General features: G+C 35.7%; 8 protein-coding genes across 18 annotated transcripts; 3 read left to right on the top strand and 5 right to left on the bottom strand.

The window, feature by feature from the left end:
* Nucleotides 1-34,612: 34,612 nt before the first annotated feature.
* LOC126967735 (E3 ubiquitin-protein ligase NRDP1) lies at nucleotides 34,613-42,738 on the bottom strand. 2 transcript variants are annotated; one of them, XM_050812392.1, is made up of 7 exons: nucleotides 42,436-42,738; nucleotides 42,216-42,358; nucleotides 41,227-41,309; nucleotides 39,383-39,588; nucleotides 38,750-38,908; nucleotides 36,174-36,304; nucleotides 34,613-35,954 (listed from the first exon to the last, which is right to left on the bottom strand). In XM_050812392.1, exons 1-7 carry the CDS (start codon nucleotides 42,523-42,525, stop codon nucleotides 35,816-35,818), a joined length of 951 nt encoding a protein of 316 aa, XP_050668349.1. In that variant the 5' UTR covers nucleotides 42,526-42,738; the 3' UTR covers nucleotides 34,613-35,815. The 2 variants fall into 2 exon arrangements, with proteins under 2 accessions (XP_050668349.1, XP_050668359.1); XM_050812402.1 differs by having other exon boundaries at nucleotides 38,753-38,908; nucleotides 42,436-42,736.
* A 762-nt stretch (nucleotides 42,739-43,500) lies between these two features.
* On the top strand, nucleotides 43,501-91,995 carry LOC126967667 (cyclin-G-associated kinase). 4 transcript variants are annotated; one of them, XM_050812254.1, is made up of 20 exons: nucleotides 43,501-44,183; nucleotides 45,105-45,509; nucleotides 46,054-46,151; nucleotides 47,770-47,995; nucleotides 48,491-48,646; nucleotides 61,117-61,336; nucleotides 62,153-62,270; nucleotides 63,251-63,469; nucleotides 66,084-66,247; nucleotides 66,923-67,006; nucleotides 67,570-67,675; nucleotides 68,880-69,037; nucleotides 69,792-70,000; nucleotides 71,968-72,006; nucleotides 73,715-73,983; nucleotides 83,439-83,601; nucleotides 84,712-84,982; nucleotides 85,416-85,611; nucleotides 86,042-86,203; nucleotides 86,751-91,995. In XM_050812254.1, exons 1-20 carry the CDS (start codon nucleotides 44,051-44,053, stop codon nucleotides 86,859-86,861), a joined length of 3,507 nt encoding a protein of 1,168 aa, XP_050668211.1. In that variant the 5' UTR covers nucleotides 43,501-44,050; the 3' UTR covers nucleotides 86,862-91,995. The 4 variants fall into 4 exon arrangements, with proteins under 4 accessions (XP_050668211.1, XP_050668220.1, XP_050668222.1 ...); XM_050812263.1 differs by lacking the exon at nucleotides 71,968-72,006 and having other exon boundaries at nucleotides 43,503-44,183; XM_050812265.1 differs by lacking the exons at nucleotides 61,117-61,336; nucleotides 62,153-62,270; nucleotides 63,251-63,469; ... (10 more) ...; nucleotides 86,042-86,203; nucleotides 86,751-91,995 and adding an exon at nucleotides 57,133-58,549 and having other exon boundaries at nucleotides 43,509-44,183.
* A 584-nt stretch (nucleotides 91,996-92,579) lies between these two features.
* On the bottom strand, nucleotides 92,580-104,739 carry LOC126967743 (pre-mRNA-splicing factor ISY1 homolog). Its single transcript, XM_050812410.1, has 7 exons — nucleotides 104,574-104,739; nucleotides 104,163-104,185; nucleotides 102,093-102,256; nucleotides 97,005-97,208; nucleotides 95,174-95,323; nucleotides 93,596-93,687; nucleotides 92,580-92,784 (listed from the first exon to the last, which is right to left on the bottom strand). The coding sequence occupies exons 1-7, from the start codon at nucleotides 104,574-104,576 to the stop codon at nucleotides 92,626-92,628; spliced, it is 795 nt and encodes a 264-aa protein (XP_050668367.1). The 5' UTR covers nucleotides 104,577-104,739; the 3' UTR covers nucleotides 92,580-92,625.
* On the bottom strand, nucleotides 99,108-101,537 carry LOC126967702 (uncharacterized). Its single transcript, XM_050812307.1, has 2 exons — nucleotides 99,828-101,537; nucleotides 99,108-99,757 (listed from the first exon to the last, which is right to left on the bottom strand). The coding sequence occupies exons 1-2, from the start codon at nucleotides 101,434-101,436 to the stop codon at nucleotides 99,177-99,179; spliced, it is 2,190 nt and encodes a 729-aa protein (XP_050668264.1). The 5' UTR covers nucleotides 101,437-101,537; the 3' UTR covers nucleotides 99,108-99,176.
* Nucleotides 104,740-109,058: 4,319 nt separating the features above from the next.
* On the top strand, nucleotides 109,059-124,756 carry LOC126967722 (uncharacterized). Of its 2 annotated transcripts, none has more exons than XM_050812342.1 (7): nucleotides 109,059-109,605; nucleotides 109,991-110,183; nucleotides 110,264-110,347; nucleotides 111,243-111,387; nucleotides 111,466-111,755; nucleotides 112,848-112,975; nucleotides 123,444-124,756. In XM_050812342.1, the coding sequence occupies exons 1-7, from the start codon at nucleotides 109,447-109,449 to the stop codon at nucleotides 123,642-123,644; spliced, it is 1,200 nt and encodes a 399-aa protein (XP_050668299.1). In that variant the 5' UTR covers nucleotides 109,059-109,446; the 3' UTR covers nucleotides 123,645-124,756. The 2 variants fall into 2 exon arrangements, with proteins under 2 accessions (XP_050668299.1, XP_050668309.1); XM_050812352.1 differs by lacking the exon at nucleotides 123,444-124,756 and adding an exon at nucleotides 113,767-115,308.
* A 22-nt stretch (nucleotides 124,757-124,778) lies between these two features.
* Nucleotides 124,779-188,772, bottom strand: LOC126967638 (putative protein kinase C delta type homolog). 5 transcript variants are annotated; one of them, XM_050812234.1, is made up of 13 exons: nucleotides 188,417-188,752; nucleotides 173,621-173,736; nucleotides 172,403-172,604; nucleotides 167,303-167,432; nucleotides 151,171-151,281; nucleotides 150,169-150,243; nucleotides 145,843-145,979; nucleotides 131,249-131,422; nucleotides 129,844-129,998; nucleotides 129,174-129,312; nucleotides 127,773-127,961; nucleotides 126,703-126,843; nucleotides 124,779-126,015 (listed from the first exon to the last, which is right to left on the bottom strand). In XM_050812234.1, the coding sequence occupies exons 1-13, from the start codon at nucleotides 188,516-188,518 to the stop codon at nucleotides 125,866-125,868; spliced, it is 1,821 nt and encodes a 606-aa protein (XP_050668191.1). In that variant the 5' UTR covers nucleotides 188,519-188,752; the 3' UTR covers nucleotides 124,779-125,865. The 5 variants fall into 5 exon arrangements, with proteins under 5 accessions (XP_050668191.1, XP_050668199.1, XP_050668165.1 ...); XM_050812242.1 differs by lacking the exons at nucleotides 150,169-150,243; nucleotides 151,171-151,281 and having other exon boundaries at nucleotides 188,417-188,772; XM_050812208.1 differs by lacking the exons at nucleotides 167,303-167,432; nucleotides 172,403-172,604; nucleotides 173,621-173,736; nucleotides 188,417-188,752 and adding an exon at nucleotides 151,422-154,281.
* A 2,516-nt stretch (nucleotides 188,773-191,288) lies between these two features.
* LOC126967709 (ran-binding protein 3) lies at nucleotides 191,289-201,253 on the bottom strand. Of its 2 annotated transcripts, none has more exons than XM_050812329.1 (6): nucleotides 201,216-201,253; nucleotides 200,314-200,445; nucleotides 198,518-198,930; nucleotides 197,659-197,799; nucleotides 194,858-195,097; nucleotides 191,289-191,834 (listed from the first exon to the last, which is right to left on the bottom strand). In XM_050812329.1, the coding sequence occupies exons 1-6, from the start codon at nucleotides 201,241-201,243 to the stop codon at nucleotides 191,397-191,399; spliced, it is 1,392 nt and encodes a 463-aa protein (XP_050668286.1). In that variant the 5' UTR covers nucleotides 201,244-201,253; the 3' UTR covers nucleotides 191,289-191,396. The 2 variants fall into 2 exon arrangements, with proteins under 2 accessions (XP_050668286.1, XP_050668278.1); XM_050812321.1 differs by lacking the exon at nucleotides 201,216-201,253 and adding an exon at nucleotides 200,548-200,575.
* A 5,859-nt stretch (nucleotides 201,254-207,112) lies between these two features.
* Nucleotides 207,113-227,947, top strand: LOC126980140 (kelch-like ECH-associated protein 1B). Its single transcript, XM_050829722.1, has 7 exons — nucleotides 207,113-207,485; nucleotides 215,338-215,491; nucleotides 223,273-223,386; nucleotides 225,112-225,276; nucleotides 226,824-226,973; nucleotides 227,689-227,809; nucleotides 227,922-227,947. Exons 2-7 carry the CDS (start codon nucleotides 215,348-215,350, stop codon nucleotides 227,945-227,947), a joined length of 720 nt encoding a protein of 239 aa, XP_050685679.1. The 5' UTR covers nucleotides 207,113-207,485; nucleotides 215,338-215,347.
* The last annotated feature ends 5,964 nt before the right edge of the window (nucleotides 227,948-233,911 follow it).

Here is a 233,911-nt window from a genome sequence, read left to right as displayed (position 1 = left end):
GTACGTACCTAACGCTCCTCACTTCCTTGACCACATTCGTAATACCCGTCTCCAACAGGACCGGTAGTATCACAGCCACGATCTCCTTTCCATCTTTACCCTGGCTCACGTCCGATGCTTGGATACACAACTGTTCATAAAAAAAAACAATTACTATTATTGTATACATACAAATTATAGAAATCCTGTTGGTGATAATTATTTCCACCCCAGAACCCATTCCTGGGTTTATATTAGTAAAACTCAAATACTAGAACAGCTAAGCTAAATACTGGACTGATCTATACATACATATAATATAAAGATGGAGTCGCAGGCAAACATTGCAATGAAGCACGCCACTAGCGTTTATTGAGCTAGTTATACAACGTGTTGCATACAATAATTCTTCTACGACTAGGTAATTTTAAATGACACAAAAACTAAACAAAGAAATACCAATAGTTTTCGAGTTGCCGCGAGTTGAGTAGTTTTATTTTTACTTCAAGGAATGGCAACAGCCAAAGCGGGAAATGTGAAAATTACAGAATATACCTAAAGCATCTTAGCAAATTATATTAACGTTAAAGTTTTTTTTTCTTAAGTTGAATGTTTAGTCTAGTGACTTAATAATGGAAATATTATGTAATATAGGACTATGTACGTATTACCTAATATTTATATATTTTTGAACCTACCATACCTAACCTAGATTTAGTTGTCTGTGGTACCAAAATAACTGCTTTTTTGGCGATATTAACGTACGGTAAACAATGCATTTTGAGGCCATAGAGTAAAGACTTTTCTAACGAAAAAAGTATGTGCCTATATTTGTGATCGAGGCTGTATAATTGACAGGTAAAAGTAGAGGAGTAGAATAAATATAATTATATATTAATATTTATTATCAAATAAATAGAAAAAAATACTTCAGTAATTATATTTCCTAACCAAAAAGTATAATGGGATTTTATCACTAAGTAATACAGTCTGTATTTTATTTTTAAAAGTTGACAGGAACGTACTTACGAGAACTGTAATAAATAAGTAAGCATTATACCCAATGTTAGTTTTGAACAATTTGCTATCAAATAATAGAAAGGCTTTATATTTTCGTCAAATTCTTAATCATCAAATTCAGCCTAAGCGAAGTCCGGACTAGTGACTAATATATGACAGTATTGTAAACATGTTATCGCTTCCTAGAATTCGACCATTATTAAGGACACTCCCATGGTGTAATAATATGTGGTGTAACAGTATATAGTTTATTTGTAAAGTAACAGGTTTTGATTCCTCGCGATATTATATAGTTGATTCAAAATTACAATAATGCAAGTATCGTACAACAGGCCGTTGATTTTTTTTATGGAAAAGGAGGACAAACGTGCGTACGAGTCACCTGATATTAAGTGATCACCGCCGCCCACATTATTTTGCAACACCAGAGGAATTACAGGATTGTACCAGCCTTTTGAGTAAGGTACACGCGCTTTTTTTGAAGGTAACCATGTCGTATCGACCCGAAAAGGAAGCTCATTCTACATCTTCGTTGTACGTGGAAGAAAGTTCCTTGAAAACCGTTAAAAGTTGATTCTATTATTGTATATATTTGAGAGCAACAACACCAACCTTCGACAAAACATTGGCGCAGGAAGTGGCAGCTTGTCTGGTTCCCTCGTGAACGTCGTCCATAACACGGAACAATTGTGACCAAATCGACGGCAGATGCTCAATAGATACGTGGAGATTCTTGGCACCCCTGTTGAAATACACCAACATGAGACAGCACGGTCACCATAATTATATTAAGAATATCGCTTTTACAATTGAATAGGCAAAATAAGCACTTTCATGTTAAACACTTCACATCTTGTTGAAAATCCATTTTACTATGGCTGGCATCAACTCACCTATACCGAGGTCTATCTGCTCTCTACGCTCTTCTGGAAGCCAACCCTGCTTGCTGATAGGCAGGGATGGCAGATGATTCTAACAGAGTGCTTGCGTTTTTGTGTAAGGGATGGATGAACGGTGTTTGGACGTTTATGTATTAGTTAATATTTACTGTTATTTGTGTACATACAATGTTGTTTGTATTTAATTACTTACTTTAATTTAGTTGAAAATAAAAATTTTGTTGAATTACTTCACGCACCTAAGTCTTGTGATTGTGCGAGATAAATAGCGTGACACATAATAATTAATTATCAATACATTATGTTGTATTTAATTGAAACATTTAACAAGATTTCAACTTTAAACGAACAGCAAATATCAATCATCGCAAAAAATCAAATTTTTAGAAGAGGTTTGAGAGCATAATATTATTATCTTAATATATATAAATTACGTGACACGTTGTTTGTCCGCGATACTACTAAACTAATGAGCGGATTTTAATGGGGATTACTTCTTGCAGTGCAGTTTGGTCCAACTTGAGAGATAGGATAGTTTTTATTTCGATTTAAGACCGATAATTATTTTTATTTTCAATATCTGTTTTGTATGGACATATTTTCTATGAGAGAATTTTGTGACGCACGGTTTGACAGTTCCGCTGTGAAACAATCTATATATATAAAAATGAATTGCTGTTCGTTAGTCTCGCTAAAACTCGATAACGGCTAGACTGATTTGGCTAATTTTGGTATTGAATTATTTGTGGAAGTCTAGAGAAGGTTTAAAATGTGAATAAATTTGAAAATCTTCGGAATTAAATTAAAACATCAATTTTGTTTTTCGTTTGACGTGTCCTCCGTCGTTCAGAAATCAAATTGATAGAATAGTTTAAAATGAATAACTAATTAGAATCTTTATATGTTTCTAACTTTCTCAGGAGGTAAAAAATAAATTTAGCTTAATTTTAGCTACCTATTATTGGTAGATTAACTACAGTTGTTAACTATGATGGCAATACAACGTTTGCTGGGTCAGCTAGTTTCAATATAAAAACAGTGAGCATTATTTATGAAATAATTCTTGATGTTTTGAAATATTATTAGCAAATTCCTATGAAACAGTATTTTTTTATTATCTACAGAACAAGGTGTGTCGGGGCAGCTAGTATTCTATATATATTTTTTAATTCAAATAATTACCTCAACAGATCAGAGAGTGCGTTACAGCAGGACATTCGCACACGCCACTGGTTCGACGTCAAATTAGAAACCAGGTCTAGGAGTATCTCTTTGTGATACTTTTGTACCTGAAAACCAATCCCATCAATTCATTACTTATTGTTTGCTGAATGATATAACCAAGCGTATCGAGCTATATCAAGATTTACATGCCTTAACATCGAATGTTTCATAAAATTACAAGAATTCTGGCAACCTGCCCGCGCCCCTAGCAATTTGTTATCCGAACTATTATTAAATCATCAATATTTTGGCAGTTTACGCCTATGCGGACATGCAATATTTTTTTTAATTTGGGTTAGCAAAATAAAATAATGATTTCTCTTTCGTTTTCTCAAAACTAACAAAAACAAGTATTTGAGGACTGCTTAACATGTGGAAGTCTGTAATGTGCATGCAAGTATGTATGTTTGAGTATAGTCTTATCGATACATATAAAAAAATAAGTACTGTACTACTTATAACAAAAATATTATTTCATCTTCAAGACATCGATTTTACTTTAAAGCGCTTAAAAGACTGTTGGGAGAGCTTTTTTACGACGTTTCCTCTCTCTCAGAGCGCCATTTGTTTTCGAAACGGCGGTAGTGTTTGAGCTGACATCAAATTGAATTATAAAGGAATAAATATAGAGAAAATAAATGCATTTTATGCCTTTTTACACAACTAGAGTTACATAATTTAAAAATGAATTGTTTAATATATTTGCATACTATTTAATATTTGATAATAGTATTTGAGCATGAGATTGTAACTATAAGGCGTGGAGTTACCGTAGCCTGAGTGTTGGGTACGATTGCGTGCCATATGCTGGCCATAGAGGTCTGTATCCGGGGCGTCGGGTCGAACCTGTAGCGGTACAGGCGTGGCACTATCTTCGGCAAGTGCTCCGACAGTTGTGCCCCCGCCTGGACCGCTATCGTGTGAAACCCGAAAGCCGCGCCTGTACACCAATAAAACATTTTTTTTTTTATTGACACACTCTTACACAAATGATCTTGTCCCAAACTAGGCATAGCCTGTACTATGGGTACAAGACAACGATATATTTAATACAATATACTTACTTAAACATACATAAATACATATAAACATCCACGACTCATCATTCACAAACAATTTCATCATACAAATAATTGCACCTAGCGGGATTCGAACCCGGGACCTCTAGCTTAGTAGTCAGGGTCACTAACCATTCGGCTATATCGGTCGTCAAATCAAAAATCAATTATGTAAGTAATACAAAGAAAAATACAACACCATTTTTGACAATGAATGCTGTTTCAACAACTTTGTGCAAATAACTACATTTAGTAGTGAATTTTTTGAAAAAAATTTTTTTCGCCACACCTTTTTAAGGCCCTTGATAAAAAAATCTAAAGAGGTCCATAAACTACAGACTACTGACGCATACTAAAATAAAAAATTACATTTCTAGAAAATATACTTCTCTTCTCTGTATTTAATTATCTCTAATTAATATTAATTAACAATAATTAACAAAATCTGTATTTCCAGGGATTTTCAATGGAAGAGGGCTGACGAATTTTTTGGAAAATATACACCTTTATTCTCTCTAATTAATATTCATTAACTATAATTAACAAATTCTTACCTCGCTTAGAATTCCAAACAGAGTTATGATGCGCTAAGTGCATGAACTTGTACAAAAGATCGGGCTGATTTAAGTCTGAAGCTAGGGAACACAGCTCTTTATATGTTGACAAGTTACCGCTGCAAACAAGGATACACAGCTTAATACAAATGTGCTTACTCATTACTACTTAAAGTATCTTTAATACTAGATACTTTATACTAAATTACAACCCAGTTTTGGTTCGTTTCTTAAACATGAAAGATAGATCCAGTGTGAGGCTCCTTTGCACAGGATGCCGGCTAGATTATGGGTACCACAACGGCGCCTATTTCTGCAACAGTAATGTGTAAACATTACTGTGCAAATGAGACTTAACATCTTACGTCTCAAGGTGACGAGCGCAATTGTGGTGCCTCTCAGAATATTTGTGTTTTTCAAGAATCCTGAGCGGAACTGCATTGTGATGGGCAGGGCGTATCAATTACTATCAGCTGAACGTAATGCTCGTCTCATCCCTTATTTTCATAAAAAAATACAAAACTTACAAAAATGGCCTTGCCTGTAGGTAGATACATAACACCATAAAGTTAGGCGAACCTGTACTAATATCATAAAACCCTCATACCCCGTGGGAGCAGTGCCCAACTGTCCTTCCTCGAATATCTTGGTGTCGAGGGTGACCTTGGCCACGGCTCGCTTGCCCGACGTTAGCTGCTCGATGATCTCTCCCACCAGCGCCTGCTTCTGACTCTCATCCGAGTTCTGGTACACGAGGCTCAAGCCCTTACTCGCTACATCTTGCACTATATCTGTGTATTTTGTTACATAATTTAAATAAATTCTTATTCACCACACATTGTATAAGTTATATATACACAGCAAATATATACGTTACTTACCACTATTTTCCGACAGATAGTCCATGAAAACTTCTTGCAGTTTCGGAAGGGAACTCCTTATAGGCTCACGTTCTGGACAATTTTTTAATAGGGCCAATAACCAAATACTTGTTGCCTAAAATTAATAGATACAGTCAGCCATACCGGAGATATAATTAAATAAGGCAAACAGATAATCAATATAGGTATGTTTTAAAGAAATACGGGTATAGACTACACGACATATCATTTTAATAAATAAGTCTTAATAATTGTGTTATTATATATATATTTCAAAACAATAAGATTTATTTCTTTGTGGACTCAAATAGGAAACTTTATAATTATCAAACATCTGACAATTCAGAAAAATCGCCATCAATAGACAAAATGTGTTATAGACAGAAACACAGAATATTCACATATTTACAAATTCAATGAATATAGTTTTCTAAAAAGTAGCTAGCCTATTCTAAGGATAATTTTCAATGAATATGCAGCAATTTTTACCATTAGACCCGTTGAGACATCTCTCTCGTTCCATTCCATATATCAAACATTAATAAATAATCAAAAGATTAGGCATTCCATTATTTCATGCAAAACAAAATTACCCTACTTGACAGATTATGTTTCACAGTTATGAGAACCAACTCAAGTAATAATATTTTTAATTGTAAATGACCTGTCTAGAGTGTGGATGTGGATGTCGACCAATCGTAAACAGCTCTTTGAGCAGCCATCTTAATAGCTCATCGTTCTCAGCGAGGGCATCGGCATTCTTGACTTTAGAATCACCCTGAAATTAGCACATATTTATCTTGGAAATTTTACTCAGTATGTTCATCTTAGGCTGCACCTGGTTTTCTATAATAAAAGTTTCAACTGTTTCAATATAATCGGTCTACACATCTAATGTATCGTCCTACATTTTCAGGCCCACTCAATATTATGCTACCCTTTGGAGGGTCGCTACCCATAGTTTGGGAAATGATGCTCTAACCCAGGGGTGCTCAAGCTTGAACTGCTGGCGATCTGCCTCAAAATTGTTAGGCTACGATCGATCGGCTCTGAGAGGCTTCAAGTATGTGTGATGAAGGATTGTCGTCTAGGTAGAGTGTCACGATGATATAGATAATAGTTTTGCGCAAAATATGCATTTTTTTAGTCAAGGTAAGTGTAGGTTTGCTCTTAAATTTTTCAAAATTGCGAGTTTATTGGTTCTTACAAAACAAATGCGTTCTAAAGTTCGCGTGATACTGCATGTCCTGAGCATACTTTTCATAAGATGGTACGTAATTACCGATTTTAGTTTATTATACCGGATTTTTTTCTCGAGATCGACCTGTCGATCCCGATCGACCGTTTAAGAGCCAAACTAAAGCCTCCCTGAACGACTCTGCATTATTATTGGAGTATTCAACCACAATTTATCAATATTTTTTTTATACTACACAGGTTAGCTTCTGGGCAAAATTAATAAAAACAAATAAAATAATTACCTCCTTCGGCAAATCCATCCAGAGATCTCTGTTCTCATTAGAATTGACCCCCTCCACGCACAGAACTAACGACTCGCCTATTTGCAAATGTATTTCAAATTCTTTGCTCTGAAATATTAAAAAAAATTACCTGCTAATTCAAACGCTTCAATTAAATGCTTAATATAAAGTAGATTGGATTTTAACCAAGAACATTCACTGCTTAAGGGTATCCATAATATTGTCACCTAGAAATGTCACCGAACAATCTCGGTTTTTCCCTCCGGTTATACTGCGAAAACTACAGAACTGATTGGAATAATACTTATACCATAAGATGTAGCGTGTTTTGGAGAAGGTTTTGTACAAGATATGTTGGTGATTACTTATCCAGAACTTACATTGCTTAAACATAGAAATATCAATATATTTGCAATACAAGTAATTCAGTCAATGATATTTTATTACATAAGATAATTCACACCATGAGCGTGCGCGGAGTACTTAATTTGGCAAAACAACGTCTGCCGGAACAGCACTTCTATAATATATAAGAAAATCATAAGCGACTGTAAGTTAAGTACAAATTATTTGTTCATGCTTACTTATTTAAGGGAGTACAAAAATATTAGTTTAAAAGTTATCTTCAAATAAAGCCTGTTTGACTGCCCATTAGAATGCAGTGCCGCTCAGAAATTCTTAGCGGCACTACAACTCTCGCTCTAACTACAACGCTCGTCACCTTGAGACATAAAATGTGGCCAAAGTTCTATTAATATTTTGTTTGTTTCATTCGAATCAGTTCACAAATAAAAATATTTCAAATAAAATAACGCCAAAAACTTCACGAGCGAAGTCGCGGGCCCCACCCATGTTTTAATAAGTATACCGTTGTCTAGTAGTCCGAACTATTGTCTAGACTATGCCTAGTTGGGGCCAGATAATTATTATTACTAGTAATATCTGGACGATCGAGAGCATTGCTCGGATTTTTAAGAAAGTACAAAACTTGAACAAAAATAAACTAATATGACATCTGGATTCAAACCGGGGTCTTATACTTTTCGGATCACCTAATGTCCTATCTGAGCTATTATAGTCTTGTGTACATTGATTATCTTTATATATATATTTCTTGTGTGCGTGTGTATGTCACTGAACTCCTCCTAGACGGCTGGACCGATTTTGTTGAAATTTTTTGTGTGAGTTCAAGGGGATTCGAGGATGGTTTAGATTCACAATTGAACTACCTCCTAAACGGCTGGACCAATTTTGATGAAGTTTTTGGTTGTTCCAGTGAATTTGAGATTGGTGTGTGTCATCAGGTGGATTCGAGAATGGTTTAGATTCACTATTGAACTACCTCCTAAACGGCTGGACCGATTTTGATGATTTTTTGTGTGTTCCAGTTAATTTGAGATTGGTTTAGATTCTCAATTCCGTCCATATTATATAATTCTCCTGCTCATGTGTATGTTAGTGAACTCCTCCTAACGGCTGGACCGTTCAAATTTAAGACGTGTGTACAGGACAACGTCTGTCAGTTCCACTAGTATTATATATATATTTTTAAATTGAAACCTAGCTAGATCGATCTCTCGCCTCCGAAACTACCTTATATAAAATTTTATGAAAATCGTTAGAGCCGTTTCCGAGATTCAGATTATACATATACAAGAATTGCACGTTTAAAGATATAAGATTGACTGGTGACTTACATCCTTTGCCATTTGCAGAAAGCTCTTGACAATATGCTTTGCGAACATAAACCGCTCTCCGCAACACATCAAGCCAAGTGTATACAGCGATCGTTCCTTCACCCTTGACGGCAGCTTAGCATTGGAGACAACTCGAAAAAGTCTTTGCGCAACTGAAAACTTAGTGACGTCACTATCGTCATTATACTCAGATTTAGTGCAGAACGGGTTCTCATTTTGCAGTAGCACGTCTTGTTTCTTCGACTTATCTGGAAGTGGTAACGCTGAATGTCGCACTAATAATGAAACGGCCGAGACAGCAGATCCGACCAGCAACGTTTGTGAGTGCGATAGGAAGTTTGCTGAAATACAATAAAATCAGTGTAAAAACTAAAGTTATAACTCTTATGTTGTCTAAATAAATTCATATATATTGTATGTAAACACCGCATGATAGTCGTTGTATTTTTGACGGTAGTTGCAAAAACTCAATTTGAATGTTTTTTTTAACAAGACACTTATCTTAAATCATAGAGAACATAAGTATGATAATGAGTATAATCAGACGAACGACTTCGCCGACACGAGCAAATCTATCTACAGGGATAGGTTTTTTATAGCAAAGGTAGCCTAAATTACTCTGTAGGACATGTTGTTATCTACCAGTCCAGGCATTTCTGAATATTGCAATGAACTAGCCGCTCACCCCGACATCACTGAGGCTGAATTTGGTACTATTATTGAAAATAAAAGTTGTACCGCCTATTTTGGTATGTGTTTTTGAGTTTATACAGTCCAGACAAGCAAAAATATACAAAATAAACAAATCCTTTCTCTTCATAAGTATAAATATGAATGCAAAAATCGGTGTCCTGTATTATATGTAAAAGATACTTGACAATAATTTAATAAAAAACGTTGCGAATAGCAGTGGTATTCCTTTCCCTATCGAAACAAGACCATGAGTAAAATAATTTAAAAACTTACAAAATAATACATAAAAGAGACATCGCAAAACGATAACCATCGAAAACATGTCTCTTTCAGGCAAAGTAAAAAATTTATAATAAACATAATAAGCACACAGGGTGTTGCAGAATTGTAATGAATAAAATGAACACTAACCCAGACATAAAGCCGCTTCTTGATAAGGTTCCCAATTAACTGGATTGAATCCTTTTCCGCCGAATTTCCCTTTCTTAGCCAGCACAATACACCGTTCGCACATATTCGTGAACGCTGCGACGTACCCGCACTGCGCCTCCAAACTCTTATTGTTCACGGCCTGTACCACGAACTCTTTAATCTGCTTGTCTGTCGCTGATTTTTCGCTGGTATGTACTGTAATTATCGCGTATATTGTCGCTGCGACATCGCGGATGTCTTCTTTGGTACTAGTCGTGAAGAGATTCATCAAAAATGGCCTCATTGACATATACTTGGACGCCATTTTGTCTGGAGCACATCCCACGATGTCTAAGAAACATGTGAGTGTCATGACACCTGGAAAATTTATACTTTGACCAATTATTTATTTAGATACATCACTTATCATGCACTGAACATTTTAAATAGTATTAAAATTTCATCATCATCAGCCGGATATTAATATCTAATAAGTTGCAAATTCTGCCATTAGTAAATATTGCCTTATAATGCAAAATTTTGATCAAATCTATTCAGTACTTTTTGCGTTTTACCTAGACATATATACAGACAAAAAGTAATATAAAATACTTTTTAGATTTGGTATTATTCGTAGAATACAAATCATCTAAAAAAAATTTTCATTGATATACAGTTTTTACTTCATCCGTTTTATGTGTATTTTATTATATTATATATAGGATCAGCTTATGGACATTCATAATAGCAGAGGGATCTGGATGTGTGGCGGTCCTCCACAGTGCGGTATTCAAGGAGCTTTCTTCCACGTACTACAAAGCTGTGGAATGAGCTTCCTTGTGTGGTGTTTCCGTCCCGGAATACGACATGGGTACCTTCAAAAAAAGCGCATACACCTTAAAGGCCGGCAACCTAGTGATTCCTCTGGTGTTGCAAGAGAATCTGGGCGGCGGTGATCACTTAACACCAGGTGACCCGTACGCTCGTTTGTCCTCCTATTCCATAAAAAAAAGAGGTTAAAAGATTTGTTGCTGAGGCTTGAAATTAGTATATGCTCCAACCAAAGGTCTATAAGTCTGGTTATTTAGGGTATTAAGTAGCGGGTAGATAATTCCACATGACTGTGAAGCAAGAAATTTCTTGGAAATAATACGGTTTAGTTGTGAATACAGTACAATAGTAATATTAAAATTAGTACATATCGCCATATTTCTGTTGTAAATCCATATGTTTACTTAAAGACTTACCTTACCTTTAACCTTTTACCTTTACCTTATTCATAATGGTCCGCTAACTTTAAACAGCCGCTTAGGAGTGTTTTTTCTCATTTTGACTTAGGTCAATAGAAGAAGACAGAGTGAGAATTAGCAATGCTTTAAGTTAGCAGACTATTATGAATAAGGGGGTTATAGGTACGTTAATAAGTATAGATAAATCTTGCGACAGAGAAACACGTCTCTAACGGATTTACAGTGGTCAGAAAAATAAAAAGGGAATCTACTGTAACTGATTTTAACTAACAAGTCGAAAATAGTCAGCTAACGCACACACTAATAAATCAAAATTTGTCACGCATCATCGGGCTGTCAGGTCGTGTATACGCTAGTATATTCCTATATACCTATGTTTTATGTTATGAAAATAAGGGACGAGACGAGCAGGACGTTCAGCTGATGGTAATTTATACGCCTTACCCATTACAATGCAGTGCCGCTCAGGATTCTTGAAAATTACAAAAATTCTGAGCGGCACTACAACTGCGCTCGTCACCTTGAAACATAAGATGTTAAGTCTCATTTGCCCAGTAATTTCACTAGCTACGGCGCCCTTCAGACCGAAACGGCACGGCAGAAATAGGCGCCGTTGTGGTACCCATAATCTAGCCGGCTTCCTGCACAAAGGATCCTCCCACTGGTAAACGTTAACGGTATTCCTTGTAAAATATTGAATGCTTATTTTTTTTATAAAAATGTTCTACACTAAATCGTTTTATTTAAGCATTATCCATTATAAGAGTAAATTTTGGCACCAAAATAATAAATAACTAATAGAGTACCTGGCGACACGTTGAGCAGTGTCGTGATCATAGTAAGAAATCTCTCGAGCACTTCGGACTCCAGTAGGTTGTCGGTGATGAACTTCGACAGTAGCGGCGACTTGGCGTTGGGGTGGTGTGAACAGTCCTTTATGTTCGCGTCCCGGTTCAGACACATCCGTAGATACCTTAGCATCTATGAACCAAATTAATTTGTAACATGATTTATATAATGCTCTTATTACTCCCATCAATAAAGGAGGTGATAAGCACGATATACGACAGTATAGGCTAATCTCCAAATTATGTATATTAGGTAAAATATTGGAAAAAATTGTAACGAACGAGTTGTCGGCGTTGATCTCCCAACAAATAACACAAGAGCAACATGGCTTCTACCGGGGAAGAAGTGTTGATACCAATCTTGTATTATATACAGATTATATCCTTAATGCTATGGATTCAGGATATCAAGTTGATGCGGTGTATACGGATTTCTCCAAAGCTTTCGATAAATTAAACCATACCACGCTAATTAATAAATTGTCGAAATTCGGTATACACGGGGACTTACTTCGTTGGTTGATTTCTTATATTTCCAATCGTAGCCAAGCTGTTGCACTAAAGGGTTATACATCTAGGTACCTTGAAATCTCTTCGGGTATACCACAGGGCCCACATTTAGGGCCTTTTATGTTTATACTGTACGTTAATGATAAAGAGAAGTGTTTTAGGAACTCTCATCATTTGCTCTATGCAGATGATACAAAGATATATAAAATAATCAAATCTCGAGAAGATTCCGTTCAGTTACAATCAGACTTACAAAGATTTGAATTATTTTGTGAAAATGACCAACTGTTTATAAATCCTGATAAATGTTATTCAATAACATTTGCCCGGAAACGTAATTTAATTGTGTTTGATTACTTTCTTTCTAGTAAGAAACTACTACGAGTCAACAGTATGAAGGACCTAGGTGTAACCCTTGATTCTCAATTAAACTCTAATCTTCATATCGACAACATTTCCTCTAAGGCTTATAAGCAATTAGGAATAGTAATACGTCTGTCAAAACCATTTAGGCAACCAAATACTCAATATTCTTTATTATGCTTTCATCCGCAGTATCCTCGAGTTTGCTTGCGTTATTTGGGACCCTCAGTACGAGGTTCATATCGCTCGTATTGAAGGTATACAAAATAAGTTCTTAAGATCATTGGAATACCGGACTGGGCATATTCTTATCGATTATGCCACTGCGTTACAAAGGCACAGAATATCCCCACTAATTAACAGAAGAAATTATATCGATCAAATTTTTATATTTAAAATTATTAACAATAAGCTTGACTCAGCATCCTTGTTAAATCTAATTAAATTTATAACACCGCGAATCTCCTTTCGTTCTAAGATAACATTTTATGTATCACCTTATAAAAGCAATTATGCAGGAAATACATTTGTGAGACGCTCTTGTAGTTTGTACAATAAACAACTTACTGAAATTGATATATTTTCATTGTACACATAATTAGTATTTAATTTATGGAACTGTTTTGTCTTCTAGTTTATGTATATTTGTAACTCACTATTGTAAATGAATGTTTTGTTCCTGAATAAATAAATAAATAAATAATTTCATCAACAACAAGTTGCGAGTCATGTTATGAAAAGTAACAACCACCGCTAATACACCGAGAATACTTTAGATCTTACAACATTCATACGTCTAGACTTTGACAGCTGTGAAAACGTCGAAAAAAATTGAGGTTAACAGTCAAATCTCCATTTTGAGCAATGCACGCACACTAACACAAAATGCCATACAAATCGCGATAGTTACACGGAACTTGTCATGCCCATTAAAGTAACCTGGCCTGTTTTCATCGGTTGTATAGCAGCAAGGCTCTATCTAAAGACGTATAAATTGTCTAAGCTTTAGATAGTACTATTGATATATAGGTATAAATTAACAGACTTGAGTCAATCCAACGATACGATAGTGATTACGAGATAAGATGCATGGACACATCATATCTCCACTTCATGAAACTGAAAAAACTGAAGGTAGCTGATTATATTTTTAACCGAAATTACACGTCATATCTTAGCGCCATATCTATTCTCGAACATAAACGTCTCCAAAACACTCCCAAGACATAAAGTTATTAGTTTTACACTCAGGTTAAGGATTGGTCTCCGCTGCGCTCCAACTACATAGCTAAGAACAATAGTTTTTTTTTATTAGGACAACTTTATATTGTAGTATGTATTGGCTATTTGTAAAGACGCTTGCGTGCTCAAAATCTCAACCCTCTATTAGTCGAAAATATCAGTGAGTCCCTCCAAGCCATTTTAATACATATTTTCCCTCCATAACTTCAAAACTAAATTTTACCTCTGTATCTCGCACTGTTTTATTTTACAACCTTTACAAATCTTTTTTTTTATGGAAAAGGGGGACAAACGAGGGTCACCTAGTGTTAAGTGATCGCCGCCGCCCACATTCTATTGCAACACCAAAGGAATCACAGGAGCGTTGCCGGCCTTTAAGGGAGGATTATTTGAGACTTATTTCCTCTATAGTTCGAAGAAAAATAAGTTACCATCTCTAAGAATTCCGCGACTGTGTAAGTACATCCTTGTTTCTTAGAAAGCAATTTAGTATTATAAAGTGAATAGAATTACCAGGATTTTATGACTCACGTTAACACGTGTTTGCTTGCTTGGTTTAATTTTATAATTATTGATTTATAAAAAAAGAAAAATTATAAGGATGAATCTCAACCTCTTTATGTCGAATCATAGTCCGCCAAAGTCCGCTATAAGTCGAAAACTAACTGTTGTTCGACTTATAGAGGTTCCATTGTATAATACAATGTAAAATGCTGAAAGAGTAAATATAGATATAAAAGAGTGGCAATGAGTCTCTTGCCACTTCTTCTCATAGAAGCTCAATTCTTCAAAAGAACCTTAAAATCTTTCCAGAATTTGACCACAAGATCGAAAGGGATTATGAGAACAAATATTATTTAAAACTTTTTAGATGTATCCCCTTAACTTATCATAGTAACAAAATAATTAATATAAATATAATTAAAATATTTTTAAGCAACAAGTGTGTGTGCCTAATAATAGATTTAAAATGCGAAAACTGTTAAATATTATTGTTTAAAGTATTTAAAAAGAAGGTTTAAAATGTATACACACCTCCTGATAAGTCTGCGGGTGAAACTGTAACACTTGATTGCTGACAACAAATCTATGCTTCACATTAGACCCTTTCTTCCTCTTCTCCTTTTCGTACCAAATATAATTCACCATATCATTAAACTTGGGCACTGTAAACTCATCCTGTTTCACGTCCTGCTCTCGCTTGGAAGAATCCTCGTCCAAGTTGACTACCGCTGTCTCTTTCTGCGAGACGTTATTCACGACATCTTCTATCTCGTTGGGTCGGGACGTTCCGTATAAATGTTTGAGTGCCTCTGTTGATATATCATCTTGACTGGGGGAAGCAAAGGTTTATTAATACATTTACACAATTGCAAGTTAGCAGGGATCTTTACAAACTGGCTACTTTTTAGGCTACCTAATGGCAAAAAATGGAACACTTATGGATTTTTCATGTCTGTCTGTCCGTCCGAATGTCACAGCCACTTTTTCCCGAAACTGTCAGAACTATACTTTTGAAACTTGGTAATTCTATGAACCGCATTAAGATATTCACACAAAAATAGAAAAAATCAATAAATTTTGGGGTTCCCCATACTAAGAACTGAAGAAAAATACACTATTATTAAAACATTGATCAAAATTTACAACGAACTACAAGTACTTTTATATTATATTACTTGCTGCTACAGAACCCTTCGGGGGCGAGTCCGACTCGTACTTGCCCGCTTTTTTGTCATTATGACTTAAACGGTTGCGAATAAAATCTGACTATGTGATTTAATGGAATAATAAACACGATGTTGAACTAACATAAATGAAACAAGAAGCTAAAGACAGCCAAAAATGTACTCTGTACCATCTAGGCCAGGGGTGCTCAAACGGTCGATCGGGAACGACAGATCGATTGCGAGTGCTTTTTGAGTCGATCGAATCGGTAATTACGTGCCATCTTATCAAAAGTATGCTCATGACATGCAGTGTCACGCTTCAACATCCAAAGTCACTCTTTAGTTAAGCTAAGAACTTTAGAACGCGTTTGTTTTGTAAGAACCAATAAACTCGCAATTTTGAAAAATAATTATGAGATTTTTCATTGACATTTAAGAGCAGACCTACACTTACCTTGACTAAAAAAATGCATATTTTGCGCAAAACTAATATCTATGTCATCGTGACACTCTACCTAGACGACAATCCTTCATCACACATACTTGAAGCCTCTCAGAGCCGATCGATCGTAGTCTAACAATTTTGAGGCAGATCGCCAGCAGTTCAAGCTTGAGCACTCCTGATCTAAGCCCTAGGGGATTCAGGATTTTAATTCAAGTAAATCAGTATTGTAGCACTAAGACTTTGATCATGTGCATGGTCTTGTGCTGTTTTTTTTCCGGTTGGAAGGGCGTGGGTGTCAATATTACTACAGTCACATGAGACATTTCACTCTTAACTCGGGGGCGATATGATTGGGGTCTACGTCGGAGCTTATTGCTATACGACTTAGAACGTTCTGTGAATGAAATAAAGTGAAGTTATAAGTTACCTGTCCCCGCTGGCCAGTAGCAACAAGTATCTCGAAGGCATGTAGTCGGCAGGGAACACACACGACGAGTACCGCATCGCGATGTAGCGGATCATCGGTTCATCGCTGAGCATGTAACTGTGACAAAATAACAATGGTTTAGTAAAATACTTTTATCTACACCCATGCTTTAAATCCTCTATTAAAGATTCTGAAACAGTTCGCTTATTGCCAACATTAAAACACCCAATGTTCTAATAACCATTACATCATCCAAACGAGTGTTGTAATGTTGTACTGAATTTCATAACAACACTCCTATTTTTTTTTCAAACGTTTTATGCTCAAAGAGTTTTTACAGACAGCCACATTTTTATTGCTCGATGCATGGTATCTCTATGAATTTCAAAAAAAGTAGGCTATTCGAATCCCCGCCATTTTTCTTCGATATTTTTATTGTTTTGTTTACAAAAAATGAGCGATTCATTTAAAACGCTGCAAAAGAACATAATATTGAAGTTAATTTTAATTATTGCAAAATGTAAATTACTACTATAGTAAATAATTGTTTCATTAATACTTAGTTTATTTGTATATAATCAGTAATGGGTGATATTAGGTTAATGCTAGGACTGGCTGTTTTAAGAATTTTTCAAAGATTATATGCAGGGCCTCGTGTGATAAATCCACATTCGTGTTTTAATACCCTTTATTACACAACAGTTGCATAAATAACTATTATACAGCTACTAGTCTACTAGTCCTCTACTTTTATACAGCCACGATCAGTTATAATATAAGTGAATACTGTGTTGAGTCCGTGAAAAAAGTCTATACTCTATGGCCTAAAAAAGCATTGTCTACCGTACTACAGTTGTTTTGGTGCCACAGACAACTAAATCAAGGTTAGGAATATTAGGTAATACCGCTATACATATTACTATTTTACATACATAATATTTTCATGTTTAAATCATTAGACTAAACATTTTAACGTCAACTTAAAAAAAACTTGTAATTATAATTTGCCAAGATGCTGCTATGTATATTTTCTAATTTTAAATTTTCCTGCGTTGGCTGTATAGGTTTACCTTTGCCATTACTTGAAGAAAAAGTGAAATCACTCACTAGAGATAAGTATGTATACAATTAAGCGGCAACTCGAATTTGTTTGTTTTATTTAAAATTACATGGTGGAACGTTAGCCTGCGGTTCAAATCGCAACTTGTGTTTTTTGACCCTCATTATACAACTGTTACATAAAATACTATTTACTTTGTAATTCACTTGTATTTACTGAATTTCCCACTTTACAAATTGCATATTCACGACCGAACGAAGCTTTTGCTAGTTTAGGTCAATTTTTTTTTTATGATAATGAGGGACGAGACGAGCAGGACGTTCAGCTGATGGTAATTGATACGCCATGCCCATTACAACGCAGTGCCGCTCAGGATTCCCGAAAAACCCAAAAATTCTGAGCGGCACTACAATTGCGCTCGTCACCTTGCGACATAAGATGTTAAGCCTCATTTGCCCAGTAATTTCACTAACTAATTTATTACAGTGGATGAATGGATTATGGCAGAATATAAATGATATTTAATTAAGAGATTATTGGATCGAACGTGTTTGTACTTTTTACGAAAATAAAAACAATTTACTTATGATCAACTCGCTTTAAAACCTACATAGTCCAGAGCGAATATAATTAGCAATAGTCAAGAGAGTAATTTTCTAAGTTCTTGCTAGTTTGGGGCCATTTATTACTATGGTTGGATGGATTATGATATACTTACAATATTTTATTTGTCCAAGGTGTTATTTTAGTTTTAGACTGTCTGCTGTATTTAAATTATGATATTTTATAATAAGGATAACTTTGCTGTGGCTTCGCCTCAAACTAGTCACATTTTTTTTTGATAGGTACGACTAAAACTTATGCCTCGACCAAACCAAGGCGTGTATCACCAGAATAGTGGTAGTAGAAGATCCATTCGCTTATTTGACTTGATATTCCATAAAACTATTACAGACTTTTTAAGAAATGTGATCCGGAATAGTTCCGAAGCCAAAACCCTTAAGCTATACTTGATGACTTCGGTATTTCTTGAATCATTTTTTTTATGAAAATAAGGGACGAGACGAGCAGAACGTTCAGCAGATGGTAATTGAGACGCCGTGCCCATTACAATGCAGTGTCGCTCAGGATTTTTGAAAAACCCAAAAATTCTGAGGGGCACTACAGTTGCGCGTGTCACCTTGAGACGATAGATGTTAAGTCTCACACAGTAATGTTTACACATTACTGTTTCATGGCAGAAATAGGCACTGTTTCGTACCCATAATCTAGCCGGCATCCTGTTCAAAGGAACATCCCTCTGGTAAGGTAATCATAACCATAAGTTATTTACTCACTGGTCTAGCAGAGCGAACAAAGCCAGCGCGTTAGGTTCGCTGGAGACTGCTGATGTCCGACTGTCATCATCCACCTCCATTTTATCATCTTGTGACGTTCCAGCAATAGACGCGGGCTCTTTTACTATATCTGTTGAATTACAATAAAATACAATAAGGAATTAACAAAAAAATTTAGCATTTTGTGTAACTTTGAACATTTAACTTTACTTCTGATGTAGTATAAATTACATATTAGCACTAATGTAACATAATAATAAATATTTGATCTAAATGAGCTAATTATAAATTTACAACTTTAGTATCTATTATAAAATTTTTGCTTTCATTTCTATAAGATTTGGCACCTTTTGTAAAAATACAGTATTTGTACATTAAAATAAGTTTTTTTTAATGAATAGTTAATAAATTTATTATTATTAGTATATTATCCTGAAAAATAACAAAATAAAATTGATAGAATTAGAGTTACCCAAAGCTAGTATTAGTAATTGTTACCTTTAACATTAATCTTATAAGCTGTGGCCATATCTAGGAGAGCGTCCCGCAGTGCCGTCTTCATCTCGGGTACAGATTCGGGAATTTTCTTCACCAACTCCTCGAGCAAAGTGAACTGGCTGTTGAAGCATTCCGGGCACTTCATTGCTAGTCTACCTGTGTATTGACTTTGTATTTATTGCTAATTTTTTTTTATGAACATGGTACGAGACGAGCAGGCTGATGGTAATTGATACGCCGTGTTCATGCAGTGCCGCTCAAGATTTTTGAAAAACCCCAAAAATTCTGAGCGGCACTACAACCGCGCTCGTCACCTTGAGACATAAAATGTTAAGTCTCATTTGCCCAGTAATTGCACTAGCTACGGCGCCCTTCAGCTAGCTAGCTTATGGGTACCACCATAAGTATCACCCGACTAATTAATTTATAACTTATTATTTTTACAGATACGTCCCATATATAAGCAGTGTTTTTTTCTGCTGGGCTAACACTGAATTTGAAAATAGGCTTTAATAAATAAATACACAGAAAAGCTTTCACTACCAGAAGGTGTGAGGATCCCGGGTTGTTGCAGCGATAATTACGAGCCCACTCTAAACAATGCTTACACGATCAACAATTCTAATCGACCTGTCCTAACGCCGCGACTAAGGACTCACCTAGACACATGAGCGCCTTGGGATGATGCTCCGTGTACTCCTCCGAACGCACCAGCTTCAACAATCCCTGCAGAAACACGGACGCCACTTGCTTCAGCTGTGCCACGTCGCCGCTATAAGTAGAATATATCTTTATAAATTTTAGTACGTAAAATACTTTTATCTACACCCATGCTTTAAATCCTCTATTAAAGATTCTGAAACAGTTAGCTTATTGCCAACATTAAAACACCCAATGTTCCAATAACCATTACATCATCCAAAAGAGTGTTGTAATGTTGTACTGAATTTCATAACAACACTCCTATGTTTTTTTTTATCCGTTCAAGCGTAAAGAGTTTCAACAGGCAGCCACATTCTTATTGCTCGATGCGTGGTATCTTTATGAATTAAAATAAAGAACATTTTCGTTTACGCGCGTTCCACACTACCAGAACGTCTCACGCCGTAAAAAAAGTAGGTTATTCGAATCCCCGCCATTTTTCTTCGATATTTTTATTGTTTTGTTTAGAAAAAATGAGCGATTCATTTTAAACGCTGTAAAAGAACATTATATTCGAGTGAATTTTAATAATTGCACTATACAAAATGTAAATTACTACTAAAATAAATAATTGTTTCATTAATACTTACTTTATTTGTATATAATCAGTAATGAATGATATTAGGTTACTACTAGGACTGGTGTTTTAATGTTAGCAGTAAGTTAACTGTTCCAGAATCTTTTAGAGGACAACAGTTGCATAAATAACTATAAGCAAATTGTCAATTTTATCTACGTATGTCACTAACAAACCGCAATTCTTTGTCAATGGTAATACCTAAGTCTCTGATTTTATTAGTATGTAGTTGTTAATACTTTATTCTCGGTTTTATATTGGTAAGCCCACGTATGTTCCTTTAATCTTTTAAATATTACATATTTTTTCATTTTCATTTAAAAAATTGTTTATTTAAGTTAAATATATTGTAAGTAAGTTACTTAACACAGTCGAAGTAATAACAATCTTAAATTAAGTATATTTCAACGGCGACATTGCTATATAGAAATGAATGTGGTCAATGATTATGTTTTAAGATCAGAGATTTATAAAACTTGATATATTTATAGATACTTGATATTCTAATGTGCACCTTTGGAGAGGTAGGAAAATATTAATGGGTAGCATTTATTAATACTAAAATACATTTTATTATTTGAACACCATTTTGTTAAGTTATTAAAGCCTTATTGTAAGATTCGGTATAGATTTAATTCATCTGCGAATGAATATAACGATCTCTTCAGGCACTGTAAAATCTTACCAATACACACAAAATTTAATTATTGTCTTCTTAAGGAACAATTTTTCAATCATGAAATTCAAAGTAAAATTTGTCATAAAATAACCACTAGGAAAATCACAAATAATCACTTAAAAACATTAAAGTCCAATAACATTTATGGTTCGCGCACAACACAATATTTGGTTCCTCGGCTATTAAATGATATTGATCCATCTGTAAAAATTAGCATCACCAGAAAAAATATTAGAGATAAGTTAAAATTGCAATTTTTGAACACCCTGTAGCTTACATTCTAAGTGGGTCAAACATCGGGTTCTTTGTCACCGCCCACCGGCCGAGCGAATAGACATATCGCTGTGCGTGTGCGACGGAATAGCGCGATCGAAAGATAGCAGTGTCCCGCTTTCGCATAGAGATATGAATCAACGATGACCGGTTGAATGCGAACCTGATCTAATGATGCTTTGCTTGTAAACCTTGTGTATGTACTTACTTAAGTTTTTTCTGATCTTATTTTAATTATCATTGCGAACTCAACTCGTTTTAGCAATCCGGACAAATCTTCGTGATTTTTGGTTGCTGCTTTATTTATATAAATATGTAAAGTTTTAAATAAATATATTAAAAAAAAAAAAGTAAAAACGTGATAGTATATGCTTAATTAAAATTAAATAATACATTAACAATATTAATAATTTCACAAAATTAAGTTTCAAATGGGAAATTACATATAATATAGATAAAATAAGCCATGTTGGGCTTTCTATAACTTACTTATTGATAATGTTCAGTAGAAACATAAGTGTCATATTGCGCAGTCTCGCATTTGTGTTCGGATCAAACAGCGACGAAAACACAACCTAAAGAATTGAATGAAATATTATTAGAATGAAATCTTTAAATCAATATAGTTATCACACAAGACTCTCGAAACAAACTTAAGGACATAATTAATTTTGACGATTTAATTTTACTGTCGATTATTTTAAAAAATCTCCGTTACATATCATCATCATCAAAATATCTCTCCACGGTGCCCCCAGCTCGATCCTACTTCTTTTTTTTAAGGAAAAAGAGCTCCTCTAACAAGCATTCATACATTCACCTGATATTACCACGGCCTTTAGATACTCTTTTGTAACACCAGAGGAATCACAAGATCGTTGCCTGAACTAACTTAATATGTATATTTATAACTATTCGTTTTATCTATAAGTTATTTTAAAGTTACAAAAATATTGTTTAGTTTTATTTTATTCATTTTTAATAATAAATGCAATTATATAGCAGACGGTAATTACTGGTTGGCTCTGCACAGGGTTTCCTACTCTTTGTTTCACTTTTTTATCCATTTATTGTTAAAAAAAAAATATGTGTGCAAATTCAAACGTGGTAGAAGTGAAACCTTAAAAAATTTTGGCTTAACATAATGAGATAAATGAGTAAAATTTCGGGTAATCTGTAGGTTTTAATAATGATTATACATGTTTGATTACAAAACAAAAAGAAATTTTAGAAACCGAAAACGTGTAATATATTCTATCTCATTCTCTCGCCTATCCTATCTCTCGCGAATTCTACACATTCAAAGATTTTATCGACTTTTGTAAATTTGATATAATAGATTATAGTGATTTTATATCATTCATATATTTTAATCTATCGCTCTCTAGTTTTGTAACTATTTTCTCCACTTTATTTTTTAATTTAATATTAGTTTGTTTGTATAATTTCCTTACCGATTATTTATTCTGTTTAGCTGATTCTGTCTATATCGTCTCGCTTTTTCGTTTCATCGAATTTCAAATCACAACGATTCTAAAGAAGTTTCACATCAACCACACGAAAAGTACCTATACATATCTAAATACCACGAAAACACCCAAAGGGTTGACCTGGGTAAGTTGTGATCTTATGAGATATACATTGTACAAGCTATATTAGGCTGTAAGCATCAAAAAGCAACGTTTGTAATTATAATTAATAATGAATAAATAAAACTCACTTGCACACACTGAGGGAACAATATGGCAGGCCCCGTTGCCTTGCTCAGGTATTGTAAAAGTTTCAAACGAAGTCTAGTACAGGCTGGAATCTACAAAGAACAAATACATATGATATGCGAAACTCCACTCTCATCGAGTTGATATCCGGCATTCCACAACTGAGAGTGTCGCGACATCCATCTTGCTGAATTTCGACAGGTTGAGATAGTTATGAAGGATAGCATGAATGGTTCCCGCTTACAGCTTAGTCATATCTGCTAACGAAAAATTTGTTTCTTAACAAAATTGCTCGTGCTCCTCAATAGCACCAATAACCGGCACGAGTGCTTTCAATGCTTCCTCCACCCCCATTTAAGTTCACTTGATAACGAAGTAACAGAACCTTCGCGAACGTAGAAAAAGTAGTTATTATAAATAACATGTAGCCTCGTATTACTTATATAAAATTAATAATCTTACTCGACGTTCATCAGGTGACACCTTTAGGCCTTTCCATGTGCCCAGGTACAGCAAGTATAATGGGGATACCACCGAAGGCTGTGACCAATCAACTGAACTGTAAGCACAATAATAATTGTATATAGATTTTTGTACCCAGCAGGGAACCAACATATGGAAATCAGTTGATGGTGTGTGGTAAATAGCCACTGGCAAGGTACCGGCGAACAGATGCAAGCTGAAGGTGAGTGAAACCACAAAATGTTGATGTACCTAGTATGCAAGCCATTGCTTAACCTTAGACTTTGAATATACTAACGTACCTACATATAGGCGGCCGGACAGCACGATAATCCCGACCAATTTTGTTTGATTTGCGTCACGGACTAGTAAAAAAATAAGGACTCCGTGTCACCTAACTAATAACAGTGTAGCACCAAAACAAGCCGATTAACGTGTAAATACATAGCCCCACGCACACACTTACAATACTAAAGCCGATAGGCGGCCATTATGAGAATTTTCATCGTCTGTGACAGATCAATTCGCGTCTCAATAAAATATTTTAAAAATGCGCGTTGTGAAAAAGTGTAAAAACGATACTATATAAGTATTTGTGGCCATATATGATTATTTAAGGGAGAAAAAATTGTGTAACTAGTATCCCCCGTAACCGCACACACACTAGCATAACGGTGCTTCACTTGCTAATATGACGGCGCGGATTCTTTGTTTTACTCGTCCGTGATTTGCGTATACGTTAGCTTAGTGGTTTAATATTCAAAATACTAAGTAGGTAATGTCAAGCGTGGTTTACTGTTAAACGACTAGTCAATCACAATCGGTAACAGTAGTAATAGATGTGCTTTCCTTTTCTATATTTCTTTATCTCCGTTAGAGATATTAGATATTGTAATTCTATGTGTCCAACTAACACATACGAGTTATAACGGCCAAACAGTGCGAGTTATTTCGATACAGTTAGGGTGCGTTTCCCAGTGGAAACCGCCTCAGTAGGCGAAGAGGAGAAGTGCACTGAAAGGAGACAAGTGTTTTCATTGAAGCAGAGCAGGGCCGATCTAAGCAGACCGAACAGTTTTACTGAAAATTTAGATTCTGGGGTCGAGGCCATAATATGTAAAAAACCATATCTAAACGACACAAACATGTTTCATTTGACAAGGAAGTCATAGTGATTAGTACATTTTCGGTCCACTCCACTTCAGTGGAAACACACTTACTCGGCAACGTACTCTCGCACTGTGTAAAGTAGCCATTAGTCATAGCTAATATAATCAGATATATAATTACATACAATGCGACCTGTCTACCAGAGGAGCCTTTTACTTTTCTAGCTTCTTCCACTAGCATTAAAACTCTGATACTTGGTCTCTCACATATGTGATTATTTGAATCTATATTTACATTACTGTTTTTTTTTCCGAATACGTGTAATGAACAAGTGTAATGATATACATTTGCGTATATGTATGTTTGTTTGAACATTTGTAGCAGCCTAGAGACTGTATGTGTGAATTATATTGTCTTAATCTTGCGAGTGCTGCAGAGTTTATACTTCTGCACTTGTATATGGTATTATCTTATGCTAGTACATGGAAAAAAATATGAAACATATTCCCACCTGTTCACCCTGATGAGTGGGCTATTCGCGTGGTTGGCAACACTAAACCTTGAGTCTGCAGCAGCCACAATAAGTGGCAATAATATTTCATTCATATTAAATATATCTTTACTCAGAAAATTGACGATTGATAGTTTCATCTGAAAAGTAAGAATGTATGAACATCTTTTAATTCATCAGGCATTCATTATTGTTGGATTCTAAGGCACTCTTTGACAGATCTCGTAAGCCGTAAGTCTTTCAGTCGCTAGAGGACGACAATTAACTTATATTGAAGACACCAATTCAATCATACCAACAAATAAATCCTATGACCTAATAAATAACTTAACAAAAAATATGTGGTAAGCTTGTACGCCATAGAAGTACGTGCGAGAGATAAACTAGTAATCTCTACAAAACCTAAGGACCTCAACTTGTTGAGAGCAGAACTAAGTTCAGTCCTAGAAAGAACAGCTAAAGCTGCACTTACAGATTCTTACGCATTAAGCATTGAAAGCTAGTGCTGGTGTGCCTTTATTTAATGAAAATAAGCGACGAGACGAGCAGGACGTTCAGCTGATAAACAATTCTGAGCGGCACTACAATTGCGCTCGTCACCTTAAGACATAATTTCACTAGCTATGGTTTAGACCGAAACACTTACACATTACTGCTTTACGGCAGAAATAGGTGCCGTTGTGGTACCCATAATCTAGCCAGCTTCCTGTGCAAAGGAGCCTCCCACACTACTTATGAGATACCTCATAAACCTTCACCCAATTAACATGTCTTGGCACTGTTCCGAGTTGCCATATGATCTCACTCATGTGGCTCTGGTATACTGAGTAAATTGAAGCATCCACTGTACTTAGTAACATGAGTAATTTTATTGTATATTTAATAATGATTTGTAAAATGAAATGAGCTGGAAATATTGACTTTCTCACTAAAGCTCAACTTATCACTCAGGTGGCAGTAAATGGTAAGATGTAAAAGTTGGACATTCATAAGTATAATATTAACCATACATGAAATAATGTTATTCGAGTAAAATGGTTTGGTACTTCTTCTTATTAATGAATAACTTACACCTGTGATCTCTTTTTTTTTATGGAATAGGAGGACAAACGAGCGTACGGGTCACCTGGTGTTAAGTGATCACCGCCGCCCACATTCTCTTGCAACACCAGAGGAAACACAAGAGCGTTGCCGGCCTTTAAGGAAGGTGTACGCGCTTTTTTTGAAGGTACCCATGTCGTATCGTCTCGGAAACACCCGTCCCGCACAAAGAAGCTCATTCCACAGCTTTGTAGTATGAGGGAGAAAGCTCCTTGAAAACCGCACTGTGGAGGACCGCCACACATCCAGATGGTGGCGTGGCCATCTTCTCCTTAATGAATAAAAAAAATTTCGAAAACAATCATACTTATACCTCTTCAAGTTGTGTTGGATTTAACTTAGTGTTATCAACAAGCCGCTTGTAAGACTTCATGCTCAAGCCTGGTGGTATTTGAAATTCATCCTCACCAGAATTTGGCAGAGCTCTGTAATTTAAGAGTTTGGATATAAGCATTAAATTTAATTAAATGGAGCCTCAAAGTTGTATGTATCAATGATACAATATTCAGATACAAGTCTCAATGATGCACAACCACAATACTCAGTTGATATCCGCTGGTAAGTTCAAGGTTCCTAGAATCAATAACTACTACGGAGATAGAACTCTGAAAAAACGCCTACCTTATCTATTAAACAGCTTGCCTGAGGACATCCGACTAGAAACCAGTAAAAGAAAATTTAAAACTAAACTTAAGAAATATTCACTGTCAACACTGCCTTAAAATTAAAATTAGATTTTTTATTATATTTATATCAATATTTTTTTATTAAACTTGTATAAAATCAATGTTCTAATAAGCATTAATGTATTACAAGAGACTTGATCCTGCAGACAAACTGTCCAAACAGTTTTGCGGGACTATGTTAGCTTTTAAGATTCTTTCTGTAAATGATTAATAGTATAAATAAATAATAAAAAAAAAATAAGTACTAAAAGCTTTCCTAACCCAGTACCATTTATGATTTGAATGATTTCTTACCTATATGTCAACAGCATGACATCTGTAGCACACTTCAGTACTAATGCTGATATTTTTGGTTTCTCTTTTAGGTTAAGTGTTGATTCCTTTATTTCTCCAAGTAAAGGCATTACCAACATTAGCAGCCTGAAAATATTTATTTTCTGTAACTCATACATAAATCATACTTTTTTTTTACCTAGTTTTAACAGATTAATTTTTAAAGCTTGTTGGGTTGATTTTATTTTGTAATCTATACTAAAAACATTTTTTGCATGTCTGGGAATGAAACTTACCTTTATCAAACAAAATCAACAATACTAACAGAGTTAGAAATTTTCGTGAAATCCCAGTATTGCATTCATATACTTTATAGAATTGAAGGACAAACAATGCGGTTGGGAGTCAGTATATGTTGTTCCAGGATCCAACTGTGGATGAACAGCATACTCCCAAACGGTAAAGCTTGTGGCATGTTGTATAATATTACTATTAAAAGGCAGTTCTGTGATCCAACAGCTCTCTTAGATATTATAAATTACATAATAAAAAAATTACAATACTCAATAATAATAATTAAAATATATATTACATGTCTTGGTGAGTTTGTGGCCTATTTTCAATTGATTCTAAAATAGCAGGTGCCAATTTCAGCTGTTGTTCGCGTGGCAGTCTTGGAAAACCCAGAGTCAGGTAGATGATGGAAAAGTTCTGCAATGTGTTGAAAAATGTGATTATAAATTTTAAGTACAACAATCACTACTTAATGTGTTATATATTAACTTATTTGATTTCAATAAATATTTAATAAAAAACATACAAATTGACAGTTCTTTATCATTATACAGAATTTTTCTCACACAGAAGCTTGTTAATACCTAGTGCAATGGCAAATTATATATAATAATAATACTAATTATATATAATTAGCGGTTTATATTTATTAACCTAATATATTTTAATAATAATAAAATACATTGACTGTAGATAAACAAACCTCCAACATATTTTAAAAATTAGCAAAATTATTAAATAGTAAATATGAGTCAGATGTTAGAAACTTGTGGAATTTAAATATATATATAGATTATTAGTATGAGATATCAATTGATACTGTTATAGCAGTCTACCCCAATTTGACGACCTGTATAGCCGAGTGGTTAGCAATCCTACCTACTAAGCTAGAGGTCCCGGGTTCGAATCCCGGTAGGTGCAAGCATTTCTATGATGAATATGGATGTTTGTTTCTGAGTCATGGATGTTTAAATGTATTTATGTATGTTTATAAGAATTTATGTATGTTTAAGTAAGTATACTGTATTAAATATATCATTGTCTTGTAACTCATAACACAGGCTATATATGCTTAACTTGGGGCAAGATAATTTGTGTAAAAAGTGTGTCAATATTATTTAAAAAAAAAAAAAAATGGTGCTACATCATACTTACAATAATGAAACTATTAGCACTAGGATCACGATATGATTGTAGCAAGGTCTCCACTGGTAGTTGCACATTTACTCTACATTTAACTCTCTTGTTTACATGAACAAGAAGTTCCATCACTTTGGTTCGCACCTAAAACCATATTAGAATAATAAATTAATGCATTTTGACTTTATATATTTATTTATATCAGACCAAATCTGATAATAAAAAAGATGTATAACATTTATGTGTGACCATCCATAACATGCAACTATAGTATAAAAATAACTGTCAATCTTTGACAATTATTAAAGTGAAACTTTTCTCACATCATCTCAAACTTTTTCAGCTGTGTGTTGCATGTCGCGTGACGGTCGGGCGGCGGCTATAGTTCGCAGCAGCTGACCGTGTAGTGCATAGACTATTACTCATTTGTGTCAGTGCTTCAAACTATTTTGTTTGTTTTTATTATTTCCCATTATAATTCCAATTTTCCAAGTATAAAATTGAGATTGATAAAGCGATTTTTATACCCCTCATGGTAATAATGTTCCAAAAATTTTTAATTAAATGTCTATAATGTGAAAGTTTCACTTTAACCGTGGTTTCATAACACCACACAATCCTTTTTTTGTTCAATGTTTTATTTTAGGTGATCATATTGTGATTAAATGCAAAACAAAGGTTTTGGATGATAAATATTATTATTATTGTGAAGACTGAGGCATAATAGCAAACATAATTCACAAATTATATAATAATTTAATGATGTCAGGTTAATAAGCACAGTTTAAACAGAATGTTTGATGCATCCAATCAAAGATGAGAGCTTTTCTCTAGAAGCTGCTGCCTATATGAAATATATTCTGTTATTTAAACAGTCTGTACACAGAACACATAATTGATATTGAATAATTTATTGAAGTCAGGTTAAACAGCATAGTTTAAACAGAATTTGTAATGCATTTAGTTAAAGATGAGAGCTCTTGTCCATAAGCTGCTGCCTGCTGAAATAAATTGTGTTATGTACACAAAAACAAATAACTCACCTGTTCATAAGGTGAAGATAGTTTCAATATAACTGGAGGTAAAAATCTATTCAGACAACTCTCCAGCTGTTCATCAGTGTCTGCATTACCAAGACGCAGGAAAACACGATCAAGTAGCACTAAAATAAAAACAAAAACTTATAAAACAAAACAGATGATTGTGTACTAAATTCATTACAACAAGGTAAACTAACACAGATCGTTTGAGCAATCGTTACTTTCTGTAACTTCCATTTCAGACATTAAAACTGTGTGTATTAAAGTATCTAAATTAATAATTTCAATTTATGATAAAATAACAAACAATGACACGCCGAAAAACTTTCGATCGGAGCCACAAATTTTGTGCAAAACTTGCCACAAACTGAGTGACAACTGACAATTAAAGAGTAAGGTATAATTCATAAAGTAATAATGATAACAAAAGATGACAATGACACTTCGCTCGAATGATAACGAGAATGTGTACTTTACAATTTTCTTACAGTTCCTCCTTCGTTCGTTCCTAAACGCTGGAACGAGTACTCTCGAGTTCTGCAAGTCAATTGCTCAAAGCTCGTGTAGAGTTGAAACACAAGTCTAAGTGAATTCTTAAAACTTACCGGAATAAACACCTAACTAAGTATAACATTTTTGATTAAAAAAATGGGCTTCTGGAAAGTAATGCCTAAGTAATTCTACATAACAATCATTAAAATTTAAAACGTGCAACAGTTACAAATCACAGCCAGTCTTTCGTAAAGTCCACCATAAAATTATGGCTGCATCATTGAATTTTAAGTTTTGAATACTTAAGCTTTGGTCTAGTGAAGTAGAGCTAAATGTTTTTATCTCAATTCAGAGAAATGGCACGCGCAGAAAATTTTATTATAAGTAACGCATTGGTTCTGCGTATATTAGTGTTTAGAAGGCGTTCAAAATAACATAACCCCTCACTGGAAATCTTAAATTTTTGGAATAGATTCCCTTTCCTTTACCAAGCCATGCTCCCTCTCAGCATAGCTCGTTGCCGGATGGCATTTCTCCAATCTTGCTTAGGACGTATGCCCCTAAGTTGATGCCGTTGTACGCTTTTATTCCGGCACTCATAATATACAAAAGGAGTAGTACCTGACTCATGGAAGTCAGCCCTTGTCCTTCACCGATCCAAATAAAAGGAGACAGTTCAGATCTGGCAAACTACAGGCCTATACCTATTACCTCCCTGCTCTCCAAAATCATGGAGAGAATAATTAACTCCAGCTCTTGGTATACCTAAGGGGTCACCAGTTGATCAACGACCAACAGTACGGCTTTCACCATGCTCGGTCGGCAGGCGATCATCTGGTTTACCTAGCACATAGATGGGCAGCAGCTATCGAAAGCAAGGGGAAGGCCTGGTAGTTAGCCTGGATATAGCGAAAGCCATTGATCGTGTATGGCATAAGGCTCTTCTCTCAAAGCTTCCATCATTTGGGCTCCGCGAGAGCTTATGCAAATGGACCTCCACCTTGCTCACTGGGCGCAGCATACAGGTCGTTGTCGATGGTTATTGCTATAACCTGAAGCCAGTGAACGCTGGAGTGCCCCAAGGCTGTGTGCTATCTCCCACACTGTTTCTTCTGCATATCAATGATATGTTGCACACCTCCAACATACATTGCTATGCAAACGACGTACGAGCGATGCAGCTCTTTTTAAGGAAATCGTCAACCAGTGCCGAGAGAATCTTGTATCTCTATCGAGTTCTCTCTTGAGAAGGTCGCGGAATGGGGTTTATTAAACCTTGTCCAATTTAACCCCCAGAAGACTCAAGTTTGCGTGTTTACCACAAAAAAAAAACCATTTGTCACCACCCTTCGACAACACTTCCCTTACAGCCTCACCTAGTATCGGAATACTGGTGTCTCGAAATCTAAAGCAATTGCAAATTCCGGTGTCATCTGGAGGGCAAAACCAAAATTGCTTTGAAGAAACTCGGCGTCATAAATAGAGCACGGCAATACTTTGAGGCGGCCCACATTCTAGCGCTTTATAGAGCGCTGGTCCGGCCATATATGCAATATTGACGCACCCGAGTATCATCTCGATCCATTTGACCGCGTGCAACGCAGAGCAGAACTAGCGGGGTCCCAGTGCTCTGTTAACGCCAAGATCACTTGGCGTTGCGTTGAGATGTCGCTTCATAGTATGTCGTCTTGCAAGAAATATGATCTACTTAACACCAGGTAACCCGTACGCTCGTTTGTCATCCTTTTCCATAAAAAAAAAATCCTATGGGCTTCCCGAGAGGTTGTGCTTAAGGGTCACTAGCTTTTCTTGGCCGATAGGAGCATCAAGGTTGTTAATAACGGTGCATGCTCCGACTTAAAAGTTATAAACGCTGGCGTCCCGCAAGGCTGCAAGCTATCCCCTTCATTGTTTCTTCTGAATATCAATGATATGCTGCTAATCAGCAGTAGTCATTGCTATGCAGACGACAGCACAGTGTATGCTTCTTACACCAGCCGTGCTGAATGTCCCGAGAAAGGGTTGACGAGAACCGGAACCCACGTGTGTCTGAAATTGAGACTATGCTTTGCAGTCTCGGAATGGAGCCGATAAAATTTAGTCCAATACAACCCTAAGAAGACACAAGTATGTGGTGCTTTCACCGCTAAAAAGTCTCTTAGTCGAATCCCCTCGATTCGAGATCACTTCTCTAACTGCCACAGCCTGTATCGGCATACTCGGCGACGGTATATTAAGCGACCATCAGTTCTGTGATCACTTGGAAGAGAAGGCTTAAATGGCCTCTAAAAAGCATGGTGTACTCAGTAAGACAAGACAGTACTTCTATAAGCAACCACCTGCAACTATTTAAGGCGCACATTCGGCCTCATATGTAACTAGTAGGTGCTGTTCTCACCTCTCAATCTTATCAAAATATTCGTTTAGAATTATGACTCAATACTTACTAATGAAAGTGTATCAATATGACAATCCTACTAAAATAGAGAATTGAACGAAATTTCAATCATTTGTTGTTTTCGCGGTAACTACACTTTATTGAATTTTTTCAATCAACTCATATTCACTCTCACCAACACATTTTCGATCCTTAGTCAATGGTTTTTATGTATTAAAATAACTTGTATAGTTTTTTAATAAAATAGGGGGCAAATCCGTGGACATCCACAACATCAGGGGTCAAGATATGGCTTGCCGGCCTTTAAGGTGGGAGTATGCTCTTTTCTTGAAGGTCGCAAAGTCGTATCGGTTCGGGCAAACAGCAGCTGGTAATTGATTCCACAAAGCAGCTGTCATCATCATTTCAGCCAGAAGATGTCCACTGCTGAACAAAGGCCTCCCCCAAGAACACAATGACGATCTTGACCATATCGTCAGTCCATCTTGAGCATCACTACGTCTTCCGGTACGTGGGCGCCATTCGAGTGTCCCAACGGCCATCGGTCCGTCGAGCTATGTGCGCTGCCCACTGCCACTTCAGTTTCGCAAACATCTGGGCAATGTCAGTTAACTTTGGTTCTCCTACGGATCTCATCATTTCTGATTCGATGTCGTAGAGAAACTCCGAGCATAGCTCTCTGGATTGCTCTCTGAACGACCATGAGCTTCCTAATAAGGGCAATAATTAAGTAGCTGTTGTGGAATTCCAAACGTCAATGTGATGCGGGTGGTATTCAGCATTGTGAAGTAATGGTAAACGTCCGATGATGGAATTCAGCCGCTGCTATAAACCTGAACAGCTAATCCGAGGCATTCCCGGTGCTATATATGCTGTAAAAGCTATATCGTTTACGCAACGCCAAATAATCAAGCTGATCGGAGATGACTTCATCATCGATGATTCAAGCCTCTATTCATTGTATGCGGTCAAACAGAAGAAACTGGTTGGAAACAGGCTTGCAAGATCGTCAATTCCATTGTCTTGTATATGTCCTGTGTGCCAGTTATTTAGGTATAAGTTAACGGCATGTACATACATGGCATGGCAACCATTTTATAGGCATGTAGGTACATCTTCGTGTTATATGTATATATATATATATATATAAATATATATATAATGAAAATGGTCTTTGTTTGAGGCTCTTTCACGCCAAATTACTAAACCACTGATCGTACCGACATGAATATACCACCATTCGATGCGAAATTTATCCTAGATGGTTTATGGCTACTTATTTTTTGATTGTATTTTTGAAATTCCAACGTTTCTTCATTAATTTATTTCCTTTTAAAATTCGCCCAGCGAAGCGGGCCGGAACGGCTAGTCATGTATATTGACAATATAGTGTAGTCATGTATATTGACAATATGGTGTTGTATATATTAGAACATATTCTAAGACAATATCATCAATGGATAGAGTGATACAACTGATTCGTTTTTTTTTAAATAGTTTTAATAGTAGTTTTGAGCTAAAAAAAAATATGTTAATCCTTCCTGCAGATTGACAAAAACAAAACGAAATATCACCAAAATTTTCTTATCCAAAATAAACAGTAAAAAAATAAAAGAAAATATTTTATTTATAATAATTGAGAATGTCATACTTATACAATTTCCTAAATTTAATTATAAAATTTAAAAACACAGCACACTATATTATACAAACGGCGATATACTCTACAATTTCAAAACGTTCGGAATGTCCCTTAAACTAAGTATAAAGTACAAAAGCTTTACATCTATTTTTATATATAATTAACGACTTTATAAACAGGACCTTCTTTCATTTTCCTTTTATTTTATTAATATCTTTCCTCTATAGACTCTTAGGTCTCCGCAATTTTTCTCTACTTTTTACATCAGATAGCTTTTTCACAATTTCTCGTCAATAATGAGATTATACAAGATTGGCGCTGTGATAATGTGTATATATTAAGTATTTTAATTTGCTACTAGGCCAACTTTTACTAAACCCAATAAGATAATTTGTGTAGTAACTTTATTAACTTTTGACATTGTGAATCAACCTTTTAATTCTATTCAAATTGTATTTATTCTTTTTGATTAGCCTTTTTTTTAACTCCAAATAATAATTACTTCTTACAACAACCATATACACACGCTTTTAAATAGTCTGTTTGGCCAGCACAGTTGTGCCAAATCATGATATGTTGCGGCTTTAAATTCAACAACCAAAATTTAAATTGTGCCTCAAATAATTAATATCAACCTATCTGTTTATAAATTAACATTCAAAAAAGTTAAACAAGTTTCTCTCATTCAAAACCCAGCATATATAACTGTCACAGATTTTTTAAGTATGCTTTGACACGCCAAAACTCAGTATTTCGTAAGGAAGAGTTATCATGTTAAACCAGTTCCCACAAAGATAGCCAAACTTTAAATAAATTATGTTTTGCAGGACTGACTTCACAATTCTCTAAGGCACTAAGACCATATATCTACAACATTACTATCCTCTACATTGACAATGTCCTTTGACCATATTGCCAGTAACAATAATATAGCATCATGATAAAATCACTAAGTCACCATTTTGTACATTTTCACAATGTTTAAATATCTTCACACACATCAAAGATATGACATTGTAATATTGCAAGCACTCAATTCAATTATTCCATTGTTTTAACATAAAGCACTTTATGAAACTGAATAAAAGATTTGTACAAATATCCAATGGGTTAAAATTAACACTATGGATCTCAGCATGTAGCCTTGACTTGGGTGAGAAGTGTAGGGAACTATTCGATGCCATGAGCAAAGATCATGACAAGCCCGGGCTCCACCATCATGTGTTCATCAACATGTGTATTGTCACACTGTAACACTAATACTGCTTGCTTACCAGGAACTCGTTTGCATACATACTTCTCATATAATCTGAGAACAAAGATTTTTATTAATCATCCAAAAAACTTGGGTTCATACAAAATCAAGTAAATGTTTAGCTTTAGCTATGAAGTAAGCACATCTGTATCATATGTAAGTAATGCAAGAACATAATAAGTCTATCGCAGACTGAATAACAATTTTTTGCAGTCTAAGCTACTGAAGTCAACTTTTATGTTCAATTATACATGATTATATATTTTTAAATACCTTCGATTATTCTGTCTTGTCTCCAATGATGATAGTCCTGGAGGCCACCTCCTCTCGTGACAGTTTTCCATGAGATCATCTAATATGTGTGGAGGACACCCAGACTCTGATAGAGTTCTCTTGATCATCATCTATAGCATAAAACAAAATTTAAATAACTTAATTTTACTCTCATTTAGACTGTTTTATTAAAACTGTAACTTTAGTGATTAGTGATATACCAATTATCCATAGTTGTATCTAAATCTATAGACATCCACATGAAAAAAGATATGTGACCATATCTAATCCGTTATTTTTTTGGCTGATCTTGAACAGATCTTACACATTATAAAATTCTATTAAAATTAATTATTCTTGGGTTGGGTTCTATTGACTTGACAGCGTAAATTTATATATATAATTATAATTTATTTCATTTTTAATACTTTTTTAGTTTGATATAAAATACTTTTATGCTTCTTACTCTTATCTTAAGGTAATTCTTCAATATTTACATGGATATGAATAACCTTAGATCATTGACACACTATAAACATCTAGACTCCGAATCGTAAAAGGTAGTCACAAAATGTCCGAGCGGCGTTGGCAATAACGTATACAGATAACATTAAAATTAAACACTTTATTTCGTGGCAGTAATGTAATTCAAGTTTATGAACAAAAACTCTGCCTAATAGACACATAGGTAGAGTTTTATTTCCGACAATTTTAGAGTGTGGTTGTGAGTAGTTGTTTATTGTATGTCAATACCTTAGATACACAATTCAATACAATATTTATATATAAAATTGAAGGTACTCCTAAACATAATAATTCATCTTACTGACTTTACATAACATTCAATAGACAAAGACTATCTGAAAAATCAGCGCGAAGTTAATTAAACTTACTGAGAGAACAAACGACACTAAATAAGAGCTTTTTTTTTATCACGAATTAATACAAAAATAAATTATATGTTGATTTTTGGCTAAATAATCACAGTAGAAAATAATTATTATTTGCAATTGTGTGCACAACAAAAGTGAACCGTGGGCCGTTTTCACGCAAACTACGTGCACAGTAGTGCGAGAATACATGCCTACCTAATACCTAAGTGGAAACATCATTTTAAAAGTATCATGATATTATTAAAAATATAGTAACAGTAGTGTACGCTTCAAAACTGTATTTTTGCGTTCAAAACATTAATTGATCATATTCGTTATGCACCAGCAGATAAGTATATGATTATAACTATAAAGCACTTCACAACTATAATTAAGCCCACTTTCACCACCTTCAAGGTAACTATCAAGTAAGCTAATCACTGAGTAAACTCAATAGTAACACTTGCCAACTAGCACGGTTACTTGACAGTTGCATTATACATATTATGTGCCTACTATTATTATCAGTTGTTGTTTTATGCATCTTTCAACGAATTTCAGAGGTAGCATAAAAATAAATCTTTAGATATGAATTTATTCGATTTGATTGATCATTAATTGGAAGAGTTAGATTATTCTTCCATGGAACAAATACCAAGTATGCGTATATTTAAATTCCAAGATATCACCATATCTCTATTTAATAATACCAAAATATCCCTATCGTGTAAAGTATGCACTTCTCTCTCTTTTAGTTTTATACATAATAATGATATTTACACAAGTAGCCACTCAATAACAAACTCTGTATTATACTATTTCCAGGTGCTTTCTAGTTTTAAAGGTAAACAAACAGCGGCCGCTAAACAGTGAAATAAACGCTCAACATTCAACAAAATCATAAATGACAATCTGTAATGACGTTTGACAAGTGATATTTGACGTAAAATTGAACGAAAATGACGTGTGATAGATTCACTACTCACTTAACCAATCAGTAGTTGGTAAAAGATACTCATAACATGTAGCTTCCAATTAACGTTAATTGAGAAGTTACTAATCACAGCTTTACTTGGACATGGTGAACGAGGCCCTTATTCTACGAACCTATTCATAAAATAATATTTCCTGCAGCTCAATTAGCTGTCAGTTGTACAATATGCCATTTATACATAATATATTTTAAACCAAGTATAAATTTTCACAGTACATTGTAAATTTCCCGCCACTAATATAGTTTAAGCGTCCTAAGGACTCTTGAAAAATTTAAATGAAATAAATAAGGATCGCAATGACCTTGCTATATCTATGTTTCTCCATTTATAAAATATCGGTCGGATCAGTGAAGTAGTGTGAACAAACCTTGCGTTACTGCTCGCTCGTGTGTACCTACTGACTGGCCTACTCTGTAGAGGCTGCCGCACGTACTTACGATTTCGATACCTCCATGGGGCCAGTCCCCAGCCAGCCCTGCCTATAGATCCTCTCATAATAATTTATCAACACTGACCTCTTGGAACCTTGCAGAGGAAATTTCACAATTTTTTGATAATACCAAGATGGAAGATGCATTCATAATGTTAGTAAAATCTTTTGCCAGTTAAATAGATACACAACTATGTTGTGTTCTATCGGAGCAAGACTTGGGAAAACTCAGATGTTTCATTAACACAAAGCTACAATGAAACTTGTGCTATCTATTACCACCTGCAGCACATCATCGGGAGTAGATATCATGCCACCCCAGCGCGTGACACGTGCCCGCGAGAGCGAGTCAGCCCATCGTATCACCTCCTCGCGTTCCATCTGATCTGCGAGAGCACGCATCGTCGGATTAGACACGCGCATTGCTCGCATGAATTCCTGAAATATCAAATAGTTGTTTTAATTTTCCATCGCTTTTCTGGACATTATACATTAATTAATTTAAAGAGCATTATTTAGGCTGCCTACCAAACACACAAATGAAGACTTACTGAAAGCACTCAAGATTTTCTAATGCGATGAGATAAAGCATACAGTTTAATGAGATAATGGGCCTTAATAGTAAACAAAACTGTAAACATTCAATTGCAATATATGTTGAGCTACATTTTAAGGTTTTATATCCTAAATGATTCAGTGTCAGTCTGTCATATGGCTCTACTATAACAAAAGCTTTTGGTGGTATGCCTTAAAGCTACTTGTTGTTCTTTAGAATAGACCTTTAAGTGTAGGAGATCCGATACTATTTTCCTTATTTTCTGTTCGCAAGCCGACAGCAGCTGGCACCACGGCAGATTTATTGCATAGCAGATTAAACACATTGAAAAAACTAAATGCGACTTAAAACTTTACCTTGAGTAACGCCAATTCACGCTTATGTTCATTCATTATAATTCGCTGCTCTGCCAACTCTTGCTGAAAATCTGTTAATTTGCTCTGTTGCGTAGCAATAAGTGCTCGCAACTCTTTCACACAATTATGCTGAGCTAGTTCATCCTTAGGAATTACTAACCCACAGCCTGCTTCACACGGCATTGGCCGCTTGGGGTTATATTCACCTGAAATTATGATATTTTACTATTACTGTAAGTCTTCGAAATATTCCTGAGATTTTTTTGCTTTGATTTCTCTTTTGAAAAGGTGAATATGACTACTATATAGGATCTCTTAATTGATTCTTAGAATTTATTTAATATTAACAACATGCCAAAGGGCGATGGAATGAAGCATGATAGGAGTGACAGGAAACAGGGCAGACCTGGACAAGAAACTCGAACAGGCCTAATAACGTAAATAATAACGTATATTATGTAATATATAATAATTTATTGTGTATCCCAGCAATAAAGACTCAGTGCTAATATTCCAATGTTATTAATCCCTAAGACAAGTTGCCTCTAACAACTGGGTAGCTCTGCAATGGATCAAGGGACACAGCAGTTTGTTGGGAAATGACACAGCAGGTAAACTTGCAAGATTGGGCTCAGTGACTCAAGTGGCTGGCCCTTAACAAAAATCTACACAATATAAGAGTCTCAAGCTGCAGTCTGTTGAATGAAGTGATACCTGCAATATCGCCCAAACTGACATGTCAACTTATCAGCCTAAACAGACACGATATCCGAATCATGGTGGGCAACCTGACGGGTATCACATTACTAAATAGGCACCTTTTCACAATTGACGTAACGGACAGCCATTAGTGCAGAGGATGTCTAGTTAAAGACAATAATGGTCACTCATGTAATGTGCCAGGAACAACCATTGCAAAAACCTTAGTAAATATGAGATCTCTACGAGAAATATGAGAACACGACAGGAGTGTCCTAAACTTCTGGGAGGACTTGGGCTGTTTGGACTAACTAGCCAACACTGCACACAAAATGAACTAAGTGGTTTAATTATGGAAACTGAAACCCTTATATCAATACTAATAATAATAAATTTGAATTATATCTCGATTGAGACCTGTTAACTATCGGGATGTAGAGTTAGCAAAAGATCCAATAAGAACGGAGTATGGCTATCCGCACCTGTGGCAGATACTATACCAATGCAAAAATGGAAGAAAAAGCTTGTTGAACTCACCTAATACTATATGTCAGCAGAGGGAATCTGTTCAAGCATGTTGTGGATGGCCAAGTGAAACACAGCCCATGAGCAGATTCATCACTGCAATACTACTATGGGACTTGTAGACACATGCATGGATGTGGTCTCTGGAATCTACGTAAATTCATACAGAGAACAGGTTCACCTACTCTCAAAATTGCCAAGATAGCTACAGCACCTACAATTTTGTTCATTCAAGCAGATATCTATCATCTTTTACTCTCTCTTTAGTTATAATCTGTTTTATCACCTTGTTTACTGTTTTTAAGTAATAGGTGTTCATGTTAAAATTTACTAGCAACTACCCTATGAGTATGAATCAATACTTGTAGGAAATAAGTGCTACTTATTGAAAGACACACACTCCAAATTCTTTGTATTAACATTTATTTATCATAAGGATATTTTTCTACACACTAAACTAGATTAGGATTACCATAACCTTATATATTAATATAAGATTACTTTATACATTCTTTATAAAACTAAATAAAACACTTAGAGGATTAAAACATTTTAATCCTTTTTTGTTTTTTTTTTAAATGTGTAACACTCATGTTAAACAAAAAAACTACTATACTTACATTCTACTAAATGTGATTCAAGGGAGTCAAGTTTTAATACCGCTGTACAACCATGAGCAGCATTATCACAGCTGGTACATAATCTGAAATTAATGATAAAGACTTTTATTAAATGAGACTGAATACTAATAAATAATATCCTAGACCACTAGAACATGTACATGTGTTTCTCTTCTATCTATCATGGGACCCATCTACCCACACAGTACTACAATATAACATTTGAACTGGTTCGAAGTGAAAAACACAAAATTATCATTTATTGTATTATAAATTTATTATTTGAGATCATTATAATAAAGAAAGAATAAATCTATATACTAGTCTAGATTTCAAAGGACATGTATGGCTAAAGAAGTTATAGTAAGGTGGTGTCATACGACTGAAATAATTTAATCTATACATGTAATAAAATAATAACAAAATAAAAACTTTTCATTGATTTTTGAATGAATCCTCACTGTGTTCTACAAACATTACCAAAAACCAAAAAAATTATAGAATTTTTGTCTAGGTATGTATATCTGGGCAAAAAGGAAAAGTTACTGAATATGTTTAACTCACAATTTGCATGAATATTAACAACAGCTCAGGACAAAGATATAGGCTGCATATTATCATGCTAAATGCATATCATTTTTGCCACTTCATAGGGTCCATGTGGACAATGTTGCAGGCAGCAAATTCAAAAATAAAAAAATGTATAGAAGTGTTATTAAGACCATAAAGTTCCGTCATCAACTAATTGGATCTGTTAAAAAATGAGGACTATCTGGACATAATATTTATTGCTATCAACTTAACAGTATACTATGATATATAACTAGTTCACCTGTGTTCATATTTACAGACAAATCAATTGTTTATATTTGAAAAAAAATCTAACAAATTATAATCATGCATATTAAATTACTTGTAGCATGTAACTTTAATGTTTACCATTTAAAAACTGGTTGCCCTAGTTACCAGAATTTCGTATGTCATAATACCTGGAAAGTAGGTTACGAAGTATTCTAGGAACAGGTCTCAACTGACTTGCGGTCACCGCCTGGCGATCAACTGGGCATGTTGGCTGCCGGCTAATCCATTCTGTGATGCAGGCACGGCAAAATGCATGTTCACAGGCAGGAGCCTGGCACAAACAAAGTAAAAAATTTAACTTAGATAACACATTCAATGAAGGCAATAACGTCAAATGCTGATGCTAACTTGCAATGGGTCTTCGAGAACTCCTGAACAAATAGGACAAATAAGTTCTTCATCGACGTCACCTTGAAATCTCTTGATTTCAAAACCCATTCTTGACTGAAAATACTTTTAGTGCTTGGTGAGTCTATTAATGAGACTTTAAAACCTTCAACATTGCTTTAACACATCGTATTCTTCAAGTTTTTAATAAAATAAAAGTATCAACGAAATAATTATAATATCGAACTGCAACTCAACAAGACAACAAAATAAAATAAAGAAATAAATATATTTACAGACGAGTACACACCATACTCCATAGTCATAAGTCAATATGCATGTACCAAGTCTATATATTATTTAATATACTCTTTGGACGTAGGTACCATGTATCCTATTTGTCATGTGTCAATTCAAATTTGACAAATAAATTTTCATTTTCATGTTACCTATGTTATGTAAAAACTTATTATGAATACTTAGCATAATAGACGAACCCTGTGTGAGAGTGAGAAAATTATCCTTGCACAAAAACCTAGGTGTGAGAAAGAGACGGAATAGATGGACCGTGAAAGAATTTAGTGTCCATAAGTCTCTTGTCACTTGAAACTTTTATTACATCGCATCGTCTCAAACTTCTCAGACTATAGTTCGCAGCAGCTGACCGTGTAGTTTATAGACTATTACTCATTTGTGCCAGTGCTACACGCTATTTTGTCCGTTTTTGTCAGTGTTTAATGTAAATGTTGTTATTTATTAAAGTGAAACTTTTATTTGCTTTTGGTAAACAACGACACAGGTTAGTTTGTTAAATAAAAATAGTAGTTGGAGACTTAGTCTACTTTTATTATTTCCCATTATCATTCCAATTTTCCAAGTATAAAATTAAGATTGATAAAGCGATTTTTATTCCCTTAATGGAATATTATTACAAACATTTTTACTTAAATGCCAATAATGTGAAAAAAAGTTTCACTTTTACCGTGGTTTCATAAAACCACACAATTATTTTTTAGTGTTTTATCGTAATTGTTCTGTGTTTTCACGGATATTAATTAGAAAATATATTAGTGTCGTGTTAGATTGTATTGTTAAATAAAGCAACATTCCAAATAAAGAAACATTTCACAGGAAAACACTGATTCTTACGAACTACTGTGTGAGTCTCGCCGTAATGAGGAGAGTGTTTGTCTATTACGCTAGTATACTAAGTTTATGGCTTATTCATCCATGGCTTTTAAGATAGATGAAAATAATGTAAATACAAAATAATAAATCAATATTATGGCTGCGGTGATCACATAACACTTAACGACGCATACCTATGTTCGCGTAGACTGATTATCAGTCGAACATACGGTTCGTTTGTCCTCCTTTTGCATAAAAAATGTAATGCAATGTCTTTATGACGTTTAACGTCAGCAGCTAATGTCAGGCTTTTGCTTTTGTAATTCCTTCAAAATTCAGATTTCAGCCCTCAAAGTTAAAACTTGTCGCAGTATTTCATTCGCCTACAATTTTTGGTGTATAATTTTTTGTTAAATAATGCATAAATTAATGTATAAATGCTGAACTATTTAAACAATTAAAGCATTGTTTTCATTTATGTTTAATTTTTTATGTTATTTAAGAGAAAATGAGTGTATTTAAATCTGCAATGGGATACTTCAGCTCTAGTGGTGCCAACGGGGGCAGTGATAATGATTTCGTTGGCCAATTTGTCGAAATTGGAAATATGAAATTAAGAGTAAAAAAAGTAATAGCCGAAGGTAAGCCATGTTACTGGAATAAAACTTATTTTATATTTCCACAAAAAGTTTAGGGGCGGATATCATTGTGGGGCTGCGATTAAGTAAATTAGTAGGTAAATTAATTTCTTTTACCAAATTATATTTCATTAGTTGTATACTTATTGAATTGAATGATAGAAACAGTCTGTAATATAAATTGTCAGGTAACTCAGCTGATTGAACTTTGGTTATACTGAGCTGTAACTCCAATTGAGTCAATAAATAATATGGTCTTTATGTAAAAGTGTATAAATAGCGTTAGACTGTGCTGTTCAGATAAAAAAGATGTTTTTATGAATTTGTAAAAAGACATTCTAAAAGTAAAGAAATCAAAAATCAGGTATTTTTGTTGGTGCTATGAAAATATATAGCAGCAGAATTGTAAACAATGTCTCCATATTTAAATCGAGAGTTACCATATTGCTAGGCTAAGAACATTTTCTGGGTAAAATAATAGTGAATTATCTAAAAGTGTATGGTGTAAATTCCTACATCACATTTGAAAAAAAAACAAATCAAATTCGTAATCATTCATTAATAACTTATAATCCAATTAATTACTAAGAAAATAAAAAAAAAAATTCAAAATTTAACTTATTTTTAAATGGTTCAATGGTTAGTGATCACCGAGTCATCTTGCTATACCAGAGGCATCACAGAAGGGTTGCTGGCCCTGTGATTCCTCTGCTGTTGCAAGAGAATGTGGGTGAAACCTTTCTATATCATAAGTGTTATTGAAATATGTCATGATAGCTGAGTAATTTCACTAGCTATAGCACCTTTCAAACTGAAAGAAAAGAAGCAGTTGTTGGGTTCCACCTAGCCATCATGCTGTGCAAAGAACCATCCCACAGGTGATCAACTCTTAATAGAAATTGTAAGGTTATTCTTTTGTTTCAGGTGGTTTTGCATTTGTATTTGTTGCTCAAGATATTGCTTCTGGTACAGAATATGCCTTAAAAAGGCTAATGGCAGCTGATGAACAAGCAAACAAAAACATTATACAGGAAATTAGCATACTAAAGAAATTATCAGGGCACCCTAATGTAATTAAATATATAGCCGCTTCTTTTATTGATAAAACGAAGACATCCCATGGAATGAGTGAATATTTATTATTGACTGATTTATGTAGTGGTGGAAGTTTAATGGAGGCTTTGCAGCATAAGGGTCAAGCATTCCCGCTGCCAACAATTGTGAGAGTTTTCTACCAAACTTGCAAAGCAGTACAGCATATGCATGCACAGGTTCCACCGATTGCCCATCGTGATCTTAAATTAGAAAACTTCCTTATTTCTAATGAAGGTGAGTTGTATAAAAACATTTCTCTAAATATTATCTCATAATCATAATTACCAACTACAAATATTAAGTTTTTAGGCATTGTAAGGACATCACACATATGGAAATTGAAAAAAAAAAAGTATTAATGATATTTTTTGAGTAATAAATACTTAAAATTGTCTCTGATATTTATTAACTGCATATTAATTTAATTTGTCAATAAAAATCTCACAAAAGCCAAATAAAAGTACATGTGCATAAGTATGAAAATGGTATGAAATTATTTGTAGTGTAATAAGTGAAAAATGTGTGAAAACCCTCCATAGCGCAGAAATACTTATTCCTCTAGTGTTCTAGTGAAACATGATTATAATTATTTATTATAATCATTTATTTTCAGTACACAGCTCTAACATAGACAGGTTGGCTGGGATAAGCTTTGGGAAAAAATGTGTACTTTCACAAGGACACACTTGCACTATTGCAGAAATTTGCCTACTTTAACATTTGGCGATATTATTTTCACTTTTCATTTTTTTTATCAATGACATATATATTGTTTTAGGTACAATAAAATTATGTGATTTTGGCTCAGCAACAACAGAAGTCTACACACCAAATCCCTCTTGGAGTGCAAACCAAAGAAACATGTTGGAAGAAAATGTAAGTCATATATAATATATTGTTCTTTTCCAGCTAAATATGAGTTAAACTTGACTAGAACATAATATTACTCAATAAGACTGCATTGTTGATGTTCTTTATCACATCGTTCACTCATGCATTCTTAACATTTATGAATTACTGCTTATAACCTTACTTGAATTTATTATGACTGCGGGAAACTGTGTGAATGGAGCGCTGCATGCCTTTATAAACGGCCAGACTGTGCTAATAGAAGCGCGAATGGCTGTTCATAATGCAGTGCTTGTTGCCACGTTAATGTATGGAAGTGAGAGTTGGGTATGGCACAAGAAGAACAAAAGCAGAATTAACACAGTTGAGATGCAATCACTGCATAGTATGTGTGGGGTAAGACTGACAGATAGAATTCCGAATGTGGTAATACGAGCGCACTGTGGTTTGAAGGAGGATGTTGTGACAAAGACTGAAAAAGGAATGATGAAATGGTTTGGACATGTGGAGCGAATGAGTGAAGAAAGAATGATGCATCAAATATATAAGGCAAGTGTGTGTGGGCAACTGGGTCGCGGGAGACCTCGTAGAACATTCGTCGACCAATTGGGGACGTTCTTAGAAAAGGAAAGGTCCAAAGCACCCGCAACCGGCAAGCATATATGAAAAGAGTAATGAATGTAGAGGAAGCGCGTGAGGTTTGTAAGGATAGAAGCAAGTGTCATTCTATTGTTTCTGCCTACCCCGACGGCAACAAGGCGTGAGTGTATGAATGAATGAATGAATGATCTGAATTTATTTATAATACATAGCTGTACACAAACAAACCTACAATCACAGCTGCATCTCAGACAGCTGTGCAGGGATTGCAGACCATTGCTCTGACATACTTGAGTGGCTTCCTCTACTACTACACTTTTATTTCCTACATCCTCAATACAGTATTTTTTACAAGTCAAAGGAGGATAATGAGAATATAGGCCACCTAAAGGTATGGGATCAGCGCCACCTCACATCACCGGAGAAATAATAGGAGTGTTGCTGGCTTCTTAGGTGGTTGTACACACTTAAAGTTGAGTGTATCCATTTAATTCCTTTCTGAAATGCACAAGGAAGTTTATTCCATAGTTTGATTGTATTGGGGAGAAAGTTCCTTGGAACCACACTGTCGAGGAATGCCGCTAATGTAGATGTTGAGGATGTGGCCCAATGTTGGAATTTATGACAAAGGATCAGGTCAAAGAGCTCTTTGGAAAGCATGGTCAATGGTGTAGACTGTAGACCAAAAAACAAGCTATTCACAGAGGATCACTATGTCTCAGGCTATGTTGCAGGCTATTTAACTCTCATGATTTTGAGACTGTATATGATGCTAAAATCTTCATAAGTGCCTAAACTCCATTCTCGGAAATTGGTATTGAGAGTAGTTAAAGTATCCTCCACTTTCACTCCCATGAAATAAGTCGTTAGTAGAGCTGAGGAAAACCTGTCAAACTCCAATGTGCATTGTTAGCACTATTGAAAGTAGTATTTAGTGTTGTGCTATTGTATAAAATCTACTTATGGATTTTACTAATTATTGAATAGCGAAAAATATTTTTATTCTTTATCTTAATAGGATGCCTAATGAAAATTCTTATTTCAGCTAGCACAGTTTACAACTCCAATGTACAGAGCTCCGGAAATGCTTGACACATGGGATAACCGTAAAATAGACCATGCGGTTGATATTTGGGCTCTAGGGTGCATCCTTTACACCCTTTGCTACATGCAACATCCATTTGAAGACTCGGCAAAATTAGCCATCCTTAATGGAAACTACTCGCTCAATCCCAACGATCAAAGATACAAATGTTTTCATGAAATAATAAGTGAGTATTTTTAAATTAGTTATTTTTTTTACAAATGAACAGATCATTTATAAATCTAGAATCAGTTTTGAACTAACCCCTATTTTGAGCAATTCATGCACACTAACACAAAGTGTCATACAATCGCAAGTGTAAGACATAGCTTGTCACACACACTAAAGTATTAAACATGGTCTGTTTTTATCGGTTGTCTAACAGCAAGAGACTATAGACGTATAAGTTATCTAAGGGATATCTGATATTTGTCAACATTATTTTTTTTAAGAATTTTTATAGGTACCTCTCTACCCTGTCTGTTAGCCTGGTGTTGGTCTTAATGTAGTATATTTATTGAGCTGAACGTCCTGCTCGTCTTGTCCCTTATTTTCAATAAAAATATCACACATTTAAATTTAATTATTTTGAATAATGCATGCAATGATTACAAAAATTAGAACAATTTTTTTTTGTCCCGACTTTCGCTAGGAGGTGTTATATAAGTTGTCTGATCTGCAGATGGGTGTCTGTGTGTGAACCCCGACGAGCGGCTGACCATCAGCGGCGTGCTGGAGCGACTGGCGGCCGTGGCGGAGACCAATAGCGTCAATCTCAAGCAACCACTCAAATTTGAGCGTAAAAAAGTTGAACAATCCGTGGCCACTAGCTCGCCAGGTAATAAGAAGTCAAGTAAATATTACACTACCATATTATGTTAGTTACCGCGTCGACAACGAAACATCCCCTTACCGCGCGTTCATTTCCGTATCGAGCTAAAATGGTCAAGTATTTTTTGACTTTTTACACTCAAATTTAAATTTTCACACATTCGTATTGTTGCTTTACATGTAACGGTTTCAGTGAGGTTTGATTTTTTTTTAATTTATCGCCCAAAATTTTAACATCGACAAAGGTAAGCATGTTCGATCGACGTCGAAGGTAGTATAGCATTTATTTGACTTTATTTATTATTATTATATATTCGAAATTTATAATAGCTTAGTAGCGTTCATATTATAAATGTGTTAGTGCAATATGAAATATCTTACAACAAATATTATATCTAGGAGGAGTCTATGGGAGCTTTAAATAAATTAGTGTTTTCAATTTAAAAAATTGATACATGTCACCGAATATGTTGATATATCTTTTTAAAAGAGTAATAATATTTAATAGATGCGTATTTTAATATATTGGCACTTTGAAGCTTTGTACATTCCTGCAGAACTATATGCATAATAAACGATTATTGAATGTTTGAAAATATTTGCACACACTTACTATTATTGGCTATTAAGAATATATAGTTCCAAGTTATATATATATAAGGCTATGCGTATGTGGTGCGGTCGCGTAGAAGAAGACCAATTTAGGTCTTAAATCTGTATCCAGTGGGAAGTTCCGTTGCATAGAATATCGTCTAGATATATACTGCTTTATCTACTGCCAAACAGTAGTAGGTATACATTATTTGCATTTCGGTTAGTACTATTACTGAGACTTATGACGAACGCAATCGCAGTCCTAGCCGGAGTTTTGGACTTTCAAAAACCCGCAGAGAGAGTTTCTAGCATTCAAATTCAAATTGTTACGATGATATATTTAGCTTTATTTCATATTGGAAATAGGTTTTTATTTAATATCCGGTAGCAAAAACGCACAAATCTAAAACATGCCTACCGAAAGAACCTGGGTTACTTAAAAAAGTATTGATTTTTCTGACGGTACAACAAAAACTACAGAACTATTAACAACAAAAGTCAAAACGTAACAATGAAATCTTCAAAAATAAAGAAGTGATAGAACAAAAATATCACATGTTCCTAACGGTTTTGAAACTGCAAACCGTACTGACGCAACAGGACGAGCGCGAGGGGGTGGAAGTGGAACGGGAGGGGACTTCACGTTCCAGCGAGGTCCAGAGATAATATGGCCATATAGCAGGGGTGCTCAAGCTTGAACTGCTGGCGATCTACCTCAAAATTGTTAGACACGATCGGTCGGCTCTGAGAGGCTTCAAGTATGTGTGATGAAGGATTGTCGTCTAGGTAGAGTGTCACGATGATATAGATATTAGTTTTGCGCAAAATATGCATTTTTTTAGTCAAGGTAAGTGTAGGTCTGCTCTTAAATGTTAATGAAATATCTCATAATTATTATTCAAGATTGCGAGTTTATTGGTTCTTACAAAACAAACGCGTTCTAAAGTTCTAAGCTTAACTAAAGAGTGACTTTGGATGTTGAAGCGTGACACTGCATGTGAAAGATGGTACGTAATTACCGATTTTAGTTTATTATACCGGATTTTTTTCTCGAGATCGACTCAAAAAGCACTTGCGATCGACCTGTCGATCCCGATCTACCGTTTGAGCACCCCTGCCATATAGTATATATAATACTTGCAAGTATACCCTGAATGTAAAAACAACATTTCGTATTTTATCGGCCGTTAAATGCGTACTTTAGTTGTCGGTCTCGATCTCTGACGTAATCGGACAGTAGATTCATTCTTGATTAGCGACCGCACTACATAGAAAGGGTGTGTTAAATATTTATAATCATTCATTATATTTTTGATCTAACAAATATTATATTCTCCTAAACTTTTACATAATCAAATGCATTTATTAAAAAGATAATTAATTCCATTGTACATTCCATTACTGGTTCTTTACTCATTAACCGTTGGGTATAACTCAATCATTTATGTCACATTAATTTAAATGTTTATTTCATTCCATACAGATTTAAAAAGGTAATCGTTAGCCACAATTCATTATTAGTATTAGCTTGGTTTAAATTTTTATAGTTATTAAAATCTTTATTGAAGTGTTCTTTTACCGATGTCTTCGCTTAACAAAATTGTTCATAAATATTTTTAATGACAGCAAGAATGACATAGTCATAGTAACAACAGACAAATGTTCTGCTAGAGTTAAAATGTGTTTTATTTGAGATGTCTAAATCAGAAATGACGACTAATCATTATTGAGGTGGAAAGGTTTACACATTTATTTGATACTTATAAGACGCATCATCAGTACTAGTAGATAAGGCTGTGGTCATCTAAGTACAGAGTGGGTACTTAAGGACTTGGCGTGAACAACTAAACTGTAGATAAGCTGAATTCCATATTCTTTTCATTGCCTACCATTACAAAAGCCGGCAACGCCGCGTTCGGTTAGTTTTAAAACACCATTAGCGTCGAATTTCCATTTTATTTAAAAAATGAATTCACTCTCGTTTCGATGTCAAAAACAGACGTTCCAATTTGCTTTAATTCTGCAAAAGCCTGCTTCAATTCGATTAAAACTCATTACTTGCCTTATTTTACCCAATTTACCAGAGGTTATGACATAACCTCACTTTTGCGTTTTTTTTTTGTAAAAGATTCTTAGCGAAAGAGTATCGTATCATTTGTATTGCTACATAATAAACTGTGGCTAATGCATTACCTTTATTAATAACATTAAGGTGGTATTATTAAGTTATTAAAGAACACTAACCATATTGGTGGCTTTATAGATTATAATTTACAAACGGTAAATATTATATCGGCATAAAAATAACAATTAGGTAGACAATACAAGGAATGTACGTAAACGTGGTACAAGTTTTATATATATATCTATATAATATAATATATTAATTAGTTATTAACATCACATAAGAGTAATATGTACGGATTGGAGTCATAGTCATATATTTAGTCACAATACTTTGTCTATGTCATTGAATAAACGAAAATGTTATCAGCATTCGTTTTGTTTTATTATTTTCAAGTATTTCTGGCTGAATTGAAAATTTTCCATTACTACATTACATTACTTTGAGACTTCAGACTGTCTTTTAAAGTTCAATTGTGACACATACAAGAATCGATTGACTTTAGTGATAAATACAGTTCAAACAATGAAGAATAATTTTAAGAGCAACTGTCTATTTTATTGCAACAATAAAAGAGATCTATAACAATATATAAAGTCATCTAACACATACCATACGTGTTTATCCGTAGGGATTGATATGTATAAAAAGTCACAGCCCTTATTCAGGCAGTAACTTTACTATATTATGTATTATGATGGGTATCTGTGAGTCACAATGGATTGTTCTTAATTCAGGCAATAACAACTTCAGCCAGCCTCCAACACCCTTTTTTTTTCTCGACAGCGTAAAGTGATTTGATTTGAGAAAAATATTGAGATCTGCTTAGATAGTCCATGTGAGACTAATTGAATTTACCTTTGGCTGGATTTTATGATCAGTTGTAGTTGTACAATGTATTCTCACTGTCAACACACAGTCAAGCCAATTATCTAATCCTTGAATTGTATTTATGATTTTCGGTACCATCAGTGTCAACCATTCTATCATTTAAAAAAAGGTTGACAGATAAGTGAGTTAAGATACCAAAGTTGTAAGCAATTACAATCCATACGGGTCGTGAAATTAAAATAATTAGTAACTTCGTGAGGAGTGTTAAGTCGACGCTATTTTTGGGAAAAATATTCACGAGAGTTTCATCATTGGTTGGTTCGGATGGCAGAGGGTAAATGTTTTAATATTATTAAATTAACACTGAATTTCTAACAAGTATTGCTACAAGTTGTGTGTGCACATATGTACTAACGCTATCTAATATTTTAATGAATGGGAAGTATGGGCTTTTGCAAAATATAATTAAAGCTTAGGAGTACTTCTACATAATCTGTTTTATTAATAAGCGCAATGAAAGTTACTAAGTTTAAAATTACTTCTCCCTGTCATGTAATTCTGTAGTGACAAAGATAAGACAAAGACAAAAACTTTTAAATTTGTAACAACTTTACTTCGCGTTTATTAATAAAAAAGAATAGGTTGCAAATATAGCATTACGCTAAAAACTAAATTCAATAGGATATTCGTCGGGTATATATATATATATCGGTATAATTTTTGTATTTGTACAAAAAACGGAAAAAATCAACAGCTACGGCGTGTTATGGCAAACTTACATAATATCATGAAATTGGATTACGACTCGTTGTGTCATTAAGGAAATGTAACAACGCGTTCTGAGCCCCAACTGCTGAAATGAAATCATAACAGACTGCTTGTTTCACACCGAAATTTCTTCAAGTTAAATAATTTAGGTTTTAGTGAAAATGCCTGAAGTAATATGGTTTAGTCAATAACAGATAATTGTAATGGAACATCTTGATTGGTGTAGTTGGTTATTGTAAGGCAGAATCCAGATTTTATATAACCCGCCAATCAATGCCAATCCCTGCCGGCACTGGACATGAGTAATGAGACCCTGGCCCACGACCTACGGCGAAAGAGAAAGCCGATGCACTCTTTTTGCCTCCAAGTCGACTCTTGACGAAGATGGAAAAACATCGCCGACCATCCCGCGGTCTCAGAGCTCTATGCCTGAAGTACAGTTTAGACAGAAAACTGTTCGGTGAGCTCTGTTTTCCTTGGACGTCAAGAAGTCGAGCGGGCCGGATGGCATTTCTCCCATCGAGCTCAGAACGTGTGCCCCTGAATTGAAGCCGGTCCTAACGCGTTTATTCCAGCACTCCTACTCAAAAGGCGTAGTTCCGGACTCATGGAAGTCAACCCTTGTCCATCCGATCCAAAAAAAGGAGACAGTTCGGGATCCGGCAAACTACAGTCCCTATTACCTCCCTGCTCTCCAAAATCACAGAGAGAAGGTCACCAGCTGATCAACGACCGTCACTACGGCTTTTGCCATGGTCGGTCGGCATGCGATCTTCTGGTATACCTAACACATAAATTGGCGGCGGCTATCTATAGCAAGAGAGAAGGCTCGGCAGTTAGCCTGGATATAGCGAAGGCCCTTGATCGTGTATGGCATAAGCCGCTTCTCAAAAATTTCCATCATTTGGGCTTCCCGAAAGATTATGCAAGTGGACCACCAGCTTCCTCACTGGGCGCATCATATATGTTGTTGTCGACGGTTATTGCTCGAAAGTGAAGCCCGTAAACGTTGGAGTTTCTTAAGGCTGTGCTATCTCCTACACTGTTTCTTCTTCATATCAATGATATATTGGACGCCTCCAACATACATTGGTATGCTGACGGTAGTACTGGAGATGCCGTATACACTGGCCATGCAGGTCTCTCTCTTCTGGGTCTAGAAATATCAAGTGATTGCCAATTCCGCTGTCATTTAGAAGGAAAAGCCAAACTGGCTTTGAAGACGCTGGACGTCATTAATAGAGCACAGCAATACTCCAAGACGGCCCACATTCTAGCGCTCTACAAAGCGCAGGTCCGGCCACATATGGAGTATTGCTGTAATCTCTGGTCTAGCGCACCCCAATATTAGCTCCAACGATTTGACCGCAACGCAGAGCTGCTCGAATTGTCGAGGACCCAGTGTTTTGTGAACGGCTAGATAAATAGACTTCGCGAAGGAATGTCGCTTGATTTTGTCTCGTATTTATAACGGGAAGTGTTCTGAAGGGCTGTTTGACCTCATTCCTGTCGCGATTCCATCTTCGCACAACACGCCACAAGTTAGGATATCATCCCTACCATCTGGATGTGTGGCGTTTTTCCTCAGTGTGGTTTTAAACAAACTTTCTTGTGCGGTGTTTCCAGGGCGATAGGAAAACTTTGCTGTAAAAACAGCGCTAGACGCAACATTTTGTTATTTAAATCATTTTTATAAAATGCAATCCGCGCGAAGTCAAGTGGGCTACAAGTACTTTATATTATAACTAAACATCCAGATGAGAGACAAAATTATTTTATTGCAATCCTTGCCGTCTTAGTTATGATTACGTTCGTGGGTCAGAATGAGTAAGCAGAAGTAGAACTTTCAGTTATCTTTGTCAGGGTTCACATGTAACGAACTAGAGTATGTGTTGCGAGGCAAGCGGAAGACAATGGTGATTACGTTATTCAAAAGAATTGTTAAAAAACGTTTGTGTGGTAAAGGTTTCTATAACATAAATGACTTTGTTAATAATACCACAGATTGAGAATTAGGCGACCGCCCTCAGGCTATTAAATAATAAGTTTAATTGTACAATGTTACTTTGTAAATGTTACTTTAATTGTAAAACATATTTTTGACGAAAAAAAAAAGCCCGCTGAGTTTGTTGCGCCCATTCTTCTCAGGCCTGAGGCATTCACTTTGGAATGGGTGGTAGTTTTTTTGACTTTCAATAAGTGATTTCACATCCTATTTAGAATAAACATATTTGAATTTTGAATTGTTGTTCTCTAGGCCTTTCTTTATATGTGGACAGGGCTTTGTAGATTTGAAATTTTACATGTTGGTGTAGTTCCAACGACAATGCATTTTTATGTTATGCGTGTAATGGACTAACATAATATCCAACTTTAGCTCCACATAAGACATATACCAAAGACTAACTTGTGTACTCTTAATTATGAAAGCTGGTTTAATTTGTTAACATGATATGACTACTGCACTGATTGGACCCTGGCTAGGGAACTCACCAACGGTTCACAGCACAGAGTTTTTAATGAAGCCTCATGAAATATACGCGGAGAATGTTTTAAAAGATTCAAGAGCAAATGGATAAGGAAATTTAATCTAAATAAATTTATCAAATCTTGCAAGCCCTAACTTTTTGATGAATAAAAAAAAACAGTTTTTTTTAAATAAATACGATGAGCATGCCTGTGTTTTACCCACCTAAAGCAATACACGAGCAAGAACTACAAACATTGCACATTGCATTAAGGATCCCATACGCAATAAATGCGCTTTGATTAGCAACTTTTAATAAAGAGAAATATTTATTGAGAAAAAAGAATATTTAAGGCCGCTATGCCAAGAAATCGCCAAAATAGCGCATAATTGAAACCGTTTCTTAACATAGTATGAGTAACATAGTAACAACATAGTATGAGAAGAAAATTCATTTTAACTTTACATTTCTCTCTTTAATAGATATCACTGCGTAATAAATCACCAAAGTACCCCTAACTTTTACAGTTGGAGCCATGTTAATCAATCAATCTATTATTAATGATGATGGTGCTCCTGTGATTCCTCTGGTGTTTCAAGAGAATGTGGGCGGCGGTGAGCACTTAACACCTGGCTAACACGTACGCTCGTACAAACAAAAAAAGGAGGACAACCTCCTATTTCAATAAAAAAAATCTACATAAAAATTGTATAAAAAATTCTTTACCTACTGTTTATCATGACATAGTATTGTTATTTTTGTAAAGAAAATTGTATTATGTTTGTAATAAATTAAAAATTAGATATGAATTAAAACAATGGCTTGTGCGGGAGAGGTAGCTTTGCTCCGCTCGATTCATCAAGGCCGTTGGCTCGGTCCCAGGCCTTAAGTAAATACGAGAATGAAGCATGTTTGCCTGTAACAGATACCCTTTATAAAGCATCTTGTTCCTCCTGTGTGTGCTAGATTGTCTACAACGTATAAGTGTTTCTTGAAAATTAAATATGATCATAAAAAGTATTTTATCATGTACTGAAGAAAAACAAACATGAAATAACTCGAAAATTCTATTTTTATACTATTCTTCTCATAGCATTCTATTATTACTTGACATTGCATGGATTTACAGCTTATTTTGTATACATATAATTAGCTTGTTTCATTGCATGTTTGGTATTTTATGCCTTACTTACGAAGTCTCGGATCTTAGATATTCTTAACGCTTGTTATTTTCCCCGTGTTTCAAGATATATAGGTAAACCCTGTAGGATTATTAATAATATTCTACCGTCCGAAAGTAGACTTGTTGACTCTGATAATAACTATATTAAGTTTTAATTGTTGTCAAGAATGATGATTTTAACGGGAGATATTCAACAGTATAATCAATTTACCACATACAGAATCTCTACTTATGTTTGTTTTAACCTTTGGTGATTATGGTAATGGTTCCAGTGTCAAATATTTAAAAAAATCACCATTTAATTCAAATTTTGAACGACTTACCTACCACTATTTTTGTTCAATAAATTGCTGTTAGGATAATAGATTTTTAAGCTAATGTGGAACAATACGGTTCAAAATTAAAAGCTTTATTATTTGTAACGACTCGAGACTAAAAACTTTCTCAGAAGTAACAAGAATAGAGGTCCGAGCCTTCGCGACAAGTCTTGCCCCCATTCATATCACATTTCTTTTTCATTTTAGGTGTTTTCAACTTTTTCGGATGCCCGATTGTTTTCTCGTTTAAATGACAACTACCCGCATGCTATCCGGACAACTCGCACTTGACTGCTTGCTAGATATTGGATATGCTCGCAATGATGAGTATTTGTTTTTGTTTATTAGTTCGTATCTTATCATTTTGAATGGCGAATAATGTTGAATTTCTTGCTATTTTACTATTAATTATGGTCTTTTAGATATAAGCTCAAAGTATCCGTTTCAACGTTGACGTAGGTAACTAGGAGATCATTTTGAATTACCATAGTTAAGTAATTATGTCATACTTTACTTTAGAAACTGATTGGCACACTTTAAAGCTATTTTTTGTTAGCTTGTATCGACAACTAAGTTGAACTTAAACAAAGTTAACCTTGTTGAGTTGAAGTTGAATAAAGTTAACATTGGAATGAGCAACACTCGAAACAGATTTAAATAAAATATTAATTAAAAACATTTTTAATTAAATTTATCTCGAACACTATCTTTTTAGCCCGATATTTTTTAAACATTTATTTTTTGTAACAAGTAGTTAGTAGGAGTTTACCTACCTGACTTCTAATTAATTTTGAATACCTACTTATTAAGGTAGACATTTTTTGATCTAATTCTGAATTTCGCTTACCACTGGGAGGGCTTTTACTTTATACAATTGTGTTATTTTAGAGCTGATTTCTATTGCGGTAATTAAAAAGAACTACTACTTCCAAAAATAATATCATTTACGTTATTAAACTACACTAATAGGTACAATAGTTATTAAATAGGGCTTATTTGTTAAAATATTTTATATGAATCGCTAGGGATTTTTCAACTATTCCATAATTCGCCATTCAAATCTTATCGAAAGTATAAACCTATGTACTTAAAATTTAATAATTTGTAATATTCTAAGTTGCACAAAAAAAATAACGCTCAAATTGTGCCCAAAAGCCCAACTTGTGTAAAATGTTTATCACAATAAAGATACATGCCGTAGGCCATTGTGATATACGTATGTTAATCTAAATAAGGAGATATATTTCTGTATATATATTTTTTTTTGGGGTTTTCCCTACGGTTTATCCTAACTTTAAATAAAATTGACGGAATAATTGTATTGAATTCATGTCCTCCCAGATGGCTTCTTTTGTAAATATGACGGATGCCTACATTTTTGCGCTTTAACGAATCCTGGATTTGCTGATTATGTACTGAACCAGGTGCAGCGGTGTTCGTGAGACATGTGGTGATGATAACAGAAGATCATTCGTAAGGTTTCTTACTTCCTGACTTTAGGCTTCGACTCATCCGCTCTATCAATAAACAATAAATTTCTTCCATGATTATTATTTAAGAGCTATAAGTAATTTAATTCACGTTCACGCAACTGCATTTTTCAATCAATCAATCAATCAAAACAATTTATATACAATTTACTTTTCCACGTCATAAATACAATAGAATAATTTAATACATTATCGTTAAAATATAAATGTAACAATAATTACAATATAAATGTCAGTAATAAAAATATAAAATATAAATTTCATCGATGGTATTGTACATATAATACCTGTTACCTATTTATTTTGTTTTGTCACTAAATTACAATTAGTGTTCCAAATAATTTTCTCGTTTAAATATTCTTCTATCTTATAATACGCATTTTGTGAGATTATGCGCTTAATAACAAACTTAAACTTATTTTCACTAAGACTGACCTGAAAATATTATAATTTTCAGAATATATTATAATTTCAAAAGAATCATTAACTTTAGCTAATCTGTACTTTGGACATACTAGTTTATATTTGTTTCTCGTATTAAAATAATGTTTATCACAATTTCTATCAAATTTTTTAATATTTCTTAGAGCATACATCATATTTTCATATATATATTGTCATTTTTCTGAAGTTCTCTCAATGTATTACGTCTACGTAGATTATAAATACTTCTAATTGCCCTTTTTTGCAGTATAAATATAGACTGTATATCAGCTGCTCGACCCCACAGCAGTATGCCACATGACATAATGCTGTGGAAGTAACTAAAATAAACAATACGAGCTGTAGTTACATCAGCAAGCTGTCTTACTTTTCTTACAGCGTAAGCAGCTTTATTCTATCTTGTTCTTACATTTCATACATTTGTTATGTGTCACTCGCGCAACAGTATGGCAGTGGAAGCAGCTTAAATTGTTGTTTTGATGACCTCTGTAATGTGTAGGTGTTCTGCAAGGATCACTTTTGGGCCCCGTTTTCTTTATTGCTTACAAAAATAAATGGTCAAGAAAATCAAGAATTTTATTTCTAATAAGGTATAGGTTCAAGATGGGTTTTCAGTTACCTGGCCTGCTGTATGTATCTTTAGATTTTTATATAGTATATTTTTTTATGTGATTGTAATAAGCGTATTTTAAATGAATATTTGCCCAAATACTTAATTTTAATATAATGTTACTACATAAACTTGTCTAATTTATAGGTTCTATATTAAGTTGTTATAAATTAAATTAATGTGATATTTTATTTAAATCAAGGCAAGATATTTACTATCTATGTTGAATTGTTTATAACTTTAATTGTTGATTTTACATTGTGATTTTAGCATTCGCTATTGTTTTGTATTTTGTTAATTTAATTATTAAATGTATTTAACTATTGCAATTATTATATTGCAATACTTATGTCGCCTATCGATTTCATATTTCTTCCATCTTTTTTACCATTTATTTCACATTACTAAGTTGATTAGCCTAATCTATACTCTATCTATTACCCCGAGGAGTAAAAAGTTGAAATCTAGCACCGTCATGGCATATAAGGCATTTATTTTCTCAAAATTCCTTTAAAATTCTTTTTGATGTCACTTCTAACATACTAGATACCACTACCGCATCGGAAACAAATGGCGCTCTGAGAGAGAAGAAGCTACGCAAGAAACTCTCCCATCATTCTTTTTTTGCGCTCAATATAAGATCTAACCTCAGTGGCTTTTTACTTATCTTTAATCTAAACTAAGGAACTTAGGACTTATTCTAATTTTTACCCTCTAAAGTTTGAACCGTTTACCACAAGGTCCAAAGTCCCAAGTCAATATTATCACAAGCATCGTTTGTCTCTCATATAATGACAATATTAATTCTAGAATACAAGAATTATCTTCAAGAATACAACATTTCAGTATGTTGTTATTGTTACCATTTTATTGTGATTAATAACTAATTTTGCTATTTTCAACATTTATTGTTGTTTTTTTTTTAATTTATTTATTAACTGCACTTATATAGTAAGGAAATCTTCTTTTAGATAGGTGCTTTTGATATCTTATTTAAGCATATTACTGAACTATTGAACCTTTGAACTTTTTAATTTTTTTATTATTTGCATCCAAGATGTCATATTTTTGGAATTTTATCATTAAGTTTCTATCATTCCATTAAAAATAAGTTAAATTTTTTAATTAATTTTATGCTTCGAGGCTACAAAAAATATCATAAGAATGTCATACTTATTGCATTAACATCCATTCCAATAATTAAGTTACAATATAATTATAAAGTTAGGAAATTCCATAAAAGTATTATTTCCGAAATAAATATTGTAAAGTTTATATTTAAAAGCAATATTTTGTTACTCTTAGTACTCAATGTGTATTTTTAAATATTTTATGATAATAAATAATTTAATTGTATGTGTGGTTTTATTTTTTCTAATATATTTAGGATTTTATGTACCTACTTGATATTAAAATATCTATGATTGGTTAGAACCATTGATGTTAATGTATCTGCTTAGAGTTTAAACAATTAAAATATTTAAATATAACTTCAATTAAACAATATTAATATTACAAAATTTCACCTTTGATAAAATATATATTTTATTAAATAAAATTTCAATTTTTAATTTAATAATTTTCCAGCCTTTAAAATTTTTAATAGTTAAATTTATACGACTATAAAAAAGTTTATCAAAATTTCAGCTGTAAAGGACAGCGGTCCAATCATTCAAGACGTATCGAGTCCTCGGCCTCCGGAGCCCAGTCGGCCCCCTCCCCCCGCGCGGCCACCCGCTGCGCCACATTACGCCACGCATGCCCCGCCCACTACTGGCGGCTTATTCTCATCAATCAAAGATGGCGCTGGAAGCTTCTTGAAGAATCTGAAGGATACTTCGTCGAAAGTTATGCAAACAGTGCAACAGTAAGTGGATTCCATTTCTTTTTTCAGCCGTCAAATAATGGCGTAGAGAGTAGGTTAGGACAAAGACCACAAGCAGAGTACATCCTACGTAAACGCCCTGTAGTATCTAACCTAGTTAAGGGGAAACGGATCACCTCAGAATTATCAATTTAAAATAAAAATAAATAAATCACAATATGGAACATATTTAAGACACAGAAACCCACCCCGCAATTAACTAGTAGGAACCTGATAATAATATAAATAGTCACCTTTGAAATACTTTTTCTTACAAACAGCAGTATTATCAAATTCTTTCCATTCGTAGTATAACACTAATTGCATTAATTTGTCACCTTTGAAATACTTTTTCTTACAAACAGCAGTATTATCAAATTCTTTCCATTCGTAGTATAACACTAATTGCATTAATTTGTTATGATTTACCTCTCCTATCGTCTCCCCCTGCAAATTTCTACAAGATATCAATTATAAATTAATTTATTATTAATATGATTTGATATTTTTCTTCCGCCGTGATTGGGTAGGTACTAATATATCTGAAGGAGGAGAGTTAAAAATCAGTGTTTCAGAAAATGTAAATAAGAACAAATATTAAAATAAAATTAGAGCTACTTTATTAAACCAAAATGATATTTTTAAATGAGTTTTTTTGGATAATTGAAACGGTATTTAGAATACTTTTAAAATGGTATTCGTAAGTCTTTCCAAATTTACAATGAAAATCTTAAGACTTATTCTTATTTAAGAATTAATTAATCAATGCTGCATAGTGAAATAAAGTCTATGTATATCGGATAACAATATTATTTACAGATCAATAGCCCGAGCGGATCTAGACATCAGCTACATTACAAGCCGTGTCATTGTGATGTCGTATCCGTCCGATCTGCTTGAGAGCGCTTACAAGACTAATCACATCGACGACGTCCGGGTATGTGTAATACGGGAATTGAACATTGTCACAATAACGTTAGCGTGACGTCAGCAGGTGTCATCAGAATGCACAATTTTGATTGGTGATTTTATAGTGTTGCATACACTATAAAAACTACTGAATTTGATGTCGTAAAGATGGTGGCCTGTCCCTTTTTATCATACGGGAATTAATTATTTATACTACTAGGGCTCACTGAGCATAATTTTTTTATGACAATAAGGGACGCGACGAGCAGGACGTTGAGCTGATGGTAATTAATACGTCCTGCCTATTACAATGGAGCTCAAGATGATTGAAAACACAAAAATTCAGAGCGGCTCTGTAATTGCACTCGTCACCTTGGGACATAAGATGTTAAGTCTCATTTGCCCAGTATTTTCACTAGCTACGGCGCCCGTCAAACCGAACAATAATGCTTACACATTACTGCTTCACGGCAGAAAAAAGCTCTGACGTGGTATACGAATCCTTTTTTAAACAATTGATTTATCTGTCTGGATCATCAACCCATAAGCAGATTGATTAATTGATAAGGGCATCACTTCTCCTCAATGGTACGTAATAGGGGGCATTACCTACGTTTCCCTTTTACCCCCTCGTACTCGTCCTGTTACGTCAGTACGGTTTGCAGTATCATCACCTTTAGGTACATGTCGTTATATTTTCGTGCTTGCTCTATTTTTGAAGTTTTGATTGTGTTGTAGTTGTCTGTGTCGCTATAATAGTTATGTGAAAAATCAATACTCTTTGTATTTAACCTAGATGCATTCATTAATTTTTATACATTATAAGAATAATATTCAGAATTTACATCAATCAATACTGAAACATTAAGTCGTTGTTTATTTATTAATCATAATATCCTAATGATGCTTGTTTTGCACACAGTACCAAAGGGATGATGTGACGTCAGGCTCTGGACCTCACCCATAATGTAACAGGGTAGCAGGCCCCTAATTAAATTTCCTTGGTAGTTGTACCTAGAGAGCCACATACCCGGCGGCAAGTACTGCGTGTACACGGCGCACGAGGCCAAGGCGCGGTTCCCGCGGCGGCAGCTTGTCACCGACACGTCGCTGTGGCCCTCGGACGATCACCGCGCGCCGCTGCTGCCGCCCTACTACTCGCTGCTGCAGCACATGTACCAGTACCTGTGCGGGGACGACAAGAGCGTGCTCGTCATTGCCTGCCCGGTAACTACCCGACCAGTCCTGCATGTTGTATAAGCGCGGGAGCTACTGTGGATGTGATTTCCAACGAAAATATACCTATAATGTATACTGACGAACTCATTAACAATTTGTTATGTTTTTAAAGTTATAACCCTCACTTCTAGGATTAATACACAAATAAAATTTGAAAACAAAATTTTATGAACGATTCCTCTCGCGTATCGTGCGAGTGCTCTTCCAAATGAACCAACCGTTCGAGCCCCATATCGTTAATAAAGTCTTGTATGCTTTGTTCAACTCTCAGGTTTGACTGACAGACTTGTAAATCAAAATCGGTTACAGTAACAATAGATTCGCTAACCTTTTCTATCTTTCTGTATCTCCGTTAAAGTTGTTCTTCTCTCTCCTATGAGGTATCAGCGACAAACACGTCAGATCGTACCAACAAGATGTCTACAAAAACAGTTGACCGTTAAAACGTTAAAGTTGACGTTTTCGCCTCCGGTGTCTAATCTTGAAAGACATAAAAATTTTTCCAGTTGATCTCACAATTTCCCAAAAAAGCTGCTATCAAACTCTCTGGAAATGAGTCCCAATTATGATTTTTTCAATCAGTTGTGTTTCGACCGCGCTTTGAACACAACGCCACGCAATGAGACAGAGTTCATTAAAAAACTCTCCAAATATCTGGATATCCAAACTTAAAAAGGATGGAGTGTTTTATTTCAGGTAAATATTAAAAATTAACAAAATTGTGTAACTAACTTGACGTTTTTATTCATTTTGCTAAATAATTACATTTCAATTGCTAAAACAAAATGTTCTTTCTTCGTGTTCACGTTACTACTTCTAATGAGTGTATACCTAGGTAACACTGAAAATGTTTAGAAAATGAAAAACGGCTTAATGTATGAAATTGCCAATACTTTTATTGTTCGTTCCTCACTACACATCGACGCATTCGATGGAACCACTGAGAAAAGCAGTGGGCCCATTTTCCTTGGGGGTCTCTTCTATGGCATTTTCATACGCTTTCACCGCATCTTCAGGGCTCGTAAAGCAAATACCTCGAATTTTATCTTTAGTTCTTGGGAATAAATAGAAGTCGCAGGGCGCCTCATTATCTCCGACACCTGCCATAGTCAAATATTCAACAGTCCGTTTAGCGGTGTGCGCTGGAGCATTGTCGTGGTGAAGGAGGATCCTGAGCCGAGGGCGCTGCTATCGAATTTTTTCCAAGACAACAGGCAAATAGCGATTGACATACCATTCTGTAGTAACTGTCCTTCCATCTTCTAGCACAACTGTCGCGAAATGACTTTTTCCACCAAAGAATGAGGCAATCATCATTGTTCCTTGACTTCTCCCTTTCTTAACCTTAGTTGGCGGGTCCTCGAAAGGAAGCACCCACGGAGCTGATTGTCTTTTGGTTTCGGGTTCGTAGCAATATATCCAGCTTTCATCACCTATGACGATGTCAAATACAGTATCAGACCCAGTATCGGAATACTGGGTCTCGAAATCTCGAGCGATTGCCAATTCCGTGGCCATCTGGAGGGCAAAGCCAAATTGGCTTCGAAGAAGCTGGACGTCATCAATAGAGCACGGCAATACTTCAAGCCGCACATTCTAGCGCTCTACAAAGCGCAGGTCCGGCCACACATGGAGTATTGCTGTCATCTCTGGTCTGGCGCACGCCAGTATCAGCTCGATCCATTTGACCGCGTGCAACGCAGAGCAGCTCGAATTATCGGGGACCCAGTGCTCTGTGAACGGCTGGATCACTTGGCGTTGCGTAGAGACGTCGCTTCATTGTGTGTCTTCTACCGAATTTATCACGGGGAGTGTTCCGAAGAGCTGTTTAACCTGATTCCTGCCGCCGAATTCCACCTTCGCACGACACGCCACAAGTTAGGATATCATCCCCACCATCTGGATGTGTGGCAGTCCTCCACAGTGCGGTTTTCAAGGAGCTTTCTTCCACGTACTACAAAGCTGTGGAATGAGCTTCCTTGTGCGGTGTTTTCGGGACGATACGACATGGGTACCTTAAAAAAAGCGCGTACACCTTCCTTAAAGGCCGGCAACGCTCTTGTGATTACTCTGGTGTTGCAAGAGAATGTAACACCAGGTGACCCATATGTTCGTTTGTCCTCCTATTCCATAAAAAAAATCATAGCTTTGGTGTAAGCCCGCAACGAAAGTCATAATAAATCATTGACCGAAATTTTTTTCGCGTTAGGTTCATTTCCACGTGTTTTAGATTTGCCGCCAATTCACAAAAACAAATTACAAATGAATACAAAATACTACATTAGGTTACCAAAGAGTTCTAAAAAAGAAATCCAAAAAAAGTTTTCATTAGCAATGTTTCTAACTGGCCAGTTCTAAACACTTTCAGTCTAAAAGTCTATTGTACGTGGGTACGTGTTACGTACCCACATACAATAGACTTTTAACATTACTGCCACGAAATAAGGTGTAAATTTGAATGAACGTTTTAATGTCATCTGTATAAGTCAATGTACACGTATATACAACGCCGCTCGGACTTTTTTTATGAACCTTTAATAGGCGATTGGAAATCATCATCAGAAAGTATCAATTAAAATCAATAAAACAATTTGCCCTACAGGATGGTAAGTCCCGGTCAGCGATGCTCCTGTGCGGACTGCTTCTTTACGCGAAACTGGTGACGGTTCCCGAAGACGCTCTACAAATATTCGCCGTGAAACGCATGCCCATCAACATGTCGCCCAGCCAACTCAGATATCTGTATTATCTGCACAATATTGTCAGGTCAGTTACTCGTTACAATTACTAAACAGTATTCTGACCACACACTTAGAATATGCTAGCGTCGGTATAGTATATACCTAAAATAATTTATACGTCTAGATTAATCTTGCTGTTAGACAACCGATGAAAGCAGGCCAGGAATAGTAGTTAAGTGTGCGTGAGAAGCTACGTCTTATACTAGCGATTTGTATGACACTTTGTGTAAGTGTGCGTATGCGCTTGCACAGGATGTCGTCTAGATTTTGGGTACCACAACGGCTCCTATTTCTGCCGTGAAGCAGTAATTTGGATATTGTAGATAACGGAGATATTACAGCATATCTCCGTTAGAGATGTTTTTCTCACTTGCAAGCTTCGTTTCTCCACATTGCGATTTTAACTGTTCATGAAAATTTTGATTTGTCATCGTGTCGAAACAAAGAATATATACAATGTTGTCGCTAAACGATCAACAAGGAAAAATGACCATATATTATGACTTTTTCTAGGGCGATTCGACGGGCGTGAAGCACAATCAAAGATTATCTAATAGCACAAGTACGATTTACTACTACTGCTTCGATACCTACACGGGGAGTGAGATAGGCCTGGCCTAATGTGACACCTATACCGTGTATTCTGGCTCTAGCTTGTAATATACCATTTGCATATATTTATATATTTCAAACGTTTCAGACCAGATCCCATTCTGCCACACTTCAGGCCGGTTTCACTGGTGTCAATCACTATACAACCCGTACCATTATTTACTAAAGCGAGGTAAGACATAATGTTATTAATTAAATTATTTTATAGCATTTAATGAATTCTGTTTTATCTGTATACATTATAATTAATAATGTGTATATTTAAGTAATAAACTCCTAATTATTTTTATTGCTTTGAAAGTTGAGGATAATGAGTAGAAAATAAAATATATTCACGTAAATAAAATAATAAGCATTTTTGTGTTTTGGTCTGAAGGGCGCCGTAGCTAGTGAAATTACTGAGCAAATGAGACTTAACATTTTATGTCACAAGGTGAAGAGCGCAATTGTAGTGCCGCTCAGACTTTATTGGGGTTTTTCAAGACTCCTGAACGGCAACACAATGTAATGGGCAGGGCGTGTTAATTACCATCAGCTGAGCGTCCTGTTCGTCTCGTCTCTTAATGTCATAAACAAATGTAAATGCATGCAATCTAAGTAAATAATTTAATGTGAATCGAGTTCATTTCCAGCTGCTAAAACTTTTATGTACTTACTGATCTTTTTTATTAGAATAAGTACTTTTTGTGAAACAATTAAATTATAATCTGTGAAACAAATCATCAAATATTTCAGGGATGGATGTAGGCCATACCTCGAGGTGTACAACGAAGACAGGCTCATATCGCCGCCATTACGTAGCTACGAGAGCTTACATCTGTACAACATGGCCGAAGGCAAGGTAATCAAATCACCTTTATTTCTAATAATATTTTTAAAACATTTTTCTTAAAACATGTTTTTTTATTGGAATACGAAGACCAGTCACCAGAGATGTGTTACTAAATTATCTTATTAGTTGAACCGTTAATCTAAATTAAGAATTGAAATGGAGGAAGAGAGGTGTCTTAGAATACAGGCATTAATTGCTTACAGGAGGACACTAGCGCAAATTATGTTCATGTTTGTTTTAAATAACGTTAATTTTTATTTTTTTTTTGATTTGATCAGTAGTAACAAATGTAACTATATTTCTATCAAAAAAACACCGCTGAGTTTCTTGCGTTTCTTCTGTTTGTCTTCTCTCTGCCTGTTTCTTCTCAGGTCATTTTAAATTATTTTGTATGAGTGGTAGTTATAGACGTTCAATAATTTCTTTTAAATCCTATTTTGAATAGAAATATTTGATTTTGATCTCCACCATCCTCTTGCAATAACAGACGATTCACAAAAGTTTTATTTGACTTGCAAGTATTTTAAGGCATAAAGAAGTTGGAGCCAGAAAAGTTTGGTTATACCGACGTTGGAAATAGTTGATTAAGAAACGAAGTGTAATTGAACGCCATATATATCTTCATGATCAGACTGATATTTGAGTTTGTAGTTAGTAGTAGTTCTTAGCAGGAATCAGGTCAAATAGTTCTTTAGAATATTTCTCATGATAAATGCCAATAAAAGATATAATTAAACGAAATATAGGCAACGCGAAACTATATATGTCATTATATGAAAATTTGCAAATCCCAAAGTACTGTGTGTAAAAACTTATAGATTGATCTGTATTTTTATTTGGATGTGTTGAGCTTGACCAAAGGCCATTATAAATTTTTACATTTGTTTTTTTTTTATGTTTCACGTTATTGCGGGGGTTAAATATGCAATTTTTTTGTTATTTGTAAAACTGTAAAAACAAAATTATCAAAACTTTCGTGAGTCTCATTTCGTATTATTAAATTATTTATTAATGCGGCTTTACTCACGTTTGATCGGTGTCGGTACCGACTAGTTTCGGACCATTCGGAGATCCTTCATCAGGGTGAGTGTGGTGGGTTCGCGATAACGTCCCACCTCTTACTGTAAAAAAATACTTTTAATGAGTGCAGTGAGTGTGTAATTGTGAAGAAAACTGTCCGAAATAAAAACATTTTTATTAACTTTTTTTTAAGGTGACGTTACCACTGGACTGCACAGTGACTGGAGACGTCGTAGTGTGCGTGCACCACGCTCGCCAGCAGCTAGGCCGGCTGCAGCGGGTGCCCATGCTCTCCGTCTCCTTCCACTGCGGCTTCCTCAGCTACGACCAGCACGCCATCAAGTTCACCAGGCGAGTGTGATCACACGTGCTTGCAGGTCAAACAAACACGCACGCTCGCACATTCTGTTATGTATAAGCATTTATCCCTACTCCTTTCATAAAACATACTTGCCTACGTGTCACCTGATGTTAAGTGATCACCGCTGCCCGCATTCTCCTCGATCAATCTACGAAGTTTGAACGAAATCTGGCCGTTCAAAGTGGCTCAAAATAGCGCCCAAATGAGTTGGTTACAAACAAACATACATACATGAAAGCTAATACACGACACTAAAATACAATAGTAAAAACTATAAGCTACTGAATTAAATATCCTATTGTTACGAATTCAATGATGAGTATGGTTGTATGTTAATTTCACACTTTAACTACTTTATCCACCATTAGATTTTTCATGAAAATTTCAAGAGGAAATGCGGTAGAGCCGAATAGAAGCTATAAGTAGTCATCATTTTAGCCTGAAGACGTCCACTGATGGACAAAGTCTTCCCCCAAAGATTGACATAATGATCGGTCCTGCGCTGCCCTCATCCAACCTATTCCGGCGATCTTGACCGTGGATAGATCGTGGGTCCATTTTATGCCTACCAACACTACATCTTTCGGTACGTGGTCGCTATTCGAGGACTTTACTGCCCCAACGCCCATCTGTCCATCGAGCTATGTGCTCTGCCCACTGCCACTTCAGTTCGCAACAATTTGTGCTATGTCGGTGACTTTGGTTCGGAACGAAGCTAGTTCTAATAATAGATATTTCCACCAGGTCAGAAATAGACGGTATCGACGAGATATCACCAGTGAACGACCACTTCTCGTCCAACGTGTCGGTAATCATCAGCCTGGTGGTGCAAAACGGGGAGCGGCGCAAGCCTCGCTCCGACATCTGGGAGGAGGATCACTCGTTCCCGGTGCGGTCACCTGACCTGCTCTTCTCTAGCACTCTAGAGCGAGACGAGACCATCGATAATTTCGGTGAGTTTGTGCCCTCATGTTTTCTTATTCACTTCCAGGTCGATAGGCAATAATACAGGCAAAGATAAAAATAAATTGATTCGTCCCTTTCAGTCTAGTCCAAGTGATTGACAGAATAGGATAATACTGTTTGATATCTAAAAGAGGTTTAATTTTATAATAATTAAGACGGTATAGTTATAATGGAATTAAAACTCATTTATGCACTCTTGGCAGTAAGCTGGTTAATGCGTCGCGAGTGAGTTACGAAAAGTGTTGTCGGGCGAGGCGAACGGAAGTTGAGAGGGAGATGTAAGTTAATGAAGATAGAAAGAGAACGTTTCGAATAATATCTTTATGACATTATTTACATATTTATTTGCAAAATATATAAATAATAATAAATATAATAAAACTATGATTTGATATTTATATAGTTAAAATATAACGTTATGTGTCGTTAACGTCGAAGAAGTTTTACTTCAATCGCGCGTAACATTACACGCACACACTTTTAAAACATATTTATTGCATTAGCGAAATTTTAGGAATGATTGGGACGCTTTTTCGGTTTCGATTCTCTCACTTTTCTTCGTTTCCGTTCAAATTGCCGTATCTAGTGTGAGGATTGGTCTTCTTAACATCTTATGTCTCGGGTGACGAGCATAATTATTGCCGCTCATAATTTTACGTAATTCAAGAATCTTGAGCGGCACTGCATTGTAATGGGCAGGGTGTATCACGTGAACGTCCTGCACGTCTTGTCACTTGTTACGTCAATGGCTCCATAAAAAAGGCAAAATAGGCTTGATCACACATTACGCCTTCTGAAATACGGATACTGGATAGGTAACTGAAGAAAATTGAGCCTCCCAATATCAAAACCTAACCGTGCCCAGTTGATACGTAGATAGGCTTAATATGTTACATGTAAATAATGCTATTTCCGCCATCCGAGCTCTGCAGACGCTCAAAATCCGTATCAAAATGCAGTCTTCTAGACCTACCTCACGATCCCAATGCTAAACTATATTCTATTCCGCTATTCGTTATTAAGTCTCACAGTCGCAAATGTAGTGCAGTATGATCGGAGACGTATTGTGGTACGCTACGTCCTAGATTGTTTTGTGAAGTTGTTAGTTAATATCGCTAAACATTAGGTAACCCATCTGGTCTCCGTGATTTCTATAAAAAATAAAAATGAATAAAAGGCATTTTTTCTCAAATTAATTCCTTTAGAATTCTTTTTGATGTCATTTCTAATATACTAGATACTACTACCGCGTCGGAAACAAATAAACAAATGGCGCTCTGAGAGAGAAGAAGCGGCGCAAGAAACTCTCCCAGCATTTTTGTTTGCGCTCTTTTCAATAAGAATATACAATATAGTACAGTAATTTCTATCGCTATAAAATAATTATAATCTGGTCAGGCTATCCGATCACTTAGATTTTTAGCTGTGGAGTAATAGGATCTCTTTTTTTTGATAAAACATTTAAATTTATTTATAGATAATGCCTGAACAGTGGCTGGGAATTTATTATAAAAGTGTATACATTTGCCCTTAAAGCTATTATGTATCTTATCAAGCCTACTAGAATTAGTTACAAGCAATCCTTTTATTTCTAGTGTTATTATAATGAAAATCACTATTAAGAGCAAAAACTGGCGATTCTAGTGAACGATATTAAATTTTCATTAATGTACTGAAAATGAACAGTCATAATATTTATTTCTTTAAATTTTTCTTTGAGAAACTGTCTATAACCAAGCTGATATATAGCACGAACAGCTCTCTTTTCCAGAGCAAACACTATATCAATGTCAGCAGCATGACCCCACAGTAAAATACCGTACGTCATGATGGTGTGGAAATAACTGAAGTACACTAATAATGTAGCGGTCGCAACATTCGTGAACTCTCTAATAACTAAGGGCATATGTTTAAAAATTAATAAACATTAATAAAGAATGCTTTTACCCTGCAGCCAATCTTCGAAGGAATCCAACTTTGGCCCCACCAACACGTATGTCGTGCATGAGTAGTGTTGCATGTGATTAGTTTGTATCCAAACATTGATGGAACGCATAGTTCTGTGACGTCATGATTCTAGTCGTTAATAACTGGTATACAATGCCCTGTCTTATTGGGAAATATCACTTACTACCGTTCCCAATACTCAGTCTATCTCTAACTTGAGATAAAAATCGTAATTATCGTTGACTTTTCTGTCCCAATAAACATATCGACGCTAACTTATCCGTACACGCTGTCTGTCAATGGGACGACGTATAGCTTACCAGCGATAGAAGTTTGTATGGAAATTGCAATTCACGCGTCCCAATATAAGGCGATAAGAATGACTTATCGGGTATATTGGGATAGCTTCAGATTATTGATATCTAATTACTGACATAGAAGGAAGTAATTTATCTCTATCTGTAGATAGTATATTGGGAACGGCCGTAACTCTGTTAAATCACTTGGAAGTTGGAACTGTACGATTGTACAGCTTATATGCCTTAAGATACACTAGTTTCTGTTCCAATAAAGTCAAGCAAGTAGTTCTGACATTACGGTAATGTTCGTTTCTACATTTTTTTATTTTTTAATCGCTTCCTTTATCCTTTCTAAAATCTGTCTCCTTTGTGGTATATTCAGCAGTATGTTGGTTGATGCTATTGCTGGCCCCATTATTATCTTATCTCTTATATCATTATCCACATTATTTAAATATTTTATTTTACTAAATTACCGCGTGACATAGTAACATCGTGCGCTGTTGAGGTCCCCCGCTCTCATCATAATGAATGAGTGTAGTGTAGTGACCTCACAGCGGCCAGACATCGCTCCGCACTGTCATAACAACCTATTATTTTGGAAGCATAAGGTCATAATTTGATGAAATTGTTCATTGCCTTCGAAGTGATCACAATCGAAAATTATAAAATAATCAATCAATTAAAAAGATTAAGTTTTAAATGATTTTTAATCTTTTTTCCAATCGCTAGCTAACCATCAAGGTGCAAAACAAATAACAAGCTTAAAATGAACAAAATCTGTGTAATTGAAGAGTTTAATGAATAAAATATTTTCTATTTATATCGACTGCTTTCAATTCTAATCATCTTTTTTATCAGTATAAAACGGAAACAACTCAGAAATATTTGAAAAACTGAAAAGCAACAGCTGCATAAACAAAGTTTCCTGCGTTTGAACGATTTTTTTCAAGGTATTTTATCCAGTCTGCCGCAGTCACCTCTTCTATGGCCGTTTCAAAATCCCTTTCAGATGAGAGGTAAAAAAGTAACGCGCGCCAGATCAATAATGTAAGATGGGGTTAGTCTTTACGTCGAAGTAATTATATTAATACTATATACCGTGTCCACGTAAAGAACTATCGATCGAAATTTTTCCTGCAATCTTCTCGGTCGGTTCAGTTTAGGCGTTGGTTTCTTTAGAAACAGCCAAACTGTCGCCTGGCACTCTATTTCTAAATCGAATTAATACTACGCTTATTCGTCACCTGTCAAACCTGTTCAACAATTTTATCTTATTTATTTATCAAAATGATTTAGTTCTCAAAATATAATAAATAATAATAATCGATCTCCTGCATATTTTTTTTTTGCATAACTTTCTGAGTGATCTGGTATGTTATGTGTTCATACATTATAATTCATCTATCGAAAACTTTCATTGCACATCTCAGTCACAGTCATAAATTGTTTCAGTAACGGCAGATTATCCCCGCGAATCACCGAAACGGCCCGACAGACCCTCTCGACCTGCACCGCCTACTCCTCAGAAAGCAGTCCCCAAAGATCCCCAACCCACCGACTCTGCTGACTTACTGAACATCAGCTCTAAGAAGCTCGAGGAACAGGAGTCTAAGAGAGATAAACTGAAGAGCGAGGACTCTTTCGATTTCTTCGGCTTGATGGAGAAGACTGATGATAACTTTGGTGAATTTCTCGTTGGAAAGGTTGAGGATAACGCACAGGTATAAAATAATTTATTTATTTATTCATGTATAGGAAACAAACAGTATTATGATACTTAAATATTAACAAATCTTAAAACTTACACTTTCACCAGTGAAGTTTCCAACAATTTATACGACACTTTTAGTTAAAAGGTAAGCAACGGTAAGATAAAAACCACAAAACAAAAGTAATACAAATTAACAACTAATTACAAGCTATATAAGTTACACAATACTATACACGCCTATTATTTATTTATTTATTTATATATTTAGAAACAAACAGTCACATACATATTCAGGTTTACAAAGAAATGTTAGTACTGAATTAGACCTACAGTTTCCTTAAAATTTATATTTTATGACAATTAAGACTAAAGTACAGCAGAGAAAAATAAGTTATACAAAATAAAAATAAAAAGAGGCACTAGTAAAAAAAATGTAAATAATAAACTAAGATTTACTAAATTACTTACTTACTTATTTACTAAATTATAAAAAAAAAATGTTGTGGTTAAACAGTTATAATCGTTCAAATCTCACTTTTTCTTAGCACAGTTAGTATATTCTTTTTAAAACTGGACAAGGTTTCTTTAAAAATATCTAAGTCAGCAAGTTTTCCATTAAGAAGTCGACAGGTCCGCCTTATATAACTATTTCCAGCATAGCATGTCCTACTTTTTTTAACTACGAACAAGGGTTTACTTCGACAAGTACGTATATTTCTTTTGGGGACTTGAAAACTAAGGGCCTGTAGTAATAAAGGAGCATCAATGTGGTTATTTACGATTTTATAAAGTAGCATTGCATCAAAAGAGTTTCGGCGATCACTTAATTTGACAACATTGTGAATATAACATGATTCAGCGTAGCTGGAGTACCTAGAATTACTATTATAATCGAGTGACTTTACAAATTTTTTTTGGAGTCTTTCGATTCGGTTGGTATGGATAGTATGGAAAGGATTCCAAACACTACAGGCATACTCGACGTGACTCCGAACGAAACTATTATATAAGATTTTATACGTGGAAGGCCTTTTAAATGGCTTTCCAACTCGTAAAATAAAATAAAACTGTTTATATGCTTTGCTTAACATTTTATCTATGTGAGGCAAAAAACTTAGCTTTGAATCCATGATAACTCCTAAATCACGAATTTGAGTAACTCTAGTCAATTTTTTATTACACAATTTGTAATTGAATATAACTGGTAATCGCTTTCTACTAAAAGTGATGACAAAACACTTATCGGAGTTCAAAAAAAGATGGTTGCTATAACAAAAAGATTCAAAGCTACTCAAATCTACTTGAAGAGAATTACAGTCTTCTAAATTTCTGATAACTCTAAAGATTTTTGTGTCGTCAGCATATAAAAGTAAGTTAGAATTTTTTATATAGTCACTAATATCGTTAATATATAATATAAATAGTAATGGTCCCAAATGGGACCCTTGTGGAACTCCAGAAGGAATAGATTTGTAACGCGACGTATAACCACCTAAGACAACAGCTTGATAAAGATTCTCTATGTAGGATTGTATCCAACGAAAAAGATCGCCGTGTATACCAAGTCGATAAAGCTTATGTAATAAGGTCTTATGGCATATTTTGTCAAAAGCTTTAGCAAAATCAGTGTACACAGCGTCTACCTGTGCGTTATCATCCAAAGCATCGAGAATGAGTTCACTAAAACTAATTAAATTTGTGTCAACACTTCGACCTTTATAGAAACCATGTTGATGTGGAGTTATATGACGCCTTACAGCCCATGATAGTTGGTCTGTAACAATTTTTTCTAGTATTTTTCCAAATTGGCATAATTTTGATATAGGCCGATACTTGTCAATAAATTGGCTAATATCTCCTTTTGGTATCGGAGTGACCAGTGCCATTTTCCAAATGGCAGGGACACGGCCTTCCCTAAATGATTTCATAAATAAAATGGTAATTGGTAACGCTAAGTTTGTAGCACAGTTTCTTATCAATACTGGATGAATACCATCCGGGCCAGCACCCTTGGCTACATTTACAGATTTAAGATATTTGTAGACAATTTCTTTGGATATATGAATAGAATTTATATTAAAAATTGTATTGTTAGCCAAAGGAATTTCAGACAAGTTAAATGAATTTATGGTTGAGTTTTCGAAGACCGAATAAAAATGTTCGTTAAAGAAGTCGCATATTTGCTCACCATTTGAACTCGATCTGCCTTTATAGTACATAAGGTGGGGTAAAGCAGTTTTTGATATTGTTGATTTAATATAGGACCAAAAGCACTTAGGTTGTTTGTGAATTTTTATTTCAATATTATTAATGTAAGAATCATAACACTTTTTTTCTAGTTGTATTGCTCTTTTACGCAGTGACTTAAAGCATTCAAAATCTAATGGATTTTTATACGTTTTCCACAGTTTATGATACTTTTGCTTAGTATTTAGCAATCGTCTGAGAGGTTTAGTATACCACGGAGGCTTATGGTGCGATGAACGTAGTGGACGTTGTGGAACAAATTTATTTATTAAATTGTTTAAAATTTTATAAAATTCAAGAATACACTCTTCTAAACTCAGAGGACTAAAAATATTACACCAATCTATAGCACAAAGCTCATTATTTATTTCCTGGTAGTTTGCATTATAAAAACAGTATACCTTACAAGGGGCTGGTTTCAGTGTGTGCATGTATGTCAGCCGTAACTCGAATTGAAGAGCTTTGTGGTGAGGGTCTTCACTTGTTAAGGGAAAATCACTGGATGATACTATGCAACGTTCACTGCACAGGATTAAATCTAGTATACGTTTATTAGCATTAAAAATATTGTTACACTGATACATACCGGAGAAAGACATAAATTCGCGCAATATTTGAACTAAATAGCTGTTGTTAGCATTAGTTGGTAGGAATATATTATGACAGTCAGATACAGGCCACTGCGCTTCTGAAATATTAAAATCTCCAGTAATTAAAAATTTATCATTCGGATTGTTTACAGCTAACTGTCCACAAATATCAAAAAAGTTCGTTAAAGTGTCCTTATGTAAGGGACCATGCGGAATATAAATGCAACATATATTTAAATATTTTTGAATGTTCTCTCTATCTCTTGATAACGGCACAGAAACCCAAACACATTCTGACGAGGCTCGAGAGGAGCAAGGCCAGACTCGCTGCATAGGCAAGTATTTACGGCGCACAGCTACAATAACTCCGCCTCCCCGTTCAAAGCCACTCTCTTCTACCGATCTATCGCAGCGAAAAACAATATAATCATTATTGAAAAATTCACCATCATAGTAACTTGAGGTCAACCAGCTCTCTGATAAACAAATAATGTCATAGTCTGACTGTGATACTTGGGAATGAAAACTATGCGACTTTGTGCGGAGACCGCGTACATTCTGATAATAACAGCTAAATGTTGTGTCCGTCATGACTTATGCATATATACCTACATATACATTTTATAAATTCAAAAGCAACCGGCATGGTTTGGTAAGTTAATTTTAATTCATAAGGTAAGACACATATGGTTGAATGTGCAATAATATATTTGCTAAGATAATAAAAATAGACAAAATTCAATCTTACATGCACATACTTACGAAATTTTATTCGACTTAGCGGTGCATTGCTCGACCTGATTACCTGCCGAGAACAATAGGCGCCCAATAACTCGTTAGTTAATGACTTGTTTTTTCTAAAGGCGAATTCTTTGCAATAAGCTGGAATTTTTTTAGGTATCAATTGATTATTGTCTGTAATGTAGAAAGAAAGTAAGAAACGACTATAGAATATAAAAATACATGCACGTGTTTCTTTGTTACGGTGACATTGAGTTCTTAATATTTTAATATAGTTAATGGATTTATAATTTAGAAATGAGATTTGAAGGATTAGAACATCGATAAAAGTGAATAACTTGATTTTAATTGACAAAATTGAAAAGGGCAATATAAAACATGAAAGTCAATTGATTCTACTAAAGTCGAAATTGTTATTAATAATCATCACTTTAGACGAGTCAGTTTTTCGTGCTAGTATTTTGCAGTCTCGCACCCAGATATGAGCAATCTTTCTGTCGGCCTTGAGTTGTCGTGCCCGCTTCAATAGCAGCTTATTTGCCGGGGTAAGGTGATCGGTCAAGAACAGGTTTAGGGCTGGACCTGTGAGACCTATGTTAGCTGTTGTAAGACCCCTACGCACTCGCACTGCTGATAAGAGTTCATCTTTATATATTCGGCGGGTAAACTTAACTATGATAGCGGGAGGTCGTGGGCTTAAAGTAGCTTCAATGTTTTTATCAATGCCACCGGTGTTCGAGTCGCTTTCAATGTACCGACGTACGCGATGTATGCTGTCTATTATTGTCGGTTCAAAGTTCAAACCCACAGCATTGTGAATATCACAGACGATGTTGGTTAAGTTTTCTCCTTTCTTAAAAGGTATGCCGGATATCTCTAGATTGTTCATTCTGCTGTATTGGTCACTTGCTTCAATTATGTTTTTTAAAGTTGAAATAGAGAGCTTCGCCACCTCGAGGTCAGATTGCACTTTGGTTATTGTCTTTGATTTATTTTCGACTTGAACTAACCTGTCCTCTAAAGCCGAGAACCTCGTTTCTAATTCATCCCAACGGGTATTGAGATTTGAAATACCCGTTGAGCATACTTGTAACTCATTTTTTAAGCTGCTTAGGTCGGATTGCACTGCACCAAAATCGATTCGAAGGGATTTTATTTCTTGTAGCACCTTTGCGATGCCCTGTTGGCTAGTAGTCTCATCGGAAGTAGTTCCGGAGCGTGAGGCATTACGACATCGGGCACACCGCCACACTGCTTTCTTTTCAGTGCCCATGCGCCGATAGGTACCCTCTGTGACTCCAGAGCATCCAAAATGTAGGGAACCATGACAGGCACTACACACAACGGCATCTGTTACCGCCTCATTACACTCGATACATTTCATATTTATAATTTATTTTAAGCTACTGCACACAAAATATGAGCCTTAAGGTCATAAACTTTGGGTTCAATATTCTTCGAAGCACGAGATGTTAACGCGATTAGGTAAATTGAAAAGTACCGACGTACTGTACACTACCGGCCGCGAGGAATACGACAAGCGAACTAATATACAATACTATAATGAATTAGTTACAAATGAGATAAGTATTCAGAAAAAAAATGTAAGAATGGGGTTAAAAAAATAAGTTATTATTTAAATTATCACAAACCAATGATCTGAAAACATTTAACTTTTCATGAAATATGTTAATATGACTGTATGCTCTATTATAACAGCTACATGCCCGAATTATAAACCTGTTCTTTCCATGTACTGTTCTCGCATAGGCAACATCTAATACATCTTTACATCGGGATGTAGGCCTTCTGCAGTGTAATCCGTTTTTACTTAATAGAAATGGAGAATCAGCTATATTATGTAATAATTTATATAAAAATATTATGTCTCTATGGGTTCGACGGTCTTTCAAAGAACTTAAATCGTTGGAGTGAAAATTAAACGTGGTATCTAAATGTTGTCGGAATTCTAAATGCTCAATGAATTTATTTTGAATACGTTCCAAGCAGTTTTTATGAATATTATAGCAGGGGTTCCAAACAACTGACGCATACTCAAGATGTGACCTGACAAAAGCGTTATATAAAATTAAATATGTATGCAATTTTTTAACTCACTTCCCTGCCTTAAAATGAAACCAAGCATTTTATATGATTTATTAATTATACGATCATAGTGGGTTCTAAATGTGAGTTCACTATCCAGGATTACCCCCAAATCTCTAACCTCTTGAACTCTTTTTAATTTTGTGTCATATATCTGATAATTATTCAGTATTGGATTAAATTTTCTTGAAAAACTTATGGCACAACATTTTTCAACATTTATAGTGAGACCATTTTTTACGCAGTAATTACCAAGCTTATTCAAGTCAGTCTGGAGGAGTATGCTATCATCTGAATTCTTAATTTTTCTAAATATTTTACTATCATCAGCGTATAGAAGAGAGCTTGTATTCCGAAATATATTGTCTATATCGTTGATGAAAATATTAAATAATAAAGGGCCAAGATGTGATCCTTGGGGAACGCCAGAAGTAATGTGGACAAAGTTGGAAGTATAGCCTTTAATCGTAACTGCTTGGGTTCTATGTGTAAGGTAACTTTCTAGCCATCTTAGAAGGTTGCCATGGATACCGATGCCAGCTAATTTCTTAATTAATATGAAATGAGATATTTTATCAAAAGCTTTTGAGTAATCAGTATAAATGGCATCAACCTGATGTCCTTCGTCCATAGCCTTTATTACTATATCCACTAATTCACAAAGATTGGTCTCAGTGGATCTTTTGTTAAGAAAACCGTGATGGTTATCATATTAGTTATGTTATATAGAATCGACTGGATTATAACAGTACTCATTACTGCAGCGTTCAGCAAAACAATGAACAACAATAAATTTCCCCGCGTTCATTTTTTCTTCATAAATTATTAATTATTTAATAAACAGCTTTTTATTAGAAAGCCAATTCGAAATTTACATAAAACCATTGGTTAGTTACCTTGTTGGTCCATATTTCGGATTAAAAAATTCGTTCCATTTTTAAATTTAAAAAAATCCACGACATATTATGGATTTTCATACAAATTTTGCCGGCCGCTGCTCACATGAATTTAGCCAGTACAACTATTTCGATTTATGCCGAAGAAGTTTGTCACAATAATGCTCAAATTTCCTAGCATGTTTGAGTAAAAAGTATTTATTATTTCTTGCTTTGTAAACTTTTTATACTGTATGGGCAGGAATAATTATTAGTTGTCAAATAGAGGTCAAACTTTAATATATATTTTTCCTTTGTTATTCATTTTGTTAACCTTAAGTGAGTCGAGACATAACACGTGTGTTAACCACAATAACTTGCAGAGTTTCCTGGTAATTACAGAATCTGTAAAGTGGACTCAGAGTTCTGAAGCGGTTCTATTCATACGAGTTCACTCGGATTGTTAAACAAAATGGCTTCATATGTAAAATAGTGAAATGAGCTATTTTGCAATTTGTCTGTAGCACACATGAGCCTCCGATTTATGAAATTCCAGAACATTCCTTCAGTTTTCTTTCCCTTTTATGATTGGTGTAAATGTTGATTTTAAAAAGTGGCATTGAGTTTCTTGCCACTTTTTCTCATTTTTTGCGAAGTGGTGGTAAATGTAAAGAGAAAATGAAACTTATGTTTAAGTGTCATTTCCTTGACTTACATGAATTAAGTGATTTTTTTTTTGATTTGATCTTGTTCTTCAGCCATTTAACTTGCAGCAAGAAATTAGTTGGTGTTTATGTGTTGGTGTTTGTTTGATTGTGTGAGGCGACAAACGATTTTTGGACGCCGTACTCGGATGTGTCAATAGGAGTACAACTGTACTTCTATTCTTTCTAAAACAATATACTGTCTCTAGCACTCGGCCTGAAGACTTTATTCTAAGTCAAAGTCAAATATACTTTATTCAATTTGGCTTAAACTAAGCGCTTTTGAAACGTCATTAATTTTTTTTTTATGGAATAGGAGGACAAACGACCGTACGGGTCACCTGGTGTTAAGTGGTCACCGCCGCCCACATTCTCTTGCAACACCAGAGGAATCACAAGAGCGTTGCCGGCCTTTAAGGAAGGTGTACGCGCTTTTTTTGAAGGTACCCATGTCGTATTGTCCCGGAAACACCGCACAAGGAAGCTCATTCCATAGCTTTGTAGTACGAGGGAGAAAGCTCCTTGAAAACCGCACTGTAGAGGACCGCCACACATCCAGATGGTGGGGATGAAATCCTAACTTGTGGCGTGTCGTGCGAAGGTGGAGTTCGGCGGCAGGAATCAGGTTAAACAGCTCTTCGGAACACTCCCCGTGATAGATGCGGTAGAAGACACACAATAAAGCGACGTTTCTACGCAACGCCAAGAGATCCAGCCGTTCACAGAGCACTGAGTCCCCGACAATTCGAGCTGCTCTACGTTGCACGCGGTCAAATGGATCGAGCTGATACTGGGGTGCGCCAGACCAGAGATGACAGCAATACTCCATGTGTGGCCGGACCTGCGCTTTGTAGAGCGCTAGAATGTGGGCCGGCTTGAAGTATTGCCGTGATCTATTGATGACGCCCAGCTTCTTCGAAGCCAATTTGGCTTTGCCCTCCAGATGGCCACGGAATTGGCAATCGCTCGAGATTTCGAGACCCAGTAATCCGATACTAGGCGCGGCTTTAAGAGAAGTGTTCTCGAAGAGCGGTGATACGACAAATGGGGTTTTTTTAGTGGTAAACGCGCAAACTTGAGTCTTCTGGGGGTTAAATTGGACAAGGTTCAATTTACCTCATTCCGCGACCTTCTCGAGAGAGGACTCGATAGAAGACACAAGTTTCTCCCGGCACTGGTCGACGATTTCCCGAGAGAGACCTGCATGGCCCGTGTATACGGCATCACCAGTGCTGTCGTCCGCATAGCAATGTATGTTGGAGGTGTCCAACATATCATTGATATGCAGAAGAAACAGCGTAGGAGATAGCACACAGCCTTGGGGCACTCCAGCATTCACGGGCTTCGGGTTCGTCAATAGATCGAGCAATATCCGTCGACATCGACCTGTAGGTCGTTGTCGACGGATATTGCTCGAGCATACATGCTACGCCCAGTGAGGAAGCTGGAGGTCCACTTGCACAAGCTCTCGGGAAGCCCAAATGATGGAAGTTTTGAGAGGAGCGCCTTGTGCCATACACGATCAAAGGCCTTCGCTATATCCAGGCTAACTGCCAGGCCTTCCCCCTTGCTTTCAATATTTAAGTAATTTGAATTACTGAATTAACTATATGTTTGGAAGTAGAGCTCGTGAGAAGAACATACAAGAAACTCAACGGCCACTCTTTTCAATCAAATAGGGTATTTTAAAATGGCTGTTATATACATTAAAAATAGTTTGTAGGTGTTGCATCTAATATATGAATCGTGTTTAAATAATAAATTGTATAAATATAAATTATCGTATATTTGACGCATCAACCTTTAGATCTTGAATTTATTAGTGTACCGATGCTTCGTGAACATTACGGTCGTGATTACTGTCATTATTAGTAATCGCATCCATCAAATAAAAATACAAGATTTTACATGTTGGTACTAGGTGGTATGCCTGCCTGACAAATATCTCAAATACGATAACCACAAACCAGGGCACACGGATTTATTAGTCCTTCGAAAAAAAGTTATATCTAAATCAGTGTTTTATGCGAGAGTTTTCAGGAATGTCGAAATGTGTAATAAATAAATTGTCAAATGTTGGCAATCTGTTGAACACAATTCAAAGATTCTAAAGTTCCGATTGTTTGTTTCGGCTTCAGTTTAAAATATTAGTGGAGCAAAGGCTTATACGCCAGAGAATGATGAGTTTTTATTGTATTTCAGCCGTTCACTGAGAACATATTCAGCGAGTTACCAGCGCCACCGACCAACATATCTCAGTCGAACGTGAACTCAAGTGATCCCCTTAATTTCGACCCGTTCGGACTCAACGAGCCACTGCCCAAACAGGAGCCTTTGCTAGCTCCGCACCCTGTTAAAGATGAAGGTAAGATTGACAGACGACCGCTGAAGGAAGCGCTGATAGAAGGCTCTACCAGTGGGAGACTCCTTTGCACAGGGTGCCGGCTATTATGGGCCTATATATACACCACAACGGTGCCTATTTCTGCCGTGAAGTAGTAATGTGTAAGCATTATTGTGTTTCGGTCTTGAGGGCGCCGTAGCTAGTGAAATTACTGGGCAAATGAGACTTAACAATTTATGTCTCAAGATGACGAGCGCAATTGTAGTGCCGCTCAGAATTTTTGTGTTTATCAAAAATCCTGAGCGGCACTGTTAAGTTTGAAAGTTGACAGATACTTGAGGTATACTCACTGTTAGAGAACGCCACAAATCAAGATGGCGAGGAGCATATTTAAATTTGTAACCTGACCTGAATTAAACAGGTAAAGCTGTGGGTTGAGCTTCCTTGTGTGGTGTTTCCAGGAGGATACGACATGGGTATCTTCAAAAAAAACTTATACACGCATTACACTTATACAGGCAGGCAACGCTCCTGTTATTCCTCGTGTTTTGCAAGAACGCAGTATTTCATTTGAACATTTAAACCCACCCAATCGGCGTTATAATATATGTATATCAAAATGGCTGCCGTAGGGTAGGTACTTAAAAATGCCTCTATTTTCATAAAATTTAGTTCTTTACAACATTTTTACGAATGAGCGCTGCTGAAAAAAATATGTCTTCTGGAGAGAGAAGAAGCCACATCAATATAATTAAAAAAAAAATTGAATTAGGCGTTACTTTGCGGAAATCCATAATTATACAAATGATTTAAGTTTTCTTTAGTGTTAATTCCGCCAATATTTGTTTTTTAATTTAGTCCCATCACCTTTGTTACGTGTCTCTTCCGGGGGTAATACGTCACAACTGCCCACCAATCACAGCGCGTCATTTCACGGGACGAGGGTATAAAAGAGCAGCTTCCGGCTCATTTGATTCAGTCTCGTGCCAGATTTTGGCGAGACAACACGTCCTGAGGATGCCTCGTGTAGAGGCGAAACACGTGTCGAATTGTTTTTTAAAAACAAATATTGGCGGAATTAACACTAAAGAAAACTTACATCATTTGTATCAAATAAATTTTCTGTTGCAGCGCGTTCTCAAAGTGTACCTCTTGAGAAGGCTGATAGAGATCCATTTGCTGACTTGGGCTCGTTGGGAGCTGGTCTAAATACCAACGGCCAGAGCACTGCGCCAAGTCAGAACGCGACATTCTCCAATATGGGTGCAAATATTGGCCCTGCGTTCGGGAACGTTGGAGCGTTTGGCGCCAATGTAGGTGTTAGTCCATTGAGCACGCCGAGAGCTTCCCCGGCTCACACGCCGTCGCATCGAGCGCAGACGCCGCAGAATCCTGACTACAGGTAAATATTGCAAGTGATCCCTTAATACACCATAAATATATAAAAAGATGAAGTTTGAAGCCACAACCTGAGAGTTGAATAAAGCATACAAGATTTTATAACGATACGTTACTCGAAAGGTTAGCTTAGTTGGTTAGAGCACCGGCGTGGAACGCCGGAGGTCGTGGGTTCGAATCTCGCATCGTTCATAAAATTTTGTTGGTTTTCAAATTTTATTTGAAGGTAAAGTTTTCCAATACAATTATTTAAATTTTATTCATTCGAAACGACTGACCGAATGTGTGAATTTATGACAGAATTTAAGTATATCTTTGCCCAGTAAGAATTGTGTTTGGGAGATCTTACCAACACCACCATCACCATGGTAGTTTATTTTCATTTAAATAAAATAAATAATAAATAAATAAATCTTTGAAAATTGTTGTTTGTACAGCCGCAGTCACTTCGACGCAACGAAAAATCAACCGGAAGAAAAAACGAAAAACCCCATGGATGTGTTCGGTGACTTGCTGGGCAGCCAGGGTTACGAATTCGCGAAGCGGGACACCGGCCCCAAGACCATGAACGCCATGAGGAAAGAGGAGATGGTGCGGGAGATGGACCCTGAGAAGCTGAAGATACACGAATGGGTATGTTTCTACTTATATTAGATTCTGTTATCGTTCAAACAGGATAACGTTATAAAACAGTTGTTTTATTATCTTCGTGATTAAATTATGCTATAAGTACCTCAATACCACACAATTATAATATACATATCAGAATCAGACCAGACTTATGTCCTAGGTACAACAGGTTCCCCTTTTTATTTATTTATTTTATAAAGCGCAATAGAACTTTTTTTTTATGGAATAGGAGGACAACCGAGCGTACGGGTCACCTGGTGTTAAGTGATCACCGCCGCCCACAATCTCTTGCAACACCAGAGGAATCACAAGAGCGTTACCGGCCTTTAAGGAAGGTGCTTTTTTTGAAGGTACCCAAACTGTATATTTTTGTACAAATGTGTACGTACATAAAGTGAGTTAGTTTTTTTATTGACTCTATTTCGATGAACAGACGGAAGGCAAGAAGGCGAACATCCGCGCTCTGCTGTGTTCGTTGCACAACGTGGTGTGGCCCGACTGCCGGTGGTCTCGCTGCGATATGTCCCAGCTGGTGTCTCCGGCCGACGTTAAGAGAAACTACAGGAAGGCCTGTCTCGCCGTGCACCCCGACAAGGTGAGTCCCCAGTGGGATCCAAGTTATCTGGAGACTGACTGGAGCCATGCATTACTAGGATGCCGCAGTCGCTAGTCGTACCGCTTCGCTGCGGCGTACATTTGAGAGAAGTGAGGTAAACTAAGTCTGTGTACAATTTAGAATAATTTGTAAATCATGTTTGTTTTTAATAATAATAATTAAATCAAGTCGAAATTCAAAATTCTGTCTGAAATGAAAATATTAAGATAAAGCGTAATCCAGTTAAATGACGTGTATTTAATTTAATTATGTTATTTTATATAATTAGAGAGATTTTTTTTTATTTTATTACTTATTATTATTAATTGAAACTATGTATTGAAATTTATTTCATTCTCGACAATTGGTCGTGGTTCAGTAGATAAATGAGTTACAAGAGGTTTGGCAGCTGAAGTTTGATACAATTGTCGAACTTGAAAAACGGTGTGCTCGCCTGATAATTTTTCCCTAACGCGCGAAAAGGAGTATTACTTCTCAAAAATATGTTTTTTATTTCAAATTTAAAACTTAACTTACGTGTTTTCAGCAAATGGGAACCCCAAACGAGAACATAGCTAAGATGATATTCATGGAGCTGAACAACGCTTGGAGCGAGTTCGAGAACGACGCCAAACAACAGAACCTGTTCCAGTCATAAATTATTCGATATCACTCATTAGACATTATTAAGGGCACGCGTAGATTGGACCGCGCCGCAAACCTGCGTACACGCGACGTTCACAACCATTGACGTACCATAAGCAACTAGACTCGCAATCGCCTATTAAAAAGTCGTCAAAAATATCCGAGCGGCGTTGTATATACATTAACTTATACAGAAAACATTCATTCAAATTAACACTTTATGTCGTGGCAGTAATGTTCAAAGTACGCTACGCTGCGTCTATGCTCATTGATTATGGTGCGAAATAAAAGACGAATGTCTCTTTCGCACATTTCGTCGGCGATGAATTTTGTTTTAGCAATTTAAATGTAATTATTGAGCAAAAAATTTAAAACGTCAAGTTACTTACATAATATGCTGTTATTTGGACAGTTTTTCACTGAACACTTTGTTATTGCGTGGCGTTTTAATCAAAGCGCAGTAAAAACACAACTGAACGAAAACTCTGCCTAATAGACGCGCAGGCAGGGTTTTGCTTTGCATAATTTTTTAACGTGATTGTGATTCTAGTTGTTATTGTCACAGCTCACCATCACACCACCGCCGCACCGCAGTTTCGTTTCAGTGTTGTGTTCTGTCCATTACAGTCCTCTATCAAATAACCGTATGCGTTCGCTTATATTTGATTTCATTTTCCTATTATTGTGTGCAAAGTTCGATTTTGCCCTTGCATTTGCGTTCGCAAAGTACCACTTTCCCAACGAGCGTGCGGGAGTGTAGCTGAGCGTTCGGTAATTATAGAGATCGGACTTTGCGCAACTTAATACGATACTCGTGCGAAAATCTTGAAGAATTTCGGCTACGAGACGTTGATATATTAATTTGAGGAGACATCGGTTACGTCGCTTAATTTTAGAAAGTTTTATGAATTTTCAGAAAGTTTTAAAAACAAACGTAGAACATTAAAAGCTTAGTTCGAGGTCTGCGAGATTATGGAACATTCTCTGGAATCTCTTTTTTTCTGGTAATATTGACATTCGTATTAATTTCTTTTTTATCATTCACCTTGGCTTATGTTATTAATTAAAGGGATATTTTATCTTGTAGTCTAAATTTGACTAGCGATTTGCGTAGTGCGCTGTGAGTAGGGTCGTGTCGGTAAGCTACGCCTTAAGTCGTTTTGTTACGGCCCATCATCATTGTTGTATGGGGCCGGTTAACATCGGCTCATATGCGGTATGAGCTCGTAAAAGTATTACACCAAATATGTATATATTTTTTGTGGTAATCTACCGTCTGCAAAAACTAGCTATATCGAAAGACAGTGACAGAATTCTAAAATCTATGACAGATTATATATCCCTCTGGATTATTACATTACATTACATTACAAATGTTGTCTAATTGAATGTAACTAATTGGCTTTGATGCACACAAAAAGCTGTTTGTTAGATTTGATATTTAAGATATATTATGTACCTTGTAGTAATGGAGGACAAAAATAAAACATTATTTTTATTCGGTCTGTATAATGTCTCGATTTACGTAAATATAAGTATGTATAGATTTTGTCGAATGCAAAACAATGTTTGTAACGGTAGTGCCTTCATCTCAATATCAGTATTTTTAGAGTACATAACAGCTCGATTTGGCCAGTAACACATGATGCTTCTTTCGGAAATTAGATGTCACATTCCTATTAGGTATATAATATATCAGTTTCGATATGTGAATTAGTATACTTAGGCTGGGTCGCATCATATAAGCTGTTATAGTTAAGGTTTAGTCAAATTTAACGTTAACAGTAACACTGACTTTAACATAGAGTGTTGCACCGCATTCCTTGGCATAGTTAAAGTTCAAAAGTGAAATATCAAGTCAATATCGAATTTTAATTTGAAACTTGGCGGATATTTAACGGTTAGAGCGCTTTCGCACTACATCCGATCCGTACCCTTGAAAACACGGTCCGAAGTAGTCGTAGAAATAGTTTACACACTAGATCCGGCTTCCCTCATCCGATTGCTTTCCGTCAACTGTTAGAAATAGTTGTAGGGCTACACTGGACCGGATCTGATCGGATCGGAGTAGTGCGAAAGCGCTCTTACGGTTTACGGGTAAAGTTATGACGTCATCTAAAAATTGTCAAATGGTGCAACATAATTTTTGCAACATGTTTATTATTGCTAGATTTAGTTGATGCAACGCAGTCTCAACTTCGCTTTACGAACAGTACAAGATTGGCTAGTCAAAATTATAAACTGACGTAACATTAAAATTCTGTGACGTCTTGCCAAAATTCGAAGCTTGTGTAATTTACGTTAAAAATTACTACTTACTCTACTTACAAAGCATTGCATTTCTCTTTAGAGTGCTTAAATCGTATCTGTAATCGTGTATAAATTTTCGTGGATTTTACTACCGCTTATTAAAATATTGCGAGGTAGTCATCGCCAAATATTTTCTAAGCGTATGTTTCGGAAATATTGGCAGCTTGTATAGTTATTGTATGTAAAATATATTCGTTTTTTTATCTTACTATTCGATGTATAGCCCTGCAAATCATCTATGTCACAGATAAAGTACTAATATAGTAGTAATTAGCTCTATTTCATTGTTCAACACACGTGATACAAATTCAAGGAAAAAAATTTGTCATCACACAAAATACGAATAATTATATATTATATTAATAGTGTATTCAGCATTTTTTACATTATAAAAACATTCATGAGATTTTCGGTTACCGTTTGTATAAATATATTTAAGAATGCAAAGTTTAAATTTAAAATATGTTTAAGATTGAGGGTATGATAAGTGGTATTTACGTTGGATCTTGATCAAAATAGGTTACGGGAAAGTAAGATTCTACCATGTTGTACACAACATAACATAAAGATGAAATATTAGACGAAGTCTGAATTAGTACTTACATTATTAATGCTTAAGTATTGCAAATAAAGTCCCTTATGTTATGAAGATATGCTATTCAAGCTCCGTCTCGAAGTTATTTTAATCTACAATTTACGACGACGCTACTGTGTGTGTAAGAGACGGGGCTTCGGCAGCGGGAGATTACATATTTAGTTGTATGTGTATATGTAGTACCTACATGGCATCATGTTTTAGATATTTAAATAGCTTTGGAGTATTTAACTGCCCTACGTTCTGTGAAAAGTATTAGAGCACGTTTGGTGGCAGTAATATAAATATATATTAAGTAAAAGGAAAGATTCATGCACATAGCCTAGTTTGTTGTGTCCGTGCATATTGAAATATTGATTCGTCTAATAATAATTATGATTTTGTAAAAAAAGTAGTTCTTGTTTTGTTATGTTGTCTAGTGTCTTCACATTTCCTTACAGTAAAAGTATTAAGTTAAGTAATTAAAAGCGTAAATCGTAAGCACGAATCGGTTAATTATTATTACGAATTGTACTCTTAATGTATATAATTGATCCCGTGTCAATAAGTAGACAGACAGTTGGTCGCTGACTGTTCACACTACCAGAGTACCTACTCATTCTATTAGTTTCTCGCAGAGACAAGAGATATCAAAAATAGTACTAGATGTGTGATGCTCGCTTAGCGGTCAGAAATAATCGTGCGAGTAATCACCCGTCGCACTCGAAAGTACACCCAGGTAGGTATAGCCCAGCGTCGAAACTATCGGAACTACACTCGCTTGTAGATAGATACTTGAGAACTTGTATTTATTTTATACTCGCTTCACTTATATTCCACGTTCACGTTCAAGCGCAGTGCGTTTCGTTTCGGTTAAATACTCTGTGATTAGCGGGATGAGACATGTTTTAATACTCTATAATCCGCAGAAGTTTTCTGGTGGTCAATTACCAAAATCGAAAGTTTCGGTCCGAAACGAATGAACGACGAACTTCGAATTAAATCCTATATCCAAAGTACTTCGGATCCGAATAGTGCGGACGGATTCGTTTCGGAACCATATACTTAAAATTTGGGAATAAGGTAAACAAAAGATAAAAATATGTCTAATCGCGAACTTCGTTATCGATCTTCGGATCCGAAACACTTTCTTCTGATAAGAAAATGTACGATCCATCAACCGAAACTTCGTATTTCAATTTTGGTAAGAGAGCTCCTGGGCACCTTGTCGTTTATATTTCTTTATTTATTCAGTAAATATAGAACAGCATTTCTAGACTCAATTTTAGTAAGTAAATAAACATACAGGAACCGTAATATTATATTCATTCAACTCAAAACGAGACATTATTGTTTTAGTTGGTGAATGTGCCATGTTGAGTTCTGCTAGTAAATACATTATATCCAAGAAGTAGGTATCTAGATGTTATATTTTGTCAAAGTATGCTGTATATCTGTTGGGTGTAAATTTGTGCATTTCTTCTCGCTTTTTGTCTTAATATCCTTACGGATGTGTCATTTAGAAGTAAACATACTTATTGTCTTATTAAATAAATGTTTACCTACCTAGAAATCATTATAAAAATAATTGGAATCATTACGCACAAAACCGTGTCTTGTTGCAATAAAATGGTATCTTCTCTTGATCTTAATAGTAGTAGGTTTCGGTAGGTTGCATAACGTTTCTTTAATTGCATATTATTCTGTAAACACGGTTTACCTATGTACTGGAAACAGCTAGTTTTTTTTTAATTGATAATAATTTTCATGCGAATTTCGGGATCTAATGGCTTTTTTCTTTTCAACACTGATATTATTCGAGAAACCGCATTTACCATGGGGTGTCTAATACCTGATTCCTGCCACGAAATATCATCCCCACATTTTCCTCCACAGCATGGATATGAAAGTATTTTCTGGATGATTCAATTTGGGTAACGCTTCTTTGATTCCTCTGGTGAATAGTAAGAGAGTAGAGGCTACTGTGACTATACATTAAACTGATATTGAATTGATCACTAATCTGGTAACTCTTTTGGTCGTCTTATCTCATAAATTTAAAATGTAGTAGACGAATGTATAGTTGTGGACTATGTTTACTTCTAGTTGGCTGTTTAAGTTAATTGTTCCTAGATATAGAATTTCGCTAAAACCCAAGCCAGCAGCTGCTCTGGGTTGGCGCGTGATTCAATGTGTATATTTTGCTTTAAATATATTTAAATAGTTATCAAATTATTCATCAATAAATATGGCAGATTACAAATTGTTTTATTTTTTACTGAGATACTTTATTTTTTGCTAAGGGTTACTTTCAAGTGATAGCCTCTAGGTAGGTGCTTCCTGAGGAGTGGACTGGACTGAACCATCGAATCTAAGATAAAGATAACTTTGGTGATTATTATTGCCATCCGAGTCCAAGGATAGCTTGATAATATTGGTCGTCAATTTAATCTAAGTTTAAAGACAACTTAAGTATCTTATACCTTTAAACGAGCAGTTCTGGTATATAAATATATATATATATATCTGAATCTCGGAAACGCGTCCAACGTTTTTAATGAAATTTAGTATACAGGTAGTTTCAACTATAAAAAATGTAGTTTTATCCGTGTTTTAATGAGAAACTGCTACATTAACATTAGAATACAAAGGAAAATTTCGCCACTATATACAAGACTATAAGAGCTCAGATGGGAAATTGGGTGATCCGGAAAGCAAAAGACGCCGGTATGAATACAGATGTCCTATTAGATTTTTTTTGTTCAAGTTTTGTACATTCTTAAAAATCCGAGCAAGGATCGGTCGTCAAGGTACTTATACTTAAATAGCAAACAATTAAAAAACAAGTTTTAAAAAATTAATTTATTCCTATCGCCTAATTAAACTACAATGGTCAGCTATCTTCCATCTTGACGTCGAGACAGCCGTACTTCTCCAACAGCTCCTGTTTCTTCTTCCTCAGGAGTGCCTCCTCTATGTCTCTTTGCGAGGGCACCGCCACGTGGGACACTTTCTCTGTGTCGCTGTCATCATCTATCCTCTTGTCATCCGGCTACAAATTAAATATAAATATAATTACAAATACATACATGAATTGGAAGGCAAGATTTTAAATGTGCTAGCTAATCTTATGGCTGAGATCTATAAAGTGTTCTTAGACTTTGCTCAGACTTTACTTACCTAAAACTTGCTGAGTGTAAGTTTAACACAATCTTTGAATTAGTTATTTATTTAATGGATCACCAACATAAGAAACAGTAGTCAGTGTGCATTACATTGCATTAATTATAAAATCTAACTTTTCCTTCATTAAAGATAATCACAGCATGCTTTGTGTTACAAAAATTATGAGTACCTAAGGAGAAATCTAGATCAATATTTGACAGCTGAAATTATACCGAACTAAGACAACCGAATGCAAAAATCAAATTTGTGTTTTATCACAATCAGCAGAGTTTTACTTAAGTAAAGTCTGAGAACGCTTTGTAGATCTCAGCCAAAGATTACCACATTAAAAATCTTTAAAATAGATTCCTCATTCTAGTTTTGAAAGGAAACGAGACGGCGCAAAAGGCGCGCACTTGCTGGCCTGTAAGAACAGTGCAAGGGCTATTTTTAAAGAAAATAGTTGCCTCTAACGCTAGATGAACACGCGCAAGCACCTTCTGTTTAATTGATCACAAAAATTACGCGATAGGCGTGTAGTCCGCACAACGGGTAGACATTTTTAAATTATCCATTTAAGCAGATAACACGCAAGCGCGTGCCATGCCAACGTGCAGTAATTTCACTTTCCGATGTTAGCAGTGAATGTGTTAAGATGTATGTACTGGTCTGTAATAATTATAAAGACAAGAGCTTACGTCTTCTGGATAGATGTTTTCTTCTTCAGGTACATCTTCGTGTAGATCGTCTTCTTTATTTCGCTTCCACTCGTCGACTGCTCGAGCAATAGCTACAACCATAGAGATGACCGTATATTAGAACCATTTAACTCATATTTAATACATGACCACCATGTTCGGTACTACCTCTTTTTAAGTAACTCAATAGTCTCGATTTTAAAGTGGTGGGTTTCGTTTTTTGAGGTTTCCGAAATCACATTAAGTATTAAATGCATTTATTCAGAAATGAGGAGATCCGTAGGAGAATCAAAGTCACTTGCAAAACTGAAGTGGCAGTGGGCAGGGTACATAATTCGACAGACATATCGCCATTGGGGCAGTAAAGTCTTCGAATGGCGCACACGTACCGGAAGACGTAGTGTTGGAAGGCCCCCTACAAGATGAAAAGATCGACGATCTGGTCAAGTGCACCGAAATAGGTTGGATGAGGGCAGCGTAAGACCAATCGTCATGGCGATCTGTGGGGAATGCCTTTGTCCAGCAATGAACGTGTTCCGGCTGAAATTTTGATGATGATTTATATATACAGTGCACGGGCAACTTTTAAAGAAAATAATTGCCACTAACGCTAGATGAACACGCGAATAGTAATTACCTACCTGTACCTTCTGTAATATAATAGATGTGTGGGGGAGGCTTTTGTTCAGCTGTGAACGTCTTCCGGCTGAAATGATAAATCCAACGTTCGCGCGAAGAGAAAACAGCACTGAAGGCAAGGTGGGGTGTGTTTTTGCGCAGTGCAACTAACAAGAGGCACTTCTCCCTCTACCTCATATTTTACCAACCAATCAATTAATTAGCCAATCGAAAAATTGTTACTGAGTTACGGAGGTACAACAGCCGTGCTCTTTTATGGGGACACTACCTATAACTTTGAAAATCAGTGACGTAAGCGATAGTTTTAAGAGTGTGCCGGTGACAATACTGATTCTTTAGGACCTAGGGTATAAATAGCGCGAATAGCCCTCATCTGCAACACACAGATGGTATTGATATCACAGCAGCATTGCTTTCTTTCCTCCTTATCAATGTCACATTACTATAATCGACAAGTTTGCCTAATACCGGCTATTTCTTTATAGTGTCGCTTTTTTGGTTTAAACTATGGAACGCGTCGAATTCGTCGCAGTCTACCAAGGTCTTCCAGGTCACCGATCTCATGAGATCATTAAGGGCTGTTCCCAATGTATTATCTACAGATAGAGATAAATTACTACCTTCTACTGTCAGTAATTAGCTGTCAATAATCTGAATCGCCCAACATACCGGATAAGTCATTCTTATTGCCTTATATTGGGACGCGTGAATTGCAATTTCCATACAAACTTCTATCGCTGGTAAGCTATACGTCGTCCCATTGACAAACAGCGTATACGGTTAAGGTGAGTTAGCGTCGATAAGATAATTGGGACAGAAAAGTCAACGATAGTTACGATTTTAATCTGAAATAGGCTTCAACCGAAGATAGACTGAATATTGGTAACGGCCAAATCGGAGGTTAATTGAATTATTAATAAACAACGGTTGTGACTGTACCGTCTCTCTCAGCTTCCTGCTCCAGGGGCATCAGCAGTCCGTCGTCATCGTCCCGGTAGCCGTAGTAGTCGGCGTCCACGTCCCGCATGAGGTCGGCGCGGGTGCGACGCGGCGGCGGCGGCGGCTCCTGTTCGAACAACTCCCGAACACCTGCCAACATTATATATAAATCATCAGCCGGAACACGTTCACTGCTGGACAAAGGCCTCCCCCAAAGATCGCCATGACGATCGTTCCTACGCTGCCCTCATCCAACCTATTCCGGCGATCTTAACCATATCGTCACACTACGTCTTTCGGTACGTGGTCGCCATTCTAGTATTTTATTGCCGAAACCTTACTTTACTGCTTAATATATAAATAGTCAAAGACAAACTCTTTAAATCCATTTATAGGTAAAAAGACTAAGATCATATATATATATTTCTTTTATTTGGAAAACAAACAGCTACATATTATACATAGTTTTAGCTTTAATTTAGAAAAATACAATAAGCCAGCAAAGTTTTCACAAACGTGTAGATTCATAATTGCTAGATTAATTACTCGATCGGGTACAACTAGGCTCGCATACAACACTAAAGTTATAGATAAAAGTAAGGGTTGCAGCTGCAATCAGGGAACGAGTTAGAAACATTTCCTGTTCCTGATCTCAGATACAAACCTCCCGTACTTATGAAAGAAAATATCAATTTGTTGGTATTTATTGTTATACGTATCGCATGACCTTCGGAGAAATTTATTTCTGCAGTAGTTACTATTAACTCGCGGAAGATGAAATGTGTACTGCTGCCGACAATTTCGCTTTAAAGGTTGTCGTGCTATATATTTGATTTTATTCAATAAATAAGGACTAAGATATATATATATATAAAGGTACTAGATTTTTTTATAAGTGATAATTCTTCGCGGGATAACTATACATTGCAATGCTACGTACCTATGCTTGGACCCCTCCGGATATCGTGGGACATGTACAGTAGTGTGCAAAATGACGGCAACACGAATAAAATAATCTCATAGTGATGAGGCACTTGTGCCATGGTGTGATAAACAGCAATAAAATAATGTCAAAGCGTATTTATTTAAAAAAAACTGAAGTTCAATTACAGACCGATGAAAACTAATTGGTACAACTTAGTGTGTGGTAAGATTTTCCGCAGTTTGTTTAACGTCCGCCAGTTTCGTGTAAATGATATATAATCACTACTTTGCCGATGGTGGTCTATAAGTCACGTGTGAGGCGACATGTTTAACGTGGCTATGGCACTTCTACCCATTTATTTTACTTTTGACAGCTCGAGCACTAATCAATTAGTGATTTCTTAATTATCGCCACTCAAAAATCTGTGATGTTTTGTAAAACAATTATATCTATTATTTATGCACAACTTTTTGTACTGTCATATTTAAACATACGGGCGTGAAAGTGGCATACGTCATATAGTTAGTTATCATTAAAGTTATATATTCCATACGCAATATTTAACCGTAACAACTTTCATTCATAGTTTATGTTTTGTATCTTGTCACCCAAAAATTTCCTAAAAGTCAAATGGCACAATTCACTATATTATATTATTTGATCAAAACCAAAAAATAACGACCACTAGCTCACAAATCTACTACTATATAAAAGTCTTACTTATGTGAATGAAAACGGAAGAATCAGACTCGGAATACCTTAGATATACTGCGAATATGCCTAGCAATGACTTGCAAATCAACTTTGCAACAACTACCAATAAAACCCAACACTCTAAATCAATCTTCTAATCAAATGGGCACAATAGGATTCACACATGCAAACAGTTATATCAATGCACTATACCTGGAAGGTCCTTGGCAGCCCCAAAGTATTTGTATCCTCTATTCCCAGGAACCTCTTTCCCATCCTGGTCCAACATTCTAGGCCCAACGCGAGCATGGTCCGGTCCTCCCAAGCTTTTTATCTGCACCTCCCAGTGACGTTTCTCACGCATCAATTTATTAATTTCGTCGTTCAGATCTCTTATGCGGAATTCGCCTAGACCGGCTGCAAAATATTTTAAAATTATTTTCTTTTTATTGAATATGACCACAAATTATCTTGCAGGTGCTGGTAGTATTATATAAAAAAAAACTATGTTTAAAACCGACTTCAAAAACTGAAAAGTATCAAATAACTAAAAATTTATTTTAATACACCTCTTATGCAAACCTATACCTTTAATGTTAATAATTATAGGCAATATAGACAACCTTAATAATTACAGTAAGTAAGCTGTTTATAATAGTATTTTATTAATATTAAAGGTATAGGTTTGCATAAGAGGTGTATTAAAATAAATTTTTAGTTATTTGATACTTTTCAGTTTTTGAAGTCGTTTTTTTTAAACGTAGTTTTTTTTTATTTTTTACCTTTTAGTGTCAGTTAATTATAATAATCAACCGGAATGAAAACTCCTAAAAGAGCCGTACACAAAAAACAATTATATAATCCAGGTATACAATAATTTTCATAAAAATGTTCATAAAATGAAAACTACTGTGCTAAGCTATGTAAAATTTTTATCGAACTAAAGAAGAATTACATAAATCGGATCATAAATCTCAGAGTAATCGGTGTACATAAATAAAAAAAATACCGATCGAATTGAGAACCTTCTCATTTTTTAAGCCGGTTAAAAATGGTCAAGAGCTCTCGCGGCATGTCATTGCTTGTAGCGCAGTCCTGGAGCGGATAGTTCCCTTCTCTAAAATATGGAGTGGGAAGCAATGACTGGATGATATTGTCATCGAGAAGTTTTGAGGAGAGATTTTGGAGAGAAGAAAGGTAATATTAATAGGCCTGTAGTTAATCAGATCCGATCTGTTACCTTTATTCGGGATGAAATGGACATGATCTGACTTCCATAGAGCCGGTTCTATATGGTATGGTATAATCGGGCTTATTTCCGCAACTCGACGACTGTGCGCCTATTTTGCGTGTGAGGGAATTTATTATTTGTTCTTATTAAAGACTTCCGGGAGTGTGTTTGGGGTACCAAGATGTTGATCCCGCTATGTTGCTACACCTGGACAATGTAGAAGTACATGCGCAGCAGTTCCATGCAGGACCTGTGCAGGGGACTGTTAGTTATGCCTGTATTCAATAGATGCTTATTATAAGGACTGTGCCGCCGCCGTTATCTGTCTAAGTTGAATTCAATTGAGCTAAATAAGGCGATTTGCCATAATGGCATTAATTTTGGGGAGTGTCTCCCAAGTTTGTCTACCCAGTTCCATAACTACGCCTTTTGAGTTTGAGTGTCGGAATGATCGCGTTACCAACAGAGTCATATTCTGGGGCGTGCATTCTCCACACGATGCAATGCAATCCCATTCAGCCTGTTCGACTTCTCAACGTCTAAGGAAAATAGAACTTAAATAAGTAAGAAAACAGTCTTATATCTGAACTGTGCTTCAGGCATAGAGATCTACCACCGCGAGATGATTGGAAGTGGAGAGTATCAAGATGATCAGCCTTTTCCTTTACCGTATAGGCCAGGGAATGATTTTCCACGCACAGCAGCGGCAGGGAGGATTTTACCAATTTTCCTATTCGTACAGAGTCAGTACCCCCTGGGATTAAAACTCTTTTACAACCGTAGGAATATGATATTGTGGTGCACGAAAAAGATTTTCGACGCCAACCTATGCGACACATAGATCTATTTCACGTCGGTTTTCTGTGCGAATGTTGTATTACGGCCAAGTCTAGTTAATTCTCCCGCATCGAAAACCTGCTTGTGACGACAACTATGGGCCTGGGACATCCCTAGGTAATATTTTTACACCCCTGGGAAGCACAGGGCATTCCTAATAGCCTACAAGTTATTGTTATTGCGCCTTGCTCTTGGCAGATATTTAATAACTAACGTGAGACTCGTAGTGCAGATAATAAAAAATACTGTTAGGCATTTCATTTATTTTTACTGTAATATTGTTGTGTTGTGTTGTTATAGCTGCATATAATATTTTATTACTTATTCTTTGATTTCTTATTAGATTTTGTTTTACTCTTTTTCTTCTTCAAATTTGTTTTGCTCTTATTCTTTCTTGTCTTATTCTTAAGTTTAGATGATTTTACGACAGTCGAACTACACTGCTGTCCAATCGTGTTGCCTTCGTCCTTGGGTACTTTCGGTGTGACCAACTCGATTTCTAGATCAGTCTTCTTATCTTTCGTTTCCAATTTCTTCCCAATTTTAAGAATAAAAACGTCTTTCTGTGGGTGTATTTCTTTTTGCATATCAACCGGAACGGGACAGTTCGTAGGAGTTACGTTGATAATTTTCCGATCTTTAGGATCATGTCTGCATCCATTGTGAGTGTATTTTAAGTTTGATGTGAACGTATTGTTGGATTTATCTGGGTAATTGTAATCTTTCGGCATTTCAAATTGAATTTGGTCCCCCGTATTATAAGGAGTTTCTTCACACGTGCACAGTTCCTGCATCCTATTGTATTTAGCTATTCTATCCACTTTTGTACTCTTTGGTACCCTTATTTTCAATTCATTTGCGTTCACCTTTGTAAATATTTCGTCGTAATTCGAATAACCTAAAACAATAGGAAAGTTTAAATACTAATAAAAAATGTATCTTCTTCTTTAATAAAAATAATACCTTACCCTGATGTGGTCTACTGACTTGCCCGCCTGACATAAGCGACGCCGGACTAGCAGGCCTTCTTGATGGCATTGATTGCAGACTTCGTTGTCCTTCAGTTTTAGTCATGCTGTCTTCATCTAGAAGAACTTGGCCATGAGCATCCATCTCTACATTTTGACAGGAGTACATCGTCATACCATTGTCCTCTTTTTTGAAAGACGACGTTCCTTTGGGCTTGGATGATGCACAGAACGCTGTCGTGATTTCTTTTCCAAGGAACGACATACGCATTGTCATTTCTATCATTCCAATAGAATCGCACGAATCGCTACTGTCTCCGCAGCATAAATAGAAAAACTGCTTATGGAGTGGTGTTGAAGTTGTACACATTATGTTATCAGCTGGCTGTTCCGCCGACCATTTTTTACACAACTCTTCTCTTAGCTCACTGAACTGCTTTGTATAATCCAAAGTAGTAGCGGCAATCCTGGTAACGCAAGGTGAACAAGGAGGTTGTTTTGTTATTTCCAGATTTACGACGAATTCTTGAATAGAACATATTTTATCGTATGTCATCGCAAACAGCACAGACTTGCCTACATTCAACTGATTAAAATCTAATATTTTTCCATAACTTGAATCATATAATACTATTGGTTGTTTTCCAAGAAATTGTGCCGTTATGACAAGATTATTGTGATCCAACTCAAAGCAATCACATTTCATGTGAATTTTATTAACAATCAGCTCGATAAGAAATAAATGGTACGGGAAATTTACGTTCTCCGAATACTCCCCTTTAAGCTCCTTTTTTGTTTTATTTATATCTTCCGTCAAAGATTTTATAGACAGTCTTAAAGCATTTGCTTCTTTCGTCAATATTTTACTCATTGTGGCTATTTTATTGATGTTGCTGATTACTGGCGCTGGGGGTTGTTCTTCAGGCGGGTTCAATTCTTCTAATATGGGTGTAATAACTTCACTCGATTTTTCTATCTTATTATATCCTTCTGCATTTTCTTCTTTTAGGCTAGATCGTTTAGGGCTTGGTGGACTTGGTATTCTGGTAGAATAAGTAGTAGAGTTTCGACTGTTTTGAATTGATACACGGTCGGATTCTTTAAGCGATGACGGAGGACTGGCGGCCATCTGAACAGGACTCGTGTTCATTCGGGGAGGACTCGAGGAAGACATCCGGGGAGGACTCGAGGAAGACATCCTGGGAGGACTCGAAGAAAATCGGGTAGGACTAGAAAATTTTCTGGGAGAATTAGAAACAATCCTTGGAGGACTATATACCACTCTGGGAGAACTCTCAACCATCCTCGAAGGACTCAATTCAATCCTCGGAGGACTGCTAACTATTCTAGGAGGACTCAAAGCCATTCTAGGAGGACTTGAAGGTATTTTAACCGGACTCTCTGGGGGTTTTTGAGTTGAAATACGTGAACTTATCGAAGGTATAGATTTTTTAGTTGCTTCATCGTGTGGCAAGGCTGATTGCGACATAGTTAAGCTTGCTACCTTTCTGGTGGATCCGTTTTGAGATTTAATACTTGGGTTAGCAGTAACACTTTGTTCACGAGGGATGGGAGGTAACGACTTGCCTTCGGGATTTTCGTCTTCCATCTCAAAATTGTTCTTTAAATTCAAACTTTACATAATTTAGATAATATGTACTGAAATGCATATCTCAAGCCATGGCTTCAGAGATTATAGTCAACATTCAAATATTTTAAATTATGCAATAGGGGAGTTTGTAGACACGGATTATAGTGTAGTTTCTATATGAAGGTTACTTATTTTATTAGGTACACTACGCTCGTTACAGGTACTGCCATTACAAAATTTATTTGTTACGAAGAGTTGCATTTCATATCTAGATTTATTGAAAATTGCCGACATATGTTTCATTTTTTTATGACAATAAGGGACGAGGCGAGCAGGACGTTCAGCTGATGGTAATTGATAAGCCCTGCCCATTATAATGCAGTGCCGCTCAGGCAGTTCTTGAAAAATCCAAAAATTCTGATCGGCACTACAATTGCGCTGATCTCCTTGATACATAAAAGACATTTATTTTCTCAAAATTGATTCCTTTAGAATTATTTTTGATGTCATTTCTAATAACTACTAGGTACTACTACCGCTTCGGAAATAAATAACCCTCTGAGAGAGAAGAAGCGGCGCAAGAAACGCTCCTCCCATAAGATGTTAAGTCTCGTTTCTATCGGATATTATATAAATGACGCGCCATCTAAAAAAAATTGTATAGTATAACTCACCGTTCTGTATCTGTGCAACTTTTTTAGCTATTTCTCTGACAATTTGCAACCTCCATTTCTCAGCTTGCTGCAGATCGTTACATTCTGATGCAAGAAATGGTCTTCTTTCACGTTGACCTCCAGCCTCTTGGACCTGTGCTGCTCGCCAACGGGCTAATGTAGTCCTAGAATAATCAAGGGCCAAGTTTTGTTACTTACTTTTTTTTTCTACAACTTTTGATGAAGAAATCAGAGAATGTGCTGCAAAATATGGTGAGTTATAACCGATGATGTCGACAGACTAAGGTGTCGGCGGCGCAATACATTGAACCATTAACTCTCACCATGGAGCCATTGGTTACAGATGAGTGTTAATAAAACAAAGAAAAAAGGTCTCGGGTTCAATCATTTACATGATGAATATGTATGTTTGTTTCCGACTTATGGATATGTATTTATGTATGTTTAAGTAAGTATATTGTATTAAATATATCATTGTCTTGTACCTATAGTACAGGCTATGCCTAGTTTGGGGCAAGATAATTTGTGTAAAAAGTGTGTCAATATTATATTAGTATAAAAAAGGGGGGGTTTCATTGACATTTCATGGTTGACACATATATTGAGTCTTCTGGGAGTTAAACCGAACTAGGATTATCTCGCCCCATTCCACAACCCTATTGCCCAATAATGCCGAGCTCTACTAGTGATAAATGTCACAGTAGACAGTGTCTACATTACTACTGTAGGCAAAAGAAGTGTAATCTATAACCTTTATTCACTATGTAGTATGAAATGTTCGTAACAGTATTATTTTACTTTCGTATTTTACTATCTTCTTGTCAACGAATTCAATTGCAGGTACAGTCAAAATACACAGACATCACATACTCTATAATTTTCAAATATTGTGATGGCTCAGATTATATTTGCCAAACAACATGTTCAATAATCTCTATTTGAAATCACATAGGTACATAACTGCTTTTCTAGCTATTGATTGCTGGTGATCATCTCTTGGAACATTTTTCAGCCTATGCTTGTCAATATTACTCACTACTTGAAGTTATAAAAACAGGATTAACATGCCTTATATTAAGTTATACCTATAACATTGTACACACACACACCATCTCTTCATCTCATACATATGATTTTTAGATTTTAATATTTTATTTTTATTTTATTGGTCTACCAATTTGGACAAACACAATACATACCTAAGGACAATAACAATAGACAATAAATACAGTCAAATCAAATCAAAATCACTTTATTCAAGGAAATGACACTCATGAATTTCAAAATAATATGTTTCTTATTGTATCTACCGCTACTTCGTAAACGGTTGAGCTAATGAGAAGAAGTAGCAAGAAACTCATTGACACTCCTTTATATCAAGATTTACATTTCCATTGATTTACAAGCCATTTCAATTACAATATAATAATATGTAAAATGATGCAACAAACATACTCAAACGTCAAATAGTCAATGCCTTACATGAGTAAGTCAAAAAAGTAAATGTAAATTAATACAAAAGTTATTGATTACAGTAGCTGCATCATCCACACACACCATAAATAAATAAAGGTATTCTGTGAGCATTTTATAAGCTATTATAAATAAAAAAATATTTATATATATATCAGTGTATTCCCTATACACAGTGGGCATGACACTCTACACTCACACTCACTAATATGGTGTGTCAGGGTATGTTAAGATACAGGGTAAGTCCAATTAATATAACATAATAAATTTTGATCAGCGCAACACATCTACCTGGTTTAACTCATATTAATAGCTTGTTCAGTGTATTTATATCAAAAGACAATCCAAAAAAGTATGTGAATAAATTTATTCTCATTCTTCTTATGTGATATATGGTATGTTTGTTTCTGTACCAGCAACAATGTGTTGTAAATAATAAAAATCATTATAATCACTTGAAAAAAAAAAAATTCTAATAGATCTTTACAAGTATTTGATATAGATGTTACAAAGATAATTACTATTACACATACAACACTTTATCTAGGTCTGTCTATTAGGTGTTCAATAACTATAGATATATATATTTGGACTCACATGGCTTTTTCCGCATTTCTGGCCTGAAAGTGAAATAAATAAATTAGTTCTTATGACATCCAGCTAATATCATAGCATAGTTTTTAAAGATAGTCTAACCTATATTATTTTACTGCTCTAGTATTTTTGTTGGTCATCGGATTAGCCTAGTTACCCAATTTGGAATATGTATAATTATATTGCATATTTAATAATATGTATTATGAATAAAAATAAAAGCACTACATTTATCTCAATAATAAATACATTCTTAAATCAATAACAATGTTTCCTCAGGGCTAGGAAACATTAAAATATTGAATGCTATAACCATAGAAATTAAAAGTAATAAATTAAACATTAAAAATTTATAATATACTACTAAAACCTAAACTACAAAAATTACCTAAAACAATAAATACTTATACTTACCATCTTAATGCAAACTCTAACAAACTTTTAGAATAAGATAAGTAAAATTTTACGTTGCAGAAATTCAGTCTTTCAATATTCAAAATAAATTAATAACCCTAAAGGCATAAATAACATCACCAAAAGTCTGATTGAATTAAACAACAATCACATTCACAATTTCACGAATTTATTATTTATTATCACGTATGACTTTGACAATTTTGGCATTACAATTTTTTTAGTTTTTTGTCCATTGTATGTTGCTACGGGTTTTGACTCCTACAGCCAAGTCTTTAAAAAAAATTAAGAATGAATACAATGTACCCCATATTAATCTAACTAATCCATAAACTTATCTCTGAAATGCAATATTTTTATTGGCATACTTGCAGGTTGTGGAATAGATTACGCCGTTAGATGTACTGAAATATACCACATTTACGCATTGTTTGAAGAAGAATTTGATTTACGAAGATGAAGGTCAGTGGGTCACTTGCGAGGCAATATTATGTATAAACATAATTGAGGTATATAAATACCTTGAAAATCCCTTTCAACGACAAGGTATGTGAGCTGGCAAGCTATCAGTGCGCACAGTATACCTGAAGGCGAGCAGTACCTACATGGTGCCGCAGGATAAGAGAAGTTGACCCTGTGTAAAGGGCTTTTTTGAGGCTTTTTTTTATGAAAATAAGGAACGAGACGAGCTGGACATTCAGCTGATGGTAATTGATACACCCTGCCCACTACAATGCAGTGCCGCTCAGTATTCTTGAAAGACCCAAAAATTCTGAGTGGCACTACAACTATGCTTGTCACTTTGAGTCATAATATGTTAAGTCTCATTTGCGCACTAATTTAATTAGCTCCACCTCAGAAAAAGTTTCTACACTAATGCAGTAGCGCAATCAATAAAAAAAAATAATGTCTTCAAAATATGTGCATTGTGTAATAAGATACACATTCTTGTCAAGAACTGAATTGAATGAAATGAACCGCCAAATTCCACCTTCATACGACCTGCCATAAATTAGGATATCATCCCCACCATCTGTATGTGTAACGTTCCTGCACAGTGTGGTTCTCAAGGAATTCTTCCACGTACGGCAAAGGTGTGGAATGGACTTCCTTGTATGGTGTTTCCAGGACAACACGACATGTGCACCATGAAAAAAAAGCGCGTATACTTTTTTAAGGCGCCGGTAACGCTCTTGTGAACACATGCTCACGTCCAGGGCTTAGATTAAAATTTTATAATATAATGATTTGCAAAACTGCACAGATTGCGCAATACAATAATATACGATTTTCTCCCATCCATAAGGATAAGGCATAAGCCCGTAATCTTAGTCGCTAAAAAAAATTTGAAGACCCTTTATTCGATACATTAATAATATCTTATTATTTTGAATGATTATAAGTAGTCCCCAGATCTAGTTAGTAAATTGCATCTTTAATCATTCTATTGACAGTAGTGATGGTGGTGGAACGTTGAATCGACGGATATTACGGAAAAAATATTTTGAGAAAAAGTCTCCAGGTGGTCCAAATTACAGGTAATTCAAAGGGTTTTCAATAAAAATACGGTTTTTTCAATTGTACTTTATTTAAAAACTACAATAAATTTTAACAGCTCCTTAAAATTATTAAAGATTTTTTTGTCATTTTATATCACATAATAAAATAAAAAGTAATTGTAATGAAAATCAATTATTTATCTTCTGCATTTATAATACAAAAAATAATTTTATCTACACACATATCTTACTGTATTTTTAATTGACAAAAATTTTATTGCGGCGGAAAATGTACTTGCTCAGCAACTACATACTTAGTAAAGGATTGTATTTGTATTAACAAGCCCTGTAGCCCCTTCTCTTAAAACGTTGTGATAACATACTCTTTGAATGAATTGAAAACAATAATAAATAATAATTGCACTCAACAAGAGATCTATAAGGTCATGGATTATGATCACAGTTCAGTGGTAGTTCAACAACCCCGAACGATAAAGTTTAACGGACATAAATGTTGCCAAAAAATAAACTCCGCCCTCCTGACGGATAATTTTACCCAAACATGAATCAATTATAAGAAAATATTTTTTTATTATTTTACTTTTATTACTTTTTAGTTCAACATTTCCCCCATAAATTACCCAATCGGACTGAGAATCCCCGCAGTTTGGGGAATTCCCCACAGATAGGCAACGCTGCTGTCAACCCAGCCTACTTGTGAAAAATTATGTGAATAAAATATAAATGTTTTACTCAAAGAGAATTGAAACCATAGATTTAAACATGATCTTACTGAGCTAAGATATGCCATAAAATACTTTTTAATTTTTCTAAAAGAGCAACATGTCAACATGAACATTTTATAGATACACGTTACCTACCTAAGTACCTACCTAGTACCTACTCATAATAACTTAGGCAATTGGCTCTGAGTGCCTAACAATAATTTATCTTACATTATTAGCATGTGAAGGATTAAAAGTTAAAACAGTGTAACACAACTAAGAAAACTTAATTATACTCTGAAAACAGTTAATAATATACTATAAACCATAGAATAATAACGCTCAGAACGATAGTTTCATTCATAGTTCCTGTCAATATAGAGGTAACGTTTTAGTTAATGTTTGCGTGAGCGTCACATACTTACACTCGCCACACGCACACAGACAGCCAAATAATGTTGCAAGTGAATAGACATTTCCCTAAATCAGTAAATTGTAAGAAATACTAGATTATATGTAATAAAGAAAGAAGAAAAAATATAAATTAAGAATTTAATAAAACACATTGCGTGCGTACAAAGTACACATGTTAGAAGTGAAACCTGCATGGTGCATGAACCTCTAAACTGCATATGAATTCCTGGTATGTGTTGCTAGGATGACACATGATTTCAACCGCTATGAAAGACATTTCTACCACCACTAATAAATATAAAATATGTTCTCATGGTGTCTATGTAGTAATACGTCGTGCGCTTGGAGTAAGAATATATTAAGGTATACTCGCGCCATACTTAAGACAATCTCTTCTTTAACTATGATCGCCTGGTACCAAAACATTGCATTATGCTTCCTATCTCATTATAAATATTATGAATTGATGTTACTGCTCTTTTTACTGTCGCTTTTTCGTTTCATCGACTTTTAAATCACAACGATGATAAAGAAGTTTTCACTTCAATAGATCGCATATGTCTCATTCTTTGTCGGCTTCATCCTACACATTTTTGTATTTGTGTCTCTTACCTGTCGTTTTTTCCGTTGCATCCAGTTAGAAATCACAACGATTCTAAAGAAGTTTCACTTCAAAAACATCACGTATTTAATTATTGTTGCAACAATTTTTGAAGTGTAATTAAAGAAGTTCTTTAGAATCGTTGTTTTTTGAAACTCTATGAAACGAAAAAGCCAGACGATAAAGGCGCCGTTCCCAGCTATATCCGAGGTTTTCTAATGTGCAGAGAATGAAATTGGAATCATTTTTGAAATCCAAGATGGGCGCCGTGCAAAATTATGATTTTAACAATATGGATATCGTATCCGAGGTTCTCGAGGGTGCAGAGAACGAATTTGGAATCATTTTTTAAATCCAAGATGGCCACCTCGCAAAATTATGATTACAATTATATGGATATCCGTGGATATCGTATTCGAGGTTCTCGAGGGTGCAGAGAATGAATTTGCAATCAGTTTTGAAACCCAAGATGGCCGTTGTGCAAAATTATGATTTCAACAATATGGATATCGTATCTGAGGTTGTCGAGAGTGCAGAGAACGAATTTGATATCAATTTTAAATCCAAGATGGCTGCGGTAAAAATTGTTGTGCCACATGGAACTAAAGTCGTTGAAATCATAAATTTGCGAGGTGGCCATCTTGGATTTCATAAATGATCGCAAATTCGTTCTCTGCACCCTCGAGAACCAATTTATCAATATTGTTGAACTCATAAATTTGCGCGGCGGTCATATTGGATTTAAAAAAAAACAAAATGGTGCGTAACCGAAAATCGTGACTATTTGCTATAAAATTTCTCACATTCGTCGATAAAGAAGTTTCACTTCAAAAACATACCGACGTATTGAGAACCTCACCCTTCTTTGAAGTCGGTTAAAAAGAGTGGCCGTTAATGTTCTCACGAGCTCAACTTTTTCCAAACAAATGGTAAATTCAGTAATTTAAAAGCGATATTTATAGTGACTATTCAAAGCGCTTAGTTTAAGCCTAATTTAATTAAGATAATTTGAGTTTGACTTTGAATACTTATGACATCATGTGGCGTCGTACATTATATCCTCCTTTCAATATCTACTCATAAACACAAAAAAATATCCCAGCGGAGGAACTCGGGTTATATAGTACTTTCATAGCTGGCAACATATTATTTTAATGGCGTCTGTTTCCCGTGCCACTAAATTAAAAAAAAAAGTGGCGTATGTTTTGTTTACACTTTACAACATATTTTGCTGTTTTGACGAAAGTATTAGCTTAAATTAAAAGTTGTGAAATAGTATTTAGATGTGAAATCTCTTTTAATACTATAATATCATTGTGTGAAATGTGATTTTCTTATCATAATTTTTGTTATAAGACGCTTTGTGACACACTTTCACTGCACAGTTAGTAATTTTTCAATTAAATTTGGCGCACTATTTGTCCTGGAAGTTGACAGAATGACACTGATGCAGTGGGAAACGTATGTGGTCATAAACGACCACATTGAAACTGCTTCATTGCGCTCGGGCCTACTCAGGTTCCAAGCGTTATTATTCTATGCTATAAACTAAATAGTTTGAACACTCATTGCTTATATTTTTAAATAAGTTCAATATCAGAAATCAATGTACCTAAAATACCTATTGCTTCACAATGTCTGGAATACTTGAAGATGCTTTAATCTACTCTCAATGGAGTGGTTGCCCTATTGATGTATTATTTCACATCTTCAAATATATGGAACCTGAATCTCTAGCTAAATGTTTGCATGTGAACAGAGCTTGGAGAAATGCATGTATTTACTTCTGTGATGTGAGTTTTAATAAACAATTATATTCCTACACTCAATTTTACTGATGTAATAATTATGATATTGAAACTGTGTTAAATACTTTATTATGAGGGTAGTATAATTTTTTTTTCATAAAGTATTAAAATATTTTGACCCAAAAAACACAAATCCTAAGTACCAAATTGAATGAAAAATAAAGTATCAAAAGAAGGTGATCACTTACTTTTGGCTGACTATAACATTTTAAAAATAATATTGGATGTAAAGGATTTGGTCTTTGGGTCTATATATCTATATCTTACATGATAAAACATGATTCCCTTAAAGACCGACACAATTGATGTTGTAACTAACATAACATAAAATGGGATTCTCATAATAAATAAATTTACTTTACTGTTACAGCACTATAATCTATGGTCAGGATTGGTTAGAAACTGCTTAAGAAGTAAGGGAGAACAGTATAGAATGAGATCAACTCAAAATCAAGGGAATTTGTTCCTAACATCACAACTCTGGAATGAAGTGTGTTCAACAGAGAGAGTTGTAAATAAACACTTTGAAACTCTTGTTGTTAAAAGTTTTAATGTTTATAGAGGTATAATACTTTATTTATTTAGTATCCACCATTGTTTTGTTTCATTAAGTTATGTGACATTACATTTTGTTTTGTTCCAGATCAATTATTTGTGATTTGTGAGAATGAGGTAAAAATTTTTGATACAGAAACATTAAGTTTACAAAAAATATTAGACATTGAATGTAAGTATGTGCTAATTTTAATAACTATTCTCTGTTAACTTACCCCTACTACATATCTCTGGGAGTTGGGAGACAGATATCATGAGGGCTACAAACATCAACAAAAGAAGCTAACCATATTTTAGTGCATCAAGGAAGTTTGAATCTTAATTTCACAAAATTAAATATATATATTTTTTTTATGAAATCATCATCAGCTGTTGGAGACACAAATTCAGAGATAAAGAAGACTCAATTTAAATTACTGATATATTATATATTTCAATTTAAATACATTAAATTATATTATATGCCATAGGGCATTGTAAGCCCGTGTCAGCCTTTTTCTAGTTTTAATAAGTCTGTGAAATATACTTCAAATAGCTCTCTTCATTCAATAGAAACAAAGTGCAATTTCACTTTGTTTCTATTTGTCTCGTAGATGCAGTAAAAGTATTTTTTTTTCACCCCGTAATAAGGCATAGCAATGAACGACAGAGGGGCAGACATTCAAATATATTTTTCCTCTAGGTATCATTAATAGAATAGTAACATTTTTCCAAAAGTAACTTTTTCAAAGAGGTTATGAATTTTTTAATATTGGTTTCGGCTTTTAAGTGTTCTGGTAACTTATTATAAATTTTAACTGACATTGGGTAGGGACCGGAACTATGTAATGTTAATTTAGAGTTAGTTTGCATAAGATTATTTTTATAGCAAGGTGTGTTGTGCCGGGGCACATCTTTGATTTTAGTGTATAGATTTGGGTGTTTTCTTACAAACTTACATATTTCGAATATATATGTGCACGTAATGTAGTACTTTGTATCACAAAAATTGTACATAGTAAATGTTAAATCTAGTTACTTTATGTTATGTATAATTTTTCATTGGCTTAAATTAAGACTTATTGCAGGTGAGAACTACCAAGAAACTAAGTATTTGATTGTGATTCTTTATGAAGAGTCTCCTAAGTGGCGGTTGCATGTAAAAAAGAGGATTAATTGCAGCTGTCCGAGAAGCATAAAATCAATAACCCGTAACTTGCTTCATGCAAAACTGTATGTCTAGAACTAATGTTGTAATAAACAAATTTATTGAAAATATAGTAACAGTTTGATAATTCCTTTCTGTATTAGTTACAGTGTAAGTGAGACGAATTGCTGTCTTATTGATATTCATGGGAACCTTTGGGCATTTAGAGACACATGCCTGGGTCATGTCAGATTCTCGGGCCGTTATTACGGCCCAATAGTTCGTTGTATTACTATCCATATTACCAAAATATTTTTATTCATAGACAATGGGAATGTATTGTTTGCGAACTCAGATACAATGCAACTTTTAACACTCTTCCATGTAAATGTTCCATCGGAGAAAAGGAGCATTGCAACTATTGCATTTGACCGCAACACTTTGGTGTATGAAAGTAAGTTATTACTATTTGTATTTGCTAGTAAAGATTAGTTCTAAAGTTACATAGTTACTCCAGATAAAGTATGAAAGTAGAAAACTCACTCATAGAAATCGAAATAAAACGGTTATGGAATTGTTCTAGTTCGGTGAATTTATGTGCCCGTAATTATGACAATCTGATCTTATTCGTAAAGCAACAGAAAACCACCAAAGTAGATGGCATAATAGGATACGAATTGACCATCTCGCAGTGCGCTCCCTTTCCCGAGACTAGATGCATAAATTTAAATCATATTTTACCTACTTACATGGAATAATATATTATTTTATTTATTTGTTTTTCCTTCTCTAAATTTTTAAACTACTACTCATATTGTGCATTATAATAGTCAAACCTACACATTCTTGAACTATGCAATAACCGACCGATACACGGGGAGTACTAATATCCTAGACACAGGGAAGCTAAGTTAGGAGTTAGAGCTCAGTCATGTACTAGTAGATTGTTGTCATAATGTAAACTACATACGTAATCTCCAGCAAAATAGCAATTTTGTGGAAAATGGCACAAGCTTTTATGTCTGTTTTACATAAACCTACTATCTGTATGTACCTAGTTTATTTAAGAAGTACTAGCAGTAACAACTACTTGTCTAGATGCATTTACCAAACTTAAGTACCTATGTATACTTCTTCTTAATGTATGTACCTAATGGTTGTGATGTATAATGTTGTGTAGTAGGCATTATCAGTATGTAACTTTGTAGTAACTTGTACATGGCTTTCTGTATAATACGTTTTCTTTAGAGACAAAATAAAATATTTGTATTTGTCTCCTGTGTCGGAGGACACTGGTACCCTGCAAACTGGAACATATCTATGCATGTGTCCTGTAATTTCGGGACATCCATGTGGTTCGGACCGTTCCACTGCTACTAAGGTCCGTATTCCAGACGGATGTTGAATACGTAATCAGCGATTGTTGTTTCTATTTTTATTGTAATTACGTATTATTATAGGTATGAAGATAGTGATAATATATTGAGATCAGCAAGATTATTGTGTATCTTCAAATGGTGTAACGATGATGATTTTTTTTTTGTAGCTGAAAAGGGAATAAAACCTAAGATGTTCGAGGACAAGAGACACGGAATGAAAGTTTTCGCGTTGCCTGATGTGTCAGTCGCTACATTGCACGGTGATGTACTTCTCGTTGGCACTCACAGTGGAATTGTAAGTTTACAGTCAGTTCTTTAGGATTGAAATTGAATGCTAGTTCTTCCTATTTTCAAAACATCTCGTCAAAAATTTAAATCCATTTCAAAGTTTGTTTTGGTAAAGGAAAGTCGCCAAATACGAAATAGTATCCTAATATGGAATACCTTCATTTCTCTAAGACTAAGTATGAAACGCAATACTCGACCATCTTCTGTTTAAGAAAATTTATTGAATAAGGCGTTACTTTGCGGAAATCCATAATTATACAAATTATTTAAGTTTTCTTTAGTGTTAATTCCGCCAATATTTGTCTTTAAAACAATTCGACACGTGTTTCGCCTCTACACGAGGCATCCTCAGGACGTGTTGTCTCGCCAAAATCTGGCACGAGACTCAAAGGGCACGAGTCTCGTGCCAGATTTTGACTAAAGAAAACTTAAATAATTTGTATACATCTTCTGTTTCATTCGGTCTACTAACTATCGCACTCACACCATCGAGTCAGTTGTGCGAACGATTCACGTGTGGCGGGCGTGTTTTATTTTCGTGCAGAAAATTTTAAAGGTAAGTGATAAATGAGTATTACCAGCTGTTATACTATTTAGTATATCGGTATTATGTTTATTTCACCATTTTGTAATCTTTTGTCATTAAAATATTGTGACTTGAAAAAATATCAATAAAAATCCAAATATGGACAGTCGTCGGTGTCTAATTATGGAATATTCCATAATTAGGTCTTAATATTTCATATGATAGATACTTGCTATTATTTCTTTAAAAATATATGTAATGTTTGTTTTTAGAATATCCGGTTTACAATCAACCAAACGAAAAACCTGGGAAGAAGAAAAAATGGCACAAGCTATAAAATTCGTCCGGGAAATGAAAATGGGGTATTTGAAAGCGGCACAGCATTTTCAAGTGCCTAGGACAACTTTATTTCGTCTCTGCCAAAAAGATGAAGTCTCCATAAGTGGCAGCAGCTACTACATTAGGACGAAAAACTATCTTGGGCTCCGAACTTGAACGTCAGCTAGTTAGTAGTAGTTAAAAAGAACTGATCTTCGCCGTATGGCGTTCATGCTAGCAAAGCGAAACAATTTGCTGAATTCCTTCGGTGAATCAGGTATGGCTGGAAAAAAGTGGTTGAAGTTATTTTTAAATCGTCATAAAGATAAACTTTCGATAAGAAGACCAACTGGTACATCATTTGCCAGAGCATTTGGATTTGATCAAGAAAATGTGGAAGCCTTTTTGAACCTCCTTGAAGAGCTTTACACCAAAAATAACTATCCACCAAATCGTATTTACAACGTGAATGAATAAGGTCTCACAATAGTACAAAGTAAGATACCACAAATCATCGGCCACAAAGGTAAATGCATTGACTTCAGCAGAAAGTGGATCTCTGATGACAATAGTTGTTTGCATGAATGCTACTGGTCATTTTGTGCCTCCGTTCATTATGTTTCCCAGAAAAAATATGAGTGCTCAGCTAGTGAGCGGCTGTCCTCAAAGATCAGTCGGAGTTGCACATCCATCAGGGTGGATACAAATGAACATCTTTACAGACTAGTTCAACACACCAACCCGACTTCTGAATTTCTGGTTTTACTGATACTAGATGGACACTATAGTTATACTCACAATATCGATTTAATAGATATTGCTAGGGAAAATAACGTGGACATAGTTTCTTTCCTCCTCATTCGACTCATAAATTGCAGCCGTTAGATAAGACTTTCGTGGGGCCTTTAAAACATACTATAGTGAGGAAGTACGCATGTGGATTAGAGACAACAACAGACCTCTAAGTCCATATGATATTGTGGAGCTGTTTGGCAAATCCTATTTGAAAGTACAAACGGGTGAAATTGCAGCCAACGGGTTAAAAGTCACTGGATTGTGGCCTTTAAATAGAAATGTCTTCAGTGACGTGGAGTTTATTGCTGCGCGACAAAATGCTGTAATAGTCGGTTGTACAACCAATATCCCTCCACTGGAATCAAGATCTGAAACTGGTCAAGTTCTGGTAGAAATACCTGCACCACAAACAACTGCTAATTTACAACCTGAACCTGCACCTTCGACTTCTGGGCTTAATCGCAGCAGTTTGGGTCTGGTGTCTCCGCATGCCATAGGTCCAGTCCCAAAGAAACGAAGAAAAGTATCTAGCAGAGGAAGAAAAGCTGCTGTAGCAGCAGTCATAACATCTCCTCCCTACAAAAATGATTTAGAAAATAAAAATATGAAGAGACAAGAAAAAGAACGTAAACTAGTCAAGACAAAGAATAAGAAGAAAATTGGGAAGAGAACAAACAAATGAAGAAAAATAAGGATGATTGTTTAGGCCAAATATGCCTAAAGGGTTTTTATAAATAGTGAAACTGTCACCGCATTAATTAATTAATTTACTAATGAATTAAATATTGTGGGTGCACAAAGAGTTGCACTAATTCCTTCTCTTTCCTACCTGCACCCTATCCCTCCCACTTACGGAGTAGCGCGAGCGCAGCGGATCGATGCGTTCCGCGAGGAGTAATTACTTAGTTAGTATTGAATGAGTATTGAACTTGTATTGAGCAAATATTGAACTTGTCAACGCCGTGATAACTCATTAATCGTCTCCTTACGTGTAATCTCGTGATCAAGTGTCTTGTGATCCCTTGTGAAACAAGGGATCACAAGACTTCATTATCGAATTCGGGAAGAAAGAGTGGCCACTCAAAGAAAACCTCTACAAAATAAAGAGGGAAATTCGCGACCCGGCACGTGGTGGAAGAATCGCTGCTGCTCTGGTAAGTCCTCCTGTCTTATTTCCTTACACCGGCTTCCTAATTAAAATTTTCACCTAGATCCAGCGCATACACATTTTTTGGTCACTTCGGCCAGGGATATCTAACTTAATTAAATTTGTTAATTCTGTTAGCCGGCCGCCATATTAAATTGTTAATACTTAATACGTTGGCTGTTTCACTGTTACTTACTTAACATTACATCAATCAGTAGATATCTAATTAACGATGGCCACTTCTAAATCACAAGAACAAATATTTGACCGTAATTTACGTAGGTTAGAAATTAAAGTAAAGGCCTACTTTACACGTATGCAGGATATGTACGATAGTATTGCGAAGTTGGATACTGCCGATAAAATAGACACATTTTTGTCTAAGGCTAGTACGATCGACATTATTCGATCGGACTTTGTACGTACATTAGACGAACGTAATGAGTTGTTAGCTTCAGAAGTAAACGCTGGTGAGCCAAATTATGCAGCCATGCTCGCTTTTGAAGACCTATATGCGTCTGTTAGATTCAAATACTCGCAGTTGTCATCGCGTCCCAATACGCACAATACCTGTGAAACCAAAATGGCGTTTCACAAGTCAAGCCCAAAATTACCGAGGCTTGAATTAATGTCTTTTAATGGCGAATTAGAAAATTGGCCTATATTTTATGAAACATTCAAGTCAAGTATTCACGAAAATATAGAACTAAATGATAGTGAGAAAATTCAATATTTAATGGGTAAATTAACGGGAAAGGCATTAACTATTTGTCAGGGTTTTATGCCAACGGCTGAAAACTATTCTGTTCTCTGGCAGACATTAATTAATAAATATAACGACAAACGCGTACTGGCTGCATCGTACTTCGATAAGCTGTTAAACTTACCTTCCGTTAACGAAGATTGTTCTAATAGACTAGATAACTTCATAGATAAATATTCATCTCTAATTAGTTCGTTAAAACAATTAAATTTAGATAGTTTGGAAGATTTTATTTTTATTCATTTAGGTTCAAAAAAGGTTGGCTTAAATATTTTGAAATCGTTTGAAATGCATCACGGTACTTCAGTTAAACTTCCGTCATGTTCGCAATTTATAGACTTTATTCGTAATCAGTCACATATTTTACAACGAGCTAATAATATTGTAGGTACGAGGCAGTCTAGTAACAAGTCGGTAAAGAATAGTACGTCCGTTTCAACTTCTCGTCCCAATAGTAATAATTATAATAAAATTAGTAAGACTTTTGTTATTAAAGATCAAAACAAATGCTATTGCTGTGGTAATACAGAACATTTTCAGTTGCGGTTTTGTAATAAATTTAATGCATTATCGCCCACGGAGCGTTTTGATTTTATTAAATTAAATAAAGGCTGTGTCAATTGTCTAAGTAAAGAACACACAGTTCGTCACTGTACTTCTAAATCGACGTGTACGCAATGTTCACGGAGTCATCATTCACTTCTTCATTTTACGTCTGAATTAAATCGCGAACCTCACTCGAAAATACTGAGTGAACGGATAACAAATGCCAGCTTTGCCACTAATGTTAGTTCATCGCAAGCTGCGCATGCGACGGCCGCATCGCCACAATCTATTTCTTTGTGTGCCATTAATCCGAGCGCCGACGTACCGTGCGCACTATCGCCTGGTCATACTATTCTACTCGGTACCGCGCAATGTAACGTTATTGATTGCGCGGGAAATAAAAACACCGTTCGGATTTTAGTGGACAGCGCGTCGCAAAGGGATTTAATTACACTTAATTGTTGTAAGAAATTAAATTTACAACTATTGCCCTCCCCTACAAAATATGTTTATGGAGTAGGTGACTTAACGAATCCTATTGAAGGATATACTAATATTACTTTACGTTCACGTTTGGACGATTCCATTTCTTTTACTATTAAGTCTTTAGTGACTCATCGTATTACCGGCGAGTTACCGTCCGCTACAATTGATTGCGAACGTCTAGAATATTTAAAAGGCATTCAATTAGCCGATTGTTCTTATTCAGAACCTAGTGATATCGACTTATTAGTTGGGTCCGATTTCTTCGCTCGTATAATACGACCAAATATTATTGCCCGTGGTATGAACGAACCCGTGGCTATCGAAACCTTATTTGGGTTTATTATTTACGGTCAGGCTCCGGTTTTATACCCCGAGACTGATATTCACACTTATTGCACATTAGATTACAATAATTCTTTTGAAAAATCCGTTGGTCGTTTTTTCGAATTGGAAGACGTACCTAAAGCGAATATACTTTCGTCGGAAGAACAAGAATGTGAGAATTTTTATTCCGAGACCACCGCGCGTGATCATTGCGGTCGCTACATTGTTGCATTGCCGTTCAAGGATGATCCGAGTAAATTAGGGGACTCGTTACAGGCAGCTACGCGTCGGTATTTATCTTTAGAGCGTAAATTATTATCGAACGTAGATATTCATTCAGAATATCATAGAGTATTTAGTGAATATTTAGAAAAGGGCTATTTAGCACCCATCACAAATAATAATTCGTTTAATTCTCATTATGTCATACCACATCACGTTGTCTTGCGACCTGATAAAAGTACTACAAAATTACGTGTGGTACTCGATGCAAGTATGAAGACATCATCAGGGTTGTCACTCAATGATATGTTGCATGTTGGACCAAATCTTCAAAATGATTTGTTTAAAATTATATTGAATTTTAGACTGTTTCCAATAGCGATCAATGCTGACATTAAACAAATGTTTTTAAGGATTTTAGTGAAAAATGAAGATAGAACGTATCAAATGGTTTTATACCGAGAAAACAATAATCAGCCGCTTCGCTTGTTTCAAGTAACGAGGGTACCATTCGGTTTATGTTGTAGCCCGTACCTCGCAATACGAACGGTTCGTCAATTGATAACCGACGAAGGCTCGCTTTTTCCGGCCGCGGCTCCCGTTGCTGAGCGTGACATATTTATGGATGACCTTGCCACCTCTTGCGGAACCCCTCGCGAAGGCATCGAGTTATCTCAACAATTAGTTGAGTTGTTCCATGCTGGCGGGTTCGATTTAGTTAAATTTTCTAGTAATTCGGTTGAAGTTATGGAAAGCATACCATCCTCCGCTCGGGTCTCGTCTGATGTCGAGTTCAGCCCTGACGATTCGATAAAAATATTAGGCCTACGGTGGCTACCGTCTGAAGATGTTTTTGCGTTCACAGTAAACATTCGTGAATGTGAATGCACGAAACGTAATATTTTATCCACTATTGCCCGAATATGGGACTTAATGGGATTGGTGGCCCCAGTCACGCTACTGGGAAAATTAATTATTCAATCATTGTGGAGTGAACACATTGATTGGGATGAAAAGCCACCACAAAAAATAGTTTCTTTGTGGCGCCAAATTGAGTCGGAATTACATGTTCTGGAAACCGTTAAAATTCCGCGTTTTGTAGGATACGACCCACAGTGCGTTGTTAGTGTCTTAGGCTTCGCGGACGCTTCCGAGAAAGCCTATGGTGGAGTCATTTATCTTCATATTTATTTTCCAAATGAAAATAAATTCTTAACTAATTTAATTTGTGCAAAATCTAGAGTAGCTCCTATACGTATCGTTTCATTGGCTAGATTAGAACTTTGCGGTAATTTAATTTTAGCTAAATTAATGCGTTCAGTTATCGAGACATATTCGCAGCGTATAAAAATTAATAATATTTATGCATTCACGGATAGCATGGTAGCTTTAGCATGGATCAATGCACCAGCATCTCGTTGGCATACGTTTGTGGCGAATAGGGTTGCTAAAATTCAAACCCTGTTGTTGCCTAGTAACTTCTATTTTATATCAGGTAAAGAAAATCCTGCCGACTGTTTGTCGCGTGGCCTTACTCCAGCACAACTGGCTGCTCATCCACTGTGGTACCATGGTCCGCGCTTTGCCGATCTGCCTATGTCCCAGTGGCCTATTAGCGAATATAATCAGACTACTGATATTGATGTCCCTGAAAGAAAGCCTACTGTTTTAGTTTCAGTAGATAAGATTGAGCTTCCTCTTATACTTTCTCTTGCATTAAGAGTTTCGTCTTGGAATAAATTAATTAGAATTGTAGTTTATATATTACGGTTTTTGAAGAAATTACCCAAAACCTTTCAAGTTACCCATTTAGATTACGCGGAATTAACAACTATAAAGGAATTGCAACGTTATTACTTTCATGATGAATTCAGTAAAATACAGTGTAATAAAACATTGTCACCTGCCTTTCAAAAATTGAAAGCGTTTGTGCATAATGGTATTTTTCGCGTCGGCGGACGTTTGAGTAATGCCGATTTGCCCTACGATAGTCAACATCCTATATTACTTCCCCCACGTGATCATATTGTAAATTTAATAATAGATCATTATCACCAAAAATATTTGCATACTGGACCTCAATTATTAATATCAGTATTACGTCAAAAATATTGGATATTGTCTGCTCGAAATATTGTTCGTAAACGAGTACAATTATGTAATATTTGTTTTAAATTTAAACCTAAAAATGAATTTCCTGCAATGGCAGATTTGCCTGCAGCCAGAGTACAGGAAGCTAAGGCATTCTTTCACACCGGAGTCGACTATGCGGGTCCCTTACGCGTTATTCCTTATCGTAAGCGTGGTGTTCGTAGTCAGAAGGCCTACATTTGCCTTTTTGTGTGCCTCGTCACTAAAGCGGTGCATATAGAATTGTCGAGCGACTTAAGTACAGAATCATTTTTAAATTCTTTTAAACGTTTTATAGCACGACGTGGCCCCATTAAATTCGTTTATAGTGATTGCGGTACTAATTTTATTGGCGCCAAGTCATACTTGGACGAAATATACAAATTAACGTCATCACAAGAATATAATAATAAGCTAACATCAGAGCTTTCAGGCAATGCAATTGAGTGGAAACTTAATCCACCTGCATCTCCACACTTTGGTGGTATATGGGAAGGTAATATTCGGAGTGTAAAAATGCATTTGCAAAAGGTAGTTGGTCTTCAGCTACTTACTGTAGAAGAAATGAATACCCTCTTAACGCAGATCGAGGCGGTGCTGAATACCAGGCCTCTGTCTGTCCTTAGTTCAGACCCTTCTGAGCCGTTGCCATTAACCCCGGCTCATTTTCTAGATTTAACGCCCTTAAAGTCGTTTCCTTCTGAATCGATTCCTAGAGATGTGAATATTATAGACAGGAAGCGTATGATTGACAGTCTATTGCAGTCATTCTGGAGACGATGGAAGTTAGAGTACTTAAATACATTGCAGTGTCGTAATTAATGGTTGAGCAATACGTCACAAATTAAAGAAGGTACCATTGTATTGTTGTACTCAGATAATAGTCCACCTTTAGATTGGCCTCTGGGTATAATTGAAAAGATATTTCCCGGTAAAGACGGGGTTGTGAGGGTTGTCGATGTACGTGCTAAGTCCGGTGTATATCGCCGACCGGTAGTCAAATTATATCCACTTCCATCTCCATAATTACATACAGTCCACTTAGTATTAACATAAAATAATAGTAGCTTAAAATAAAAATTAGATTATTATATTAAATAAGTCAATAGTTATAAGTAACATTGTTGTACAATTAACTTTAATTACCTTTTAACTTAATTAGGTTGGTTGAAAGAACTGGGTTCCATCAAACTGGGGGGCATGTTTAGGCCAAATATGCCTAAAGGGTTTTTATAAATAGTGAAACTGTCACCGCATTAATTAATTAATTTACTAATGAATTAAATATTGTGGGTGCACAAAGAGTTGCACTAATTCCTTCTCTTTCCTACCTGCACCCTATCCCTCCCACTTACGGAGTAGCGCGAGCGCAGCGGATCGATGCGTTCCGCGAGGAGTAATTACTTAGTTAGTATTGAATGAGTATTGAACTTGTATTGAGCAAATATTGAACTTGTCAACGCCGTGATAACTCATTAATCGTCTCCTTACGTGTAATCTCGTGATCAAGTGTCTTGTGATCCCTTGTGAAACAAGGGATCACAAGACTTCATTATCGAATTCGGGAAGAAAGAGTGGCCACTCAAAGAAAACGTCTACAAAATAAAGAGGGAAATTCGCGACCCGGCACGTGGTGGAAGAATCGCTGCTGCTCTGGTAAGTCCTCCTGTCTTATTTCCTTACACCGGCTTCCTAATTAAAATTTTCACCTAGATCCAGCGCATAGTGAAGAAGAAGACTCTGAGGAACTAGACGTTATCCAGTTTGATGAAGGTAGTGAACATGATGAGTTGATGGACCAAGTACCTCCTGACTCTGCTGATGCAGAATGTATGTTCTGTTCAAGACTTTATTCCATGGATAAAAGTGGAGAAAGCTGGATTAAATGTTTGATGTGTGGGCTCTGGGCACATTATGATTGTGTTGGTCCAGAGTTTGATACTTGGATCTGTGACTTTTGCAAGTAATTATGTAACTTCTTTCATTGATCACAATATGTTATATTCATTTAATTGATCTCAAACATATTAATGTCCATTTCTGTTATTGTTATGTTGAATTATGCTTATATTCCATATATGGGTCCATATTTGGTTACTCATTGGTGATATTGTTTTTTGTGTTAGATTTGAATATGATAACTAATATATTTGATTAAAGGCTGTTAATTACTACATATAAATGTATGACTGATTAGTAAAAACATTAAACTGATATAATTTATATGAAGTTTTTTTTATATCTCAAAAACAAAATGTTATATCATATTTGATGACTTTCCTCTATTATTCAATCCACCGAAACACAATAAGCATTATGTCAATATTTATCGAGTTTTATGTCTTAACCGCTGCTTTTGCGGATGTCCATGGCCGGTTGTCTCATCATTTCCCATCTAGTGAGTCTCTTTCCTGTTTGCCCCCTGTGTGAATGTGCAAGTAGTAGTAGTGATACACAGTACTTTATACTGCATCAAATTCAACAACACTTATTCATGTTGGTCACGGAAATGACAATTATGAGTGTCAAAAAAAAATACACTTTTTCTTATTGAATTTACCGCTACTTCGTAAAGGGTTGAGCTAATGAGAAGAAGTAGCAAGAAACTCATTGCCACTCTTTTAAGTCAAGATTTACATTCTAATTGTTTTACAAATCAGTCAAATCTATGAGAAAAATAGAAACAAAGCGCAATTTGAATGAAGAGAGCTATTTGAATTCTTTTTCACGGTCTTATTATAAATGGACAAAGGCTGACTGACATGTTGTCTGGTTTCGAACACGTTACAGTACCATATATAGTGATAAATCACTAAGTGATGTGATTTAAAGTAAACTATCTACCATTTTTAGTTACAGTGCTGTTAATGCGCTGGATTTTTTTATTTTATCTCTGAAAAACGGGGAGACTGATCTTGAAAATTAAGGCCAAAATGCAATACGCAATTCACTGCCTTTACTTTTTTTTGTTCATTCCCTTGTTAGATTTTATTACTTATATTTTCATAGGTAATTAGTTAGGCATAATGCAACAGCAGCATTGCAGTTTTTGAAACCTATGGTATTTTAATGGTAAACCGAAGTTTGTTTCTAATTATGGCTGTGCTGACATAAATATTTTTATGACAATATAAATATAATAATATCCGGACGACCGAGCCTTGCTCGGATTTTTAAGAATGTACAAAACTAAATAACTAATCGACAATATTTTGCAGGTGAATGTATATTTTACAAAATCAATGTCTGCAAATAATTGCATTGAGCCGGAACCAAAATTCTCTTTACTATTGAGTGGGACAAATTCTAACAGCATCAGACAGATCTCTGTCTATGAAGGATACCTAGAACATTGGATATTTGTACTTGTTGAGAATAAGATGTCCTTGTTTAAGATTAAATATCCAGGCTTCAGTTGATTCTCTGGCATGTAATGATGAAATTGATAAGGATGGTATACAAATTAAGGTTAGGTTAGACATATGTAGATACATAATTTTAAAGTCATAGAAGTGAGCGTTCTAGTGTTCTGAGCTAGAAACGTGTTAGTAGTGATTTAGTATTAATTAACCGGAACGAAGGTGGAGGAGGAGGCCTTTGTCCAGCAGTGGACGTCTTCCGGGTGATGATGATGGTGAATCGGAACAGCGGGCGCGGAACATCGGGTAAATATGGTTGGTGTATTTTAGTCTATTTAAATGTGTCTATTTAAAAAAACAACCATAATCTGCTACTACACCAATCAAATTATAACATTTAATCGGCCTTTTTTAAACAAAATGTAAAGCGAGAATTTTTTACTATTCGATTTTTAATTAATTCGTAGGTATTTTACACACTCTTGCTGCAAATGTCTCTCAATATCCGAACCGTTGCAAGAGTAGGTTAAATATATAATAATGGTTTTGAAAATCTGTTACCATTAGAAAGCCCCATTGTTTGCGAGTGTAATAGGATTGTTATATTAACCCGAAAACTGAAAAGACTTTCGTTGTAAAATCGGATTAGCAAAGTAAGTCGGAGAAAAACTTTCTTCAACTAGCAACATAACTGTGGAATGCTGAATGAGCTTTATTGTGCGGTGTTTCCGGGACGATACAACATGCGTACCTTCAAAAAAAGTGCGTAGGTACACCTTCCTTGTAGCCCGGCGACGCTCCTGTTATTCCTCTGGCGTTGCAAGAGAATGTGGGCGCAATTAACACCAGGTGACCCGTACGCTCATTTGTCCTCCTTTTCTATAAAAAAAAAAAAAAAAGCGGTCGCTGTGGCAGCATTGAAATGTTATGTTATTATCACAATATATTTATGGTAAACATTATTAATAAAAATCATTTGTTACTTGACCATTTATTGTCCAAAATATTCGTTTATTAAATAAGTATTATACAAAATGTAAATAGTTACTTTATACATTATAATCATTGTAGGTAGAGGAACAATTAATATGGGCTAGCCCAATTCATAACACCTACTACTGACTACAGAAGCAAAGGTATTTGTGTACCAGACACAAAATAACAACACAATTGATAATGCAACACAATTAATAATGATATGTACAAACTAAAAGCGAAATTCATAACGAAACATTCCTAAGAAACTGTAGAATATAATTATTAACATGTAAAAAAATAACCTAAGTAATTACTTAATCAAAAAACGTGAGTATTTGATAAATACCGACAACTCTAAATTATTAACATATTCTACAAAAAATAAAAAATAGGTAGGTTTTTAAAGTTAATATTCTGTACGAAGAGTTTCTATGCAATTCTTAACACGAGGAATAAAAACGGTAAAAATCTTCAATATAAAATCTATTTTCAATCATCATGGGATGGCCAAAAATATAGCTAAGCCTCAATGCCTAGTTAAAATCTGATGTTGTTCTCATTTTCTATCTCGCATTTTTACTTAAGTGATGCACAGTTGAATATTAAAACTATCAACTTTCTTTTTGTCAAGTGCATAGGTACTAAAAAATCACAATGTACTATAATGCCCTAGACATAATATGACGTTATATAATATTATGGTATCTCACACAAATTAAATTTGTAACCAAAATTTTTTGGCTACGCGGGCCTCGAATCCGGTTCCGTTCGAGCGCTCTTACCAACTGAGCTAACCGTCCGAGTGTCGCATCGAAAGTAAATCTTGGTATGTCTTGTTCAACTTCATCTACAGGATCTACTATGCAGTTGATACCTGCTAAACCCCAATAATTGCATATAAGGAAAAATTTGTCTTGCAATCTCGCTCAAAAATTTTGGTTACAAATTTAATTTGTATAATCCCAGAAGTGAGGGATATCACTGTAATAGTACATTACGATACAAGTGCGCAAAGTACATCGTACAAAGGATGACCTACGTGCGCACGAGTATCGTATACTATTTTTCCTATTAAATTGCGCAAAGTTCGACCTCTATAATTATTTTCAACCATTCCCGCACGCTCATGTCAACGTGTGGGAAAGTGGTACTTTGCGAACGAAAATGCATGCGCAAAATCGAACTTTGCGCACGATAATAGGAAAAACAACAAATTGTTTAGATATATGGTATCTCTCTGATAATCTGTCCGTTTTTTTTTTTTGCATTACAGGCAATACCTAAATTATGATTATAAAAATGATCAACGATCAGTAGCATTGGGGTTCGTGTATGAGAATCCTCTGAATGGCTCTTGGTCCATTGTGCGCAGAACTTGCGGCTCCACTGTCGTCAGTCGCGGTCGTTCACCCGTAAACGCTCGATCAAAATACTGCGTGTCTAGCGGATGCCTCTGGAAATTTTCCACATTAATTAATCTTTGATTAGATTACTTATACGTCTAGATAGACTGTGACACACTGACGTCTACTATATACCACTGGACTGGCAGCTATCAAAGTGCTTTTGTGCCTGTTTGATATTCGCCATTTTGGCGCTGTTGGCCATGTAGCGAGAGTCTGCGGTACTAAAACTAGTGATGACAACCTCAGCAAACATCGATAGATGGTGGGAAACTATTACGTTGATTCTTGAAGTATAAATAACACGGAAAACGAACGTAATTAATTGAAAATGCAAAAATACTTCACAGTATTGTACTTTTCTTCGCAGCCATTTGTTATTATACGTCAAAATTTGTTCTCTGGACGCTCGCGAGTGGAGCTTCAAATAGGCACAAAATATTGCTGTCAAACAAATGAAACAGCCTGTCCAGTGGTAAAACGTCGAAAGAAATTGAGGTTAAATATCTTCTCTGGTCTACTTTGAGCAATGCACGCACGCTAAAGTGACATACAAATCACGACTGTAAGACGTAGCACAAATAAAGTCCCACAATAATTCAATAAACCGTGCCTGTTTTCATCGGCTGTCTAGCAGCAAGAGGCTTTGTATAGACGTATAATTATCTAAGAATCTTTCCTTTATTTTATAAGAATTATACTCTAATATCAAAAATTGTTTGATTTTTCTCACTTACCACTTTCGGTTTGAACGGGGTTTCGAGCTCTCTCCTTTCAAGTTTTTCCCAAGTTATCAGCCGGAAGAATTCTTGATCTTTTATATCACCATGCATACACTCTGCTCCTCCCAGTCGGGTACGCGCGTCTTTGTCCAGTAGCTAGAGTGAAAAGTAAAACATTATCTCATAAAAACTTTCAACTGTCAAAGGCTGGAAAGATCTATATATCGATCAAAAAAAAATTAAATGGACATAATTTTTTTTATGCATTTTTAATGGGTATTTGATCAAGATATTTGCATTTCTTAGCATGTTTTTATTTACTCTAGTGTATTCTATCTTAGATTTGCCTAGATTGAGCCATTATACGTGTGCAAATAAAAAAAAAATACCTAAAATACATTCAACCATTTTACACCATAGATAGACTAGTAGATAATTTGATAGACTAGTATATAAATTGTTTATAGGCAACCTATCACTAATACATTGCATACTCCCTCAACGTTCATTTAAACTTAGTCATAAAAATCAAATACCTGTAGAATCGAGTAGTGGGATCTTGTACCATTAGACTATATTATGTTGACTAAACTAATTAGTCGTTAGCCATATCCAGTCCCTATTCCGGATAAATATAAAATATGTTGATGTTCTTTTGTTGAGAAATTTTTATGTACCTTCATTTTTTGTAATTGTTCACTTTGTTTGTTTTTCATACTTAGTTATAGAAACCTAAGTTAATATTATATTGTATATTTATGTAAAACTCTCATGTAAGTGATTTTATGTTAAATCTTACAAGAATAAATGTCTTTAAACCGAAACCGAAACTATTTATAGAAACTTACTGAGCGATTTCACAGTTACAATCTTCTGATCCTTAGACTGCCCAGATACTGTTCGTTTTTTGGGATCGATAAGTAGATATAAAGGTGCGATCTGCACTTAACCAGCTCATACATTTATGAATATTGACCAAACGTTATGGATAATGTTGCCAGCTAAAATTCTTCCTTCTTAGATGCTGACCATTTTTAGACGGGTACGGACAATATTTATAATACAAAGAGTATTAATACACCTACCCTCGTCAATATGCTAAGACTTTCCGAAGACAAGAAGCGTGGGTAGCTTGGCATCTCATTGCAAATGGACCAAAACAATTCGTCTTCATCGCACCCGCTAAATGGACTTTGACCAATCAGCATTTCATAAAGAAGTACGCCGAACGACCACCAGTCTACTGCTTGATTGTATTTGAGCCCTTTTATTATCTGAAACATTGATATGATATTGAACGTAAAAAACTACTATCCATTCGAAATAGTGTGCCTCAGGCCTGAGAAAAACGGGCGCAAGAAGTTGTTCTCTTGGAGAAACTTCATAAAATCTTACATAATAATGATTATAAAATCAGATTGATACTGATTCAGGTAGACAGATAGACTTTTTACAACCAATCACTGTTAGCCACAGAAAGTTTATGTAGCTGCATGGTGTCAATCGCGCTATCGGTATGCATCTAGATGCGATTTATACCCGCCGTTCGAACACACATTAATATGCTTCACTGCACTGGTCTGGGACGTAAACAAACAATCATCTGATGATGATTGTTTGTTTGACCAGTCCGATGAAGTCCTCTGCTGAACACAGGTGTCCCCCAGAGACTTTCACAACGCCTGATCTTGGGTGATGATTTGATGACCTCAATAAGTCTATTTTGTGGGAGGGCTTTGTCTTCCTAACCTTAATACTCGAGAACCTATTGTACCGATCTACTATCGGTATGGCCTATTGCTACTTCAACTTACTAATTCTAATACAATTTCGCTAAAATAAGTTTACTGTGAATATCCTTATTACGGATTCTGTATTCAAGAGACGCGTCTCAATACGTAATCCGTAATTAAGTACTTTGTTGTCAGTCTGTGTGTGGTTGTGTGTGATCGTGAATAACGTATTGAGACGCCGTGAAATACGGCCCTTAGCGAATAGTGATGAATGTGTTAAGCCAGTTCAATTAAAATATTTAATCTAGCAGTGCGTTTTATTTAACGGTCATATTTTAACTGGCCTGTATCGTTTTCAGTCAAAAAACAATGTAAAATTCTTCAATAATGGGTTTTCATACAACTTTTCAGTCCGGGTAAGAATTTGTTGGAAGCGATGCAGTTGCGGCCGAGTTGTACATCAATAGAAGATTATTAATGATTAAAATGGCGCCCGAGTTTACATTTTATTTATCGTGGTGGTGGTGGATTGGCCTAAACGTGCAAACCGCACTTCATAACTATTGCATTTGTAAACGATTGTTTAATGCTCGTCGGAATTTTAATAATGAAATTTAAGTACGACACAATGTAATCTAACACATTACCACTCAACCAAAGGGTTCTTCAATCTTAGTTATAAATATACAGAAGAGTTACAATTTGGTTTGATTATGTTTCTGGACAAATACATATGGGTTAGTAGGTACATACCTCTGGCGCCATGTAATCTGGTGTTCCACAGAAAGTATCTGCCGTTTTATCCAAATATATTTGCAGTTTGCACATGCCAAAGTCTGCTATGCGCACATGACCGTCGAAATCCAACAAAATATTATCCAGCTTTAAGTCACTGAAATATTGTAATATTGATTAATAGAAACGACATCCCGCCTTAAGACTCAGGTGACGGGCGCAGAGTGACGTTATCAGAGTCCTGTCGCATTACTGTATGCTTTGTTTTACTGTGCTGTGTGATATTTTCACTGCTGCAGATAGTTTATAGATTTTGATCATAGACTTGGAATATATTAGCGTATAGGCGACCTGACAACCCGACGATGTGTGACAACCATTCTAAGGATATAATGCCTCGCGTGGCTGACTGTTTACGACTTCTCAATCAAAGTCGGTTACAGTACCAATAGATTTTCTTACTTTTACGAAGGTCGAAGGTACCCATAGAGATGTTTTTTCTCGCAAGCATTGTTTTGTTTTATTGTTGATCAATAATTTATTTCGATAATATTTTACACTTATATTAAAACACCACACCATCCTTATTAGAAAAAAGTAAGCATTATACTGATTTAAGTACATACTTTGTTAATAGAAATATTTGATTTATAGAAAACATTAAATAATATTCGCATATGTTTCTTACCGGTAAACGATTCCTCTTTTGTGGAGGAATTTGAGTCCTGAAACAATTTCTGCTGCGTAAAATCTAGCTCTTGGTTCCGGGAACCTTCCGCTCTGTTGAATGTGGAACATCAAGTCACCTCCGTTCAGATATTCCATCACGAAGAAAAGGTGTGACTGAAAATCATAATTATTAAATTTTATTTTTAATAGCGCATTAATGTTCAAGAAGACTGCTTCAAATCACTCACTGTATTCTGATGTGATTGACAATTTGTTAATTTTTTAAAGTGATAGCCCTCACTTCTGGGATTAACTATACACAAATTAAATTTGAAAACAATAAAACGATACGTCACTCGAACGTTCGAGTCTCGCATCGTTTATAAATTTTGTTTTCAAATTTAATTTGTGGGATATAATTGACGTCAAAAAGAATTCTAAAAGAATAGATTTTGAGAAATTAAATGCCTTTTAACATATCAACAGAATGGTATTTATTGGACCAACACGCATACGTGTCAACTAATTGAGAGTGATCACATTCTCTTGCAACACCAGAGGCATCACAAGAGCGTTGCCGGCCTTTATGAGAATACCTACGCGTTTTTTTTAAAGTACCCATTTAGTAGCGTCCTGGAAACACCGCACTAGGAAGGTCATTCCAGAAAACTTAAGAGAGTATCAGTATAATCACTTGCCTTCAGATGACTTGCAAGATCCTTTGTTCTTATAGGTAAATATAAAAGCAATACACTCATATATACATATATATACTAGCTGACCCGACAGACGTTGTTCTGTAGATAATAAAAAAATACTGTTTTATAGGAATTTGCTAATAATATTTCAAAACATCAAGAATTATTTCGTAAAAAATGCTCCCTGTTGTTATAATGAAATTGTTTCGGAGCGGAACTGTCAAACCGTGCGTCACTAATTCTCTCATAGAAAATATGTCCATACAAAACAAATATTGAAAATCAAAATAGTTATGGATCCCAAATCTAAATAAAAACTATCCTATCTCTCAAGTTGGGCGAAACTGCACTCCATGAAGTAATGCCCATTAAAATCCATTCAGTAGTTTAGGAGTCCATCGCGGACATACAACGTGTCACGTAAATTATACATATATATTAAGATATATTGTGATTACTTAATGTTAATTTACAACTTTTTTTAATGTATTGTAATATTATTCGCTAATATCCTGCAGACTTATTTGTAAACACTCCAATATTATTAAGATTCTTGTTTTTTTACTGGTGTTACAAGAAAGCGTTTGAGTAAGATTTATTAACGTAATAGCAGTAGGTATATTTTATTGAGACATAAATGATTTATTCTTCTAAGCATCATTAATTATTTTATCATGCCTTCGATATATTGGCCGCTAGAGCAGCAGTATTTTTATTTTTACTTACATCAGTCTGGAAAGTCGCAAAGAGATGGCAAAGGTACGGATGATTTGTGCCCAACGCGAGAACTTTTCTCTCGATCAAAGTGCATTCAACATCATCGTCTTCTAAAACCACGTCCTTTTTCAGACACTTCACTGCGTAATAGTATTCAGTGTCTCGCAATTCAGCAAGCATTACCTGTAACATTAAGGGGAATTTTCACTAAGGCATGGAACTCACATAGCAGGCGTAACCACTTCCTCACAAGCAAAGTGTTGTTATGCATATTTTTTTACTGGCATTGAACCTAAGATTGAAGATACCTGACAATTAGAAGTTAGCAGATGGTATATTATGGTACACATTAATTATTATGGCTTTAATCATTAACCATCAAAACGTCTCCATTTTACTTGAATTTTTCGGATTGCGTAGAGATGTGATATCTCTCTACATCACGGGGAGTGTACAGATAATTTGTTGAGGTTACTACCGGCAGCAGAGTTCAAGTACAGAGTATTAACAAAACCGGACATGAAATTTGCTACTTTGTAGAATCTATTTTTTTATGGAAAAGAAGGACAAACGAGCGTACGGGTCATCGAGTGTTTATAGATCACTGCCGCCCACATTCTCTTGCAACACCAGAGGAAATAGATAAAACATGAGAACCCATGTCGTATCGTCCCAGAAACACCGCACAAGGAAGTTCATTCCAAAGCTTTGTTGTACTTGGAAGACAGTTCTGTCTGCCACGTCCTGATGGTGGGGATGATATCCTAATGTTTGGCGTGTCGTGCGAAGGTGGAATCAGGTGAAACAGCTCTTCGGAATACTCCCTGTCATAGTTATTGGCTACAGTATTTCTATACTTGATACCGTCAAGCATACTCTCAACTTAAAGGCCGGCAATACATCTCTATTATCTCAACTATAATATTATAGTTTTTCAAATTTTTATAGCCATTTAACTCCGTTAATGTACAAATAGACATATCTGCATACACAAAGACAAAACGTTTATTTAAAAAACCTCCTCAAAAGAAGTTGAAAAACTTTATATTGTTTCCAGCTGGTATTGTTAATAATTCACGCATTCAATGCATTAAAAAGACTTGAACTCGACTGACCAAAATTTTAAAGATAGCTAAACTTCAGTTCGTGGTAAGAAATCATAATTTTACGTCAATAGAAACGTGTTCTTTATTCCTGGCATTTATCAGTTCGATACTTTGCTTTCTCCGCAAACTTGGCTCTGAGTCAAATTTGATTGGAGCGAAGCCGTAGCGAGAATATGTTCCTTTCCATCACATTATGAATAATGATCGCTACTTATGTTTTATTATAACATCTAATGGAAATAGAATCGACCGATATACAGAATTGCTTCAATTATTTGATACATTTCAGTACAATATTTTAATTTATAATTGAATTTCTAAATCACTTATTGAACGTCAGAAACTACCAAATACACATTGACCGAAGACGGGATATTTACAATATTAGAAACGTAGATACAATCACGGTTTCATTTTATGTACGTCAGCTAGGTACTAGACAATTGGTAAAAAGCTTTATACGGATATTTCTTTTTTTTTATTTACTTTGAATCGCTGATTGGATATCTAGTAGATGGAAATCTATCTCGGCAGTGACTTCTTCTAATTATGGAGTTGACATCTAATGTGACTAATGTACACATTTCTTAACAATAACTTATCGAAGATCGATCTGATAGCACGTGGTGTGTGACACCTAAACGTGTCCCAATGATGTCAACACCGAGAATAGTGTATGTAAAAGTAATTGTCTTGACACAAACCGCAGCCGACTGCAGCGTACAGTGGCAGTCTGCCATATTATCATGTTTGACAACGTGCTACAATCAGCGACCATATTTGTTTGGAGGTGTAACTAATTTTGTCGTTCAAATCTTTGTTTAGTATACAAAACATGATACACTTCAGACGGCTATTGCAAATCATTTCGGTCATGCGACATTTTGCTCTTGCTTTTGGCTCCGTAGCCAAGGCACTAATTATTCACATTCCCAACTTTTTCTCTGCAGGTATTATATCATTTCTGACGATTTAATTGTGTTTTATAGGTACACTTTAAAAGTGTAGGAGTACTGTAAAGTTAGAAATCGTTTGCAGCCCTGAGGAAAGAGCCCAACCTGACAGAGATTCCTAAATACTGGCACACTCTTCTCACAGGGTTCCTGAGATACTTTCTTGGCTTCTTCAGTTCGCATCCACAAGCTCTTTTATCCTTGATACTCTTCGTTTGCAGTGAATCCTTGATATTTTCGTAGCATGTACATCTATATCATCTAGCCATTTGTTTCCGAAGCGGTAGTAGTATCTAGTAGTATAAGAAATGACATCAAAAAGAATTCTAAAGGAATCAATTTTGAGAAAATAAATGCCTTTATGCCTTTATGCCTTTATAGGTATATCTATCAAAACTTCCTTTCATATTTGCCTTTTAAATGCATTTAATAAACTATCATAGAGAAGAATTGAAGTGAAAATATTTGACGAGTTGTGCCGTCAGTCACAATCACGTTTTTAAAGGTAAGTTTCGCTTTAGGTTCTTGTTAGAATTAGGGTAGATCTATGGAGCGAACTTTGCTGATTGTGATAAAACGCTAACTTGACTTTTGTATTCGGCTGCCTTAGCTTAAGGCTTTTAGTGCTGACGTCGGTCGAGCGTAGCTACAACTATAAAAACATATGAACGCGTTCAGTTCAGCGCTGATGAACGCGTTCAGTTCAGCGCTGATGAACGCTACGCGCTCAGAGCTACGTCGCGCTAACGAGAATAGTCGGACGAGCTCGTCGGTCCGACGTACCTAAAGTAGTGAGAACAGTGCGATGCTGACCAAGCGACCGATCACCGATCGTACGCGCGTGTGTAACATCGTACCTAAACGAAAATTCGTGTTCGGGCATGTTCGAATATATTGTATAAATTTCTCCTTCAATTTGACACTATAATAATTGGGTAAATATGATATCTTCTCCGTCTTTTATTCAGTAATCGTTTGCATAAGTAGTACGCACATACTAAAGAGTTTAAAATGGATTCATTTTCCTTCGCAATTGTCAAACGCAACATGGTCAGTGCGTATGGTACTCGCTACGCTCGACCGACGTCAGCGCTGACTGTCAGTCGAGCACTAAATACAGCCTAAGCTCAGAATAATTTCAGCTGTCAAATGACTATAAAAATGAAACAGAACATTATGCTTAGCTTACACTCGGCTATGTTATACGTAAGTTAAGACTGAGCAAAGTCTAAGTACGCTCTAATGATCTTAGCCTTTATCTAATAGATGTATGTATATCTTTACTTATAAAACCGAATAAAAACAACTGAAAGTAAAATAATTCAATGTTGTACGTTTCTTAATCCAGAATGTTCTAGTGTGTGTCTAGTCCTCTCATGTGAAAAAAATTGACTCTGAATTCCCGCAACAAGGAGGTAAGATTTTGATAATTGATAAACGGCAATTTCATACTTAAACCTCTAGAACTTATACATCAATGTCACGAAAAAATTTGTAGAGATAGTAAAGCTAGGAAATCCGCTTTTAAAATAATATTTATAATTTAAAATAATGGTAGGTTATGTAGTATGTATGGTTAGGTATCTATTTATATTGAAAAACAAACAGTTCAGCCTTATTCAGCAGTCTTTGTCAATAACGCACAAGGTATCTAAGTCATGCTTACTCTGTGGTATAAGTTATGGTTGTACAGACCTCTATGAATTCCTACTACTGGACGGGCTGTTCCATATGTTTGACAGCAAATTTTTTGTGCCTATTTGAAGCGCCACTAGCGAACGTCCAGAGAACAAATTTGACGTAAATGGTAATCTCAGTCCAAACTGGAATACTATAAACTCAACCAGAGGAAGACAACCTTGTCACCTACAAGGTTCTCTTCATCTGGTTTGAAAAAACGCAAAATTAAGGGACCTCATTGGCTACGATTAACATGGAACAAGATCCATTCGAAAGAGTTAGAGGAGGCTTTTGCCATGAGAGAAGTATTCCAATGCTTTATTTTTTCATTCTATTTTATTATTAAAGCTATTTTATTTCATTTTATAGTCAGGAGTTATACGCATATAATTGCTTAAAATAGAATTCTACATTAATACCTGTCCAATGCACAACAATTAATCTAGCCAACGCCCACAAACGGATTTGGCGATAATTTTGGCTTCCTTGTGTTCGAATGGTTGAGTTCATCAAATTAAATACTCCAGTGATTTTAAATTATGAAATGGCTTTATCAGTCGTTAAAGTGAAATTGCGACGAAAATGCTTTTTATTTAACCACAATAATTGGTCTCAGGAAACGTTGGCCAGTCCGAACATATGAACACAAAACAAATCTGTTCTGCTATGCGATTTTTCAAATAAATTATTTCGTCCATCTAAGTAATTTAAACCATAAATACACAAAGTTTCTACCTAGAAGTTTAGTTGAAAACAAACACATAGAAGACACATAGCATAATTTATTATCCCAAGGAGGATTATAATTAGGCATATTATTGCTAGCACAAGAAAGACTCCCAAAGTGAAATCAAAACCCACTTCGCCGATCTTATATTTGTTTGTGAACCAACCGGTCAGTTTAGGGAAGGTTTTATTTAACCAAAAAATGAATGTTCCTGTTCGTGATTTTTATATGAAAAACTATTTGCAGTGAAAGCGACATTACCACTGACGGTAAAGTTAAATGACGATACTCGAAAGACTGTGTTAAAAATGACTACAGTAATATAACCTAACTAAACCTATATTCCACTATATTAGATGTAAACCTACATATATTATTAATTAATATGTGTACAATACTATAATACTAATAACAACATTATAATTTAATACTAATAACATACGCAACTACAAAAATAAATTCAAAACTTACCGAAATATACATATATATTTACTATACATATCTACTTTAAATGCTATCCCTACTCTGCTACATGACATAAAATACATACACGTAATTAGTGTCATTCAAAAAAAAACATTAAAAAAAAAATATATCAAACTATACTTACCCCGACGTGCCATGCCGTATCTAGTAGCTCTTAATGCATGTGTTATTTATGCGGTTTTTTAATTTCTACCCACTTTGTTTTGTATAGACTCGCAGTACTACGAATAAGATACCTACTGTTTATATTGTTTTCTCATGTAAGTGAATATGTTCTGTTCTTAATGAGAATAAAGTTCTTTAACCATAAACACATGTCATTTGAGACCAAAATAGTTCAAATTAGTACTTGAGATGATAAGTTCATCGTACTCTAGCCGTCGCGTTATAAATAATTTGACATTTTGTGACTCGAAAGCCGGTCATGACAGCATTTTATGAGCTCAACTGTGAGTAGACTGTTCCGGGCCAACTTGAGACTTTGTATATTATATTTATTTCATGTAAGTATGAGTCAATTGAAGTAGATATAGATATACTTATCCCCCGAAAATAAATATTAAATTTGTTTTTGCAAACAGGTTATGATAGAATACAATTATTACATTAGAGGTTGCATTATTCTATGGTTTCTTTATTTATTTACGGTGTGTGTGTATGATGTAACTAATGTAGGTACGCAATAACTTTTGTTCTGTATTAATTTACATTTATTTTTTGACTCACTCGTGTAAGATATTGAAGTTTGAGTATTTTTGTTGAATCACTTTACATATATTGTAATTGAAATTATTTGTAAAACGATAAACTTGTAAATGTTGATTTAAAAGAGTGGGAATGAGTTTCCAACCACTTCTTTTCATTTGCTCAACCCTTTACGAAGTGTCGGTTTTAACAAGAAATGTAATTTTTTGGACATTTATAGATAAGTGTCATTACCGTGACCTATATGAATGAAGTGATATTGATCTGATTCTATACATCCGTCATTCTCTTCGTTGTTTCGCCGCCTTTACAAGAAAAATATGCGGATCCGTGCTCACTCGAGTCCGCGGCAACACCAACACCCTCTTGAGTGTTTTTGCAGATCAGTGGGAGTCTCCCGTTGTACAATGGTGGAAGCGGATTCACACCAATTTAATTCAATTGTAGTTTACTAACATTAGTTTGTACGTGAAACACTACTAACAAACATCTGTTCAGAAAAAAAATCCTTGTCAATTTCCACTATTCTAGTAATTGTTACTATACTGCATTATTGTGTTCTCTGTTAACGGACGATCGTAGGACTCATCGAAAGTAAACCATGAGGACTATACATAAGATGGGACGACGAAATAAAAACAGTCTCGAAAAACCAGGAGTAGTTTCTAGGAGTGGTAGTGCCGTGTTGGGTCCTCACGGACTCAACCGAATTGGGCCGGCTCGCCCGGAGAAATACCACTCCCCCACTCGAAACCGGCGTGAAATAGCGGCTATGCCGCTGTGTTTTGTCCGGTGACTGGGGTATCCGGAGGCCTACTGGTTATTGCGCCAACACGAATCCCAGACGTGCAAGATCATACACCTTCACTGTTGGACCTTCTGTTGATTGTTCTCACATCCGGACGGCTACATAGTTTCCGTTGACCCTCCTCTGGGATCGTCGGACCACTGCCTGATCCGGAGCACCGTGCCGATCACGCGCCTAACACGGCCCCGATCCTTAGGCTGTCGCCGCGTGTGGCACTATAGGTCAGCAGAGTGGGACGAGATGCGGTGCTTTTTTGCATCCTACCCGTGGAGGCAGATCTGTTTTTCGCTGGGAGATCCAGATGCCTCTGCTGACACTGTTGCTGATGTGGTACTGCAAGGTATGGAACTCTTCATTCCATCCTCCTCTGTGCCTATCGGTGGCAGGTCCCAACCATGGTTTGACCGCTCCTGCAAAATGGCCTCTCGCCGAAAGCAGGAGTGCTATCAGGCTTGGGTCAATGCGGCACCACCGCATCTAAGGATGTAAATTCCAGCGAACTTAAAAAACACTTCAATCATGCCTCCAGGTCCTTCAAAATATTATTGCTGACGCGAAGTCGAAGCACATTGGCAGAATTGGCGAGAGACTTGCACGCTTTCCCTCGAGAACTCGTGCGTTCTGGTCGCTCGCCAAGGCTGTCCAAGGAAACTTCTGGCAGCCAGCCATTCCGCCACTGCATAGGGATGATGACTCGCTGGCCCATGACGCAAAAGAGAAAGCTGATCTCCTGGGCTCCCTCTTCGCGTCCAACTCGACTCTGGGTGACCAAGGTCACCGCATATTCCGCAGTGCGAGTCATACATGCCGGAGGTAAAAATCAGGCATGGCGCCGTGCTTAAGGCGCTTCTCACCTTGGACATTCACAAATCGAGCGGGCCCGATGGCATTCCCCCGATAGTGCTGCGGACATGTGCTCCGGAACTGGCACCGGTCCTAACCCGTCTTGTCCGGCTCTCCTACTCATCAGGCGTAGTCCCGAAATTATGGAAGGCGGCTTTAGTGCACCCGATCCCTAAGAAAAGTTTACGCTCAGATCCGTCCAACTACCGCCCCATTTACCTCTCTCATTACCTCCATTTTCTCCAAAGTAATGGAGTCGATTATCAACTGCCACCTCTTGGGATATCTAGAGGGGCACCAGCTGATCAGCGACTGCCAGTACGGTTTCCGTAAGGGTCGCTCAGCTGGTGATCTTATTGCATACCTCACCCATAAATGGGCGCAAGCGTTTGAGTCGAAGGGAGAGGCGTTGGCGGTGAGTTTGGACATAGCGAAGGCCTTCGATCGGGTGTAGCATAAAGCGCTTATAGCGAAACTGCCATCCTATGGGCTTCCTGAGAAGTTGTGCAAATGGGTCACTAGCTTTTTGGCTGATCGGAGCATCAAGGTTGTTATCAACGGTGCATGCTCCGACTTAAAACCGCTGTTTCTTCTGCACATCAATGATATGCTGCAAATCAGCAATATTCATTGCTATGCGGACGACAGCACAGGGCTTTGCTTTGCAAAGTCTCGGAATGGAGCCGACAAAATTTAGTCCAATTCAACCCCAAGAAGACACAAATTTGTGCGTTCACCACTAAAAAGTCTCCCTTTGTCGTATCCCCTCGATTCGAGAACACTCCTCTAACTGCCACAGCCTGTATTGGCATACTTGGCGTCGATATATCGAGCGACGTTAAGTTCCGTGGTCACTCGGAAGAGAAGGCCAAACTGGCCTCAAAACTTGGTGTACTTAGTAAGGCGAGACAGTACTTCACTAAAAGTCATCGCCTGCAACTTTATAAGGCGCTTCTTCCATTTGACCGTATACAACGAAGAGCGGCTCGAATGATCGACGATCAATTGATTCCAGCGGCCGAATTCCACCACCGGACATTACGTGCAAAGTACCATCCGCATCACGTAGACGTCTGGCATTCCACAACCGCGCGTTTTGTCCGAAATTTCTTGCCTCGCACAGCCACTTTGTGGAATCAACTACCGGCAGCGGTCTTCCCGAACAGATACGACTTAGGGACCTTCAAGAAAAAAGCATACTCCCACCTTAAAGGCCGGCAACGCATTTCTTGACACACCTGTTGTTGGGGATGTCCATGGGCGGTTGCCTCACCTCTCCCCATCCCGTGAGCCTCTTGCCCGTTTGCCCCCTCTCATATAAAAAAAACCAAAAATAAAACTGTATGGAAGAAGTCTTTGTCAAATCAGGACAAACAGATGCAGTTGGCGATGTATGTAACACAATATACTATAATTTATGTAAAATAATAAAGGTAACTAACTGTATGATCTGAATAAGGGCTTATATTATTATTTTATTAGTATTATCAAGTATAGCGATGGTACTCAGTCCGATCATCAGTTCATTGTAACTTCGATCACAGTGGACTCTAGAGTTTAATGCTGTCCTCTTTCGCGATCATTATAATTTTGAAAACTGTGGTTATTTACCATTGTGTTTTACTTCTAAAACATTCCACGACATTTCAATATCCACTAACCGTAAGTCAATTATACTCAAAACCCAAATCGCTACGCCAATACACTCGTCAAAAGTACAAAGAAAATAAACTTTCAATAAAATTAGATCACAAGAACTGAAAACGTCTAACGAGTAGTTTATGTAGAGCCGTGATTTAATATGACGTAGAAAGGTTTGATTTATTAAACGTGGTTACGTGCGTGATTGCCAAATCGGTAAACGACATAATTTAATATTGGATCTTGAAAAGAGTAGCTAATGATAAACTCAATGCGTTTATTACATCAAAAAATTATTTCAATTGAAGTGGTAGGTACCTACCTATTACAATTTTTCAAGTATGCACTTATTATAGTTAAAAACTATCAGGACGTTATTTCTTTCTTATTGAATGAACTTAAATGAATAAAGCGATAATTATTTTTTTCCCATCTTTTTCGTTGTTTTTTTTTCTGTTGTGAGGATATCACTGATATCTTAAGACCATTTGGGCTTTACTACGTCTGAGCCGGTACACAGTTTTCCATCAGACTGCTTCTTTGAACTTTGATCTTTAAGTGTTGATGTTAAAACACTCAATTTCGAAATACCTACATAGTTTTATTATTATTCCGTTGCAAGAGGGGCAGTGACACAGTTTTAGTTCTATTTGTGTTAATTCAGGTAGATAATACTGTGAAGATCGTAAAAGTGAGCTGTAAACAGCCACGCCTCTCTGACCCATCTTTTTATAAGTATTTTTATAAAGAGATTCACACTAAATTGTTGAAATTTACATAATAATAATAACAAGACATCCTAATATGCGGTAGAGGTATAATATTGAAGATATGTACATAATCTTAATATTATAACACATTATTATAAATAGTGCAACTCTCATGAATTCAGCCTGAGTGCAACAAAACAGATCGGTCTGAAAAGCTATTTCATTAAGAAAAAGAGGTGCGCGCGTCATCAGTCATGCCTGTCTTAATAAGTCGGTGCGCGCGTCATCAGTCATGCATAGCTTAATAAGTCAGTGCGCGCGTCATCAGTCATGCCTAGCTTAATAAGTTGGTGCGCGCGTCATCAGTCATGCCTGTCTTAATAAGTTGGTGCGCGCGTCATCAGTCATGCCTGTCTTAATAAGTCGGTGCGCGCGTCATCAGTCATGCATAGCTTAATAAGTCAGTGCGCGCGTCATCAGTCATGCCTAGCTTAATAAGTCGGTGCGCGCGTCATCAGTCATGCCTAGCTTAATAAGTCAGTGCGCGCGTCATCAGTCATGCCTAGCTTAATAAGTCAGTGCGCGCGTCATCAGTCATGCCTAGCTTAATATGTCAGTGCGCGCGTCATCAGTCATGCCTAGCTTAATAAGTCAGTGCGCGCGTCATCAGTCATGCCTAGCTTAATAAGTCGGTGCGCGCGTCATCAGTCATGCCTAGCTTAATAAGTCAGTGCGCGCGTCATCAGTCATGCCTAGCTTAATAAGTCGGTGCGCGCGTCATCAGTCATGCCTGTCTTAATATGTCGGTGCGCGCGTCATCAGTCATGCCTAGCTTAATAAGTCGGTGCGCGCGTCATCAGTCATGCCTAGCTTAATAAGTCAGTGCGCGCGTCATCAGTCATGCCTAGCTTAATAAGTCGGTGCGCGCGTCATCAGTCATGCCTAGCTTAATAAGTCAGTGCGCGCGTCATCAGTCATGCCTAGCTTAATAAGTCGGTGCGCGCGTCATCAGTCATGCCTGTCTTAATATGTCGGTGCGCGCGTCATCAGTCATGCCTAGCTTAATAAGTCGGTGCGCGCGTCATCAGTCATGCCTAGCTTAATAAGTCAGTGCGCGCGTCATCAGTCATGCCTAGCTTAATAAGTTAGTGCGCGCGTCATCAGTCATGCCTAGCTTAATAAGTCGGTGCGCGCGTCATCAGTCATGCCTAGCTTAATAAGTCGGTGCGCGCGTCATCATTCATGCCTAGCTTAATAAGTCGGTGCGCGCGTCATCAGTCATGCCTAGCTTAATAAGTCGGTGCGCGCGTCATCAGTTATGCCTAGCTTAATAAGTCGGTGCGCGCGTCATCAGTCATGCCTAGCTTAATAAGTCGGTGCGCGCGTCATCAGTCATGCCTAGCTTAATAAGTCGGTGCGCGCGTCATCAGTCATGCCTAGCTTAATAAGTCAGTGCGCGCGATATCAGTCATGCCTGTCTTAATAAGTCGGTACGCGCGTCATCAGTCATGCCTGGCTTAATAAGTCGGTACGCGCGTCATCAGTCATGCCTGGCTTAATAAGTTGGTGCGCGCGTCATCAGTCATGACTGTCTTAATAAGTCGGTACGCGCGTCATCAGTCATGCCTGTCTTAATAAGTCGGTACGCGCGTCATCAGTCATGCCTGGCTTAATAAGTTGGTGCGCGCGTCATCAGTCATGCCTGTCTTAATAAGTAGGTGCGCGCGTCATCAGTCATGCCTGGCTTAACAAGTTGGTGGCTAACCAGAAGAACCATATTATAGTCTACCCAATATGTCTGAATTATGCATTCGACTTCTCAAAACTTTGAACAGATATGAGATCAGCGCCAGGGCCCTTCTAACCTGCAGCTTGTTATATCATCATCATATCATTATTTGTTTTGGGTATATTTATATGATGAATAGATATGTTTGTTTTAAGTAGACATATATATCATATTAAACATATTCGTTGTCTTACATCTGTTATACCTAAGACTAGTGTGGCGCAAGGTGATTTGTTTTTTTTTGCAACCCATACTCTCCAGTAATACCAGTAATCACAAGATTGTGTTTGATTAATTTAAAGTAAGAATTTGATTAAAAATGTGCCAATATAATATTATATAATATAATTATATTAAGTGAGCGCCTGAGTTAACTCCGGTGCTTATTCAGTATTTATTCCAGCACTCATTTGATCGGCGGGCGATCGTCTACATATATCTTACGACTGCAATCATCGACAAGGCGCGGCATTTAATCTGGATATATTGAAAAACCTTTGGCCGAGTATAGGACAAGGAACTTCTCCCGAAACATACATTCTTTAGGCTTTCCGAGATTTTTTGCGTGTGCTCCATTGACTGGGTACTTTATCGATCGAACTTAGGGATTTCGCTCACACTGGAATTCCCCAAGGCTACATGCTGTCTCCCAAACTATTTCTTTTGTTTATCAGTGATAACATGTTGATATCTCCATCATGAATTGTCAAGCCGTTGATAATATTGCAGAGACTGCATTCCATGTGTGATGTTTACAGGTTGGTACACATCCCTAAAATCTTGTAACGCTCCTGTGATTCCTGTTGTGCTATAAAAGTACAATTTCGAATGCGTATGCTCATTTGTTCTCCTAATAACAATAAAAAATGACATCTTGTGTAACCCGTGTCACAGTAGCATTAAAAGTATCATAATTTATCTGTAAAAAATATTACTAAAGGAAAACAGTGCTAAATCCAGCAGAAAAATAAAATGAAAACAATTTTTTGGCAAATACCAATGACATGTATTTATTTTTAGTCTACATGCCGTGTGTCGTAAATATGAAATTTAATTGTTCGACTTTGTCAAGGAAACATTTTGTATAGCATGATGCTTCCTATTTAAAAAAAAGCGAACATAATGCTCCAGAATATGTTCAACATACACATTTATTTTTGTCTGATATAAGTTTACTAACGTCACATTGAATATAGGTACAAATGTTTCCGCGTTTAAACACTTTATAATAAATGCATCGTGTCCTATTTCAAATTTAACAGAAATAATTTTTGTTGATATTTTTCTTGCGTTCTATTTAAGTGCTAATAATAGCTGGCAGTCGTCTAAAAGCAGCAATTAGGTCAACCCTCTAACTGAACAATACTTGCGTATATCAATCAATTCTCACGTGCAAAGGTCTCTGTGTATAAGACATCTGAATGATATACATACATTCATATAACTTGTTTGGCCAGAAATATTATTACAACATTAAAACTTCAATTTTTTTAAATCAAATTTGGAACGGATTGTTTATTCTGTCAGAAAGTTCGATAATTTCCCGCCATATCACATAGATACTTCTGTCGAGATTAATATAAAATCACTAGAATTATAAGGGGTATAAAAGTAAACAGAATTGCAGTGATTGCCTTGCACTAGTGGTATTGGGGCCGTGCGTCGGTAATCTTCAAGACCTTGCAAAAGCTATGTTCGTACAACGTACCTACTATCAATAGATATACCACCAATACATCCTCTGTCGAACATCATCGAGACCACAAAAGAGTGCGAGTCCTTTACAACTAAAGCTGTTAATGCTATTAAAACCAAAATTCACCTAAAACCTATTACAAAAAATGGTCGCGAGAAATACTTATATGATTCTCTCAAAGACTTTTCGCATATCATCAAAGAAGACCGGAAGCTAGGTGCTTATCGTGTATATACAGAACATGCAATAAATAAATCCCTACAGTTCAAGAGATTTAGTCGATCAAAATGCTCAAGTAGATCAAGATACTGTCTCAGATCGTCTTGATCTTTACAATAAGCGTTTTAAAACTGTACCCTGGACTTTCCAGCAAGATTTTGCTGCACCTGATGACATGGGACAAACTACCCAAGCTACAAATTATTGCGTCACGCCGACATTGAGTCGCTTAAGAAATCTTTGGACCAAACAGTGACTTAATCCATAGATTCGTGACAAGAAAGTGTAAACACCTGCATACCCAAAGGTAGTCATATCGAATATAATTATTTTTTATATATTGCTGAGACTTGAATAAATAAATAAATACAAATAAAATTTATTCTTTTATGACCTAATGCCATAAAAGAATACATACATAGAATACAGAACTTATGGTCAGACTAGACACAAAAATTAATAAAGACCTCAGAAATTTTCAATGAAATGTAGTTCAAAATAGTATGTAGGAAATTTGCGTGATTGTCATATCATAAAAATATTAAGTAAGGAAAAGAAAAAAAGCTATAAGAACACGCTATGAGCAGCAGTGGGTCCAAGCCAAAGAATGGTTACTAGAAACGGAACGCAACTGAAGATGACGAAGTAGGACTAAAAGCATTTAGAAAATTCAGTTACAATGTTTAACGCCAATATTCCAATTAAAATAATACTAAGGTGCGAACCATATTGTATAATAGTATGTAATGTGTATGACAGACAAGCATCGTAGTATGTACGAGACCTTAAAACACAGTTCTTCTTACAAAATAATATAAAGATCTGTTCGATTGGCTATAAATCATGAACTAATATTCGCTTCTTATGACGTACTTACTTCTTATTAACGAATAGCAATAAATTATATATTATGATAGAGTTTGAAATTATCTCTTAATAATATTTACACTAACCAAAATAACTCTCTATGAGATGAACAAAAGTATACAGTTATACATTTAGGAATTAGGATAAACACTCGTAGATATAGGTGTTTGTGTTTAGTATGGTCAGAGTACAGCCAACGTGCAGATGCGCTATCCTGCTGTAGCTATGGTAATAATGACACTTCTTGGACACAAAAAGATCGGAGTTTCTTATTTTATGTAATTTTTTTACTATTTTATATTTGTTTTAATTTAGTTAAGCAATTAATTAGGCACCTATAGGTATGTAGGTATAATAAAGTTGTACGACTTACCTTGCCAAAACTGCCTTTGCCCAAAACTTTGATAAATTGGAAGTCATCAATAGTATATTTTCTGAAGCGAGGAATAGTTCTAGCAGGTGGTGTAAATCTTCCAGTCTTTCGGAATATTTCATACGCGGTCGATTGTTCTGCAAATTTGAAATACAGAATTAGTTCAATGTCGCTTTTTGGTTCCAGCTGAGATGTTTTTATATGAATTTTTGTTAGAGGACAAACGAGCATACGGGTCATCTGAGGGTTCCTGATCATCACGGCTCATACTCTCTGGTAAACCAGATAAATCACAACCTAACGGCCTTATAAGAAATCGGATAATCGTGTTTAAGTACATATTATGAATCTGAAAACCGACAATACATTGGTACGTGGTGGGTTAGGCGGGGGACCAGTTCTACCTACGAGGATGACGACACTACCGTTTTTTGGACTATGCAGTTAAAAATGTTTTTTTTAAATCAATTATTGAGAGAATTATCTACATAGTTTACTGGAATTTTTTGAACACTTTCATTTTTACTTTAGGTATAATTAACAAGGCTAAAAATAACTTAAAATAATAGGTACATTCACATTGTAGACTAAAAGGATCACACAAAACATGCAAAGGTCGTAGTGTTTCTTATCTTACATCCTTATTAGGTATATTTACAGATAATTTTATTAATGTGAATTTTTCTTTCGGAAACGGATGCAGATGTAATTTGGCACTAACCTAACCTAATAAACTCGTACAGGTATATTACATACGTACATTTCATAATATATTTTCCTCTACGAGTACGAAATCAAATTATTAAAAAATATGATATTTAGTATGATTTCAGACTGACTACAATACCTATATTAAACAACACTACACGGTTATGGCTGCTGAGGGGCATAGCCTCTAGGCTATCACCATGAATCATCATGAATGTTTTAATTTAATTTAAAATAATCAGGTCTTGATTCCTTATGGAATTTTGAAATTGAAATTACCTTTAAGGCTATTAAAACTTTGTAAATTTGTCGTATTTTAGGCGTTTACTTCAGAGCATTTAAGGACGAGCAACTTTTAATAATTTATGAGGAAAATTACGCTTGAACGTTGATATAAAATATTAAAACCTGGAATAGATAGCAATATAATAATACTATAACAGAATAAAGAGTACTAGTAGTAATTATACAATAAAATGCAGCTCCAGGTGTTGACAAGTTTAATGCACTGAGCATATTATTTACTACGCGCCATCTCATTAACATGTCGTTACGTACATTCTACGTTGTAGTAAGTTTATGTGATTATAACTACTCTCATAATACGATTAACGTGCCACTATTATATTATACGTCGGGAGAATCACGCGCTCCGCCAAAAATATTCAGCTCGGTCTGAATATCAAGGTCATTCTTTTGTTTGAAATAAAAATGAGATCAGCGACAAAATGTAATGTCAAAATATTAACTTTTACAAACTAACAGATTCGGGTAGACAGTACTGTTAAATATTAACGGAAGCTAACTGCTCCTTTGTTTCCAGGAGTTACTGGCTCATTTTCATAGGGCAGTAAGTATCTGTTGTTGTTAGGGTGCCGCGGCCGTACCCAAAGGGTAAAAACGGAGCTGTCTGTCAGTCCGTCTGTCACTAGGCTGTATCTCACACTTACTGTGATAGACAAATGAAATTTTCACATATGATGTATTTCTGTCGCCACTGGTACAACAAATACTAATAAACAGAAATATTTAAGGGGGCTCCCATACGACAAACGTGATTTTTATGGATGATGTTTTTATACATAACGGTACGGAACCCGATTTGCGCGAGTCCGTCTCGCACTTATTTTTTTATAAAGACCAAAAAAATAATGAATTAAATAAACTAATTCAATTTAATAATCTCTAAAATACATGTCTGCAATAAAGCACTAATTTTAGATGTTTTAAGATGATATCAGTTACAGGAAATAGAAAAATATAGTTATTAACTAGTAGATTTCAGTTTTAAAGATGTAGAGATTATAAATGTTAGTATTATTGTAATTGCTGGCAGCTTCATCACTCTGCACCAGAAGAAAATTGGCGAACTAGTTGAATACAATGAATGATTCTCAGAACATCTGGTGTATATTTTAAAAAGAAGTTCCAAATGTAGCTTACGTGTCTTTCAAGTAGCTAGAATTTTGCTGCCATATATATATTGGATGCAGTTGTTTTTTGTTTGTTTGAATGCTCTTGTCCATCGATCTACCGGTCGGTGTGAATAGTTCTTTTAGATACAGTAAAAGCTCTTTTATCTCGGGGTATATGTAAATATGGAATGGTAATTTATGAGGAATTATAGTATAAAATTAGAATTATAATATAAAAATCAAATAATTAATGAAGTTATTGACCATATTAATTAATTATTATCTTCAAGCTAGGTAATGGTTTAATGAATTTCGTAATTTTTTACTTTTTTACTAGTCCAATTGATCACGAGTTTACAAGGGGTTGGATACCTATTGGAATCCTTTTTATTACTATGTACCGATGTATCGATTGTATCCGCCAATTAAGAAATCTTTAGCCGCGAATACAGGAATTGGGTCGCATTTTTTATATCCGTGAATAGTGAAAACGCACATGAAGAAAGTGCAAATAAGGAGCTTTTACTGTAGTCACATTCATGAGGACCATGAGAAATATAAGCATTAGGCTACGCCTCTCAAATAAGCCTTAAATACTGATTTATGTTAAGCAAGTCTGCAGGAAATTAGTTTGCCTTATTCGCGTAAGTTGGCGATTTCACATACGTAAATGCAATGTTCCACAAATATTTTGATCCATAGCACCTACATCTATAAAAGTCCAGGTTAACACATGCTTATTTCTCATACATTAGCCATAATAAGTATAATACAAAAAAAATTTATGCAGATTAAATCGCGACGCACAGCTAGTTTTATATGTTGCAAAGTTTACGTTTTAAGTTTTATAAGTTCAAATAAAAATGTTCAGATACCTATACTGTTCTAAATCTAATAAGTAATATGAAAGAAGTCTATTAATGTTAGTGACGGGGAAGGAACAACAAAAAAACTAAATTGAAATACAATAAATATTCATGAAACATCATAAGAGCCCAATCGTAAATTTAAATAATTACTAGACAAGCGCAGTCAAACAAAGTTCAACCAAAATTGATCTGAAATAACAAGAGAATTAAGATTTATTTTCGCGGAAACATCTACAGAACACGAATGAGAACAAAGCAAATTCAAAAGGTAAGTATATGACGTGTTAACAATTTGGGAGCACACAAACTAATAAACTCAAAAATAAATAAGTTACATCACAATCTGCTGGAACGCGGAATGAAAATCAGGGCATCGTTAGCGATTTGAGAGAAAGTACTGAATCAGTTTCAGCATGGCTATTATTAGTATTGGTGGAAAAACAGTTCGGTTTTTTGCCAATTGTGTCATGAAATGCCAGGAAATTGTACTTAAGATCTAAAATTGGTGTTATATATTATGTATACTACGGTGACCCGACAGATGCTGGCCTGTCCATAACAAAAAAATGTGTTTATCAAAAGTCATCGTTAGCGTCAAAATTAATTAAATTAAAGTAGTAATAAATACAGCGATATCAAGATGTAATTCTGGATTATCATTGTTTCTTTTAACATTGTATTTACATGAAATTCAATGTCTATGGGCTCAGGGCTGCTGGTTTTCACTAGGTGGGCGCTATTTGCCTGTTTGCCCCCTCCAATGTTTAATAGAACTCACAAGTTGTTACACCAAATATGAAAAACTAAAACAATTGGATTTTTAATATGTATTTCAATTTTGACAATATTGTTCTCTTTTGTTTTTTCGAAATCGTGTCACAGCAAAACAGTTGACTTGAACAAATTACCAAAAATTCCTTGTATGAAAATATTTTAACACTAAAATGGAATTATGAAATCAATAATTTGGAGTCATGATTCGAAATAGAAACAACCATATTATTATCTCCCAATTTTGACCCAACTAAGCACAGTGTATAAAGGTTCAAATCAATTTCTTCAATATTTTTGCAAATCTTTGCGGACAAACAACGTGACACGATATTTTTATACATAAATAAATATTTACAATTAAGTTTCCAAATTACTTACCTCGTCATACTTTGCGAGCGAGACGTGCCCTTGAGAAACAAAGTTAGTGTAAAAATGAGATACGAGTAGCTGTAGAGTGGTAGTTAAATAGCGGTACCAAAAGCAATAAAAAACGTTAATATAAAATTGTGTGAAGAGTACAGTTTGGGTATTATTTCGTTTTGTTTTAAAACTGTTCTCACCCAACTCTTGTTCAACGATGTACGTGTTGGACTGCGCATTAGCGGTCCCAGAGGATGTACTCGGGTGATCAGCACCTGGACATTGTTTAAGATTTGCTTTACACTAGCGATCATCTAAATCCTATTCTTTAATTACAACAAAAAATATACTATCATTGAAACTATTCAGTAAATGACAATTTTTTACATTCCCGTGATTCTTTATCTGAATTATATGAATGAATTCATGGCAACTGACTTGTCCAAATCGTAGTAAAATAATACGTTATGCCAATGAGTTAAAATACAAAATAGAAAATAATGCTAAGAATAAAGAGATATGCTTTATTTGAAGATTAGCCAAAAAAAATATAAAATCTTAATTTCTTTGAGCATAATTTATGACGATTCAGTTTTATTTAGCACATCTCGTATTTGTGCTGTTATAAAATAAGCAGTTACAATATATCTATTGTCACAATAACGGTTTTCAAACTTCTAAATAAATAAAAAACAAAACATTTATTGTGTTTTATGATCACATTGTACCTTAACACCGCAATTTACTCCTGTACAAAGCAATTTAAATTTGTGTACAGGTGAGCGAATGTTGGCTTTTATCCAAATATATGGCACGATATGAACCCAGCCATGGTGGAGCACTGGCCAGATAAAAACAATCTTGCAATAGCAGCTATAGGATAATAATCACAATTATCAATCTTATTATAAAGTTATGTTAGCAGGCTTGCAGATAAGTAACTGAAACTAGTTAAGTTTAATTATTTTTTTAAGTGGACTTCTTTATGCGAATTTAGCATTGTGTTTATATTGTTGAATCAGACTGAGTTGACATGGGCAGCTATGTATCGGTAGAGTCGCTCAGTTCGTAAAATTTACCAGAGTAATTATATTGATTGTAAATATGATTACATAAGTACAGAACAAAATTTTTTGTATTTCGATTTTATAATCTAATATATAATAATTATAAGAATGAGTTTTGAAATAAAACAAACATACCTCGTTTTGAAGCTGTACGCGATCCCAGAGCCTCCACTAATAATCGCTGATTTACTCCACACAAGTTTGCTGTTAATTTTTCGCATTTTCGGTGACAGTTTACATCACAGTCTATAACAAACAAGGTTATTTTGGGACTCAAAGAGGAGAACTTCTTCGTTTCTTGTAAGTAACTAGGGGTAAGGCCATGCATAAGCTGACATGCGTTATTATTTACAGTTTTGTGAGTCGTAATCTTATTATGCCTTTACCTTTCTTAACGTAACTAAATCCCGACGGTGAGACTGGAGCTGATGAATCAAATCCAGAGTCATTGGAACCCGTGGAAGTTCTCCCATCGAGATTATTTTCAGTTTCGTAATATTCATTTGAACTTTCGCTGGACTCTTCTTCTTCTGAAGATTCATCTGAAGACGATGATTCTGATGAACTAGACGAACGGATAACTTGTACATTCTTTTTTTGAAGTGGACGTGGAGTTGCTATAAGAGGTACTGGAGCCCGTACATCTTTCACAAGTCTTTTGTTAGTTAATAATAAATTCATGTCTTCTACCGGTTTCTTAACACTGACTCGTTTTGAATTGCGATGTAAAACATTCTTCTTATTTGAAGATTTTGGACAGTTTCTGTTGTCTTCCGTTTTTTCTGATAGTATAGCATTGGATTGCGTTATATCTAAGTTGACAATAACTACTGGTTTCGATTTTCCAAAATCATCCGATGTCTCTACAACATTGACCATTTGCTTTTCTCCTTTGATTGTATCTTTAGGTTTTACAATTGTTTCTGACAATAGGATGTTTTTTTGAGTGCTTAAGTAATCTTTATTAGAATCATTGGGATTTGTTTCTTCATTCTTGAGGACTTCTTTTGACTTAGAACTATTTTTGTCAGAATACTTACATTTTAAACTATTTCCACTTAACTTTTCTTTGCTTTTCCGTATTTTTTGAACAGATTTAGGCTTAGTATTATGTAATGTATCTGCTTTTGTATTTATGTCGACTAATTCAGGAATTTTATTAAGTATTTTATTTTCAAAATCATTAGGCAATAATTCTAGAGCTTCTCCATTTTTTATTTCCATTTTTACCTGTTTGTTTATATTTGAAACCACCAAGTTATTTGTATTACTTACTGAGTCAATATCGAATGCAACATCAGCGCCTGCCTGTGTGTTTTTATCTTTATTGAGTTTAACATTTTTATCTTCTCTAACTTCGTCAGATAAAGTTATTTCATCCAGTGTCTTATTGACAGGATCAACTAAAAAGCTTAAAGATTGAGCATCTTCTTTACTTTTATCCCTTTCCACAACATCCTTAAATTGAATAGATAAATTATCGATTTCCTTTTGAATATTTATATTAGAGGTATCTTTTTGTTCTTGATCACTTTCTAATTTCGTATCTTCAACATCGGGAAACCAAAATACTAAGCGTTTGTTTTTCTCCATTTTCTTATCTATTTCTTGTTTTCTTTGCATTAAATACACAGTCTCTCTTTTGCCAATTTTGTTCCAAAAGTTGCCATCTTCTGGCTCTGGTGACTCGAGAGTTTTTATATTTTCAATCTCTTCAGGCTTTGGCTTGATTTTCAGTTTAATGATTTCTATCGGTTCACTTTTTATGACTTCTGAACAATTATTTGGTGCATAACTTTCTTCTATAACACTACTGTATACTATGTCTTTTTTTCTTTGTAATGGTTTTTCTTCTACTGTTACATTCTCAACAATAAATTTTAATGGACTGGAAACGTCAACGCTTGATGTTATTCTTTGTTTTTGTATAGTTTTGTCTTTTGATTCTTGATTATTGTTTTTATTACGTAACACTTTTTCGTCAATTGTTGGTAAATTGTCACTTTTCAAATTTTTAATTATTTCAGATGATATATTAAATTTACATATACTATCGCCTGATGAAGATTTTCTTAAACTTTTTTTATTTATTGAATTTTTTAATTTTTTTGAAATGTCGCTTCTACAATTCAATGAGTGATCAGACTTTGTTGTTGTAATAGGATTGGTTTGTACAAATTTTCTTTTTTTAATATCATTTTCACCCAGATTTTCTTTTTCAGTTCCAATCTTACTTAAATCTAATGAAGCAGTACTTAAATTCTCTCTCCTTATTAGGGAATCAAGCAATGTAGATTGTTCAGCTAACATCTCCATTGAAAAACGTCGACTAGATATAGCGGCAGGTTGTTTTTTACATTCTGTATTTGTGGGCTCTGTAACGGTATTTATAACTTCATTGTTATTAGTTTCTGTATCAATATCTACCTTAAGCGTAAATTTTTCTACTAACTTTTCTGCAATTGACTTCTTTTCTTTCTTATCTTTGTATTCTAAGTCTTCGGCTAATCGCTCCCTCCATTTGACAGCTTCTGACTTTTCAATTTCTTTTGTTTTATCATCGGATGTGAATGAATTATATTGAGAGAGCGGCGATGCATCTACCGGCTTTCGAGGTGAGTCTCTATCTTTTCTTTTTACGGTGTGTAATCTTACAACAGGTCTATCGCGTTTTATGGTTGAGCGTTGTTTTCCAGGCGATGTATCCACGCCAGTTTTTGGTTTATCAGTAACTTGTGACGTGCTGGAGTTAATTTCTCTTTCAATAGATGGACTTCGTTTAGAAACACTTCTTGGACTACTTGAACTTTGTAATTTGTTACGATATCTGTCACTTGAAACATCGATATCCGCTGTGTTAATGTTTATAGGCCGAGTGGTTGGATAATAACTTGTCGTATAGCTTCTAGTTGTGACCGGTATTCTTCTAGGACTACTTATTCTAACTGGGCTACTTGTACCTTTTTCTGATATAGTACTCAACATAGGCGCGTATGACCTCCCACCAATCCATCTCGACGATATCGGTGTCCTGGAATATCCACCTATTGATGAATGACTACTGTAATTTCCACCAGGATTCAAATACGAAGCACTATAAGAACTTCCGTAAGGTGAACTATAACTGTAAGGGAGGCTGGTGTACGTGGGTGTATAATACATGTTGGAGATATGTTCCGAAAACAACGGCATCTCAAAACAAACACGGGCGCTGCATTCGAAACGAGCGCGAAACACAAACTGATGTCCGCGGCAGATAGTTGGCGGTCGAGACGCGACGCCTGCGCATCAGGTACGACGCCCACAACTAACAATATCTCACTCGAACCAGGTGATTGATGGATGACGATTCCAAGACAATAATAGACTTACAGTGTTGACGTTTTTAGTTTCGTTGAAAATTTTTGTATGATTTACAATTCTTTCCTAGTAGGATCTGAGTAAATTATTTTTATACAGGGAAAATATTTTGTTTATGTAAACAAAAACAGCTTGAAAAATAATTTAATATAAAATTAATGTGCTAAAAATTTAGACTTTCATTTTGAAAATTGGACTTTCTGTTGTAATTTGAATTCAACTTTTTCGTAGTAATTATATCGTATCTACACATTGATACACATTATAAAAAAAGGAACATGTTCTCTCTGTACATTCAAAAATATTTTAAAAGGGCAATTTATACATGTTGTACTTGTGCTAAGTATACATGAATAAACATCTCATGCAAAAATTTCTTCTAAATCTGCCTACTGTTGTCCAAAACGCCCAATTATATACAATATATATATAATATTATGCTAGTCTAAAAACGAGTAAACTGTTATGCATGATGTATTGTAGCAGACTTCCCGTGATATTTAGTTGACCCGTTTAATGTTTGTTTCATCACAATCAAAAACAGTTCACAAACAAAAAAGTAAGTTAACTGAAGTAAAACCCGTTACAATATAAACGCATTTCGCTAGAATTAGCTGAAATTTTTGAAAACTGCTGTTTGTAAATCTATGATTGGATGACTAGTATGACCAAATGACTGGTCCCATTTCTTCCTTGTATCTTCACTTATAATGAGTAATACAGGACTAGTAGAAAATGAAATGTGGTTCCGTACAAAAATTCATAAAGCTGTGATTAACTTTCAGTTCAACTGTTAGATTACCAAGTAAGCTAACTAAGTCTACCAGGGCGAAATCTCGACCACTCCTTTATGATAAAATTTACCGAAAGTTGATTTGGATTTCATTGGTCCTCTGATTTGAATAACTTAAAATGGCACACCTAGAGGTGTAACATTGATATTTGATAATTATTTTGTATGAAATATAAGAAACGCAAAAAACATAATTAAAATAATCATACACCATTCGATTCTAATAAACGGTCTTATTAAAACCTTAGAGGTATAGGAAATCAACATAAACACATTGTATTTAAATTACTGAAAATAAATATTGAAATAAAAAAAAACAGCTGTACTTCGGGATTGCCGACAGAAGTAAAAACTTGAATTAATTACGTTTAAATTTTTGGCTTGTCAGGAATAACAAAAATAATATATTAATTTTAACTGAGTACCTACATAAAAATTGAAATCTGATGCATTTTATTTAACATACAATAATCGTATCGGTACAGGACAGTGTCGCGAGTTAATTAGTTTTTCTCATCTCATGCCAACATGTATGTGTTACCTTATGTGTACCTATGTAGGTACCTGTACATACACAGTAAATGTACATACTATACATTTACTATACAGTTTTCTGCTATTTCAAAAAATGTCTAACGCGTCTAAAAAAAACAACGCGATGACACGATTTATATATATTTCTGAGTATGTGATTTGATGGAAGGGGATGATTTATTGTGTATCTACTAGGTACTAGAGAGACGTTAATTCTTTACCCCCTTATTCATAATGGTCCGCTAACTTAAAACAGCCGCTAAGGAGTTTTTTTTCTTATTCTGACTTAGGGCAATAGAAGAAGACAGAGTGAGAATTAGCAATGCCTTAAGTTAGCAGACTATTATGAATAAGGGGGTTAATGTTTGGAACACCAGTTGTAGCCAGTTCTAGCCTACTCACTTATTAACTTACTCTATTCAAAGCGTTTGTAGCACGCAAGTGCTTATTGAGATACTGTAAATCTCAATACACAAGAAAAAGACAAGGAGTGACATTTTACTATTAAGTTTAACATATTATTTTTAAAAGCCACTAAAGGAGAATGGCAAGCTTGCATGTATTTTGGGACCCACTGACAGAGATAGCGTACATGTTGGAATATTAATTATAATAATTGTAGAATGGGATAAAAGTAATAAAAAATCAGATGGTAAGTTTGTCTAAAAAAGTGGCTAAAAATAATAATTATTATTAATTGTGTCAAGACGTGTGGGTAGAGGTTAAGGTAGTGAATCTTCCCTTTAAAAGAGGTTTTTAACGAAAAGGATTGTCAATTGTACATTTCAACACTATCTCTATGGCATAGCGTTTCGTTTTTGGACGACAACTTTGTAACCAATTTTAATATTTTATTTCTTTTACCCCCATCACTTAGAATCGCAATAATTATATAATTTTAAAAGAACATCGAATAAACTTATAGTTTAAATCAACTTGCTGATATGATGCTTCAATTATTTTTAAGTTATGTGAGTCTATTGCTGCCATTCTCCTTTAATTATTTTGTGTAAATTTAGCTGGTAAAGTCACGACTAAGCCTATGACACGTCATCGCTTTGTTTTTTTTAGACGCGTTGGACATTTTTTGAAATGGCAGAAAACGATGGAATTCACGACATTGTTACCAAAACCTCTATGTATAGTATGTACATTTACTGTGTATGTACAGGTACCTATATAGGTACACATAAGGTAACACGAGTATGGCATGAGATGAGAAAAACTAATTAACTCGCGACACTGTCCTGTACCGATACGATTATTGTATGTTAAATAAAATGCATCAGATTTCAATTTTTATGTAGGTACTCAGTTAAAATTAATATATTATTTTTGTTATTCCTGACAAGCCAAAAATTTAAACGTAATTAATTCAAGTTTTTACTTCTGTCGGCAATCCCGAAGTACAGCTGTTTTTTTTTTATTTCAATATTTATTTTCAGTAATTTAAATACAATGTGTTTATGTTGATTTCCTATACCTCTAAGGTTTTAATAAGACCGTTTATTAGAATCGAATGGTGTATGATTATTTTTAATTATGTTTTTTGCGTTTCTTATATTTCATACAAAATAATTATCAAATATCAATGTTACACACCTGTAGGTGTAGGTGTAGCCATTTTAAGTTATTCAAATCAGAGAACCAATGAAATCCAAACCAACTTTCGGTCAATTTTATCATAAAGGAGTGGTCGAGACTTCGCCCTGGTAGGCTTAGTTAGCTTACTTGGTAATCTAACAGTTGTACTGAAAGTTAATCACAGCTTTATGAATTTTTGGACGGAACCACATTTCATTTTCTACTAGTCCTGTATTACTCATTATAAGTGAAGATACAAGGAAGAAATGGGACCAGTCATTTGGTCATACTAGTCATCCAATCATAGATTTACAAACAGCAGTTTTCAAAAATTTCAGCTAATTCTAGCGAAGTGCGTTTATATTGTAACGGGTTTTACTTCAGTTAACTTACTTTTTTGTTTGTGAACTGTTTTTGATTGTGATGAAATAAACATTATACATCACATGCAATACATCATCCAAAACAGTTTACTCGTTTTTAGACTAGCATAATATACATAAACGCTTATTGGGCTAGTAAGACTGTGTATTGTGTATAAAAATATGGTTACAATGTAAAATCGTACAATAAAATTTACTATTTAATAGCCTGTGGGCGGTCGCTCTATTCCCAATCAGTGGTATCATAAAGAAAGTCATTTATGTTATAGTTATGTTACCTTATTTTACCTCACAAACGGTTTTTAACAATTCTTTTTAATTTCGTAATATATTTGTTTTTAATACATTATCTGGGATCTTGTTGTAAAAACATAAACAACGCCCCACAAAAGACTTACTAACTCGACTTAGCTTTATGTTTGTTCCTGGTGTAGCATTATGGTTATGACAGTTTCTAGCAAATTCACTTACGTGCCGTTATGTATGTCATAACTTTATCAAGAACATATTGAGAGGCAGCAGTCAAGATTAAATTCTTTTAAATTTTTTTCTCAACGATGATGGAAGGGTTCTTCTTCTTCGTCGTTACACTCTTGACAAAGCGGTCGTGGTCATCACTAAGTGAAATCTTTTGGGGCAGATGTGATGCGCCCCACGAGACTTCGCCACTTTTCCCTGCTGGCCGACAGTCTGTTGCATTCATTCAATGGACCGCCCACTGCGGACTTAATTTGGTCGGTCCATCGCATGGGCGACGGTCCCCGCCCTCTAGTGCCCTCCACTTTGCCCTGAACGACAATGCACTCACTCTCGCGCCTGGTGACGTGTCCGAAGAACTTAAGAATGCGACTCTGTATTAACACCGAAAGGCGTTGTTATATGCCAAGTTCTTGGAGAATGGAGACGTTGGTGCGAAACTCGGTCCATGTAACTCCTAGCATTTTCCTCCAGCACCACATCTCCAGAGCATCAATTTTCTTTTTCTCGGCTTGTCGCAACATACAAAAATATGGGACGAATAAGTGTTTGGACGAGCCGGATTTTCGTGGCTTTTGTAATGTTTCTGTTCTTCCATATTTTTTTCAATTTGTCTTTCTCAGTTCTTGCTATCGCCATACGGCGCTTTACTTCATCTACGCATCCTCCATTGTTTGAGATTAAAGCATTAAGATATACGTAAGATTGCACGACTTTGTAGTTCCCAATCTGCGTGAGGTCGGGTGAGTTATTGTTGATTCGATCCACAATCATCACCTTGGTTTTACTGCGGTTAATCTTTAATCCAAACTTTAGACTCACGCGCTCCATTTTGAGAAGTAGCTCTTCCATATGACTAACACTGGTCGCAAACAAAGTAGTATCATCGGCGTAGCATATTTTGTATCCGCCAATAGTAACACTATCCGTTCAGTCTTCCAGATCTTATTATGAGTTCTATGTAAACATTGAACAGAAGCGGTAATATTATGCATCATTGGCGAACGCCTGCGCAGGGATGGAAGTTTTTTAACAGGACATCATCCGTTCGCACCGATGCAGTTCCATCTTCATAAAGGCGTCTGAGAAGATGAACTAAGTGTTTTGGTGTATCCATTTCTAGCAAAACATTCCATAGTTTAGGCCATTTTATAGAGTCAAATGCCTTCGAGAAGTCATCGAAGCATATGTAAGTTGGCTTGTTGAACTCTCGTGCCTTCACAATAATCTGGCGAACAATTAGGATCTGCTCACGTGTACCCTTCCCCTTAACAAATCCGGCCTGTTTTTGTGCTATCTCCTTGGGCAAGAAGGTCTTCAGTCGTTCATTCAGAATTTGTAACATTATTTTATTTTGTCTCGATCGGGATAGCATCTCTTTTGGTAGCCTTCCCATTTTTGAGATGCTCTATGGCGGCGCTGACTTCAGATTTAAGTATCTAGGTTTTCAGTTCCGGGCTCAGTATTGGGAAATTTTTGCGACTGATTCAGGTTTTGGAAGTGAGTGATATTCTGATGGATCGAATTTTTTGATAGTGATCCCTGGACTCATGTCTGTTAGCGTGAGCATCGATTTCTTCACATAGTTTGTGAAGATAGGCATTATGGTCCCGCCTGCATCCTGATTGTATTTGCGCCGATAGTTTGTTCAAGCCACTAACCTCTGTCCCTTTTGCCTTTATTGCGCGTCTCCGTTCGACCAGTTCTAGGGTGGTATCTGTCATCCAGTATTGTCGTTTGTGTGCCACATTCGGTAATCAAGAGGCTGCAATGGAGTCTGTTACCAGCATCTTAGTTCGATCCCACAGCACTTCAGGTGTCTCCCCGACTAAGTTTGCACTATCCCATTCTACCCAGTTCTGTTTTGCTGCAGCGTAAAACGTTGAGCTATCCTTTACTTCGATTCTACTCTGCTTTACGAGACTTCGAACTGCTCTTAGTTTTAGCTCAAAGTTTGAGATCAGTAGTTGATGGTCAGATCCACAGTCTGCACCAGGTAGAGTATGAGCATTTCTGATAGATGTTCTCCATCGCAATCGAACCAAAATGTAGTCTATTTGATTGCAATATTTACCGTCTGGTGATATCCAAGTGTATAGCCTACGTGGATGATGTTGGAAAAGGCTATTTACTATCACCTGTGTCATATTCAGTCGCAAACTGTATGAGACGTTCACCTCTTTCGTTGCGTGCTCCAAGATAACGGCTAAGATGGTTAGAGTTTGCTCTGATTTTAGCATTAAAGACGCCTAGTACTACCAGAGTTTCTCTATTAGGGACTTTTGTAATGGTGGTCTCTAGTTCAGAATAAAATCTCTCTATAATATCGTCACTAGCAGTGCTGGTGGGGGCATATATTTGCACGAAGGTCAGATTAACTGGTGAAGCTTTTAGTTTCACGCTAATAATCCGGTCGTTTACTGCTTCAAAGCCGATCACACAGTTTCTCTGGTGTGCGGGTATTAAGAGAACAACACCGTTCTGGCTACTGCTGTGATTTCCAGAGAAGTATACGGCATGGAATTAAGTGAGAAAGTATCCGTTACGTCTCCAATGGGTTTCACTAAGTCCACAGATATTGAGGCCGCACCTGTTGATCTCTCTTTCTAAGATGTTGATCTTGCTGGGGCTAACTAAGCCGCGCACGTTCCATGTTCCTATCATTTGAATTTGTCGCAGCTTAACAGATATGCCAGTAGCTGAATTTACATGAGGTGCCTGGTCTCCTGCTGCCTCTAGGCGGGTAGCATCTTTCCCACCGCCTGCCCCGGAAGAAATGCGGCGCCGGTTGCTAGGCGGATTGCATGGCTTTTGTGATCTCTCTGATTGTACTTTCATTATGACTTTCTTGGGAAAGTAAGTTGCAGTGGTTTCCCGTTGCCTTCTGCACCAGTCCTTTTAAGGATTATTTGGATCCCAAGGCTGCTGAAGCCTCTTCTGTTAGGTTGCCCCGCAAGGTATGAGTGGTTATCCCGCAACAGGTCGGTCGCCAGAGCCTCGTCCTTTCTCTAGCAGGAGGTACCGCGTGCAGGTGAGGTTGACATTTGGGGCCGACTAGATGTTCTTGTTGTTCTCCTCCTCCCCCCTGGATGGAAGGGTATCCATCACAAAACACTTCAGAGTCAGCTACAGGCTTCGGTGTGAGTGACAATACTGTGTTCACCGCTACAGTACGAAAAGGGCGCTATTGCTACGTGAAAACTCGCAGCAAAAACGCTTTTGCTGCGAGCGAGAGGCAAAGTGCTTTAAATTTCGAATTCCGCGTGACGATACATACGGGAATTACTCCGCGTTAAAAAAATAAACAATGCAATCCGGTGCGTTCCGAAACTCATTTTAGCCTAGCGTATTTTCTCATTGTCACAAAAATTTATATGTGTTCGAAAGAAGACGTTATTGAAAGTCGTCCACTTTCACCACGCTCTTTTGAATGCCATCCGCAACGCACAACCCTAGAGACAGAAATCTTACCTAATAACCAAGTAAATAATACGAGAGTCACAGTTCCAAATAAAACTGTTACTTTTAATCTGCAAAATTGCAGTAATTTTACTTTCAACTTTTGATTTTTTTATGATGGTTTGATATTTATAATAAAACTATAACACTTTTCTCGCTATTCGGGGTGAAAAGTTGTATGTTTCACACGAGCGAAAATTTTTTTTTTCTCGTGCCTTTAAATCACTCACTTCCTCAGTACTCTATATTAGAATCTATTCAATTCTAGAGTACTTCGTCAATTCGTGAATTTAAAGTCAGCACTCGCAGCAAAAAATAACTTTGCTCACTTGTTTAACAAAGAACTATTTATACACTTGACCAAATGGTTCTTTGCTCACTTGTTTAACAAAGAACTATTTATACACTTGACCAAATGGTTAAAGTAAAAAAAAATGGGAAAGGTGAAATTGAGTGACGCAAACCAGCAAACACACGTCTACTGCTGCGTTACAATGCTCAACCGGCACACAATAATGAATGGATTTTTAATCGGATCATTACTGTGCATCACAGCACAAAAGTACATTCGGAAAAGTTCGTCGAATAGCTCAACCGTGGAGAACCAGCCAAATCCTGACTCAAGCAAAAATTTATTAAGAAGAAGTATGTGAGTATTTGGTAGACGAGTGCCGGTTCCATTTTCGAGACAGTACTTCATTACTAGCCACCGCCTGCAACTATATAAGGCGTGAATTCAGCCTCACTTGAAGTGCTCTTCTCACCTCTAGGCGGGCTTCCCAGTACCAGCTTCTTCCAATTGGCCGCATACAACGAAGAGCAGCTCGAATCATTGACGATCACGTCATCTCCGATTAGCTTGATGCTCTCTGTAGTTCTACCGCATTTATCACGGAAAGTGCTCCTAGGAGTCGTTCGGGGTTGATACCAGCGGCTGACTTCAACCGCAACGGTCAAAATGCTAGATATCATCCGCATCAAGTTGATGTCTGGCCTGCCACAAAGCGTGTTTTTTCAAGAGATTTCTTGCCTCGTACAGCCCTTTTGTGGAATCAATTATCGGCTGCTGTTTTTCCGAAGACGCATTACTTGACACCTGATGTTGCGGATGTCCATTGGCGGTTGCCTCACCACTCCCCATCCCGTGAGCCTCTTGCCCGTTAGCAACCTCTTATAAAAAATAGTAGTTTTACGTCAACTCGTATTATACCTGAAGTGAATAATTAGTAATAATAAGTAATTCTGCTACTTGCTACATAATCCATGATAATCTAAGCTGAAAATTTGTTTTGAGGAATGAGCCGTATGCACAATATCTTTATTTGTCGTGTTCATACTTATGACTAAATAAGTAAATATTCTATATAAATTATCAAACAAGTTTAGCTACCTATTTTACAAATTTTCTTTCCGTGTAATCCTTATGGAGATAATGATGCGGATATTATCTCCGTCTGGTTTTGATGCTAAAACTGTAATGAGTATATTCAAATGTATACATTAAATATAGAAGCTTTACCCTCTCTCTTCTGCTCTCACCGCTTCTATACATATCGTATACCAACGATATTCCCATCCCTAGCAATGGAGTCCAACTCTCTCTCTCTTCGCCGACGATACCGCTCTCTACGTCCAGTCCCAACAGATATCTTCAGTCCTGTCCAGGCTCCAACGCTCAGTTAATGAGCTAGGTGACTGGTTTAGGAAAGGGCGTATTGAGGTCAACCCGGATAAAAGCTCCGCAGTCCGTTTTCATATAAAGCGCAGACCTTTCTGCCAGGATCGACTCATTCATCTATTAGGCTCCCCTATCCCCTTCAGGTCCACAGCCAAGTACTTGGGTGTGACCCTCGACTCCCAACTCACCTTCAGGCCTCACGTCCGGAAGGTGACCGGAACCGCCCGCTTCTAACTGTACCGCCTAAACAGTTTGTTAGGTAGGCAAAGAAAAATGTCTTTTAGGAACAAGCGAACACTCTACAAGGTTTGCATTCGACCGGTTATGACTTACGCCGCTCCAGTTTTCGCTCACGCGAAACCCAACATCAATAAACTCTAAACAGTCCAATCCATTTTCTGCCGTAAGGCTGTCAATGCTCACTGGTGCGTCAGGAACGCAGATCTTCACCGGGGCTTAGAGCTCCCCACCATCCAACAACACTTAAAGTGCTTGAAACTTTCTTTAAGTCCTCAGACAATCACCCCAATCCCCTGATTAAGGAGGCAGCGGATTATACCGCCCCGCCCTCCTTCACGTTATTAAGTCAGGAGGCCCAGACACGCCCTCACCGATCCTCCTAACCAACTCTCCTCTGACCTGGATCGCCTCTTAGCATCCGGGGATAATCAGACGCATTTAGATGCACCTCTAGTTCGTAATCATCCTACTGATATCACTAGTCCCAATTAGATAGCACCTTCTGTGCTATATCTCAGCGGGTAGCCCATGCGAGCGTCGCTTGCGCCTCTCTCTCCCCAAGTGAAGGTCGCCTTCGATGAAGGCTTAGAGGGCACCTGCCCAAAGCCAACTTCAGGTGGTGTTTAGTGGGTAGGCACCTAGGTTTTTACGTGAGTCCCACATGAGCATTCACCACCCCCCTCCCGTCGTTATCCCGGAGAGTAGCCCTTTCACTTTGTTTGGGCGCAAAAAAAAAGCTTTACACATTACGCTTCAAAGTTCATGACTGATGTCACGGGCTAGTAAAAAAATAAGGACTCCGTGTCACCTTACATAACAGTGTACCAAAACAAGCCGATCCACGTGTAAATACACGCACACACTTATACTAATACAGGCCGATAGGCGGCCATTATGAGAATTGTCATCGTCTGTGACAGATCAGTTTGCGTCTCAATTAAATATTTTAAAAATGCCGTCGTGCGTTGTGAAAAAGTGTAAAAGCGATACTATATATAAGTATTAAGCTGATATTTTGACGGGTGTATTTTCGATTCAAAATAAGGGTTCTTTTTCGATATTTGAGTCAAAATAAGGAGTAAAAATAAATATTTCAATTCTCATAAATTTCAGTGTAGGTATTTGGGACATAAAAAGGAAAATTTTCACCAAATTTCGTGAAAAAAAATTGATTTTGGAAAGGGTCAAATTAAAAAAAACCAAAAACTCGGTTTTTTGAGTTTTCCAAATAAATTTTGAGGTTATGTGAAAAAATAATAAAACCAAAAGTTTTAGATCTTTTTATTACCTACAACCTTGCGATTTCACTTTTCTCCATAGGACATGCAGTTTTGCCGGAAATCGAGATAAAGCGTTTTTTCCACTTTCCGACCTCAGATCACCCGTAATTTATTTTTTCTTTCATTTTTGTTATATTCTCTTCCATTTCCAATGGGTTTCTTCCATGGTATTATTATTTTTTCACATTTTATCATTTTCAAAGGCTTCAGCACTGGTCTATTTGGGCTTCCCGAGAGTTTTTGGAAGGACCACCAGCTTCTGCACTAGGCGCAGCGCCTACAGTTCGATATCGACAGATATTTCTCGAGTTCGACGCCCGTGAATACTAGAGTTCCCTGGTGTGCTATCTCCAACATTATGTAACATTATATCAATGGTATTGATATATTTGCACAATTTCGCCAACAAGGTATACACTAAACACTAATGCGTTACACGAGAGCATTTATTTTAGGACCGTTACACGATATATATGTACCATAAGGTCTTTCAACGAAAGAAATATTTTGGATGCTTGGGAGGATTCATGTGATGCGTTAGGAGTGTTTTGTGATTTATCCAAGGCATTCGACTGCGTTCATCATGAAACCTTACTTCAAAAATTTCACCACTATGGTGTTAGGGATGTTTCACTAGATTTAATAAAATCATACTTATGTAATAGAATTCAAAGAGTAGACGTTAATGGAAAAAGATCAACTGGCTCTATCATATCGATGGTTGTACCGCAGGGCTCAATCTTGGGTCCTATTTTGTTCCTGGTTTACGTCAATGATTTACCATACCTTATTCAAAATAAACATGATATTATACTGTTTGCTGACGATACATCTTTGTTATTTAAAATAAAACGCCAGCAATAAACTTTCTGTCAGGTTGACGACGACATTGCTGAAGTAGTAAATTGGTTTAATGTTAATAACTTACTTTTAAACGAAAGAAAACAAAATGTGTAAGGTTTACACTTCCAAATATAAAGCACCAACCTATAAAAATTAATAATGAAAAACTTGATGTAGTAGAAACGACAACATTCCTAGGCATTACATTAGACTTTAAGCTACAATGGGGTGCTTACATAAAAAACTTATGTAATCGACTTAGCTCTGCAGTATTTGCGATAAAAAAAATTAGGCAGCTGACAGATGTTGAAGCGGCTAGACTTGTATATTTCAGCTACTTTCATAGTGTCATGTCTTACGGAATTATATTGTGGGGTAGGGCTGCAGATATTGAAAACATATTTGTGCTGCAGAAAAGAGCAATTCAAGCAGTCTATAAAATGCGTTCAAGAGATTCATTGAGAGAAAAGTTTAGTGAAATAAACATTATGACAGTACACTGCCAGTACATATACGAGAACCTCCTATACGCTCATAAAAATATTAGCCCATTTAAAAAGAATAGTGATCTACACAGTGTCAATACTCGAAACAAACATAAACTCGCAATTCCATCTACTAGGCTCCGTAAAATTGCTAAATCTTTTAAAGTGGATTGTGTTGTATTTTATAATAAACTCCCAAATGAAATTAAAATGTTACCTATTAAAAAATTTAAATGTATCGTAAAAAATAAATTAACATCTAAGGCCTATTATAGCGTGAAAGATTATTTGAATGATAAAGATAGTTGGAATTAATGTTCTAAATTTTGTTAATGAATATTGTTATACTCATTTGAATGCTATTGTAACTTTTGTACTTCATCCTGACTTGCACTAAATAACTTATAAAGTTTTACAGTGAATAAAGATTTTTTGGACTTTGACTTTGACTTTATACAGAATGGCATTCCGGTATGGAATAACGGTTTTAAAAATTATTTATTTTAAAACTATGTATTTCTGAATACCCAGAGTATTTAATACCTTAGTGTTATTCTTATTCTTTCATGTTCTGAGTAGATAATTTCTCGAAAATGCTACAAAACGTTCTTGGTCGCAAAGTGTTACTTAATTCATAAAGCTCATACATATACGGGTATACTTTTTGATAATAGTTTTAGTAAAAGCATTTGTGCTAAAATGGGTATGTAAGTAGGTACATGCCATAACATTATGATTTATTATTTGTTAACTACCTTCTGCACGTTAATTTAATTAAGTTAATAATGACATGCAAATCTTAAGCTATGTACCTAAATTAATCAACTACGATACAGGCAGATCATAATATAAGAAAAAAGTTGCATTATGAGAGACGAAGAGTAATGAACTGCCGACAAATATAAAAAAGAAGCCATGATAAAATATGTTAACTTATACACGGTATTATTATGGTCAAACATTCACGGGCCATCAGGTGGTTTATGCGCTAATATATTCTAAGTCTAGCTAGTGGCACTTTATTATAAATGTGTAGGTATACATTTGCTCAATCAAAAGCAAGTTTGGATTTACTCACAAATACATAAAATATATGTAAATATAGATCTTTATAGATTTTAGGGTAAACTATTAAAGAAATCTTAGAATACCTTCACATTTGAGACCCTGTTTAAAGAAACCACAGAGCAAGGAGCCGCAGTGGTCGCAGAAGGTCGGTGACATGAACTGATGCAGTCGAAACCGATGAGGCACATCCACTTTGAACCGTTCTCTCAGGTACTGGAACAAGGACAGTATCTTAATCATTCAGTTATAAATGCAGATGTAAATATGGCTAACAATATTGAAACAAGTATACTAAGACCTCCTATCACAAGACGAAATACATACGACGATATGATTGTTGGTATTTATTTTCGAAAACCGGTGAAGTGCAAACATTGGTTGAGGCCTTTAACAGATTTAAGAATTTTAAAAACACATGGCATCGCTCTAATGCGGGCAAGACAATCATCAGTGCGGTAAAGACAAGTTCCGACTACAAATCGAGAGTAAGAAAGTCAAAAATCAGTCTTTGGTTCTCGATATTTTCCTCCTTCAAAAATTAACCAATTGTAACCAAATTTCGGAGATGAATGGGAAAGAAATATTCTGTGTCGAAGTGTAAAATCTTTTCGCTTTGTTGAGTTTCGTTCAAAATCGCGCCAATTTCAGGCGCCGCGCGAGCACAGAGAAGTGAGAGAACACAGATAATAATTTTTTTTTGACCTGTGCAATAATAGATGTAACTTTTATATTTTTTTAATCAAAAGCACCATATTTCGTTACTACCTTGCACGTAATATCTGTTTTCAAATCTTCTGTGATTTGAAGTTGACCAAAAATACAATTCAAAATGGCGTTAGGCGGGTAATTGGGAACGATCCCAATTACCCCTAGCGTTCTTAATTGCCCCTAGTACTGCTTGTTGATTTGTTCTAGATGGCTCAAAATTACATTCGAGAGACAGAAAAAAATACAAAATTTAAATACAAGATCTTCGCCGTAAATCGAAGATGGCAAAAGTAAGAATTAAGAAACCAACCAAAGAAAAACAAGTATAACTAATACTCGATAATCACAATCGGTATATACCGATTGTGATTATCGAGTATTAGTTATTAGCCTGGGGCCATACGAGCTTTTCCGAGATCATCAGAATCTGCAAATCCTTTAATTTCCTCCCCACGTATCTCACAAAATGCCGCCAGTAGACCACACAATCTTCAGTTCACCGAAGATGGTATAAGATAAGGAATGTGTGCTCTATATGGTTAACAATCCTGTGATACGAATGACCACGTTGGGGAACATCATACAAAGGCGTTTAATAAAATAGCTAATATAAACAAGGCTGTGTGTGGATTTAAAGCAGCTGAAATTTATCCGATGGATCCTAACACCAGCCAGACTCTTGTTTGCACCGGTACATACAACTGAAGCTAAACAAAGTTTGAATGTGTTCGTACATACTATTAACCAGAGTCAAACACCAATATTACCACCAATTATACCAATATTTTCACAGCATCATGACGTACGGTATTTTACTATGGGGTCATGCTGCTGACATTGATATAGTGTTTGCTCTGCAAAAGAGAGCTGTTCGTGCTATATATCAGCTTAGTTATAGACAGTCTCTCAAAGAAAAATTTAAAGAAATAAATGTTTTGACTGTTCATTGTCAGTACATTTATGAAAATTTAATATACGTTCACAAAAATCGTCACCTTTTTGCTCTTAATAGTGATTTTCATTATTATAACACTAGAAATAAGGGATTGCTTGTAACTAATTCTAGGAGGCTTCATAAGATACATAATAGCTTTAAGGGTAAATGTATACACTTCTCTAATAAAGTCCCAGCCACTGTTCAGGCATTATCTATAAATAAATTTAAATGTTTCATAAAAAAATGGCTCTGCCGTAAATCCTATTACTCCACTGCTGAATATCTAAATGATCGGACAGCCTGGGACTAGATTGTGATTATTTTATAGCGATAGAAATGACTGAACAATATTGTATATTATATTTTAGAGTTGCTTGCGCCGCTTCTTCTCTCTCAGAGCGCCATTTGTTTCCGAAGCGGTAGTAGTATCTAGTGGTTATTACAAATGACATCAAAAATAATTCTAAAAGAATCAATTTTGAGAAAATAAATGCCTTTTATGCCTTTAATACAGGTGCTACTTTTATTCCCAAAGCACGAACAACTTCTATGTGACGAAATAAGACATTCTATGATTATCAGGTTTTATCCAGCACACCAAAAATCAACTCGAGGAAAAATGAAAGTGGGAGAAATTCTTTATCTAAAATAGAAACATTTAATAATATGAATAATGAATAAATAAAACCTTAAAACAATAGAAATTAAGCCATAAGTCCCCTTGACTTAACCAAAGCAGTAAGAAATTTGAAGAGGGCTTTACAAGAAAATGAAAACAATGAAGATTTTTATTGTATAATTTGTAACGAAAAGTATGAATCCCCACCGACAGAAGATTGAATCCTAACTGTAAGCTCTGGGCACATGCAAAATGTACTGCTGGCGAGACTAGTAAAGGTTACATGTGTGATGTATGCCAAACAAAACAACTGTAGTATATTTTAAAGATTTTAATGTGTGTTCCTAATTACCCCATACCGTTCCCATTTACCCCGCTGGACGACCTCAATTACCCCATAGGGTATCGGGTAAAAAGGAATGACAATATTTTTTCTTTTCATTCATATTTCTAATCAGAAGTTGATTGTTAAATTTTTTTGTTCACTTTTAATTATCTAAATAAGCAATGTTTAGGTTTTAATGAAAGTGTTTTATCTCAGTGACTTTTTTCTATCATTTTTGAGCGTTTGAAGTTAAGTGTTCCCAATTCACCCACTTTCCCCTATTTGGTGTATGTAAAAACGTTAATGGCCGCCCTTGTGTGACGTGATACCTATAATCTATCCTAATTAATCCCGCTGAACCTTGTGCGGGGGCTTAAAAATATAGTGTGATTCTACATAAAACATTATAAATTGTGCGAGATACAGTGAAATTTAGCAGGCCTGCTATGTAAAGTGGTTGTGAAACGTGAGAAAATCAGTGCATCGGTGTGGACAATTGGGCTTCATCGTGTACGTCAAATACCTCAAAAAGAAACGTGACGTGAATCTCTCAATTTTCCTGATATAATCCCATTCTCCTGGCAGTGCGCGGACAGCTATATTCCAATGTGTCTAATTTTTGTGTTTTAACGTCGTATGAAATAAAAAGGGGTTTTTGTGTGGATGTGTGGATCTGAGCTGAATTAGCTCCTAATTAATATACATTAATCTATACTAATATTATAAAGATGCAGTGTTTGTTTGTTTGAACGCGCTAATCTCTGGTACTACTGGTCCGACTTGAATGATTCTTTCAGTGTTGGGTAGTCCATTTATCGAGGAAGGCCATAGGCTAGGCTTTCACCATGGCCGATCGGTAGGTGGTCTTCTGGTATACCTAACGCATAGATGCGCGGCGGCTATCGAAATCAAGGAAGAAGTTTATGGCATAAGGCGCTTCTCTTAAAACTTCCACTATTTGAGCTTCACGACTGTTTATGCAAGTGAATATCCAGCTTCCTCACTGGGCGCACAATACAGATCATTGTCGACGGTTATTGCTCGAACACGAAGCCCGTGAACGCTGGACTGCCCCAAGGCGCTATCTCCTACACTGTTTCTTCTGCATATCAATGATATGTTGGACATCTCCAACATACAATTCTGTATTAGTACTATCGAGTCCTTGCTTGAGAAGGTCGCAGAATGGGGTAAATTGAAACTTGTCCAATTTAACCCCTAGAAGACTCAAGTTTGCGTGTTTAAAACCCCACTTGTCGTATCCCCGCTCTTCTACAACCTCTCCCTTAAAGCCTCGCCCAGTATCGAATACTGGGTCTCGAAATCTCGAGCGATTGCAAATTCCACGGTCATCTGGGGGCCAAAGCCAAATCGGGTTCGAAGAAGCTGGGTGTCACAAATCGATCGCTTTACAAAGCGCACGTCTGACCACATATGGAGTTTTGCTGTCATCTCTGGTCTGGCGTACCCAAGTATTAGCTCGGTCTATTTGACCGAGTGCAACGCAGAGTTCAACGCAGCTCCTACTGTCGGGCACCCAGTGCTCTGTGAACGACTCGGTCACTTGGCATTGCGTAGAGACGTCGCTTCAATGTTTGTCGCATTTATCACGGTTCCTGCCGCCGAATTCCAGCTTCGCACGACATGCCACATATTAGGATATCATCCCCACCATCTGGATGTGTTTACAAGGAACTTCCTTCCACGTACTACAAAGCTGTTGAATGAGCTTCCTTGTACGGTGTTTCTGAGACGATACAACATAATAAGGGTACTTTCAAAAAAAGCGCGTCCTCCTGTGATTCCTTTGGTGTTGCAAGAAAACGTGGGCGGCGGTGATCACATAGCACCAGGTGACCCGTACGCTCGTTTGTCCTCCTTTTCCATAAAAAAAAGTAGTGCTTTAAGCTCTATGAGGTATAGGCCATCGGGGCCTCAATACGAAAAAAAAATGACAAGTGAATGTCCGCTTTTACTTTTAAAAAATCTACGCATTTGCCCATTTTTGTTATTACACTACATACTGACAACGCCATATTGCTTATTGCCTATTACGCTCCAGTGTTCACGATCTGAGGCCAGGCAGCTATAATACCAGGGCCGTAAAATTATCGTATATTTGCTTAAATGGATCAAAATTATTGTACGCACCAGGATAATAACTTTAATAAATAATAATAAATCATACGAAACGGGACAATAATCGAAACGAATTATTACATTGAACGAATATATTCAAATTTCTAGTATAAGTAGTATTCTGTGGACTTGTAAAGTTTTGTGTTGTAAAGTTTTTTTTTGAAGGCCGTATTCTTTTTATGAAATAAATATTATTTGAGCAGTGGATGTAGGTATACGACGAAGTCATTAAAGAGGTCCCTAACTGTTATTAACAAATTCCAGCGAAGGCGAAAATGTGAAATTGTGAGTGCATATACTTTGATAAATATTGTACATCGGAACCCAGAAACTTTTATCGATATTTTTAAATTCATTGATATACATTCAAGTTCCTATTTATTTTATTAGAAACGAGTGTTTTGGTGATTGATTATTTATATTTATTCATACATTGTGATTTGTCAATATCTTACCACAGTAGAATCGGAGAGCGCGGACGATCCTGGACATTTTCCCAGCAGTTTATCGTGACATCTTTTGTGAACCGTCGTCTGGCACACCACACATCGGTATCCTTGCTTGCCAAAGCCCCACAGGAACTCCTTACAGAAGGCGCAGAATATTGGCTGCCTGAAGAACTTCGCGACGAAATGATGACCGTTCACCTCGTGAACTCTGGAATGCAAAAGAGATATATGCTAAAGAACAGATCTATCTAGCAAATCGAATGATAATAATCTGTTTTTCAAGAGATTTAATTTTTAAGTTTGAAGGATTAAGCAAATAAAATACTTAAAAAGATTCAAAACTTGTTTTATTAAATTAATACAGAGAGAGGGATTTTATAGCGGGAAAATAATAACAGCGAGTAGCGTAGTGACACTTGAGTTTTGACAGCTCGGTGACAGGGTGACGTGTTCTTTAATTCAATCAATACATTCAACAAAGTTTTAAGCTATTGCATAGCTTCTATCACGGGCCTTGAGCGTGGAGACCGAATCCAGAAATTCCGTAACGAAAATAACCTAACACCTACTTACTAGATCTATATAGATATTTCGCCACGGTCATTATAGTTGCCGTGGAACAGCGGTTATCACGTATGCTCTTTGTGCAGAAGGTCCCAGGTTCGAGCCTGGAGTACGTCTGGATTTTTTTTAATTTCTTTATTTCTTTTATCACGTTTTTTTAATTTTTATTATTATGACAAGCATTTTTATTTAGTTTCACCTGTCCCGTTGTCTGTCTGTAATCAAATCTTGCAAGTAAAATTTTACTCACTTCCCGTTTGCTTTTTTTAAAATTAATTTTATCAAAAAACAAATACTGCATAAATAAAATAAATAAATAATTATAATTGCATAAGTTGATAAAAAATGCTATGCAATAGCTTTACCGCGGCAGTCTCCCAGTGCCACACGACTTTTTTTATCGAATATACGTAGTTCTCCTACTTACAAGGTGAGCAAATATTTGTTATACTTAGATTTCATTATGACTGAAATAATATATCCTGCAGTTGATGATTTAAATATTATATCTGATAATGAGTTTCTTGCCACTTCAACTTTTCAGAAGCGGTGGTAGATGGTAAAATGTAGGTAAGTAATAATTTCGACTATGTAGGTAATAGTAATTTATGGAATGAATAGACTTTTTTCTACTTTAAAATTGTAATGACATTTAGTTACTTGTGATGCTTGATGGCCCCTCGTCGCTGCGTAATCCTCTTGCCGCGGGATCGGCGGACTTCACCCTCTTCTCCATCTTGGAAAGGCCTTAAGCGTGCTCGCCCCTCCGAAACCCACTGGAAATATAAATTAAACAATCTAAATTTAAAATGTATCTAAAATATGGTAAATGATGCTATTTGTCAAAGTCACCCATATTATCTTGCATACGAGAAATTACGAGGGCAATTTGAAAATGAAATGAATGAAAATGAATTTATTTCGGAAGAAAAACTGACACATTCACACAAAAAAGTTAAAGAGAACAAAATATATGCTTAATCTAATACTTAACTTAATACAAAAGAAACAAAAGTAAAACTTGATGTGGCAGTGGTCTTCCAAAACTGGAGTCCACTCAGTTATAGTTGTGTCCATACACTATGAGCACAACACTGATTTTCAGTGACCCCATTGTGTGAAGTTTGGAGCTGAACTGACATATTTTTAAAAGTAAAATATAATTAATTGTGGCACTAAAATAATTATTATGAGAAAAAAAAATATGTTTAACAAAAAAAATGTTACTAAAAATAAATAATGACAATAACAAAAATAATAAAAAACGTATGTGTGTAAATATATAAGGAAGAAAAAATAATAATAAATACGAGAAGCTATTTTATATAATACAATGAAATTTAAACAGTGTTCACCAAGGCAGGAGATGTAGGGAGGTATTGGTCATTAATAAGTATTTTTTGTATTTTTTTCTAAAATTCGAGACTGTATATAAACCCCGTAGCGGCGGTGGTAAATTATTCCAGCACTTGGTGGCTTTGTACTTGAAACTTCCCCTGACAGCCGCAAGCTGAATTTTGCATTAACGTACACCCACAGAAATACTTGCGATTTTGAAGGGGTCCGAAATCTTACCAACCAGAAAACAGTGCTTTTGGTTCCACAGCTTCGTCATTTTACATTATATAAAATCTTTATAATCTTGCAACTGATATAATATGAAAACAAGAATTGAGTTCCTAAATACATAGACCAGCACATATTAAGTTTTATAATAGGGGTATAAAGTATGAAACACCACGTTTCTACGTGGTGTACACATTACTAATTCACATTCACATCACATTTCATCTTTCGACCGCCCACACAGGTGAATAACAATGAATTGAAAGAGATGGTGGAAGCCGATCCGAGCAAAACTATCCAACAAAATTGACTCATTTGCGTCAAATCAAAAAAGATGAAAAATGGGTGGCTCATGAGTTGACTAAGGTGCAGACAGAAACGCGTGTTGAAACTTGTGTTGTCTTTTTGAATCGATACTGAAATGAAGGAATATTGGATCGAATTGTGACATGCGATCAAAAGTGGATTCTTTACGATAGCCATAAGCGAAAAATGTCATCGTCATCCTCCGTATTCGCCGACCTTGCTCCAATGGTCTACTATTTTTTTCGTGATTTGGACAATTTTCTACGTGATAAAGAGTTTTCTTCTCAGGAGGCAGCACAAATGGTAATTATTTTGATTAAATAAATATGTTAAATTAATATTAAACGAATTTAAATTTTTCAGTACAAATCGGCTTTTCATACTATATAAATATTCCTAAAAAACTTCTTTACATTCCGTTTTCAGTTAGCATTAAATATGTTACGTACTTATTACATATTCTTTGACGTTACTCTGTTTCGCTGAAGAGGGACGAGACTTGAACTACAATAGCCTATTAGTACCTACCTACAATGTACTTAGGTATGTGAGTTGATGTCTCCACGTCCGCTCTTGAGGTTTTTTTTAATGTTTACTTATATTTTTAATTACGGTTCCGCACCTTAAGGGGAAAAACAGAACCTGTATATGATCATTTTGTTGTTAATCCGTCTGTCAGTCTGTCTTTCAACGTCCTTTATCTCAGGAACCCTTAAAGTAGAGGAACACATGCAGATGGTGAGGATTATATCAAAGTCTTTCTTTCCTTTTCCCGTGATAAATGCGGTAGAAGACACAATGAATGACGTCTCTACGCAACGCCAAGAGATCAAGCTGTTCATAGAGCAATTCCTCGATAATTTGAGCAGCTCTGCGTTGCACGGTTCAATCTATACTGGGGTACATCTGACTAGAGATGATATTCTCTTTATATAACTGGACCTGCGCTTTGTCGAGAATGTGGGCTGGCTTGAAGTATTTTTTTTTTTGCTTTGCTCTATTTATGACCCCCAGTTTATTCGAAGCTAATTTGGTTTTGTTTTCCAGATGACTGTGGGGTGTGCAATTACATTCTGATCTTATTTTACCCCATTCCGAAGCCTTCTCAAGTAAGGACTTGATAGAAAATACAAGTTTCTCCTGGGACTGATTTGCGTTTTCCCGATATTGTATACGGCGTCTGAAGGTGTCTGCGTGCTAATGGAGGCGTTCAACATATTGATATTCAAAAGAAATAGTGTAGGCCATAGCCCACAACCTTGGGGAACTCCAGCGTTCATGGGCTTGGGGTTCGAGTAATATCCGCTGACAACGACCTGTATTCTGCTCCTAGTAACGAAGTTGGCAGTCCACTTACACAAACTCTCGGGAAGCACAAATGATAGAAGTCTCGAGAGAAAAGCCTTGTGTCTCGGTATATTAAGATTTTTTAAAAATAGAATGGGTTTAGAAAAAATTAATGAAGTATCATTTTAAGCGCCAAAAAGTCAAAAAACACTTCAAATCTAAACAATAATATTTCGAAGTTTTGTTATACGGCTATTTCATAACAAGTTCAGAAAACGCCCAAAAGTATTTTTTCAACATTTCTAACACAACTCTATTATACCTGGTTAAGTTCCTAGTGTATTGATGAGTAGTATCGATATTTCTTATGATTGTGCAAATTGTATGATTTTGGAATGTATTTCCTATGTTTATTATTCCTATTATATGCGAGCACTTAGCTGTTTTTTTATTTAGCCTTGTTTATTAATAACGGACTTACAAACGACAAATACGAGTACAAAAAAGTACTATAATGTCGAAACCTAATTAAGAATAATTTCATTATATTTATTTTATTTGATATTGACTAATCTGATCGTGCTTAATAGACAATGGCGTCTTCCACAGAACAGTTTATCTTTAAAGTGTTCTGGGTCGTCTTCCAACTTTTTCCATTCGGTTTTATCTCTGACTTTTCTAGACCATTTATTGGACTTAATTCGTCTTTTTATATATTGTATGCTAATTCACGTTTTGTTTTGGCATTTATAATGTGGACTAACGTGGCTACCTAACTGTAATATTATAAAGATTTACAGAAAAGTACATGGGGTAAGCACATTTTATCCCAAGTAACATGTTGGTTTCAATAGTATACACGAATTTTTGTAACCCGTTTTAGAGTTAGGGGAAGATATAACAACAATACATTATACATCACTTATATGCCTATCGTTTGCGTGATCACATCATCAAAAATAGTCTCGCCGTTCTTGGAGTTTTATGGAAGGACATACAGACAGAAAGATAAATATTAGAAACGTAGACATTGGTGTAAGTGAGTCGTAAAACGAATATTTGTCCAAAATTTTGACAAATATAATATTGTGGTACATAGAGGCTATAAATTTATATGGTAGTTGATAACAAACATGAGACAATAGTATAAACTAGATACTTTCATAATCATTTATTTGTCAGATTGATTTTTCAGACTGAGACCTGGATTATTCACCAATTCAAAAAGAACTATTCTATTATAACATTCTACAGTATTTAATTTACCTATGTTTTAATTTGTGCGCGTATCACGGAAAAGCAACTGGATAGACTTCAATTAAGTAAGTCTTCTAAGTTTTATTCCTTAGATAGGTAATTGGCCTTTATCAAAAAAATATATTGCGATATATTCATTTAATACAAAGTTATTGCAATTTAAAATAACATCTATTTTTATATGCACTACGTTCTCAGTCATGTGTGTACGCGGACGAAGTCGCGTAGTCTGAAATAAAAAGACTTTTTTAGGACTGAACTATTGATATCTGGCTACATCATTGTTTAGTATTGTACTTCATCATGATCGTCATCATCAGCCGAAACACGTCCATTGCTGGACAAAGGCCCCCCCCCAAAGATTTCCACGACGATCGGTCCTGCACTGTCCTCATCCAACGTATTCTGGCGATTTTGACCAGATCGTCGATCCATCTTGTGGGGGGCCTACCAACACTGCCTCTTCCGGTATGTGGTCACCATTGGAGGAATTTACTGCCCCAATGGCCATCAGTCTGTCGAACTATGTGCCCTGCACACTGCCACTTCAGTTTCGCAATCATTTGGACTATGTCGGTCCTACGGATCTCCTCAATTCTGATTCGATCTTCCACAGAAACTCCGAGTTTTGTACTTATTTAGAGATAATAAGGTAGGTAAACCTCGCTCCAACAATATTTCCTGACGTGAGTTGATCAAATCAAGTGAAACATTTCAAGGGTATTAGGTACCTACATAGATAACGCTAGCAATCTTAATCCCCAGATTATATGTGATCGAAAACTGAACATTTTATCCTTGCATAAGAAATTAGAATCGACAACTTGGTTATTAATAGATATATTTTTTGTAGAGTGGTACGTTATATCATCCGCATACCTATTCAGTGTTCGAGCAAGGGTGGCGATTATGCCGAAAAGCAACCATTAGATCCTTAAAATCTGTTTGGCAAGAATCTTACTTCTTTGATTCACTTTGTATATTTTCTAGCTTCTTTTCAATAAATGTAATAATAAATACACAATATTAATTGGTCTACTTAATTCTTAATTAAATGAAGTAATTTTTACAACGAAATTCAAGTAAGTATGAGGTATAAAATATACCTACACTTATTTTAAGTTATTATAAATAGATAATAAGTAAACAGTCTTAATAGTAAGTATGCTGATAATACCAAAAATATCGATCATTAAATCGAAGTCTGATAAAGCGATACCCAAAAAAAAATCTTTTTTTCAATTCACTTTCTCTTTCTAGCTAAATTTCCACTATACGCCATTAAAATTGGTCTTTATTTTTTTTATTAAATTAGGTGGTTTTTGCAACTATTAAAATTAAAGTATGAGACATTTATTTATCTTACTTATTTATAACGTATGAGACATCAAATAATATGTAATAGTACCTACACGTAGTTAAGTACCAGTTCAGACGGAAAACTGTTCGGCGAGCTCTGTTTTCGTGGGACGTAAGGAAGTCGAACGGGCCGGATGGCATTTCTCCAATCGTGCTTAGAACTTGTGCCCCTGAGTTGACGCCAGTGCTAAAGCGTATATTCCGCCACTTATATTCAAAACGGGTAGTTCCTGACTCATGGAGTCAGCCCTTGTCCATACGATCCAAAAAAAAGAGAGATATACCTAACACATAGATGGGCTGCGGCTATCAAAAGCAAGGGGAAGGCCTGGCAGTTAGCCTGGATATAGCGAAGGTTTTTGATCGTTTATGGCATAAGGAACATCTCTAAAGACTTCCATCATTTGGGCTTCCCGAGAGTTTATGCAAGTGGACCACCAGCTTCCTCACTGCATACATGTCGTTGTCGACGGTTATTGCTCCAACCCGAAGCCAGCTGGAGTGCCCCAAGGTTGTTTTACTGTCTCTTCTGCATACAACTACTTCTTTATTATGACTATAGAAAAACTGCAACATAAAGCTGGGTCACGATTTAATTTTGTTGATAGTCATAGGGTAAGTTGCCCATTATTACCTTTTTTGTTATAACTTTTAAAACACTACATGTGTATGAAGTATACATTTTCGATATTTGGGTGATGAATACTCGATAATTATTGAACTTTCAAAGTATGCGAATATGGTTTGTTGGTTACGTCAAATAAAAATCTATAAGAATAGACAGTCCATTTTTAGCGATTTATTTAACCACAAGTTTTTTTATACATACAATTTGAAAATATCAGTATTCTCTACTTTTTAATGCATTTTTTTATATTTCAGGTATTACTGGGTGCTATGGAGGCGGGTTGTAACAAATTGAAATGCTTATAATATTAAGCATATTTTAAGAGATCGCATTCTTTGCGCATCTGTGTGGGTTGGGTTGCTAATGATAACGCGTGGGGAAAACAGAACAACATGTTACCGGATAATATATGTGTTGATGTCATTGCCAATAAGAAAAAGACAATAATATGAAACATACCCGAACCAAAGAAGACATAACACGCTTTGGAAATGCCTTGAACCATCGCCAATACAAACTTACAGACGTCCGCGTCGTAAACATAGAACTAAACCATTATAATGTTTATACTTTATACTGAGACAACACCCTTACTAATCAAGACAACACAATTATTCAATAGCTAGGTTACCTATTAAACTGTGAGTTTGCAATTTTCTGAATTCTCTGGCATTTGGCAGGTCTCTTCAGCGATGAACTCTCGGCCAATGTTGACGAATGTTTGTTCTTCGTGTCATTGCACGACCTTGTCTCAGATTGTTTCATTACTTACTTATAAATCTTTTGTCGTAATTGTTTTCAGGAATTTAGCGAAGAAATAGGTAGGTACAGAATAATTACCTACTAGTTACTTTAAATAAGTAAATATTTAGAACATTACCCGTCTCGAAACAAAAATTGTATATATAGTAGGTATGTCCCTGCCTTATTTTAAAAACAAATAGGTAGGTTGGCATCCTTATCATCAGACACGAATAGTCAAATAATGTAGGTCTAGGGTAGGTTAGGCTTTGAAGTGGATATTTCACTTGCTATCAGGTAATACTTTAAACTGATATAAGTATTTTTTTTTTATGATAATAAGGGACGAGACGAGCAGGACGTTCAGCTGATGGTAATTGATACGCCATGCCCATTACAATGCAGTGCCGCTCAGGATTCTCAAAAAACCCAAAAATTCTGAGCGGCACTACAATTGCGCTCTTCACCTTGAGACATAAGATGTTAAGCCTTATTTGCCCAGTAATTTCATTAGCTACGGCGCCCTTTAGATTGAAACACAGTAATGCTTACACATTACTGCTTCACGGCAGAAATAGGCGCCGTTATGGTACCCATAATCTAGCCGGCTTCCTGTGAAAAGGAGCCTCCCACTGGTAAATTAATATGATTATCATTAGTTCTAGTCTATGTGCTGTCATAGGATTATTTTATAAGATATTAGCTGACCCAGCAAACGTTGTATTGCCGATATTAAAATCGCAATACAAAAGTAACTGCTGATCGTAGATGGGTGAAAATTTGAAGTTGTATGTATTTTTTAATGCTGACTCATAATCAAAAATTAAAAAAAAATGTCAAAAAGATTAAAAAAAAAAATTCGTGTGGACCACTCTTAACATTTAGGGGGATGAAAAATAGATGTTGTCCCATTCTCAGACCTACCCAATATGCACTCAAAATTTCATGAGAATCGGTCAAGCCGTTTCGGAGGAGTTCGGTCCCGCACACCGTGACACCAGAATTTTATATATTAGATTAGGTACTTGCATATTTTGTCTATTGTTCATGTATTTATTATATTAACAGTTATTTCTTTATTATTATCACTACGAAAACATCACTGTAATTGCCCAAAAACGAATTTGAAGATATTTATTTAATTTCACCTTAAGGTCGTTTTTCTCTTGCTCACCTATTATATTTTTTTAAGTAGGTCACATTTATTAAATTAAATTGTTCCACTAATTATCTTGAGAAAATATGGCAGTATTGCCCTCATTGACCCTATCTCACGAATTATACAATTTTAATTATTTGTATTCTGATTTAGTTCCATGGATCCTTCACGTACAACTTCACCATTGTGAAGCTGCCTATTCTAGCATTTAAAATATTTCGCCTTCTGGAGCAATTCAATTCACTTTTTCGTTAGAAATGTTTTCTCTTTTCGATTTTTGATTTCAGGATATTTATTATCTCAAAAAGAATACAAATTCACTTACTGAGATACTTAAACTAACATGATACACATATTGAGCGGCAAATCGTAGTATACATAATTTTAGTCGTAATATAGAAAGTTACAATAATTACCTATTCACAGAGTTACAATAAATACTAATTAGGTAGATAGATTAGTAACAAAATAGGTGGGTAACGTATAAAATAACCCCCTTATTCATAATAGTCTGCTAACTTAAATCATTGCTAATTCTCACTCTGTCTTCTTCTATTGACCTTAGTCAGAATGAAAAAAAAAACTCTTTAGCGGCTGTTTTAAGTTAGCGGACCATTATGAATAAGGGGGTAAATGTTTACAGTACACTATTTTATTATTTGTTATAATGACAGTTATGGGGGTATTTGTTTATTAAGGTCTCGTTCATAGTCATAGCCGTAAGCGGTCTAACAAATAAGTTATGAGAAATCCTTCAAAATGTGGTGTTTTAACGTCTTTTTAAAAACATTTAATGATTGTAATTCTTTAATATCTTTTGGTGTTATACAATTTTGCCCCTTCGATTTTAGGATCATTATCAATCAAATAATATATAAATATTAGAAACAGTGGTGCTATTAAGGACGAATATCAATGGCATAGAATTAATCGTTATTCAAGATTACGCCGCAACGGAGGCGTCGATCGACGAGGAATTGGAATTTTTCTATAGTACTGTCGACAAAGCTATACAAATCTCACCCATACAAATATGGAAAGGTGTACGGCAGGGAGACCCACTCTCGCCAACTATCTTAATAGCGGTCATTAGCAGACTAAGCTAGGAAAAATTTGCTATAGATATAAATGGATGTTACTTGAATCACTTGAGATTTGCCAACGACATAGTCCTGCTATCAGAAAGTACAAATCAACTGCAAGTAATGATAAACACTCTTAACGAAGAAAGTCGTAAAGTAGGCTTAATAATCAACCTGACAAATACATATATTGTGACGAACCATACTAAGAGACCTATTTATCTTGAAAATTCACCTTTAACATATGTCGATGCCTACATTTAACTGAGAAAGCAAGTTTCATTCAACCAACAAAATCACGAACTGGAAGTAGAGAGACGAATCAACATCACATGGAAAAAGTTCTGGAACTTTAATAAATTCTCAAAGGCGATTTTACAATACGCATGAAACTAGAGTCATCAACACTTGCCTGCTCCCCTCATTACTATACGCCTGTCAAACTTGGAAATTTAGCAAACAACAAAAAAATTAATAACATCCTGCAAAGGGGTATGGAGAGAAGCATCTTGAAAATTAAGAAAATCCAAAAGATCCCCCACACTGATATAAGACAAAGAACCAAAGCCAATGACGCTCTCAAAAAAGCTTAAATGGCGATGGGCTGGACATGTTGCGAGACTTAGCGATAATCGCTGGAAAAAGACAACAACATGGGCAGGTCCACTAGGATAGAGAAAAAAAGGAAGACCAAACTCACGCTGGGCAGACGACATCATAAAAGTATCAGGTATTCAATGGCCGCGAGCAGCAGAGAATAGAGAGTACCTACTGGTACTACTAGAGGAAGGAGGCTTTTACATTTTTATTGAGAGGGTTCTTGCTAAAGAAATAACTATATCAGATCAATTAAACCAATATACATATTATATTAATATTTTTAAATTAATAATATAATAATAATAATAAATTCTTTATTTGTACTAACAAAGGATCACCCGACGCGCTGCAGTATCATGGCAGCTCCAATAACATTTTGAACGCATTATTATACCGAACACGCAGGGCATTGTACTGCTTTTGCTCATAGTCGAACCGCAGACTGCTCGTGTAAAATGAGGTGCAGTAAGCTTTGAAGAGTGTAATTTTTACTGGCACGCTACAACGAGCAAATCTGCGGATGATCATATTCGCCCTAACAGACAATGCCCTGCGCTCCCTCTCGATATCTGCATCATCCTTTAAGTCAAAGGTACACATGCCACATGCCCTAGGTATTTAAATTGATGCACTCTCTTCAGTGGTATCTCATACAATTTGACTGTCGGAATAAGGAATGGGAGTGGTTTCCCCTTCGCTTAGCCTTCGGAAAGACTATGCACTCGCTCTTTTTTACGTTATAGATCAGACCATGACTGCGGGTATAGTTTTCACATATCCCCATCAGTTTCCTCAAGCCACAGACAGACGCACTCAACAGCACCATGTCGTCTGCGTAACTGATATTATTTAAACAGACTCCGTCAATATGACAACCGACACGTGTCCTGCTGAGATCGCCTATCAGTCCATTGATGTAAAGGTTGAAGAGTTTAGGCGAGGTTAGACCACCCTGCCCCCGCACTCCAACCTATACGGTCTAGAGAAGCCTTCCGAAAATCGCACGACACTGATCTGGTTCCGATACCAAAACGTGAAAGTTTTTAGGAGCTCGTCAGGCATACCCGTGTCCCTTATTTTTTGCCACATACTGTCATAACTAACCAAATCAAAAATTAACATTTATTTAACTATATCACGTTGTGTTTCGTAATCTACTAATATTTTCAAATCACACTACACACCTTGAAATTATAACAAAATTAATTAGCTTACTTAAACTTATAATTTTTTAACATTCACGCTCATGCGTCATGCTCGTGAACGGGCGCTACTTGCGGTGGCAGGATGATCCTGTAGCCGGAAACTCTGCTTCATGGTTTTAAAATTAAAAATCATATTTTTATAATTGCGAATAAAATGGTCGCTAATTACCTTATTTATTTACGGTGTGTGTCTGGATTGATTCATCTACTGTACCATGGCCTACTATTATTGTTGATACGGTAGTAGTCAACCGTGACTGTACTCAATAACTCTTGTTTTTACGTATTAGTTTACATATTTTTTTTTGAGTATTTGTAGTTTGAGTAGATATTCATTGACGTGAGTTTCAGTTTTTCACAAAGCCCTCGGGAACCATGGATTTTTATGATAAAATGTAGCGTAAGTCCTTTCCCAAGCTCTAGTGTATCACTGTACCAAATTTCATCAAAATCGGTTCAGTAACTCCGGCGTAAAAAAACAATCAAACTTACGTTCACATTTATAATATTAGTAGGGATTAATAATCTAATACACACATACATCCCAAGTAAAACAGTAGGTAACAATAAATTTCCTATCTGGTATTCACCGGCTTTAAAAAAGATTATAAAAGAAAATTTAAATATTACCGAAAATACAAAATTTACAGAAACCTTAGTAGTCTAGAATCATATAAACTATTAAGAGATCGTGTCAAGACTGTAGAAAACGAGTGTTACCAAAAAATATATCGAGTCTGTAGAAAACTCCATTGAGCAGAATCCGAAATACTTCTGGTCTTTTTTCAAATCTAGATCAAAATCAAATGGTTTAGGTCCTAGCAATGTTAAAAAAATACTCTCATCTGACCACAACATTTGTAATTTTCAGAATATTTTTATACTACATTTCTAGACAAAACTGAAGAGAACTTATTCAATTATGTATCTGAACTGGAATTAAGTAATTTTGAATCAAATTTTGACCTTTATTCATTTAATATTGATTTTAAAATGATAACCAAGATATTATCTCAACTAGATCCCTCAAAGTCTGCTGGTCCTGATGGAATCAGTCCACTGCTCCTTATTAAATTTTCCGAATCAGTAGCCATTCCACTAGCCTATTTGTTTAAAAAATCACTAAGTTGTATGGAATTTCCGTCAATGTGGAAAAAAGCATTTGTAACACCTATTCATAAGAAAAGTTCTACTTCAGAAGTCGTCAACTACAGACCTATATCAAAATTATGTATCATAGCGAAGGTCTTTGAAAGATTAGTATACGATCAAGTTTACGCAGCATTTAAAAACTCCATAAAGCAGTCAGCATGGTTTCTTGAAAGGTCGACAGACGGCGACTAACTTGGTGCTTCTGAATGATTATGTCATACATGCTATGGAGTCAGGACGGTAGACGTAATATACACTGATTACAGTTAAATTTTTGACCGAATAGACCACAAGATTCTCTTGCAAAAATTATATAAAATGGGCGTTAGAGGAAATGTACTAAGATGGTTTTCTTCGTATATAGACAATCGATCTCAAGCGGTTGTTATAAGCAACTATAATATATCCAGTTGGGTTGTAATATCAAGTAGAGTCCCACATGGCTCCCTTTTAGGTCCTCTCCTGTTTTGCATATTTATAAATGATACAAATTATTTGTCTCGTGCCAGATTTTGGCGAGACAACACGTCCTGAGGATGCCTCGTGTAGAGGCGAAACACGTGTCGAATTGTTTTAAAGACAAATATTGGCGGAATTAACACTAAAGAGAACTTAAATAATTTGTATAATTATGGATTTCCGCAAAGTAACGCCTTATTCAATAAATTTTATTTATAAATGATATTGCGTGAGTGCGTATTTATAAATGATATTGTATGAGGTTGCATCAGATATTCTAATCTCCTCTGCTTTGCCGATGACATGAAGATATTTATGACTGTTAAATCATCTGCTGACGCTGCTATGCTTCAAGATGACCTTAACAACTTAGACTTATTGTATTCAAAATAAATTAGATTTAAATCCCATTGCCAGCACAGTTGCCTCATTCAGTCGTAAAAAACAACTAAATTATAAGTACCTACCACATAAAAAACCAAGACCTTGAAAGGAATCCTGTCATAAGAGATTTCGGAGTGATACATGCTCAAAAACTCATGTTTGATAAACATATTGATTTTATTCTAGCTTAAGGCTCCTAAAGCTCTAGGCTTTATAATGAGAATTTCCGCTGATTTTAAAAAGGAAAAACGTTTAAAATTTTATTTTGTGCTTACGTACGCAGCATCTTAGAATATGCATCACAAATATGGAATCTACGTTATGATAAATATATATACAGAATAGAACGAATACAAATGTTTTTTTTTAATTCTTATGCTACCGATTATATGTCCCTTATAAATCTGAAGATTATTTAGATGTCTGCAAAAAATTTCACTTCTTACCTCAATCATACCGCCGTGAAATTGCTGATATTTTTTTGCTTATATCCATTACAACTAATAAAATAGATTGTCCAGATCTCCTATCGAAAATATCTTTTTACACACCTTCAATTTTAGTTCGTAAATATGCTCCTATCTTTATATGTCATGTCAGCATCAACTATCGTTAAAATTCATTCATCGTACGTGTCAGCAATAACTTCAACAAATTATCAAAACTATCAAACTTGATTAATCTGTAGCAGCTCTGACTCTATTAAGCCTCAATTAGGAAATGAGTTCTTTGGTCAATTTGGTGGTCGAGCTGATAATATGTAATTAGATAAGTAATACAATAGAGTTAAGCATTTGATTCGTGTACGTAACTCTCACATTGTTTTTGTCTTATATTGTACATAGCTACTCGTGAGAATCTGTAAATGGCTTTCTGTTATTTTATCATGTATCTATTGTAAAATATTCAGCTGTAGATTCCCCTAAAGGATTGAACTTTTGATAACTATTAGTAAAAATATAACATTAATATATAATATTAATTACAAGTTAAAGCAGAATTGTCAAATTGTTAGTAGTGGTATTTGGTGAGTATTGCCTGATATGTAGATTAGGATTCTTTTATTGTTGTTTGCTTGAGTTCTCGTAACAGGTTTAGTCATGATCGCTTAAATGTCACTGCTTGTGGCGGCGACATGGGACGGGACGTCCCCTTCCCTAAATATGGTTGAGGGAGGCGATGGCTGGCTCATGCGTCATGGTCGTGAACGGGCGCTGCTTGTGGTGGCAGGATGATCCTGTTGCCGGAGACTCGGTTTCAGATTCTTAAAAATTTATTATATATATTATTTATAATGTTAATATTTAATATTAATGGATGGTGCGGCTACTGTACTCAATAACTTTTGTATTAATTTACTTACATTTACTTTTTTGACTTACTCGTGTAAGGCATTGACTATTTGACGTTTGAGTATGTTTGTTGTATATTTTTTTGACATTCATAAGTGTCATTTCCGTGACCTACATGAATAAAGTGATTGTGATTTGTTTTGATTTTGTTCTTTTTAAATGTATTCAAATAAGCAAAATTGTATTAATTGTAAATAACTTTGCATGCACTTTGTTTTTGAAAATTTTATTAGGAATAAGCAAGAAATAAAAGGCTATTTATTATTTATTTATCAATCAAATGCCAGAGGACTGACTACCTAGTCAGTTCTCGTTTATAGATAGATCTTATGCATCGAAGCATGATCGAAGCGGACGCCAATATCCACCAGATTTGTCGAGTAATATCAGTTAAAGGCGGTTAGTGATCTATTTATAAACCTGCATTTACACGGACAAACTTCGAAAGCTTGCACCTGTAGGTCGTTTGTGCATTTCATGTAATACAATGCTATTTTTTTAATTCCTTCTAGGCTTTTAACTATAAAATGTAAGTCTTTAAGGCTAAAGAAATAGATGGTAATTAGTAATTCAGTTACCTAGTTTAACGTGGTAGACCTTTTATTGAAATGCAGCTTTAAGCACTGAAATAAAAGATATCTTTTTTATAATATTCATCGCATTTAACTGTAATACTTGCTGAAATTTTGTATTTTATAGCTGTTACCAATGCATCAAATATCTAAGTATAATAATATTGTTATTCCAAAAAAAACTGGCGTATATTTTAATTAAGTGGTAACGTTATAATATCTGTTTACTGGTGAGTTGCGGTCGATAAATGATCTCTGATGAGGTCGTGGTTAGTGTCTCAGACAAGTGACATGACACAAGTAACCGTAACGAGCTGGTGATTAGACGTGGTTGAAAGCAAACTTACGGTGCCCTGCAGACGATGGTATGCCGATGGCGGCGGACGCTGCCGGGGCTGAGTCGGTGCGGGGGAGGCTCTCCGTCGCGCCCCCCCGCCCGTGAATATCATCAGCGCAGGCGCATGGCCCCGCCACGACAACTAAACTCTAAAGCACAACGCACGCACGCGCAATCCAGTCGCCGCACACTAACGTATTTATAAACGAAATTCCGAGCGCGCCTGGCTAATGCCAGCGGATATAGCTTTTTACACGACTTTCAGCACTTACGATGTTCAGAGCACTGAAGGGTTTCTCATGTCTGCTTTACAGTTTACGTGACTCAACCGCAAACACGCGATTATAACGAGATTTAAAACGATATAAAAATAAATACGGCAAACAACATAAACGATTTTGAAATAAGTATTATTTTTAGTCAAACTCGATGAGTAATGTAGGTACCACGGCGCGGCGATTAGTGGATGATTTTATTTCGGCGAGAAAACTTCAAAGACCCGTTTATTGAATTAAATATAGACATTAGACTAAGCGGTACTACTACGTTGTCTTTTTGTACAGGATATATTTTTACAATCTAAAGTTGAATCAGCGCGTGAATGTTAGGTCAGGTTAGCCTACTCGTTACAGTCTGCCCGCGAATGAATACGAAAATTAAAAACTTCAATTAGATTTTCTTTATGACCTAACTGTATTAAAAGGCACAAAATACTTGATAACGCATGACGTATCTAGACGCCTACTAGTACTCTGAGAACCAAAATATTCGCCGTCATGAATGCTTTTGTGCGTCTGGGATCATAGGATGATTGTTAAGTGGTGTCTACATGAACATTATAGTGTTTTTATTATTATTGTCAGTTTCATTCACGTGGCTTTCTTCATGATCACCAAAATGTGGGTATGGCAATGGCTGCTCCATGCGTCATATTTTTTTATATAATTATTTATAAGAGGGGGCAAACGGGCAAGAGGCTCACGGGATAGGGAGAGGTGAGGCAACCGCCCATGGACATCAGCAACATCAGGTGTGTCAAGAAATGCGTTGCCGGCCTTTAAGGTGGGAGTATTCTTTTTTCTTGAAGGTCCCTAAGTCCTATCTGTTCAGGAAAACCGCAGCCGGTAATTGATTCCACAAAGTGGCTGTGCAAGGCAAGAAATTTCTAATGAAACGCGCGGATGTGGAATGCCAGACGTCTACATGGTGCACATGTACGCTGCACAGCGTGACTGGTCGACCCTTCTCTCATGGTATCTCTTTTTAGTTATTTACACGTCCGTCTCATAATGCTTTAATTTTCTTATAATAATTATACTAATAATAATTTATTTCAGGCATAACCAATCCATAGAAAATACAATTGCAATAAAGATACTAGGTATTTATTTAGATGTAGATCTTATGATGTGACGGCTATACTTTTTATCTCATTTATAGCACTCTCGGCCTTTTTGCATATAAGAGGGGGCAAACGGGCAAGAGGCTCACGGTATGGGGAATGGTGAGGCAACCGCCCATGGACATCCGCAAGAGATGCGTTTCCGGCACATATGGTAGGAGTATGCTCGTTTCTTGAAGTCGTATCGGTTCCGGAAAACAGCAGCCGGTAGGTAACAGATTTCACAAAGCGGCTAATGGAAGAGGCTGGTACTGGGGAGTGCCCGCCCAGACGTGAGAACAATACTTACTCTATGTGAGGCTGAATGTGCGCCTTATATAGTTGCAGGCGGTGGCTTATAGTAATGTCTCGCCTTACTGAGTACACGGACTGAACGTCGCTCGATATATCGATGCCAATATTGCCGATACAGGCCATCGCCTAGCACAAAAGGCTCATCATTTACTTGAAGCGTCATTTTTTTCTAAACAATATAATATTTTGTGAACTACTGAAGCTGTAAATATTTACTGACTGAACTTAAACGAATAAAAACCTCAATCGCGAGTTTGATATTGAATGCCACACTACCACAAAGACTTAACACTGCGCCTGACGTACAATGATCACTGCAATGCAAGCAATAAAAGTGTGGGTTTCGCGGATAACGCTATTGCGAATAACGATCACTCGTTGCTTGATTATGCGCATGCATAGCGAGCAATGTATACTTTTGAATTTTGTAGTCGTTACTACATTTTCAAACTAAAGAGATATTCACTGTTATTTTTGACTTACCGATGCATAGCACAACACGCCATTATAATACTATTTGTCGTAGCTCTGTTCCTGTAGCACTCTAAACACGAACTACAAGCGGTGAACGCATGAAACGGTCTAAGTATGATTGTTTAATCATAGTGACGCAGCTGTTACGCCCCCAGCCTTTTTACCTATTTCTATTGCTTCCTTCTTTAATTAGCACATAAAATATCGCATTAAATACTCCCACATTGTATCTACATACTTTTACAATAAAATTATTAGTTATTATTCAATTCGTAAATCGTAATCGTAAAAATTACATATTATGTTTAAAAAGTTACACAGCTTTGTGCAATTCTACAAATGTTAAAAAATATAACATCTGTTTACTATAGTATAGTGAGTAATAACAGGCACAACCTTATTAAAACCAACTGTTGCTTCATCAAAGCACTCATGTTTGTGGGTAAAAAGTCACATTGTGAAAGTAAGCATTGGGCTGTCGAAAGTATGGCAATAACCTCCATTAGATACACAAAAGAGTCGATAATGGAGGAGTCATAACATAAAAAGAGTCTATAGTTTTATATTTTTATTCTAAATAAAATACAATTGAAAATAAAATGCAATCCTCCAAAATGGGCGAGCAGAATGTGAATAAAATATTTAAAAAATCATACTTTTAGTATATTTCATTTTTTATTTCAAAATTATACTATGAACCAACAAAGCTTATTACTTTATAATCATTATGCTATCATTATTAATCACATGACCCCTACATTATAACTCACAATTTATAAAGTACTTCAGTATCACTCTTTCACATACACTTATCATTTCATCACTGAATAGAAACATCCGGACATTGTCTTTTTGGTGAAGTATCTGCTTCAACTGGTTCCTTACGTTTCACTGCTTTCGCTGCATTTTCATCATTGGTCTCCATGCCATCTGTTTTAGTTTCTTCATTGCTTTCCATGTTATCTGTTTTAGTTTCTTCATTGCTTTCTTCAAGCCGCTCAGATTCCACAACATTGCTGTGGAGACTTTCTTCATTATATTCTTCTATGTTATCATCATCAACTCTTTTGCTTACTTCTTCCTCATCATCAACTGATTTGCCTACTTCTTCATCATCATCAACTGATTTGGCCACATCTTCACCAATATCCTCTTGTCTCTGGTTAGTGTTTATTTCTTTGTTACTAGTTGTTCGTTTACTAAGTGCTATACGTGTAAGAAGTGCCCTGTGTAACTGCGCTATGTCACCTGGTGAACCCTACAAAAAAAAAATACTGAAATTATTTTGATAATACATGAAATATAGTAATTTGTTCTTTATAGACCAGGCAAGGTTCTAAAGGGGCGTATCATTGCACGATTCTGCGGTAATAAAAGATTACTGTATCTTCTATATTATCAGCAAAGTTGTAATGTACATAAACACAGATTACAACAATACAATTGAAGTGAATATGGACTCAAAATTCTTAGATTTACAATATACTTGCGGATAGACAAAGAGTGCGAGAGACATGTATGTACATCTGACGGAGATACAGCAACATAGAAAAGGAAACAAATTTACTGTTGATGTAACCTATTTTGAATGGCAAGTCGTAAACAGGCAGCCACACCTGTAAATATCTCCTTAGTGTTTTCAATATTATTCAACTTGCTTAAGCATACTGACGTATCTACTAATATTGATCACTTATTATCGGGCTGTCAGGTTGAGTCTATGATAGATACACACACACTTCCAGTATGAATATCGCAATTGTATTTACGAAATGAGCATGTATAAGCGACCATTAACATTGTGGACTTGCAATCAATTTGAAATTATTATGTTAATGGTACTGAAGTAATCTCATAGATAACAATTAAACAACGCTCCTGTGATTCCTCTGGTGTTGCAATAGAGTGTGAGCGGCGGTGATAACTATACTTCAGGTGACCCGTACGCTCGTTTGTCCTCTTCTACCATAAAATAATATATACCTAAATCATTTTAGAATAAGTACACATTTAACTGAATACTTTTTAAACGACAACAACGAAACGTTGGGTAATAGTTATTTATGCAACTGTTGTGTAATAAGGGGTATTAAAACACGAATGTGGATTTATGTGTGATAATAGTATCACATGAGTGTTTTAATACCTAATTATCAACAGTTGCATACAAGACTATCTACACCCAGAATATGAATCCTCTAAAAGATTCTGAAACAGTTAGCTTACTGCTAACATTAAAACAGCCAAGTAGTAACCTAATATCATCCATTATTGATTATATACAAAGAAACTAAGTACTTATTAATGAAAGAATTATTTATTTTAGTAGTAATTTACATTTTGTATAGTGCAATAATTAAAATTCACTTGAATATTATGTTCTTTTGCAGCATTTAAAATGAATCGCTCATTTTTTGTAAACAAAACAATAAAAATAGCGAAGAAAAATGGCGGGGATTCGAATAACCTACTTTTTTTTACGGCGCGCGACGTTCTGGTAGTGTGGAACGCGCGTAAACGAAAATGTTCTTTTTTTGAAATTCATACAGATACCAAGCATCGAGCAATAAGAATGTGGCTGTCTGTTAAAACTCTTTGAGCATGAAGGGATTGAAAAAAAAATAGGAGTGTTGTTATGAAATTCAGTACAACATTACAACACTCGTTTGGATGATTATTAGAACATTGGGTGTTTTAATCTTGGCAATAAGCTAACTGTTTCAGAATCTTTAATAGAGGATTTAAAGCATGGGTGTAGATAAAATAAATAAATTATAAATAATTCGAATGCGTACTTATTGTTGTATACGTGTACTAGATTGAAATTTTAGGCATTTTGGGAAGCTCTACTAGTCCACAGATAGACACATTAGTGGGTACAACTCTAACTCGAGCCCAGTCCTTATCAGATATTATATAATTAATCACAATTTTTGAAGTTCTAATAACATTATTATAGTAGGTGAAGTGACTAGTGTTAGTGTAGTTACAGTGGTTGTAAGAAGATGCCAACTAGCGTGTTCACGCACTAAGTTTAAGTACACATTACATGAACTTTACAATATGCATTCAATAACAAATTGAAACTAGTCCGATCAGCACTGACGTACAATAAACTAGACTCACAAACACGCTCAAAAATAGTCGGATACAAAACTCTATTATAAGCGTCTATTAGGCAGTTTTCGTTCACTTGTGTTTAGACCGCGCTGGGAATACAACGCCACGCAATTGCCAAGTGTTCAGTGAAAAATTGTTCAAATAACAGCATATATCCAAAATTAAAAAGGATAGATGGAATGTCGTATATCAGGAAAGTTTCCATTTAAATAAATTGTGAAGAACTTGACGTTTTAAATCATTTTTTCAATTGATAAAATAAAATGTTCGTCTCGTGTTCACGTTCGTCTTTTTCGCACCATAATCACCTTACCCTACGCGAGGTGTACGCGGGCGTACAGTCACCAGATGCGTTTACAGAAAAAAGCGGGAAGAACCTAATTGAGTACCTACGGGACCTGCCTTTCGTGTTCCTAGCGGCCTAGCCCTAATCATAAGATTCGAACAAATATATACACAAGTCCGGGATTGTCCGTCACAAAGAGATTTGAAGTGACAGACGCTAGGTGGGTAGGACAGAGGGTGCGTGTACGTCGTGCAATGTACACAGGATGAATTTTCTCACTGCTGCTGGTCAAGGGGACTCACAAGACCAATCGCCTGACGGCTAAAGGTTTCCTGGCCGCAGTTAGAGGATGCTTAAAAGCATGGAGTAGCAGCAATAGATCTTCTATACAATAGACTTTGATCATTATTGTCACAAAAGGTGTTTGTGACGGATTGTTTTAATGCTGTCTCTGTATATACAACGCCGCTCGTAATTTTTTGACGACCTTTTAATACGCGATTGTGAGTCAATTCTTTGTTGTACGTCAATGCCGATCAGAGACAATTTTACAACTAAAAACTTCTTGATTTTCCTATATATTATCATGTAGTCAAATTTGGATCATATTTATTGGTGTCACGAATTGAAATAAAAATTATCCTATCTCTCAAGTAAAACTTCACACAGTGTGCAAAATTTGAATTAAATTGATCCAATAGTTTCGGAGTTCATCACGGACAAATAACGGGACACGGTATTTTATTTATCTGACTAGTTATATTATATTTATCTGAATTAAAGATGGACATAAAAGTTGGTAGACTTCTTCACTTGCCTTATACTTAGATACATAGTGAATGATGTACTCATAAACAGTTGTTGACTGTAATTACCATTATAAGAAACAGTTTGATCTGTAACTGTGCATCAGCTGCTGTTATCCTGAGTGACTTTGTCCCAGCCCGTTCCACAACCATGTCGGGCCACAGCTTGGTGTTGAGCACCACTCTCAGTGAACCAGCCACTCGAGCTACCAGTCTGGAGCCACCACACTCGGTGTCATTTAGTCGTAGAGCTCCACGGCCTCGTTCTCTCCAACTACCACTTTCCCAGGCAAAAAGACGGCATAATATCTGTAATTTTAAACAACAGTTCTTGTAGCAATTGTTAGGTGAATAGATCATAGACAGTGGCAATACTAGACAGGAAGAGACTGCTGATGGCCTATGGACTTGCATCCACTAAAAAAAAAAGAGACTGCCGAGGCTGTCAGATCATAAAACGTGGGCTAACCCTCTGAGACCTAAGTTTGTAAAAATGACGTAATATGTATCCCTAAATATCTTCTTTATTTTATATAACAGTGGTATTTGCATGTTTTACAGCCTAGCCCTGTATAAGTTACAAAATAAATACAAGAAGTTGTTCCAAAATGGGCCATGTCTTTGAATATTTATCAGATTACGCAAAAAAAACAGTTTTTTGAAAATCAAAGGACAGTCACTGCAGATTGATATGTAAATATGTGCTTAATCAGTTTTTGAGAAATGTGCTAAAAGTTCTCACATTCCGCTTTGGTAACAAATGAGTTTATGAAAGCTTAAAATATAAAACAGATGAGGGATCTACAATCTTGCACCTTAAAATACCCGAAAATTAAGGAAAAGGTATAAACGTAAGGTATCTTACTTATTCCTTATAAGTAAAATAAAGGGCGAGAAATCCAAATTCAAGAGATAAGACTTAATCTCACCAAAAGTCTTCACAGCAGTCCTTGACGATGTATTTCAAAGAATAGAATGGAACACAAAAAACTTTGTCATCTTTGATTTGCAGATGACATAGTTACGAAACTAGAATAAAGTATTGAGATACTAGATAAAGAGAGCCAAAAAGTCGGGCTGTGCATGAACCCTACGAAAACAAAAAAAAATAACCAATAGTCTGCAAAAGTCTAATTAAATTAGACAACAAACTTATAGAATATGTTATTGACTATATATATTTAGGAAAACAAGTTTCTTTCACCAAGCACAACAACGAAAACGAAATAGATGGAAGGGTAGATGCAACATGGAAGAAGCACACAAAGAAATACTGAAAGGATACTATAGTCTAAATTCTAAAGCATAAGAAGATTACTATTTATTACAACATTTTATCTTGTTTAACATATGCAAGTCAAACATGGGTATTTAATAAGAAAACAATTAATAAAATCCTGTCCAGCATACAATTGAAAGAAGTATCTTGAAACTAAGAAAGATAAACAAAATAAAACTCACAGATGCACTTATACACTGTCTTAAACTTAAATGGAATTGCGCAGGTCATATAGCAAAATTAAATAATAAAAGATGGACATTCGAAACAACTAATTAGACTGGACCAATTGGCAAGAGATTAATGGGGTGACAAGAGATGATGGACCGAAAAGACGGAAAATGTGGACCAATTACCTAGTAAAATCAGTAGGAAAAAACTGGTTCAACTGCAAACAACTGATCATTAACGAACTAACTAACCTTAAACTATTTTCTTTTTAACCGACTTCAAAAAGGAGGAGGTTATCAATTCGATCGGTATTTTTTTATGTATGTACACCGATTACTCTGAGATTTATGATCTGATTTACGTAATTTATCTTCCCATAAAAATTTTACATAGTTAGGCCCAGTAGTTTTCATTTTATGAACATTTTTGTTTACTTTGATGTTATAATTGTTTTTTGTGTACAGCTTTTTTAGGAATTTTCATTCAGGTTGATTATATATTATAATTATTAACTGACACTATAAAGTAAAAAATAAAAAAAAATTACGTTTAAAAAAAGCGACTTGAAAAACTGAAAAGTATCGAATTACTAAAAAATTTAATTTAATACACCTTTACCTTTAATATTAATAAAATACTATTATTTTTATGTGCTACATATTGATAGCTTTGAAGTCGGTGCCAAGAAATGTAATAGTAGGTACCAACACTCGCCACGCGTGACTTTGAGCGAGATAGCTTCGTCTACAACAATGCAACATAAGCGGACAGACATCCTTAATATTTACAGTAAGTAGGCTGTTTATAATATTAAGTTTTATTTTATTTAGGGCTTGGCACCGACTTAAAACCTATCAATAGGTAGCACATATTATTAATAGAATTTTATTAATATTAAAGGTAAATTTAGTATTAAAGGTGTATTAAATTAAATTTTTAGTTATTTGATACTTTTCAGTTTTTGAAGTTGGTTTTTTTAAACATAGGTTTTTTTAACACAACTAATGTGTACACTAATGAAAACATGTAATAGAATCTAACATTTTATGGACTAATAAAGCCTAAATAAGAAAGAGGAGGTAAATGCATTCCAAGAGGCCATTCAAGTTGTCCCTCAGGTAGACCGGAAGAACTTTATACAATGGTTCCAAAGAATGCAAGATGATGTAAATACTGAAGAAATATGGTTTCAAAAACAACAAATATATCATAAAAATATTATGTTTATTTGGCCAATTAATGAGAAACCAGAAACTTACATTAAATCATCTAACATCAGGATGGATAAGATGCTGGCTTCTAACTTTTTTAATGATTCTAAGGTTGCCTGAATGCTTAAATATACTACTGAACCTTAGAGGTATTGCTTTTTAACATATTTTTGATATAATCAATCAATTAGATAGTTAGAAACACATACTTGTAAGACATTGTTTTCACCTTCCTCCCCAGTCATTGTACAATTACTAGTGGCTGGTGGGGGCTTGGCATGTGAGCGCTCATATTCTGCCGCAGCTGCTGCTAAACTTTCACTTCGAGCCTCATTGGATGCTGCTTCATCCTATAAATATACATTTTCTATAAAAAAAATCTCAAAAATTAATTGTTAGAATCTCTCAATAGCCACAAATTTGTATTATTTTGTATATTTGAGACAAATTCGCAGAGCATCAGTATCACCAAACTTGACAATATAACAATATTATGAACAACTGAATCATTTAATTTAAAAAAAACATAAGTGATTGATAAAATAATTATAAAATTTAAATGCTTGTAATCATAACAAAATATAACATTAGATCTTAAGGAAATATTAAATTTATGCTGGAATATGTTGACCTTCAAAGGCAATGAAATATTGGTTTAAAAATTAATAAGAGTTATTTTTGATTTACATGTGTAATACTCATGTTTATCAAAAAACAGGCTCATACAAGATAGATTAGATAATAACCAGTGGGAGGCTTCTTTGCACAGGATGCCAGCTAGATTATGGGTACCACAATGGCGCCTATTTCTGCCATGAGGCAGTAATGTGTAATCATTATTGTGTTTCGGTCTGAAGGGCGCCGTAGCTAGTAAAATTACGGGTCAATTAATAATAATTGTAGTGCCGCTAGGATTTTTTGGGGTTTTTCAATAATCCTGAATGCCACTGCATTGTAATGGGCAGGGTGTCAATTACTATCAGCTGACCGTCCTGCTCGTCTCGTCTCTTATTTTCATAAAAAAAACCAACCTGCAAGTAGTTAATTAGAAAAAAAATATATTCAAACCTGCGAATTTTGCTCTTTGACAGTAGCTGCTGCATTGGTGAACAACAAATCACTAGTCCCATTTGAAGAACTGTGGTCCTGTGTAGAATTATTGCCATTATTTATTGCTTCTTGAATCACAACTCTCTCACTTAGATTCTGGCCAAAAATAAAACTAGCAGAAGAGTTAGAAGAGTTTGTTGGTTGGATTGATGAGACTGCAGGTGTGCTATTTGTGGGTCTAGTGACACTTGAAGTGACCTGAAGTGGGACAAATTTTGGTGCCTCTACTTTGTCTTTATCTATCTGCAGTCTATTCTCAGTATCATTGCTTGTTTCCTTTTCATTTTCTTTCTCTGTATTGTTAGTTTCACATGTTGTTTTAAGAAATGGATTACTGCTTGTCTTCAATTGTGGTGGTCGTAGGACGGATCCTGAAACAGTTAAAAATAAATAAATATATAATAAAAGTAGTTCAGTGGACCCCCTGTACTCCACCAAAAGTATTGCAGGACAGTGTCAAACTATCGAATTTGTCAGATTATAGACTGCTGTTAACAAACAAGTATATTGTAATCCGATAGAACACAAATCCAATGATAAGGTTTTTTATGTTAATATACTCTGACATATGAATCATATTTAATTATGTGAGTCAAATTTAGTAAATTAGACAACACAATAGCTAGGCTGCACTGCTATCACACATAGTCAAATTCAAATTAAGCAATCAGAATACTTCTCGTCGAGCACAATACTGGAGCATACAAGTTGTATTATTAGTTTTAACCTGGTCAACCATACATTATCTACAAAAAGTGTCAAAAAATAGTCATGCCGGAATACAGAGGTGCGAGACTGTCTAGTCTCATGGACCATGTTATCGGGGTTCCACATATTGAACAACTAAAATGGAGATGGTCTGGGCATTTACTCCATTGTTACTATTTGTACCCAAGTCATGGCATAGGAGCTGAGGTTGAAAAGTGAAATGGCTAAGAGTAGGGGCAGATAGAAAGAGTAGAAAATTTTGGTGGTCTATGTCGCAAGGCACACTAATTTAAGAGTCATGTTATAAATATAGTAACCTAAGTAAGTATTAATTAGTTTAACATGTTCAAAAAATAGCTTTATTATTATTGTACTAGTTGTAGTTGGACATACACAGAACAATACATGTGAAAAGAAACCTGAGTTAAATGACACTTTAGTGAATGATAGAATCTTTTATGATTGTGTTTATCATGTGTTTATGACATATAAAATCAGGAATATCATTTCAAAGCATTGTTTAATCCTGCTTAAATTTTAAAGGTTCACACAATGCCAGTCAGATACAATCCTAATTTTTATACTCATTGACAGATGAAATTATTATATAGAGCATAAGCCAAGGCAGCCCAATGCAGAAGTCAAGTTTGCATATTTTCACACTCAGCTAAGTTTTACATAAGTAAAGTCTGAGCATAGCCTGAATATGCTTTATAGATCTCAGTCTAAAAACTTACTAACACATAGCAACCAAACTCTATAATATGCAGTGATTGAAAAATATTTATTTTACCGGTAGGACACAAAGTGCCATTTTGGTATGTCAACAAAACAAAAAAGGGAGTCCAAGGCCAAGACAAGGAAATAGCATAAATTTAAACTGTACTCTTTCCTTAAGGCTTGCAATATTTCAATAAGCTCTTCTGTTTTTCAAAGGTGAATGGTTGATTGTGATGCAAATTTGTCCAAGATACATTATCATCCTGTTATGTTTATATTAGTTTATCTTAACATTACAAACACAATAAAGTATAAAAAATACACACCAAAGGGATTGTTTAATGGTCCCTTGATAGATGTAGAGGGATATCCTGATGAACCAAACCCTCCTAATTTGGGTTTGGCCAATAGAATTCGGGTTTGAGATGAACCATTTTGAAGCTCTTCTGCTGGTTTACCTTAAAAATAAGACAATTAATAAAATCATATTGTATTTTGAATTAAATGCTCCAATTACATGAATTGTAAGCCATTGATAAGACTTAAAATAAAGTACTAACTAATTGATATCATATTCACTACACAGTTTCTCATGTTTTTGTACATACCATTGGGAATTGGTATGATCCCAATAGTTAAAAAGATTGAAACTGTCAAAATATATGGATGCACTTTGTAACATTAGAATACAAAAAAAACATAAAAATAGGTGGTTGCCCATTTCAATGAATTAGTGAATAAAATTTTAACGTGTCATATAAACTAATCAAAAGAATGAACCCACTTTTTACATATTGTATTCATTGTTTATTTAAATATGTGTAGTCATATTAATTAATATCACCAAGTTTGAAGAAGAAGGCAGGCAATGTATGGATAGGTCTTAATTTTGATATAAATGATGTAAACAGTACTTCAACAATTATTTAGTACCTACAATTTTAATCTCATCGAGAATTTACAATATTCAGGTTATATTATAAAATTAACTTAAATATATTTAATTATGGTGATAATAGTAAAAACGGAAAAGAAAAGAAAATAAATCAAACATAATGTTGCTGACTTGGTGCATCCTCACTTTTGAAGCGTGCATTAAATTTTAGTTAAGTTATCAAAATACAAAGCCTGTGAGATTTGTTAATAATTAATAGCTCAGAATTAGTTTAAATGTTCCTATACAACACATAATAAGTATAAAATAAATAAAATATTTCAAAATCTATACCTTGCTTAGCATCTGCCATCGTCGCCATAGACCACAAAATCACAAATTAGATAGAAGAATGAAGAATGCAAACTGTTCAGTGGGCAAGAACTACTTACGTAGTACATACAGCATTTCAAAATTGAGGAGAATGAAATAGGCATTCGGCAATGTATCGCAAACTTTTCTTAAACTGGCCTATGGACTTGCATCCCGTGCCACTAAATAAATAAAAAAAAAATCTTAAACTAGCAACACTACTAGTACGACTGATTCATTTTGATACTAAACCAATTTACTATTTATTATATCCTTGATATCTATGGAAGTGTGGGTGTGACGGCATAGCTAGCAGGCGAATAACTATAGTATAAAATGTTTAATAAAATACTAGGGTTCATTCATTAATAATTAAATTCAATTTTGTAACGAAAATTTAGTAACGGTGCGGGTCTTGAACGCGTGACCATTCAGGTTTAGTGCAGATTTCATGTTTATCATGTAATGCATGGTGTATGCATGTGCATATATTGTGTATGAATATGCATGTTTAGTTCAAATGTTATTTATTTTAATCTTTTTTAGTATTGACTTTATCTTAAATAGTTTTTTTTTTGTTTAATTTTAGCCGAATAACAAATATTAAATAAACTAAAGTACAATAAATACAATAAATACGCGCGAAAAATAAAACATCGAAACGCAATGCTATTTGTTGATGCGCAGATAATCTAGTCTAATAAGTCTAGATATGCATTGGTGTGGTTCCCAGATATTATTTTCGGTGGTTAGCGATATATTAATTTGTTTTTTATTTTTCCATGATATATTGTATCATTATTATTTACAATATTATTTTTGTGATTTGTTCAAAGCATTTGACTGCGTCCACCATGAAACTTTACTCCTAAAACTAAAACATTATGGAGTGAAAAATAGAGCCCTAAATCTGTTAAAATCATATTTAAGCGAAAGAGTTCAGATAGTCGATGTAAATGGAAAACGGTCTTCGGGTAAACCGGTGGGAATAGGTGTTCCACAGGGTTCTATTCTCGGTCCTTTCTTGTTTCTTATACATATTAACGATCTACCGTTTGTGGTCGATGATAGCTATGAGATTGTATTGTTTGCTGATGATACTTCACTTATTTTTAAAGTGAAGTGACGTGCGGATATTGATGACGAGGTAAGCAATGCACTCTCAAAGATAGTGCGTTGGTTTGAGACGAATAATCTGCACTTAAACAGTAAAAAAAACAAAGTGTATACGGTTCATTACACTAAACACAGCGGAGGTACAAACCAACGTACTTATAAATGACCAGAGATTGGAACTTGTGGACACTACGGTCTTCTTGGGTATCACGTTAGATAAAAAGCTTCAGTGGGGTCCACATATTGCCCATCTAGCAGATAGACTCAGCTCTTCGGCATATGCAGTTAGAAAGATTAGAGAGTACACGAATGTTGCGACCGCTAGATTAGTGTACTTTAGTTATTTTCACAGCATCATGACGTACGGTATATTACTATGGGGTCATGCTGCTGACATTGATATAGTGTTTGCACTGCAAAAGAGAGCTGTTCGTGCTATATATCAGCTAGGTTATAGACAGTCTCTCAAAGAAAAATTTAAAGAAATAAATATTATGACTGTTCATTGTCAGTACATTTATGAAAATTTAATATACGTTCACAAAAATCGTCACCTTTTTGCTCTTAATAGTGATTTTCATTATTATAACACTCGAAATAAAGGATTGCTTGTAACTAATTCTAGTAGGCCTTATAAGATACATAATAGGGTAAATGTATACACTTCTATAATAAAGTCCCAGCCACTGTTCAGGCATTATCTATAAATAAATTTAAATGTTCTATAAAAAAATGGCACTGTCGTAAATCCTATTACTCCACTGCTGAATATCTAAATGATCGGACAGCCTGGGACTAGATTGTGATTATTTTATAGCGATAGAAATGACTGTACAATATTGTATATTTTATTGAAAAGAGCGCAAAAAAAGAATGCTGGGAGAGTATCTTGCGCCGCTTCTTCTCTCTCAGAGCTCCATTTGTTTCTGAAGCGGTAGTAGTATCTAGTAGTATAAGAAATGACATCAAAAAGAATTCTAAAGGAATCAATTTTGAGAAAATAAATGCCTTTTATGCCTTTTTACAATGACTGAAAGTGGATTTGTTTTAACAAATCAGTGTTTTAACGCAAGCAGCTAATCTTCAAAAATAGACGTGTTTATGACGCTATTGGATGACGCGTTTTTGTGTTTCCCAGATTTTATTTCTGTTAATTTAAAAGAGTGAAAACTACAAGGTAATTATGTGATAATTAATTTAATTACAAAGAAAAACTATTTAAACTTTTTTCACATTAATTTGTAAAACTAAACATAATCTACAAATGGAAAAAATGTTTCTCTTAATAAAGATCTCAACGAGAATCATATGTTAATCATATCAGTGTTAAGGTTTTTTAAGGTTACATTTCAAAGTTAAATTCAATAAAATTTACTAAGGGTATGTTCCGATATGCAATGCGGACATTGTACAGTGTGACGTCAATTTAGTATACTGTGAAGCCGTTCCTTTATAGCCAGTTATACTGGTTACTATTTAAAACCGAACGCAAACCCGTATACTGTCTGCTGCATTTTTTGACGCAGCATTCAAATGACTGTATTAAAGTTTTTTAGTTCATTAAAAAAACTGTAGTTGGAGTACTGTCAAATTAAAATTATTTGAGATTAAACTGTAGGTATTGTTTATAAAACGTTAGATACTTCTGTGGTTTTGACTGATCGTGATCAAAGTACTGCGAGTACCTTACCTCGAAAACGCCAATGCTCACAGTAGAATATGGCAGCAATTTATGACGTCATATAGTTCCCTAGGATACTGTGGTAGTATACTGGCAGTCCATAAAGGAACGAATTTTTCTACAGTGATAGCACTGTGCAGTGCCCGCAGTGCATATCGGAACATACCCTTTATAAAAAATAACATCACTCACTTCAAAATTGGTACCTTGTGTAATATATCATGAACAATATGAGCAAGGTGTTCGAGATACGTACCCTGGTCACCTGATGTTAAGTCACCAGCGCCGTCCTCATTCTCCAGCTATACCATTATCTTGCTAGGCCCTTTACGCGCTTTTTTAAAGGTACCCGTGTCGTATCACACATCATAAGGAAGCTCATTCTCCAGCTTCGTCGTACGTGGATGAAAGTACATTGAAAACCGCAGTTATAAAAGGTGGGGATGACATCCTAATCTGTGGCGTGTCGTACGAAGGTGGGATTCGGTGACAGGAATCACGTCAAACAGCTCTTTGAAATACTCCCTATGAAAAAATAGATAGAAGACACACAGTGAAGCGACGTCCCTATCTAAGCTATCTAGCCGGTGACAGAGCACTGGGTCCCCGACAATTCAAGCTGTGTAATGGTTAGTGTTTACACTACTTTGCTCGGATACTTGAGTCTCCTAGAACTAGAAAAAATATTTTATCTAGTGCACTTTTCGAAGTATTTTTGCACACAGGCACCAGAAAATACTTATAAGCAAGTTTTTGCTTTGATCAATTATTTTATAAAAAAAATAACAAAGAAACACCATACTTCATAAACACTATTTCAAAACAATAAATATAATATGCACTAAAAAGTACAAAAATAATTGCGTATTTTTATACAATCTAATTCTAGTTACGGTTATTGTCATTTTTGGAATCGGTGTCCTTCCGCCGCGCACCACTCTCGCCTCTCGCCTCCTCACAACTCAAGCACATCTCACCTATAACTATGTATGTAGTTACAAACCTATCTTGGATAACAGATGAATTTAATAGGTTTCACCAGAATTATTACAAAGCTTATATTAGATAAGTGTTGGCCCGGCAATATCCCGGGCCCCCCCATTGTATGAATTATCATAATGTTATTAAATGCCATTGACTGAATTAGTTGTATTGCGAGGTATATCTAGGTATATTTAGGTATAGGTTTTATAGGTATTTTAAAGTCAAAAAAATATAGGTTCCGGATAAGTATTCACCAACATATCATTTAATAAAACCTTCTCCGAGTACAAGTATTATACCGATCGGTTCTGTAGCTTTCGCAGTATAATAAAAAAAACGGCCATACATCTATTAGTACAATATAGATTGATGATATGGACTTTGACGTCACAGAAACCCCGCGCAAAATAGCGCGTTTGAATAGCCGAAATATATTACACGAAAAGAATAATTATTTTTTAATTTAATAAGAATGTTTTTATCAGTAATTTGATGTGTTTGATAACTTTTAGGATGTAAATAATTAAATTAAAGTATTTTTTAAAAACATATATAAACCCTTTTAGGGTACGTGCATGTTTTCAGTGTTTTGTTGAAGACCAGTAATATGAGCTTGGTTATAGATAGTCACTCAAAAAAAATTAAAGAAATGAATATTAAGACTGTTCATCATCAGTACATAAATGTATGTATTATTATGTGTATTATTTAGTAATTCGACATGTGTTTCGCCTCGTATAGAAGCGTGTTTGAGGACAAATATTGGCGGATTTAACACTAAGGAAAACTCAAACCATTAATATGACTTTAACATCCTATTGTATCAATGTGATTTAATATTAACCACGTAAAATATGTGAAATGCAAGAGAAACGACAAAGTTACTAATAATTTAATCCAAATTTTTATTTATTAATAATTTACTAACATTTACTTGAGGCTGCTGTCGCAGTAGTTGTACTAAAACATGCAGCACTTAAGTTGGCCTAAAATTTGCAGCATCAAACAAACAAAGGTATAATTTTGCTGCATTTTATAAGGTCTGGTAACATTGAATTGGAGCAGAATTGCTGCTACTTGAGCTATCTTTAGCTATCACGAGTCTATCAATGTCGTCGTATAAAGTATCTATTTTCATTACATATCCACAGAAATATCTTGAAATGTACGTCCATCTAATTTCTTTATTCGTGTAGGTCAAGGAAAGTACACTTCTTGGTTGAGTTTGGCAGCCTGTTATAGACAGATGGACCAATTATATAAACTTATCTCTCCGATTTTCGTAGCTTTTGGTCTGGCGTGACCAGTATGTGTGCGAGAGTGTTGCTGCGTAGAGATCTGGATGTATTAACACCTTTCCGTCGGAAGAAGTTGATGCTACGATACGTATACAGTGCTATTTGATAAATCAGATCGCAAGGTAGAGGCATGATTTTACTTCTCTAAGCAGCTCTCTATAAGAGACATCGTCTGAGATGCCCATAATGGCACGCATGGCTCGTTTCTGCTTGACAAAGACTCGCCCAACGTCAGCGGCCCGCGCTCCTGAGCTCTGCACCGAAGGTGATAACGCGAGACTATTACGCTGCGAGATGCGGTGCTGGCGAGTCGGCGTAATGGAAAGCAGGTTAGCGACCCAAGTTAGCCAAACACCACGTCCGAATGATGGATGATCCGTAAGTCTTCGTATATTTGTTCAAGTCTCGGGATTCCTTTGACTACTTAAGTCATAAAATTTGTATAATTTATTTTGTGAACCCAACATTTTTACTTACATACAAACAACATTTTTCTACCAAAAAACCCGGTAGAAAATAATGATTTTAAATTTTAAATTTTGTCCACTGCGGTCAGTTAGTAGATTTTGATAGTAAATAGATAGATAGTAGCAAAACTATAGCATGATAACTGATGAATTTTAGAGAATGGAAAAATTCCAGTTCAAAAGAATAACTTCATCAAATAAAATACCCTTATAAGGAATAATCTAACTCCATGCAGAATCCGAGCCATAAGTAAAAAAAAGTATTCTGGGTTGCGGCTTGTCACTTGTGACACACAATTGACGTAGGTGCTATGACTTGATTCATGATTGTGTTATTCACTTTTACAATCTACAATAGTTAATAGTTTTATCTTGAAAGTATAAATGTAATAAATACATATAATGTATTTTTGAAAATAAAAATCAAATATATTTGGGATTAACGGTTACCTCTTTTAATGTATATTCTATCTCATTTTTGTGTAGTAAAGTGTTAACATCACAATTCTAATAAAGTTAAAATAGAAATCCTAAAGTACGTACAGAAGTGTTTATTTTATTTAAGTGCAAAGGGGAGCAATAAGTTTAAGTTATTCAGTGCCTTATCAATAAAATGTTTCTTCAGTGTGAGTTTTTGCAGTTAGTTAACGTTCGTTAATACTTATTTAACGTTTTTGTGCGATTGGAATACAATATCATAATACAGGTAAGTGTATAGTTGAATGAATAAGTCCAAAGAGTTAATCAATTATTTTTATTTGTTTGCTGGGATCACCTGAATCAGGAGGTACCTTAACAGCTGTAATGTAAGTTATTAGAGCTTAACAGTTACGGAATCCAACACTATACTAAGTTTGATCTTGGTCTTTATTACATACTAATTAATGAAGTTCAAATGGAATTAATTTAGAACATAAATATATAAATTAATAAACTTTACTCAAAATTCACTCCCAAATTCTTACCACTTCACTAATTATACTATATATTTAGCATGGCTATTTCATAAATGTTTTTATTCCATAAATGAAATGTTGGCACATTAGATATGATTAAAATGAATTTTAAAAATATATATATTCATAATACTCTTAAAATAATGACATATAACATATAATAATACATATAATTTAAATTGACCTAAGTGCATGTTAATATAAAATTTATTAATGTTGATTGAAATATTATAATAACTAGAATTATGTATGATATATTTAATAATTAATTAAATATTAATAATAATTTTGATTGCTAGAAATGGCTGATTATAATGATAATTTTAAATGATTTAAACCCATTGTTACATGTTTTTTGTCAAAATACAGGATTTATGATTATAATGTTATATATATTAATAAGTACTAGTTACAATGTACAATAGAATATCTTTCTAGATCCTTCAGAACAACTTACAATTATTGTCACAGTTCTACAATGAAAATGACTCCTTTAGCAGCTGCTTTCAATAATGTATCTCTAGTTATGGATACATTGCATTGTACACCGTTTAGTGACAAGATATTATCTATCCATAGTTATGTCCAATATACTTATAATCCAATGCTTTGTGTTGATAGGTTATTGAAATGTAAGTAACTAAAAGGATAGTTTTGTCTACCTCTAATAAGTTAAACTAAGGAAGGTTATTGAAAACTGCTGTAAGTTAAGAAAGCTAAAAGTGTGGTAATTTTTTTTTACTTCAATAATTAAAATTCATACAAATTTACAATTAAAAACTAATACCGCTATGTGTCACATGTTGAATCATCCATCCATCATTGCAGTCCATTCATCCATGAAGAATGCCAACTTTGTGGACATTATGGCTGCTTTGAAGGCAACCTTGCAAGTCCACAAGACAATCTTAACATTCCCCTGCAACAAATATAAATTGAATTTGAATGAAGTTTTTTTTGTGAATATAATTTTACATTTATATTTAAAGACTTATCTTTAGTTTACTTTGATTTGTAATTTGTAGGTAATCCAAAGTTTTCCTCATCTGTTCTGTTATTTTGGACATGGTTTTGTGCTGTAGTTCTTGCCATTACAGAGTATGACTTTGAGAATGAAGCATCTAACACATAAAAGGTCACCCAGGATTCCCGAATAGAGATGTCAGGTGATGTCTGAAATTCATTTATCACATCACCTGACATCTCTATTGACAACCAATACACAAACTTTAAAAAAGTTTGTGTATTTGTTCCTGCTTATTTTACAATTCCTCAAACTTCTACTAGATAGGTACACACACACACCTCTATAATGACCGTTATATAGTTAGTGGACCTATAAACACAGTAGAACAGCATGAAATTTGACACAATTTATGTTTAATGTTTGTTTATAAATCGACAAAAGTTAACAACAATCTCTGATCTCTAACATAACAGTTTCCTCAAAATTGATATTAAGTACCAACATTGAAAAGTATACAAATTTAAAAATTTTATTTGTACCAAAAATTGCTGTTATCAACTGAGCCAACCATGCGATTGTGTTCTTCAACTATCAGGTTGTGGCTCCATGTACAGGATCTACTTTACAGTTGGTAATTTTTAAGTAGCATCCCTCGCTTCTGGGATGAAATATACAAATTTAATTTTTACCATAATTTATGGGCGATGTGGGACTTATGTCCCCTCATCTAACCTTTTCCTGTGATCTTGACCAGACATAGGTCTGTCTTTTGGGGGGCCTACCAACACTGCGTCTTCCAGTACGTGGTCATCATTTGAGGACCTTACTGCCCCAATGGCTACCTGCCTTCGAGCTATGTCCCCTGCCCACGGCCACTTCAGTTCCGCGATCATATATCGGCATTAGCTATACGAAATATTTAAAAATGAATAGGTGCTATAAAATTGTTAATGTTTTGGTAAAACGAGCAAGATGACCAATGTTCAGAAACATATTTCATGATAATATCCATTATAATTTAATATAATTTACACTGGTAGTTCGATTACAAAATAATTAATATACCTACATTTGATGGAAACGGTATCACTGCTCACAATACCGCGCATTGTGTATTCAGCTGAGTCACGACTTTCAGTGATTATATTATGTGTGTACACATCGTAGCGTTACTCGTAAAATATGCGAAATTCCCATTAGCATTCGTGAGTTAAGTACCGCGCGTATCGCAGGATGACTTGCCTGACACAGCCACTTTGCTTGTTGCAGTATTATTACGATGTGGCTTCCAGTTTTCTTAGTTAGGGTCTTTCCAGCTTAGCTGGTTTTCATCTGCCATCAGGTGATTCACTTACCCGATTGCGTATCTTATGAAAGTAATCGTAATATATTCACAGATCAAACTTTTTATATATTTTGTTCGGATAAAGTGAGAGTGATCTACAAAGCTACAATAATAATGTCCTGTGGTGATTTTATTCTTTCTGCGATTATGTGTAATCATTTATATTTCTATCTCTCACTCTGGACGAGCCCGTTGATCGAGGGGTGTGACATGTCTGACGATCGAGTAACGGTGCGTCTGCTATCCCTGCTGGGAGCGTATCTGATTTGCCACGTCCGGTTGTATGTGTGGTTATTGGAGTATATTATACAAATATAGAAAAAATCCAAACCACACTTCGGGATATTCACACTTATGACGACATCGAGACCACCAACGGGCTAGTATAATGTGTATCACATTTACACGGATAAACCACATCAAGAGGCAGCCGTCAACTTTTATACAAGAGAAGGACAAACAAGCTTACCGGTCGCCTGATGGTAAGAGATCACCGCAGCCCATACTCTCATATTACACCAGAGTATCACAAGAGCTGTATCACAAGTATGCTGAGATGGTTTGGACATGTTGAGAGAATGAATGAAGAACGATTGACGAAGAAAGTGTATAAGGCCAGTGTGAATGAAAGTGTTGGAAGGGGTAGAGCTAGGCGGACGTTTCAAGATCAAATCAGGGACGTCTTGAAAAAAGGCCAGGTCAAGAGTACCCTAAACCGGAGAGCATGTATGAAAGGAATAATGAAAGTGGACGAAGCAAAAGAAGTATGTAAGGATCGTAGCAAGTGGAAAGAAGTGGTCTCTGCCTACCCCTACGGGAAAAAGGCGTGATTTTATGTATGTATGTATCACAAGAGCGTTGCCGACCTTATTAAGCGTCGAATAAAGTACAGTAAGTAAAGTAAAGATTTAACCAGTGGGAGGCTCTTTTGCACAGGATGCCGACTAGATTATGGGTACCACAACGGCGCCTGTTTCTGCCGTGAAGCAGTAATGTGTAAGCATTACTGTGTTTCGGTCTGAAGGGCGCCATAGCTAGTGAAAGTACTTGGCAAATGAGACTTAACATCTTGTCTCAAGGTGACGAGCGCAGTTGTAGTGCCGCTCAGAATTTTTGGGGGTTTCAAGAATCCTGAGCGGCACTGCATTGTAATGGGCAGGGCGTATCAATTACCATCAGCTGAACGTCCTGCTCGTCTTATCCCTTATTTTCATAAAAAAAAAGTACACATCCATTCGAAAACCGAAAACACATTGGTAGGCGGCGAATCCCTCCATCACAATACGACTGCTACCCTAGCAGAGATTTTACCCCAAGAGCGTACCGAGTCGGACTAACCCTCCGCGGTCGTTCTTGCTTTGGCCGCCTGTCGTAGATTTGCGGAGTACATAAGAGAGCAAACGAGACAATAACACCATGGTACCCCGCTCTGCCTTAACGTGAACGTTGATTGTATTATAATTATCGACTTGCATTTTATGTAAATAAGCGAGCAACAAAATTTTATACAATACAACCTAATTTTGAACAATAATAATTTATTTAAACCATAGTTTCTCAACCTTATTTTGCTCACCGCCCACTTTGAGAATATGTTTTTTTCTAGAGTATTTTCGTGTATTTTTTTGCCTTTTTAGACTATATTTTTTAATCTACCCACGCCCCATCTGCGCCATCTCAATGCCCCTTAATTTTCTCTGGGTCTTCTATTGCCCCCTCGAAAGTCTCAAACGCCCACAAGGGGGCGTTATCGCCCACGTTGAGAACCTATGATTTAAACTATTTCAATTAGCGATGAAAATAGTCCAAAGGAAAATCGTGCACAATTGCCCTCGACACATTTATTTGTATCTTATCTATCATTATGTATACCTATAGGTAAAAGATGCAAAGATTTCAATAAGTGCACATTTACCTACATATAAGTCCGTCAACTTGTATTGTTCACAAACAAAAGAGTTCTACGTAATTACAAACTGCCGAAACTGTTTAACACTGCACTCCAATTAACAAGCGAAGTAAAGTATTTAGGCGAAATACTTGATACCAAGCTAAACTGGGGCGCCGACATAGATGCGAAGATAAATACGGCCACATTATCCTTCTGGCAATGCCGTAGAATGATAGGGAAGACATGGGGTCTTGCCCCGAAACTATGGCATTACACAGCTGTGATACGGCCTGTGATATGTTATGGTGCAGTAGTTTGGTGGTTACGGACTAAACTGAGAACCACGTGTAATAAATTACAACGATTTCAAAGGCATGTAAAAGGATGTATGGCTATCACAGGATGCATGCGAACTACACCTATAACCTTTTTTAAGGGTCACTCAATCACATAAAATAATAAAATACTGCCAGATCCAGTTCGAGCTCTTGAAAAAAAACTTTTTGGCCGGTATCTCGGAAACTATGCTCTTTAGGGCAAAAGTAAATTATTGTAGAAGATAAAGTTTCGCATCTTTTATTTTCTGTAAGTTTTTTGTAAAACTTACTGTTTAAGATTTATGCCAATCTAATATAAAAAAACTGCATCCATCCATTTTAATAGATCAGTTTATTCTCTACAACTTTTGTTTAAAAAATTTTTTCTAATGTCCATACTTTTTGAAATAAAAGACGTTTAATGTTGGACTACCGGGCTAGGTTGGCTACCGGGTAGTTGAAAATTTCAAGGTCACGCATTCACCATAATGTTATAAATTGCTTGTTTATGTCTCGATTGTTTGAATGTTCTCAAAACTTAAGTTATTTTTTTATATACACATTTTTTACAACTTTTTTATATTTAATTTTTAACATATACCGTACGACAAAATATTTATTAATTATTATTAATTAATTAGGTACTTATGTTCAGATTTACCAGTGGGAGGCTCCTTAGCACAAGATGCCGGCTAGATTATGGATACCACAACGGCGCCTATTTCTGCCGTGAAGCAGTAATGTGTAAGCATTAATGTGTTTCAGTCTGAAGGGCGCCGTATCTAGTGAAATTACTGGGCAAATGAGACATAACAACTTATGTCTCAAGGTGACGAGCGCAGTTGTAGTGCCGCTCAGAATTTTTGGGTCTTACAAGAATCCTGAGCGGCACTGCATTGTAATGGGCAGGGCGTATCAATTACTATCAGCTGAACGTCTGGCTCGTCTCGTCCCTTATTTTCATAAAATAAAGATGCTAGAATAAAATGTTAGTAAACGAGCTTACAGTATAAAATTGAATAATAATAATGGGGTGTTCAGTTTCGTAAGTTGCTAACGTTACTAACAGGACGACCTCGGGGTGGGGAACGCGTAGAGGGAGAATGGTCGCTTCTCGACTCAGGTCCCGAGTTAGGTTGACCAGCTTGTATTCGTACACGTGTACTTAGAATATGTAATTAGTGTCTATGTACAATATTAAACCTACAGCTTTTACTATTGATATGAATGTTTACTTACTCAATGCCTATATTAGATGTTCCGGCCATTTAAATCTTAATAAGGAGGTATTACAAGTGATGTAGTCGCGTTAAACATGTCGCCTATCGGTGAAGTATAGACCACAGCTGATTAAGGCGACACTAAATGCCAGCGACCTTGAGCGATATGAGTTCACGGCTGCCGGCCCGCCATCTATGTAACAAAGCCAATATTTTCAAAATTCTTGCGTGGAAAACAGTTTATATGCTTACAATCCTCGTTATTCACTACTTATCTGAATAAATTAACCTACACAAAAAAGTACAAGCTATAAGAATAACTTTTCTGAGAGAAGTACCAAAAAAATGACACGCCAAAAAACTTTTTTAACTTCAAAGAAAAGTGGTAGTTCAAAAAGGCACGGCAGTCTAACTATAACCAACAGCCAGCATTAGCAACCTACAAATAAGACTTAAGGATATGTGTAACAGGATTAAGTAGTGTTCATAGCTCGAAATGCTATACTTTCACCACAAAACTTGTCTAAACACACCATGTTTGCGTGTTTTCTGCTTACTCTTCGCCTTAAGTAGTGATTTAGTATGAACTGGATTTGTGGACCTGAAAGAACGCGTAAATATAGTGTATTTTGGTATATCTTACTGCAGAAACTCTTTCACAACCTGCAGGTTATATACTAAGCAAAATAATGCCTACAATAAATCGGTATGTCTTTTATCAACTTAACTACTGTATTACATGGACTATTATAAAGAGAAGGACTAGGTACGCGCCGTGATATTAGCAAGTGACCCACCTTTATGCTAGTGTGTGTTCGGTTACGGGGGATACTAGTAAAACAAAATTTTTCACAGACGATGGCAAATCTCATAATGACGACCGATCGGCTTGTATTAGTGTAAGTGTGTGCGTGGGGCTATGTATTTACCCGGCTTGTTATGGTGCTTCACTGTTATGTAAGGTGACACGTAGTCCTTCATTTTTTTACGTCCGTGCTGTATTATTAAATAAAATATATGGCGATAATTTTTACTATGACATTCGTAAATTATTCGTCGTTATGTATTTTTCATTTTGATTAATTTTCCATTACTGCACAGACCCCCCAATTTTTGGACCGTCGCAAACTTGCATAGCAACATATACTGAAAAAAATTATCTCTTGCAACATTTCTGTTAACTTCCTATTTTGATTTTTATGGTTCCATCTTATCTCCAAAACAGCTAGACTAATTATTGTGGTAAGACTTATACTGCCAGATAGCTCATGCAGGATATTGATACACTTTTACACAAATTATCTTGCTCCAAATTAAGCATATAGCCTGTGTTATGGGTTACAAGACAACGACATATTTAATACGATATACTTACTTAAACATGTCTATAATATGTTTGACGGAAAACATCTTAAACTAATCCTAATAATAATTGATGACCTGATGAGGAAGTCTGATGGTCGGATTGTTGATATATTCACGAAAGGAAGTAATCACAGAAACCAAAGTGTATTTTATTTATCTCAAAATTTGTTACATCAAGAAAATGACATAGAGCTATATCACTTAACTCAAGTTACATATTTCAAAAACCAAAGTTCGTTTTGAATAAGCTCTTATACAATAAAATTGATAAAAATCATAATATTTCATTTCATAATATTTATAAATACATATAAACGTCCATGACTCGGAAACAAACATCAATATTCATCATATAAATGCTTGCACCTACCGGATAGGATAGCACAAGATGTAAGAAGTAATACCGTTAAATATGTTATTTAGAACTGAAGTCCCGAAGAATATTGATCGCCTAACGTTAAACCTTCGAATGTCTATGTACGATGTTACATTTACAGTTGCAACAGAATGGAAGATGTGAAGACAGGGAACCTCCTCGACGACATGCCACCCATAAGCTGTGATGTGATGCTGGACAGCGTCTACGGCAGTAGCAAAGACATCGGCGACACCACATTTTGCCTCGGGAGCTATATACCAGACTTCATGAGGGTTAGTAGATTGTTGGGATGTTTCGTGTTTTGTTTCAGATGCGGACAAATCGACAAAAATAGAACGAGTAGGTACAAATTGTGGATTTGAAAAATGTTTAGTAAACAAACATGGTACAGTCAGCGTCAAAAAGATAGCGTCACCCATTGTATTCATAAACATGGTGACGTTTATGGTGTGCCGATATATTTGACTACTTTGGACGACTAGCTATTTGGTGTAGAGTTGAGACGTACTAGGCAAAATGCAATACTAGGTATGACGGTGACTGTGACTCAAAAGTAACAGTGACAAATACCTGTTACAAAATACTAGCTGTTATTTTAATATTATAGTGTGATAACATACTAGCTACTGTAGTGTGGAGTATATTTTTCGTTGTTTGGTGTTACTTGTTAGCGCCATCTATACGTATTACATACCTAGTACTTTCTCTTGTGGTAACTTCGAATTTCAAAAGTTCTGTTTAGGTAAAGCTGTACAGACCTATTAATTATTTTTATAGTTTTGATGTAATAAAAATAATCATTATACTTTCGTATTCATTATGTTTCAATAAAATCTTTGCTTAAGCAGTGAACCTTACCTAGTACACAATTAATATGTGCCCTTATCATACGAATAATTCAACAATAAAGTAGAAATAAACATCATAAAAATATATTATTCAGTAGGTACTATCAAATTACCAATATAGGTTTTTTCTTTCGAAGAGGTGAGGCTCGTAGGCACAATATAACTGTGAATAAATACGATTACGAAAAATGATATCAGAGACAGGGTCTTCCATTTGAAATTTACTTCAATATTTTAATTAGGCACCTACCAATCTTATCTTAACAATAGTATGTTAAATAAATGTATGAAAAATATTCAGTAAACAATAAAAGTAAACAGGGTTTTTCTTATCCCACATATTTTAAAAGAATAGTTGAACCATAACTATTTTATTACCTATTGAATTTAAAAATAATATAACAGACCTACAAATCACACAATTATAGCTGTATCAAAATACTGTTAAAAAATACCTACTAAATACTCCTAATTATTTGTTCAATAACAGGTTTTACTCAAATACCAGTTGCTACTAAAATACTAGCTGTTATTAAATACTTGTTCACTAACAGTTGTTACTAAAATACTTGTTGTTATCAAATACTTGTTCAGTAACAGGTGTTACTCAAATAACAGTCGTTACTAATACTAGGTGTTATAAAATACTAGTTGTTACAAAATACTCCTAATACTTGTCACTGTTATTTTTGATATCTTGTCACAGTGACACCCGGTGATATTTTCATACCTGTTACAAATACCTGTGACGATAAATACGTCTCACCCCTAATTTGGTGACTTTTGATGAATCGATGTATATGGAAACGATGGGTGTTGCCATATACATATACCATTTATACTTTTTGACGCTGACTGTACGTTGACAATGGGATGAAAAAGCGTGAATAATTTAGTAAAACGAATATTTTTTCATTAAATATGTTACAATTATTGACATGTATTCACATCCCTCTCTCTCCCGCTTGTCAGAATGATAGAGATGAAACGACGTCACCAGCACACAGTAAGAAATGAAAACCATAGAGTCGCTCTTTTTTTAAAGGACCAGTGAACACGATAAGCAATATTGTATTTGTGTACAGAAAGTCATTGCCGGTGAATCTGACCGACTTACAAGCATGTGAACAAACCAGTGCAATATTTATTTATACAGCAAATCTGTAAAAGCTTATCTTTTTTCAGCTTTTCCGTACAAGAGATAGTGAAAAAGAATTGGTCCCAGTTGGTAGCAAGAGAGAGTAGTGAAGAATTTTACAAAACAAATTTTTCTAGTGTCATTTCCTCGAATTATTTCTTTGAGGCTGATTTATATAAATATCTCCACTAAAGGATTTAAGCGTTTAAAAATTCATACTCAAACATTATGATAATTTTTTTTTAACTTTAAAAGTATTGAAATCTTTCCAAACAATAGTAGTAATAGAGATTTTGTCAACGGACACATAAAAGTCCAATTTAGCCATATTTATGATTTGACAAAAGCTGTCATACAAAGATATGTTAATCCCGCGTACTTTACATTATAGGCCAAAAAGATACCCTGGAAAAGATGTCTACATGACAAATTTTAACAAATCAAATTCAGGGAACTTAACATTTTAATAACCAGTTTACATAACATTTTTATTTTAAAGATAAAATATTATATTTGAGTGTCTGTTTCTCTCATTATATATATACCTTAACTTTTTAGATCCGTTTAGAGCGTTAATGGTAACAAATGTGTACACAATAAGTAAACATACAAACTTCGCCTTTAAAACATGGTTATGATTTTTTTATTGAAAACGTTAAATATTTCTTGATCAGAAAATAGAGACAGACTGACAAACATAAAATTGATAGCAACCATCATTTTCTTCAGGGTTTAAAAATATACCAAACTGCTACTCCACTTCTTATTTGTCCGTCTGCGTGCGAGTACGTGAAAATAAAACACTTGTCAATTCCGTGGTCAACTGGATTGAATAGTTAATACTATGGGGAAACTCCACTAATATTTCAAATGTTTTTCTGGCACAAAAAAATGTATAAGAGCTTTATGCAATGTCAGTCCTTTAGAATCGTGTAGACCATTATTCAAAAAGCACCGTCTGTTAACGCTTACTGGTCTATATATATAATAATAATAATAATATGTCATTTATTTCAGGCATTTTAAACCCATTACAGTAAATTGAATAAGATGTACTTAAAAATAAAATTGTATACATCACAGTACTTAATAATTAAATAACTTAAAACTAAGATTGCCCCAAAGGGGGGTTCGTACAAAAAGTAATGTACTGATAATACTATTTCCGGTTAATGTCACGATGCACCGAAAGCCAGTAATGGAGTATAGGATTCTCTGGGTGCTCAGAGCATACACTGAGAATTTCGTTTTCGGATTCGCGAATGCGAGACCAAAAAGCAGCAACTCGTGATCTTATCACTGCGAAATAATCGGGGACTCTGGCGTCGGCAAACATGCCCGACGCACTGCAATATTTGGGCAGTCTCATCAGAATACGGTATGCATTATTATACTGCACTCTGATGCTGCTTCGTGCAGTTTTAGTGCAGTTGACCCAAAGCTGACACGTGTAGAAGCATTGACAATATGCTCTAAATAGTGTCAGCTTCGCCTCAGGACTGCACCGTGCAAACCGGCGTGCGAGCATATTGCATCGAACAGCCAGAGCCCTCCGCTCGCGTTCTATATCTTCGCTATCACACAAATTCTCAGTTAGGATATATATATATTAGAAATTTGTATGTTCATTAAAAAACATGGTGAATTTTTTAAACCAGCAAAGGACTATTCCATTTTAGGATTAAGAGATCCAACTCGCCTTCTGATGCCATACTGTAGAACAGCGTTTCATCAAAATAACGCAAATGTAATGTGTATTAGGGTCTTTAACCACCTTTCAAAGAATATTGGAGAGATGCCTAAAACATTAATGCATAAAAAATTAAAAATTATGGCTAATAGATACATGCTTTTATAGTTTAAAAGAATTCTTTAGCCAAAAATAATAGTATTTAAATGTAAGTTTTTGAGAGGTACCTACAAACAAATGTTTATTTAATATTATATTATAATTAAAACTATGTAATGTTTATTAGTGACGTATAAATATGAAAATTCCATTATTTACAATCAAATATGTGTATGCCGATATATTGGCGAAGTGTGCTGTACACCAATTAATTGTTAACAACTATGTTACCACGATTCATGCAAATAAATCATTTCATTTCATTTCTACATTCACGTACATATATATGAAGTATTGTCCTCTTTGTTTGTTGCTACCCGTAGCAGATTGAGCTGTCAGGCATCCAGTGATCTGGGAACGGCTTGATGACCACCCGTTACGTAAATACATCGCTTTGTAGTTATTTGTGTTTAGTAACCCGTTGACAGACAGTCGGACGGTCAGACGGCGTAGTCTTAGTTATAGGATTCCCGTTAATTACCAAGTCGGCCTTTCGGGTACGGTACCCTAATGAAGTATTGAATGTTACATTTAGTAAAATTTTTTGGAGTAGGCGTTACTTTGCGGAAATCAATAATTATCCAAATGTTTTGGGTTTTCTTTAGTGTTAATTACGCTAATATGAGGCATCCTCAGGAGATATTGACTCTCCAAACTCTAGCACGAGACTCGTGTAGAGGCGAAACACGTGTCGAATTGTTTTAAGACAAATATTGGCGGAATTAACACTAAAGAAAACTTGAAGCATTTGGATGTTAAATTTATATCAAAAATGTAATGTTTAGAATTAACACATTATTCGCGCCTCTAACAGTGCTCTACCTATTATGCAATCGCGTTATCATTCCGAGTTATGATTAATGAAAAAGAGATTGCTAGTCGACAGTCGACACTAAAAACAGGTCTTAGATGTTATTAACCACACTGTGAAGGTCATTTAGTGAACAGATAAACCATAACACATTTTAATCTAATTATTAAAACTTCATAGTTTCTCACACGAAATAATATGTGAGTACTTCATCTAACATTGCACATGAAAATCATTGCAATTTGCAAAGAATATAAACAATTACCACGAAGCAAAGGTCACTCAAGGGATATCATAATAAAAACAAAACCGAAGGCAGTTTAGTGCGGGCGCTCACTTTAGTCCGAGTATATATCAACAATATCCGGACGACCGAGCCTTGCTCGGATTTTTAAGAATGTACAAAACTTGAACAAAAAAAAAACTAATAGGACATCTGGATTCGAACCGGGGTCTTCTGCTTTCCGGATCACCCAATGTCCCATCTGAGCTATAATAGTCTTGTATGTAAATATAGTGGCGAAATTTACCTTTGTATTCTTATGTTATTGTAGCCGTTTCTCATTCACACATGGATAAAACCATTTTTTTTAAATTGAAACCTAGCTAGATCGATTTATCACCCCCGAAATCCCCTGCATACTTAATTTTATGAAAATCGTTGGAGCCGTTTCCGAGATTCAGATTATATATATATATATATATATATATATATATACAAGAATTGCTCGTTTAAAGATATAATATATTATTATTCTTGTTAATTGAAACTTTTGCTGTCAATTTTAATTAGTCAATGAAAAAAACATTCAAAACGTTTCTGTGTATAACCTTCACAGAAAAAGAGACAAATTTTACTTATATGTATACGTTTCCTTCTATCTTTCAATGATAACCCGCGCGTATTTATTTACGTTATAACCTTGGTAGATAGCCTACTATCAGGTGGGCCCCACGCTCGTTCTGCGATGACTAGGCCCACCGAGCTCGTAAAGAGAGTACTGCGCTGTATCTGAAGTATGCAAACTCTATAATCTATAACACGAGTACTCTAAAATATTATTTTTACGTAATATACTGACTTACAACACACACCAGCCATTCTCATTAAAGTAACACAAAAAAAAACAATTTCTATTTACTGAACTAAATATATACTGGTTGTTAATAAAACTATAAAACTTGGGCGTTTCTGAACCCAGCTACAATCAAGTCAAAATATAATATGTGACAGGAGGAAAAAAACTAGTTTGTTTTTTATAAATTTACTTAGATGATCCTCTTTTTTACACGCTTTTTATCAGCTTCACCTATACAGGTGAATATATACATATGTATGTTTGTTTGTAACCGACTCATTTGGGCGATTTTAACCCACTTTTAAACGGTCAGATTTCGTTCAAACATCGTAGATTTATCGAGGACCGTTACAATACATTAATTGTATAAAATTATTCCATGGTTCATTTTGCAAAAAAATTTTTTTTTTCATCTATCGTCTATTGATGTTCATTTTAAATTTCAACCAAAGAGTGTTTCTTTGGGTTTTTTTAAACAATTTTTATTATTAGTATGTACTTTTAGATCATTTATACGTCGGACTGTGACAGCTGTGAAAACAAATTGAGTTTGACAGTGAACAAAGTGACATACAAATGGCGAGTGTAAGAGGTAGCTTGTGACGCACACTAAAGTAATATATCTGGCCTGTTTTCATCGGTTGTCAAGCAGCAAAACGCTTTATCTAGACGTATAAATATTCAAAGTCTGTACTCTTTATTTATTCTCTGTGAAATCAGACATACTTCCAGAAAAATGCCTTCATTCATCGTTCTTCTTTAGTATACAACAAAGAATTCTGTTCAATTGATTACTTTTCAGGGTCGTTACAGAAGTTGATTGAATAAATTAAGAAAATGTCTTAGTTTTAATTTATTCTCATTATTATTAAATAATATTGCATCTCTTTATTTACTTAAAAATGTTTGCTGTTATTATTAATATTATTACTAAAACCATCTATAATTTTCTATAAAGATGTTATTATTTTCAATTCAATATATTTAATTAATATTTATTATTTTCATTACAAATAGGTACTTTTAAATTGTTATTAATTTGCTGGCATTTTTCTATGTGCTACTAAATGTGGAAACTTTTATTGGTCAGTAATTTATATTTTAAGTTTTATTTTTTAAGTGTATTAAGTTGTACTGTTTGTTTCCCGAATAAAATAAAATAAAAATGTTGACAACCCTAGCAATGACCAGCACAAAATGAACCTAATGTACCTAAGCCGACACATCAATTATATAATTAATTAATATTCGTCGACCGTCGCTAAGTCTGCTCTCGGTACTAGCGATCAGAATACTGCACAGTCACGATAAGTTGCATGTTATCTGCACGACGTGGTGACGGTTAACACGTCATATATTTTTGTCGTATTTCGTATCCTTATCGTTCCAATTATATACTACATTAATTATTTGTTGTTAATAGTTGTTTGACAGTTTATTGGATCACTTTTCAACTGTTGTTCAATTGTTCTTTTCGAAGTTCTTTTGGAATTAAATTTAAATATACTATAAAACGCACCTAGGAAGAAACTACTCCTACTTATCTCACGTGGTGCGTATATGATTTTTTTTTCCAGCTGGATGAAAGGATCGCTTTTAGCCCCTGGTACGAGGGACAAAATTCATCTTGCCGGGAGATAATCGGCCACTTTTGTCCCTCGTACCAGGGACTAAGAGATAGCTTTAAATCGAGGTGGGGAAAAAAAATATTATCTTTGACTGTCTTGGGGACAAAAACAAACACCACCTATCGATTGCAATTGAATCAATAGCCTGCCATTTTATAAAGATGCTAGCAAAGTCTTATCAAAATCGGATCTGGATCAAACAACTCCTCGCTTTCGCACTACGTCCGATCCGAATCCGATCCGTACCCGTGAAAAATGGTCAGTGGAGTCGTAGAACTATTTCTAATTGTTGAAGGAAAGAAATCAGATAACGGAAGCCGGATCGAGTGCGTAAACTACCACAGAAGTAATTCTACTACTTTGGACCGTGTTTTCACGGGTACGAATCGGATTCGGATCGGTCGTAGTGCCAAAGGGCTCCTAGACAACAATTTAATAATTGTTTTTTTGGTGCAAGATACTCTCGTGTACTGATTTATATGCAGTAAAAAAACTATTATTTTGACATTACAAAACTCCACATCAATTTTACTTACATCTATATAAATAAATAAATATCTATATAATATTATCTTTCAATGTGAATATGGTATCTAAAGTAATATTTGGTTAAGAAATAATGCTGAAAAATTTTCAACTGTTTAGCTGAATATAAATAGCCATTTTATGTTAAAGATAAATAAGTGTTGAAATGTTTCAGATGTTATTCACAATGCGGTCCCACCACATGCTCACCGACGTTGTACTGGAAGTGGGCAACGAGCTGTTTTACGTTCACAAAGTCGTCTTAGCCGCGGGGAGCCCCTACTTCAAGGTTTGATTAAAAATATTTTTCATTTCTCATACTTGGAGAATCGTTTTGATCTGATTATTGAGTGGAAAATGCTGCTTCCCCCCATAGAGAGGGAACAACTCATACAAATTACTTCCCACCTAAGGGTAAGTTCATTCCGGAATATTAAAAATAGAACTGCTGTCAGCTGTGAAGAGTTTTATGTAAAAAAACTTAATTAAAAAATGCTGCGGCCATGTGACTTTCTAAACAGCCAGTGTGAACTTAGCGCAAACTTCTTTGAATTTAATTTTTAAAAAGTCGACATTAATTGGCGCGATAATAATCTGTGCTTAGAGTAACAACTAGTTTTATTTTCCTCATATTCGAAATGAAAAGTAGAGTGTTTAAATCGGGTAAAATAATCAATTCCTATTCGGGCTATAGCCGTCTAAGTACCTCGGGAATTGATTCTTTCAACCCTCGGTTAACAATCTACTATTCTTATTCTATAGCTCTTCTTGATAACAGGACGTTATTACCAACATAGGCAAACGAGTGTTTGGGTTTGTTTATGGAAAAGGAGGACAAACGAACGTAAAATAGTGATCAAGGCGTGATAAGTCTCAAAATTTCGAAAATGTGAAAACAAAACAAATACTTGAAAACCGTGAGACATATATAGCGTAAAGTGTGTTTATCTGACCGTTAATGCCTTCTCCTGTCCGCAAGACACACTCTTTATCACGCACCCTGTATATATAATAACGTTTATAAGATCCAGATATGTGAAATTACCTTATAGGTAAGCTAAGCAATCTGCACAAAAAGTCGCAGATTTTGCAACTGTCTACTCAAGTGTAATTCAGTATCTTGTCAAACCAGTGGGAGGCCCCTTTGCTCATGATGCCGGCTATATCATGGGTACCACAACGGCGCCTATTTCTACCGTGAAGCAGTAATGTGTAAACATTACTGTTTCGGTCTGATGGGCGCCGTAGCTAGTAAAATTACTGGGCAAATGAGATTTATCATCTTATGTCTCAAGGTGACGAGCGCAATTGTAGTACCGCTCAGAATTTATGGGTTTTTCAAGAATCCTAAGCGGCTCTGCATTGTAATGAACGTCCTGCTCGTCTCGTCCCTTATTATCATAAAAAAAATGTAAACTACCTAATTATGATAATTTCTACTAAGGTTTCAGTATGAACTTCAGTAGTACAATTCTGCTAAATCTGGTCACACTTGTCTTCGCCGATGCGACCGTGCGCGCTTCGGGGAAAATGGATGCCTTCGGAATTGTGATTGGGAAATGAATAATAATATAGATGGATTTTGTAGCGATACTTATCTATAGTATCGTTATACGAGTATATCGAATAAAGATCGTTATTTCGATGTATACTTATTTTTCCCCGGTTGGTGGTTAGTTATGGGCAATATTCAGTAAAATAAAACAGTTACCTGGCAGATTAACTTGTAAACTTACATTTGTTTTTTCGAAATAACGTGGGAAACACCAATAATCATGATGTTAACTTCATTTATATTTTAATTATGACAAATACTCATTAAACATGGACCTTAGAAGCACATTTTTTGTACATCATTCATCGTCTTCATTTCCTTCCGAAGACGTCCACTGCTGGAAAAAGGCCTCTCCCAAAGATCGCCATGACGATCTGTACTGCGCTGCCCATCTTAACCAGATAGATCTTTTTTGTATACTTTACATTAACTTAGGCTGTTTTGTTTGTTTGAACACAGGCCATGTTTACGACTGGCTTGAAGGAGTGCGAGATGTCCCGAGTGAAACTGCAGGGTGTGTGCCCTTCAGCAATGGCGTGGCTGGTCTACTTCTTGTACACGGGGAAGGTGCGCATCACCGAAGTCACCGTGTGCCAGTTGCTACCAGCTGCCACCATGTTCCAGGTAACTCTTACATACATATAATTTTATTTTTGGAGTCAATAGGACTCCAAGAAGTATCATAGAAGTTTTCCATGATAGGCTGAAATTATATCTTAACTTAATGTCCCGTAAGTGTTTGATGTGGTTTTTCATACCTTGAAGAAGAATCCTGGGATGTTGACCCGCATTATCGTGGGTATAATGCGGGTCAACAATTATAGGATTAAATAGTGAGTAAATGTTTGTTAAGCCTGCAAATGCCACGATGGTCATCATTCTACTTAGTCCTCTTTAGTAGACTATTCAGGGAGAATACTTTTTGTGAATATATTTTTCAGTACCGCTCGGGATTCTTTAATAACCCAAAATTATGAGCGACTATTCAGTTGCACTCGTATGACGTAAGATGTTAAGTATCATTAGCTCAGTAATGTAATTTTGCCCTATACTTTCCCCGGGGCGTAAAAAGAATAGGGGAGTCCCAGGCCCATGGGTGTCGTAAGAGGCGACTAAGGGCTTTTTAGAAGTGGGAAAGTCACGCTGCCGTCTTATGACGTCAGCACAATCGGGCCAGACTCGTCCGGGTTAATTACCACAGTCGCACAGAATACCGGCGTGAAGTAGCGGCCTAGTGCCGCTATGTTTCGCATAGGTTAGTGTCGAGGACCGGAGGCTATACCTTCCCCAACAAAATATGAGAGCGGTCCGTAAAAAGATATTACCCCAGGAGGGTACCGGCTCTACCAGAGCCGGAGAATCCCTCCCCGAGCACTATCGCTCGGGCTGCCCTTCGTATTCTGGGGTGGGCACAGAACCGCGCATGACCGAGGACAAACGAACTACATAAAAAAGCGCGTACAACTTCCTTAAAGGCCCGCAACGCTCTTGTGATTCCTCTGGTGTTGCAAGAGAATGTGGGCGGCGGTGATCACTTAACACCAGGTGACTCGTACGCTCGTTTGTCCTCCTATTCCATAAAAAAGTAATTCCTTCTACTAGCTACGGTGTCCTTTAGAAAAAGTGTCGCTATGATATTCATGTAGCCAGCAACTTGTGCTAATACAGCTCCCACTGGTAACCATTCAAATAATCGCCAATTTGTAAATCCTTGCAAAGTCTGTGTTACTTACGGCCGTTCCCAATATACTATCTACAGATAGAGATAAATTACTACCTTCTACTGTCAGTAATTTGCTGTCAGTAATTTGCTGTCAATAAGCTGAAGCTGTCCCAATATACCCGATAAGTCATTCTTATCGCCTTATATTGGAACGCGTGAAATGCAATTTCCATACAAACTTTTATCGCTGGTATACGTCATCCCATTGACAGACAGCGTGTACGGATAAGGTGAGTTACCGTCGATAAGTTTATTGGACCAAAAAAGTCAGCGATATTTACGATTTTTATCTCAAGTAAGAGATAGACTGAATATTGGGAACGGCCGTAAAGAGATGGCCCAGAAGCTCGATGCTCCTGTAAAAATGCGGGTAGGCGAAAAACATACCCTCAGAATTGACGTTATCTGATCGCGTCAACGGACGATATATTGCAGTTATATGCCGCAGATTTCGAATGTGATAGACGCTTGCTGTGCGTTCCTGGAGCGGCAGCTGGATCCCTCCAACGCAATCGGCATCGCTAACTTTGCAGAGCAGCACGGCTGTGTGGACCTGAAGCATAAAGCCAACCAATTCATTGAGAGGAACTTCACTCAGGTAATTGAATTTGAATATAGATATGTAGACGTTTACTGCATATCTCCTCAAATACATTTATTACATATTTTCCCTCTACAGCTCGGAAAAAAAGCATAATTGTTTCTTAGAAATCAATGTAAGATTAAGTACAGAATAAACAAATCAATCAATCTATATGCTAAGGAATGATAAAAGAATTTGAATGACGTTAACACACATGTGTATATATATAGACATCTATATCTCATCTATATATAAATATATATATATATCTTTGACGCTTATAAGTTTTTCTTGCGGTTTTGTAAACAAACACAAGACAATGATAAGCACGATATAATATTGGGTTGGGTTATTTCAAGCCACGTTGACGCGCCCCTCTCGCGGCGGTCTCAGTACAAGTGTCAAGGGGTGGGGTATGTTTTCGTGGATTAAACATAGCGCTTCGGAACCTTCAATAAAATTTTGCTTCTACTGCTCACAAAATTCGCAATTAATATTAAAAGTGTTTATATAGACCACAGTCTTCTTCCAACACTTTGAGTATGAGATAATAATTTTATATTGTTTACATTTTGTTCTCGTCTTTCCGGCCTTATTCAAGGTGTGTGGTACATCTTGAATGTGCCTTTTTGTGACAATGCCTCGTCAATTATTCTATTATAGATATTTTAGTGTATTTATGTACCCATTTTTACAGAGTAAAATAGTTTCTAGGCTCACTTTTTTTTAGGTTTGCAAAGAGGAGGAGTTCCTGCAACTCACTGCGCCGGAACTAATATGTCTCATTCGGAAGGACGAACTGAATGTACGAGAGGAGAGAGAGGTCTACAATGCTGTGTTAAGTTGGGTGAGTAACTTTAAAAAAATTCTTGAATGCGGTAAAAATTATTTTTTTTAACTCTCAACCTTTACCGAAATGGTGGTAAATAGTTAAATGTAGTAGATTCTTATACCATTTGATAGATACAATTCATAAGTTTACATTTTAGACCTGATTATTTTATATATATCTGATTTAATTTGATGATTAGATAAGAATATTTTCTGGAATAGCTTATGCCTTTTTTTAAGCGCGAATTTCGGTAATCGTCACTTAATTATTTTGAGTTTCATTATGATTGCTCAAGCAAAGAAAGACTTTTAGTTGATTTAGCTCTTATAGCTTTTCCTAGAATCCATATTATGTGATCCGTCCTGAATCTGCACTTCAATATTTAGATATTAACTAGTGGACCCAACAGACGTTGTCCTGTACACATGTTTTAAATTTGAAAAAGCGGTCCAGCCGTTAAGAGCAGTTCACTAACATACACATGAGAATTATATTATATGGGCGGAATTGAGAATCTAAACCAATCTCAAATTCACTGAAACAAACAAAAAAGTCATCAAAATCAGTCCAGCCGTTTAGGAGGTAGTTTAATTGTGAATCTAAACCAATTTCGAATCCACCTGAAGACACACACCAATCTAAAATTCACTGGAACACACAAAAATATCATCAAAATCGGTCCAGCCGTTTAGGAGGTAGTTCAATTGTGAATCTAAACCATTCTCGAATCCACCTGAATACACACAGATAGTTTCATTAGAATCGGAATTATATATATATATATATTCATTTACAAATCAATGTAGTATATACTATATCCATACTTTGTCCAATTCAACCCCAACAAGACTCGCTATAATAACCATATGTCATGTCACCATTCTTCGACACCAGCGATTACTAATTCCGCGATGGAAGGCTTCGAAGAAACTGGGAGTTTAAAATGGAGCTAGGCTATTCTTGAAGCAAGCCCACATTCTAGGACTCTACAAAGCGCAATTCCAGCCACATTATATGAAGTTTTGCACTCAACTAAGATCTGGCGCACCCCAGTTTTAGTTCGAACCATTTGACCGCGGGCAGCGCAAATCCAGTGCCCGGTGCACGACTTAAGATTCCTTGGCGTTGAGTAAAAACTTTGCTTCATTGTATGTTAAATCAAATAAAAATCACTATTTATTTAAGTCAGTGCACAATGTTACACATATGAATGTCAAAATGTTTTTCTTTAAAAAGCTTTTTTCGCCTTAATGAGAACAAGTGGTAACATTAACAGCTTCATCGTTACACATTATTTTATTCACAATATATGTAAAGTGATGCTAAAATACTCAATGCTTTACACAAGTTAGTCAAAAAAATAAATGTAAATTTATAAATAAGAATACGAGAGTACACTGTAGATTCCTCATTCCACTCACACTGTAAATACATAAAGGAATTTTGTGATAATTTTATTAACGACTAGCTGACCCGACAGACACTGTTCTGTGAATAGAAAAAAAAGATGTATTCGGGAATAGTGTAGTCTAAAGCCATCGGAAATGTGTAATCTAATTTAATTAGTTAAAAATGAAACAAAAACGTTTATCTGAATGATCATACCCTTCAACTTCCATTTTTTTAAAGTAATAAGATGCCATGAAGGTATACATATGCCATCGCGGGCTATTCTGTAGACCTTAAATAGGGATTCATTTTTATATACATATATAGAAGAAGTATTCTTAAATTTTCCCCCCATTTTCTTAATTTTTTCTTTCATAAGAACCTTCTCCTGACAATAAAAAACACAAAAAAAAGAATTACCGAAATTGCTCCAGGCATTCACGCGTAATAGCGTGACTAAGGGATAATAACAGGTAACTTTAATTTTAAAAACATGATGCATAGTTTCTGGTAACAGGATTATTCAGCTAGCAATGTAGCGCCCGTTCACGAGCATGACGCAGGGACCAACCATTGCCTCACTCGACCATATTTTAGGGGCACACCCACGCAACGCTCCTGTGTTTCCTCTGGTGTGTGTCTTCAGTTAACATCAAGCGGTGTGTACGCTCCTTTGATCTCCTCTTCCAGATCGCTCATTCAAACGTCACACTGATATTTTTATTTGCTAATATTCTTACCAAATTAAAGCAGGAAATGGATTAAACCGAATTAGGAAGGAAACACGAATATCTCCGATGATTGGACAAATATATATATAGCCGATGATTTGGCAAAAACGCTAAAAGTCTCTGACCATTATTCTGTTATAGACATAATCTTATCTAATCAACGAAGAAGGAATGAACTTAAAATGACAAAGCATATTACACAATTCATATTTAATAATATTGTTCATTTATAAAATTTTCTTCTTTTTGATTCTTTTGTTTACCGTTATTTCAATTGTTATGACTGTTTTTTTTTTTTATGGAATAGGAGGACAAACGAGCGTACGGGTCACCTGTTGTTAAGTGATCACCGCCGCCCACACTCTCTTGCAACACCAGAGGAATCACAGGAGCGTTGCCGGCCTTTAAGGAAGGTGTACGCGCTTTTTTGAAGGTACCCATGTCGTATCGTCCCGGAAACACCGCATAAGGAAGTTCATTCCACAGCTTTGTAGTACGTGGAAGAAAGCTCCTTGTAAACCGCACTGTGGAGGACCGCCACACATCCAGATGGTGAGGATGATATCCTAACTTGTGGCGTGTCGTGCGAAGGTGGAATTCGGCGGCAGGAATTAGGTAAAACAGCTCTTCGGAACACTCCCCGTGATAAATGCGGTAGAAGACACACAATGAAGCGACGTCTCTACGCAACGCCAAGTGATCCAGCCGTTCACAGAGTACTGGGTCCCCGATAATTCGAGCTGCTCTGCGTTGCAAGCGGTCAAATGGATCGAGCTGATACTGGGGTGCGCCAGACCAGAGATGACAGCAATACTCCATGTGTGGCCGGTGACGATTTCCCGAGAGAGACGTGCATGGCCCGTGTATACGGCATCACCAGTGCTGTCATCTGCATAGCAATGAATGTTGGAGGTGTCCAACATATCATTGATATGCAGAAGAAACAGCGTAGGAGATAGCACACTGCCTTGGGGCACTCCAGCATTCACGGGCTTCGGGTTCGAGTAGTGTCCGTCGACAACGACCTGTATGCTGCGCCCAGTGAGGAAGCTGGAGGTCCACTTGCACAAGCTCTCGGGAAGCCCAAATGATGGAAGTTTAGAGAGGAGTGCCTTGTGCCATACACGATCAAAGGCCTTCGCTATATCCAGGCTAACTGCCAGGCCTTCCCCCTTGCTTTCAATAGCCGCAGCCCATCTATGTGTTAGGTATACCAGAAGGTCACCTGCCGACCGACCATGGCGAAAGCCGTATTGTCGGTCGTTGATCAACTGGTGACCCTCTAGGTATACCAAGAGCTGACGGCTAATTATGCTCTCCATGATTTTGGAGAGCAGGGAGGTAATAGCAATAGGCTTATAGTTTGCCGGATCCGAACTGTCTCCTTTTTTTTGGATCGGATGGACAAGGGCTGACTTCCATGAGTCAGGGACTACGCCTTCGGAATAAGAGTGCCGGAATAAACGCGTTAGCACCGGCGTCAACTCAGGGGCACACGTTCTAAGCACGATTGGAGAAATGCCATCCGGCCCGCTCAACTTCCTGACGTCCAACGAAAACAGAGCTCGCCTAACAGTTTTCTGTCTGAACTGTACTTCAGGCATAGAGCTCTGACACCGCGGGATGGTCGGCGGTGTTTTTCCGTTGTCGTCAAGAGTCGAGTTGGAGGCGAAAAGAGCGCACAGGAGATCGCTTTTCTCTTTTGCCGTATGGGCCAGGGTGTCATTCCTCATGTGCAACGGCGGCATGGACGGCTGGCTGAAGTTACCAAGAGCAGCTTTCGACAACGACCAGAACTTGCGTGTTCCGGTCGGGTAACTGGAAAGCTGCTCGCCGATTTTGACGACGTTTTTTGACTTTGCACGGGCGATTTGCCGCCCGATTGTTTTTCAGTTGACCGTGAATTGCGGACACGATACGCGTGAGAACTAGCCGCGACAAATTTACTTATTATATTATAATATTTTACATTCGACAAGTTACCAGGCGTGAGTCAATTCGCGCTTTAGGTACAAAACACACCTACGCGTAGGGTTACCATCCGTCCGAAATTTGGCCGGGGTTTATTTTAAATTAGATGGAATACAGTAATAAATCTATATTTATTAAATTAATCTTTTCGGGAATAGTTATTTATTCAACAAGTGAGCAAAGTTATTTTTTTGCTGCGAGTGCTGACTTTAAATCACGAATTGGCGAAGTAGTGTAATTAATTAGAGTGATTCTAATATAGACTACTGAGGTAGTGAGTGATTTAAAGGCACGAGACAAAAAAAAATTTGCTCTCGTGTGAAACAAACATACAAAAAGTGTTATAGGTTATAGTAAGAGTATAAGTAGTTATTTATTTACCCCCTTATTCATAATAGTCTGCTAACTTAAAGCATTGCTAATTCTCACTCTGTCTTCTTCTATTGACCTAAGTCAGAATGAGAAAAAACACTCCTAAGCGGCTGTTTAAAGTTAGCGGACCATTATGAATAAGGCGGTTAGAATTTACGTTCAGAAACTGCACTGCTTGAAATCTATATGAAAACCAAATATGATATTTTTAAGTAAGCTATAATAATGTTTACTAGTATTTATTTTAAATATTAAGTCTTTAAAAAGGCAATACTAAAATTTATAAATCTAAATTTCGATACACATAATAAATTTTTGTGACAATGAGATAATACGCTAGGCTAAAATGAGTTTCGGAACACACCGGATCGCATTGTTTATTTTTTTAACGCGGAGTAATTCCCGGATGTATGGTCACGTGGGGTTTGAAATTTAAATCACTTTGCCTCACGCTTGCAGCAAAAAGCGTTTCTGCTGCGAGTTTTCATGTAGCAATAGCGCCCTTTTCGTGCTGGAGAGGCGAAATTGAAATTTAAACGAGATCAACTGAAAAGTTAAAAAGGTACAGGCTTTTATCCAAATGTCAAGCTTTTTGTCAAGACTTTTTAAATTACTTAATGGTTACCCTAAGTACGCGTGCGCAGAATCCTGGTAGCTAAGCAGTCGGTTGTCAATCGCTCCATGATCCATCCGACTTGCCTGTCGGTTTTATTCCAGAGCTATTCTTTCTTTTACGGGGCCCATTCCTTTCTATTACAACATCATTCCACCCGTGAGGAGAGATTTGTAGATTTTAGTTACAATTGATATTAATATTACAATTGATATTAATATTACAATTGATATTAATATTACAATTGATGTTACAATTTACAATATTCTATATAGCTTGAAAAACTACAATACACAACATTAAATATGTTGGTAACTTAAACTTAAGTTAAGCTAACTTGCACGCCTGCTGCCTTCCCTGGACGTGATCAAGTCGCTCCTGAAGCTCCCTCTCCGCGAAATTATTTAATGATTTTATTATAATTTAATATTTTAATAATATAAATTTTAATTTAAATTAGTAATTAAATCATATTATATGTACAGTGTATGGGACATAAAAAAATCACTAATCATGATAAGTATAATGCGACAGACTACCTACCTATTTAAATTATTACATTGTCATCAGTCTGTGATAAGTGTGCAAACTTTAAATCAATTCGACGTTTTGACGTGATTTTTAGGAAAAAATTGTACAGTGCAATAAAGTTGTTGGTAATTTAGGTGTGATGTGCAAACAGTGTATGAATAGGCATAAGTGGATCTGATAAAGTTAATAAACTGTGAAATTGCTAGCTCACTGAATTGATGGAGTCGGAGTAGACACGATTCGTCAAGTCATTGAGTAAATAATTCTTGTAGATAAATAAAATAAAGTTATTTCATGTTAGTAATTTTGTATAGTAATATAACGTCCAGGGACTCCAAATATGTTTGCAATGGGATTTGACTGTACAGTGACCGTAATTCGTCAATTTTTGTATCATGACGTGACAATTCTACTAATACACTAGCTGATCCGACAGACGTTGTTCTGTACATAATAAATAAATACTATTTTTTACGAATATGAAAATTAAAAAAAATAGGTGGTGACCGTGGAC

The sequence above is a fragment of the Leptidea sinapis genome, chromosome 1, assembly GCF_905404315.1.
Source record: "Leptidea sinapis chromosome 1, ilLepSina1.1, whole genome shotgun sequence".
Taxonomy (NCBI): Eukaryota; Metazoa; Arthropoda; class Insecta; order Lepidoptera; family Pieridae; genus Leptidea; species Leptidea sinapis.
The sequence above is the reverse complement of the archived record's forward strand: the minus strand, read 5'-3'. Positions and strand labels throughout refer to the sequence as shown.

Coding starts and splice junctions, on each gene's coding strand:
- LOC126967735 (XM_050812392.1), bottom strand. CDS start 42,525: ATGGGTTTTGAAATCAAGAGATTTCAAGGTGACGTCGATGAAGAACTT. Junction 39,589..41,226: donor TGAATCACATTTAGTAGAAT/GTAAGTATAGTA, acceptor TCATAATTTCAG/GTGAATATAACCCCAAGCGG. Junction 38,909..39,382: donor GTGAATTGGCGTTACTCAAG/GTAAAGTTTTAA, acceptor TTGATATTTCAG/GAATTCATGCGAGCAATGCG.
- LOC126967667 (XM_050812254.1), top strand. CDS start 44,051: ATGAGTGTATTTAAATCTGCAATGGGATACTTCAGCTCTAGTGGTGCC. Junction 47,996..48,490: donor ATGTTTTCATGAAATAATAA/GTGAGTATTTTT, acceptor TCTGATCTGCAG/ATGGGTGTCTGTGTGTGAAC. Junction 70,001..71,967: donor CGAGACCATCGATAATTTCG/GTGAGTTTGTGC, acceptor TTTACCCTGCAG/CCAATCTTCGAAGGAATCCA.
- LOC126967702 (XM_050812307.1), bottom strand. CDS start 101,436: ATGGAAGACGAAAATCCCGAAGGCAAGTCGTTACCTCCCATCCCTCGT. Junction 99,758..99,827: donor AGTCAGTAGACCACATCAGG/GTAAGGTATTAT, acceptor CTATTGTTTTAG/GTTATTCGAATTACGACGAA.
- LOC126967743 (XM_050812410.1), bottom strand. Junction 95,324..97,004: donor GGCTGCCAAGGACCTTCCAG/GTATAGTGCATT, acceptor TAATGTTGGCAG/GTGTTCGGGAGTTGTTCGAA. Junction 93,688..95,173: donor GCAGGAAGCTGAGAGAGACG/GTACAGTCACAA, acceptor CTATGGTTGTAG/CTATTGCTCGAGCAGTCGAC.
- LOC126967722 (XM_050812342.1), top strand. CDS start 109,447: ATGTCTGGAATACTTGAAGATGCTTTAATCTACTCTCAATGGAGTGGT. Junction 109,606..109,990: donor CATGTATTTACTTCTGTGAT/GTGAGTTTTAAT, acceptor TTACTGTTACAG/CACTATAATCTATGGTCAGG. Junction 111,388..111,465: donor AACTTGCTTCATGCAAAACT/GTATGTCTAGAA, acceptor TTTCTGTATTAG/TTACAGTGTAAGTGAGACGA.
- LOC126967638 (XM_050812208.1), bottom strand. CDS start 154,227: ATGCCGTTGTTTTCGGAACATATCTCCAACATGTATTATACACCCACG. Junction 131,423..145,842: donor GCAAAGGCAGTTTTGGCAAG/GTAAGTCGTACA, acceptor TTAATGTTACAG/GTAATGCTTGCTGAATTGCG. Junction 129,313..129,843: donor AAAAGAGGAATCGTTTACCG/GTAAGAAACATA, acceptor ACAATATTTCAG/TGACTTAAAGCTGGATAATA.
- LOC126967709 (XM_050812329.1), bottom strand. CDS start 201,243: ATGGCGACGATGGCAGATGCTAAGCAAG. Junction 197,800..198,517: donor TCAAAGAGCAAAATTCGCAG/GTTTGAATATAT, acceptor GTATATTTATAG/GATGAAGCAGCATCCAATGA. Junction 195,098..197,658: donor GTGAAAACAATGTCTTACAA/GTATGTGTTTCT, acceptor TTAAAATTACAG/ATATTATGCCGTCTTTTTGC.
- LOC126980140 (XM_050829722.1), top strand. CDS start 215,348: ATGGAAGATGTGAAGACAGGGAACCTCCTCGACGACATGCCACCCATA. Junction 223,387..225,111: donor CGGGGAGCCCCTACTTCAAG/GTTTGATTAAAA, acceptor GTTTGAACACAG/GCCATGTTTACGACTGGCTT. Junction 225,277..226,823: donor CAGCTGCCACCATGTTCCAG/GTAACTCTTACA, acceptor TATATGCCGCAG/ATTTCGAATGTGATAGACGC.